Raw genomic sequence first — 288,358 nt, forward strand, 5'->3', positions numbered from 1 at the left:
ATATATATATATATATATATATATATATATATATATATATATATATATATATATATATATATATATATATATATATATATATATATATATATATATATATATATATATATATATATATATATATATATATATATATATATATATATATATATATATATATATATATATATATATATATATATATATATATATATATATATATATATATATATATATATATATATATATATATATATATATATATATATATATATATATATATATATATATATATATATATATAACAAACGTATAATTAATGTATTTGTAAATTAGCAGTAGAATGATTCGTTTTTTGAGTGACACAATCGTTTAAAAAATCAATAATAATAGTAATTTTGCCAATAAAATAAATTTTACTAACAAAATTTCAATCTATATCCTTGTTTAGGTGTAAACAAACTTAAGGCAAACATGGCCACTACCAGCATTTATCGGAGTTAAAATTAATTTTTGAGAACTTTTTGAGACATTGTGCTATGTTTCTGTTGTAATATTTAATGCTGGACTTCGAATCTGAAAATGACAGGAATGACTAGGGCCCTGGTACTTGTTCTTTTATAAGCTTCGAACGTGCTAAAGTACCCACCAGGAATTCAGAAAATGCAAAAGGTCTTAGATTGCCGTGAGTCACATATGAAAATGTCGAATCTTTAACGTTAATGCTCGCAATGCTGTAGCGAAGAATGCGCTCTTCGTCGTTCTAGCAACACGGTACGAGGACCCTCGTAACACCTATGGTTCATCACCGCGGGGTAACCGTATAGACAAGCCGCTTCACAAATGAGCTTCAGCATGTGGATGTGTAACTTGTGTGTATGCGTGCAGTGTTACTGTCAAAAGCAGGAAACCGTTTATGTCTGGGAGACGACAATGTTTTACCGCGGAAGATAAAAAGAGTTTTTTTTATGAATTCGCATAAATTTATCGTAAAATTGTATTTTTGTACGTGAATGTTTGTTCGAAAAAATTCTTAGTCCCAGAATTCTATCGTTAAATCAAATTTAATTTTTTATAAAAATACATAAATAAAATAACCGATACAATAAAATGATAACTATTTAGTTTGTTTCCTTTTTATTTTAGTTGACCAGTATATAAGTATACGACATTTTCTCGCTTCGATTACATAGCGCACATTTTACAGTCTGCTCTTCAGTAAAGTTATATAATATGTAACGCATTTTAAAAAAAACTACTTATTGGAAATAGTTACTTAAACCGAGCTTATACTCGTATTGCAGTGCTTCCTAGATGAGATAAATTATGTTTTAACTGTCCAATGTCTGTGTGACTGAGATTTTTTGTAATTGTCACTGGCAATTTGAATAAAAATATTATTTATCAAAAAAAATGTTTATGTCATTAAAACTGAAATAAAAAAAAGTGATTTAAAAAAAAAACAACAATGACCTCTTGAGCCAGTTGTTCAGAATGTAGCTAATAACAATAATTTGCTATGCATACATATTTCTTTAAAAAAAATATTACTCCTTGTCAATACTTCGATTGCCGAACTCGGACTGCAACCGCTACGTCCATACTCAAATAACTTAGCGCTATTTGTTGTTATTCTGAAGAAAGAATAGGCTTTTTATAAACCCTGTCAGTTTAAACCCGAGCGCCGATCGCGCAAGTCGACCACGTGTGTGTTTAAACTTTCAAACGATTTAGATCGGTCGTTTACGAGCTTTTGAATTCCGCGGTTAGAAATTCAAAAGCAGAACATTGAATGTGGAATAAAATTGGAATGTGTATTTTGTGAAGACAACTTTAAATCCAGTGCGAGGGAAATACAGTGATTTTCTGATGTTTTTTGTCTAAAAGTTTTATATTATTTTGTGAAAACTTTGAAAAATTTATCTGTATTCTAGAAAATGTCATGCGCAGTGACATTATTCGAATCCAATATCAATTTTCAATTTCATAGGTAATTTTTTTTCAAAACTTTGTGCCCATATTATTATTATTATTATAATTTTTCTCCCCTTGTCCGCCTCTATGGCTACCATGCTGGATGTCCAGGATTCGACACCTAGGAAGGTTATAAATATAAAAATATAAAATTTGTATTTTCGCCGAAATTTTATATTATTTATTTAATATTACCATGTACCCTGAAGTGTAGGACTGATTTGAATTCATAAAAAATATCAAATAAATATTACATGAATTTTATGATGGGCCCTATGCACAGTGGCGTGCACAGATAATTGATTAGGGTGGTCAGTAGAGGTAAATAGTAAGGTAAGCTAGGTACTACTTACTTAGGTAGGCAGTAGTAAGGTGATCTAGGTACTTTACATTTCATCTTTTCTGTGCCATACTTCCCCTACAAATGTAGCCGAAATGTTGGCAAGAAGTATGATAGTTACACGGCATAATAACCCAACACCCAGAAATAACTTATCAGCATCTGAACAGCCGTGAAAATCTAATTATTTAGATTATAAGTGCACGAGATATATTCCAATTTTTTTTGACATTTGAAAAATAAATTAATAAATTTTCAAATGTTGTTTAATTTCAAGCTTATTAAGAACACTTAGTCCCGGAATTCTACTACAAGCGCTCTGATTTATCATCTGACGAGGCATGTCCTAATCCATTGGTCCATTGGCATTGCGACGAATTAAATATAAATTGTTATAAATTGCGGTCGTGTCCACTACATAAACATTCATTGGACACTTACTTCCTGAAGGTTTATGTACTCCTGGTATATTCTTTTTTTGACATCTCAACATAGATGTAGATAAAGAAGAATATGGAAGTCTGGACATTTACGGGGCTTTCGACCATCATAGGCTGGTTTAAGTGATCACTTTACACACATGTAACATTCACCAATCCTATCCATGATTGACAACCACACTACTCAAATTCTTGGAACTTCTATAAATATATTATTCAAATTCAAAACAAAGTCCTTGAACCACTAGAATTTCAGTAGAGACATCTATAGTGAGATGAAAGAAGCTTTTTATTGTATGTGAGGTCCCAATCCTGGATTATAATCACATACATGAGAAACGCTAGCGGGCTGGTTTAAGCGATCACTTAACACTCGTGAAACATTCACCAATTCTACCCATGATTGACAACCACACTACTCAAATTCTTGGAATTCAAAACATGGGGTTTTTATCACTGTAATTTCAAATACACACTTTTTTTATACTAAAAATGGTGAAGGTACTCCTGGTATAATAAATTTTTCATAAACTTTAATCACTGGTTTATTAAAAAAAAAGGCAAAAAATCCTTATTTTAGGACAATGTCGGTTATCACAATATTATCATCAAAGGTACATCTTAAAAAATACAACTCTATATCTCTTGAAAAGATCACATAAATATTATTTTCTTTGAATTAGAAGATGGTTCACACCTGATCAGCAAAATACATGTATGAGAAAAGGTACCAATCTTCTTATCTAAATATTCAATCTTTCGGTGTAAACAATTTGCTTAAATAAACAATGATAAAACTTCCCGCTTTTGGGTCCGCACTAAGGATTCCGAAAATAAGAAAATAAACTGATTCACATTTCTAAAAACGCAAATCTAAAAGTGTTCATTTGATCCAAAAAATCAGAAATATGAAATCCGGAAAACGTTTTTCTGTCGCGTTCGGTGCAATGTTTCCTCCACGAGTAATTGCATCCTTTTCTTTGATGTCTCAAAGATCTCTAAATGGTTTTATCTCCCCTTTTCACACTCTTATGATATTCAAATTTTACACTAAATCCATTTTTACACTAAACTTACAGTGATATTAATAGCACGTACAATGTACTTAATATTCATTAATGCATTACAAAATACGGAATTTATTTAAAGTTAACTTTATTAAGATATAAAGTGATCTACTACTGACCCCAATGCGCATGAAATTGGTGATAGGGCACCACATCGAATCAACACAATGTTAACTTGAACATTATGATGTTGATGAACACGATTACAAAGAAAAGTTTTACCAATTTCAAATAGTTAATGTCTTCAAAAAAGTAATTATTTAATAAACCTAACTCTATTTTTGAAAACATTTGAAATATTTATGCTTAAAGCTACATGATATAAAATGAAATGCAATTTGTAATATGATACTCTCTGGTGGTTTCTAAAAAATCATATACAATACTTCCATATTAATATAATTTAAAAAAAAATCTGAAATACCCTTGTACTACAATAAAGTAATTTGATCCCAACGGAGAAAGCAGTCAATGTAAAAAGTTTCGTATAGTGGTTAGAATATTTCGTAATATAATGTATATTGAAGAGTTTCGTTGAGAAACCAGATGTTTAAAATGGCGTTCAACAGCCTACGAAATCTCACGTGTTTTGTCGCCCCAATTAATCATTAAACTCCTTTGTTTATAGAGATAAATCTCCCAAAAACTGTCTCCGAAACTTTATAAAATTCATTAAAAGTGTGAGCAGAGGAAGTGTTGTATATTTCACGCCAATGTTTATACGTGTATGTTAAGCGTGTTAAAAGTAAGTTGGTTCAACACCTATGTACATTCGGAGTGATTTAAGAAACTTGGCGCTAGACTTATTTATAAACGGGGTGTTTAGACCAAGTTGGTCTTAGTAAGTGTTCCAATTAGTGAACTGGTGAAGTTCCGCAGTTCTGTAATGCGCGTGGTTACCGTTCACAAAACAAGTAGTTTGAGGACCGCTGGAGTTGGCAGAAGAAGGATGCTGGAGTACTTCGGCGGTATGGGAGATCCGGTACTAGGGCACCAGAGGATGTTCGGATTACTCGTCTTGCTGATCACCGTCAATCCGGCCTTCACAGGTAAATGTTCATATACAAATTTAAAATAAAAATATTTCCATATTCAATTGAACTCATCTCTATCAGTGTAGTAAATCTCTACAAATTGCAGCAAAACAGACATGTATTTCATTTTACTTCAGAATTGAAACTGGTTGAACAATTGGTTCAGCAGACGATAGTACCTCTTACGATGTAATGTCCCACGTAAAAGGCCATCTCTTACATAATGACAAAAAATATCTACATAGCGTTTCAAAGAAAATATTAATTTCCATTTATTTTTTTATATTTTGATTATCTGTTTTCCTGAATTATAATGAATGTTGTTCAACATGTTGTGGGCTTTCTCGTCAAATACAAAAACAATGATTTTTTGTGAGATATTAATTTTATTATACCTGATGACATATGAAATGCTCTTCCACCAGTAGTAAGAAATAGTAAGAATGAGATGATCTTTAAAAAAAAACAATGAATACATTTGTTTGCTAAATTATTTCCATTATCTCCTGTTCCCCAATTTAATCACAGTGAAGTACCCTTGAGGTAGTATTATACGAAAATGGTGCTATATATTAAAAAATATTATTACTATTATTACAAACATGACGTTCATCGGTTTGCAGTTGATTTTTTTGTAAAATTATTTTGTATTCCATACCCGTATATAAATATATAAGGGAAAGTAATCCTCGGAAATAATTATAAAATCCATAAAAGTTGATATGTTGATATTTTGACCTTATGGATCTACAGACTTTAAAGTTTTAAGCTTGAGTGTTAATACCAACAATAATCAAATTATAATATAAGGTAACACGTGTTTCGATGGACTCAATATCATTTTCGTACGCCAAGAATACCAATAATGTTTGATAACAAATGTACCAAAAAAAGTATTTCAATATGGCGTAATAATTAATGGAGTTAATCGGGTAAACTTCAAAAGTGACGTTTGATCTTCTCTAATAAGACGAAAATAGACAACATTAGAATTCTGCTGAATTCAAACTCATCGAATCGTAAAAATGTATACCTACCAAAAACCTCATCTGTGCTTTGTTGGCCAGAATAATTATGATTGTGTTCATTTACAAGAATAGAAATTGGAAATGCTATAAAGGAAATTAGATCACACACGAGAACGTGGCTATCTAGTTAGCAAATAAACTTAATTAAGTTTGATGAGTGCGTCGTAGACCTTTTATCGAGTACCCAGTGTCGATTTTAAAATATTCATGATCAAGTCGAAGAAAACAAATATTTGTATTATTTTATAATAATTTTATATCATGTAATCAATAATATTATGTAAAAATTAGCAAGGGCCGTTAATAAAAGAAAAAAAAAGTTACGAGAGTGAAAAAGGCAAACTTTTAATGGTATCAATTTTATAAAAAAGTTATTGACACTGAAACAAATTATGGGAATAATATACATAATATAAATGGTATTACTTAATGGTCACAAGGTTTAAATGAATATTTCGGGGCATCGAAATTATATGATACCCTGAAAACTTTACGTTCCATATGGAAATTAACGTTTTTACTACATTATGTAAATAGCTTTAACCTTAATTCTGAACTTATTTCTAAGGAATTAGGCATCGTAAAATTAGTTGTTAATCCTTTTTTTCAGGATATTTTTTTAATAATTATTATTATTTAATATCGAATTTAATTCATGTTAAAGATATCGTAGTCATACAGGAGAAAGTGACCAAGTGCATATTTTTTCATCATTAACTATTTGATATCTTACTAGCTTAATATTGCCCTGAAAAATTCCCAAAGGATTTTAAACTTGGAAATATAATATGTTGATTTGTTAAAAATGACTAACTGCATTGATGTTTATTTTCTTGCGAAGCAAAAGTGACCTAAATGGGGCCTCCTAAACATTTTACGTTTTGGTAGTTGGTCACTTTCTCCTGTACGACTATACGATATATGTTGTTGACGTGTTATCCATTCATTATAACTCTAGCTTTGAACCTCGTTTACTGGAGAATTCAAATTATAAAATCCAGATATTTGGATACTGGAATATAAATTTTTAGACTTATTATATAATTATTCAATGTATTTTGGTATGCTGTATTATAACTTAATATTATTTTTTTCAGAAATATGTTCAATGGAATATTTGTAACTAAATTAAAATTGTCAATATTCTTATTCTTCTTAACTTATCGTTTTTGATGGCTGTTGGGGTCAGCTCTCCTCATCCTCAGGTTATACATAGGTCCTTCTTTCATGGACAACGTCACCCAATATACCTTTAAATCGTGTTTTTTTTTCTGCAGCATCTATGAATTTTTGAGTGTTCCTCTAGATGTCAGAGAAAAAATATCAACATATTATGGAAATAATTATGTTTTATTTTTATTTATTTGAACTTCATGGACATAATGAAATAAGTACATTGGGTGGGGCTTATTGCTAAAAAACAATGTCTTCCAACCAACCAAAAACAGACTGAAATTGATCAAAACGTTTGATACCATATATAGCTGTTTGCAATCAGAAGGTAGATAGTACTTGCACATTTAAAAAATCATTTAAATTATAATTTAAATACGTAAAAAAGAAAAACTCATGGTATGAGATCTCGATTATTACAAAGTAGCTAATATTATGCACAATAAGTTTTCAAATTGAATTTCTTGACAAAAGAATAATTTTAAATATTACTTGAAATGTTCTCATTTGAATTTGTCAGATAATAAATACAAGTTTTTTTTAGAAAAAAGTAAACTCTTGTACACATAAATTAGGATTGTCATTCTTAAGAACTAGTTGTAAAAAAAAAACAATTGTTTGAAAAACTGACAACACGACTGTGACAAACTACAATAGAACATATTAATAATTCATACCTCATTACCTCCTTTTATTGTCTCAGTCATTTTTGAATCCGACATGCTTCAGATCTATGCACCTGTTCCAATAGTGTGAACTTGTAGCGGCGTTCTAGCGTAACAACCGTTATTTTTCAGATCGTCATTCGTTCGCCCATTAACCTTTCAGTTGTCGTTAAAAATCAAATTCAGCAACTTCTTATTATTCACAACATATTGAGTGTATCCAAATACTTGTTCACAAATCTCGACATATTTTGACATCTCAATATAGATGAAGAAGAATATAGAAGTTTTTATATTTAAAAGGCTAATGACCTGTCATAAGCTAATTAAGTGATCATTTTATACTTGTGCAACATTCACATTTCTAGCCATGATTAACAACCACACTACTACATTTTTCAGGTCTCCTAAATATGTGATTAATGACATAGTACATATGTATGAGTTCATAACAGCCATCTGTGTTGGATTAAGAAAACTTTTATTTAGCTAGCAGGGACTCTTAAAAAAGGGATTTTATAACGTAATTCCAAAAAATCCGGATTTAATCTTCACTAATTCATGCATCAAAAAAAATTGTCACGAATTCTTTATTTCTACTTATTACTTTGAATGTAAAAGAGCATAATTGTATATTTCAAAATAAAATATATCACTTTTTAAAAATACTCGTGTATAAATATGTATATATATATATATATATATATATATATATATATATATATATATATATATATATATATATATATATATATATATATATATAAATATGTATTTATATATAAATATATATATATATATATATATATATATATATATATATATATATATATATATATATATATATATATATATATATATATATATATATATATATATATATATATATATATATATATATATATATATATATATATATATATATATATATATATATATATATATATATATATATATATATATATATATATATATATATATATATATATATATATATATATATATATATATATATATATATATATATATATATATATATATATATATATATATATAATTGAAAAGCGTCTGAATGGCGAACAATTAAAGATATTATGATACTTTGTGGTACATTTCCCATACAGAGTCTAATATCATACGGAGAAGAGCGTAATATGTGTGTAATATCGTGCTATGAATCATAATACGCTAAGTACAAAACAATGTTTTGGTTTCTATGTAAGCTTGCTTGTACTTACACGGATATATACTTATGACATAATGATATCAAAGCGTATTAAAATATTCTTTGGAACGGGAGAGCATAAAGGAACCGGGAACGCTACGAATGGGTATATAATCTTTTGATAACCGCGAATACGTAGGTGGTCCAATTCGGAAAATTTTAAAAGGTTGCGCGTGTAAATTTATGCTAAATTTGATGAAAATATATTAACATAGAGACGAGACATCTCGGTAAATGGCAGTGTCCGTATTACCGGGGACGAGATATCTCAGAAGCAATAAATGCACGCATGTGTTACAACCCTGTCTGACAATAAAAATTTGAAACTGGTTTAACTTCAAGAATAAAACTTTAATAATCTATGAGGGATATAATGTTTGGTAAGTAAATTGTAATTAAATAAACAAAACAAAAAATAATTTACTGTAGGCATCTTTAATTTTTACAAAAAATACTTGGCCTGATGAGCACTGTGGCGCAATTTATTAGTGGCTATGAATAGGTTAAAACAATATGATTTTTACTGAATTAAGTCAAATTCATTCAAAAAGTTATATGACATTAATATGATTTTTTTATCAGTTATATTTATAAACTATTTAAAAAAATATGTATAACATTTTTCCAAGCCTTGATATGAAGTATGTTAGGCACTAAGATGTATATAGCAAAACAGTAAAATAACAATAAAATGAAGTAAAGTATCCGACATCGGTCCCAACATAGATGAAAATAAATCATTTCTTTTTTTAGCTAAAAGAAACGAAAATCCACTTAATGATCTTAAAGCCTTCTACATAATAAGCAGTAAATGCAACTACCATCTAAAAAAGATAAGTTTTCTTATGTATGAGAATGCAAAAAAATGTACTGAATAGCTTTTTTGTTATTTGAAAAAGCTCCTTTGGTATTTTGTAATCCTAATAACCTTAATATATTATCTCGAACCCAGTGACATTAAGCACATGAGTGCACACTTATCACATTGAGCTTATATTACGATACTTCTACATAAAATTCGTAATATTTTGTGCAATAAACGCATACGTGGTAATGGAACCGCGGAAACGGCGTGACACGGTGATAAATGATCACCCTATATCATTATTTCTTCGGGATAAAAGTTGATGGCATACATAAAATTTCAATGTTATTATATTTAAATGGAAAAAGGCTCATTATATTGTATTTCTGTTTCAATTGCGATGGAAACTGCAATTCCGGAATGGAAAAAATAAAAGAAAACATACATTCGTAATACATAATATGTTATGTTTGATTTCAAAACAATGGAAATATCAAAATTCTATGAAACAACAGTATAATGGAAAACATATAATGGATTATTATTAAGTTGGAGAGATTTTTTTTATAACTAAATTTTTTTTTTCCTATCATGTGTAAAAACACCTATCATCTACTAAGATTATATTAATCATATAATCTTAGTAGATGTATGATTTTGAACAGACATATATTTATATTTCTATAAATATTAATAATTTAAACAAGTTTATGAGGGCTTTAGTGATTATAACACTTATTAATGAAATGTTCATTCTTCAATAAATTTGTTCATTCATTACACGAAGAAAAGATGGTCAGTCTTGGTCTACTGGTACCTTTATGGGCGTTTTACATAAAATATTTACCGGGAAAATATTAATCCTTGCATATCAGGATTAACTTAACTGTTTAAATATTTAAGAAGTATTAATTTTACGTATACAAACGAGAAAACCAATTAACCCGCTGTGTTTGACTTGATGAAAATAAACCTAATTAATAAAAATATGTATGGTGAGTTAAAAATTCGGTTTGATAATCAACGAGGAGCTCATAAAACTTTATGTATGTACGTATGCTTCAGCTTTACCAAAGCGTTTAGTTGCGAACAAAAGTATTTGAGTTATTTTGCATATCGTCCCGCGCGAATATGTTTCATTCTGAATTTTTTCTGTTATAGTTTACCTGAAAACCCTTTTGGGAGCTAAAGCTGAACTAAAAAGCCAGAAACGTTTTTCCACTTCGTAATAAAAGTGTTCATGTAAATTCCTGGAATGAATATACCCGTAACTACTGTATAAATTTTTACTTTGATTTTGCGTTACTGTAATATTGAAGGAATGTACGCTTTTTAAAAATATATGTATTTTCTTTATTCGTTCATATTTTTTTTTTGAGTTTCGGTTTTTTCAATATGTTATAATTTATAACAAAATAAATGAAATTCTGTATTACAGCCAGCGTGCGAGCGGGTGTATAATAAAAACCAATATATTAAATATAATATGGTGAAAAGTTCATTTTTGAAATGAAAAAAACTGTTAGAAAATAGAAAATAATGAAATAAAATAAAAGTTTTAAAATAAGAAGCAGTATAAAATGCCAATGTCAAAGATATTTAAAGAACATATAATTTGAACAATTTAAATGTGCATCTTTATGCATACACATATTTGATTGTGCAACCGTTCAAATTAATTTGATTACAATATTTATCGGTATTATGTTTTTTTTTATCAAATAACAGATATCACTTTGTACCTACTAATTTGAATCAATATGTTGTCTTAACCTGACCCAAAAAAGTCTTTTGAAACTATGAGTAATTGACTGTTTTTTTTACTGTCTTAAAAAAGGGACCTAACCCAAACTTACCTAAACAATCCAAATATTGGCACCACTTGATTGATTTTTTAAGTATTCACCATAAACATATTTTTCATAATTTTACAATAATTTTTGTTTGTTTTTGTTAAATCATTGAGTAACTTAAAAGCGTATTTGAATGCGCTTAGATAAGGTTACTTATTGATACTTAACTTAACCAACCAAATCATCAGTGACAGACAATGATTTTTTGATTATTTTTTAACCATTTTTTTATATTTTCATAATTTATAAGAAATTTTGTTTGAACAAAAAACGTATAAGTACGCTTTGAGAAGAATAAATAACAATCGATGTAACCAAAGTTGATCTCACGAAAAGATTTATCGAGTTTACCCACACAAACGTGTTGGCGAGGTTCGGCAGGGATAACAAGTTTCGCGACGAGTGCGAAACCGCCAAACATTGCTTTGATATCGCGAAGTATCATATTTTTAGGATAGCAACACATAAATACGAGGAAGCTCACGTACGGGACATTAAAAAAAGTATAATTTTGATTTACGGTTTGGCGTTTCCTCCCGAACTTGCCAAGTTCGCATTTTCCTAGTGTTAACACTCTGGAAGACATTTATAATTCGGGAAACCGTCGCCAGGCACCGCTTTCATCCCTGTTGACAAAAATCGAAATTAAACTCGGAGCGCCATAGATTTGTTGTGAATACTTTCCACAAGTCGCAATGCAGTCGTTCGAAATCGAAATGGAACGGAGCTCTTTTATTTCTCTCCGACCGTTGCAAGGAGTTTATATAAATTTTAATTTATATGCAAACCTTTCATTTAAGGAAGCTTCATCATTTTCAACGGATATTTACCGATCTATTTCAGAGCGAAATGAAAGTTTTGAGAACGTTTAAATACACTTATCTGAGTACCAATAATCGTGAAGTGCACTAAAAAACTGTTGAAATTTCATTCCGGGTAATGAGAATACTTAAACACCTTAAAATATATCTGATTTTTTTAAATGTTTTTTTTTTGCGGTACTTTATGGCACATTCCAAGAACTGTATGTGTATACTAATAAAATTTATAAAACTAATTTTGTTTTTACAACATTTTGAGTGTGTCCAAATACTTGTTCATAAATCTGGATTATTTCCAATTTTATAAGAGTTATTTTTCATTTTATTTTTTAACATATCAACAAAGGTGATTTAGAATTGGTGAATGTTACACGTGTGTAAAGTGATCACTTAAACCAGCCTATGATGGTCGTAAGCCCCGTAAATGCTCAGACTTACATTTTCGTCTTCATCTTTGTCGAGATGCTAAAAAATAATACAATTAAAAAAAACTTTATTTTTAACCACTTTTGTTGTCAGTAATATTGTTCCAACTGGTTTCGACAAATAACATATTTTTTTTAAGGATGTTCTGAACTCTGAAGATACGTTAGTAAACGTATTAGATGAATAAAAATTGGCATGCTTAATTTAGTGAACAAAAATTTACTAAATGCTTTTATAATAATTTCTTAATATCTTTATACGTTGAATGCAATACAAAATCAAATTGATAAAAATAAGAGGTATACATATTTCCATGTCTCTTTAGTAAGCCTCAGATCAGTAAAAACTACTTAATTCCACTGAACGAATGACATTCATTATAGAAACTTAACACCCATCACGATTGAATTCCAAATTCTTATGTTGGATTTATTATTAACATGATGTTCATAAATAACTTTTGAGTGAGGTATTTACGTCACAAATTCTCAACCGAGGGCGCCACGGTCAACCGAAATTCCAAATCTATCAACATTACAACCAACATACTAAAGGAATCCAACGAGTGTGCATATGATGTATACAAGTATTTTAAATTAATGAAATATAGATGTTCAATAACGGCCAGAGTCGAATGTTATATAATACAAGTGTACCAATTAAGCCAGACAAATCTCATGTCGTAAGCTCAAGAAAGCTGATATATATATTTTTTATTTTCTTATACCTTCTTTCGTTTAAAAATTGTACATGCTTCTTCTCACGTTAAAACAGAGAACTAATCATAAATTTGATGCATAAATAGATAATTTTTCAGCTTACGATATTCACAAAAATCTATCAGCGGAAGCTAAACTGGCAGTACACAATGGAGTTCTGGTTCCAACCCTTATGTATGGAAGCGAAGCATGGAGTTGGCAAAAGAAGTATGAAAGCAGACTGAATGCAGTCGAAATGCGATCCCTCAGACGAATGTGTGGCAAAACGATGTTTGATAGATGTTCGAATGATGAAATAAGGAAAGAATGTAAGGCTGAGATAAACATTATCGATACAATTAAGAAAGGTGTGTTGAGATGGTTTGGACATGTGGAGCGTATGAGTGAAGAAAGAACGGTTAAACAAATTTATGGAGCAAATGTAGTTGGAAAAAGAAGCAGAGGACGACCGAGGAAAACTTAGCACAATCAGGTATGTCAAATACTTGAAAGCGGCCGGGTCAGGAGTCGTAATAATCGTCGGGTATGTATGAGGAGATGCATGAATGTAGAAGAGGCAAAGAATGTTTGCAAAGACAGAGTGGTGTGGCGTTCGATTCTCTCTGCCTACCCCTGCGGGGAAGCGGCGTGATGGTTAGTTAGTTAGTTAGTTAGTTATGTTTTTACCCCGTCAAATCTAAATTACTAAAAGTGTTACAGTCATCAATTAAAGCAAATAAAAACCGTAAGCCAAACTCGTAGTCCTAAAATCTAATGTATGGAAGTGAAGCATGGAGTTGGCAAAAAAGGATGAAAGTAGATTGAATTGAATCAAAATGCGATCCCTCAGACAAATGTATGGCAAAATGATGTATGACAGATGTTCGAATTGTGAAATAAGGAAAGAATGCAAAGCTAATAATAAGCATTATCGATACAATTTAGAAAGGTGTGTTTCGATGGTTTGGATATATGGAACGAGTGACTGAAGAAAGAACAGAAAAAAATGTATAAAACGAATGTAGTTGGAAAAAGGAGCAGAGGAAGACCGAGAAAAACTTGGCATGATAAGGTATGTAAATTCCTTGAAAGTGATTAAGTCAGGAGTCGAAATAATCGGCGGGTATGTGTGAGAAGATGCATGAATGTGGAAAAGGCGAAGAATGTTGACAAAGACAGAGTAGTATTTCGTTCTAAGCTAAGTTCAATGCTAAGTTAGTTAGTATATGTGTCAGCTTTAATATTCTTAGCAGCATATTTTCAGCCCGTAATTAAATTGTTGTCCAACACTCTCATACACATATTTATATAAAGAGAACGCCGAGTAAAGAGTTGTTTGTTCTCAAATCAAGCTGTCAATTATTTTCCTTGGGAGGCAACACCGACCGACACTCTTGTCAATAGTTCCTAGGACAAAACAAATACTCGTTACTCTCTACGGTTCCATACAACCCGAGAGAAGACTAAACTTAAAAACTTGCAAACCGAAGGACTTGGCGTAAGGCAAACTACCATATTTTTTTCACCCTTCAAAAATATTTTTATTTTTTATGAAATTCATCATTTAAGTATGAAGTACAGAGTGGCACAAAATCGATCACCCTATCGGAAGATGTTCTAATTTTTACAAATAGCGTTAAACGTTAATCATATTTAACATTTGCGAACTAAACAGCTGCAGTATTGCATATATATATATATATATATATATAATAGATTGATAAAACGGGTACAAATATGTATTAATAATGGCGGCAGCCACTTGACGGATGTCATCTTTTTTCACTTTACAAAACAATTAATTAAAGTACAAATAACGTTTTCCAGCACATAAATATTTTTGTTTTATTTTATAAAAGAACATTAAAAAACAAAATTGGATGGTAAATTTTACGCCAACTTGAATTAGTTGGTATACTACAGCTGTCTAGTTCACAAATCTCAAATACAATTGACGTAAAACGCTATTTGCAAAAACAATGACAATTTTCGATTGGATGGTCAATTTTGCGTCAACCTGAATTTGTTCGTAAACTACAGTTGTTTAGTTTACAAATCTCAAATATGGTTGACGTACAATGCCATTTGCAAAAACTATCATAATTTCCGATAGGGTGATCAATTTTGCCCCAACCTGAATCTGTTGGTATATACAAATCTCAAATATGATTGACGTACAACGCCATTTGCAAAAACTATAAGAATTTTCGATAGGGTTATCAATTTTGCCCCAAACTGAATCTATTGGTATACTATAGCAGCTGTCTGGTTCACAAATCTCAAATATGATTGACGTACAATGCCATTTGCAAAAACTATAACAATTTCCGATAGGTTGATTAATTTTGTACCATCCTGTATATAATAATAATAATAATAATAAAACCCTTATTCGCACCCCAATGGTGCATAGGGCACTGTGTCATATAAACGCAGTGTTATCATGATCGTTTTACTTATGAAGGAAAGGTGATCAGCCCTCCGCTTCAGGTACCAGTCCATGGTAATATTGAATAAATTTTACAGTGAAAAAATCACTTATATTTATTTTTACCCCCCTTGGGAATAGAACCCGGGACCTCCAGAACGGTAGCCGAGCGTACTGACCATTACACTACGGAGGCGGACAAATATAATATGTATTGTCAATTTCAACAGTATCAACAACATTTTGATTGTGTCCAAATACTTTTCTCCGTTGAGTGAAGAATATGTTTTCTGATTTTCATATTTTCTGATTTATGAAATATGATAATAGTGGAGTGAATAAACGCTGAAAGAATGCTGTTGGACTTTAAAACTTAGGAAGGCCGCCAATTTTTTACTAAAAATCTAGTGGAGTGATAAACATGTAACACGGTTGTGTGAATATGGACGAAAGCGATATTTTTTAAATTAATTTTATCTTATTTACTTACAAATAATCTTGTAGAAAAATGTTTTGATTACAAGCTTTTCTTATTGGTCGTTAATTTAAGAGCATAAATCTTATCTCTCTTACTTTTATATCCTTCACAATGCACGCAAATATCATAATGAAAACATTATGTACCTTTCTTAACATGGTGTATCACTTTGTTCTTCTCAAAAGAGATTTTTCATTCCTTGTCATAGCACATCGTTCTTCAATAATTCCTTCATGTGAAAAATTGACTTTCTCTGATGACATTCATGAATCGTCTGAAATAATAGTTTCCTTGAAATCCCTGTCCATCATATCACAACTTCCATGGTTTTTTCAACCTTTTTCCCTCAATCCCTTACCTGATCCTAATTTCTTTATCGTTCTTGTTTTCATCAATTAAGGACTCAGTTTTTTAATCTCAATTAATTAATTGTAAGTTATGATTTTTTCTTGATATTTATGTTCAAGCACTATATGGCCTTTGATATTTAAACGGCCATATACGGTTAAAATTTTGATCGGTATCTCGAGTTAGTTGGTTAAAGAATATTGCTTCTTAACAAAAAGCCCGCCAATATATGTGTATATTGTACAAGAATGTTAAATAAATAAAATGATTGAAGTATACTTTTACCCAGTGACGTAGACTGCCACACTTGGATATTTTTTTAAATATTGGTCCGTCCTAGCATTCTACAGCCTGAAAACAATAAGAATTATATTAATTATAAGAGCAAGACCCGTATTGATCGATTTGGAGATATTTTCTTCTAATTCGCTAGTTATTATATCTAGCTGACATGAATCAATAGCTGATATAATCTTCCCCGCACACAATATGACTAGACCATATCAAGCAAATAGCTAAAAGACTAACTAACTAACTAATCATTACGCCGCTTCCCCGCAGGGGTAGGCAGAAAGAATAAAACGCCACACCACTCTGTCCTTGCAAACATTCTTCGCCTCTTCCACGTTCATGCATCTCCTCATACATACCCGCCGATTGTTTCGACTCCTAACCTGACCACTTTCGAGTATTTGGCATACTTGATCGTGCCAAATTTAGCTTGAAGTCTTTGTCATTAATAAGTAGGTACATCTGGCGATCCATAGAACCTTCGTGCAAATATTTCAACGTGTCAAATCCTCATTTGTAATGTCACTGCATTCAACTCGGGACCGAATCCTCACTTTCCCGCTTTTCTGTTACTTCACCAACGGTGCCAAGTGTTTGTTCTACATTTTTTAACTTTCCATATATCTCTGCGACTCCCACAATCAACCGTGAATGTGTGTGTGTCCCTATTTCGGAAGTCCCAGTAGATTAAATCTCTCCTTTTGGGACCCATAAAATTTGAATTTATAAGCGTCTCTACAACAAATGGTTTCCTGGTAGAAGATTTAAGAATGCACAGTGAATTACTAGTGAATGGTTTTTGTAAATTGATAATTTTTAACTTTTGTTCACGTATAATGGAGGCAAGTAAATAACAAATATATTTTTTTTTAAAAACAAAAGTAATTTTTTTTTCTCTAAAATAATATTCGTTACCATTTGTGTGACATCTACTTATGCGAGAAAAAGGCAAATTTATATATGTGGCGCCTAGTTTCAAAATCCGCCCGATCGAATTTTATAAGATTTTAAAAATTATACTCGATCGGAATGCCAATTGTGGGTTTTATTGTTTAAAATATTTATATACTTGAAAACCCTGCTAAAAAGTACTTTAAAACAGGGCTGTATTTCAAATTCTGCCATATTCATGGAACTTGCTTTCTGACCCATATTGGCCAATCAGCGAGCGGGGATAGGTCAAAAATTAAGATGACGTCAATACCGGTTTGTGTCATGTTTTTTTTTAAATACTGAAAAAAATTCTAAAAAAATTAGATAATTCTCTACTTGATAATATTTTATCTAAAGATAGACAAATCTTTTGAACATAAATGTTACCCGGAGAATTTTGCATTTTTTCCTTAAATTGACTTTCATGGATCTTGCGGATTTTGAAGCAGGCGACACATATACGAGTATGACCGTTTCATGACAGGAAGTAATTAGAGTACGTATGATTAGTTTCGTAACGTTTCAAACATTGTACACCTAAAAAGCAACTTTCTGTTAAGTTTTTATATGATTAAAAAAAACTGTTTTTCAGGAATGTTTCACTTCTATAAAATGGTATTACTTATATCGCGCACTCCTTTCAAGAACGTCATAAATCAAAATACTCGATTTTTTAGGAGAATGTTTTTAAAGTTTAAAAAGATACTACAATGTATTAAAAATAAATAAAAAGCCACTTTTTGAACTTTTTACTGTGCAACAGATCTTTTAAGGTAAATCCTGAAGGTTTATTCTCCATTTGAAAAATATTTAGTAAATTTGAAAAAATAATTAAACAACACCACTTCTTCAAAATGCAAAAACAACACTTTCTGCCCTGTAGCGGGTAAATATTAAGTTAGAAATATGCCGCTTTTGCTGGGATATAGTACATTTTCTGGGCATTCCAAAAACATGCACAAATGAATATTGACGATTTTTGATTTATGAAGTTCTTGAATGGATAAGAGTAATATGTAAAATCATATTTTACATTTACGTACAATTAAACCTTTTCACCATAGTTATTTAAATTATACGAACTTAACGTTATTTCGTTTTTTTTCCCATTGTCAGGAATATGGAATTAAGCATAATTACGTCAGGGGACAGTGTTCGATCAATTAATACACTTCACTTCCGATACTTCTTGGCAGATTTATTCAAGCCCAAATAATCCTTTAGTATCGTTAATTAATCTGCTCCCCGCACGCCGCAAGTGCACTGGGATTAGAGTGCCCTGGAAGCAAGTCCACTATATTTGTCACATAGTAATCCGGTGAAGATATTTCCGATACATTTGGCAAGTAAATCAACTGTCAGGAAGAGAGCGGCTATTGTAAATACTGTTCTGTGTCCCTGGTATGATTTATATTACCACTTAGAGAAATATCCGAAAAAATGAGAGAAGTAGGTCGAAAAATATTTTTTAAATCGGAAAACTACGCTCCAATTGTATCTAATCTTTAAAGATAATAATGTTAATGTTAGTTTGCTCATAATATTAAAAGTTTTAAAGGTATTCACCGATTGCTTTGAAATTTTGACGCAACGTTTATTCGAATACATGTGTATTTTTAGATACCAGCGATATACATTTTAAAAATATTGAAAAACAGATTTATACCATAATGGCAGCGTCATCTGTTGAGCGCAATACCAAAAAAATGTCGGAGAGTGTGTTTCTTGACGGCTTCCAAAATATTGTATACCCACAAGCATATTGAAATAAAACATGTTAGAAATATGTGCTTTCTCTTTTCTTTCTTTACCATTTAAATAGACTGAGCTACAGCAACGCCTGTCTGGGTATACCTAGTTTCCAATAAACACACAGTTGACATTTAAGTATCGCACGCTTCAAAATGGAAACGAATATAAAAACTTTTTTTCGAACCCTTATCCACACCCCAATAGTGCATAGGGCACTGAATCATAAAAACGCAGTGTTAGTTTGATCGTTAATAGAAGGAAAGGTGATCAGCCTTCCACTTCAGGTAATATTGAATTGCTTGTCCAAGGTAATATTGAATAAATATTAAAGTGATAAAATCATTTATATTTATTAGACCCCCCTTTGGGAATCGAACCCGGGACCCCCAGAACAGTAGCCGAGCGTGCTGACCATTACACTACGGAGGCGGACAAAATATAAAAACTTAATCATACCAAAAAGTTTTTCTAAAAATATATATCGTCATTTTTAAGTATTATTCTTATAAAATATTCTTATAATTAAAGATCAAGATAACACCACATCGATCTGATGGGTTGCTCTATGCACTATTGGATATGGGATAGTGATAAATAAAAATTATACATTCTGTTTTCAACGACCTTTTGGGAAACTGGATTAATATCTAAATATAATTCGGAAGTATGTACGTACAACTGTGTAGTATAAATTTCATTAATTTTCCAATCAAAAAACGTGTTCTACGAATAAGGAATCGGACAAATTACGAAATATCGCAGTATTATTACGGACATGATTTCAATTCAAATAAAATAATGGAATGCTTTTTAATAGACAGAGTTTCCCTCGATACATTTTTAAAAGAGTACTGAAACATTATAGAGACTGGAATTGAAATGAGTTTTGTTGGAATCCAATTGAATTTGAGAAATATTATTATTCTTCACCGTTGCAAAGCAGATAAAAGTATGGTTAAGTTGAATGAGAATTCCGCTTAAAGTCGGCAATGAACAAATTTACAGTCTGCTTTCTTTCTCAGATCTTAATCCATAGGAAACATTTTAACTCACACCCGTTATACCTTTTTTAATGGATAATATATTTACTCTGAAATATTTCATCATCTTTTTAAAAAAATCCCAAAATATGATAAAGTTTCATTTTTATAAAGATTGTAATATTCTTACTTGGTTTATCCTCTAAGTAAACAACGCTAGGCTTTTCGGGTCTCTGATCTTTGAATAATGTAAACAGCTTTTTTTTAAATCTCTAGTCGGCCCATTGGGACATTAGAAAATTATTTTATGTCAATTTGTACTTTTAATATGATTTATTTTGGATTTGAACCCTGAACATCAGAATATAAGTCCACGAGTCCACCACTATCATCCGAACACATAAAACATTTTGCTGATCACTTTTTTTTTTATTTCATTGAATAGCTGATGATTATTTTCAAACATATTGGTTATTATTTAAAGTGAAAGATTTGATAGTATGGAAAAAAATATTAGGCAAAAACAATCTGAACAATCAATAAAAAAAAGATCCAAAAAATAAGAATTATAGCATTATAATAAATCACGTTTACCAGTATTTGGTTTAAACGTTCTTGAAATAACATATGTAATATAAATAATAAAAATATACGTAAAAGACTTTAGGATACTGAAAAAATATTGCATGAAGTACAAAACATTAATTAGAATTTAAAAAAAAACTATGTGTAAAATAAATTTTCCCATAAGGTGAATATTTGGTTAAAATGTACTTAAAATAATCGAATGAAATAATGAAAATAAAATACACCTGGATATTAAGGTGTTAAAGAAATCTCTGGGGGCGATGATTTTTCTTCAGTTTGTTGAATAAGGATGGTAGAAAGGCGTTTCCTGTGAAATTTGCATACAAATTTAATTCATTTCTGTTTTCTGTCTACTGCATATTGAAATAGGAAAACGTATAGAATTCAATCTCTTTATGGTTTATAAAAATCTTGAAAAGCTCAAGAGGAATGGATTTATCTTATGAAATAGTGTAATAGATTCAAGAATATAATAATGAACTGGGTAAATAGTTACTAGATAAAATAAAAATTGATCATGGCGGATATTGTGCTTCTTGACTGCTGCTGTCACTCAACATTTTCAATGTTTTCTATAGCATTGTTATTTCATAGATTTTGAATATATTCATACATAGCTTCAGAAGCATTATGAACGCAGAAATGAGTTTTTCAATTTTTTTATTTCCATTTGACTTGACTGAGCTTGACTAGTCTTGGACAATAAACTCGAGTAAATAATATTTAACATATTTTGTGCAAAAACACAAACATACAGGGTGGCACAAAATTAATCACCTTATCGGACATTTGTGAACTAGAAGCTGCAGTATACAAACATATTGATAAAACGGGCACAAATGTATATCAACGCTGGCGGCAGCCACTTGACGGACTCAAGAGAAAAAAAAATGAAGTAAAGATTTTCATGCCACCTTAAATCTGCTTTTACATATACTGTAACTATCAAGTTCACAAATGTCAGATATTATTGTCGTAAGACGCCATTTGCAAAAATTATAACATCTTCTGATGGAATGATTAATTTTGTGCCACCCTGTATTAAAGGTTAGCGGGATTCCAACTTGGGGCTTCATTAATGGTAGCCAAACTTATTGATTATGGTACACACACATATATTTAATAAGGAGTTGAATGTTTTAATACCATACTATAGTCGGGTTGTGGTCCCGTGATTAGTGTCGCAGTCTCTAAAATGAGAGTTTCTCGGTTCAAACCCACTCTACCCCAATTTGGTATCTATTTCTAATAATGAGCCGCTTAGGCTCACAAAAATAGTATAAAATTAAAAAAAATTGTAAAAAATAGAATCACAAATATTTCTCTTTAAAAAAAAATGCAGGATTGTATTGTTTAATATTTATTTATTTATTATTAATGTTGATCGCTACGTATTTCTAAGTTATCATTGCTGTATAAAAAATAAAACATCCTTTTTTACATCTCACAAAATCAATGCTGTCAGAATACCCTATGTTAGTAAACGAAACGTCGGCAAGAAGTATGATGATTACACTATAAAACCTAGAGATACACCACTGGCATCTGAACGACCGTGAAAATATAAGAAATTTGTGTTATTAATATATTTCACACTATTTTGTTACAGAAATTTAGCAAGAATTTTCACGTTTTCAGTATTAGGTACTCCAATAAATTTTTACCCGGCAAACAATGCAACACAATTTCGTGGTCGCGTGTGATAAAATAAATGAGAAAAATATAAAAACCGTAGCATTATTTTTCAAAACGTATATTCCCGTTTTCTTGCTTTATTCGTATTTTTGTTTGCTGAAGAATATGATACTTTGCATATTATAAAACGTGAAACGCAAAGTCATTCCTGGAAATTATTTCCTTATCTATGTTTTTACCGTGTTTTATTCAACATAATATATTCGCTAGACTATTTTTCTTGCATTAGTATGCATATTTTAATAAACTACCTATATTGAAATAACAAAAATATTAAAACCATGAAATTTCCAGTTCACGATGATTAACTGTTGATTTTAAGTAAAACCGAGATTTTTTTTACTAAAGGTAAGGAAGAAATTGAGTTTTAATTATATTTCTTTCTAAGGTTGCTAAATATAATTATAAATGCAAATTTAAAAAAAGCAATTAATTTTTTCTGAGGTAATGATCTTATTTTGATAAAATTAATTATAAGTAGGTACATTACTTATGAATAAATATTAGAGTGAAAAAAAATATATTCAATATTACCCTGGACTGGTACCTGAAGCGGAGGGCTGATCACCTTTCCTTCGTGTGTTAACGATCAAGATAACACTGTTTTTTTATAATGCAGTGCCCTATGCACCATTGTGGTACGGATAAGGTTTTGAAAATTGAATTGAACACTGCCGTGTAACTACTAAAGCATTTTCATATAAAAATAAAACGTTTTTAATTTATATAAAAAATGCATCTGTAAAATACCACTTTTGATGTTATTAATGTTAACACGATTATTTCCATAACTATATTTGGTTTTATCTTCTATTAAAACATATTTGAAAACACAAGATTTGTTCATGAAAACATCTTTAGTTCCAAACTAATCGTATAAACATATATATTTTTATTTTATTTAAACAATCGCGTTATTCCATAGAAATATGCGAAAAAAGAAATTACATAATGTATCAAGCAGCGTAATAGTTATATTTTAAAAAAGACGCAAAGATTTCTACAAACAAGCACATTGAGATGATATCAATAATATTTAAAAAAAAATTATTATACACCATAATGGAAGAATATATTATAATTTTAAGTCTCGACCTAACATACTTAATTTAACATATTTTGTTATAAAACAATTGGATATTTTTATATTTGAAAAATCATAAGAGCTATAAATTTTGCAAATATTGCCAAAAATTTTCCATGAATCTGACAAAATAGTCGCCATGTTATAATACGCCTTCAAAAAGTATCAGAGCATCAGAAATCGGCGCGGGTCTGATAAGTGATTTCAACGAAGGCCTCCGCATTATCGCTATAAATTTTTATATGATTCAGTTATCCGCTCGGTGTGAGATTGAATTTGAATTTATATTGCTACCCGCCACCTCTCGGTCTTACCAGGAGAGTAGGAGCCTTAGAGGGTGTGTCTATTTATTGAGAAATAAATATATCGGAAGGGTGGCTGTCACGGTTCTCATTACACGAAATGGAAGCATAAGAATGATTAAAATTACACTCAGAGGGTTTCATAAATTGGGTGACTTGGGTGAATATGTGGAGGAGAAGCTTTAAACAGTTTAGTAACATCATCTGTTGAATCAGCGTTAATATTAGTTTGTTATATACCATATATCTATTTGTCAAGACCTTTAATTGGCTTTGTGTTAATTTTTTGTTTACTGTCATGCATTAGTTGTTGTTGGTTTTCCAAAAAAAAATATAGGGAAAATTCATATTTGTTGACAATGTTAACCATAAAAAGTTTTTTCTATGGATTTTTAAATGAATTTGAATTGTAAAACAGATAAATATTTAAATAGTTAACAGGTTTGTCCATTAAAAATCCGTTTCTTTGCAAATCAAAGAAATTTTATAAAACGTGTGAAAAGTGTGTCACGAGAATCATTTTAAAATTTTATATTAACTATTTTCTCTACCACTGCGTTTTTTTGTGTAACGAGAAATTAAGTTTTGTTGAACTGTTAAACTGATTAAGCTGTTTTTTTAAAGATAGTTAAAGATTGATAAAGATAGATAAAGATAGTTTTTATATATATATATATATATATATATATATATATATATATATATATATATATATATATATATATATAACCTATATATATATATATATATATATATATATATATATATATATAGGTTACGAAGAAATTGAAAAGGCCAACTCAAAGTGTGGAGGAGTCTGCTAACCGGTCAACGTTGGGTTGGAATCGGATCTAACAGACTAACTGAACTAACTACTAACTCCTTTCACTACATACATTGGGGCACTTCTAGAAACTTGGTGGTGGTTTTCGAAAGTTGTATTATTTAGATTGATAGTGACAGGGACATTAAAAGAACTTATATGTGAATTCACAGTAAAAACGGGATACATTTTTAAAATTTCTTATAGATTTTGATACTAAGTTCATTCATAAATACTTTGCAAGAGTCTGTCAGAAGATGTAGATCCTTTTGTATCAGATTTGGGAATGCGATTGGGAGCATTTAACGTAGATCGACTTAAAAATTAAGCAAAAAAGGCAAGGTAAACGACAAATGCTTTGCATGAGAAGTCTGTCAGGAAGCCTAGATGCTTCTTTATCAGATATGGGAATGCGGTTGTGAGCTATCATAATATGCAGATCAACTCAATAATTATATCAAAGAAAGACAAGGAAAAAATAATAAAAATAGCTAAATAATTGCACCAAAAATATTCTATAAAAACAAAACACTTATTATAAGTTTAAATAATTTTTAATTTTAGTTGTATTCAATGAAAAAAAAAAGTTTAAGATTTAATTTAATTATTTTCATTTTTGTATTATATTTAAATTACTACTGTTTAAAGTTCAACCAAATTAAGACTAACAGAAACCTTTTTCTCATCTTATTAAAGCATCCTGTATTGTTGAGTAGGTTCTTGTTTGTTTTGATAAAGCAATCAATTTTTTTCTGATTCAAGTTTTAAAGCTTTATTTATGGCGGACTAAATTAATCCCTCCTTTAAATATATAAAGCCTTGAAGTTATTCGATCAAATTGCTACAAACTCATTTCAAAATATTTTTAATCCTATTAATGCTCTAAAGGTATTTACTTGAAATTTCAAAATGAAAATGTTTGCATAAATATGTACAGCACGAATGTATTCGGAAAATCAATTTTCTAAAAAATACTCATGATTGAATTTTAAGCGAAGAATTTTCATACTTCCATTCATAACTAGCAGTAGGTACATAACCACGCATTGTGGCGGTTCATTCTGGTCAAATGGGAAATAAATAAAACAGAAATGGTACGTTTCTAATATGTTTAATTATAGAATGTATTGAGAATTTCGTAATAAAATCAATAAAAAAACAAAAATATTTTAAAACATTGAAAATGATAAGTTGATAAAATGATAAGAATAATCAAGAAGCATGCTCTCCGCCATGAGAAACGTTAAGTATTACGTGAGTTGCTGTTATGTTCAACAAACGACAATGGTTTTCAAATAAGCTGTGTATAAAAAAAGTTGATTTTTTAAGGTTTTGAACAAACGAATATTTTAACATAGAGGAATAAGAACATGAAAGCCTGGGTATTTACAGGGCTTTTGACTTGTCATCGGCTGGTAGAGTGACTACTTTACACACGTGTAACATTCACCATTCTACCCATGATTGACAACCACATAACTCATTTTTTTTGGAAGTCATACGTTTCACGAAAGCCATCTATGATTGCATTTAGAAAGCTTGTTAGTCATGCTGAACTATCATACTCGTATTGTATGGAATATGATGAGTTGAATCTTTAAATAAAAATGACAAATTTGATAAATTAAGGGATAATTTGGATCACGCGAGTTTCAATGTTCACTTTAATAAGAGAAAATTTAAAAAATCTTATTTTGGTTTAATTAGAAGCAAAACTCAAAGCTTTATAAAGTGATGCCAAACCGAGATGATTTTATACTTTTGTCAGTATCAAAGTAACCACCTCATTTAAATATATAGCGAATTTATAATATACGTTAGGAACAGCTTTACCCGAGGATCGCAAGCCCTTGATAAAATAATTAGAACGTAATTAACTGTAATTCCCACCAACTAATAACGCCATCTAGGACTCTAGTTAGAGCTAAAGTGACACGGTGTCACTCCGGCTGACAGACTTTAGTTTCTGTCACCAGCGTTGAGTGTCATCTTTTGTATTTCTCCGTCCTATCCTCATGACGTATTCATTCAATTATCTTGCGATGATTCGAAATTTACGGAGCGTTCCAGAAATAAACGTTATCCTGTCGTGTCATGGTACCCTGGTATCTTTGTTTGATAGGCAAATTCAATTGTTGTGATAATTAGGATAATATGTATAATTTGATGAGGTAGGAAAAGTTAATGTTCTCAAATAAATTTTCCAATACGAGAGATGTGTAATACCTGTACAATAAATACACCTTTGTATGTGTATATTTACATGTATCTTCGTCTTCTTGGCTCCATACTAACTAATCGTTTTTGTAGACTGTTGGGGTTAGCTCTCTTCATCTTCGGGTTTTAATTTTTTTTAACCCTTATCCGCACCCGATGGTGCATAGAACACAGCATCTATAAACGTACTGTTATCTTGATCATTAACACATGAAGGAAAGGTAATTAGCCCTCTGCTTAAGGTACTAGTCCAGGGTATTATTGAATACATATAAGAGTGAGAAATCACATAGTTTTATTTGACCCCCAACTGGGAATCGATCTCGGGACCTTCAGTACGGTAGCCCAGCGTGCTGACCGTTACACTACAGAGGTGGAGGCGTCCTCGGGGTTTAGATCCTTCTCATCCTATACAACGTCACCTAGGCCATGCCTTTGAATCATGTTATATTTCATTAATATAATATGTATTGTATTGTCTATCGATGAACTTTTGTCAACAAATTCAAAAGAAAATAACGTTTAACTGAGAAAAATATTATGAAGTAATGAGATTTTTTTCTTTATTTTCATCAAAATTTAAAACATCGCCATTTTTATGTCTCAATGCGTCATCATTACTTATGCCTTTTGCCTGCTATTTTCAGCATATAAATTTAATTTCATGCATCAGATAATAAACTACAGATTCTAAGAATTTTGTTTGAGGCATACTGTGTGAACTAATTTCATAAAATTCCTTTAGCTCTATGCCTCTTACTCCAAATACTTTCCATCTAGTCCTCGCAGCATGTGAAAGAGATACGAATTCTAAAACTTTGGATAACAATGAAGGAAAAGTAATTAGAAGTGGGGAGGAATTTTCTAGTTCTCAAATGAAAATTTCAATACTGGAGCCCGTGTTTAAAAAAAAAAATGATTTTTTAACGGCCTTATTTTTACTCAAACCTTATTCCATGATAGTGCTCAAGACTTAATTATATTTTTAAATCACGTTTATCAAAATGATTAATATTGAAATAAAATAAGGTACTAAACTTTAAATAAGGTATACTCTGCTTTGCTAGAGATAGGAGACAATAATTGTGGAAAAATATGTAGGTACCTTATTTAAAAAAAACATTTTAAACATTATTTATAGAGGCAGTAATTGCAACTTTTTTCTTCTTTGAATTCAATCCATATCCGAATGATGCATAAGGTTTTGTTTTTAAAAAAAAATCATTTATCTCGTTTTACTTTGTGTCTTATTTTATTTTAGGTTTTATTTCATTATTTAGTAATTGAAATTATTTAACAAAAAATAATAAAAAAATTGTAAAAAAATGTCTTCCATCAACTTATTTTATTCTTCTATTGTCTGCCGTCATAAAAATAATAACTTTAATTCCCAACTTTTTTTTATATCTGAATTTTATTTATATATCTTAATTATAATGTCTACCGGTTTCGAAGCAAACTGCTTCTTTATCAATACTGATAAGTATTAATCAGTATTGATAAAAAAGCGATTAGCTTCGAAACCGGTAGACAGTACAATTTAGTTATAATAAAATATTAACTTTCCATTATGCCAATTTGAATCAAGATCATGCTTATTATTATGAAATAATAAAAATATCCAGTATGCATCATTTATTTATTTTTTTTATTAAAAATTTACGAAACACCAGGTCTCAAACAATTAAAAAATGATAAAAACATCTTAAATAACTTCACCCCAGTAAGTTTTTGATTGAAATTTGGTCTGGTTTTTGTGAAATATAAATTTAAAACTACCTTTATTTTATATCTCAAGGTGGAAACTCAAATTGCAGCAAAAAATAAAATATACAGCTTAAAGTGCCGAGGCGGTTCTATGAAAACTTGACCCTTGAATATTTTAAGGAATAATATTTAAACTTTATTCAATTCAAGTGAATAAAAATTCAAATATTCACAAAGTTGTTGGGTATCTTTTCTGATTCCATAAAATAGAATCATTCTTTTCAAATAATAAAACCTTCTCATTTATGCGAGAAAAGGTAAAATAGTAAAGTGATCTTAATGAAAAAAATATTATCGTAATGCGACATGACTTGATGTTGAAAACCGTTTTCTGACTTTGAACCTTTTGTTTTAATACAATAGTTCGAAACATTGTCGAAAGTCGAGAAACGAAATATCTTTCAATATTTTTTTGTAAATTAATTAATTTAAAATACGACTTAAAAAAAGTGCCAATTTTATATTTCTCGAATTTTTCTCTCAAATATTTTTTTACGCAAAAATGCGAACAGAAACTGTCTTTATTGCCCTATTGCATATTTTTTTCTCTAAAAAATGATTAAAAATGTCTATATCTAAATTTGATACCACTTGAATTTTTTTTGGTGTTCTCTGGAAAGAGTGATAAGCCTCAAAAACCACAAACTCTTTCTATTTTGAAAATTAACAATTTTACGAAGTAAAAAAATTGTCATGAAACAAAATGTACCCAAAAATTATTCGAAACATGAATTTTTGCTAGGATGGCCCTTTCTTGGATATATTATTTCATGGCTAAGCGAAAAAATCGTGATTTTATCAATAAAATATGTCAAAAGTTATTTTAGGGATTTTTTTTAGAAATTGAGTTTTTCAACAAGCAAAGCATTCACTTATTCGTGGTTTAACCTCTAGTGTAAAGTAGGATAGTGAATGGTATAAAAAAAAATCAATAATATATGTACAACTTTATGCGTCCTAGTTTATTTTTCCCCGAAACAAAGTCTTATATAAAATGACCATTTTTTTCATTTCTTATTTAAGAATAAACCAATTTTATTTGATTGTTTTTATTTTATTTCGTACAATAGTTATATCGACCTGGTGACTTAGTTTTTGAGATATTTTGTAGGTATACACATATACAAATAATATGTGGCATCAAAAAGAAATTCGAAACAGCCTCATATCAAAATAACATCAAAATACAATAAAGGAGTGGGCGACGGAAGGAGCAAAAAGGAAATATGACCCTTTTATTTTCCACTCGACTTATTCGTGTGACAGCTGTTTTGTCTCCATTGAACACATTCCAAAGGCTTTATGTCGATTTATGAACGTGTAATATACCTCATTTTCACAGAAATGTTTTTTTGGTACTTAGTTAAGAAAAAAATCACAAAAAACAACTGAAAATGCATACCAAAACATATGTAACATATAAAATCAGTTAACCTTTACCTACTTAAACACTAACTTTATAAAAAAAAACATTGTTTTCTGTTATAAAATATAGTGATTTAAAAAATATTCTACGAATTATAAACTTAAGATCACAAAATTTGTGAAAGAAAAAAATTAAAATTAATTTATGTATATATTCTTTGTTTGCTTCTGTTGTGTAGTGGTAAGCGCATTTGGCTATCGTGCTGGAAGTCCCGAGCTCAATTTCTAAGGAGGGTTTAAATAAATTGAACGATTTTTTACCCTTATGTTTATTTTACAACGAGCGGAGGACAATTTAATGCCCTATTCACCTTTGGGTGCTGATATGGTTAGAAGAAGATAATATAAAAAAAAATAAAAGAGATTTATGAATGTAATAACAATATATAACGACAAAAATATATTGCAATAGGATATTTTGTAAAAATAAAACTAACATGTATTTTTAAGGTAAATACGAGGCCTTACATAATGAAATATCAAATAAATAAAAAACTCTTAAAATTTAGCTGAATAAAAATAAGTTATTTTTCATAGATTGTTTTTTCTTAATAATTATTTACTTTCATGTAGGTATGTTATCAAATTTCAAAATTTAAACTTACTTTTCTTTTTTTTAGTTATTTTTTTGGATTTAAAAAGTTAAATAAAGGTATTAAATAGCCGCGTGAATCGCATTCCCATTTCGCGAAAAGGATATAATTTTCAAAATTTTACTTCAATCCTGTGGCTGTGAGCTCCTTATGCCAGCGTCTTAATTTTGATTCAATTAAGTTCCATATCCCTTTAATCTAGTTAAAAACTTTGGAGATTCAATTACTAAGAGATTTCCATAATCCATGTCCGCCATACCTGTTTAATTTTTTCTTATACCACCATTGATTTAGCCCTGAAAAAAGAGAAAATTCGTTAAATTCTTATTAATACATTTTAACATGCGTTAAACGATTTTTATTTTATTTTTTTAAATATATTTTTTATTTATTCGGGAATGTACAGCTTTACATTTAAAAAAATTATAAAATAAACAATTGTTATATTAACAATAATAAATATTACCTTACGTTATTTTACGTTATTAAAAATAGTTACATTATTAAAAAAAAAACGATTAAACAATTCCACTTTTATGTTCAAATAACTATCAAAAACATCATGAGATAAAAAAGGGTACGTTATAAAAAATAGATTTTGCAGGAAGGAGAAGGAAAGGAGAGGAGGAATTTTCTTACAATTTTATTCGTAAAGCTAAGCTATGAGTTATTATAGCTAAGCCCGTCGTTTTCAAATTACAGGAATACAATTTTTTTAAATATATTAATTTGTGTAAACAATCATTGGTTTATTCATTTGGCCTGCACCATGTGGTAATATCCATCCATTTTTTAATTTAAATTTTACTTGGTAAATATCACTATTTCTTAAAATCTATTATAATAAGTATTTTGAGACATTCCACATCATTTTCACAAAATTAATTCTTAATTTTATTTAACCCTTAACCGCTCCCGATGGTGCATAGGACACTGCATCATATAAACGTCTTTTTATCTTTAACACATGAAAGAAACGTGAACAGCCCTCCACTTCAGGTACCAATCCAGGGTAATATTGAATCAATATTAGAGTGAAAAAATCACAACATATTTTTCTGACCCCCCCGGGAATCGTACTGACCATTACACTATATATATATATATAAACATATAGATATATATATATATATATATATATATATATATATATATATATATATATATATATATATATATATATATATATATATATATATATATATATATATATATATATATATATATATATATATATATAAATATATATATATATATATATAATATATATATATATATATATAATATATATATATATATATATATATATATATATATATATATATATATATATATATATATATATATATATATATATATATATTTATGGAATTTTAAGGATAACACTCTCATTATCATTCATCGTTTACTTTGTGAGATACCACTTATTCGTGACGACCTTAAAATACCACTTTTATAAACACTTATTCTTAAGGATAAATTAAATCCTTGGACTAATGGCCAAAAAAGGGAGGGGAGTAAACTTTTTTATTCATAAATATTAAGAATGCCTGGAATCTCGGTAGTACTACAGATGTGAGATCGTGACAATTTTAGAAGGTATGACTACTTCTGATGTAAAACCAGAATGTTCATGTAACGCGGTCGCGGGAACAGCGGAAGTACGAAGCATTTCAGCCTCCTCTACCGTGGGTCGGACCGTCCGACTCGGGACTGAAATATCGCCGATTAAGTGCACATGTTTCAAGTTTAGCGATCTTTACGAGATGCTGGGAGAAATGAATGGCCTGGACGTATTTCAAATCCCGCGAATTCCCATTTCTAACGGCCCAAAGATGTGTCGGCTTGAATGTGCTGACTAGTATGCGGACAACAAACCTCAGGGATTTACAAGAAAATGAGTAATACTTCAATAAACTCCATGTTTTGTTATCATGAAGATACACTTCGGATTTGAATTTATAGATTTTTGAAAATTATGTCCAACAAACTGAATTTAGTAATGACCCGGAATCAAAAAGAGTTGAACCGACTTTAATATCTTCCAACCAATATTGGAAAATATTGCTTAAATATAAAAAGTTCCCCATTGTACATGTATTCTGTACAAGAAGTTAAGAAATAAATTAACACTATGGAAAAAGCAATAAATATTACGTAAACGCATTGTTTTATTTTATTTGTTAAAACATTTAAACGGACATCCTTAGTCCTTAAATGATTAAATTTTTATATATTTTGATGGGTCCATTAGACAAACGTAAAATTAAACTTCTATCCGTAATTAAGTAAATATAATTTCTGCTATGGAGATATATCCTCATGAAGAGACCCTATTTAAAACACTCTCCTTACCATTGTTTACGTTGTGTAATACCACTTTTTTTTATAAAACACTCTCCTTACCATCCATTGTTTACTTTGTGTAAACAAGGGATGGTAATGAGCGTGTTTTATTACGAAACACTAAGTTATCAATGCTTTTAATATACAAAATAGACCCTATATAATTTTTGGCCTTAACTTGTTTCGGTTATATATTTTCTAACGTATTTATGCAAATTTTAATACACATATAAAACTAACTAACTAACCATCACGCCGCTTCCCCGCAGGGGTAGGCAGAGAGAATCGAACGCCACACCACTCTGTCTTTGCAAACATTCTTTGCCTCTTCTACATTCATGCATCTCCTCATACATACCCGACGATTATTACGACTCCTGACCCGACCGCTTTCAAGTATTTGACATACCTGATTGTGCCAAGTTTTCCTCGGTCGTCCTCTGCTTCTTTTTCCAACTACATTCGCCTCATAAATTTGTTTAACCGTTCTTTCTTCACTCATACGCTCCACATGTCCAAACCATCTCAACACACCTTTCTTAATTTCATCGATAATGCTTATCTCAGCCTTACATTCATTCCTTATTTCATCATTCGAACATCTATCAAACATCGTTTTGCCACACATTCGTCTGAGCGATCGCATTTCGACTGCATTCAGTCTGCTTTCATCCTTCTTTTGCCAACTCCATGCTTCGCTTCCATACATAAGGGTTGGAACCAGAACTCCATTGTGTACTGCCAGTTTAGCTTCCGCTGATAGATTTTTATTTGCTAAAACTGATTTTAGTGCACCATTCACTCTGTTCCCAGCATTCACTCTCCTTTCTATGTCTTTATCAGTCTTTCCATCCCTAGAAAACACACTACCCAAAATACACATATTATATTTAAAAAAAACTCTAAGGAATTGCAGTCAGAAGTCTGTGGTTCGGTCCAGATAAAAAAAAATGTAAATGTAATCCACATAAATTTTTCATAAAAACAGTATATTAATCACATTATGATAAAACGAATTTTAGTTATACAAAGAAGGAACACTAATACGATATTCGGAAAATAAACGTTCCACCGGTTATGAATTAAATATTTTCCACAGTTAGCTGGAGTAAACTTTTAAATCGCCACTTAATAAACAAATGAATAAATCAGTGAGGGGTGTTGCGTGAAATTAAGATTCCGGCAACGAAACCGGTGCTACGCAGAATTACCGCAAACCGTTCCCACAGAAGTAAAAAAGCTACAAAGTACGTGGTTTACATATCTGCCAGCTCCGTACATACGTGGGGATAGAATTATTTTGAAGGTAAATTATCATATTAAAGAAAATTCAACATTTACGTCGTACAAAAATATTTAGTAACTGGCTGTTGGTGACCGCATACTTATCTTATTAAAAAATACGATTTTTCTTCATCTCATAGAGGTTCGATCTTATTTTTTTTTATTCATTTGTGTTTATGTGTTGTCTAAAATTTCAAAATTATATATTAAAAGCATTGTTAATATTGCGGTTTGGTAATATAACACTATACTTATCGTGATTTTTTCACTCTTATATTTATTCAATATTACCCTAGACTGGTACCTACCTGAAGCGGAAGGCTGTTCACCTTTCCTTCGTGTGTTAACGATCAAGATAACACTGTGTTTATATAATGCAGTCCCCTGTGCACCATTGGGGTGCGGATAATGATTTGAATAGAATATATTATTTCGAGAAATAAAAATACTTTGTGTTCTGATCCACTCACATTTTTATTAACCAACTAGTTTCGGCAACAACCTGTTGCCCTCTTCATGGTTCAATTTATTACTTAAACCCTGAAGAAGGCAACAGGTTGTTGCCGAAACTAGTTGGTTAGTAAAAATGTGAGTGGATTAGAACACAAAGTATTTTTATTTCTCGAAATAATATATCAATATGATCCACATAGTTAATGCTTTCAATATTCAAAACATTTGAAAAGAATACTTATTAATAATCGTTCACTTTGTATAATACCACTTTTGTAAACACTTATTCGTGACTATTGGTTTCGGAATAATCATTTCATAATAAGATCATTAAAATAAAATTATTACGAAACCGTTAGTTACGAATAAGTGTTTATACAAGTGGTATTACACAAATTGCACGTTGAATGAAAAGAAGAGTGTTATTAAATATATAATTCGTTGAAAGTACACACACTATAACAAGAGTTTAAACGAGTATAATTTTAGAACTCGAAGCCTTTATTTGAGATTTTATTTACAAATGTGAGAAAAAGGGTTAACACAAGAGTTTTAACAAGTATAATTCGAGAATTCAAAGCCTCCATTAGAGACTATACTACAGTTGTCGGAGAAAGGTTTGCATGAAAAATATATTACAATATAAACACATATTAAGAAGAGCTTGCTTAAATTTTAAACGTTGTTAAAAACTATCCGCCTTCGTTGTGTGAAAGTCAGAACATTTGACTACCATGCTAAAGGTACTACATGCTGAAGGAAGTTAGATTTCTAATGGTGTCATAATAAATATCGATATTATTTCAACTCTAATATTTATTAATATTAGCCTGACCTACTTAATACCTGAAACACAGGAATGATAACCTTTTTAACTTTAATAATTTACTAATTTCCTTCGTGTATTTAACGATCAACTGTTTATTATCCAGATTTGTGTATTTGGACACACTCAAAAGGTTGTAAAAAAATTAACTCTTTTAACCATTAAAAAATACAGTTTTTTTCGTAGATATCCCTCTCAATTAAATATGTTACTGTACGAGCAAATACCGACAAGTTTTCCCTATTCAAGTGCGCCTAGTGCTTTCACAGAAACGAAGTCGTAGCGACGTAAACATCGCACTACATCCACTCCGCGCATTTCCCACGCGAAGTATTATTTCTTCTTATTGGGCAAGCGCTCTATTAATAATCCGGCCACTAAATGTGTTTCCATTCGGATGTTAGCGATTTCACAACATTTCTAGGCTGTTTTTTTAAAGCTGAGAACGTAATATACGAAAGCTGTTTGGCTGCTAATTTAAAGTGAATTCAGATGCGCGAGGGTGTCTTAATTTCTAGTTGCCAAAATTATTAGCGATATCATATTTGAAATTAAGTTGAGGCGGAGTATACGGGGTGACCAGATGAAGTGAGGATATTATATGATGATGCGAGAATAACTCGCTTTTTGTACTTATCAAAATATTTATGAATTGATTAATAAACCATAAATGTAAAGTGCGCAAACAATTAAAACATATAAAATGAAATGGAATACTTACTTACTTATAACCTTTATCCGGCCAAATAGTGCATAGGGCACTGCATTGAATTGAAGTAGCATTTTCTTGATCATTACTTACATGAAGGCAAGGTGATCACTCTTGCGCTTCTGAACCAGTCCAGGGTAATATTAAATAAATATTACAGTGTAAAAATCACTAAAATTTACCTTCACCCCCCTGGGAATCGAACGCGGAACCTCCAGCACGGTAGCTTAACACGCTGACCATTACACCACGAAGGCGGAAAATGGCGGCGGAAATGAAATACAGTGCAGTATAATACGTTTAAATGTTTTTCATCAATTATATGAGAACACAACAAACAACAGAAAAAAGTAAAAGTTAGGGTTAAATACATATATTTAAAAATTATATAAATATGGTCATAAAAATAGTGAAATCAATAAAAAGTAATAAAACATCAAAGAATAAGATTAAAAGCGTAAAATAAGTAAAAATAAAAAGCGAATTTAAACTAAGCTGCATGTTCTATTGCTTACTTGCTTAAAGAACATTGTTTATTAATTTAAATTATAAATACAATTAAAAGATTGATATTTAAAACTATTTTATTTTGCTGCGCTAAGGTCTTGGCTCTGGATGCAGTTGCTATTGAACAGGTGAAAAGAGAGCGATTGCATGTAGTACATATGTAAGGGTTTTTAAAGCCTCCACTACCTCACTGTTGTCGCTAACTCACTGTTGTAAACTTGACGGCTTGGCAAGTTCGCTGTCCGCTTGGGGACCTACTTGAGTCACTACAAAGTATTATTATAATAGAACGCCACTAAATGTAAAAATATTTGAAAAAAAATATTCAATCAACTTGTTAAGTATTACTTTCTCTAAATAACTCGTTAACATATATTAAACATAAATTATTATCTCAGCACAATTTTTATATAAATGTACATATTAATAATATTTATTAACAAAAAATCAAAATAAACATTCCCAGAAAGTTTTCGCTATTACTGATGGCGTCAATTTACTTTGGCATGTCATTGGACCCAAAAATAATCTCACCTTGAACACTTCGACTTTAAGCTGTGACATTCAGACGTAAATTATTCACTGTAAATACCTACAAATTATGTGTGCAAGAGCTTCATATAATTGTGATTTTAACTGAAATACATTTATGAAATTCATAAACCACAAACTTTGTTTTACACATCTTTTATTTTTGGTTCTAGTATTCCAACGAGTTTCAACAAAGCATTTGTCAAAATTGGTTGAAATATTTGTACCAAAAATTAAGGTGGTAAATATAGGTTGTGTTATGTTATTTTGACAATGTTTATGACAGAAAGTACCAGCACAAAATATACAATACATTTTCAAATTTTTTTGTGAGGTTAGTTTTCAACCTTCAAACGAATCTAAAAAAAGTAAATATTTTACCGATTTCTGCTTTTTATCTCATACGTAATCAATGAATATTGATCAGATTATTTTTTGACATCTCATCAAAGATGAAGAAGAATATGGAAGTCTGGGCATTTACGGGGCTTACGACCGTCATAGGCTGGTTTAAGTGATCACTTTACACACGTGTAACATTCACCAATTCTACCCATTATTGACAACCACACTACTCAAATTCTTGGAAGTTCTATATATATGAACCGATTTAGAAACCTTGTTCATGAATCACTAGAACTTAACTAGAGACATCTATTGGTGAGAGGTAAAGAAGATTTTTATAAAGCAGAAACTCTTATATTAGTATGTGAGATCCGAATCCTGGATTATAATCACATACATGAGAAACGCCAGAAAATACCATTTTCATTTTTATTATTAAGCTTATAATTTGACCAGATAATTTATTTACAACATTTTGAGTGTGTCCAAATACTTGTTCACAAAATCTGGATTATCTCCAATTACAGAAGTTATTTTCATTGTTATTTATGAAAATAACTCCTGTAATTGGAGATAATCCAGATTTTGTGAACAAGTATTTGGACACACTCAAAATGTTGTAAATATTGATCAGTATACATTATTTATTACGAATTCATATCTGAGTTGCCTTGGTGTGTTATGTTCTTAACCTGTATTAAATGATCGTGCTACATACGAGTACAACTTTATAAATTGCAGAAGCTTAGTTCTGCTTTGTAGAAACATTTTTTTCTTATAATGACATCTTTTCTGAAAAAAATACAGCTGTCTCAAGTAAACAAATACCCATAAATAAATAATTTCCAAATTATCTTTACGCGTAATATTTTGAAAGGCTTCGACATTTTTATTCCACAATCAGAAATTTCTTTTGTAAAGCTAGTATAATTTTCAAAATATATCATTTTATATATTTGGAATAAAAAAATACATATTTTCTAAAAAATTATTACATATATTTTTAATAGATCCGTGACATTAAAAGATTTAAAAATATATATACAGTGAAAGAGTTTGACGTTAAATGGATTTTTTTTTTAAAATTTTTGTAGTGTAAAAACATAATTTTCATCTATATTAATAATAATGCAGGTTTTTTATGTTTTTTGCATTTTACAGATGATACATTCTGTAAACATCAATTAATAAATATGTATATGTATAAATAAGTCCTTAATTGTTATTTTGAACGTGGGAAAACGTTGAAGCGTTGATGATATTAGGATGTTTCATATCATTAACACTTCATACAATGTTATTATAACTCATCTATGAGTAAAAAATAAAACATCATCATCTACCTCTTTGTGGTGTGTGTGCTAGATTATTTAAAGAGAAGTGTCACGTACTAATCGTTAACATATTTTTGATATTAAAATATATCAAGATGCTTAATTATAATAATGACAATGCCAATGTAAGATTTTTAAACGTACAGATTTTGCACCAATAGTCACCTTTAGAGCACTCAAATTCTTACAATTTACATATTTTACATTTATACAATCATACTTTTACATAAAAATACTCATAGTTATGCAATCCAATCAATATCAACAGGTACAAGTTATAAGGAAAAAAATATATCTAATTTGGTTTCTACGGATAAAAGCATATAAAAGCAATATTAATTTTAAAGTTTGGACTACTAAGGTTATATAAAGAAATATATGTATTTACAAGGATTTATTACCCATCATAGCTTGGTTTACGTTACATCCGTGTAACATTCACCATTCTACCCATGATTGACAACCACATCACTGGTTTTTTTAGAAGTTATTCATATATGATCAATTACATGACTTTCCATGATTGAATTTACAACATCCATCTATAATTGGGTTTATAAAGCTTTTATTTAGCAGAGACCCTTTTATTTGACAGTCAAAATGATGCGATATTTATCATTTATTATTAAAAATGAATGAAGGATGACATTTAAAAAAAAAAATCTAATTACATTTATTTTTATTAGTTGATTAAAACTACGAAATATTTAAAATAGTTTAAATCTCTTAAAGTGATTAAAATTCAAAGTATTACCTAATTCAAAGGATGGAAGAAAAAAATCATGAATTACGAAGAATAAATATGGCTTCTGTATATTAGGAACTAGACTGGTATCAGAAAGATGAAAAAAGAAGAAGAAGAAAAAGTACTTAAAAATATTTTTAGTATACATAGATGATCAAATATTGATGCTGTTGATGCTAAATGGTGTGATCTATTTTAAAATCCAGAACACCTGATTTACAAAAAAGCGTTGAATATTTCTGGCTAGTATGTTTATGAATCTCCCAAATTTTAGTACCAATAAATACGTTGGTTATTTAAAGCCCATTGATTTCTTTTGATGAAGCTTAAATGGCAGAATCCAGAGTATTTTGATAACCTATTAATTTGAAATTTCGTGCATTCTTACCAAGGGGGTTCTAATGTGCGAAGCCATATTTCATTTGTACACGAATCCGCGTATAAATTTTCTAGGCCATTTGTCAGAGAGGGATATCTACGCACGTACTATATACGTCTCGCCTTTTGCGCTTCTCAATAATTTATATTCTCCTGGTATTTCACATTCTAGAATGGTGGATAATGTCGCAAAAACGTTAAATGTGTCAATGACCCAAATAAGAGACAGATTCTTGTTTTCTGATGGCCTGAATCTTACGCTTTTGAAAAATAGTTTTATTTTTGGAATTTTCTCTCTTGTGACACATTTTTATGAATTATTCAGGCAATTGCTACTACTACTACTACAACTACCATCACGCCGTTTCCCCGCAGGGGTAGGCAAAAAGGATGAAATGCCACACTCTTCTGTCCTGACATACACTCCTCGCCTCCTTCACATTCATGCATCTACTCATACATGCCCTCCGATTAGGTAGACTTATGACACCGCCAAATTTTGAGTTCTGATTGATCTGATCATGCCAAGTCTTTTTCGGTCGTCCTCGTTCTGTTTTCCCTCTCACATTCGCCACATATATTTTCTTAGTCATTCTCTCATTATCCATTCGCTCCACATGTCCATACCACCGTAAAAAACTCTTCCTTATCTTTTTAATTATTCTTTGGTTGAAGTTTTACTATCTTATAATAATTTTATGAAATATCCCAATTAAGTAGCATAAGTAGCGTTTAAAATATGAAATATTTTTAAAATGTTCAAAGGATAATTCTTTTTACGGAACGCTTTCATATTTAGAAACTTATTTTTCCATATTTTAGTGTATGATTATTCTTATAATTTTTTGTCACTTGCTATTCAAATCATTTCTCTTTTGAAGTATATTTCAAATTGTACCTGCTTAAACGTATCGACATTTATGAACATGACAAAAAAAACAGTTATAAATATTTTGACACCGCTGAGAATAGAACTCGAAACATCTAGCATGGTAGCCAAATGCGTTTACCATTACTTTATCTGTGTGGATAAAGAGATGAATGATGATGTCACTAATTAATAATCATTATATCCGATTTTAAAAGAATGGTGGAATGTATTTTTTTACCTAAACATTATATTTTACGCATGAAGATGCATAAAAATGCACTAAAATTACATAACTGGATCATATTTTTGAATAATATGGTTTTTGATTTTTCTGTTCATTATTGATTTCTAAGCACAATTTTTTTTTTAAAAAATGTAACAGAAGTACGTCATTGATATTTGATCCACAGTGATCATGAATTTATTTTTTAAAACATATTTTACGAAAGAAAATAATCAAATAAATCTATATGTACTGCTTCAAATTTTCCTGTATAAAAATCGAGTAATTTATTACTCTTCAACGAGAGATTTGGTGAGGTAAGGTCATGGGTTTTGAAAGTGGCGATACCGCCCTTCGATGAACGCTGGAGAGAGATATTTTTCTGAATACTAGACGCCCTAAGCGATAGAATAGAGGGCTGAGAAGTGGGCAGTATATTTGTAATCCCCCCTCCTCTATATGAGAGGACATTCAGGTAATTTCGTTTCCAGAATCGATGAAATATTTTAGCAGGGGGTGCTAGACTAAAAAAGTTTGAGAACCTATGGTTAACTTATAATTGAATAACAATGATATGTTAAATTATAATTTTGACAATTTAAAAAAAATGAAACAAAAAAATACAAATTGCTCACTCCTTTCAAGAACGTCATAAATGAAAAATCGTCAATTTTCAGTTGTGCATGTTTTCGGAATGCCCAGAAAATTAACTATATTCCAGCAAAAGAGGCATACTTTTAACTTAATATTTACCCGCTACAGGGCAGTAAGTGTTGTTTTTGCATTTTGAAAAAAAGGTGTTGTTTAATTATTTTTTTTAAATACACTAAATATTTTTCAAATGGTGAAAAAACCTTCAGGTTTTACCTAAAAAGATCTGTTGCACAGTAAAAAGTTTAATAAGTGTCTTGATATTTATTTTTAAAAGATTGTATTATATTTTTAAACTTTAAAAACGTTCCCCTGAAAAATCAAGTTTTTCGATTTATGACGTTCTTGAAAGGAGTGAGCAATATATATATTTTAAAAGTTTTTATTTACCGAAAGTAAGCTAAATTCACCAGATCACTTCAATTTAAAATTTGAAATTCATTTTTGAGCCATTTTATACACCGTCGTCCTTGTCATCCTGTGATTGAGAATCCCGTCCCCTTGGAACACTACATCGTTCTAAGTGACCGGATCCCTGAACTGTTTACGATCTTCATCTGTTTGCATGACTGAACTCGGGGGTGGGCGAATAGGAATTTTGGTAATTCTTTGATCTTTGATTTACAAGTTCTCTTCGTTCTTTTTGATTTTTTACCAAAGGATAGAAGAGTAAGTAAATTTTTTGATTTATTATAAAAATACTCATTTTCCATTTCATCATTACACTCACGAAATGGTATATAGTGCACTGCATTTTATTTACACAGTATTTTTCGATTGTCAATTACATGAAGTCAATCAGCTCCAGGTTTCCAGTACTAGTTGTAACATTTTTTCTTTTAACCTCCTTTGGGAATCAAATCCAGGACTTTTAGCACACTCGACAAACATGCTGACTATTTTACCATTACTCGAAGGTGGATAAAGTATGCAACCAGAAATATTAGTAATTTTTGTAATGCTAATATTCGGATTTATCCTTTTAACTACCAAAATAAAGCATTTAGCATGAAATCTACTCTTATTTTTTTTAATTCATCATTTCCATGTTCAATTTAGGTTTGTTATATTTCCTCGGACTTTCTCGATTTTCAACATCTGTACGAATATATTTCTCAATTCGTTTTTTTTTTATTATTTAATAATATCCATTTTCAATATAAAACAATGCAAGTATTTAAAAAACCTCAAATTCTTTTACTTATTTTAAATGAACGACGATTCGTGTTATGTATATAATTTATGATATCGTAAAGAATTAATAAAATTTTAAAATATTATTGTTTTGATATTTTCTTTCTTCGTACAAATGAAAAAATTCAGCCCTAGTAGAACCCTGGACAAAAAGTACTATAATATCATCGAATCTCTTTTAAAATCTTAAAAAAAACAATACATTCAAGGACGAGCCAACATACAATGCCAAAAAATATAAATTGATTTTTAAAAATGTTCAAAAATTGATTTAAAAAAAAGTCTCAAATAAGCAAGGCATCGTCCTGAAATTGGCAATCTGAAAATAACACGTTTCCAAACAGATGACAATCAATTTATTTTTACGTTTTATATTTTGTCGCCTCTGATACCCCAAGAGAAGGGGAGGGAAAATGAAGAAAAAAATCCTACGCGAAGAACCGCGTGACGTTTGCGAAAATAATTGACAGGCCGTCAGAAGATTTAGTAGGTAACAAATGGTGTGAAATACTTTACTAAAAACCATTTTAAACGAGGTTTTAGATTCGACATTGATTTTGGAAAGTGAAAAATAGGATATTTAAAAAGTTTTATTACGTTAGAACTTGTACGTGAGATATAATCCGTTGAAAAAATAAAATTTATTAAATTCCTTGTGTGAGTATGATCCTTGTTAATAAACTTGGGTTTCTCCGCTTAGAAGTTATTCTTATATTGACATCTCAAAATAGATGAAGAAGAATATAAGTGTGAACAACAACAAAAATTACTTACAATATTTTGAGTATGTCCAAAGTCTTGTTCACAAATCTGGATTATCTCCAATTATAGGAGGTCTAAAAGAGTTTCTGATCAATAAAAAGCTTCTTCTCATCTCACCAATAGATGCCTCTAGTGAAGTTCTAGTGATTCAAGAACAATGTTTCAAAATTTGTTCACAAGTATATATATATATATATATATATATATATATATATATATATATATATATATATATATATATATATATATATATAGAAATATATATAAATATATATATATATATATATATATATATATATATATATATATATATATATATATATATATATATATATATATATATATATATATATATATATATATATATATATATATATATATATATATATATATATATATATATATATATATATATAGAACTTCCAAGAATTTGAGTAGTGTGGTTGTCGATAATGGGTTATATTGGTGAATGTAAAACGTGTGTAAAGTGATCACTTAAACCAGCCGATGACGGTCGTCAGCCCCGTAAATGCCCAGACTTCCATATTCTTCTTCATCTTTGATAAGATGTCAAAAAATATTACAAAATATTTTTTTTTTTAATTTATACCTTCTTGCACCAATTACAAAAAAATAGTACCTAAAATAAAAATATATAAAATTAGATGAGTGCTTATATTTTATAAAGGCTATTTCTACCTTTTTGAATCCAATATTTTTAAAATAATCCAAGTGTGTAAATAATCAAGAAAGTGTTGACAAATTCCATGCAAGTTTATTATTTGAGATCTATTTATAAATAAACAGTAGAACGATTATTCATATTTTTTTACGTCGAAGATGTTAAAAAATATAATTCAATAGAAAAATATTCCCAACAAAACTCGAAATTCGAGATTCCGTTTTATAAAATAATTTCTATTTCGACCTGTCTATTAATATTGAATATGAAATTTTGGGATGATCCTTTGCCTTTTGTGAATAACGTATCGTGATGAAGCGTGAGTGTATTCACATTATTATAAGCTCTTATTTTGGGACAGTTCATAAAACTTCATGGGATCATTTAATGTGGGGAGAACGAATTACTCGTTTATAAATATAAATATAAATGCAAATGATTGTTTGTCCAAAAATCTCCAATGATTGTTTGTCCAAAAATCGACAATGATTCACAGATTGCTCTATAATTTTGACAATATTTTCTTTTCATTTTACTCAACTGAATCACAGTGTGAATCACTGAAACGCGTGGTCCAGCTAGTACCCCACACCCCAATGGTGCAATGGGCGCTGCATCATATAAACGCAGTGTTATCTTGATCGTTAACACATAAAGGAAAGGTTATCAGGCCTCCGCTTCAGGTACTAGTCCAGGGTAATTAAATAAATATGACAGTGAAAATATCAATAATATTTATATGAGCCCCCTAGCAATCGAACTAGGGACCTCCAGAACAGTAACCGAGCGTGCTGACCATTGTTTTTAATCACAAAAATCTTTAAAAAAAAAAGAAATTCTTTCACTGAAGATAAACAAAAAAAGGAAAAATAAAACCAATTTCCATTAATTAAATGTTACGTTCTTTACTGTATTTTATTTTATTTTTTAAAAAGCTGGTGGCGTCATTGAAACACGTATTTTTTTTATTCCAGGTATATGTATTGCCAATTGCTTTGAGCAACATTTAATTTGATTTTTCCTGTCATTTTTTTTTATTTACAATGACGTAAAATGACAAGGAAGTAATGTTGGGAGCTTTCATTTTTATTTTTTTGGTCGTAAATACTTGGTCTTTTGTGATCAAAGCGAACCGCGTTTATCATGCGTAATACACCATCACGATTCCGACTGTGAATACCACAACTCCGTCCGATACACAGACCTTGCGAAGTACATATTATATATGAACGTATTCAGTTAAGATATGACTCAGCCTACTCTTCTTTCAAACAAATTCCTTCTTTGAAATAAAAGTTCAAACTGCTCCACGTTGTAAGCGAAATCCGACAGTTTTAACGTATTGCTTATAGGAAAAGCCCTTAAAAATAAACTACAAAATGGAATCTATAAAAGAAGAATTATAATCTATATAAAATAGGATTTATAAGTAGAATGCGGAAGTCTGAAAACTTAAACGGTTTATGACCTGTCACATCCTGGTTAAGTTATCACAAGTGTAATTTTCACCATTTAACCCAAGATTGACAATCACACTACATCTCATGACCTGTATATCGTAGTCATATAGGAGAAAGTGACCAAGTGCATTTTTTACAAAAAACGTGATCATTGAGTATTTGATATCTTACTAGCTTAATATTGCCCTGAAAAAATCCTAAAGGATTTTAAACTTGGAAGTATTGACTTAGTAAAAATGACTAACTGCATTGATGTTTATTTTCTTGCCAAGCAAATGTGACTTAAATGGCCCTCCTGAACATTTTACATTTTGGCAGTTTTGTCACTTTCTCCTGTACGACTACGATATGTGAATTCATTGGTGCCATATATTGTTGCATTAGGAAACCCTTTATCTGGATGTACGTAAGATATATCCAATTTTTAAAAGTGAAAACAACTGTTTATTTTGGGTAATTCTAAATTAATCTTACTTAGTCTAATTAAAGAAAGCTTTAACCTTCATAAATTTTTAACTTATGGCAGCTCCTTCAGAAAAATTTAAAATCTATAAAAATAATAACTAACGTGGAAAGAAACCCAACAACAGTAGATAAAACAAAATGCAATATTAATCATCAATAATTGGTATAACGGTAAACGTTACACAAGAATTTATAGATTTAGTGTTTGATTTGAAGTACTCCATTTTAATTTATGGATTTAATTTTATTTCAAACACAGATTTTTTTAGTCTACTAGGTTGTATTATATTGTTTAAAAGCACCTAAAAATAAATGTTGTGGCAATTGTTTCGCCTAGTTATGGCATTTTCAGATGAATAACTTTGATTTGACATTTAATACATACAGTTACACAAGTACATATGTTAAGCCATTAAATTATTTAAGTTAAAAAATATCCTGTGGTAGCCACTGGGATGCTGAGACTTCCGTCTCTTGTTGTATAAAAAGGTTGATATTTCATATTTCGCTCACTACTTTCAACTACGTCACCTATAAAAAATCGTTATTTTTTAGTTGTGCATATTTTCGGAATGCCCAGAAAATATGCACAACTAAAATGCATCCTAGCAAAAGTAGCATATATTAAACTTAACATTTACCCGCTACAGGGCAGAAAGTGTTGTTTTTGCATTTAGAAGAAAAGGTATTGTTTAATTATTTTTTAAAATGCTTAATGTTTTTTAAATTGAGAAAAAAACCTTCAGGTTTTACCTAAAAATATCTGTTTCACAAAAAGTGTCTTGATATTTATTTTTAAAACATTTGAATATATTTTTTAAATTTAAAAACGATCTCCTGAAAAATCTTTTTTTTTTATATATGACGTTGTTGAAAGGAGTGAGCAATTAGTTAAAACACCTTTAATATATTAATATATTATCCGGACGGTGAATAATCCTGTGTCTGTGAGTAAATAATGAAGATGTCAAACTGCTTATGTTGTTAGCACATAGAGCAGAGTTCGAGCATTGTTATGGACCTCGTATTAGAGATCTGTAATCAAAATGGAATTAACAAGCCATTGGTGTTTCGAGAAAGTTCTCAAAGTGTCCTTGGTATTCATAAACGAATTAAGAGCTTCGTGAATACAAAGTAAAATTGAAATAATTTTAATAATGTTAGTTGCGTATGACAGAATTCAAAACGTTGATAGAAGCGACGAATGTTAGATTGAAACAGGGATAATTGAAAAAATTAAACAAAGATATTCGAGGTGGTATGGACATGTGGAGCGTATGGATGGCAATACAATAACTAAAAAAAACTTTATTTGGCGAATGTAATCGGGAGAACAGAAGGAGGAGGGCGAAAAAAGACTTGACGAATGTGAGCTGAGCGGAAAAACAGAACGAAAACTGCCGAAAAAGATTTGGCACGATCAGATTAATCAGAACGTAAAATCTTGTGGTGTCAAAATGGATGTGAAGGAAGCTAGGAGTGTATGTCAGGACAGAAGAGTGTGCAGTTCCATCCTCGGTAACGGCATGACGGTATAAGTAATAGTAGTAGCGTTTTAAAAGTTTTACCAGCACTTGTGTGTAAGTGGCTAATCGAATATCCTTCAAGAAGAGGTATTCCATCAGTAATTTATGTGAAAAGGCACAAGTAATTTGTGAGTTTTTAGTGCGTAAAATTAAATTAAATATGTGTTTAAGAAAAAACGCGTGATAGAAGTGAAACTTTTTAAATAATCACAGAACATAACGATAAATACCACTTACATAACCCGTGGTACCTCACTGTTCATATATAGCTTCTGACATGTACATCTACAACGCGCACATGTGCGACACTAACTGATAATCAGTTAGTGTCGCACATGCGCACATCGCTTTGCATCGTTATGTATATATCACTCTCTTTTTCTCCACTCCTATTACTATATACTACAGCACTTTTTCTCCTTCTCTTAACGTCATATCTTTTTTATCTTTCGTGTAACGAAATATAAATGTGACGCCTCTTTGTAATCTCGTCGAATTATTGATCATTGAATCTTCGCCTGAGAAGTTTTAGTTAAAAAAATGTGTAAAATCATTTTTTCCGATTTTTTTTATAGTAAGAGTACTTGAAGTTTTCAATATTTAAAATTAAAGAAAATCTCACTTATATTTAATATTTTCAAGAATTCATTTGGTTTTTCCGTGTCGTCTTTTTTCAGTCTTAGTAGGAACCGGTTTTCATTTTTCTCGTAAAATTGTACAAACGAATAAGGTATTGTCCTGACAAGGGAAGAATAATATTCAAAGGATAACTGTCAGAAGTATGTCAAGTCGTTTGGACGTTTCGCTTTGTCCTGGTTTACATTCACCCAAGCAGGATATAAGAAAATTCACATAAAAGAGCGATATTCAGAATAATCAGATGCATTTTTGTATTGAGATATCAAGAAGAAGAACGGTTTTTTTTTTACCTAGTATTGTAGATCGATTGAAAAATATGCACATATTTTTTTGTAATTGAAATACTAACATTTTATTTATTGTTTCGGCATTAACTTTGTGGGAAGACATGTTACAATGATTAAAGAAAACGCTTGTTTTTTACCACTTGAGTTTTATTATAGATTACATGTTTCAAAAGTTAAACTTCCATCCCTCAGGTCTGTATAATAACTAAATTATAAAATATAAAATTGTTCTATAAATAAGGAGAGGGGAAAGTAAAGGGAAAGGGTTAGTCAAAGGGCGGAGTTTGAAAACAAAGGAAAAATGGAAAGCAACGGTGAAGAATTTTGAAACAATATATTATTTAATAAATTATTATTAGAATTTAGGTTTTTTTGGATTTCTAAATTTTCATGACAATTCATAATTTGGCCTTTATATGGAACAAGGTGTAATAATTTTAATTTATGAGAGTGAAATGAGTGATTAGTATCTATTACGTGATTTGCAAATTCCGAAAAATAATTACTAACAAGACCGCTATGATGTTCTTTAATTCTAATCTTTAAATTTCTCGCAGTTTGGCCAGTATATATTTTTTTTTCTGAAACATGTAGTCTATAATATAACTCAAGTGGTAAAAAACAAGTGTTTTCTTTAATCATTGAAATACTAACATGTTTGATATTATTTTTTTGAGTTTGGAATATGAGTAAAGGTGTTTACTGTGTTTTACCTATCACCGCTTTTGTAGAGTATTAACTTTAATTTTCACAACATTTTGAATGTGTTCAAGTACTCGTTCACAAATCAAGGTTTTGTTCACTGAGGATTTTTTTTAAATATTTATTTAATAGAGTTAATTTATTTAGTTATTTTAATTCTTTATTTTTAGTGCTTTCACACAAACATCATGGTTAGATTAACGCAGAGAACACCATAGTCTAAGCTTAACTCGAAGGTGCACAGTTTACACCCGCGCTGTGCCAGGCGGGTTTCCCGCAAGGTATTAGTAATTTTACATTTTTGACATCTTAATAAAGATGAAGAAAAAAATGGCAATCTGGGTATTCGCAAAGCCCACGACCTGAGATTGACAGGTTAAGTGATCTAACACATGTGTAACGTAATATTCACCATTCTACCCATGATTAACAACCATTTTACCGAAATTTTGGAAATCATATCTGCATGATCAATCTCACGTACTTCATCTATATTGAGATGTCTTTTATATTATTAATTAATGATATAACTATCTCTTTTGATTCATCAAATAATTGTCAATCACTTTACAAACTGTGTAATGTGATTACTCAAATCAAACAATGAGAGGTCGTTAGTATTGTTATTAATAAAAATAATAATTTTACATGATTTACAAAATGCAATCCTCGTAAAGTACTACTTCAATTCCATCAATATTTTAAGTATGTAGAGATATTGATAGAAATGTTTATAAAACTACACGTACATAAGTAAGGATAAATTTCAACATGTCTGAGCGAAATATTGAGATTTAATAATATTTCACGTAAAAATTTGATATTTTATATATATATATATATATATATATATATATATATGTATATATATATATATATATATATATATATATATATATATATATATATATATATATATATATATATATATATATATATATATATATATATATATATATATATATATATATATATATATATATATATATATATATATATATATATATATATATATATATATATATATATATATATATATATATAGCTACCAAGAATTTGAGTAGTGTGGTTGTCAAAAATGGATACAATTGGTGAATGTTACCAGCCTATGACGGTTGTTAGCCCAGTAAATGCCCAGACTTCCATATTCTTCTTCATCTTTGAAGAGATGTCAAAAAGTAATATAAAAATTATAATTTAAAAAAAATATATACCACTATTCTAAGGCGCTTACAAAATCAGATGATATTTTAATAATAAAATTCCTGCATTTTAAAAATTTCACAACGAGTTGAGCTTAAAATAAACTTTCTTTGTTTTGCTTTTTGTCTTATTTTACAGTTCATATTTCAGAAAATGGAATAAAAATAGCTTTCATAAAAGAGATAAATTTAACGCAGTCTCGTTTTAAACAAAGAAATCCTCTGGCATCCTTCAATTTCCTTCCGCTCATAGCCAAGCATGGCGGGAAAGCATGGCGCCCATAAAATATGCAAGGATAAACAATCCCGTAATGTCTTAAGGACTGTTTTAATTTAAGAGATTTGTTTTCAATTGAATATTAATGGTACTTATTTCTAAATTCCACTACTAAATACTGCGCTCTGGAATTTTAATGATAGCGAAGAGCATTTTTGCAAGTGATTGAAATATTTATTTCCTCCTTAAGCGAATTCTTTTAAAAGGGAAATCAAATTAAGCCGAGTTGTTACGGAACTTTTTACATGGGATGTAATCTGTGAGAATCATTGGATTAAAATCCCGATTTTTACGACCATTTCGTACATTTTTCTTCTATTATAATTTAATGAATTATTAAGGCTGGTGTCGAATGATTTGTCGTGCGATAAGTACATGCAAATGTGGTTGGTAGTAGAAGCAAAGAAAGACCGAGGGAAACTTGGAATAATCAAGTATTTCAAACCCTTGAATGTGTGCAGATCAGGAGTCGGAATAATCGTCGGTATTGTATGACGAGATGCATGGATTTGGAAAAGGCGAAGATTGTTTGCAAAAACATATTTCCGTGTCGTTCTATTCACTCCTACCCCTGTAGAAAACCAGCGTGATAATTATTTTTTTGTGTCTTTCTATATATTCAAATTGTATTCTAACATATGCATTCACATTTTCTACAAATTTCGTAACTAAGTTCGTAAAACAAAAACAACAAAAAAAATGCTTTGCATAAGAAGGTCTGTCGGGAAGCCTAGATGCTTCTGCATCAAATCTGGGAATGCGGAAGGGCAGCTTTCAATAACATTTGTATCCTTTTATGAATTATATGAATATAAAATACAGAATAAAAACTTAGCCCTCCTATGATAAGTTTTCCAAAATTATTTTTAAGATCGCTTTATTGGTAACCTAAATGCTTCTGTTTCAAATCTGAGAATACGGTGGAACGTCTTTCAAAAACATATGTATCCAAATATTTATTATATGAATATAAAAAAAATAAGTCAAGTTTGCCAAAATTATCTTGAAGATCGTTGTGTTGGTATGCCCTGTTTTTGTCGTCCCGCTACCAGGGTGACATGTGATGGCAAGATGTCTGTTTATCATCGGACCACCGGTGTTATTTCCACTGCCGGCGCCAGTTAAATTATGCGGAGTGCTGTTCACGTCGCTTTCTAAGCGGAGGAAGGTCAGCACAATACAATACGCGAACACATATGATACTAATACAGGTAAAAAGGTGACTGCAGGGGTCAAGAGGGGTGAAGATGTTGAACGATAATGAAATACATACTCGTATCTGTATCGCCGTTTGTTGCTTTTTCTTACCATATTTTACTAAACAGCAAAATATAAGTTATATTTTGTACATTAAAAGCATTGTTACCATTGTGGTTTGGTAATATAATCTTTTTGTCATTCATCGTTCACGACGTGAATTATAAATGACGAACTAAATTTAACTTTGAGTTTATTTTTAAAAATATTCCCATTGTGATTCGTTTGTCTTCTTTATCTCTTTCAAAATTATATTTTTGCACAAATATCAAACTGTAATAATTTTATTTTAACGACCTGATGATGGAATGATTAGTCCAAAACTGGAAGTAAAATAAGTGTTTATAAAAGTTGTATCACATAATGTGAACGATGAATGATAAGGAGAGTGTTAAATATTAGTTAGTTTTTCCTTAGTGGCGTGAACTGTAAGTTTTAAAGTCATTAGTTTATTCACCCTTGTAGTGTAGTTGTAAGCGCGTTTGACTTCCGTGCTGGAGATCCAGGGTTTGAAACCCGGGGTTGTTAAAATAAATATAAGTGATTTTTATTCACTTTATTATTTATTATCACCCTCTGAACCGGTACAAGAAGCTCAGAACTGATTACTTTGCCCTTACGACATTGACTATCAAGATTATACTTGTGTTGATAAGATACAATACCTTATACACCATTTGGCGCAGATAAAGTCAAGAAAAAGAAAGTAAAAAAGAGTGAGTTAAATAGCTCACTAAAATACCTTCAAAGTTTTAAAGACTCGCGCAAGTAGGTTTAAAGGATAGGAAAGGTAAATTTTAATCTAAATATTATGGTGTATGCTAAATAAAAGATTTCTCAAACCAACCATAGATAGCTCCAGTGAATTCACACGTGAAGCGTCATCAGATTTATGATATATGTGAGAGTTTCAAAAATTTTAGTAGTGTGGTTGACAATCATGGTAAAAATGGTATAAAGTGATCACTTATCCAGGTTTTTCCAGGATTAACCCTGTAGGTAGATCCATAAAACCTTCTTCATCCATATTGAGATTATTAGTCAAAATGAAAAATATTTGTAATTGCTCATTATTTTTACTTTTTAAATAAAAAATAAGAAAGCTGAATGTCATTTGGAAATAATTTAGTTATACAATTATTATTACATAAAGAAAATAAGAAAATGACTGTACATTTACATTTTATTCACGAAATTTAAATTTGAGACTGAAGTACGAGTACTCTCTCTCTGGTCGGGTTATCGTGGCGCCGAATCTGTCTTCAAAGAAGAGTGATTTGAGGTTTTTTGCCAAAATAAAATAAGTTAATGAAATTCAACGCGTGTGGTCGAATTCATTGAGTCATATTTATTTATGTACCTAGTAATACGTTTTATTTAAATAACGCGGTTTCTGATCGTCATGGACGAGAGAAATAAAAACATTGCTTTAAAATAAACAAATGCGTTTTTTTGTCGATATTTTTTAAGTTACTAGTTTTACAGCATTTTAAGTGTGTTCAAATACTTGTTCACAAAATCTGGTTTATCTCCAATTACAGGTGTTATTTTCATGTTACTTTTTGACATCTCATCAAAGATGAAGAAGAATATGGAAGTCTGGGCCTTTACGGGGCTGACTACTGTCATAGGCTGGTTTAAGTGATAACTTTACACACGTGTAATATTTACCAATTCTACCCGTTATTGACAACCACACTACTCAAATTCTTGGAAGTTCTATACATATGAACCAATTTTGAAACATTGTTCTTGAATCACTAGAACATCACTAGAGACATCTATTGGTGAGAAAAACGAAGCTTTTTTACTGAGCACTAGTAGTACTAGTTTTAATACATCGGTTTTATTGAGTTATAGTTACATATTCAAATGCATTGTGAAGATTAAGTGTTTCTTGGAATTAATTTAAAAATAAATTTAAATCAATTTGATGTTGTTTTTCTCTACATATTTAATTTTTAACCTGAAATGTCATCAAAAGTATATAGCCAATAGCATCAATGGCATGCACAGTTTTTACATTTTTTTTAAATCATAAAAAAGATTTTTTTTTAACTTGCCGCGTACCTCACGAAAATCTTATAAAAAATGGTATAAAAAATATCAAAATATAAATTCAAAAAAAATATAGTTTAAAAAACATAAGTATATGATTAAAACAAATAAACTATTTTTTCAGTTCCATAGTTTTCAACCATTTGGATGTGCGCGTATTTATATCATGTTTGTTAATAAAAATAAAATTATTCTTGTTATTCAAATCTTAAATCACAGTTTATATCAGGTATAAACCCTTGTTTAATAAAAAAAAATATTGATCGCAATGGCAGTGACATCTGTTAAACAATAGCTATACCATAATATTAAACATTGCTCATGCAAATAGCTTGCTTCGTGAATTTTCTTTATTTCCATTGTTTCAAAAACTTTGTGAAATCAAACGTAGGTATTTGAATCGATTGCTTTCTATTTTATTTATTTTCTATTGAACCAGATTGAACTACAGCAACGCGTGACTGGGTAAAACAAGTTAAAAATATAATATAAACCTCTAAAGAACAAAATAAAAATTCATCGTAAATTATTTCAATTTTTTGTTCGATAATCTATAGTTTATTTCAAAAAGTGATGCCAGCTTTTGATTATCTTCAATCGAGCGTCACTTTGTAAAAAAAATATTTACGAAAAAAATTGTACACGTATCATATTTACCTTATTATGATCTCCTCGATTTATATATTTCCCGCCCTGGTGTTATTTATTCGTCCCGAAGTGATTTTTCAAATAAATATCGCATCGCATAGAAGTTTCCGAATACTTAATAATATCAAATGGCAGGGTATAAAAGCAGCACTGTAACGCATTGACAGTTATACAAAGTTTCGTTGAATACAGTTTGGATTCGTTTCAAATGACTTCATCAATATTTCCGTTACAAGCTTCGAGTGGAGTTTTTCAAGCCGCCTAGACCAAAAAAGAGTGTGAAAAATAATATATTGGAATCGGTTGGCATGCGAATAAATCATTGTCACTGGTGATTTATAACGAATCGACTCCATAAATTGACTTCCATTTTGTCAACCAAACAGAACCATTAAACACGCGCCTTTATAAAATAATATTTTTAGTTCAAGAACAAAGGTAGATATTATTATAATAGAAATTCGCTTGTTTTTATTCAAGGGGTCTTATCTTAACCTTCAAATAACATTTTATAAAGAAGAGTTTACATGAATACTTTCATTCGTTATGAAATTTTAAATATTTATGTAACTTAAATAATATGAAAGTATATTTTTTTTTTCAAAAATGTTTATAATGTTAGTATAAAACCACTCACGGTGAGTGGTTATATATATGTACTAATATTATTAACATTTTTGTTAAAAAAAATAAATTATAAAAATGACTGACCACAAAAAAAGTAAACGTTTTAATTATTAATAATATTGAGAATATTATAAATATTTATTTATGCTAGAGGTTCTGGGGGCTTAATTCCTAGGGGAATCGAAAATATTATTTTAAAGCTAATTTATTATTCGATTTAACCCTAAATTGGTATTTTTAGCTAAAGGCCTTTGAACTTGCCTTTATGTAATTGATAAGCAACATAAAATAGAGTTAGTTAAAAAAAGTATTCTATTCATCATTTGGTGAGAATGGTGACAAGGAAAATAATATTTTAGTTAAACACATTTCTGTAATTTACAAGAGATATATTCTAAGAGTGATACCATTTTGTAATTTATTTTATTTTTTATGGTATAAAAATGTGTAGAAATAACCTTTAAAAATATTAAATTTGAAGTGTTCTGGTGAATTTGGTCAACACATTCTATTGTTTTGAAATAAATATATATTTTTTAAATCTTATCCGGTTAGTTATTTCATTGAAGTAACAATCCTATGGTCCCAATTTCTGTACGTGTTAATTTGCAATGTTTTTGAATTTCAGGACCCAATTCCTGTAAAATTTCAACTTCATCCTTTTGCATGTTTTTAGTCGCCACCTATAATTTATTGGAATACGACGCCATTATTTCACATGCCGAGCGCGCTTCGCATACCCGTATAACTCTTTTAATTGGACATTTAACATGTGTTTTAACACACTATTTAATTATTTCTTATATTTTACTTAAAAGTTCTCATAATGTGCTAAGAAAGAAATATGTGTGATCTCACTGAATTATTTATATGAATTATGGCATCGAATTGCAATTTCTGTGGTGTTAATACCATAAAGAAAAACGTTTATTTAAAAAAAACCTAAGTTAATTTTTTTAAATATTTCTTTCTTACATTTACGTTTTAAAATAAAAACTACTAAATTATTTAAATTAATAAAATGCAAAAAAAATTAGGTCCTGAAATTAACGCCATTCTTATTCCCCTCAAAATGATAATAACAAAAAAACACACTTAACGGTTTTAAACACATCTCTGAAGCTATTAAAAATGTATTTTAAACAAATTTTAACGATTAAAAATATAACAATGATTAAAGAAAACACTTGTTAATGCCGAAACAATAAATAAAAAAATATAACGATTAAGGATTGAAATTTTGTGGTAGATATGACGAAGGAGGTCAAAATTGTGAGCAATTGCAGCGATATTTTAATAGTCCATAGTCAAACTGAATAAAAACTAAATTGAAAATTTATTATCTTGGCATTTATTACTTATCCTATCAAATATTGTGCAGAGATCGATATAAACTGCTTGTTTTTAACAGTTCGTACGAAATGGACGATATTTTTATTTTGAAAGACAACTTTGTAAGATTATTTCCAAGAAAGAAGTTTTAGTGCTGAAATATTTCATAAAGTATTTCCAAGATCGTTTTACTGCGCAGATGTGCATAATATGCAAATGCACTGGTAGTAGTAATATAGGACAATGCAGATTTATATGATCATGACAAGTCAAGTTATATAAGGTAGTATAATTTCTCGTATGTAAAGTTCGGTCGCAGTACTAGTGACTTAGCGAGGTACCAAACTATGGTTTTCGTATAGTTATATGTAGTAAATATTTGAAATAAAAAAATTTAAAAGTAGTAGACTCGGAAATATTTTAGAGGTCTCGTAGTCATAAATGAATGGCAAATTTCATACAAAACACACACACACACTTATATATATATATATATATATATATATATATATATATATATATATATATATATATATATATATATATATATATATATATATATATATATATATATATATATATATATATATATATATATATATATATATATATAAAATAAACATTTATTGTAAAAAGGAGTAAACATTGTAAAGAAATTATCCGCAAATTATTTTACTCATATAATAAAAATAATTGTAAGAAGTGATATCTACATATGAACATAAAATAAACGAGTGAAACCCTTTTTGAAATATTTTAAAATAACCCATATAAATAATGATCTTTTTTTTTCTTATAATCAAATGTTTTAGCTGGTTCGAATTATTAAATTCTTAAAAATATTTTTTCAATAACAAAATTCTTATTATTTAGTTATAAAACTGACTTCTGTCACATTTTTTTAAAATCAAAGTATCGTGGTTATACAAATATAAAGATGTTGACACAAGAAAATATGGATCTTATATTTTGGGTATCAAATCTTTTTTTGAAAAATGATGCATTTATGCAGTAGCAAAAAATGGTAATGAAACTTGTTTACAAATGTGCTTTTAGTTAAAAAAAAACACTTTTTTTTACTAAACATCCCTACATCAATTTTTTTATTAATCACGGGATATTTTGAAAGAGATCAAGAGTCCCGATATACTCCGATCAAAATAATGGATTAACAATTTATTGGATCTGATAGTAATCAAACAAACGATTTTATTTCCCAAATGCGTCCACCTTAAAATCGATCATTTCCCACAGTTGTCAGCCGCAGGAAAGAGCTTTATTACGACTGCCACCACTCAAGGTAGACCGCCACCGGATATCAGGCAATTTACAGACGAAGGGCGACTTCCGGTCCACCGGCTGTTCCGGAAGTAGGGAGTGTTTGCATCTTCAGTATACTGAAAGAGTTTCACTTAAGCCTTAAAATCAAGTCCTCGAGAAATGCGTCTTGATACTCCGCCTCGTTATAGAAATTAAATAACCATTCATCATCGATTTTTTCCATACGATAAAATTAATAACATAAGCTAGTAAAAATAATAAATATTATTTCATTCATATATTAACTTCATTTTCATACACAAGGAGTTAATATACTTGTTTACAGACACTTGAAATATTCTTAATTTACATTTGGTATTTTTTGTTATTGATAAATAAATATAATTGTTCACCTACTAATCATATCTTAAAATCAATAAAATAAATGATATTATTGAAAACTAAGGGTAGATTAAAATGACTCAACTTGCTTTAACTAAAATTAATTTATGAACCTGTATTTTACGTCTCTTAACATACTTGTAAGAATATTGATCTATACATTTTAATAAAAAATGTTTGTTGAGTTTGGTATTTTAATTTAAAAGTAATAAAATGCTTAATGTGTAGGTAAAATGCATAAGTCTTTAAAGAAGTGAACATTTTTACACCCATACCTACCGTTGATTTTGTCATAAACTTTCTACAGTATTTTAAATAAATTGGTATAGACTCTTATTATATCTTAATTCTTTTTGTCATTCTTCGTTATTTACTTTCTAATTCTTGTTATCTTTTTTTTATCAGTCCAATGTTCATCCTTTTGAAAATATCAGGAGAAAGCAAAAGCTGAAAGAAATGATCTATTATTGTATGAAATAAGTAAAATAGCATCACTCGTCATTTCTTTATAGGATATTCATGGAGTGTTCCAGCAAAGGAGATGAAAGGATCTTCAACAATGCCGGAATTCGACGTGTCAAGCTCGTCTGAGATCTCAGTGATGCTGGGACAACCTGCCTACCTTCCCTGTAAAGTCAATAACCTTGGAGATAAACTGGTAAGTGGAAATATCTTACATAAATACAAGTAATACTAAAACGCTTAACATGTAAAAACAGTATTTTATATTATTTTATTGGCATTTTATCATATGTAGAGGTCCCCACAAATAAAATAAAAAAATATATTTATATTTAAAAAAAATTGCACAAAAATAAAACTTGAAGTCAATATCTGTTTTTTTTACTGTATTCCATTAAAATCATAATTAAAGTTACGACAAAACGTGGCCTACCCTGTGTTAAACAAATATAAACTCATTAAATCGCACTAAAACGTAATAATGTAACATGTAAGAATTCCTGATTACTTAAAATCATTTATAATAGAAATGTAACGTTTTGGCGAGAACTTCCACATATATGAATGGAGTCTACAGTACTACTACTACCCTCATACCGTTGTCCAACAGAGGTAGGCAGAGAGGATGAAACGCCAAACCCTTCTGTCCTCACGTACAATCCTCGCTTCCATCACATCCATACATCTAGTCATACATGCCCTCCAATTACGCAGACTTTTGATACCACCAGATTTGAGATTCTGATTGATCTGATCGTGTCAAGTCTTTTTTGGTCGTCCTCTTTCTGTTATCCCGCTCATATTTGCCGCATATTTTTTCTAAGTCGTTCTCTCGTTATCCATTTGCTCCACATGTTCAAACCAACTTAAATAACTCTTCTTAATCATTTTAACTATCTCTAGTTCAGCCTTACATTACTTTCGTATTTCTTCGTTAGTAATTATTTCCTTCAATGATTTTCAACACATTCGTCTGACGGAGTACATTTCAGCAAAATCCACACTACAAAAGAAATACAATAAATTTCTTAATTATGATATCATCTTCTATGAATTTAATGAACATTGATAATTTAAATAGTATCAAGTTACATTTTTAGTCGATATAAACAAACTTGACGAATTTAAAAAAATTTTCTTCATATAAACCCATAACCTGTTATTACACGTTTTATGCATATGTAAAATAAAAACATTACTTTAAAGGTGGGTTAATATTTTTTTAAGATAAATTAATTAAAACAGATTTTTTAAGCAAGGTTTCTGGTGAGTATAAAAAGCTCACAATCCAAATGGAATTTCTTTGCGGAGTTATGAAGTTGGCGGAAGTTCGCTAAATCGGCAATAAAATGTAATTGGAAATCCAAATAAGTTTGAAAAACATTCAACTTGAAAGTTGAAAAACTTGTGACCTGGTTGATTCAAAGAACTCCAACTTAAATTATTATTCTTCAGTTACTTTATAGCTTTATTGGAAGAAAGGTATTACAATAATGATTTGTTTTGTTGTTTAATGTCCGTCTCAGTACCAATTCTCATTTAGTTACATGAAACAAAAAATATAATTCTGTAATATTTCAGTTTGAAATATTTCAAAATACCTTGATAAAAAAAATTATAATTTCAATAAAAGAAAAATACAAAAAATAATTGCAATAAAAATAAATTGTTAATTGTAAGTCCCTCTATGTTAAGATATTGAAATACAAATAGTAGTGGGAATGACTAACTTAGGGTTGCATACCCATATTCGTACAAGCTTATGTGGGCTTATTTACGAGTGCCTTGATATTAATTTAATATTTATCGTGTTATATATCGCTCACTCCTTTCAAGAACGTCATAAATCAAAAATCGTCAATTTTCAGTTGTGCATGTTTTCGGAATGCCAAGAAAATTTACTATATCCCAGCAAAAGCGGCATAGTTTTAACTTAATATTTACTCGCTACAAGGCAGAAAATCTTGTTTTTGCATTTTGAAGAAAAGGTATTGTTTGATTATTTTTTTAAATATAAGTACTTAATATTTTTCAAATGGGGAAAAAACCTTCATGTTTTACATAAAAAGATCTGTTGCACAATAAAAAGTTCAATAAGAGGCTTGATATTTATTTTTATAAATTGTGTTATATTTTTAAACTTTAAAAACGTTCTCCTGGAAAATCAAGATTTTTGATTTATGACGTTCTTGAAAGGAGTGGGCGATATGTAACTATCCAATTTAATTTAAAATTTAAGATTTTTTTGAAAACTTTATCTAAGTTCACTTTTAGTATTTCGAAATAATAATAACATCACCGGTTTCACAAATATACCGAAAATCCTTTTCTCAAAGCTCTTCTAGTCGTTCCGGGTCGAGTGAAGAGAATCGCTTTATTTCTGTCGAGTTCTCTTTCCCTCGCGGTAAACGGCTGAGACTATGTGCGCGAGAGAGTAGGAATATCCACGTGCCGTAAATTGTCGGAAGCGCATTGAATGCAGTATAAAGCAACACATAAGACCAATTGACCGCACTGACGGATAATCGGATGTTGGGGAGGGCTCCTGACAGTCTGTTTGCTCTGTTCCACCATTAAAAAGAAATAAAAATGTGCAGAGTCCAGCTTTTATTTTGGTTTAATAGAGGGTAAAAGACCTATGGCGGTTCATATACTTAAATAGTTTATGTGTATACCATTGATATTGAATTCGGATAGAAGATCGCAAAGAAAAAATAATTGAGAAAATAGTTTTTAAATATTTAAAGGTCTGTTAGTACTTACCCAAATAAAATATTATACATTGATTCGGCATTAGGTTTTTGGAATGATATATAATATTTTATATTTAAAAAATTCTAGTATAATACCGCTAATTGAGTTTGTCCGCTCTGTCAGCACGCTCGGTTACCGTTCTGGAGGTCCCGGGTTCGATTCCCAGGGGGGTCAAATAAATATAAGTGATTTTTTCACTGTAATATTTATTCAATATTACCCTGGACTGGTACCTGAAGCGGAGGGCTGATCACCTTTCCTTCGTGTGTAAACGATCAAGATAACACTTTGTTCATATGAAACAGTGCCCTATGCACCATTGGGGTGCGGATAAGGGTTTTATTATTATTATTGAGTTTAATTTCATAACACACATTTTATTAGTGTGTAATGAAATAAAACTTACAACATTTTGAGTGTGTCCAAATACTTGTTCACAAAATCTGGATTATCTCCAATTACAGGAGTTATTTTCATATTATTTTTTTGACATCTCATCAAAGATGAAGAAGAATATGGAAGTCTGGGCATTTACGGGGCTTACGACCGTCATAGGCTGGTTTAAGTGATCACTTTACACACGTGTAACATTCATTAATGGGTAGAATTGGTGAATGTTACACGTGTGTAAAGTGATCACTTAAACCAGCCTATGACGGTCGTAAGCCCCGTAAATGCCCAGACTTCCATATTCTTCTTCATCTTTGATGAGATGTCAAAAAAAAAAAAATATGAAAATAAAACTTAATTAGCGGTATTAAACAAGTGTTTTATTTTAAACAATGCACAAATATTACTAATAATAGTAATTTTCAAGTGCAATAACTATGATCCCTACCACAAATTTAAAAAGTGTGTAATGAAATAAAGTGTTATGTTTTTTTTCAATGCACAAATATTAGTAGTTAAAGTAATTTTCAAGTGAAATAACTACGATCTCGCCTTTATTTTGAAGAAGTATGAAAATGGAAAACTACAACTTTGTCTCTTATACACATTTCTAAGCTCCTTGACTTCTACATAAACATTCATCTAGTCATACTTGCCTTCCAATTAAGTTGACTTCTGATATGAGCAGCTTTCAGGAATTGAATTGATATGTTCGTCACATTTTTTTCTTGCTCGTTCTCGTTCTTATCTCCATTTCCCATTTGGCAAACTTAATTTCATAGTAATTCATACTCTCCATATATCTGAATCTGGAAGGTAGTCCTTTTTAACACATTAGCTATGACTGGCACACGCATTTGTGATACTTTACAAATATCTCTGTTATATTATCGGATAGCTATGCGATTTGACGGTACCTGAAATTCATAACCAATTTCGTATAAAACGATATTTTTGTAATTATTTTGGATCATTATAAAATTATTCGTCTGTTAAAATGTACACAAAGAAAAACATAGATTAAATGCAGTGGAGTGATTGGTTTCAATTATCATCCCTCCTCGTTTTGTCAGATAAATTCGTTAAAGCTCTTTCATACAATAATTTTATACACAATCGTACCGAGATAATTTTTTTATGGCTTTATTTATTTCTACATTATCTATCTCTTTTTGCTTGACTAAGAAAAATAAGCTTACAAAAAGAGAATACCCCGCGAAACCGCTTTTTCAGAAGCTTGTCTGCATTTTCAATTGGCTGGAATGGAGTCCGCAACGCCTTACGCAGCTTTGTTTCATAGGCACAAAAATTTTGTTTATAAATATTATATTAAAAATACAGTTTTATTTTTCGTGTATATTTGAAGGATATATTTCAAAAATAGTATCGGTTTATACGTATATGTTTTATAGGTAAATCATGATGGGTATGTTAGATTTTTCAGTAAAATGAGAAAAAAACAGGATCTTTGTGGTGCTCGACTTTTTTAAATCATTGCCACAAATTTATCCAAAATAAAATCTTATTTTTCTACTTTGTTGTTATTATAATGGGTATATCATAATGGGTATGTTAGATTTTTCAGTAAAAATGAAAAAAAAAACGGGATCTTTGTGGTGCTCGACTTTTTTAAATCATTGCTACAAATTTATCCAAAACATAATCTTTTTGTTGTTATTATAATGGGTATATCATGATGGGTATGTTAGATTTTTCAGCAAAATGAGAAAAAAACAGGAGTTTTGTAGAGCTAGACTTTTTAAAATCATTGAGTCAAACTTATCCAAAATAAAATCTTTATTATCCATTTTAGTCAGTTTATTTAATCATTTTAAACAAAAGTTTATTTACAGTAATGCAAAACTCTCTCAACAAAGAAACATAAGTCTATTTTAAATGTTTAGATACAGACGTATGAATAAAGGATAAAACGCCTTCCATGCATCTAATCCACATTACAAATCCCTAAATCCTTACATTTTTCGTATTGTGCTTATCGCATGTGCTTCGAGAAACAAGGAAAACGTAAAGGATTGTCTACCAAACGAAATGAAGTTTTCCGGATTGACCTTTACGTGTATGTTGCATTGTTACATAGGTAGTAACTAGTTCTAGGTATATATGAAGTAACATGTAGCTTCCGGTGCATCCGCAAATATATCCACTCGGATGCTTCCACCTCAAAGTACAAAATTCTTTTATGTAATTTATTTGTTATCCTTTGTATTTTTTCATCCTTTTAATAGCAATTTCTGAGCTACACTTTCTTTGAAAAAAAACTAGTATTTTACCATTGTGAATACGTGTTAAAAACAGTAAAAACATTGTCAGCTCGCAGTTTTTCAAAATTATAAATGAAATAATGAGATTAATATAAAGCCCTCTTGAGGTAGTATTAACAAAAATAATCTCTCTCTATAAATCATTTTATATTACTAGATTTTTTAAATCTCAAGTACAAGTTTATAAATTTAATTAAAAATTATGATTAAATATGTTTATAATTAAAATGTAACTTTTTTTAAAATCACTATAATGATTTTTAAAACAAAATAATTTTTTTAGTGATTGTATAGTGAATTTTATAGTGATTTTAAAACAAAGTTAAATTTTAATTATAAAATGGAAAATCACAAAGTAAGTGCTCAAATATAAGTTATAAAATATGTTTATTAAATAAATTTTTAATAATTGAATATTAAATAACATACTCGTAAATTTGTTTTTATTAACAAATGATATTTTAATGAATTTTATTATTAAATTATTTGCTGTGCAAATTGTCATTTCCAAGTTTATCAAATAGTGTTTTGTGTAATTAGCAAAGATTAAAAAAATCTAAGGTCATAAAAGTGGTCAGGTCAGAAGTCGGAATAATCGGCAGGTATGTAGTAAGAGAAACGTGAATGTGAAAAGCGAAGATTTTTTGCAAAGACAATTTTGTGTTACGTTCTATTATCTCTATCTACCCCTGCGGCGATGTGACGTGAGGGTAAGTTAATAATGTTAAGAAAACTTTATTTCCATATGTATCAAAAAGTTTAATCTTTCATTAATTTTTTGCTGGTTCAATATGAAAATTATCGTTTTTTTTGCAACAAATCAATGAATGTTGTATTTAACTATTTACTCGTTTGAATCTTATTATTTTAACATTGATGCAATTAGTGCTCAATTAAGTGAAATCTTTCATGTACAAATGGGTGCAAACAATCAAAGAGAGAATAAAGCTAATTTTATAATTTTTTATAATTTTTAAAGATTGAAACACGTTACTTCATTACAACGTTATGCAATCAAAACTTAGTTAGATTCAATCATAAAAATAACAATATCGAGTCAGAACTACACTTTGAAGATTTCTCTGGAAGTTCTCGCGTATTGCCTTCGATGCATTAAAATGCATTCTTGGTCCTAAGTAGCGCGGTAAAAGCGATGTCCCATCACAATGCTCCAGCTTCTGCACTGTTGGAAGTGCTTTCTGAGATCTGAATACCTGAACTTTTCCTACGGTCTGTAGATGCACTTCTGACCACCTTTCGCAGAGTTTACGAAGCATTTTAACTTACAATTTTGCGAAACATCGAGTTAGGGAAATACACCCAGGACTGTTTCTTTTCAAAAGTTAACTTAGTGTATATTCAATTTGAAATATTGTTAATGATTGAATTAAACTTTTATTTGCAAAGACTTCAATTCGATTTCTAAAACGATTTAAAAATTGGGAAGTGTCATTAAATATCAATATGATGACTTAGGTATTGTAAACTGCACTGTTAACATTAGTAATTTAACTGAGACTTCACACTAATTTAAAAATATATAGTTTTTAAACATTTACAGATTTAATAAATAAATTTGACTCAAATTCATCTTATTTATAAAGTTCATAAATTTTAATGTTAAAAATCATCAAATGTTAAGTATAGTTAAAAAATTTATCACCTCATCTATCTCTTTCAGTTCCTTTATTATTTATTAGTTTTTATTTTTAACTGTTAATAAGAACATCAAAAAATCGAAAGTGTTTATTAACAAATATTTTTCTTTCACGTTTAAATCATCACGTTATTCCACATTCTTAATATCTAATCGATCAAAAATAGATATGTTCATCATAATACATTATGGCTTAATGTAATATTTAAAAAAGTAAAATATCATTATTTAGTTTTTTTAATACGCATCTTTAAAAGGAGAGTATTTTGTGATATTTTGTAGTAAGTCAAAGATTTTGTTGTTGTTGTTTTATGTTTATATATTAATTTAAAAAATGACTTTCTGTAAACGGTTTATACAAACAAATATTATTGTAAATAGCGATGACGTGGCTGAAGTTATAAAATTTCATATGGAAAAAATAACAAGCACCTTGTTTTGAACATGCATGTTGTTTATTTGACGCATTTCAATTTGCGAAAATGGATCAAAAAGCCCATTGAACGTATTAGAAAAACAATAAAAATCTAATAACGTCACGTTCTCCCCTTTTGCATACATATGTGTGTGCTTTCATAGATAGTATATCGGCGAAGGTACAGTGCCGCCCATCGCCAGCGTGCTCGTACCGCAGTTCCCCTCACTAATGGTCGTCCAGAAATCCCGTGCAAGATTTATTTTATTTCTCCCTAAACATACAGTCTTTACCAACATTTTTGTAGGCTTTAAATTTTTTTTTATTATTTTAACCATATCCGCTCCCTATGTGGAGCATGCGGAGTCCTCTGTCTCCAAGTTTTTCTGTCAGCTGCCAGCTCCTTTGCATAGATCCACGTCCACGTTCTGACGAGAACTGCCGACGAATTGTCAGCAGTGGTCGTCCTGGGCGACGCAAACCTGTTGCCCTATAAAAGATGCAAGCTTGATTAAAGCTCTCGGGAGGTATGTGGAGTATAAGGCCAAGCCAACTGAATCGCCTTTTCTCGACGACATTTGTGACCAAAATTTCTTGCGTTTTATGCCTTATCTCTTCATTCCTCACAAAGTCAAGCCACCTCACGCCTAAAATTCTTAAAAATATATAAAAACTAAAATAATAAACCAAAATATTAACTCATAAGAATCTCAAGAGACTCCTAGGTCCATTTTTTATGTACCTTAGAAATCATGTCATTTATCATTGCTGTAATTGATTATACGAAGATGTACCAACGACGGATTCACGATTACGAATCATATTGCATTTTATTATAAAATTACCCACACAACTTCAACCTTGGGGCAAAATTAAAAAATTGTGTTTTCAAAATTATTACAATTATTATTATTAAACATTATCCGCTCACTATGTGGAGCATATGGAGTAAACGAACTGTCTCTAAGCTTTTCTGTCGGCTGCCGGCTCCCTTGCACCCTCCAAGTCTCGCCGAGTCGCGAGTCCCAGACGGGAGCTGCCGATGCATTGTCAGCAGTGGTCGTCTTAATGCTTTGTAAAAGAGACAAGCTTGATTAACGCTATCGGGAGGCGTGCAGAGTACAGTAATAAATGGTACTGGAGTTTAATACTCGTAATTATATGTTGAGTGTAATAATAGAGTACAATAATAAAATTACAATGAAAGAAAAATTATTGATGCTATCAAATACGATACAGCTAAATGATACAATGTTTTTCAGATCAAACCACTCCCATTTTCAATTAACAAATAGCTCTTTTATAAAAAGTTTCTTTTTAAAAGTTTTTATGGATAATGGAAGCAGGTTGCATGGTACAATTTTATTGTATAATAATCGAAGCTCTCTTGACCAAAAGAAGTATGTGTTATCTTTTTGGTTTGATGTGTTTCTATGTTTTGGATCTATGAACTAGTTATTAAGTTTATTATTATGATAATGATATATTAATTCATAATGAAACGTCAAAAGCAGTAAATATGAAGGTTTATGATTATGATTATGATTGAGCCTACGGAGTAAAAAAAAAGTTTCAAATATTATGGTGCCCACTGTACTGCTGTGAGCAAAGATACTTACATGATATAAGAAATAGGTAGTAAAGGAACAGAAGCGACATCCCTACCATTGTTGGCGCATCTGCGAATAATACATCAGCTTACATGCACACGTGTACAGTGTAACATACGTACCCACACCATTTCACACACATATTATGTACGTCTATTCTTCATGCGCATTATTCTGTTTACCTCACTTTGATAAATACCATTCCGAAGAGAGATAATCTCAAACCAATTGTAAAAAGCATTTTATTAAGAAAAAAAAATTGTTAATTATCTCTCTTCTGAAATGTATCAATTTTGGGTAAAATGGTCAATGTAACACAGTAAAAAGTGATCATATTAAAATTTACAATTCACAAATATTGTTTTTTAAAACTGTTATTTTTGGTACCTTTATTCCAACCAATTTCGATAAATATCTTGCTTCTTTAGGGATGGAAGCATACTGAAAAAAAGAGGCATTTGTCAAAATGGTAACAATAAAAAATTGTCAAAAGAAATTTGTGTTTTATCAATTTTGCAAAGTTTTTAAAATATGCCGCAAAGTACCAGGATTTAAAAAAAAAGTGATTACTTAAACCAGCCAGATCATGACAAGTCATAAATCTATCCCTAAAGACTTTTTAATCTTTTTTGAGATATCAATATGAAATATTGTAATAAATAAATTGGAGCAATCTAGCATATATGAACCAAAGTTCGCACACACTGGTGAGATTTTTTTATACATAAATTATGGAATTGTGTTATTGTTGAATTTCAACGTGAACAAAAAAAAAAACTTTTTGTCTGATTAAAAACAGGTATGAAGTAGTTAACAATTAAGCTTCCCAAAATCTTCAACTGGTGACGCCACTATCGGCCATATTTTCAAATCAATTAAATAACAACTAGCACTTGAAAATAATCCACCGGCTTTGCATATATACAACATACAAAATTTAATACAATATGGATATTAAATAATTGGTAGAATGGTTGACATTTCACAAGTATATAAAGTGATCACTTAAACCAACCAAATACCGGGTCTTTCATCTTTTTTTATAACGATAGATGTTTAATCTTAAGTAAAGACACCTACTCGTGAAACAACAAAACAAACTCAAAGGTTTTTTTCATATATTTTTTTGACATCTCAACAAAGATGAAGAAGAATATGGAAGTCTGGGCATTTACGGGGCTTACGACAGTCAAAGGCTGGTTTTAGTGATCACTTTAAACACGTGTAACATTCATCAATTCTACCCATGATCGACAACCACACTACTCAAATTCTTCAAAGTTCTATATATATAATCCAATTTTGAAATATTGGAAAAGAATCACTAGAATTTTCACTAGTGACATCTATTGGTGAGACGAATAAGATTTTTTATTGAGCAGAAACTCTTATATTTATGTGAGGTCCGAATCCTGGATTATTCGCAAAATTATAGTAAAAAAAAAAGATTTATTAGCTCTAAACTTATTTGTACAGATATAATAATACACGTAACAGTTCATTCACCTGTAAATTTATCGAAATTCCAACATTCGGCACATATGTAGACCCAAAGAAACTTATGAAAATGACTAGGTATTGTGAGATGAACTCAAACAGCACCTTTGACATATAACCTGTGCTTTGTGTATGTCCTATTAATAACGGCTCTGAGAAGCATGCCCGTCCCAGCTTCCCCTTTTCGTAGAATTCCTATGTGACATTCCATATACAGTGCTCAAAACTAAGTCTTTAATTATTATAGATAAATGTCATACTAATAAATTATTGATAATTGAGTATTTGATAAAAAAAATATTTTTTGTTAATTATTAATTTATTTTTCACCATACACGCGTGTTTACAAATCAAAGTTTAAAATAATTTTTCCTCGTTGGGTTTTACTCACTATACTTGTTAATTAATTAATTTGTTTGTTATAAGTCTATCATAAGTCTTGCAATCATGGATGACGTGGCCGAATAATGATACAATATATTTAAAATCTTTCTATAAATTACAATGATTAAAGAAAATACTTGTTTTTTACCACTTGAGTTTTATTATAGACTACATGTTTCAGAAGTTAAACTTCCATCATTCAGGTCTGTATAATAACTAGACCTGAATGATGGATGTTTAACTTCTGAAACATGTAGTCTATAATAAAACTCAAGTGGTAAAAAACAATTGTTTTCTTTAATCATTGTAACATGTCTTACCACAAAGTTAATGCCGAAACAATAAATAAAATTTCTATAAATTTATCTTAAAACTATCCAAAAATGAATTTAAAAAAGAATAACTGTGAAAAATGTAACAGTAGACCTTAATTTTTTTTCATTTCGGTATTGTTTGCTCCGTATGCAAACATACATATCCTTAATTTAATGAGATCACTAATAATAACTCTATTTTCTAAATCAATAATGCAAAGGGTACTACATTGTTACAATCTAGTTTCTTTGTAGTTTTGAATGTAGATCAAGGTCAGAAAAATAAAAATTAATATTAAGCACAAGTGTGAGCAAAATTACCCGCTGAAAAGTTTTATAAAGACATTTCACCGCTCATACAGAAAGCTTAAAGATCCGACTAAAATAGCAAGTTTATACACCAATACCTGAACTTCTGCAATTATTGAAATTAACTCGAGTAATATAAAAAGCACTTAGACTTTTGCGAGTGCAAATCGTCGAAGTTATCGAAGGTGAATCGATGCAATAATTCTAACGCTAGTTCGAAGTATTATGTTCAGGCCACTTCACACAGAAGTAACATCGTACTTTTTCAGGCAATAAAGTGGATTGGTGTCTCGAAGGATGGCACCTCTATCGCAAATGGGAGTCATTGGCACTCGATAATTTTCAATCGGAGCTTTTATTTTTCAGTGCAGTGAATACGCGAGGACTTCCGGCTGAACGGTTCACGCTAAATATTGTGTTTCCTCTCGGGTGGCAGGAATAACGCTTATGCCGGCGAATACACCGCTTTTTATTTGCTTTGACACGGCGGATGTAATAAATGTTGTTTTTAAGGGCTTAAAACTCAAACAACATCTTCAATTATTTATCAAAGTTTTATTCAAAATCGTTTATTTAAAAATACACATTTTAAATTCTGCTAAAATAGTATTTATAGACAAAAAGGTAAATGTTGAATTCTCAAATCTGTTCATATTATTAACCTTTTTCTTCCTGGCTCCATCCCGACTTATCGTCTTTGTAGAGTTTTGGGGTCAGCACTCCTCATCCTCAGGTTGTAGTAGATCCTTTTGTCATGAGCAATGTCACCTAGGTGGCCTAGGTGACGTTGTGGCCTTCGAATAATATTTTCTTTCTGCAGCAACCAAGAAATCTTTGGTCTTTTTCTATGTGACTTTCGAGGAAGTTCCATGGTGATTGACTGGTCCACAATATAATCTAGTTCTCTGCAGCCTATGTGCCTATACTATTTCAATTGCCTTTTCTTAACCTTACTTATGATATTTGTTACACCTAGGCTTTCATGAATGCATGAACTTTTTATTTTGTTTTAAAGAGACACAAGTCATTAACCGATTGCTATTAAATTTAAACACAACGTTGCATTTACTCAATAAATGTCAGTATAAATTGTCAATAGTAAAAATATTGTCAGACAAAGCTTATAAAATGGTTTAAAAATGACAAAACAATAATCTGAATATGTTCAAATCATTGTATGCAAAAACTATTATAAACCCCACAACATTTTTTTATGTTGTGGGGTATCTCACAAAGAAGTAAGAGTTATTGTCATGGTAAAATTACATTATGATGGTCGTAATCCCCATAAAAGCCTAGACTTCCATATTCTTCTTCATCTATGTTGGAATGTCAAAAAATATTATAAAAAGTACATTAGTTAAATAATGTAATAATAATGCTTTTCGATGAAAATACAGCACATTTACATATCATTGGTTTGGGGGGGCTTTTAAAAAAAACTATAAATTCTGTCGTAACATTGTTTTTATACCACTTGAGTTTATTTAAGACAATTAGTTGCGGAAGTTAAGCTTCCATCTTCAGGTCTAAATGTAAATAATTGTTCCATAAATAATAATTAATAATTTCATCATGTCTTACCACAAATTGAATGCCGAAACAATAAATAAAGTAACATTGTTTTATTAAAAAATAAATATGTATGTTCTCGAAATACCAAAAATATTCATACTTTTATCCAAAAGTTTTAATACGGAGGACTTTATCAAGATATGAGATAAGTAACAAAAAACGTATTGGTCGTACGATGTAATATGTCTTAAATTCAATAGGGAAATCTTTTGGATTACAAAGATAACATCCCATTCTATTCATATTTCCGAGTTTTTCTTACTGTTTGCACACACCGTTTTTATAAAAGCCAAGCCAGGCTCGGTAAGGTAATTGAAAAATAGAATATTCAAATGTCATTCCTAATGTATTTTTGTGGTAAGTTATATGGTAAAGAAGGACATCTGTCAAAAAGGATATAAAAAAAGACGTTCAGATAATAAGATTGATGCGATATTCATCCTTTATGCGAGGATTTTTAGACCGTTTATTAAATATAATATTAAATAATGGAATGTCAACTGATTCAGGAGTGGAATAAATCTAGACTGCTTATTTAAGTTGAATTATACGCATATCTGTGAGCCTAAAGGATAACGTGATAAATCGTTTATTGAGGTTACGTTGATTTTTTCCTGGCATGTTTTCAATTACGTTTTATGCTTATAGAAACTTGAAAACCACGTTACATTTTTCAACGGGTGAACATTCATAAATTAAAAATACTTCTAGCTAACTATCATGCTAATTCTACACGGGAGTAGGCAGAGATATAACAGAATTTATTTATTGATTTGGCGTTTAATTTGTTGAACTCCATTTTAATTTAAGTCTTAATTTTAAATCAAACACAGATTTTTTGAGTCTACTAAGTTGTATTTTATTAACAAAAACACATAAAAAATTATATTGTGACAATTGTTTTGCCTTGTTAGGGCATTATCAAACGAATGCCATTCGAAACCAAATTATCAAACAAAACCATTCGTTTAATAATGCCCTAACAAGGCGAAACAATTGTCACGATATAATATTTTTTGTGTTTTTGTTAATAAAATACAACTTAATAGACTCAAAAAATCTGTGTTTGATTGAAAATTAATACATAGATATAAGAGAACTCCACACCACTCTTTCTTTACAAATAGCCTCCGCCTTTTCTTCACATATGCGTCTCCTTATACATACCCGCCGATTAATCCGACTCCTGATCTGACCAATTTAATGTGATTAAAATACTTGATTATGAAAAGTTTTCCTCATTTTTCCTCTGCTCCTATTTGACTAACAATTCTGGTCTCACTCATTCGTTCCACATGTCTTAACCATTTAAACCCAATTTTCTTTATTTTATCCATAACACTTATCTCAGGCTTGGATTCTTTCTTTATGTAACCATTTTAACTTCTATTATACATCTTTATGCCGCACATTCTTCTGAGAGATCTCGTTTCGACTGCAACTAGTCTTCTTTTATCATTATTTGGCACTTTTGTGCTTCATTTCCATCCTGAATAGTGTAGGAATGATAATTTTTCCCCTCATGTTGTTAATATTCAAGATAACACAGCATCGATATGATGCAGTGCAGTGCGTACAAAATTTTTGAACTTAATAGTTTTTTTTTTACTGCAATGGTAGCGCCAATTGTTAAATGCAACAACAACACAAACATACTTATCACTGTCGGAAAGCGTGTTTCTTAAAGGTGCTAAGATATTCTACACCCACAAACATTGTAAAATCAAACATATTAAAAATAAATGCTGTCTCTTTTCTTTATTTTTTATAACCAGATTGAGCCACAGCAATGCGTTGCCAGGTAAAATAAATGTGAACCATTTAGTTTACAACTCACCAAACAAATTTGACCGAATAAATTAAAAATAAGTACATATGTCATTTGCTTGTTTGAGATTTCTAAAATTACGTTCTACAAATCTCCCCAGTTTCTAAATTTGGCGATGACGTTTTTGTTTTACATTTGAATCTTCATCTTTTCCGATCTAAAAGGTTGTTATATTCTAAGAAGAATATATCTCTAAAATACTATAGTTTACATTTGAAAAATATTTTTATTCATTATTTATTCCCAAAACACTAAAAAATATTTGTATCATTTTCTCTCGGCAAACCTTTTTCAATGTTAAATTATCTTTTGATATCAGTATTTTCCGATATCAGACATCGATTTTCAACTGAGTACGTTGATATTATAGGTTCAGAGAAAAACCGCATAAAGTTTTATATATTTTTTATAGTCATATATAATATATTACTATAAATAGGGCAATAAATAATTTGGCACATCCATCTATACGAATGGTAGTTGAAGAAAATAATTTATTTTATCTATTTTTCTCTCAATATACGCCATAAACTGCCTGTTATCAAATAAAAATATAAAATTGAGTAATATGTCTCTTTCATATTCGTATACACCAGTTGTGTCTTCATAATATACGACTTTGTACATAAAGACGATTTTTTTTAAAGAGAAAAAATCACATTCAATCTAAATTTTTTTTGTTACATAAAACAACCGATTTTGTCAAGGTTTTTGTCGAAACCGGTTAGTAAAATTTAAAATTTATGGGTATTTACAGGGTTTATGACATGTCATAGGCTGGTTAAGTGTTCATTTTACATGCAATATTCATCATTGATCATCCCCATGATTGACAACCACACTACACAAATTGTTGAAATTAATCTCATTATACAGTACATACGAGTTTACAAAAGCCATCTTTTTTGGAATCAGAAAAGCTTTTATTTTCTTTTATTTACCAGCATATGATAGGTCATATGCCTTGTAAATACCCAGACTTCCATATTATTCTTCATCTATTCATCATTCAACTTCAACTCCCAAGCGGAGAAAACATCGATTTGTGAACAGTATTTGTGACACACTCAAAATGTTTTGAACTTTAACAACTTAATAATTTTAATCATAAAAACATGTACATTTTTATTTATTTAGATTTGTGAATCATAATATCGTAAGTTATACATCAAAGTAACTAAAAGTTGATTCGTTACTCGCATAAAAAATATAAGCATATTTCAGGGACTGAACATTAAAAAATATACCTTGAGTGTCTGAAAGATCTTTCTCCATATAATATGCGCATAAATTTATATTGCTTGAATTGACTGTTTATATAAAAAAATGTAGCAATTATAAATACATCCGACTCTCTGAAAGCACTCTAGATTTAGAGTGTTGCGTTAACGAATTCATTATTTTTCTTCTTCTTCTACTTTTTTATAGATCCTCAGGATCTGTCTTTGCCTCCGCCTGTCGCTCTTGGGATGTCGCTCTTGGACTGCCAGCTATCTCTCCATCTTTTTGGAGGTCTGCCTGGGGTCTACGTCCTTCGGGGTTTTCTTAAAAGGCGATACGTGGAAGTCTGTCTTCTACATTCTGATAACATTATCATTACAGTATTGCCTTCGTTACCGTCCACAACTCACGATATCTTCTATCTTACACATGCTCCGGATATCAGTGTTTCTTACGCGGTCTTGCAACGTACTTCCGGTTATAGATCGGAGAGTTTTCATCTCTTAGATTCGAAGCCAAGATTTTGTTCTAGAAGTTCTGCTTTTGCCTCAATTCCGTACGTAGCTATTGGTCAAACATATGTTTTGTGTATCTTCATTTCCATTCTCGTGTGTTTGTTCTTCCAGACTGAATTTCTAAGGCATCCGGATATAGCTGCAGCCTTGTTGATTTGTTTTAGAGACTCACCATAGAGATCACCGTAGCTAATAACGCCAACTCCAAGATACTTAAATTCCATCACATGTTCAACGGTTCTGTTTTTTACAACTAATTTGCATCTTACTGGACTCTTTTATATGGTCATGCTTTTAGTTTTATCAATAAATATCATCATGATGTACTTTTACAATATCAAGTGAAACTTGAAAAACATTCTATAGGGGTCGTCTTTGGATTCGGATGTAATGACAGCATCATCAGCATAGCAGACATTGCTGATTCTCTTCCCGCCCAGTCGATAGCCTAGTCTCATGTTGGCAATCTCTTTTATGAATTCACTCATGATCAAATTGAAAAGAAATGAAATTATAAAATGTAATTGTAAAAGAAAAACACTTGTTTTTTTACTTCTTGAGTTTTATTTTATTATAACGACTAGTTTTGGAAGCTATGCCTCCATTTCAGGTCTAAATATAAATTAAACTAGTCGTTATAATAAAATAAACTCAGGTGGTTAAAAATAAGTGTTTATCGTTTTCAATTTCATCATGTCTTACTACAAAGTAAATGCCAAAACAATCAATAAATAAAACCAATTATAACAATGAAATGAATTCATTTTTTGGCATCTCATCAAAGATGAAGAAGAATATGGAAGTCTGGGCATTTACGGGGCTGACGACCGTCACAGGCTGGTTTAAGTGATCACTTTACACACGTGTAACATTCACCAATTCTACCCATTATTGACAACCACACTACTCAAATTCTTGGAAGTTCTATATGTATGAACCAATTCAGAAACATTGTTATTAAATCACTAGAACTTCACTAGAGAAATCTATTGGTGAGATGTAAATAAGCTTTTTATTGAGCAGAAACTCTTATATCAGTATGTGAGGTCCGAATCCTGGATTAAAATACTAATTCCAAATTCTTCTTCATCATTGATGAGATGTGAAAAAATTATATGGAAATAACTCCTGTAATTGGAGATAATCTAGATTTTGCGAACAATTATTTGGATACACTCAAAATGTTGTAAATATTAAGTATAGTAAAAAACGTTATCACCCCACTTATCTCTTTTAGTGCCTTTATTATTTATTGCTTTTTAGTTTGTTTTTTTACCCGTTATTAAGAAAATTGTCCGCCTCCGTAGTGTAATGGTCAGCATACTCGCCTACCGTTCTGGAGGTCCCGGGTTCGATTCCCAAGGAGGTTTAATAAATATAAGTGATTTTTTCTCTCTAATATTTATTCAATATTACACCGGACTGGTACCTAAAGTGGAGGGCTGATCACCTTTCCTTCATGTGTAATCGATCGAGATAACACTGCGTTAATATGAAGCAGTGCCCTATGCACCATCGGGGTGCGGTAAGGGTTTTATTATTATTATTATTAAGAACATCGAAAAATCTAAAGTGTTCATTTTCAAGTATTTTACTTTCACATTTAAATCATCATGTTATTCCGCATTGTTGATATCAAATCAATCAATAATATATTCAACATACTACATTAATGAATTCAAAGTTATGTTTTATCGTTTTTCAATATGAAAATATTTACAATAATGTGTACTCACTGGATTTCGCCAATGGCATATTCAACAATACTTGTTTCATAAATAACCATGACATGGCTATTATCCAATTAAAAATAGCTGTTTATAAATAGATCCGTTATTGAAATGCATTTTAGATGATGGAAACAGGTTAAAGAGCTTTATCGAGTAATACTCAAAAGGCCGTTTGACCAATCGTTGTGAATGTTTGATTTTGTTTGATGTGTTTTTGCGCTATTGATCTTATGTTTATTTAATTGTATTTATCTAGTTCATTACCGTAGAACGGGGCTATTTGAACTTTGACGTGTTACTTGAGCCCAGTACAAAAAATAAATAAATCTGTATTTAGTCTACAATAATGAACGTTTAAGTGTCACCTGTCAGGGAAACAATAAATCATGTCGATACGTTCATTATTGTAACCAAAAAAAGATCTAAATATTTTTTTTGTACTGGGCTCAAGTAATACACCAAGTTCAAGTAGCCCCGTTCTACGGTACTGTTGTAATTATTTTGAGTAGTTTTTATTTCCCATCGTTCCCATGTTCGCCTCCGTAGTGTAATGGTCAGCACGCTCGGCTACCGTTCTGGACGTCCCGGGTTCGATTCCCAGGGGGGTCAAATAAATAATATTGATTCAATATTACCCTGGACTGGTCCTGAAGCGGGGGGCTGATCACCTTTCCTTCATGTGTAAACGATCAAGATAACACTGCGTTTATATAAAGCAGTGCCCTATGCACCATTGGGTGCGGATAAGGGTTTTATTATTATTTATTTATTAACATTTTGAGTGTGTTCAAATGCTTACTCACAAATCTGGATTATATCCACAAAGGAGTTAGTTTTACAATTCGCCATCTCAACATACATGAAGACGAATATGGAAGTCTGGGAATTAGCAGGGTGTACGACCTATCATAGGCTGGTTAAGTGATCACTAACACACGTGCAATATTAAACATTCTGCCCATGATTGTCAACCACACTACACCACTTAACTTATCGTAACTCCTAGATATAAACGAGATAAAAACGAATAATTCCAGGACTTCCAAAGTATTTTCTTATAATGTTGGTTTGTCGCTATTGAAACATTTTAAATCTATTTTCTTGAAACTCTTATCTGCACCCGATGGTGCATAGGGCACTGCATGATATAAACGCATTGTGATTTAGATTACTAACGCATGAAGAAAAGGTAACCAACCAGGGGTAATATTGAATAAATATTTCAGTGAAAAAAATAATTTTATTTATTTTACTCCTCCCTGAGAATCGAGCCCAGGACCTTCAGTACGGTATAGCCGAGCGTGCTGACAGTTACACTACGGAGGCGGATGAATTTCAATTTATCTTAATAAATATTATATTATTTATTGATTCGGCATTAACTTTGTGGAATGAAATGATTATTTTATTAAAATTAAACACTTGAATAATCCACTTTATCGAGTTTTATTTTTATTTACGACTAATTATTTATTTATGTTTTAATTTGTACCAGAAGATGAAAACAATTGTCGTTTTCGAAACTAGTCGTAAATAAAAATAAAACCCGATAAAGTGGATTATTCAAGTGTTAAATTTTAATAAAATAAAAAAATATTGTTTTTAATCACACAGTAGATATTATTCATTTCGGAATCGCCGTGTAAAAGTATTTTGAAATTGCAATTCGGTTTCAATCCGCTTAAGGATACAATCTAACCCTTATTTTCGCTCCGATAGCTACCCCAGGGGAGGAGCTTCCCTAAGGGGTGGAGAGCCACCTCCGAACTGCGTATGAGAATGTGATGATGTTTAGGGGCTTATGCCACATTCGGCAGACGGAGGAAATGAAACGTGATAATTGCAGTACCTACGCATAATCATGTACTCCTGGTATTATAAATCGATAAAGGAGACATAAATGTGCTAAAATTTTAAACATTGGAAAAAAAACGTATTTAAAAATCTAAATAAATAAAATGAAAAATCTACACTAATTAATTTAAAAAAAAGTGTTGAAATGATATTTACTCAAAAGACTTCTTTACTTAACACAAGCCTGTGTAATAAAATAGTGTGGGCATGCAACCCCATGTCCCTAATTCATTTGCTGTTATGTTTCATTTCCGTTTCCTGATTTTTAACGTGATTTTAAATTTTACTTAGTAATTACCACAAGTTCTTAAAATCTATTGTGATAAATGTTTTGATGAATTCAGCATCATCATTACCGTATTCAGCGTTTCATAATGATATTGAATCAATAAAAAAAGGGTTTTTAATTATGATTAAAAAAATAAAACCCGGGTTTCGAATTTGACGATTTTTATTTCATTTATAACCCAGGTTTTCCCGGGTTAACTTGATTGGTTCCACGGGAAATAGCAATGAAATGCAATAATTAAATGTTTAGAAGTATTTAATTTGTTTCTGAATTTCATGTTTAAAAAATAACGATAAATAAAATTAATGTTAATAAACAAACAATTTGAATTATGTCTTAATTAATATTTTGTTAATAAAAGTGCTTTACAAAAAAATGGATAATTGCCAAGTGAAAAATTAATTTAAAAAAATAATTGTTATTGCCAAATAAAAAAAAACTGTATTATGAATCCCTTGTTTTTTATTTTAATTTTAAAAATAACATCACCATGGAATATTGTTTATTTCAAACGTTTAATAGTATACCTAAATAATATTGGTTTATTGTACAATTCAAATCAAATGATGGGCATATGTCATAAATATTTATGTTAATTTTGAAAAAAATAAATGCTATTTGAGATGTTTATAGAACTAATCACTTTTGAAAATCATTTCAAACATTGAAAGCCAAATAAAGATTTTGTTCATGCAGTGATGGAGTAAAAGTATATATTTAACAATTAATTGTTCAAATTTCTTGTACCGTATTTTATATTATGATTAAAATAATAACGTTGAGTTTTTGGTAGTTTAAAAAGATAATTTGAGTAAAAATATAATTCACTGTTTTTTAAGCAATGATGATTATCATTAAACAATTAAAATTCAGCTTTATTTCAACTATATAATTGATCTGCCAATAAATACGATGATTTTTATATGATGCATTTAAAACATTGTTCATTAAAACGTAAATTCTTATAAGTGATACTAAAATATTTTTTTTTTACCCTAAAATAATAATACTTCTGTAAGGATGTTTTCGAAGCACATTATAATATTTTTTTGAATGATAAAGAATAGAAATTCAAAGCCCACTCACTTTCCGTTTACAATAGAAATGAATATAACAAACGCATCGGGATTACGTGTCCGCATTTTTATTCAAAGCGATAGACTTTCGGTCTCGTGAAGTAAGTGTAGCTTATCTAAAATCACAGGAAATATTTTGTAATACTTTAAGCCGTCGGCACTGAAATTCCCTTCCGTTCGGATAAAAAAGACACTCTCTCCCTGAGCTCCTCACACCGCCCTTATTTTATCACATGTAAAATACCAGGAGCCGAGAAGATCTGCGGTGGTTCGTGTAACGCCATCATCCCGGGGCGTTTGAGAAGGGTAAGGAACGGCGCGGGTGGCGCAGAAAAAAGACGGAATCAAATTACGAGTCTCCGCCAACCAGCCGAATGTAACAGGAGCACAGATTGCCCAATCTTGTTTTCGTTCTTGCCATCAGGACTACCTCCTCCTCTCCTGCACTCCTGGGCGGTTAACCTGAGAATACCTTTCGTCTGCTGCGAGTAGCGAGATTTATTGCTGGTAATTCACTGTTTCGGAATAGTCTAACATTGTTTGTATTAGGAGAACTTGGATGCATAGTTTTTCAAAGAGCAATTTTGGTCTGAATAAATTTGAATAATGTGGTTTGGGTGAAATTTTCTTCTGTTCGAGGACTTTCTCGAAGCTAGGTGGATTTTTCTTTTCATGTCGTTCAATAATTTATTGCACATGGCTTTTTAGGGTTATCTGTGGTATATTTATCGCTGTCAACAAGAAGAGTTACAAACAAATAGTAAAAACGTACTACCTACCGCACATTATTTAATAATAGAGAAAACCCGTTCTGGGTCTATGTATGATCTGATAAAAAAAGCATTTATCTTTTATTGGAATATAATAAATAAAGGTAATAAATATAAAAAGTCTCATTATTTATCTAAAAGTAGTCGGGGATTAATTTATACCGTTCAAACATTGAAATTTACATACTTCATCAAATAAACAAGAACTCTCCGCGTTTGATAATTGAAAATTTAGTGTCTATCTGACTTGAAATCTCTTGAGACAACATATGCCAGAAAAAAATATGAAATAAGTAACAAATAAAAATGTTTACTTTGTATTTTATATACGGAAACAGGAAGCGAAAAAAGATGCGTATGAACAAAGATTTAGTAGAACCAATGGAGGGACGCGACAGCAATCGATTCAACTTAGATTTGCTCTTGCGGAATATGAACATTGAACATACCTTCTCGACTTCTCATACACATACAATACATTTGAATTTTGTATAGCTACACGTCCTTCAAACTTTTGCGCTCCTGTTATAGAAATATTAGTTATTGGTTCATTTGTATAGAATGTGATAAACGTTTTACATAAATAAAACAATAATTTAATTTTTAAGTGACAACTGTAATTATGATTTTTTGAAACGACAAAAATGTAATTTTGCGAGTTTTAACAAACCAATCTGATTCCAAAGCTCGGCGTAATTTCAATATAATTTAAAACATAAAAGGCCTACAATAAGAAGAAAAAGAAGAAGAAGAATGTGTACTATATGCAAACTCGCATAGAGATTCAATTACATCCGATGTTTTCATCCATGCTTAATCGAATAAGTTTACTGTAAAGTTATCTTATTTTATTATTGTAAGTATTATTGTATATTGCAAACCTTACAAAGTTTAATAAAGCGAAAATGGGGAAGCTTAAATGAACTGAATTTCCTAAGTGAGTGTCAAACGCCTTTCTTAATAACTATGTAATACAAAGATGTTCTATATACTTAAACCTACATATAAGAGAATTTCTAAAATTACACACGTAAATCTCAAATCAGAAAATGAAAAAGGATTCACAACCTTTTAAGTGTATCCAAATACTTGTTCACAAATCTGGATTATCTTCAATTATAGGAGTTTCATCTCACCACAGATGTCTCTCGTGAAATTCTACTGATTCCAGCACTTTGCTTCGAATTTAAACAATAATATATGAACATAGAATTACAAAGAATTTTAGTAGTTTGGTTGTCAATCATGGGTAGAATTGGCGAATGTTACACGTGTGTAAAGTGATCACTTAAACCACTTTATGGCGGTCGTAACCTCCGTAAATTCCCAGACTTCCATAGTCTTCTTCATCTATGTTGAGTTGTTAAAAAAGAATATGAAAAAAACACGTATAATTGGAGATAATCCAGATTCGTGAACAAGTATTTGGACTCAATCAAAATATTTTATCTAGTCACAATTAACATTTTAATTTGCCCAAATAATAACATCTTTTATGAAATTCACACAGTAACTGCTTATTGTACGTGGCAAAGTATAAATTAAAAAATAATTAACTAATAATAAACGTCGTATATGGGATACATGAATATAAAATAATTTCTCGTACAGCTTGTAACGGAGGGCTACAAGTAGACGTATACTATATTATATTTTGATATGAAGGTTTTAAGAGGGTTAGTATAGGCTTAGAAAGGTTGGGTTTAGTTCATATTTCGAGATCGGATTAGCCGTTTTTGAACGATGGTATTACACCAGAATTTCAATAGATACGTGTAAATATATCGATTGTATTGGCATTCATCAACTTTATGATATGTGGTAAATAGCTTATTAAACATATTTTTCATCTTACCCTTATTCATATCCAATAGAGTATAAGGTACTGCATTGTATTGACGCAGTGTTATCTTGATCGTTACTTACACGAAGGTAAGGCGATCACTCTTGCACTTTAGGGACCAGTCCAGGGCTATAAATATCAAATAAATGTATTTATTAAATAGATGTCAAAAAATAATATGAAAAAACTCCTACAATTGGAGATAATCCAGATTTGTGAACAAGTATTTGGACATACTCAAAATGTTGTAAAATGTTTAAGTGAAAAATTAACAATATTTTTATTTTCACCGCATGGGAATCGAACCTAGGACCTTCAGTACGATAGCTAAACACGCTGGTTATTACACTACGGAGGCTGACAAAAAATGTTTATTCACATGTATGTAAATTAAATGTTTTCAAACCGTTCTAAAATTAATCTGATATAAAATTACTACATTGTGACTTTAAAATATAAATAATTACGACAGTTGGTATGTTTATAAACATGTTTCAAATTAGTGTGTCATCGTTTAAATTTAATTAATTATACAATATTTAATTATATACAAAATCATACCTGACTTACCTCCCCGCTGACACTAATTGTCTCTCCTCAGTAAATAGAACGAAGAAGTGATAAATTCTACTATCAGGGTAGCATAATGTCTGACAGGTTTGTTTAAACACGGACTGTAATTGGCCTGTTTGTTTTCGTATTGTAATTACCGTTCACAACTCAAAGCGATTTGTCCGTACCACCCATATGTCAGAATTAATGAGTATCACATATAGGCGCGAAAGGTGTTTAAAATATAAGGCGTACGTCCAACGTTATTGCAGCAATATAAATACCTTTTCAATTTCATGGTTTCCTGGCAATCATTTAATTCCATACCTAGAGGGGGAGCCGGGAACGGCAATTATGAAGAGAAAATTGGGTTTAATCTGTTCGTTAGCACCCTCGTTATGTTTTTTTTTGTCCCAATAAATGATCGGTCTCGCGAATATGTTAGAAACAATTAATTGATAAAGAGAGATAGATTATCACTTAGCTTTGTATTATACAGTACGTGTATAAACATTTTATTGTTGACAAATTCCATGTTTTTTAAATAGGGGTTGTTTTCACAGAAAAAAGTATTCATAAAATCCAAGGAGTGAGTATAAAAAATAATGATTTTTGTTGAACTAATATTGAAAAGATGATAGATGAAGGTCAGATCTGTGATGCTTGCAATTGCAACACAAAGCTCCAATATTGCCAAAGTTTTAGCCCCCATTTGTTCTTTGCAAGCAATTTTGAGGTTGTTATGAAGTTAGAGCTTTTCATCAGCCTCTTCAGGAACCAGCCACTTAATGCTTTATTACACCTCATTGTAGTCAGTGCTTTTTATATTGATATCTTAACACAGATGGACTAGAATCTTGATGTCTGCATCATGTAAGAGTCCTTTGGTCTTCCTCTAGATGTTTTTCAAGGAAGATCCACGACGATTGCCTGGTTCACAATATGATCAGGTTCTCAACGTCTTATATCCTATATATCTTATAACCAATCGCAGCGTTAGACGTCTGGAATACCCAGGTCCCAGGAATACCCAGGTTTGGATACTCTGGAGCCATTATGTATTAAATTATACATTAGTACATTAGAGTTTATACTTAACCCTTTCGGGAAAGCGTAACCAGTGTAGTTTGTGAGTGAGTGTGAGTGTGACTTAATTTAGAAATTCCATTAATAAAACAAAATAAACACATAAATCCTTGGTAAGCTTTTGCACCTAAAAAAATATTTCATTCTTTTTTAACGTTAATTTTGGAAGATTGCTTACATTGGAGGTACTTATTGTTATCGCTGTTAAAGTAATTGTTTATTTGGTCACTTAATTTAAGTTGTGGCATTATTTTCGAATAACACAATGTACCGACATCCATAAAGAGCATGTTTACCTAAATTAGTCCCGTAAGTGGTCCGGGGCTTCGTGCGAGGTTGATCTCGACTATTTGTTTGGTTCCTTTTTAGGACATTAACCGAATCCTCTGGTAATTTACTGCCCCGTTGGTCAAGCCTTGTTTTAAAGCTAAACAATTATTATTTAATTAGGGCCTGACCACATATACAATTTATGATAGCAGCGTTGCTTCGCCACCCATATGAGAGAGTATTACTATAACGTATATACAATACGTACCTGCTCCATTTCTTTTACTGATTTATTGACTATTTAAGGTACCGTTGGTTTGTATGAAATATCCTACAAAAATTAAGGTTCAAAACTTTTAATCATCCAAAATAATCACAGGTTCGCCTGCTATTTGTATACAATACATATAGGTTTGAACCTACATATAAGTATCAATAATTATATGATGTTTTTTTTACGTATGTGCAAGTGCTTTATAAATTTTTAGTTTTACATTATAATTTGCGTTGCAATCCAATTTTTAATCGGATTTTATTGTATGGAAAAAAAACATTATAATTTTATTAGTTTATAAAATCCACTTCTTAAAACAAATTTATTTAATTTTCAGAAATAAGCTTTTGCGTTCAGAAATAAAACTATTGTTTCAAATGAGAGCTAAAAATACAATGTTTTCAAACAAACCTACACAAGTGGGTAAAAATTACTGCAGGTTAAAAGTTAAGAAAAATAAAATTGTATTCTTATAATATATAAATAAATTTTTGTACTTTATACTAATTTCGTAGCCCTAAGTGGCCCCGTTAGTAAAAAAAGAAGTTGTATTAGAGTGGGCTTGAACCCAGAAGTTCTTACTCAGAGTCCGCGACACTAACCATGGGACAACAACCCGTCTGTAACTTCGGGTGAGATTAACATATTCAATCATAATAATACTCATATTATATGATGGGGATAAAAATGGATTTGATATGAAATGTTATTATTTGACATGATATGTTATCATTTACGGAAATCACTGACAAATAAATTTTGAATCTCAGTTTTGACCGAACCGACAGGAAACGATCCGATTGAATAAACAAGAGATGTATGGAGGTTTATATTGGAGATTTCTGCAGTCGGTTTCTGCATCTGTTGGTTTTGCTTTAAAGTAGTCACAAAAGAAACTGAGTGGTATGTGTCTAATTAGTCAAGTTTGTTAATCCATTATTATTTATTTTCATTGTCATTCTAAATGTTGTTTATTCAACAACAATAAAAATATTCGATGTACAAAAAATTACAAAAAAGGTCCTTAGAATCTATCAACAAAGAAACGAAATAAATCGTTAGTTTGGTAATAGTTTGTTCATTATACTTTGTCCGCCTCCGTAGTGTTCTGGAGGTCCCGGGTTCGATTCCCAAGAGGGGTAAAATGAATATGAGTGATTTTTTCACTGTCATATTTATTCAATATTACCCTGGACTGGTACCTGAAGCGGAGGGCTGATCACCTTTCCTTCATGTGTAAACTATCAAGATAACAGTGCGTTTATATGACGCAGTGCCCTATGCACCATTGGGGTGCGGATAAGGGTTTTATTATTATAAATTATACAAGAATCAATTTCGTAGGCAAAGCTGGATAGTGAGAGTGGTATCAAATTATACAGTTTTCTTGGAAGGACGTGGAAATTCATTCTTTATTCGAGCCTCGTCATTAAGTAGTACAGAGGCCTAAAGGTGACGTGATGGGATCTTACATATGTCTGGAGAAGTTTTCTCCCAACTCTAGTTAACACAGGTAAAACTTTAATTGAAGAAAGTTGGCAAACAAACCCAATCTATTTGTTGTTGTGCACATTATTATAATAAAATAAATTACACGCGAGTGTTACCTTGGGGCAACTTGGGATTAAGAGTTGGAAGGTGAGTTAATAGTAGCGTAACAATATTTATGAGCGGTACTACAGCGCTACAAATCTCCAAGACAGGCTTGTGAATAATTTTCGGGACATTTCTGTGATCTCTTGTCAACTGACAAAGGAATACTAATCGAGGCTCTACACTCTAGGCCTCGAAATGTCGCATTTCCACCTTAAATGCGAACACATTTCCAGCCAGCCGTGAGCTCATATTTAAATGTAATTTTTAAAAATACTTCATCAAATATTATAAGAGTTTCTGCTTAGTAAAAAGATTCTTTACACCTCATCGATAGATGTCTCTAGTGAAGTTCTAGTGATTCAAAAACAAGGTTTCTAAATTGGTTCATATATATAGAACTTCCAAGAATTTGAGCAGTGTGGTTGTCAATAATGGGTAGAATTGGTGAATGTTACACGTGTATAAAATGATCACTCAAACCAGCCTATGACGGTCGTCAGCCCCGTAAATGTCCAGACTTTCATATTCTTCTTCATCTTTGATGAGATGTCGAAAAAAAAATTATATGTATATATATTTTATCAAATATTTTAATACTTTTGTAAAACGAACATATAATATGAAGTTAACTCAGATGTTTTTCAGTTATTTTGCAAACTTTTCATATTAGTTAAAAACATTACATCAGAACGATTCAGATCTAAATTTAACTTTTAATTGATTATGTTTAAACTGTAACTTACGAATCTTCAGTATTATCACTGAGTAATTTTTATCATTTTAAAAATAAAAACAAATTGTGACATAAAGAAAGAGTAAATGTTATATTTTCTTCAGTGTTTTTGCAGGAACTTTGTAGCAAATTTTATTAAACTTCTATTCTATAAAATTAAATCTAAACTTTTTTCAATTGTATTTTTGGTACTTTACTCAAACCGGTTTTGACAACAACCTTATCATCTTTTGGGATGAAGAAACACATGTATATGTTTATCCCTAATGATGATGACTAGTTTTTTGTCACAACCCGTTGGTGAAAAATCCCAAAAAAATGATTAAAAACAAAGTTTTAATTTTATTTTACAATGATACATTATTTTACCTCTATACAATTTTTCACTTTTCTTGGAAGAGAAGATATTCTCTTTTTAACCAAGCTACATCATTTCTCATGAATTCATTATAATTTCAAGATTGTTAACTTAAGAATGAACTAGCGTTTCCCGTAAAAGAAGCACCTTCTCTTCAATACCACTCAAGAAATTCCAGAAACATTACTATCAATCTGTAGATTCCTAACAATCCTTCAAAACACTACATTCGCCCTTTTCTTTCTCGACTTCGTTTTCCGTTACCTTGCTCACCTTTTCATAATTAAAATACGGAATGAAATGTACCCACAATTATTTTTGTTCCATTCAGAAAAATAAAATCAATGCATTTATCGAATAATTAATATGTCAAAAGGTATAAACCGAAATTATTATCAGATTGTTCCATGGTTTGGTTAAAAGATAACAATCCTGGCGATAAACTTGCAAAAATACTTAATTTTTAAACAAAAGATTCATGTAATAAGTGAATGAAAACAATGTTTTGAAAGCAATTTGTATTAGCAAGTATTAAAAAAAATCAAACAAATATAAATTTAAATAAAAAAATATGTTTACAACATTTTGAGTTTGTCCAAATACTTGTTCACAAAATCTGGATTATCTCCGATAACAGGAGTTATTTTCATATTATTTTTTAACATCTCATCAAAGATGAAGAAGAATATGGAAGTCTAGGCATTTACAGGGCTGACGTCAGCCCCGTAGATGCCCAGACTTCCATATTCTTCTACATATTTGATGAGATGTCAAAAAAAAATAATATGAAAATAACTCCTGTAATTGGAGATAATCCGGATTTTGTGAACAAGTATTTGGACACACTAAAAATGTCGTAAATAAATTATCTGGTCAAATTAAAAGCTTAAATGATAAAAATGAAAATTATATTTTCTGGCGTTTCTCACGTGTTTGATTATAATCCAGTATTCGGACCTCACATACTAATAAAAGAGTTTCTGCTCAATAAAAAACATCTTTTATAATAGATGTCTCTAGTGAAGTTCTAGTGATTAAAGAATAATGTTTCGAAATTGGTTCATATATATAGAACTTCCAAGAATTTGAGTAGTGTGGTTGTCAATAATGGGTAGAATTGGTGAATATTACACGTGTGTAAAGTGATCACTTAAACCAGCCTATGACGGTCGTCAGCCCCGTAAATGCGAAGACTTCCACATTTTTTTTCCTGTTTGATGAGATGTCAAAAAATAATAATAAAATATGTACCAGCTTATATCATTTTATACAGATACGTTTTATACAGATGCGTTTATAATACTTTAAAAAAATATATCATTTCGTATTGATTCAATCAATTTTTAGTTTTTTATCGAAACATTTGAATACAAATACTCTTCTTATTATTAAAGTCAGTTGAGCTAACATAATTTGGAAAAACTCAAATGAACCATTATTTTCAATGTTCTTCAAAAACTTCAAAAGTAGTTTTTATCAATGAAAAATAAAATGCAAAATCAAATGGTTGAAAGTTATGGAGATTATAGTTAATAACGTACTAAGCTCTTCATCTCTAAAACTTTGAACAGACTTTCATGAAAATACATTTATCGAATTTAAATTAAAAAAAATACTGTAAACATCTGAAGTTCAGTTCATATAAAATTTCTATTTGAATTTTGAAATGAAACGTTTTATGTGAATATTTAAAATTTGTTATCGTTCATGGAGTATTGAACTAGCGATTTTTTAATGTTTCTGCTGTTTTAAATTAAGTTTCAAGTAAAAATAGATAAGTGTGCGATATTCCAGATCAATTTTACCAAGGGAAGTGTTTGAAATTTGTGATCATTTTTAGACGGTGTCGTCTATATCGACTGGCCCATAGAATAACTAAATAGAAGCCATTAAAAGCGAAACTGACGGACTGCTTGCTACTAGAAACCAATTTAAGTTTTTTTCGACGTACTCATTAAGTATGTACACTTGTTTGGAATACGAACCATTTTTTCTTCTTCTCGTTTCGGAATATCCACAAAGAGAATAGCAAAACAAATTGGATTTTCACAGAGGAACGAAGTTAAACGAAGTTAATTATTTTTCTTTAACTAAATATTATAAAGATGTTTTCCTTAATTCTTAATTTTGATTCGTAAATAAAATTTTACTTAATTATAACTATTTTTTCTTACAACCTGTTGTGACTCGTGTTTAAATTCATCCATCATAAATTCAATCATTGTACTTAGTGTATATAAGAGTATGTATGAATCACGAATAAAATTATTTAAATATTTGAATAGTATTTAATATATATCGGATGGTATTAAAATATCATATCTCATTTTCATTTTCATTAAAGGTGACAAAGTATTACGGCATTCCAAGTATTATTATTATTTCTTGGAACTTTGTGAACATGACAAATTTTGTACAAAAACATTTAGTTTTTTGTTTTGACGTATATTACATAACATATTTTAATCGTAATTTAAAATTTCACTTGTTGGACATCTTCATTTATAGAAAAAATGTTAATACACGTGTTTAGTTAAATTCGTATCATTTCTAATCATTTCGTGTTTGAAAATGATGCGGAATCCATCGAAGCTTGTATTACAATAAATAATAAGAAAAAGTGGTATTGACCAGGTGAAATTTAAATTTAAAATGGACAGAAATTACCGTAAAGTGGCAAAAGTGTAAATAATTATCTTAAAAAAATTAATGGAGAAAAAAATCATTATAACTATATAAATTAATACACAGGAGGTGGCTTGGTGGGTTTCTGCAAAAAATATTTGAAATATGTTTTATAATTGTTCTTTAAAATAAAGGTATACAATTTACATATTTTTTTTCATAATTACGGTTTATTAATATGAATTTAATTTTGTCGATTTCTACAGATTTTTGTTGAAATTCAGATTTTTTAAACTAATTGTTTAAAAAGCAATTAAATCTGATTGATTTTCAATACCGTCCTCAAACACATAGCTCCGATTTCTGTCATTGATTGTGTTTAATTTTCGTTACTCGCATGGCAAATTTTAATTTTATGCATTAAATTCTACCGCTTTGCAAACCTCGGTCATTTGTTCTGCAATTTCACAGCCACGAAGCGCATACACGTACATTTTCACACAAATATTTAACTATCAACTTCTACAATTGGTCGCGAGCAAACAGTCCGGTCCAACGAAAAGTCGCTGCTTCAAGGTACGTTTAGCGAGCGACCGTTTAATAGCGAATTTGCTAATAAACTTGTGACCGTGATAAACAAATCTGTGCTTAGTAGTTCGTATTCCATGTTCGCGAGACTGAAATATGTCCCGGGAGTGTGTGCGAACCAAACATTGGCTTGCGAACAGGAATCAAGGGGAAACGGTCAAAAAAATTATTTTGTTTTAAAATCATTATAGTGATTTTAAAACAAAGTAACATTTTAATTATAAACATATTTTATTCATAAGTTTTAATTAAATTTAAACTTGTACTTGAGATAAAAAAAATCTAGTAATATAAAATAATTTATAGAGAGAGATTATTTTTGTTAATACTACTGAAGTCAAGTAAAAATTAAATTAAATATTTATATATGAGTGAAAAAAGAATTATTAATTTAATTTTATAATTATAGTTTTCCGCCTCCGTAGTGTAATGGTCAGCACGCTCGGCTACCGTTCTGGAGGTCCCGAGTTCGATTCCCAGGTGGTTCAAATAAAAATAAGTGTTTTTTTTCACTGTAATATTATTTAAAACTACCCTGGACTGGTACCTGAAGCGGAGGGCTGATCACCTTTCCTTCATGGGTAAACAATCAAGATAACACTGCGTTTATATAACGCAGTGCCCTATGCACCATTGGAGCGCGGATAAGGGTTTCATTATTATTATGAATTTAACAATTCGTACATTTTTTGTCATCTTAATAGTTTAACCAGCCTACGACACGTCATAAGCTCTCTCCATACCCAGACTTCTATATTCTTCTTCATCTATGTTGAATTCTCAAAATAACTCCTATGTGGTGAAAACCCAGATTTGTGAATAAGTATTTGAATATCCCCCTGATCTGGTACCTGAAGCGCAATACTGTCTTCACGTTACCACCAAATATCTTGTTTTCTCGTTATTAACTATCAATATAACACTGCATGGATATTGCCATACTATTTTTCTTGCTTTGATTTCGTAGTTTGTATTATACTTAGTCTCGTATTGTACCAGGTTTAATTCCTAGAGGGCATAATAAGTAATATTTCAATCTTATTTGGATTAAGTATCTAAGATTAGATTAAATATTATGGACTGGTAGCTGAAGTAAAACACTCTATATGATTCAACAAATATATTTTTTTAACGTTGTAAACGACAAAGATAACATTGCATCGATACGATACATTGGCTGCATAAGGGAAAATACACGTCATATTTTTTATAGTAGGTATTGATTTTTAAGAAAATCGAAAATTTTGATTTTTTTATTTTATTTGAAATGCATATATTAAAATGTAAGCGAAAGCTTAGTCTCTTTTTTGGGGAAGCACAGCATTACGAGTAAGTATATGATATGTTAAAAGAAAAAAAAATCTAGCAAAAAATTTTATCACAAAATTTAATAATCTATTTAGGTTTGAATACCTACATAGATTCCATACAATACGTTTTTTTAAACTTATTTAAAAAAATATTTTATATTCGAGAGGGATAAACGAGTCTGTATGTATATCATTTTTCAATTAAATTGACTCAAATTCATTTTAAAAACTATAATAAAATTAACTTCTCAACGTAAACAAAGTTGTATTACTAGCGTGGACTTGTTGCATTACAATAAAATTTGCCAGCATTAGTACCGGATGGAAGCAAGTTCAGAAATTTCTCGACTGACTGCTTCCTGCGGTCCGCCTTACGGGAAGCTGCGACACGGATACACATGTTCCAACCGTTGTTTTTTACACAACAGTAGACACGTGAATAATAGTAGGTTAACTAAACCCCAAGTTTATTAATTTACGTGGTGCAATGGAAAGGACTTTAAGCTGCCACGGATGAGGTAAAATTTCAATTTGGTCATCATGGAAATAATTTTACAGGATGGCATGAAATTTATCACTCTATCAGAAGATGTTATGATTTTTGCAAATGGCGTCGTACGTCAATAATATTTGACATTTGTTAACTAAACAGCTTACAGTATACCAACATATTAAGGGTGGTGCAAAATTAATCATCCAATTTTGTTTTTGAATAACTTTTTTATTAAATAAAATTTAAAATGAAACAGTATTACGGAATCTTATTTTATTTATCATTATTTGGACATAATTTTTTTTTGTAAAGTGCAAAAGATGATATCCGTCAAATGGCTGCCGTCAGTGTCGATGCACATTTGTGTCCGTTTTGTTGCTCAATTTGTTTGTGTACTGCCGCTATCTAGTTCACAAATGTCAAGTATGATTGACATACAACGTCATATGCCAAATTTATAACATCTTCCGATAGGGTGATCTATTTTGCGCCACCTGCATTTCATAGTATGATATATATTTTAAGCTTCTTCTTCTTGTACTGTGTAGTTCTACTCTGAAGGTTGAAAATCATCAATTTTATTTTATCTGAAGATTTTTTTTTTAAATATTATAAATAATCAATTTAATTTAAGTAACAGTCCGATTTTTGATATTTTTCCAATTTTTGTTCCTAGAAAGAAAAATTCCGCACAGTAGGTATTTTTTGTGTGTGTTCACCACTTTACGTACGCGTGCGCAGCGTCATACTGTTTTTTGGGTGATTCCATTAGTTGTTATTTGAAGTTGCTACGCAATGCACAATAACATTTAGGATTCAGTTTTTGGTAAGGGAATGTAATTAATTATGTGTATTTTAATGTTTTCAATGTTTTAAAATTTAAAAAACCCTAAAATGACAAGGTTCTTGTTGAAACCGGTAGGTTAGTGTACTTATAGTAAAAAAGTGGTTAAAACAAAAGTGTTTAATTTTATAAAGTTTTATAAAGAAAAAAAAACTTCTTCCAATTATTGATATCTCAACGAAGATGAAGAAGAGTATAGAAGTCTGGGTATTTAAGGGGTGAAGACCTTTACACGTGTAAAACCTACTTTTGTACCATGATTAACAACCATGCTACAAAAATTTCAGAAGTAGTATTTCTTTTAATTGACACTTTTTCATATGCTAGTTCTCTACAGTTGGTATAGTTGAGTATTTTAAATATATATATATATATACATATATATATACATATATATATATATATATATATAAATATATATATATATATATATATATATATATATATATATATATATATATATATATATATATATATATATTTATATATATATATATATATATATATATATATATATATACATATATATATATATATATATATATATATATATATATATATATATATATATATATTTATATAAATATATACATATATATACATATACATATATATATATATATATATATATATATATATATATATATATATATATATATATATATATATATATATATATATATATATATATATATATATATATATATATATATATATATATATAATATATATATATATATATATATAAATATATATATATATATATATATATATATATATATATATATATATATATATATATATATATATATATATATATATATATATATATATATATATATATATATATATATATATATATATATACATATATATATATATATATATATATATATATATATATATATATATATATATATATATATATATATATATATATATATAAATATATATATATATATATATATATATATATATATATATATATATATATATATATATATATATATATATATATATATATATATATATATATATATATATATATATATATATATGTAAGATTCTCCCTGAATTATTTAATGGATCAGGAGACGCTTGAAGACATCAATTTGTATTTTTTAAAAACTTAAATTTTTACCAATACAAAATTTTTTGAGCGTATTTGTTCTCAAATCTGAGAATTTACCTTTTAGGACTTATGTCATTCAATCGATTTATTTTCATTAAAAAGTGATGAGTCGCTTTCTAAAAAATCAGGCGTACCTACTTTATTATAATTGTAATTTTGGCTTCAAATATCTGATGAACATCATTCTAAACTCCGTTCGTGTACTTTTGGCGACGATAAAAATGGTGAAATTATAAATTGAAATATGCAGGATCACGGAGGCTTTGTAAGACTTTAACCCATTTTACTGGTTTAAAACATTTTTTCTCCTAAAACCAAAAAAAATATCTCATTAAAAAGTCACTACAAAATAATTTTAAAATACACTGCGCGTAGAACATTCGTTACTTTAAAAAAAAGTGCTTTTACATTTTTAAAACTCTTTAAACTGTAAAAAAGAAAACAATAAAGCCACCTAAACCAAAAATCAATGGAAGCTATCATAAATATATGTAGGTATATTACAATTTATAGTAAATATGGTCAGGCTTTGCTGTGGCTTCGATTGATTAAATAGCAAAGAAAGAAAATAAAAGGCATACATTTATAATATTATTGTTTTCACATTGCTTGTGTTGAAATGAAAAATCTGTGATACAATAATGCAATCAAAAACATTGACAATGTTAAGTGACAGCAGCTGTAAAGAAACACGGTATCAGCCATGAAAAATATTAAATATTGGATGTATTGCTGTCACGTTTAACAGGTAATGCTGCCATCGTCAGACAAAAACATTTTTTTACCTGTCACAGGTAAAATAATAAATCATATTGGTATATGAAAACGTGTTTGTAATCAATTGCAACGTTGTGCTAAAATTTCAAGGTTATTTTGAATAGCTTTAAAGATTTCAAATTTTAAACTGAGGAACCCAATTTTTTTTTGAAAAGATAATCTTAAAACATAATGGTACAAATTCCGTAGAAAATTTGATTTGCAGAATTAATTTCAGAAGAGAAATCTTTATAATATTACTTGATAAAATAGAAAAAAGATTGTCAAACTTGATTGATTGACAATATTATAAGGATTTAATTATCACATGCTTATTTTTCCAGCTGCCATTTAATTTCTCCTCAAAAATACTATTTCAGGATCTAGCACAATTTCTTTTAATAAATGTACCATTAAAGCTTTTTTTATATACTCCACGCCATTTTTGTGCCGAGTCTAGCTTTCGAAATACGAGTAGATTTTATATTCTTACTTTATATATTATTTCTCACGTTTTCATTTCAAACGAACATGAATGGGAACTTTTAAAATTTAAAGCGCAATCTAATTTTTAATTTAAATACCAAATGTACCTTTTTTGAACTGTTTAATTTTACGTTTGTTTAATTTTACGTACAATATTTTAAGTGTGTCCTAATACTTGTTCACAAATCTGGATTATCTCATTAAATAAGGAGTTAGTTTTTACATTTTTGACATCTCAAGATTGTACTGTTGTAATGATGCTTCTCTAAGATGATAGATACGATAGATGATGTTACCCTATTCCAACATAGATGGCAGTTATGAACTCACATGCATTGTGTCACGAGTTTGATCAATATATCTAGGAGTTACAAAACATTGAGTAGTATGGTTGTCAATCATGGGTAGAATTGCTTAATGTTACACGTGTGTAAATTGATCACTTAACCAAGCCTACAACATTTGTAAGCAATAAATTTTTGTGCATTGTTTAATAAAATATTTCCTTAAATTAATAAAAATCTCAATTTCTGTTTTTTTTTAAATAAACTTAAGAAATTTATAATGGATATTTTGAAAGATACATAAATTTTGTATATTTTAAAAGTACATATGGAAACTTAGTATTTACAGAGGTTACGAATTCGGGTGGTTCAATTGATACACCGTGTAACTTTCATCATTCTGCCCATGATTGAATATCCATATTTACTTTGATTTTGATACTTGTGTATATTTGATAAGGAATAAATAATCTGCAAGCAGATTCCTAGCGATATTTGATAAATTCTATTGAAGTAATAGAGCTGAAACCTTAAATCATTATATATTTTTCATTATAATTACTTTTGATTTACAATTATTTTTATTTATACAGGATGCGGCAACATGACTTCCTTTTTTCAAAACTTTATAAAATAATGAATCAAAAATATTTTTTTAATAGTGTAGGTACATACTAAAAGTTTTAGTTTACTTTGTTTTTGAGATCAAATCAGGTAGGTGACGTAACCTATTCTCCATACAATGAGTAAACCGACTTCTAGCGTCTGTCATTGCCAGTATATAATTCGTTATCCTGGCAATTTTTCTTCCTATATGTATTAGCATTTGTATGTTATTTGGCTGGATATTATTGCATTATTTATTATGTATCTGTATTTCTAGGTTCATTGGCGGGCTAATTGCTAAAAATCAATATATTTTAAGTAACCAAAAACAGACTAGTGTTTCTGGTAAAATAAAACCCTTAAAAACCAAAAATTGTTGGAAATTTTAAGGCGTACGAACACCTAATTTAATTTGCCAGGGAAATAAAGATTTGTTTACTATTTTCTACGCGTATCTATGATCACACTGATTTGTAAGACCTCAGTACGTGTCTGAATAATTGTCACCCATTTATCGTTTAATGATATTTAGTAAAGGAGGGTAAGTAAATTTGTATTTGTACATCACGTCTGTAGTTAAGTTGCAGCCTTATCACTACCCGGCCATCTTGTTGTGTAACAAATTTCCAATCCGTGAGTTATTACGATTAGAGGAACGTGCTCCCTCCCTTTTCGACTAAAAAGCAACAACCTCGACAGAAACAAACGGGATGCCAACTGGCTCATCGAAACCTTTTCAGAATCAAGCTTAATTTGAGAAATTTCCTTTTAAAAATCTCATTTTACCATATTTTAAGCATATTATAAGTATTTTTTTAAACAAATGCAAGATTTTACCTTACTAGACTTGTCATCAATGTTTTGTGGAAATCTCAAAAAGTTATTAAAAAATGCATAAATTATGTGAAATTATTGTAAAATAATATCATCTATATACAAAAAAGTTTCAGTTCAAAAACCATAGTACGTAAACCAAAAATTTGTTTTAAAAACATGAATCTTTGTACTCGTATTATTTGATAAAATATTAACGAAAAATTTACAAAATTTTTGTAATAAGTAAATGTAAATTGTCAATTATACTGATTATAATGAATACTAAACAGTTAAAGTGATCAATGAAATCAACCAATGATAATGCACAAGCTCTGTAATTACACATGCCTAAATAATCTTTTGTTAGAATTCTGTACTTTTCAATATGAATATAATTAATGTATTTTTTGCGATTGATTTTTTTTTAATCAAAGAAGTTTTAACCGTGAAAAATGCATTAAAAGTGACCACAGCCATACTTAAAAGTAACGTCATAATATGAATGGATTTTTTTGTGATTTAGAATCTGTATTCTCCTTAACGCCAATTATAATTGAATAAACCAATGAAATTTAAAAAAAAAAACGACATAAAGTGCACATTTCTGTGTTATGTTTCTCCATTTTTGTTCGGAGCCGGTGTATTAAACGAACAGTCTTAGCTGGCAGGAAGCAGGCACCTGTGTTATATCCGCGTTTACCTTGGATGTAACCTAATTCTTCTCGTAATCTTGGAATTTATGAAAAGAACGTGACAATGCCTTCATGACTTAATAATTGCACGCAAAACGGGCATTTACAGACGTGCCTTCTCTGAATCGAGTTTCCAAAACAAATACAAGAAGGACAAAGTTTTACGAAAGGTAAATACGCGTATATACAGGCTGTTATATTTTCCACGTTATGTTACACCCAAGAATTAATAAAATACATTAATAAAAGAACTGATCTTTAAAAAAAAACATATGAGTTTAACATTTATTAGGAAGTTATGCAAACAAAACATGTTTCGGGTTGTGGTCTCGTGGTTAGTGTCGCGGACTCTTGAATCAGGGCTTTTGGGTCCACTCTACCACAATTTGATATCTATATGTAATAATAATCACAGAAATAGTATGAAATTGAAGCATTTTTGTATTTTTTTTTCTTTTGAAATACAACAAGGTTTTAAATACAATTACAATAATAATAATAGGAATAAAATTATAAAGCGCCAATTTTTTTATTACCAAGGGCGGTTCGCAGTGATAATATAAATATGAAACATTGTTTTTATTGGAAAAAACATGAATAAATTTCAAGTCAAAGGTTTACTTTTTTTTTAGTATAGCGTTAAATTGCCTTACCAAAATTGATGCATCCAGCATCTGTTAAGGGTCCGTAAGGGACGCATAGTAATCGAATATACTTTTGACATATGAATAGCGCTATACAAATTATCCAAATTTATTATTATAATTTAAAAAAAAAAGAAAGCTAATATTTTAAGTAAATATTTAAAAATAAAGGATTTTAGAAAGTTAAACTTAAAATTAGTCCACTTAAAGCGAGGCTTAAGTTATTTGAGAAAATATTTTGAAAACAAAATTTAAAGCCGTAACGCCACGAAATTCGTTTTTTTAGACTCTTATGTATTTCATACTCATACATACATTTTAATGTATCAGTATGAATTTTTATGCACTTTGCTTGTAACTATTTAGTATTTGACAATAATATTGGTATAGAAGTACATTAATGATAGTAACATTATCAACATTTTGAGTGCTGCCAAATACTTGATCACAAATCTGGATTATCTCCAATTATAGTAGTTATTTTTCATATTATTTTTTTAGTATCTCAATAAAGATGAAAAATAATATGAAAGTCTGGGCATCCCAGTAGCTTCAACCAGCCTATAATGGTCGTAAGCCCCGTGCCCAAACTTCCATATTCTTCTTCATCTATGTTGAGATGTCAAAAAATAATATGAAAAATAACTCTTTTAATTGGAGATAATCCAGATTTGTGATCAAGTATTTGGCAAAACTCAAAATCTTGTAACCTTATTTTAATTTATATAACTTGATGAAAAATAATATCTCACCCTGTATACTATGTTATTATGTACGATAGTAAATTTTGGTTACAGCGGTTAAAGCTGTGGTCGAGTTATACGTATTTCCCCTCCAGCTATTACTCAAACTCCACTCCGCTGAAGTGTGCGTTTATTTCGTTATTTGCCAAATTGCAAAAAGTGGGTGCTCACTTCCTTCTCGCAACTGGAAGAATTTGGGAACCCCTAAAAGAATATTTTGTATACAAAACTGATACTTAAATGCTTTTAAGGCGCCCTTAATTCTTAAGTTTTACCGGTGCTTACTCTCGCACTGAAAGTAACGCAGAGAAGGTGATGTTTTAAATATTTTATTTGGAAAAAGGAGTGAGCTTTAGAGCTTTATGATATTTATGAAATGTATACTAGGGAAACATAATGCAAAGGTATCTTTTATAAACTTGTGAATGGTAAAAATAACTTGTTAGAAAAAAATGTGGCCGATTGATTGCTTTATCAAAACATAACTTTTGATAGGGTTAGGTTATGATTACTTTACAACATTTTGAGTGTGTCCAAATACTTGTTCACAAAATCTGGATTATCTCCAATTACAGGAGCTATTTTCAAATAATTTTTTGCCATCTCATCAAAGATGAAGACGAATAAACCAGCCTATGACGGTCGTTAGCCCCGTAAATGCCCAGACTTCCATATTCTTTTTCATCTTTGATGAGACGTCTAAAAATGATTTGTTACTTTTCTTTCTATTTTCTTTATAAAATGGATAATCCGCGTAGTCTCTATTTTCAGAAGCTTGTCTGCAGGTAGGATAGTAAGGGTAGGGAAGGTTAATGTGAAAAATAAATCATAAACACCCACACCAATTTAAAATAAATCTTTATTGAATTAATTGCAATTGGTGGGAATCGAACCTGCGACGCTAGTTTCGCAGGCGAGTATCTACCCAACTACGCCACGGTGTCGGACATTTATTTCGTTATATCCGGTGAATGTCGTTAGTAATATAAGGGAAGGAAAACGGAGAAAAACTTGTCACGATCAAATATTTCGAATACTTGGGAGTGGTCAGGTCAGGAGTCGATATAATCGAGGGGTATGTATGAAGAGATGCAGGAATGTAGAAGAGAAGAAAATTGTTTGAAAACATAAATTGGCTAAGCGTTCTATTCACTTTGCCTACCTTTTTATTGTAGCGACGTGACGGTTAGTTGTTAGTTGTTTATATATAAACTGGAACAAAGTTCCAACGTGATTCTAAAATACATTTTTTCTCACTTTCAACACTACAAATATGTAAGATGAAAAGTATTGCGTTTTTTAAAATTGTTGCCGATGAATACATTAACGACGGTGTCAGTAATTTCGAAACAAAATCCATTCAACAAATAAATCATTGCGCGAAATACTGGGTAATCTCATAATCTATTAACAAAGGCAAAATATCATCTCAAGGGAAATTTTTGATGAGTTACAGAGTTAAATTGTCATTGGCTGGTCTGGAAATCACTTTGCTAGCTTTGCAATATTCACAATAAGTTATCTGCTTTATTCTATTCTCCTCATCTTTTGAAACCTGTCTATGCATATATAAAGTATAGTGGAAGTGCCTTTATAAGCGAGTTTTATCTGTATGAACTGAGCGATATAATTAGATGAAAAACATTTTTACATTAAAAAAATTCTTCCATATTGTGATCCTTTACAGTTCTTTGTCTCTGTTGAAATTTCAAAAATAATATATTTTTTCGTTTTTTGTGTAAATTTAGAGTGTTAATATTATCAAGCACTCTTTTCAAATTTAAGGAAAGTGGTTGGTGAAGCCATCTGATTAGACCCTTTTCGTTTTTATTTGTTTAATTTTCAACAATAAAATTAGGTAACAAGAGATATTTTCCTGTAAAGTATCATTTTGATTAATTACTTTGTATTATTTTTCCAAAAGGTAAGAAAACATTTATTTACCGAGACAAATGAGAGTTGTTTTAATTCAAAATACGAAATTTAATTATTTTTGTTAGGAAAATTTTCGTATTAAGTATATTTGGGCTACAAATTGAACGTTGGTTATTTGTACCTACTTGATGGCTAAATTGTTCAAAAAGATTTTGGGAGAATTGGAGTAAAATTGATCAATTTAATTAAGCACATTTTAATTGTTGATTACAAATTATGGAAAAACAACAACGGAATGATGAAATTAAATTTTTGTATGGGAATTTCGATGTTTTAAATTCGAAAAAAATATGTTAAGCACTCTAAGCAATATTATTTTTAAATAATCAAAATGTAGCATGGTAATTAAAATGTAACTTTGATTTTTATACCTACATAGCTTTGGCAAGAAAAAAGATTAAAAGTTTTAATTGAAAGTCAGTCACAAATGCGTTTTATAAATGAAAGGGAGAATATGAGAAAGGTAGAGTTCTTTATTCACCGGAATGTAGTACATATTTTAAATGACTTTTTTTTGGGTATTTCAACAAAGACGAAGAGGAATATGGAAGTATGGGTATTTACAGGGCTTACGACCTATCATAGGTCAGTCAATTGGCTGTTATAAGCTTACATAGTTTCCAGCCTGATTTCAAATTTATCACGATTATTGATACTTCCGTTTGGCTAGTTTTTATTACTAACCATCACGACCGTATGGCATTCTATTCTCTCCTTCCCCGCAGGGGTAGGCAGAGAAAATAGAACGCCAAAATATCTCCTTGCATAAAATCTTCGATTCTTCCACATAGGTGCATCTCCTCATACATACCCGCCAATTATTCCAACTCCTGACCAGACCACTTTAAAGTATTTGAAAAACTTTACTATGCCAAGTTTTCCTCGCGCTTCCTCTGCTTCCATTAGCAATCACATTTGCCTCTACGCCATTTTTTACTGTCAACTGCACTTTTATCAAATAACCATCTAAATTAATAAAAAATGCTTAATTTTTTATTGAGTATTAATTCTATCTCGGTAATCTTCGATGAAAGAGCTGCAAGTTTTTTTTGCTTTTGAGTGTGCATGCTCATAAATTGGCTTGTTCGAGCAATTAACCGAATGATAGCTTTGTTATTCACGCACGAAGTATCCTTAGTCGATAATTCCGGCTGTCATAAACTAACTATTTTATATGTACGAGAATAAAACAGGTAATAATATCCGCAAAAGCTCTAGAAATCCCCCAAATGACATAAATTCTTTAGTACGCCCGGCTCTCTTTTAGATAATATGAGTTATAAAACATAAGAATGCAGCGGGCGAGATGTAGAAATAGGAGTACGAAAAATGGAATACATTTTGCGCGGGAAATGAAAAAAAAGGAGGGAAAATTCCTGCGAGAAAAATTTTACAATCCACGAGACAACTGCAGCTAGATAAGGCTTTCAGCGGGTTAGTTGGTTGAACGCTTTTATTACTTTCCGTAGTAATTAGTCACAAGTCTGTGCTGATTTGGAAAAACATGACAGTATCTAGTAAAACACATAAATTGTAGAACTGTTTAAAAGAGTTTTTATTTATCGAGGTCCTAAATGTATCCTAACATTGAAATGTAATTTAAAATTTCTCCTTATTATTGTACGTTCGATTTTGTTAATTCTATTTCAATATTCTTCCTCTGATAATTAAAAAAATGTTTTTTTTTTCAAGTTCCGTTCTGGAGGTCCCGGGTTCGACTCCCAGGGGGGGTAAAATAAATATTAGTGTTTTTTCCACTATAATATTTATTCAATATTACCCTGGACTGGTACCTGAAGCGGGGGGCTGATCACCTTTCCTTCATGTGTAAACGATCATGATAAGACTGCGTTTATATGACGCAGTGCCCTATGCACCATTGGGATGCGGATAAGGGTTTATTATGATTATTTTTCAAAATCATATCAATAGTCACCCCAAAAATATTTAAAAAACTTGACAAATATTTTTTATCATTTGAAATTAAGCCCAGTTAGGGATCCAAATTATTTTTTTCCCATTAAAAATTCTTTTTTAACCTTATTTTTTTTTACTTTTTCCGTTATATATTTTTTTTATTTTTCCCTACGTTAGTTTTGTTTAACTTTTTGTCTTTTTTCCACTTTCCTATTTGTTTTTCGGTCTTGTTAACTTTAATTACAAAATAAGTAATGGAAATAACTCATCGGGAATATTATATATGTAATATATTTTAAAATAACTTAATAATATTTATAATTGAAATGTGACTTTGTTTTAAAATCACTTTGAATATTTTATTATAACTTAATTATTATGTCTACCGGTTTCGAAGCTAACCACTTCTTTATCAAGACTGATTAATACTTATCATTAGAACTGATTAATACATTAAAAGTAATAATCAGTCTTGATAAAGAAGCGGTTAGCTTTGAAACCGGTAGACATTTTAATTAAGTTAAAATAATATTGATAGTGATTTTAAAACAAAGTTAAAATTTAATTATGAAATGGAAAATCACAAAGTTAGTGCTTCAAATATAAATTATAATATTTATTTATAACATACCATTAAAAATGAAAACGTCGCATTTTTTACTAATATAATTATTTTCACTTGTATTTTTTTTTCATATTTAGGCAAGTATATTGTCATTCTATTGAAATAATATACTCTCGATTAATTTGAGGTTAAAGTCAGCTGTGTAGGAACATTCTTACATAGATTCTTGAAAATAAGTTACGATTGATAAAGATTGATAAAGACGAAAATAAATATTTACCAAATAAGAAATGCATTTTCAATTTTAATATTCGATTCACCTCATCCTGTTTAAAATAAACATCATCTCAATCAGCTTACTTAAACAAGCTTAAAATTGTAATTTATATTAGTCTACATGTATCCATATAGGTGTATTTCACGTATGTGTATGTATGTGTACGTATTTATGAGGATACAAGAGGTTAATGAACGTAAGTGTATTCTGTTCAAAGATTTCGTTAGTGTCTAAAATTATGTGCGAACCTTGCCTCAGTCTATCTCAAGTCACAATTTAGAACTCTGCTATTTAACGCCAAAGTCGGCTTGTTAACTCGTTTTACCGTGAATTAATACTGCCATTTCCAAAACTCCTTTTCGAACATATCCTAACTCCATATTAATTCGTAGCCCAAAAATAACAGTGGCCATCAATATACCTGAAGTGTTCAAAGTTAAACAATATCCCAAGTTTGTGGACCGGCCTTAATGAGCCTCTAGGGTGGGAATTACAAAATAGACATCGCGATCCTCTTCTATGATCCTGTTCATATTCTGTATGATATTTTGAAATTAGGCAGAGAATCGTGGGGGTTCGGCCGCTTTGTAATCGCTACCAAAGTGTTCACCTTTCTCACCGTCTCAGAAGATTCTCAGCACGTAACCTCCTACCATTACAAATCCCCAGATTCAGAGATCAAGATTTTCCGAAATATCAAGGCACCTCGTAAAAAAGTTGAAACCGAATAAATTACCTTAACATCTCGCCACTTGGATTGAATAAACCCTTTTTATTATCAATATTTTGTACTTCATTGATTTTCGGTGGCCTTTGGTTTTGGTTAAGCGGGAAGGGTTGGTCATTATCCGAAGCCCCGTTCATTACAAGGGCCACCAATTCGGACGAGTGTTCCACATTTGAATAATCTTTGCCGCATCGATTAAAGATTAAAGGATTACTCTCTTGCCTCCTTCTGTGCTCCTGGTAATTGTGAAGGGGATTGTGAAATTAATAAATAATGTAAAATTTACAATAAATAAATAATGTTATTTTTTACACACACATATGTAGTTTAAAATTAATATTGAACGAGAAATATAAAAAAATTCAAATATATTTCTTATATACTCATATACTTCTTTCTAAATCCAGCGTAGTATCTCATTAAGGAAGAACTCGCTAAATTTAAATTAAGAACGCAAACAGCTGCGCTGGGGGTCGGACGTATTTTCGCGGATATATATTGGAATTAGACATTTTTTATTTTTTATTTTGAAAAAATATTTTTACCATTTTTATTTAACTCCTAACCTTTCACTACAAAAATGGTATTTTAAGCAAAAAAGTCGATTTCGTCAAATTTTACCTGGGTTAAAGAAAATTAAGTTGCGATTTATCGTATATTGGGCCCTTATATATAGTTCATATATATAATAAATATTGTATATATATACACAAAATTAAAAGCAATATGAACTACGTTCATATATTTATTATTTATTTCATTTTTTTTTTTGTTGTTTTTTTTTTCCGCAAATTTCTTTAAAGCATTTTAAAATAAAGTCAGTTTCATATTAAGAAAGAGTGAAATCAATACCCCAAATTTAATTAATGCTAGAATTCTAGAATAAAGCGCTTACCATTTCATGTCACAATAATCCAAGCAAGTTGTTCTGATTTGTCTATGATTAGTAGGCCATAGACAAGACATGCAGCATGCTTTGGAGACTGCTCTAGAGCGCCACTAGTTTCCCGCGCGAAATTTGACAGTGTGTGACGTAACGTATTAAATTCGCCGCGTCAGGTTGTCGGTTATGGACGTCATTTCACCGCTGTGGGTTTGTTGACGTGGCGTAACACCGAGTTTATTACGTCCGTAAAATAGTTCGTCAGCTGATTTGGCCCCCGTAGTGGTCAAGTCTTATACTTTATACTATATTGATTTTTTTATTCGCTGAATTCTAGATTCAGCAGTTTTTAGTTCGCCGATTGAAAATCTAACACCGAGTTAAGGGGTTAATAACACTTGCCCTAAATTTTATTTGTGCTTTAGAAGTCTATGTAAAAAGAGGCATAAAAGATAGATAAAGATTATCTATCTCACATTCCTTGAATATAAACCTTTTTTATAGTTAATATGATATTTAGATTAAGATATTTCAAATGACACTTTTTTATCTCATGTGTAATAACATTAAGTTTTTATTTTATTGTTTAAATATAATCTACTATCGAATAGTGAGCTTTTGAGTCCATGAAAATAAAGCTACGTTAGAACTTTTAATGAAAATTTATAGCGATTTTATCAATGTATTCCCTTAGGTCGTTATTGCCTATTTTTATAGATGTTTTAAAATAAATATTTTGAAAAAAAACGACAAAAATATAAAAATATAAAATCATTCAGTAGATTTTTTTTCTGTACATAAATTTGCGCTGAATAAGACGCCTGATTTTTAATTGTTATACTGAAAAGAAATCTCGATTTATTATTGTTTCATGATTAAAAAGATTAAAAAAAGTAAAAATAATGAATGATTTATAATTAAAAATTTGGCATATCAAAATCATTGTTAACTTTGTGGTATGATAATGTAAAGTTTTCTTATCATTCATTGTTCACTTCGTGTAATACCACTTAAAAACTGTACTTCACGACTCAAGGTTTTAGAATAATCATCAAGTCTACATATATTGACCTGAAAATTAAATGTCCCTTGTAAGACTGCAAATCAAAACAAATTAAGTATTAAAATCATATACGCACATACTAACCAAAACTGCAATCATAAAGCACTTTAATAAATATTATAAAAACATTTGAGTAAGTATTTGTAATCATACAAGTTTTTTTTAAAGAAAAGTATTTGTGTTATTATTATCTATACAAATATTTCAATTTCATACCTTTTCTGTGAGCCTAAGTGGCTCATTATAAGAAATAGGTATCAAATTGTGGTAGAGTGAAACTAACTGCGGGATCACAACCCTTAATTTACAGAATAATAAAAAAAAACAGTTGTTTGTGGCATGTATCACTCAATTTTGGGTGTTTGCCATTAAAAAAATGTATATTAACCAAAACAAAAATATAAAATGATTTGTTAATTCTTATATTTGAACCAATTTTCGCTTAAAAAAATCGCATTTATCTAACTGCTTGTCTCATTGAAAATTCCTTGCAAAAATTAATTCTAATATTATTTCTATATTGCTCTTAATATCGAAATCTTATTTAAATCAATAAGAATTTTATTGATTAACGATAAGAAAAATGTTCCATGAAATGTTATAATATATCCGCAATAATTGGTTATTTTCTGTCAGAGCGGTCGAGCAATACGAATTTTTCTGACCTTTTTTTGCACAATAAAGTCTTTATCGACCAACTATAAAAGTTGTGGATTCGATTTTATTCAAATACGTGACCAAAATCCCGAGACGATTTTTTATGTACAGAAATGCTACTTTTGTCTTTGAATACTTAACTTTTAACGAATAAAAATGAGACATGGGGCATTAGTAGCGGAAAAACTTTGCTCCAAGGTGCAAAGAAAACGGAAAAACGTTTTTTTCTTAAAATAATTAGTAATCTAAAAAAGCTTATTTTTGTATTGCAATGTAATTGATAAATAAAATAATTATAAACATATATATGTATATATATATATATATATATATATATATATATATATATATATATATATATATATATATATATATATATATATATATATATATATGTATATATGTATATATACATATATATATATATATATATATATATATATATATATATATATATATATATATATATATATATATATATATATATTTATATATGTATATATATATGTATATATATATATATATATATATATATATATATATATATATATATATATATATAAATATATTTATATATATATATATAAATACATATATATATATATATATATATGTATATATATATATACATATATATATATATATATATATATATATATATATATATATATATATATATATATATATATATATATATATATATATATATATATATATATATATATATATATATATATATATTTATATATGTATATATATATGTATATATATATATATATATATATATATATATATATATATATATATATATATATATATATATATATATATATATATATATATATATATATATATATATATATATATATATATATATATATATATATATATATTTAAATATATATATATATATATATATATATATATATATATATATATATATATATATATATATATATATATATATATATATATATATATATATATATATATATATATGTGTGTGTGTGTAAATTTATTTTATTTTATTTGCCGCCTTGGGATATTTATTATCTCATTTGCCTTCCAAGTTGGAGGTCACGGGTTCGATTCCCAGGGGGGTTAAAATAAACATAAGAGTTTTGTTCTCTAATATTTATTTAATATTATCCTAGGCTGGTCTGCCTTCACATAATTAACTTTCAAATAAACATAATATTAATTTGATGCAGTTTCTTTTTCACCATTGAATGCGAATGAGAGTAAGTAGTTATTTATATTCTGATGCCTTGTAAAAGAGGCAAGACTTTTTTTCGGCATCAAGTTCGCGCCGGCCAGGACGACCACAGCTGACAATTCGTCGGCAGTTCTCGTCTGAACTTCGGGACGCAGACCTACCTTAGGAGGATCGAAAGCGAGCTGGCAGCCGAGGCAAAAGCCTGGAGACAGTTTGTAGACTCCATATGCTCCACATAGGGAACGAATATGGTTTAATTAGAAGATATTTGTATTTATTAACCATTGTGCGTCATATAATTAATGCATAAACTATATATACCGTAAGCATTGCCCACTTCACTTAAAGGTTTAGAAGAATAGTAAGTAAATAGTTTAAATATAATAAGTTTAACATAATAAATAAAAAAAGTGGAGTTGACAAAAATATTGTTTATTAATAATAAAATCCTTGAAAAGTCATTCTCAACCCATTTATACCATCTTCAGGAAAAGTCATGACGATTTGTTTACTGTCAAAACTGTTTATGCTTAATATGCTAGTAGTATGTATATCCTTTATTCTGTATTAGGAATATGAGTGTTAGAATATATTAATAAATTCATATCAAATTCTCTTATACCTTAAGCAAAAGGGCATATCAAAAAGGTCTAGTGCAAATCTAGCGGTCCAATAACCTGTTCAGCTGAAAATAATAATTAAGGCCCATACTCAACTGAAGACAATAATTTCTTCGGAACTGTTTGTTCCCTCCCCATTGCCTAAAATGATAAATGGCCTTAAACACCATAAATATTAATTCGATTTTCAAATAGGTATATTTGAATTATTAAGGACTACATAGTATTGCGACCGAATCGACAAAACCCGAAATAAAGTACAACTTTTGCGTGTTAGATAGGCACTAGTAATTTATTGAATATTTATATACACCGTTTGGTAGCACTTAGGTACCGAATATTTTATGTATTGTATTTCGCAAACCGAGATTTTAAACGAAGCGACATTTTCTACGTAAAATCCTCGTTCTTCAAAGGAGTTAAAGTTAATACCCTTTCATAGATTTTAATGGCGATTTGTGTTTTATGTTTACATTTTTAATATCTCAACATAGATGAAGAAGAATATGAATGCCTGGATATGTATCTATTTTGCTTTATATTTTAACCAGACATGTATTATTAAAATTATATTATTAATGGGAAAAAAGTTTGAAATTTTATTAAAAAAGTATTCATTTTTTCTTCACATTTCACTATTACTCTTTTGCGTCATACTGACAATTCGCAAAAAGGTGTTACTGTAAAAAAAATAGAATTAGACTTATGTATATGATCAGGAAAAAAGTTTTTCAAAGGTCAAAGTGTAATCTATTTCTATGAAATGAACCCTAATGTAACTAAAATATAAAGTTCTTATTCAAAGGTAAGGATATACCGTATAATTTTCGGAATATAAAATTACCTTTTGGGAATACGAACATACTTTCAAAGGCAACAGAAAGAGATTTCCAAGTTAAAAAAAGACAGGTCAAAAGTCTCCCTACCGGTCTAGATCATTCATGATTAGATTTGTACTCTTACATGTTTTTCTTCGTCGCCTTATAATGTCCGCACAACCCTTTTTCGTAGTATTGTTTATTGTTAGTTACCCTTCGGTCCCAAGGAAGGTGTAAATTTCGAAGGGGCTGCAACCCCTTCTTTCTTATTACGTTTGACTAGGAGCACAGAACACTTGGAGAGGTGAAGTTTGTATCATAAATCTCTCGAAAGTTGCTAGCCCGCAGGAGCGGATTGAAACTTTTTCTTCCACAGGCTGTGTCGGCCGAACCTGTCTCACCTTTATGCCACCCTGGTATTTAAATAAAGAACTTTCAAACGTTCATAAAAGCAGTATAAACAGGCTCTAAAAATTAAGTCACTTAGAGCGAGATTTAAAGTTTAAAAGGCATTTAATTTAAGCGGCACATTAGTGAATTTTCACACTTTTGACCGTGGTCTCTTCAATCTTTATTGTTTCCCCCAGAGTCTTCATGCATAATATTATGGTACTTATTTCAAATCTGATTTGAATATACCGATTACTTCGAAGAATATAATTCTTACTTTTTTCTTTCAATAGAACTAGAAAAGATAAACACCGCTTCTGATTTTCATGCCATTCAATTATGTAAAAAAACTTTTATATTCTTTTAACTTTTACAAATACTTAATGGTACATCTTATGAACTTTGCAAAATTAATAAAAAAAAATTATGATTTTAATTTTTGGTGCAATTATTCTGTCCGGTTTTATACCTTGTATTTTTCAGAATAAGTACCTACATATCTATCCCTGAAGGAAACAAATTGTTAGTGTTTTGAAACAAAAATAATAGTGTTTTGTTATTTATTGCTTCGCTATTGACTTTGTGGAATAACATGTTGTTGTTTTTTTTAATTAAACAGTTGTTTGTCACCGCTAACTGAGTTTTATTTTAATTATGAGAAAATGAGAAAATTTTATGTGAAAATCTTACAGGTTCAATTTTACAGAAAAAAATAAAATAGTGGTTTTCATTAAAGTTTGTAAAATATTAAAGTTTTACTATTAAATAAAACATACCGAAGCCAGAAAAATACAAACCAAAAATTGTGTTGTATTCCGTTTTTGCTATTAATGTGAGTAAAATATATTGCATTTGCATATTTAAAAAAATATAAGCATTATGTTTTATAAAAAAAAAAAATCACAATGATTTGATTTTGTCTCCCACATTTTTAATGCTGCTTTATTTTGATGATTTCAAAAATATTACAATTTTTAAAAGTGCGTCCAAATCTTTAAAAGAACTTTAGTTAATATCAGTTAAAAAATTAAGCTTATTTAATAAAATAATAAGTATTTAGTTTTTCCACACATATTTTATTTGACCAGTGACCGAGTTTCATCGTTCTGATATCACCAGACTGGTAATTTCGGTACTTAACCAACAAAAACGACGTGGTTTTTACAACAACAAAAAATGACGTAGGCACTCAAAATATTTGTTAAGTATTTTCGAAAAACAAAAGGGACGATTTTTGTACAGATTATTAAGTATTTTTCAGTGATGTGGTATAATATAAACTAAAGCAACAAAAGACATAAAATGCTTCTCATCAAGATTTTAGTATAAGGAACATTGTATTTCTGATAAGAAACTGCTTTAGAAATACCCCATTAAGGGAGGGAACCCATCTTAATTTTCCCTTCGATGGAGTTGGGTGGGGATATTTTTATGACACTCATTTTGGGTTGTGAGTGAGAACTTATGGCGAACATAGCGGTACCTTGCTTCCAATTTCAGAACCCTTCAGCTTTGAAATAACTCCTGACAAAGTTATAATACGAAAAAGGGAAAATAATAACTCAACACATTTCCAAGGTAATACAGTTTTATTTAGTTTTCCAACAAAAGGCGTTATAAATTCAGTCCATTTTTTCGGGAATATGTTTTGAATTTCTATAGACCGCTAACACGTTTTTTTCTATAATACTACATAAATTGTAGGTTAAACTTCAGTTTTTCGTGGGGAAATTCCATTTAAGCATAAATAATAGTCAAGTTTTTGTACGGTGTTCCTTCTTGGACAATTGTTCTGGTAAATGAAGGTATTGGCCCTTTGACAGCTATTTTCCACTTCTATTTTTGGCCAATATTAAAAATTTTTCATTCTAAATGCATTTTTATACCCGATATCGCAAATATTTTTGAATGTATTCTGTTTTCCAAAGCTCTTTTCATAAACCAAAGAAGAGGTGATTTTTTTTAACACTCTTAAATAAACAGGTATGAACTATTTAAGTAATATTTAATATTTTTCTACAATTTTGTTTATTCGCTTACCTTTGTCATTGGTACTTTTAACAATTACTTTCATTACATATCCCATATACTAGTGCTGTCCTTCAATCTAATTTTTTATTAACATTTTCTTTATCTTAAACAGTCCACTCCCGTATACTGTATATCGTAGAATCTAGGGCACATATCGCTCACTCCTTTCAAGAACGTCATAAATCAAAAAACTTGATTTTTCAGGAGAACGTTTTAAACGTTTAAATAAATAACACAATGTATTAAAAATAAACATCAAGCCACTTATTGAACTTTTTACTGTGCAACACATCTTTTTAGGTAAAACCTAAAGGGTTTTTCTCCATTTGAAAAATATTCAATATATTCAACAAAATAATTGAACAATACCTTTTCTTCAAAATGCAAAAACAACATTTTGTGCCCTGTAGCTGGTAAATATTAAATTAAAAATATGCCTCTTTTGCTGGGATAAAGTACATTTTCTGAGCATTTCGAAAACATGCACAACTGAAAATTGACGATTTTTGATTTATGACGTTCTTGAAAGGAGTGAGCGATATGTATAATATTATAAATGGTCAAGTAAACACCGTGTCGATTCTATGTAGTACCTTATGCACCATCTGGTGGCGGGTAGGGGTTATTATTAAGAAATAAATATATTAAGAAATTTTTTTTTTTCGATGTATGTTTGCTATGAACTTTATTTTTACAAAAAAAAGAAAAAAATCAAATGACAAGCCACATCAGGATACTTATTGAATCATATAGCAAACACCGAAAAAATATTTAAAAGCTTAACTCAATATTTTTTTATTCTAACGGAGTAATACTAAATCAATTTTATTTACCTGTATACACATTAAAGCAAATATAGGATTTATAATGTTCAGACTTCAATAAATAAATAAGACAACACTTTTTGTGACATTAAATGTAAACAAGGATAATATATTTTTGGGATACATATGGTACAAATTGAAAACAGCTATTTTTATTTTACAGATTTAATTGACGAAAACTCTACTTAATAATCACTTTATTTGTTTTAGTCATGACAATTGCCAATTAAATATGGAATATGCGAAAAAATTTATGCTCAGTTGTTAAAAAAAGATTGTGAAAAATTTACCAAAGAAATAATATTTTTAAATCCTTCAGCTACCCTTTCAAACATCCTTAAGAGACAGCTCTCTGCTTTGCCTATTGAAAACTCAAATCTCACCAGACAACCAAAGCGCACGTAGAAAATTGAGAATCCTAAATGTTAAAAGAAAATAATTTTATAATTTCTCAACACTGGTTATTTGAAGTTTGACAGGCTTTTTTCAATAATACTTCGTTAATGAAATCAAAATTTTTATTTTTAGTGACCTAGGCGGATCCAACAGGGGGATCAAAATCCCCCATTTATGTATTGTGCTTCGATAACTTTAGTACGTGTATTATAAGAGGTACTTACACCATATTTTATGTACTCGTAAAAATAATTTTAAATAAAATTTTCCCTTTTTTATTTTTATAGTTGCAAATCGTTAAATGCTTCAATTTTTTTGTTGATAAAAAGCACAAGCAGTCGGTACCATGAGATCTACGTACTTATATTAACATGCACGTTATTTTTTTATCTGCTAACGACATATTATTTCTTTCATTCTAATAAATGTGGTATTACCATAAGGGGAGAGCATGACAACTAGACTACTCCGCTTTCATTTGATCCGATTTTCGGCCTTTCGTTTATCGGATTATCAGCATTCAGTCGGTGTTAGGCAGCGCGTTGAAACGGACGTGGCACATATACCTCAGCCAGCGGCAAGTTGGTACTGTGATTTCCATACAAATATAAACAGGGGTCTTTTATTACCCCCCTTCGAATCACGTAAAGTTTTCGTATGATTAATACGGGAAAGGTTAAATGTGGCATGACTTCATTCTTATTTTATTTGTAAAGCAGATGGAGATTTAAATTTAATTCCAATTTTATTTGGATGTTTTCAAGTTGGTAGCATTGTTTCATTTCCTCAAATTCATCCAGCGCAATGAACACAGAATATTGCACAATTGCAATTAAACCGTGAGATTGAATTTCTCAACACGCGCCAGGAGCGTTTGTCCCGGTCTTTTCGCAACAAACTTGGAAAGAAGAAAATCTCTTTTAATACCCTCGTGCCATTTTTTTAACGGGAGGTTACAAAGTTTAAAGCCTTCCAGCATCTGCGTAAGTTGGTAAACTTTTGCCCGCGGAAGCAAAGTGCGGTCAGCCCACTAGTTTAACTAGAGACACCCCACTTTACTTTCCGCGATTCATTTTTCTGCATGAAACTCGTTTTTCTCTATAATAGTCTTTTTTATCTTGCGAAACGTGTTGCGCGAACTTTTCTTTGCTCTAAAATTTAAAGCGGCCCATTTATTCGCGTTTTGAAAGGGTTCTTTATTCTCGTGTAATTGGATTAGACGGAATCTCTACTATCTGTCTTTCAATTTGTTTTTGTAATAATGGTAAAATTGTTTGAGAAGCGAGTTGATGCCGTCATTAAATTTGTTCGGACGATTTAACAAAAACAATTATGACAACTTATTATCGTCGTTAGAAGAATTTTTATATTTTAATAACTTAATTTGTTCAACAAATTGTATTAAAAACTAAATGTACCCCACCACCCATTAATGTAGCTTAGTCCAATTGAATGGAAAAGAAAAAAAGGTCATTCACATTTATATATAAGTATATATATAAAGCTGTTTCAAGAAATTGCTCAATTATTTCATTAATTGATTCGGCAGTCACTTTGTGGTAAAATTTATCCATCTTTTAAGTATTACTAAGTAAATACCACTATTACTTAATATCTACTGTGGCACGTGTTTCCATTTTCAAAAACGTGTCACATAAGATTTTAAGAAATAGTGGTATTTACTTAGTAAAACTTAATTTCAAAATTCCTCAATTAATTTAGGAGATTCAATGTTTTGGACGAAAGATTTTAAAAACATTTTAAACATTTTTATTTATTATATTTATAAATAAAAACACATATTTCAAATATGTCCAACTACAGTTCATAGTATAATTATATAAACAAAGAAGAAATATTGAAATTGTGTTTCACCGAAATTTAAAAAAAAAACGTGTAAACAAATCATTCTGATCAAGACATTATTTAAGATTTTACGAATAATAACAAAGAAATCCATGCGAGTACTCTTCCCAGGATAACAGCGGGATGTTGTAGGTTATAGATTTCTTTTACAATCTATGGATTTACACAGAAACAAAAAAAGAAAGCACGGTACAATCTGTCCAGGGAATAAGAGAGAGGGATACGGAAATAGGATATCCGGTCTTCTCACTCAATTCGTTTTAAGCTCAACATTTTTAAAAGCACCCCATCGTTATCGTATTTTTATTATCACCCGTTCTTCTATCAGATTTCCGATAACGTGAAGATTTTAAAAGGAAACATTACAAGAAATGTAAATAAAATAATACAAACATATAAGCTGTTATTGAATTATTTTATTGATATATTAAAGCTCGCAATTCCAGATTTTATATCGCATATTTTAATCTCATTTACACTTCACTTTGGCCATATTCATAAATTGGGTTTTAATTTCCAGGTAACGATTGATATGAATTGATTAGTTATTAATTTCAAAGTCAAGAATCAATAAAAAATTTGCAAGAGTTTAAATTTGATCATTTGAAGAGAAAAAAAACCTTTAAAGACAGGTTTTGAGTGATAACACATTTCATACCCTAAGATTAATTTTTTTTACGTTTTGTACTGAAAGTTCTTGGTGGAACTCCATTTTTTAAAATAATAAAATATCCATCTACATAAATTTTTCCACATAAATTTTATTTGATCTGGGTTCCGCTATTACCTACATCTGATAAGACATTTGATGATGTCGGTAACGACGAAACTCGGTCACTGGTAAAATAAAATATTTATCAAAAAATTTTAAAGATATAATTTTATTAAATAGTATAAATTTTATTTATTTACCGAGTCTACAATATTTTGAGTGTATCCAAATACTTGTTAACAAATCTAGATTATCTCCAATCATAGGATTTATTCTTCATATTATTTTTTGACATCTCAACATAGATGAAGAAGAATAAGATGATATTTTGTAGCGTTTTTTTTTATGTATTTTATTATAATCCAGGATTCGGACCTCACATACAAACGAAAGAGTTTTTGCTCAATAAAAACCTACTTTCATCTCACCATAGATTTTTCTGGTGAAATTAATTTAAATTCAAGCATTATGTTTCGAATTTGAAAAATGTATAAAGAAATTCTAAGAATTTGAGTTGTGTGGTTGTTAATCATGGGTAGAATTGGTGGATGTTACACGTGTGTAAAGTGATCACTTAAACATTGTCGGTCGTTAGCCCCGTAAATGCCCAGACTTCCATATTCTTTTTTTGGGTGTTTTTCGTAAATACTTTGTGGCACATTTTATAAACTTTATAAAATTAAACAACCTTTTTAAACCACTTTTTTATTATCAGTTCACTTTAACCTACCAGTTTCGACAAAAAACCTTGTCATCATCATCATCATCCGAAGCTGAGAAGTCAAAAAAATATAAAAAAAAAAATATTCTTGGACAGACTCAAAATGTTGTAGTCTGGCGATGTCGGTAACGAGAAAACCCGGTCACTGGTAAAATAAAATATATGTGAAAAAAACTATAAGGTATATTTTTGTTTTATATTTATCTATAAATTATGTAAATTCTGTTTTTAACGTTCGATGTGTTGTTTTGGATCCAATTGAGTTGATGTATTAAAGTTTAACCCTGTTATCAGTGAAGAGGGTTTAACTCCCAATACAGCATTAGCGATGCTGTGAGTTTACAAACTTGATAACCTGATGCCTTATGTGTGTTAACTTACAAACGAAAAACTTTGCAACTAATAACTGTAATGTAATATGAAGACTATATCCTTTAATCTAAGCCGGAGGCAGTATATCTCAGTATATTAATTAATTTCATACAAAAAAAATTTGATTACTTTTTGATATGTCCATGTGAATAACTACGTGTTAGCTAATCAAACAGTACACAACAAAGTTTTGGTTCCAACCCTAGTGTTTGGATGCGAAATGATTTATGATAGATGTAGGTACAAATGGTAAAATACGGAAGAAATGCAAGGCTGAGATAAGAATTGTCTATAAAATAAAATAAAAGTTGCGTGTAAATGGTTAAGATAAGTGGAACGATGAGTGAATAAAAAGTACTAAAACAAATGTATGAGGCAAGGAGAACATAAGTCAAGTATTTGAAATATAATATTTGAATGTGTTGAAATCAGAAATCCAAATAAGCGCAGGTTTATATGAGGTGATACATAGTTACATGCAGGTATGACGTTGTCAAAGTAAAATAATAAGCTTTTCTAATCTTATCTTTCGACTATGAGTATTGTAGGTTACATTTTAACAATTTTCTCAAACAAATTTTAGATTTTTCGATTAGATTTTAACAAAAACATAATGAGAAAATTGCGATGTAAGGGAATTTTCAAAACTCGCTTTTAATTGCGTATTAATTCATTTCATGGAACATTATTTTGTCTAGCTGATTATAATACTTATCTTGTTTCGTTTGAACGTTTAATGCCTAAAAATACATCTGTCCATATTATAAAATTAAAATTAATTAATCTCATATGAAATATCAGGAACCTTTTTTCCACCTTATCATAAAAGCGTAAAAATACAATAATTGATTTGTATTTAATTCATTCATTCAAACCCTTTTCCGCACCTCAATGGTGCATAGGGCACTGCATTATAAACAGTGTTATCTTGATCGTTAACACACGAAGGAAAGGTGATCAGCCTTCCGCTTCAGGTACCAGTCCAGGATAATAATGAATAAATATTAGAGTGGAAAAATTATTTATATTTATTTGACCCCCCCTGGGAATCGAACCCGGGACCTCTTGAACGGTAGCCGAGCATGCTGACCATTTCGCTACGGAGGCGGACATTTGTATTTAATAACGGGTTTTTAATAAAAAGCTTATTATGAAATATATTCATTTTTTAAGGAAACCCACAGCTTGAATATATCCAGAATACCGTAAGAAGTATTTATATATAAAATTAATGTATTTGGATGTAACATATAGGCAAGTGGCTGAGTTGAAAAATAAATCATGATATTTAGCTCCGGCGCGTAGCCACCATTATAGCCAAAGTGCCCTCCGTATTAGATTAATTCCAGAAAATTCCTCCAAAGGTATCTAATCGACCCCTAACAATGGTGCTTTGGTCGTTAGCCATTCAAGGGGCTTATCTTAGTTCCAGATTTACCGTTTGAATTGAAAGCTCTTTCTACCTCCACAAAGCTCTGTGCTCCTGTAGCTTTTACTCCGCTCGAGATTCCGACCAAATTAGTTTTATTCTTTTCTGACGGTTTATTCAACCGTGTCAATTATTATGCGCTAGCACTTGTTATATGCTACACACAAACACGAGCATTTTAGTTAATTAAAATAAAAAGGTACATATTCCTGTATGTGTACACACACACATCTTGACGAGGTGCTAAATTTAAAGGCTGAGCATATTTTTAATGAAACTAATAATTACAAATGAAATTTCCAATATCGCTTCAATGTGTGTGTGCAATTAAGGAAAGTCCTATAAATTATATTGGAAGTAGGATGTTTTATGTAAGACCTTAGGCACACCAAACCTTGGAATATTCGATCGGAATTAGTTACAAATAAAGCAATTTTGTCTTGTACCATGTCAGTTCGGGCGAGATAAATTATTTCAATAACGTCTGTGACAATACAATTATAATACAAGTATTCTCCTATTTTCTCCCCGATAAATTCCATATGAAACGTGTCAATATTGGTTTTGGTATTCGCCCGATTTCGGTCCATTTCACGTACGTCTATTGATATCCAAGCCGTTATCATAACACAAGAAATTCGGCACATAATACTAAAGACAAATCGAAGAAATACCAAAGTTTTATAGAAAAACGAAAGAACAGGTGATGGGGTGAGATAAAACTGATATTTACTCGATATGCTGGTGCTTGATTTATGATAAAATCATAGTTCTTTCTCTGGAATATGTTTTCAAATCAGGTTCTACGTTTTCATATAAACAAAGCAAGTACCAATCTGCTTTCGGTACACAATTTGTAAAATAAACCTTCAACAGTTTATTTTCTCAGATTGTCAGAACTCGAAACGACTATCAATAATCATATTTCACATTGACAAATCTATCTGACTTCATAATAATTTGATATACTTAAAAAAAATTACTTCCTCTTTTTTTTGGATGATGAAAATATCTCGAAATAATTAACTTTGAAAAATTAGAACAGTTTTTTGAAAGCAATTAATCCGATAATTCCTTCGTAAAAAGCATACTTTGCAGAACATGTAAAACACTATAAATTGATTTGATTATTTTGCATTCAATTATGGGCCATGAGAAAAGCCCTGTTTATAAGTTCATGTAAGTAGACAATAATTTGTTTCATATACCTTAATTTTTACTCCAAAAGATGAATTCATATCCTAGATTACAGCTAATGTGATTTTTTAAACGTATGAAAGTTAATTTTATCTAAAAACACGTATTACCTTAGTTTATACTATATGTGTAATCAATAAACTTTTTTAAGATAGACTTCATTGCAAAATGCATAAAAATGTTTTACATTAGCATATATTTTACTTATGAATTGCGATAAGCACATCAAGGTACTATAATACTTTAAACACCATAAAAAATGGTTATTAAAATTCAAAGCTTGAGATCATCCACAATATTAAAATATCTGCTTTTAATGTCCTTTTTTGCATATGACAGTAAAATAAAAATTTTACCTTTTATCTGAGAAAATCAAAAATATCATGCAGAAAAAACACAAAAAACCTATTTGTGTTAAAGATCCAGATAATTCGAAGCACATTTTGAAGCAGCAGCTAAATGAAACGCTCGATGTTTATAGCTGTAGCGATTTCGATTATCTTCGGTGGTAAAAAACACTTTGCCATCTTCTTTATTCTTCTCTTCTCTCCCTTCTAAATTTCACCCTCTTCCTCCCCTACTAAGGGATATAACACTTCGGTTTACCTGGAAGCCGCTATCAGGAGGAGATAAGTTCATAGGAGGTATAAAAAAACAACCACGTACGCCAGTAACGCAAATATACTAAAGTCCTTAGTGGAGGAAGTCCAGTGAGAGAAAACAATAAAGTACTTTGTAAAATGTAAAATGATAATAATAATAAAAATGTATGTAAATGTGGGAGTTTAATATATAAATGTATTCCTTATAACTAAATGCCCCCAAAAAAATATGGTTGTATCGCATAAAATACGATTGTAAGTAATTTTAAAGGTAATTTTCAATATTTTTTTTTATCTCCCTCTGAATGATATAAAATAGGTTACTGCATTTGATGGAAAGAGTAAAAATAATACTATTTGAAATTTATAAAATAAAAGCAAGATGATCATTTGTGGGATTCATATTAGTGATAAAAACAAAATACATTAAAAAATATATATATATTTTAACTGTATAATAATAATAATAATTTGGATAATTTGTATAGCGCCATTTTCGTAAAATACTACCTCAAGGGCGCTTATAAAGACATGGATAATAATAATAATAATAAGATGATGGTGATAATGATATAAAAAAAAGGATTAAAACGTCGTCAATCGATCTCGGGCTGTCGAGTCTGGAGCGGGGAAAAGATGAGCCGACAAATTAAAACGCCTTCCTCTTGATCCCATGGGCTGGAGAATGACCAAGGTGTTGAGCAGGACGACTTCCCGAGCGATGGTCGTCACGCTGGAGGGCAGCTTGTTGATCTCCTCGTCATTGTGGATGGCCAACTTCCAACTTCCAAACTAGCAGTTCAAACGGGACTTCACATTTATTCTCTTTTGCCGCCCTTCCGTGATCCGACATGATGGTTTTGTCTTTGAGGTTTTCCGCTTTCGCTTTCATACTAATGGGAGCTGGCGCAATTGAGGTATTTAAGTTTGTAGTTCGATTTCATAAAATTTAACCGTTTAAGCACATGTTCTCAGATTGGTATTGTCTTTGCACATTTTTATTGCAGTCATTTATCCCCGAGAAGTTAGGGGTTTCGGATGAATACACTATGGTCGTAAAGTACTCTTAAGGGACGAACACAAAGCACTTTTTAACGCCAACTTGCCACATGTGTTCATTCGGCACAGATTCTTAGAAATACACTACACCGTTTAGACCAGCATTGCTATATTGAACGACGCAATGATATTATTGATGCACTTTCATCAGTTAACAGCTAACCTTTATAAAATTTTAACTTTTAACCATTTCAAGTTAACACCAATCACAATATTTATAGATGAGCAAAAAATTGTAGACTTGAGATGTAAATGTCCGGAGAAAATTAAATAAATGATGGAGCGTGGTTCTCTCAGCAGCCGCGTCGGGCGCTCGAGGAACCACACTTCCTGTATGGATTCATATATGGTACGTAATTGGTAAAAAGAAGAAGAAATATGTTTTAGAATTGCTTTTAGAATATACTGTTATTCCTCGCACAATATGTGGTGCATTTTCTCGGGCTATCGATGGAACAATCGTGGATTATTAATTTAATTAAAGCGGTTTTAGTTGACGAAGTAAAAAGGGCATTTATACTAGATGACCCGAAATTAAAGACTGATTTGACGATTTAACTTTGTTGCGCCGCAGATAAGCATTAACATCTTTATTTCCGCTTCTTCGCAAGTCTCGTTCGATTCTTAATCTAAGAGTAGCCACCGTTGCCTCTTCCACTACGAGAACACACAAACCACCTCTCTCTTCTGCCACCCTGTTCCTTTTGTTTTGTATGTGACTAGAATTACAAATAGGAGTTAAAAAATATTGCCAATAAAAAGTTTCACCGACGGCACTATATTCCGTTCGACAAGCGAACCCTTCGCTTCTTCCTTTCCTCCTGCTATCCGATACCGCCCTGGTAATTCAGAAATTATAAACATTTTAGCACGGAAAATTTTTGTAAAAAATATTTTTAATACAGTTTTACCAATGAAACCGTGTGGGATTATATTATTTCCTCTTTCAAGGCATTTTTTAGATTCCTTACGATAATTTGTCACTCACAAAAATCACACAGTGCAGATAAAACAATGATTTAAAAGTTATTGCATAATTTGAATGTTAAATCATAAAATACAGTTATGTTACAAACAACATCATTTTAAATACCTACAATAATAATTCGGAAAGAATCTAACGTGAATTTTATGCAGCTTTTTTCATAATAAATAACTTACTGATTTCAGACATAGATGTTTTCGAAAAAAATCTATCAAATTGAAGCATAAATAAAATGTCCGAAATTTGAGTTATATGGTAATTAATCAATCATGGAAAGAATGGTGAATGTAACACGTGTATAAAGTGATCGCTTAAACCAGCCTATGACAGGTTGTTAACCCTATAAATGGCCAGGCTTAAAGACATTATAATCCAAATTTGTTGAAATATGAAAAATAATTGATGTCAATAACTCCTAAGGGAAATAAAATTTAAAATTTGTTTAGAAAAATTTGGGCACTTAAAATATTGTGAAAAATTTTTTTTTTACGTTTAGACGATATTTTAAGTGTTTTTTTTACCCTTGACCAAATCGGGGATTTGTTGTTATTTTTTTTATTTTTACTTTTCGTTCAACTGAGACAAGGAAATAAATGAAATGGGAATATGGTGAATAAATGGGGTTTATGGCCTGTCAGCTAGTTAGGATCAACAATTCCATCTGTGACTTTGTCTGATAAAATATCAACAATTTTTTTTATCTCAAACTATTTTTATTTAAAATCAAGAGAGAAGTTTGGAAAATATATCGATGAGTCTCGTCACATGATCTAAAACTTATAATAGACACGTTCAGAAAATCTCCAACTGGGAATAAGAGAAAATCTGAACAAACCTGTTTTAAAATTTTATCTCATTGCTTTGATAATGCTGAAACAATATATATGTAAAACGTGTCTTTGGTATTAAAAAAAAACTCCTTAGCCATGATATCAGAGAATCATATTTTAGTTTTGATCATTTACAATATTGCTACTGTAAAAATATTTTTAATCATCACATACATAAAACATAATCCTTTTAAATGAGAATATTTTGAACAAAGTAGGTACTTGTGTTTCAGGAGGCTTTACGAAAGGGCTTGTTCCGGAAAAAGGAAACTAAGGCTTTGTTTCTTGAGATTTATGAGTGTTAATGAAAACATGGTTGTGCTTTGTGTACACAAAGACGTCCTAATCACCTCCAGCAATGGCTTACAGCCTTATTTTTACTAATCTCCATAAATTCCATTGGTTTTCTCCTCATAATACGTTACCTAGCCTATCATTAAAATTGTGAAGAAAATATGATTTATGTTTGGTTTATTACTCCTCAAGTCGTAAACAAACGATTAAAATACACACGTTTTCTTTGAAGAGATGTTATCAGTTTTTCCCTTGACAAATTAAATGCTTTTAAATAACGAATAAAGTTTTCTTCACTTATCTGTGGAATAAAGAAAAAACACAATTATAATTTTTTTTTAAATGTCCAAGTACATGAGCAAAGATCCTTAAAATTTCTTATTTCTTTATATTTATTTTTTTTAATTTTCCCGTTTTAATAAATTGATATTTTTTTCTATCAAGCCACCTGCAATATTAATAGTATTTGACTTACTCAAACGCGTACGATAAAGTTCTATCGACGGGTATTGACAAAAATACTAAGTTAAATAAAAATATTATATTCTTTATAGTAATTGTTTTTTCAATTCAACAAAAAATGTGAGTACGAAACTTTTATTTATGTCATAAAAAAGATTAAATATTAAGTGACCTTTTCTAATTCATTAAAAAAACCTTGTTAAATTGTTTGATGGGTAGTTCAACTCCATGTTTATTATATATCCTGTAAGATCCTTTTATTTGTATTCATGAATTCCATAGGCAGTAATACTGTTCCCTTTTGGGATGAAATATTAAACTGATCGTAAAAAAACCTTTTAAAGGCCCAGAGATGTCGCTAAATGATCATCTCCTCTGATGAGACGACAACAGATTTGAGGTCTTCATTTTATTCTGAATCTTTATTTGTGATTCCTTTAAAACTGAACAATTAATGACGAGGAGATGAAGGAAAGAAATCCATTAAAAAGTATCCAGTCAAAATATCCAATCAAGGTTTATTATTTCCACTTAAGTATTCATTATTTGCATTTACTTTTTAATATTGAACAAATTAAACATTCTATAGTTGATGAAATTGCTTTGAAAAAAAATGCTGATTTTAAATGCCTGCGGCAGAATGAGAATATATTTACTTTTTTATTATACAAAAAAATGTCTCAAGAGAGAAAATTATATTTTTAAGAAGGGAATACGAAATCCTGAGAATTTACGACTAACCTGGAGTTTCTTTAAGGTTTCAGGGTTTTATAAACGATTTTTTTTTCTTTACAAATTTATTTTACAAAGTTTTATTATTAAAATCTACTCATGCTGAATTTATAATTTTTAACCCTTTGCTAAGAAAGGGACAAAAAGTGTTGTTTATCGAATTAAAACCGAGTTAAATAGTTTAAAATTAAACATATACTTACACGCATGTATGCATATATCAACGAAACAATAATCTCCTAAGATGGCGTTCCAACTCACACGTGAATGGTTGCTTGTACGTTGCATATGTATAACATCCAAAGATCTAAGAGTGTTTTTGACTACAAATTTTCACTCAAGAATCATACTTACTTGAATCACAAAAAAGTATTTACACCTCACACTGAGAAATAGGCAATAAAAATTATAAAATTTGATCCAAGTGGTGTTTCATATACCGTAATTAGATTTCTGAGTCATTTTTTCGTTGGGTAACTAAAAAAAATAGATTTAAAGAGATCAGCTAAACCAGCTGATCATAGATAATTGAGCTTGCAAATGCTTAAACCTTGAAAATCCCTTTTTCATCTCTTTGATATAAGTAAAATGTATTTTTCATATGAAATATTATCATCACATTTGTTGTTTTTTTTTCGTTATAGGTAGTTTGAATAATTTTCTCGTAACAAATTTCATGTATGTATTTACTGTGGGGCAAACGTATTTAGCTTAATACGGTAAGCTCATCGTATGTATTAGGTTAAGGTAAATAATATACGTAGTAGTAGGTAAATAAAATAAATAATTTAGACTTTGAAAACATTTTTTTTATATGCATGTACTAGGAGATTAAAATATACAAGTATTTTTAATACCATTCGAGTATGCTGAAAATGTTTTTTTTTCCAGGTTTCGTGGATCAGGACCAAAGACCTGCAGATCCTTACAAGTGGTAAGCTTGTCTTCACTGCGGACTCCAGGTTTGACATCATTCATGATCCTGATGCAGAGTCTTGGACTCTCAGGATTAAGAAGGCCAGGATAAGTGATGTGGGAAAATACGAATGTCAAGTTAACACCGACCCCAAGATGAATCGGTTCTTCTCGCTGAAAGTTTCAGGTATATATACAAACATATAAAATGAAAATAAACATGATAAAAATCATAATGTATAACCATTGGAGTTAGAATATATTAATTTTTTTAAGTAAATAAATAAGTCACGTTTCATACAAGCATTATTTTTCATCAAGTCTGTAAAGTTCAATTCAATTACTCATCAAGTCGATGAGTATCATCTGATGAGTTGATGTTTTTTCTTCTATAAATGTAGTTTGATCAATGCTTTTTAATAAAAATTACCAATTTATTGATTCCAAACGACTGAATAATAATTTAAACATCAAATTAGAATGAATCGTCAAACAAATTTATGAGGCGAGTGACATTGAAATAGGCGGAGAGGAATACCGAGGAAAACTTTAGACCTGATCAAGCTTTTCAAATACTTAAAAGTAGTCAAGTTTTTTTGTGGTTTCAAGTACTGCCTAGTAGTTGAAATAATCGATGGGTATGTATATTTGAGGAAATGCAATGCACGTGGAAAATGCAATTTTTTTTTAAAATAGACACAGCGGTGTGGCATTCTCTTTTCTTTGCTTACCCCAGCGGGAAGCGGCCTGATGGTTGCTTAGTTAGTTTCTTAAAATAATGCCTATTTTTTTTACGGACACATATTTAAATAACGTAATAATTTAAATTGTCTTCCAGTTATCGTGCTTTGTGTCTCCATTTATGGGGACAATGTTCAGCGTTAAACAAAGAAAATTTGCTCAACCCAGCTATGCTAACAACTGTTCTACTTGATATGTAAAGCCTGCAGGACTATATCGAACCATGCTGGAACTGAAAATACTGTGGATTCCACGAAACTGAAAATATTCCAAAACTCACCTATCATTCCGCAAACTGCAAATATTTGAAACGTGTGGTTCCTAAAGAAATGGAAAATCGCCCTTTGTGTGAAAAACTTTGGATTCTTCCCGTGAAAGTATTTCGCTAGCATATTCAAATTTGTTTACTTTTAGGAAGCACAGGACAAATATTTTGGCATCATTTACGTCACTCAAAAAAAGTTAACGTTACTTTACGCTAAATAACTTTTTTGTAACTTGTCCAAAATATCAGAATGTTTCGATTCTTCTATGGTATTCTACTGTTCAAGTATATGGATAACTATGTCGTATCAAAACAAATTCATCAATTTTGGCTAGACATCGTATAAGCCAAATTCATATGAGTTATTTTAAAACATCAGATAAGTCCTGAAATCAATAAGGCATTTTTTTTTGGCATCTCAACGATGACGAAGAAGAACATTGAAATCTGGGTGTTTACAAGGCTTAAGATATGTCATAGGCTGGTTGAGTCGATTTGATTCTCATTAAACTCAACTTTTAAGCGCTTCAATATGATATTTTGTTAGTAAAAGTTCGATACACTTAATAATATTTACTTAGATGAACTCATTAAGAATATTGTTAACAATTTTTTTTCATGCACTCTTTTCATTAGTTATGGTTAAATCTTTTTAAATTAGTTTATTTAGAAAAGATTAAGTATTATGGAAAAATTGGATAAAATCAAAGAAATTAAAAATTTTAAGCTTGAATTTAATATCTTTTAATCATTAAATTAGTTTTCCTCTGTCTGCAAAATCACCAAGAACTTAAAAATTATTAGAGATTTTAAGTTGCACTATGTTCGACTTAGTAGAACCTTTGAGTTGCGTATAACTAGCTGCCATTAACGTTTACAACCCTTCCATTGTCTGAGAGGCTTAATGCATTTGAAGCGCTTTACTGAAATCTCATGGAACTTTCACGCAGATAATGTTTCCATTAAGTGATAAAAGAAAACGTTTTATTGTAAATGATGAATGAAGCTATTAAATATTCTAGATTTTTATTGATCCTGTTGGATGATTTTTCACTTTATATATATATATATATATATATATATATATATATATATATATATAAATATATATATATATATATATATATATATATATATATATGCATATATATATATATATATATATATATATATATATATATATATATATATATATATATATATATTTATATATATATATATATATATATATTTATATATATATATATATATATATATATATATATATATATATATATATATATATATATATATATATATATATATATATATATATATATATATAAATATATACATATATATATATATATATATATATATATATATAAATATATATATATATATATATATATATATATATATATATATATATATATATATATATATATATATATATATATATATATATATATATATATATATATATATATATATATTTGTGCATATATGTGTATACATAAATCATTAAACGTTTTTTATTTATTATATGTAACTAGTGCTGATGCCATCTATAATATTTAATTTCATTGAAAAAGTCGATAAAAAAACATTTAGCTTTACAAAGTTATTTGGCTTTTTCTTTTTTAAAAAGCTACGAATAATCTGTTATTTCCCATAGAAATAAAATATTTCCAAATAAAGAAAAAATATTAATTTGTTCAATAAATAACCTTATTAAATAAATAACTTGATAATAAATAGAATTCTCGTTTTCATTGTAAAAATGATTTATATTTAAATATTTTATATAAAAATTTAATGTTCAACCAAACGTAATATAAAATAACTATATTAAAATACTTAAATTGTACAAATTCCAAATGCATTGTGATTATATTCAAATACTTATTTCATCGAAAGATTTTTAAAAATTTTTTTCATTCTAGAAGTACCTTTGAAAGATTCCCCACTTCCATCCAGTACAACGGCCTCCGTGAAAGCCTCCATTTCCGGCCCCAAGCAGCAGTACGTGAAGATAGGATCTACGGTGACTTTTGAGTGCAGGCTCTATTTCGGTGGTGACACCCTCTGGGATAGACCACAGAGGGTGATGGCGAGGAGCGTCCCCAACGTACAATGGCTGCATGATGGACTGGCTATAAGTTTTCAGGTAATATTTTTTTGAAAGACTTTCAGGTTTCTTATGAAATTCTTGTCTATATATGTTTAATAAAAAATAACGGAGTAATTTTTTCCACATGAATTTTATTTGACCAGCAACTGGGTTTCGTTGTTACTGACATCGTCAGACTGGTGTGAGGCTTGACTAAATTTTATGTTATATACACATCAAGGAAGGAGTTAAAAACCATGGTTTTATATAATTTTCTGATAAAATGAATTTAAATTGAATGCGCTTATGTATTGTATTACAATAGTATTACATGTAAGTTATGGTAAAGGTTTAAGGCACGATTTGGTATAATTATATGTTAGAAATCGATTTTGTATGTTAATTAAAAAAATACATGTATATGTATATTTAATTCTTGAAATATTGGTAAAGGACCTCTTCTACTGCTCATTAGTAGCGTAAGTCCTGTATTCTCTAAAGCATAACAAAATTTTCGACAGTTACTTCTTACCAACATTTAAAAGTATTAATCGTTTGTATCGAATGGACATTGTAATGGTAAATGCATGTGTGGGATGTGTGAATGAAAATTTCCTTTTAAGGGGAATTTTTTTAACTATTAATTTCGAGGATTTATAATCTCTCTAATTTTCTATCCTCACTACATCTTTGTATTTTTTCTTGTCTATATGTTAAATTCACACTCTTATGTTGTTAGATTTTTAGAATCCTTCAGTGCCTTATAATTGCGTATAAATTTAATATTGACATTTTCTGGGTGATTGGGTTACCACCGTCAATAACGGTAACATTTCGCGACGAATGGTAATCCGTTACTTAGATAAAAATTTTAATCTTTATGATGAGATTTTGAATTTATAGGATTGTCTGTTTTTTACGTCAAATAGAGTTGGCAATTTTTATTTACTTTTTATTTGGGGAATTTTAGAATTCCACAGAAATAATAATAAATATAACAATGACTACAGCAACCTTTTCATGCACTTTCAAATAGTTGAATCAGCACCTACCTCGTTTTCATATTTAAACGTTCCAAAGGCACACCACTTAAATAAAGGCTTTTTTTACAAATGGTGTATGATTATAATGTTGGATGAATCAAAACGAGTGTCGCAATAATTTTAAAGTAGTATTTACCGAATAAATGTTTAGAAAAATATTTTTGAAAGCTTTTTATTGGCATTAACTTATTCATTGTGAAATATTCGAATACCTTTTTTATATTGTACATGTGTACATAAAAATAACAATCATAATATCCTGTTTGATTTGAGACTTAACAAAACGTTACATCATTTCTATGAAACAACATTTAATGTACCAAAATGAACGAAGCAGATAGAAAGAGTTCTCGAAGACGCCGTGTTTGACACGCGTATAAAAACACAGAAAAGTCTTGTAATTTTATTCATGTTGACACTCAAAGGATAATAAAAAGGAAAACAATAGAACACACGCAAAACAGCAAAAGGATATTATCCTGAAAAGAACAATGTTGGATGTCACATTGCCGACGTATGAAAATCAGGTTCGGTGATTTAGTCCTTGTTCACAAGGGTCCTTTATAACTTGTTTGCTCTCATGTTATAAAGGATTTTCCAGGATGAGACAGGAGCAAGATGGGGTCACCGCGATAAAAACATACCAGGAGAACATGTCGAGGTGGAGGTGTATCGTGTCACCTACAAAGTAACCCTAGTGCCTTGGGCGACTTTATGTATTATATAAATTATATGGAAAATGCCACTCCGCATCAAGGGCGTATCTTTGTAGAAATCTGTATTGTTGAAGTTTGAGATATTACTTTGAAAATATTTTTCGATTTGAGTTTAAATAAATTTGCGGGTATGCAAAAATAAAATCAATAACTTCGAAAACTTTATTTTATTTATTGTTTCGGCATTAACTTTGTGGTAAGACATGTTACAATGATTAAAGAAAACACTTCGTTTTTTACCACTTGAGTTTTATTATAGACTACATGTTTCAGAAGTTAAACTTCCATCATTCAGGTCTGTATAATAACTAAAATATAAAATTGTTCTATAAATAAGGAGAGGGGAAAGTAAGGGGAAGGGGTTAGTCAAGAAACGGAGTTTGAAAACAAAGGAAAAATTGAAAGCAATGGCGAAGAATTTTGAAACAATATATTATTTAATAAATTATTATTAGAATTCAGGTTTTTTTGTATTTCTAAATTTTCAAGATAATTCATAATTTGGCCTTTATATGGAACAAGGTGTAATAATTTTAATTTATGAGAGGGAAATGAGTGATTAGTATCTATTATATGATTTGCAAATTGCGAAAAATAATTGCTAACAAGACCGCTATGATGTTCTTTAATTCTAATCTTTAAATTTCTCGCAGTTTGGCCAATATATTTTCTATCACAATCTCCACACGAAATTTCATAAACACCACTTTTTTGTAATAAATCAATTTTAGATTTTGAGTTATCGAGGATTTTATGTAAATTATTATTAGTATAATATGCAGGTTGGATATGGGAGGGCAAGATTTTCGAAATATTTTTAGTTATTGAACCCGTATATAAAATTTTTCGCCAAGATTTATTTTTGATTGAATCATTATTAGGAGCTGAATATATGTATTTTTGGTTAAATTAATGATGGAAGTTTAACTTCTGAAACATGTAGTCTATAATAAAACTCAAGTGGTAAAAAACGAAGTGTTTTCTTTAATCATTGTAACTTCGAAAACATTAAGGTAGTCCCTCTCAATTTGAATAAATTTAAAAAGATGTCTTTGTTTTCATTTTAATATTTATTTATCGATTCAAGATACATTATTTTATGCAATTATTAGTTATTATCATTATTTTTTTACATGAGTGAGTTATTACAAACTGCACCATTGATGTGCAATAAATATGATTTCAGAGACAAAAACATTGAATTTAATATATTTTTTAAATTCGTTATAAATCAACGCAAAGCGAACACTTATATATCTATTAGTCTCATTTTGTTTTATATACATGTATTGGAAAGGGTAAAGGTATTTGTTTTTACAATTCAAGGCAACTGTTAAATAAATAATAATAAATATTATTTTACATTTTTTTTAAAAAAAATTACGACTTAAGCATTTATTAATTTATTTTATTTTTCATTATATAAATGTTTTCCTTGTATAAAACTTTTTCTAAGAGTATGTTTTAGATAAAATTTATTAAATAAAATCATTGTAACCCTAGAAATTGAGATAAATAAAATATCATGAAAATGTTGAGATACTGATTTTTTTTCTTTCTTCTTGGCCCAAAAAATTTGGTTATAACACGGTATAACCATTAAATGATCTCTACAAAAGGCAGAAATATTTTTTACATTTTTAACAATGAATGGTGAAATAATACTGTAAATACGAGTTTAGATTTTATTACATTGATCCCAAGGTCTCACCCGCTGCAATCAAACGTGCTAACTGCGAGGTAGACCACCCCATGTAATAAATTGTCCTTATCTCTACTTCAACAGAATTTTATTACCCGTTGACCTTTAGTGTGACCTCACTTCACTTATTTAAAAATCTGTCAAACGCTTATTTATGGCATTCACGCAAAACAGCAAACGCGTCTCGCTTTAATCGGCACATACAGCGCGGCTGAAAGAGTCTGATGGTTCGTCCAGATAGTGTCCATGTGTGATGACATTGATATGGGTTGATCTGCTCCCTGCAAACCACCCCGACCCCTTCTCTGCTAAACTTTACTCCGTGATGAAGAGAGCAACGGAATAATAAAGCGCCCCCTTGCCGCAATCGAGGGGCTAATTTGACTCGAAAGGGGCATACACTGGGCAATTGTGATTAATTTCTTGCATGTATTTTTAAAACGCAGAAACGACAGATTATCTGATAACGTTAAATCAATTTTGGGTTGATTTTTACATAAACCTTTTAATATTTTGAATTAAAAGTGATGCATTAATTTTAAAATTTTAATTTCTTGATTTTAAACTAAATACCAAACATCTTTTTAACATCTATAAAATAAACGTAAGAACGTTTTGGTGTAATTAAATAAAATGATCAAACAATTTTTTTTTTGTATTTATAACTTAGACAGAAAGTATTATTTCTTGTTCTGTTGCTTCAATCAATCTTCATTAGTTAATATCCTTGTTCTAAAATATGACCTATCTGTGAGAGATATTTAAGTGATAAAATTAGGAGCACATAAACTGGTAAGGGTGATTAAACTTTCTGTATTATAGGCCGAGAGAGGAGGCATTTCCGTGGAGACCGAGCGCGCTGAGAGAACTGGATCTAGCCGCCTCACGGTGGCTTCGGTGGGATCGGGAGATGCCGGTCGCTATACCTGCACGGGCCCGGCCATAGCTCCTGATACTGTCACCCTTCACGTTATAGAAGGTAATTCCCGAATACCTCCTGCTTTATTATGCTACCCCGGCATGACTTGTTATGTGAATTATCGCCTAACCTCCCTCCTGGCATTATTAAGTTGGACGGAAGGCAATGTGATTAACGGTTTGTACTTAAAGTAGGCTATAAGAGTGAGTAACTCGCGAATGATGTTTTCACTGTCAAGAATAAAGTAAATCCAATTTCTAAATTAACTTTGGAATTCCAATTATTGTTCCATTTAAACAAGGGAGGAACATTAAGATAATTACAACGTTATTAGACTACTTACTGGTTTTTCAATTATCCGAATGGCTTCTTTAAACTCTGAATTAAACATTTGGCAATACAACAAAATAAATAAAGCGGTAAGAAAACAAAGATCGCAAACACCTCAAGAATACATTTACTGAATAACCCGAGAGAGAGGTCTTTGTCGGGGCCACGTTCGAACTAAACTACTTTGTTTTAAACAGGTTAAAAAGCAAAGGTTTGGTTTTCCTAAAGCCTTAATTAACTCGCCATTAAATTAGGAAAGCTGAATCCATGGAGCTTTGAAGGTTTGCTTGACTCAATAAAATACCAATTTTTATTTCTACTTTAGCATCTCTTTCTTCTGCATAAGTTAATTTTTAGTATATTATAAATTTGTTAAATAAAACCACTAAAAAGTAAATAAATTGTCTACAATATAGTAGAATTATGAAAAAAATGCCAAACTACAATTGCAAAACATTCGAGTTGACCAAAATTTATCCACGTTGAAAAAAGTAGTGCTGAAAAAGTTGTACTTTTGACGTGAAGTTTGTAGTGAAGCAATAAATAATTAAACGGATCCACAGAATTAATTCCAACAATTTGTCATCCCGACAAATTAGTTTCGCCTCATCCCAAATAAATATTTTTAACGCGTTATACCATCTAGATAAAGCATTAGGCCGGAAAGTAAGACGTAAAGGATGCCTTAATTAATCCGATTTATAGCGTACACCCCCTCTCATTGTGTAAAAAGATTTATCCCCAACCTTGGTGACGGCAAAAAGATATACAAAATTCAAAGAAACGGGACGCTAAGGTTGTCGCTTTAAAGAAAATTGGTTATAAATCAAGTTTTTAGAGTCGGAATAAGATCGTGTGTAGGCCGGGATAATTTCCTCGCTTCCTTCCGTTTCGGGGTAATTCCTGGATGTTTGGTGCGCAAATCAGCGCTCGATGTCCCGTTCTGAATCCTTTCCTAAGGCATTATTTATTTAAGCCACTTTCCTTTATCACTTCATGGGAAGTTAAGGGAATAAACAGCGAAACTATGACGTGACTTGCAAAGTTTGTTTTCCGTTTCTCGAGCTGTGTGCTTTGGTTCCTCTCCAAGTGAATAATGGTTTTCACATAAATTCCTTTTATTGCTAAACCCATTAAGCATTTAACCATCCGGCAATTACATATACAATGGGTTTGCTCTTACCTACAAGTGTATGAGTATGTCAGAAAAACGACTAATTACACTACGCACCTATTTATTTGAAACGTATCTTATAACAAATCATCATGGATTTTATGTTTTTCTCCAACAATTTGACAAAATATTATTTTCATAAAAAAAAAATTAACGAAACTTTAATTGTAACTCTAGTCTGGAGCATATTATTGTACAAACAGAATTTAGACTATCATGCAGGTAGAAAGGGGGGTAAAGAGACGCGCGAAGGATAGAGATAGATGAAGACTGACCATGACATAAGCAAACCAATAATCACACAGCTTGTAACCTACGAAGAAACAAAAGTAAACAAAGAAATCAAAGTTGAAATATAAACAAATGTAGAAAATATGCCAAAAACTTATTTGCACTCAGTATTTTATAAATAAACTCGTTTAATTGTTTTCTCCAGAAATATCACAACGATATTCCTATGTTGTGATTTTTTTCTACTACTAGCAAACAAATATTTTTTAAAAACACAATTGTTCTCATTAAAAAATCATGGCTGTATATCTACCAATAATTTCTATTAAATAATGTTATATGGTAATTTCACAAAGTATAAAATAATTAATTATACAGGAATTTTATTGGAAAATAATCTACGTAAGTTATTGTCTCAATTAAGTGATTACAATGACGTAATTGGACTGGTATAATTTACGTAACAGCTGCTGAATTCAGAAAACTTCTTGTTCAAATAATAATGAGTGAAATCGTTTTAAATATTCAAACTGTAATTGAATCATTAAAAAAGTTGTGTACAAAAAGTTATCTGGGTCAAATGGAAAAGTTTTGCGTTATGAATGCATAATTAATTTATTAATTCTCATAACTTTGGATGAATGAAAATAGACAGTGGTAATATTTTTAAATTTCTTAATTTGTTTTTTTTTAATGATTTTAATGACAACATCCTTAGAGATGGGAAAAAATGATTTCTACAACGTTGCATTTTTGTAAGCAGTTTTTTTTAAACTCAATTAATAAAAGAACTAAAACATTATAATCATAATTCTCATATCGCTTCTTGTTTTCAATTCGCGGCAACATATGGTTGATTAGAGTTAGCTCCACATTAATTCTCCACTAAAGAGTTATTTTAACATTATAAAATCTCAACACAGATAAAGATGATTTTAAGATTTTTTTTAGCAATTTTTGTTCGGATTATGACTTTTAAAAAAATTGTGTAGTGTGATAGTAAACCATGGGTAGAATGATAAATACTGTGCGTGTATAAAGTGATCACTTAACCAGCCTATGACAAGTCATAAGCCCTGTAAATACCCAGATATCCCTCTTTGCTAAGATGTCAAAATGTAAATAGAGCTCCAAAGTGGAGAAATCTATGGACCTTGATTTGGACTCACTCAAAATGTTGTGAATACTCATAATTATGTATTAAAACAATTAATTATTTCTTTCAAAAATTGATTCCGCAATCATTTTGTGATAATATATATTATTTTAATAAAAAAATCACTTAGTAAATACCACTTTTTCTTCAAATCTACTGTTACCCCTATTTCGATGCATTCCGCATCATTTTCAAACACCATGTACGGTGTTTGAAAATTATGCGGAATACATCGAAACAAGTGTCTCAATAGATTTTTTTAAATAGTGGTATTTACTCAGTAAAACTCCAATTGAAAATAAATGATTTCTTCAAAAAATATTCTTAATATAAACGTTTATTATATTTTTGTTTTTTTTTTTGTTTCTAGGGGAACATACAGAAGCTATGCAAAGAGACGAGTCTGCTTGGATGGCAAAAGCATCCAATGCATCTACACCTCAAATTTCTGTATCTCTCATACTCTCGTGGATAATATCATCGCTATTTATTCAAAAATATTTTCCTTTTTCATTCATAAATTCATGTTCCAAGTGTAATTTGAGATGAGATAAGAAACTTCTTTTCACTCAGGTAGCAATAAATATTCACTGTTCCTCATTTTAATTATATTTAGATATGTTTATCTTATCGTCAAATAATTTTTGGTAAAAGAAAATAATTTTATTAAGATTCGTTAGAATTTTTTTTTTCAGTAATTATTAGTTAAATATTCAAACTCCTGTATTATTTGGCGGTAAAAATAATTCAAATATACCTCATTATTTTAAGAATTTAATTTATATGCATGTAAATACGTATTGTGTAAGAAAAAACATGTATTCAGCTTAGCATATTTTAAGTAAAACATCCAGCAAATAAATGTAGTTATATTTGATTAATTTAATACTGTAGTATCTCAATACATTAAATATTTTAAAATGTTCAAAATAACTGTATTTTTCTATAAAATAAATAAATATAATTCAAATACATTTATTTATTTATTTTGAAAACAATATTTTTTTTAAATAACTACATAAGAATTTGCCGATATCTATTTATCGTTGAATGGAAACAGTATGAGAATGGTATCCTCTTAATATTTTATGATATAGGTAGTTGCATTTTTTTGTTGATTTTAGGATAAAGGTTTTTTTCAGGAATTTCAAATGAACAAACCTTCAAGAACCCGAATTTGGTATGCAGCGGTAACAATGTGCAATTTTAAAGATTCATAACATGGTGCAAAACTTAATTAAATACAAATCTATGAAATTTTACGAAATATTTGAATAGATTGTCGATTATTGTGCTGTAACAAAGTTTTTTCATGGTTTCTTCAAAAAGATTTGCAATTTTAATTTGACAGGAATTAGATGCAGAAAAGGGCTAAAAATATATGAATGATTTAGAATAACAAGATAATAATTGGATGCAGGTGAAAATGTAAGTATGTACAATAGAAAAGGCAGGCAAAGTATTATATTATATGTAGTTTGGCGATCTATCTCGTGTACAATGCCTACGAAGAATTGGCGTTAACTATTCGACGAATCATTTTTATATTATTACATACCGTTTCGATTTTATGTGATCCATGTTTTTTTGCATGCTCTCAGTTTTGTCTTCAAAAAAGTTCACGGTGGTTCATACTATATAATATACTGTATTTCCCTTCGATCAGCAAGCAACCCCGTCAGCAATACTTCAACACTCTGCCTGTCGTGTAAATCTTATTTGAAAATAAAGTAAAACATTAAACATTTCCGAGGTATTTGAATTAACAACTGAAATAGTATAAACGCTGAAATTCAGACCATGAAATAGGATTTATTATCCTTTAACCGTGGCAACAATTTGCGTCTGTATTGAAAGCATTGAAACCACCAAATTTATCGTCTTTTGTTTAATACAATTTTGAAAAAGCTCGTAAATTTTTCCTGCTGGAAATATAAAGTTTCCTGTGAGTGCAGATTTATTGTGTTGTTTAAAATCCTACCAGTTTATTTTCCAATGTTTGCTGAAATAAAAGACACTTTTACTGTTGAGCGTTATAGTACAATCCCGCGTTGTTGAATGCCTTATATTTTCTCGAAAATGTACCTTCATAGTGTGACATGTCTAACGAATGGAATAAAATCTGCAAAATTGGGACATAATAGTTTAAATAAATCAATTTAATAGCAATTGGTGAAAACGATATTTCTGTACTTTTATTCGAATTAAGACTTATTTGGCTTGTTATTATCGGTAGGTATATTTATTTTTTATTAATACAAAAAGCTTAAAATTTTCTAATATTTAACATTTTGTTTTGATTTTCATTATTTTTTAAATAATTTTAAAGCGATTTTTAAACGTCATCGATTATGTAAGCGGATAAAGTATTTTTTTTTAATATATGTTTTTGAGATAAACCTAAAACCAGTTTTTATTAATAGTAGAGACGTCTTCAATAATACAGAAAAATCATATTTATAACAGTTTGTTTGATGGGTCGTTTTTCTTTATTTCAACCTTCATTGATTTTCTTCTCAAATAACTTGGCCAAAACTTTATCGACGAGAGTTCAATAATAACCTGTAATAAACTTTATAAACACACAAGACACGGATCGTTTGTGAACGTTCGGATCTTAAAGATCCATTCTCGTACATGTATACTATACTGATCGAGTAACCGAATGCCGATTTTAGGTAAATCTCATACACAAACCTTGATCCGTTCTTTGTCTAATAATTCACAGATTCATCTGTTCAGTAATTTACAGATTCACTGATATTATAGGTTATTCAATTGAGTTTCTGAAAAAACCAATCGATAATTCAAAAATGCCCGCTTGGTGAATCTGAAAATCTTTTGACCATCTTTTTATGTTAATAATCGATTATCATCAAAATAAAAATTGCTCGCTTGCTGGTGCAATGTGTGTAATGAAAGATGCATAGTTTGATTTTTTTAATTTAAGTAAAACGTTCACATATGTGTATAGGTCTCTTATGTTCGTGTCTTACTCACCTTCAAATATTTGCAGAATAAACAAATCAAATGTAAAAATCAACATATTTCTTATGGGAATTTTGAGAATAAAAGAATACTATCATTTTTATTAAATTTATTAATCATTGTTGAAATATTTACAAAATTGAAATTATATATACTCCTTTGAGATAACAGGAATATTTTGAATAGTAATCTAAAAAAAATATTTTTCTAATGACCTAATTCAAAATATAAATAAACTAAATTATTGAATAAGTTGTGGAAAATATTTTTTATTCCAAAAAAATTTTAATGTTTTTTCAAACCACTTTTTGTGCAGAAAATTTTGTTTTATTCATAAAATCAATATCCATGATTTAAAAAAAAAATTAACCGTTTAGTTTTAAACAAATCACGTTCAATTAACATTTTTAACTGGCAGTCGATCGTTATTCGGCTCCAAACATGAAATAAATGAATTTATATTATTTGTAGGGGTATTCTAAAATTTATGATACAAAATGTTTATTTTAAGTAATTTACAATTAATTCCATTTGATCCTAATCTTCACAACTCACTAGCTTAGAAATAAGTTACAATACAATAAATATTCACATTATTACATACCCAAAGCAGTATGTAATTGAAAACTTAGTCTGTAAATAATAAGTCAATATCACACAGGCAACGTTATCTAATCTATATACAGTAAAATCCTTGTAAATCCTTTGAATTACTGTCTGAGCGATTTTCTAAGAATTTTATTACCAATTAAACAAAATATTTACATGTTTAATTTTAAATCTATCATGATTGTTTAATTTTTATAATATAAGTATAATTTGATCGAGTATACTTTTCCATTAAAATATTTAAAATAATTTGAATAATTGTGTTTTACCAGTTATCATTTTTTTTATAATTCAGAAAATAAAACATTTTAATTTTATATTATTCGATGACGAATCTTAATTTAATTTTCGTGTTTTTTGCTGTCGTTCTTTCTACTCCAATTTTCAAGTGAATCTATTTATGAATTTACTTTTGTCTACATTCTTAAAACAACTTTTTATTTCATTATTTACAATAAATTAAATAAAATTTATAGTATAAATTGTAGTTGATTAAAAATATTATTTACTCGTTAACAACTTTTTTACAGTGTTTTAAAAATAATTAGTTTATTTTAAAACATATTTACACTTTTTAACAAATGAATAAATATCTAATAAAATATATCATCAAGATAAATCATATGTTGAACATCGTAAAATATCGTTTATAAATAAAAATATTTAAAAAAAAAAAATTAAAATTCACAGCAGTGAAATTGATAATGCCATAAAAATTATATTTCGGACTTTTATTTTAAGTAAAAAAGGTTGTTAAGTATTTTTTTAAGCTTTGTAAACACAACATATTTTCTTAACTTTTCACTTTAAGTGTCTTTCTGTAATAATAATTTGGGTATACAAGATGTTCTTCAATTTAATAACTTACTATCATTAATTAATATTAAGAAATACATTGCCTAGTTGAGATGATCATCTGCCCATAACGACGGAGGATATAATGTAAGTGAATAAAGCGACAGCTACTGGAGACAGGAGGTTTGTAGCTGCTCTGTTGCTTGTCTGCATCGCCGCTGGATGCTCTCCTGGAAAAAAATGAAAAAAATATGCTTAAAACATAAATCACATCAATTATTTTAATACCCTTTACATCACCAAGCAAAAATAATCGACAAAGATATTGTTTAAAAAAATATATAGACACCATGGAGCAGTTAAGTTTTAGTAGGTATGCTAGGTAACTGATCGGAGGATAAAAATCTATTTTTTTTGTATCATTTCAGGTATTGTGCTGTATTATTCAAACTTTTCTTTCCCACCCTGATTCACAAAAAAATTGACATTTTTATGGTCAGAGAAGTCATTTGGTTTTACTAAAACTAAATATTCAATTTGTGTTTTTTAAAAGTTAAAAACGTCGATATAAATAAATATCCTGTATCGTTCACTTTTCTTCAAATTTTACATTCGAAACATTTCATTTCAAAATTCAATTTAATAAATACAGATATTATCATCGAATGTCTACCGAATCAATCAATGAAAATGAGATAAAAGATAAAAAGTGTCACCCTACATCCGCAGATTTGTGGAGCAATTAAAATTAAGTCTCATTTTAAGCCGTGATTGTAATATCTGTTTGAATCTCATTAAATTTACATGGGAGAAATAAATAATGAATTCTCTCTTCAGTATTATGAGTTATCTGTACAAAAGTCGTAATCTTAATATGAACTTATTTCTCAACTCGGGAACAAATTTCCGAAATATTAATCTAGCTTTGGCTCTACAGTGTAGCAGCGCCAGCGACCAAAATCTCTTTTACGATTGGCGTTTTACGTAAAATACTAACGGGGACAAATATAAATGACCCGAAAAGGACGCGATAAGAGGAAAAGCGTGAAATATTAATAGCGGTAATTTGTAACCACCCTGTATAGTCCGCGTTCGCTTTACCGCTGCGTTGCGATTAATCAAAAGCTCACTTCAAAAATGTTTGTTAATGAATGCAGCACGCAGCGCCACTGGATAATTCCGGGCTTATCACTGATAAATAATTCCAACAGTTTAAGTGACACTACAGTGGAGGGGGTGAATTCGGAATAATGAGAAGAGTTGAGATTGATTTTAGATATTTTCAGAAGAAGAAATCAATATTATGTAGATAAATATATTTCCTCTTTTCTGTTAGTTTCATATAAATTGTTATCTTAATGACATACTACAAGTAATCATACTAACATTTTAGATCCAAGGACCGTATAAAGTTTTATTTGATTGTATTTTAACATCTCAACAAAGATGAAGAAAAATATGGAAATCTAGGCATTTACGGGGCTTACGACCGTCATAGGCTGGTTTAAGTGATAACTTTACACACGTGTAATATTTACCAATTCTATCCATAATTGACAATCACACTAATCAAATTCTTGGAACTTCCATATATGTATATGATCCAATTTCGAAACACTTGAATTTCACCAGAGACCATCTATTGGTGAGTTGAAAGAAGCTTTTTACTGAGCAAAAACTCTTTCATTTGTATATGAGATCCGAGTAATTGAAATTCTCAAAATGTTTTTTTTTTCAACAAAATCATTTTGTTAAAATCAACTGATACCTAACGACTTTCTTAATTGAATAAAAGTTTCAGTGATTTCCACAATCGAGACTGAACAATATAAACAATTAAAATTATAATTAATTGACCAACCCACAAAACAATGTCATAAAAATAATTGTCGAGGTCCAATGTTTGACAAGCTTTTATTTCGTTACCCACGTAATTTGTTGAAATAAATTTACGATATTACATTAAAATGGTGAACGAATAAATTCAGAACGAAATAGTAATTTGCTCGGCCATACAATCACTTAGTTTCGTGTGATTTGAGGGATGGGTAATAATAATTAATAACGATTTTAATCGCTATTTTAACGATTATGTCGATTTTTATTTTATTTAAATGATTAACGTTTTATTCTGACATTTTTTGGTTCAAATGCATTTTATAGAATAAAAAATACATGGTTGTTATTTTATTATAAAACAAGATTATCTTTATGATATATATAATTGGAAATTACAATAATTTGTCATGACTGCGATTTCGCGTGCCGAGGGCACATTTGATATTATATATTTTTTTTATAAAATTACAAAAATTGTTTATGACATGCAATCAAATACGACATGGCCAAACAATTCGATATATTTCAGATCTACCCACTTTTATTTTCCAATAATGGATAGATCTCTTGTGTAAGTTTTTATTTTAATGACTTTATGGATTATGAAAGCAGGTCGTACAACTTTATTGCACAGTAATCATAGTTTTTTTTTAACTAAAAAGGTAAGTTTAGGTTTTTTTTTAAATATTTTGCAGCATGTAGTTCTATGTACGTAACTATAAGGTGTGTTTATTGTAATTTATGTTGCTTTTCTGGGAGATGCTTTCTTGTGTTACGTGAGAGTAATTTTTAAATGCAAATGTGAGGATTATTTGAGCGTATAGTTGTTTGACTGTCATAAATTGTAGATTAGGAAAGGTTATTTTAATTATAAAATAATTTATCGGTAGAAATAACTCTCGTTAAGGGTTAATAATGCTCGTTAAGGGTTAATTTACTTAAAAGTTAATAATAACTACATTTCTTGCAACATCAAACTGAATTCAAGGGTGGTTTCAGGACATACGAAAATATTATTTTACTAAATAATGATTCAACCCATTTTAGCACAAGCAATAGGACCGTGGATTGTTTCTAGTAATAATTACTCAAGAAACTCGCATCTTATCCAACTTCCTTTACAAGCCTTTAAGAATATGGGTATGCAACCCAGAGATAAAACAACGTATAAGAGAAGTTCAATTTGTAAAATAAGGAAATAATGCAAGGCGAAGATAAGCATCGATAAAATTTAGAAATAAATGATAAGATGGTTTGGATATATAGACCGAAACAGTAAGGACATGGAAACAGAGGAAGAACGAGGCCTTGGCATGATCAATTATGTCATATGCTTGAGCGTGATCAGCCAAGGGTCGAAATAATCGGCGGGCATGTATAGGGAGGTGAATTTTTGCATGTTTGTGAAGCTGATCGTTATGGTATTTCATTCTCTGTGCCTATCCCTGCAGTAAGCGGCGTGATGTTTAGTCAGTCAGTTAGCAAAAGCATACTGTGGTTGTTTTATCGAAACACGCAAAAGCTCTCCATCGTTTCTAAATTCCATTCCTTATTCAGATTCCATGAAGTTTCGTTGCAACAATACGCCGATGCCTATTGATGACTCGGCGTAATCCACCGATCACCGAGTGGTATTAGCGCCAGACAATCACTGCAGTAGGCGGAGAGTACGCCAGTTCACCGCAGGACCCGGTTATTTCGAATATTTCCCAGATTAACGAGCGGCTTCACTTTTAATTTGCGAGCTTATCGCGAAAAACGGCCGGCTTAATTTATGGTCAAAATTTCAATTAATCAGAGGTTTACCGTAGGTACGGATACAAATACACTGTAGCCGAACGGTGTAACATTTAAATTTGATATATTATTTGTCCCATTTTGCAGAACTTTTAACTGCAAAAAATAGTCCGCTAAATAAAATGTAAATTGCATCAGTTATGTAAACACGGATGAAATTAATTACGGTATTACGATTGCGTACCCAAAATGCAAATTGAATCAAATTCATCCTTGTGAATGTCATAAATTTATGACTATTTATTTAATAGCATTTTATCAAAATAACATTTTTTTATTTATTTATTTGGCATTAACTTTGTGGAATGACATGATGATTCAATTATATAAATACAACACTTGTAAATAATAGACCACTTTTTTTGAATAATTAATGCAAACACGAATAATTTTAAAAACTACAGATGTTTTCGAAATTAGTCGTGTTAACATTGATAAACTCAATAAATTGGTTTTACACAAATGTTTTATTTTGAGGCAATAGCAGATACTTCCTGAACAAAATCTCAACTTCGAACCTCCGAGATGAAAACTCTCCGATCCTAACCGGAAACACATTGCGAGAATGAGTAAGAAATACTGACATCCGGAGCGTGTGTAAGATGAAGGATATCGTGAGGTGGGGACGACAACGAAGGCGACACTTGAATGAACATAAAAACAGAATGTCAGAAGACAGACTTCCACGTATTGCCCTTCAAGGTAATTCTGAAGGACGCAGACCCCCAGGCAGACCTCCGAAAAGATGAAAAGACAGCTGGGAGTCAACATCCCAAGAGCGACATACGGAGGCAAAAACAGATCCTCAGGATCAACAAAAAGAAGAAGGAGAAGAAGAGTTCTAATTTAACATTTAAAATTACACTACGCATATTGTTACCATAATTGTCAACACAATTAACATTGCATTTTTTCCTTCTAGTTTTTGTGCTGCAAAAGATATCACATTAGTACTTAAGATATCAATTATTTGAAAGTAAGGTAATCAGTTGAGAGTGTTCAATATAGGAGTGACATATTGTCAAAGGGAGTTTGACAAAGCCTGTAAAAGTCAATAAATCGATGCCCGCGAGAAGGATAAACATTCCCTGCCTAAACAAACTAGTATAAATGTTATACTTTCTTCCGTCTGTTTTAGACGAGTCCCTCAGTTTTTAAACTTCTTAACAAACACCATATTGGTGTTTATAAATAATGAAATTTCAATCACCTTACTTATTTTTAAAGTTGAAAAGCTAATATTTTTAAAGTGGTTATTAGTTACCCTCGTCCAAACTACTGCGAAGTAAATAAAATTCGCATTCTGAATAATAATCGATCAAAATAAACCACTTTTATGGCGTTTAAAAAGCCGCATTTTATGAGATTATGAATCCTTTCCGGATTTATGGTGACGCAAAACTTTGTAATATTTTCCAGTTTTTTCTCTTGGCAACGGCTGTGATGAAAAATTGTGCTCCTTGGTAATGTAATCTGCCTCGCTGGCTTCCCTATTCGTCAGGGCTTAGGCACTTAAAGTGATTTGCAAACTTTCTTTTGTGCGATTCCAAACAAACGTATTTTTATTCCGGCAGTTATTGAAATCGCGCTATGGCTCAGTATCGGACAGGGTGAAAATACAATATTATTTCGCGAAACCATGACGGGATCTGCGATGGGTGATATTGGGATGTTTTTATTTATTTCTCGTAACGCCTGCGAGATGAGACGAGGGAAACGTCTCATTGGAAATTGGAGGAATATCATATTTCTAAATATTTTTAGTATTATATTTGGGTATGTTTTCCGAATTGACACGTTATATGAAACGTTAAATTCAGATGATGGAGCTCATGGCCACTTGATTACTTATTTTAAACAAAATGATATTGTTGATTCGTTTCACAGAAAATATCCTTATAAAGTACATCTCGGAATTGACATTATAAAGAAAATATATAACCGCTCTTTTCTATTATTTTTTTTTAGGAAATATTAAATCGATGTAAAAAAACAAAAAATAAAATAACGAAATCGGTATCAAATTTCTAGATTTTAACTCACTATGCATAATGAGCACGAGTAATTAATATTTACATATATAATGAACTGATGTAGTAATACAAACACAACAATATATATAGATTTTCATACCCTAAAATGCGAAGTACATTATCGGCCATGAAAAATACAGGGTGACCAAACAATCGCACCGTGATCAACGAAATCAGAGTGATAATAGAACCGCAACATTTTTCTATCAAAACAACCCACACAAATGTTCATTTATAATGTTTTTTATTCGTAATCTTCTCATACAGAAAAATATGCACATCAGCAGATTTATTTCTCAGAAGCAATACCTTCCGACTAACCAAAAATAGACTGGTGATAGTGGTCAAGGATCGTCGTTCATATAGCTGTTTGAAATTATTACATGGATTAAAAAAAAAACTGGAAAAAACAAAAAAAATCAAAATGTTGTATATTCACATAAAACTATAAAATTTCTCAAAACAAAAGGAAGGATTAGGCAAGGAGTTTAGAGGGAGAGGTAGAAAAAACCAAGGAAGGGATGATACGATGAGCAGCTCGTATTCTAAGGACAGACAATAACATTTTATTTTGCTGTCTAACTGGTGTGTGTTTTAATTATTTTCACTCTAAATACTTGAATTCTGATTTTTTTCATCGATTAAAAAAAAAATAATAAACAAATTTGTACCATTTAGCACGTGCACGCTGACGCTAGCGGGATTCGCGTTGGACGGCACGCACGTGTAGTTTCCAGAGTCACTGAGAGCCGCTTTGGTGACGAGTAGCTTACTGGTGGTCCCTCCTTCCGTCTTTTCGGTCTCCAAGCTGATGCCGCCACGCGGAGAGTCGAAGTCCACCACGGAGTTGCCATGATACCTGGCAAATAAAAAAATCAGTCATTTACTTTTGCTGAAAAAAAAATGCCTTCTTAACTCTAAATTACTTTTGAAAACCTAATAAATTTAATTTCTTATACGTTGTCATCATACTTATTTTTTATTTATTTATTTTTTCGGCATTTATGATTAAATTGTTTATAAAAACACTTATTTTACCACATGAGTATTATATTTATTTTTAAGGACTAGTTTTTTTTAACGAAACTTTTTATTGGTTCATTTTTTACAACCGGTTTTAACAAGAACCTTGTCATCATCAGTGGTTTTGTACTAATTCTAAAATATTGAAATACCCAGTTAGGTTATAGATAATTACCCTTTCCTTACGACACCAAAAACTTCCACACACTCCGTACACCATATGAAAATGAGATTTAAAAAATGTGATTAAAAAAACGGGTAAAACTCCTAAATGCTGCTTTTATTGAGCATAGCGCATTAGTACATAAACGCTGATTATGACAAGGTTGTTGTTGAAACCGGTTTAAATAAGTATACCAATAAAAAGTGGTTAAAACAAAGTTGTTTTATTTTATAAAGTTTTTTTGTTTTATTCACTTTATGAAAAAGTGGATTATCTGTTGTTTTTTTTTATCGTATTTTTACATCGATTTAATATGAACGGAGCTCTAGTTGCACCAATTTAAACATAAGTTAATGTGGATAGTAAACAAGTTGAGAAAACTGAAAAAGAGAGAAAATGTGTATTTAGTCAATATCAAGCTTAATTAGAGGATTCTAATTGGGCAATATTTAGGATCAGTGGTTTGCAGTGACGGACTAAAAAGTCTGTTACTGATAGACTTTTTAAACGTCATTCAAAGTGCCAATCAATTCAAGTTCAAATTATAATCAGTCTTTTAACGATGTAAAAATATCAAAAGATTAATTTTTTTAATTAAAAAAATGGTTATAGTAAGAAAGGCAATAATGACTTCAGAAAAAAACCTAAGTACTGAAATCCTTGATTATGGTAAATAAAATAAATTACCATAAATGGCAATTTATTTATGATAAATATTTAAAAAAAACTTGTCTTAACTTCAGATAATACGGTTGACTATTTTTTTCCTTTTTATGTTCATAAACATTTCTATACATAAATAATTATCTGAGTCAAATTAAATTAAGGTTGGGTAATATTTTCGCCAAAAAACGAAATCGATTTTTACTATTTTTTTTACAAAACTGATGTGAACAACAATTTCTTTTAATTCTAATCAATTATTTTAAACAACATTTTGATTATGTCCAAATACTTGTTCACAGATCTAGATTATCTCCAATTATAGGAGCTAATTTTTATTAAGTTTTTTTACTGAAATTCTTGAAACCTCCAGATATAAAACAACTTTAGTTTTATATGGAAGAATTTGAGTACTGTGGTTGTCAATCATGGGCAGAAATGGTGAATGTTATACGGGTGTAAAGTGATCACTTAAACCAGCCTATGACGGTCGTAAGTCCCGTAAATACCCAGATTTCCATATTCTTCTTCATCTATGTTATAAAGTAAAAAAAAAATTAATGATTTTTTTTTCAAATAAAACAATTACATATTTTATTTAGATGAGATGTAATTCTGTCAAAGTTTTAAACAGAAGTAATTTTCATACGACAAAACTAATTCAATTGCGTGTAAATCTCTTTTCTCATTTCCCATACGAATTTCACGACGCGAGAAAGTTGAAGCTTTGTATGAACTTTAATAACATACCATCTACTAACAACTTACCAAAGCACTGAGGCACTCGACGGCGGAGTGGAGTGAACGTTGACTGAGCAGGTGAGGGAAATGGTGCTTCCTTTCTTCACGTATACATCCTGAGACCCCCATATATTAGCTTGGGCGGCTGTAACAACGAGAAATTTAAACATTAGGAATATATTTTACATAAAACGTAAAAAAATAAACAGAAAATATTTAAATATTATTTTGAGAAATAAAAAGACTTTGTGTTTTGATCCACTTACATTTTTATTAACCAACTAGTTTCGGCAACAACCTGTTGCCCTCTTCAGGGTTTAATTTATGACTTAAATTAAGTGGTTTTACATTTAGTCATAAATTAAACCGTGAAAAGGGCAACAGGTTCTTGCCGAAACTAGTTGGTTCATACAAACGTGAGTGGATTAAAATACAAAGTCTTTTTATTTCTCAAAATAATAAATCAATATGATCCACAAAGTTAATGCTTTCAATGTTCAAAACAGAAAATATTTGAAACAAATTTACAAAATATTTGTTGAATTGTTCTATTAGGTTAATTTTTATTAATGTAAAGTCATGATTATTATTGTTAATGTAACTATTTTTTATTATATACTTTTTTAAATGTAAAGCTTTACAATTCCCGAACAAGTAAAAAAAAACAAAAAAACACTCTCCTTGACTTCTATTGTTCACTTTGTGTAAAACAGTTTTTATTAACACTTATTCGTGTCAACTGGTTTTGAAGAATCATTCCATCATCAGGTCATTACAATAAAAATATAACGATTTGACATTTGCATAAAAATAAAATTTGAAAGAGAGAAACAAGACAAATGAATCGCAAGCAAATGATAGTGGAATGATTTTCCGAAACCGTTGGTCGCGAAAAAGTGTTATAGAAGTGGTGTTACACAAAGCGAACAGTGGATGACAAGGAGAGTGTTTTCTTACTTTACCATAAATGTAGACAAGGTAATCATATGTCAACAAGTTATCAATGATTTTAATATACAAAATATAAAATATTTAATTTCATTGATTGAGTCGGCAGTCAGATTATGGTAAAAATCTGTCCATTTTCAATTTAAGTTTTACTAAGTAAATAACAGTAGAGTTTCGGTTATCCGACCTTCGGTTATCCGTCCTTGCAAGTTATCCAACCTACCGGGGCAATGCCTCTTTATAAATATTTTTTTTCGTCAATGAGTGCCTAGCGAGAGCTTGATTTAAAATGTTTAATATTTCAACGATTACTTTGGTTTACATGAAATATATAGAAAAATAAATAAATATTCTTCGAGTTCAAAGGGATATCATGCATACTGGCTAACAGTCTAGTTATATGCATGTTATTTAATGATTGCGGACCCTCATTACTTGGAACAATGATTGGGTGGAGTTCTATACAAGAGAAGCAAACACAGAGATGGGTAGGTTAGGTTACAACATGATAGAAATATCAACGTGATAGTGAATCTGTGAATCTATACTCAAGTCTACGAGGGACGGACATAACATGACATCACACACATATTTATATAAATATATACTTTTCTACATATCATACAAACATTTTGTATAAATATTTATTTAACAATTATAATTCAACAAATATTCTAATTTGGTAATAAACGTTTACCAAATTTTGGGAGTAAGTAAGTTAACAATTTTATGATTATAATTTGTCCAATTTAAATATATCTTTAAAAATATATATAAATACAAATTGTTAGTAATATAATCCTTTTTTCATTCATAAATGATTAATTGGTTATCATCAATACAAATGAAAATTTAAAAGATCTTAAGTCTCAGAAAATTTAATTGATCTTTAAAGTCTCTTATGAAAAAAAATTGTAAATGGAATAAAAACTTTTTTCTGATTTTTTTGTTTTTGTTATATTTATCTAAACTTTTACTCAATTTCAATATCAAATTCAATGCAAAATTATTTCAAATCAGTGTTTTTATTTTATGCAGAGTGATTTTTAAAGATAAGCACAATATCGTTGATGTACTGACAAAAGTCACTATGTAAATGGCTAAGATACTTACAAAAGTATCAATTCACCGGTAAGTATTTTTTTCAAAGAGACTGGCAAATAAGGTTTCTGTAAATAAAGCCATTATTATTATTTTATCTGAGAAAACTGACATAAATAATAACGTAATTAAAATATTAATGATTTTTTTAAAGTGTTTGTTTAATTGTTTTATATACAAAACTGAATTGATGGACTTTGGTCAGTATAAAAACCATATGTTCCAATTACTTTACCACAGAGTTGAACACATTATGCAGGTAGATTGTATAATTTGGTTTAGTTTATACATGAAATTCAATTATTTTAGTTTAATCAAAATTCAACCAACAAAATATAATAAATCAAATTCAAGTTTAGTGACATAGTTAGTGTATACTTAGATATGCCTATTTAATATAATGGACACCACAATTATGCGGACGGCCTGTAAATTTGCGGACAATCATTCGAGGTGTTGGACAAACATCAGTCTTATGACCACATCCGACAGGCGGCTGTTGTGTACCACTGTGTACTCATGAATATTTCAGTCAGATGTTACTGAGCTGTCCATACTAATCAGAGCACAGTGGGGTCAATGTCAACAAAAATCGGGACATATTCGTTAATTTTTATTTTTTATCGATACTAAGCAACAACAAAAAAATAGTTCTCATAATATCGATAGTCATTGATAGTTAATAACATACTTTTTTCAAGCAAGCCTAAGTGGCTTCTATATAAAAACAGGTGACTATAGAGCTTTTGAGTCATAGTTTATAATGGTAACCATAGAACCAAAACTCAGGTTATATATTAGTTTGATAACTGTGTCTACGTATGACTAACCAATTTTTTGGAGAATTTTTAACCCTTAACGATATTTGATATTTTTATTAGTATCGTAAGTTTAAATAAACCTTAAAATAAATAACCAAGTATTTCAATGAAAACAGTTTAACAATAAACGTTTATTTGTTGATGGTTATAAAATTATATTTGTGTGTAGCTGTAAATATAAAAAACCTAAAAATTTTATTTGCGTGTTTTTAAATAGAGAACGACCTTGTAACAGTCAATAATAACTGCTTTTCAAATAAATTGGATATCAGTCTCACAGATAAATACAATCGTAATGAAGAACAATGTTGTTGCTTTTAAAATATCTATGTATAATTTAAATAAAAATAAACATTGCTTATCGTTTTTCTCTAAAAAATTCGCAACATAAACATTTCGTTTTGTGTTATACAAAACAAAGTTCTAAAACAAGACTTTCTATTTTCATTCAAAATCGATTTACCGATCTATAATTAAAATGTTTGAATTATGCTCTGATATTTTCTGTATATTTTTTAATGGTTAAAAGTAATTTTGGTAAAAAAATAACCTTTAAATAACAATACTACTATGTACTATAATAACACAAAAAGGTACAACTCTCAAATTTACACATGGTGTGTTTCACATACGATGTTTATAATGATGTTGAAAGAATACGTGTTTTAATAGAAAATTTTGAAACGTGGTAATTACCAAGTAAAGAAAAAAAATTACATTAAATATTTAATAATTTGAAGATTTGTTAGTGAAAAAATTCATAGAATAAATTTTTTTTATTTTTTATATATTATTAATTTTGAACAACATACTATTTTGATACAAAATGTGTTATATTGTGAATTAATTGTTTTAAAAAAAGATATATTATCAAACTTAAAAATATTTGATAAAATAATTTGGATTATTATAACATATATAAAACTCAATAATTTATTCGTTACTAGGGTTTTATCTAGAGTTAATGTAACTCTTCCATTTCCGGTAAATTAGAAACTAAAACAGTAACTTATTTGTTGCAAAGTTTTATTTATAGTGGTTAACAAACCTCTAGTTTAAGAATATATTTTACAGTGAAAAATAATAAAAAGGAAAATGGTTATTTGAAAAAAAAAACAAACAGTGGAGCATTTAGTTTTTGCAAATAATTTTTAAATCTAAATATCAAATAAAAATTACGCTGCAGTAAAATGAAATAAAGGGATGTTTTATTGAATACTTCAAGTCTCGGAGACGTTTCTAGCATTGAACATAAGTTTTGCAAGAAATATTGAGTTAATAATTCCGAAACAAAGATAACAATCGACGTAATTAAAGTAAACAGACAATACAAAGTACAAAGACATCACAAAATACGTAAAGCATTCACAAACCAAGCGGTCAAAATGCAAAAATGCACTTTCAAAGGATGTTTATAACAACGAAGAACCAAACCACAGAGGATGGAAGACATCGGGAAAAGGAACAACAGCAAAGGGTTCAAATAAAATGGCTACGAGCGAGCAGGGCGTTCATTCTCAAAAGTTTCAAAAGGGATGAATAATACTAGTTGCGGTCGAAACAAACCAACCAAAAGCTTTTGAAGAGCTAATTGAAACGACAACAATAAATTATTATGAAAACAAATATTTTAATTGGCTCTATCTACGAGCTTCAAAGTAATTTTGATCTTACTGAGACAAAAGGACTCACTTTAGTATAATAAAAATGTAAAATTATAATTTTTTAGGCGTTTGCAACCGAAAGCTATTATATTTCTACACTTTATAATTTTTAGCTTTTTACATTGCAACAATACTTAAGCACAGTTTTTTGTCAAGTAAAATTTATATTTATAAAAATAATTAGTAATTTTATAAATTATTGACATGGGAATTAAAAAAAAAAATATTTTACAACATAGAAAGGAGTCAAATAATTTAAATTCTGTAACAAAACAAAGCGTTGCGCTTAAGGGTATACAAGCATTTTTTTTCTTTTCAGGGAGTCTCTTTTGTGAGGCTTTGATTACAATCAAAACTGAAACATCTAAGAATGCCACCGCACGATGAGAAACGCAAAAGAAAATGATGAAAGAAAAGAAAAGTGTGAGGAAATCTGACCTGAAGAGTGGTGAACAGGAACGGAGGTCGACAGGAGGAAGGATTCATCTGGAAAGCAGAAGAAAATAGTCGAATGAAAAAAAAATTGTGAGATGAAAATAAGGAGGGGCCTAGTGCATGGAATTTGTGCCGAATTGTGAAATTATCATCGTGATGGCAATAAAAAGTATTTTTATGTTACTGTTATTGTTTGAAGTAAAATTACGAAAATTGTACATACCATCGCTCTGGGACGATAAACATCAATTTCTCCTTCAATGTCTAATGGAAAATAGTTTTTTATGGATTAAATAATAATGTAAAAAAAATAATACCGTATTTTTTAATCATTTAAATGTATTTAAAAGGAAAATGCTTATTTATTAGTATTCAATTGCTTGCGAAAGCAATTTCGTACGTTATTTTATGTAACCGAGTTAATTTTCTGTATTTGTATGTATAAAGTTAAAAAAAATTGTTTTCAACCATAAATTCTTTAAATACTAAATCAAATAGTAGTAGATAGATAACTATTTAGTATTATCTATCTACTACTCTTATATTCTTTTTTTATTATAACGACGTATTTTATTTGTAAGAGCCAAAATCACTCACAAAAAAGTGGAGGCTGGTATTTTTTGTGCAGTTTTTTGCATCTTTAGTTCAGAATCATAAAAAAAATATTGTGTGTGCATGATGATAAAATTTAAAAAATCTTCTTCATTTTTTTAAGCAAAAGATAAATGTTTTGCTGAACTTTTAAAATTATATTTTCGCTACCGAAAGGGTTGGAAATTCACATGGGAAATAAACAAGAAACTAATAGAGATATTGTATTATAAGAACCGCACGTTAAGGGCAGAGCTAATTAATATTGGGTAAAACTTATATTTATATGAAAAACCGTGATTGCGTAATAAACTCACCCCTTTAGCCGCAATATCTGTGAGATTAGTCTTCTGGGGGTTCCACCCCCTTATTTCTGAGAGCCCTTGTAATAAATGTTAGTCAACAAGCGCTTCGCTAAAGGGTGGATGAATTACAATATTTCAATAAAAAATATTTTAATTTCAAAATCACCAAGAGAACAGTAGTGCTTCAAATTACCGCAATTAATTTTGAAAAAGAATATTAATTTCTTGTCGGTAATTTATTATTTTAAAATGGCAAAATTGTACCTAGAACTTTCAGTTTCAATTAAACAACCACGACATCAAATTATTTATATAGATCACATAATTTCTTCAGCGTCTGAAGTTTTCTTTCAACCTCAATTAATTCGCCTAACGTTTATACTTCAAATAACAAATTACATTAAAAAAATTCCATTAAATTTTCATCACAAATAAACTTGGGTCTTACCGAATATTCAATTTCATTTAATTATCATTATATTCATAAAAAATCTAATCACAATTTTCCTATAAATCATGTATTAAGTTTTCCATGGCCTTGCTTCAATGAAGGGCTTAAGAGTTAAATAAAATTAAGAATACCGCAACGGTACGTATTATCGTACGGTTGTATTGATGATAATTCTTCCGTTATTGATTTCTGGGCACACCTATTATTCTGCGCTAAGTCTTTATCGCACAACCATCATCATCATCGTGGTTGCTGAAATTTGAATAACTTAATTCAATGTTGTTATCTAATTCAAAAGACTCCAATACAGATAAAAGGTAAAAATCATAGCTTTCAAATATATTATGAGAAATTTATTCAGTACAAAAGAAATTAAATATTTGTTTAAATCACTCAATTTTTAAAAATAGTTTTTTTAAGCGATCAAAAATCTAATCATCCAACTCTGTTTTATAAATCAGTGAACTTCTAAAGAAATTAAAATAAAATATATTGAGATGCACTTTAAAACATTATTTTTTAAAAAATATTAAAATTGAATTGGAAAAAAAGTCAGAAAAAACACATTAAAAAAAATTAAAGCAAGATTATTATTTAAAACAACGGGCTACCGTGTAGTTTACACTTTGAACAGATATTATAATGGCCTATGAAAAAGATCGGTATTGATTTTATATCAGAATAAAAACTAAGATAACTTGGTACTCAACAACAATCCTAATTTTTCTGGAAAATGCCTTTAAAATGATCCTCTCAGCCCAAGAAAAGCCATAAATAAAATTTAGCTATTACAACACCCTGTGGGCTGAAGATTGTCCGTCGGTAATGGTGGTTTCTTTATTCCGGCAGATATGATTAATACGCGACGGAAATGGCCAACGCAAAAGGCGCCATTGTGGAGAGGATTCAGCCAATCGGCGACGAGCGCACGAACTTCACTGGAAATGGATTGATAGCGAAGAAAAACAAACGATTATCATGTCGGAATTGCTGACAAAAGTCGTTATGTTCGATTAATTACATGTTGAATTTAGCAGGTGAAGAAATAACTCAAGATTTTTTCAATGAAAATTTCTCTCTTGTTTCTGAACTTCATTTTTACAAATAATAAAGATAAATAATAATGAAAGTTATCAAAAAAAACTATTTATCCAATGATTTGATCCTTTTATGACATTTTGGTATAAATCATAATGTTTTGAATTTTACAGGTAAAATATAAAAATTATTAATGTTTTTTTCGATGAAAAATTTCTTTTGTTTTTTAATTTTACCGTTATAAAAATAAAGACAACTAATCAAGAAAAAATTATTTATCCAAAGATTTGAACCTTAAATGAGTTTTTGGTATAAATCTCAATATTTTAAATTAAGCAAATGGAATAATGAAAAAACTATTGATTTTTTTCAACGAAAATTTTCTTTTGTTTTTGAATTATGATAATTTATCTGGAAAAATGTTGTCATCGTTCCCACTGATAAGAAATAAATAAAAAAAAAAACAAATAAGAAACGGCTTCAACGGCCCTCTTTAACCTTCAACGACCCATGGACACAACTCTGAATATTGTTATTAGTTCCACATACATCGGTTAAAATGTTACGGAATGCATCGCAACACGTATCACAATAGATTTTAAGAAAAAGTGGTAATTACTAAGTAAAACTTAAATTAAAAACATTTTAAGAAAAAGAAACACCGTGGAACATTAAACGTTTGCTATTTTCCCCATTTCGTCACGAATGCATTTCTCTCCATTTCTATGTTGTTAAAATATGGGACCTAAATTGAGCAATATGTTGAGCTTAAATAAAGCTTTTATATACGACCTTCTAGAATCGTACATTTCTCTATAAGTTTTCCTTGCCCCCGACGTTTATAAAACGTAGCGTGTTTGTATCTTCATTGGTCTCACGTCCGATCTGCCTCTATCTGGCCGCGGCGGGACGGTGCGCGGTGGGGTCCGGTCGGGGCGCAGTCGGACGGAGTAATAAGGAATATAAGGATAAAACATCCCAAGGCCTGGCGTTTCAACAACAAATCTGGAGCATTAGCGCCCCCGTATCGGACAACCTCTTTTCTCTCCACAAATAGAGAAAATCACAGGGGTGGAGTTCGATAAAAATATGCGACAAACGATATAAACAATAATTTATTTCTTCGTATTCTTTTTTCGAAATCAAATGAAAAAATTAAATCAAATAAAGTATTTTAAACCGTTATCAGTAATTTACATGATTAAAAAAAATTTAGTTAAAATAAGGTTTTATTTTTATTTTTAAGAAAAGGTAATGTGAACACAATTTTTCACACATACATGTATATATATGTATATCGGTAGTGCAATGGCAAACGGGTATATCTGTCAAATTTTTCATTTTCTAAGTTTGTTTCACAAAATGTCTATAAAAGTGTATTCCATCTAGCAAAAAGATATAGCTGTAGTTGCAATACTTATTTTTTTAGATATGTACATATGCCATCAGAAATCAATACTTTAGTTTTACTTAGATACGTACATATGCCATCTGAACAAAATATTTAATTTCACAAGTTTGTTTTTGCTCTCCTGTTAAATTTGATATACCCCTTTGCCTTTACCGCTACCGATATATAAATATATAAATAAAATAATAAAAAATGGAGAGTTGATAATGATTATGTAAATATTTATACGTATTTATTGCTTTTGTTTATAAAACAAATTTTTGGAATTAAATTATTGATTTTATTATGAACACTTAAATAATACAATATTGGAAGAGAGCCGCCAATTATTTCAAAAGGTCACCCTCAGTGATCAAAAGTCAGACCACCCCCCTTAAAGGAGCACGTGTAAGATCTGTTGATAAATTCATGGCGTGTCTCTCACTTTATTTAATGTCATTTAAAAAGTGTAATTCTTCGTCCATGACAGTATTTTGTACCTGCCAGGAGCGCATGAACGCAAACACGTAGCATAGCTTTTTCACATGAATGCCCGCAAGCGGTGTATCTCCAGCGTGTTCCCTTCCAAGTGACAAGTATAAATGTTTCCTATGTCGACAAGTGTGTTAAACTTAAAGATCCCTTTCTACACCTCTTGGTGGCAACTCCCCTCGATCGGCCGGGTGGAAAAAGTGTGAATATCTCAAATATGAAACTGAGTTTTAGCAGATTTGAGATTTCTACTGACATTTCTTTGTGAAATTGCATTTTAAATAATAAAATAACATAACAATATAGTTCTTTTCAATTAAAAATTTTCTTAATACAAAAACTAAGTATATTTTGGATATTAAAAGCATTGTTTGTGCTTTGAGCTTTGTGGCATGGTAATATAACACTCATCATTCGTCGTTCACTTTGTGTAATACCACTTTTAGAGACTTTAAAAAACAGTACTTCGTAACTACCGGTTTCGAAATAATCATTTCATCATCAGGTCAAATGTAGATTAAGATGAAATTGTTACGGTTTGACATTTATACATAAAATTCATTTATCTTCTTTCGCGCTTTCAGAATTTTAAATAAAAATAAGAAAATAATTCTTATCTACTTAAAATTCAGCATTTCAATTATGCAGTATAACATCATTGCGTGATGGGTTCAATTTAAGAAAAAATATTCGAAAAAGCCTTTCTAGAAATTATCTGTTTTTTTCAAAATTTCTTCTTATCAAGTAGGGTATTTTAATTTTACGGATACTTAAATTGAACTAGTTTTCAACACTTGAGTCTTCCTAGAATCGTTTCAACGTTTCAAGTCATTAAAAAAAAGTAATATCGTTAGCCTCCGACAGAATGGCTATTTGATTTTACCCCCCTTTATTACTTTTTGAAAATTCTGTCTTATTTCAGAATATGTTTGTAAGTATTACAAGGACTAGAATTTGGTTAAATACAAATTAAAATTATTTTATTTACATTAGAACAGTGTATACTATATTTTGTGTATTAAAAATATTGTTTACTTTGTGGTATGGTTATATAACACTCTCCTTATCATTCATCGTAAAAGTGATATTACAAAAAATGAACGATAAGGAGAGTATTACAATTTTTACTATCTCCCTCTCTTTCCTATACATCTTATAAATATATTTAATATATATATATATATATATATATATATATATATATATATATATATATATATATATATATATATATATATATATATATATATATATATATATATATATATATATATATATATATATATATATATATATATATATATATATATATATATTGTATATATGTATATATATTGTATATATGTATATAAATATTTACGTAAATACATAAATACATCTATAAACACAAGGGTGTATGTGTGGGTAAATTTATAATAAAATAAAAATAATTGAATCAGTCATATTCATTTGATACAAAGAGGTTATTTTCAAAACATTTTTCTAACTTTTTTTCCAATACCTTTGTTTAACAATGGCTTGGAAATTGCAGTAAAAATAATAATTTATGAAACGTGTCGAATTTCATGTTGAATATGGTGAGAAATTGGGTAAATAGAATCGTATGTTTGAATTTCTGCTCTCCATTTATCATAATCTCTGATGTTCAAAGAAGAAGACGAGAACATTTAGAGAAATGGCAGAAACTTGGTAGTAAAGCATCCATTGGAATATTTGCAATTTAAACTTTTCTCGCTATTAATCAACAGTCCTTGTAGTAACAGCTGTTTCTCAATATTACCAATTCATACTAGATCAACTTTGAAAACAAAGGAAGGGGGATGATTAGTTTATGTTATGATTACCGCAGAATGTAAGTAGGTAGTTGATATGAATAAAAGGTATTAACTTACTAACTCATACCACAAATGTCATTTTTTGAAACTGTAATTTTTATACGTCATTTTTGAGTTTTTGGTTTTAAACATTCCTTTTTTTACATTCTTGTACATTATAATTATGGTGAAAACAAAAATATAAATTAAACTTAAGTGATGAAAGAAAAAAAAGGATAAATTTATACTTGAAGCACTAACTTTGTGATTTTTCCATTTTAAAATTATTAAAATGTAACTTTTTTTTTTAATTACAATAAAGATATTTTAAAACAAAGTTACATTTTAATTATTAAAAAAAGGATTAAATTTCCTATGCACTATTGATCTTGTCCGCCTCCATAGTGTAATATGGTCAGCACGTTCAGCTACCGTTCTGGAGGTCCCAGGTTCGATTCCCAGGGGGGGTCAAATAAAACGTGATTTTTTCACTCTCATATTTAATGTATTCAATATTACCCTGGACTGGTACCTGAAGCGGAGGGCTGATCACCTTTCCTTCATGAGTTAACTATCAAGATAACACTATGTTTATTTTATACAGTGCCCTATGCACTACTGGGGTACGGATAAGGGTTTGCATGCACTATTGAGTGCATGCAAACTAAATAGATCTCAAAATAAATAGAAAAACAATGTAAATAATAATTTTTCACAGATATTAATATTTTTCGTGTTAAAAAAAAACATTTGAAAGATTGTTCGAGTAATCAAGTAAATAAAATTTATTTAAGGAGTAATCTCAGTTTCACGAATTAAGGATAAGGCTTAGCTGACATCTCCCTTAAAGTAATTACGAACACCCCAAATCGAAACGTCATCGACAAGTTTGGAAGGTATTAAACAAAGGTAGGCTTATTCAATTATCTTAAATGTTATTTGATGCATTCTTCGAACTTGTATCATTTGTCATTGGAAATGTATTCTGTAACTGTTCAACTAACTTGCATTTAAAAAAATTATATATATTTTTGCTTCGTAGATATTTTGCAAAATTTATCTCGACAAATCAGCAAATTTGTTTAGCTTATAAAAAAAATATGGTGTTTATAAAATGACGAATTTATAATTACAACATTTACTGGTAAAGTGATCACTTAAACCAGCCTATGACGGTCGTCAGCCCCGTAAATGCCCAGACTTCCATATTCTTCTTCATCTTTGATGAGATGTCAAAAAATAATACTTTATAATTAACTTTTAAACTTTGAAAAAAATTGAAAGGAAGCAAACAATTCTATTTCAGAAAATATTCGTTTTATTTCAAAAGGACAAACTAAAAATGAAATTGTTTTTTTTTTCTTCGAATGAAGTCATATGAATATTTACTTTCAAACGTGAAAAACCCGTTCATTTTTATTTATTTATTTGCCTTGTTATCCAAGCTTATTTCATACCCATTTGCGAACGTGTACTAGGGTTGCAGAAATGAAAAGCGATGGGCGATATCTGAATCATAGTTTTCGGTTATTGCGTTTTTACCCCCATTTAGGTTTATATCTCTCTGATATACGAGCGGATCGTGACGCGACCCATCGTACCCTGACATAGATGGGAAAAAAGTAAGTTCCAGAAAATGTGATGCTTCTCCCAAAAATATAAGCAATAAAACGGGGATACCCTATTCAGAGTATATTTGAGAAGGTTTTATGGAATAAAATGTCAATTTTTACGGTTTTCTTTTAATTTCTCTTCCATTTATCTGAAATAAAAATATAAATACAAATTTAAGGAATGGCTACGCTCTACATTGAAAACGATTTGATTCGTTGGCTCATATTATTTTCAATATATATTATCATCAAATATTTGCACATCGAAAGCTTAAGATTAGAAGAAAAAAAGAATAAAGAAATGCATGTGCTAATGGAGATGAAAAATAAAGAATTGTGATGAGAAAAAATATCTAATAAATATTTAAATGAAATTGAAACTATTATTCTTACATTGACTACCAGGATAGTATGTATAACGAAGAGATATAACATAACCAACCTTCAACATTCAGCATAATTGCCATATTGATCTTCGGCTCCGTGTTGACTTGACACTCGTAAATTCCTGCATCCCTGGATTGTACGTACTCTATCCTCAAGTTCCAATCATCTGATGATTCAGGATGGATAACTCCAAATCGTCCATCTCCAGTGTAAGTGAAGATATGGGACGTTAAGATATGAAGATCCCGTTTTCTCATCCAGGAAACCTAGAAAAAATAAAATAATACGTCAGGTATTTGAAATCATTAAATTTCTTATTTTTTTTTAAATCACTCATTATTTCACTGTAGGATAATAATATATTTAAATTGCAGATCTTTATAGAGAGTAGAGATATCATCATGAAATATGTGTGGTAATTGACCTTAATATCATATTTACATCTAATGGATACTAATGTTACTGAATGTAGAATATGAAATACATGTTCATACATATAAGTTTCATTAGTAATGAATGAGTTTCATATATCATCCTTCATATGATGAAGTATTTACTTAAGCAAGCTTGTGACTTTGCCAGAGATAAGCCCATTGTTACCAAAGCAAATATGGAAACGTGATGGATATAAATAAGATTATAATTTTTAATAAAAAGTCGATATAATATTTATTTTATAACTGAAACACATTTTTTTGCATCAAAAACTCAATGACGTGATTCAATGTTGAGATAAATCAATTCAAATGAAAAATCGTTACATTCATTCTAGTTAGTATAAGAAGAATATGATAATATTCCTTAGGTGGATTTCAAAATAAATATTTAATATGTTTATCTAAATTCTATTGAGGTATGCTCTTCTGTTCTCTTTCCATTTATGGATCAGGAGCACATAGCTTCAGCGTGGTGGCTCACTCGACCTTAATTTCCGGTCACGTCATGTCTTTCCCTGCCGACCAAAAACCTTTTTAGGATTTGGTTTATGTTGCTTTTAGTATCATTTGTTTGGATGCATTAATTTATCAACTTCTGTCCTCCTGGTAGATTTTTCGACCTAAAGGGTGGCTGGAATTACGAAATAGTCTACCATGACGCGGTTAACTTATTTCGTAGATGAATACCGCTGCTAAGCGAGAAAATCTAATTTGTGAAAGTTTAACCAACTCTCTTGTTAACGATAAGGGGACGCATAAAATAAAACTGAATGGTATTATTTTGTATTAATAGTCACTGAGTTCATTAAAATGTTTCCTTTCGATTAAATTTCAGGCAATTCTTTTACACTCAATGGTATATATACCCTTTTATATAAACAACATAATTTAAAACTAATTCGTAATACCCAAATAATCTCTTTATTTTGCACATAATTTTCAAAGTTAATTATATTTTAAAATAGAAATCAATATTATTTTAAGAATCAGTTTCTGATTTAATAAAAAGCTTCCTCATTGAAATTTATATTTCCTTGGGATGAATGGTAATACATTCACCAGGATAGAATAATCGATTAAGCATCTCGAATAATTACTAAACCATCCCCGATAATTCAGGCACAATGGGTCTCCTGCCAACTTCGTTTAAGTCATGCGTTAGATTAATTAGACTCGAAGGAAAACTTACCGAAGCACTAACTATTAGAATGATGCACCAACTGAATTCTAATTCGAAGGACTCTATTAGATGTAAATACTCGTGTATATGTATTATATCGTGGAATAAATTAATTGTTAAGTTATATGTTTTCCGTCGTATATATTTTTTAATATATATTATTCTTTATTATTCTGTGCTATAAATTCTCAATTGAGTAATTTTTATCCACATTACATTTTAACAATTCAATAATGTATTTTACAGACTAAAATATTGCTTACAACATTTTGAGTGTGCCCAAATACTCGTTCATAAATCTGGATTATTTCCAATTATAAGAGTTATTTTTTTTTAAATAACTCCTTCAATTGAAGACAGTCTAGATTTCGCACACTCTTTTCAAGAACGTCATAAATCAAAATACTTGATTTTTCAAGAGAACGTTTTTAGTTTAAGAATATAATTCAATGTATTATAAATAAGTATCAAGCCACTTATTGAACTTTTTACTACGCAGCAGATCTTTTTAGGTAAAACCTGAAGGTTTTTCCTCCATTTGAAAAATATTTAGTATATTTAAAAAAATAATTAAACAATACCTTTTCTTCAAAATGCAAAAACAACACTTTTTGCCCTGTAGCGGGTTAATATTAAGTTAAAAATATGCCTCTTTTGCTGGGATATAGTACATTTTCTGAGCATTCTGAAAACATGCTCAACTGAAAATTGTCGATTTTTGATTTATGACGTTTTTGAAAGGAGTGAGCGATTTGTGCAGTTTTTGAATTCACTCAAAATGTTGTAAATAAATTATCTGGTCAAATTATAAGCTAAAATAATAAAATAAAAAAGGTATTTTCAGGCGTTTTCATGTATGTGATTATCATCCGAGATTCGGACATCACATACAAATAAAAGAATTTCTGCTCTCAATAAAAAGCTTATTTATCTCACCAATAGATGCCTCTTATGAAAATTCTAATGAATCACGTATAATGTTTCGAAATCACATATGTAGAAGTTCCAAGAATTTGAGTAGTGTGGTTATCAATCATGTGTAGTATTGGTGAATATTACACATATAAAAAGTGATCACTTAAACCAACCTATGACGGTCGTAAGCCCCGTAAAGGCCCAGACATTAATATTTTTCTTCATTTATGTTGAGAGGTCAACAAATAATATTAAATATCGTGTTTAAGTAAAGGCAAAGAGAATATAAAATGCAGATTATTTACAGGATTTCTCCGCAAAATCAAACGGATTCAAATTCAAGTATTGTTAAAATACAACAATTTATGACCAAACTCTCAAATGGTAAGCAATTCCGGTATCAGGAACCTAGAAGTACCGGAAGATGTACGGTAACCACATCATGCATACTGCAAAGCAAATCAGGGACGTGTAACTACCCCGCAAAGTGCTCCTCTATGTTTACATGTGTTCCTGATACGTCTTGCTTGGCCAGCGAAGGCAGGATTTGTGGTCTGGAGACTGTCATAAGCTGACACTGAGAGAGAATTGCCAGGAGAACAGGAAATAAGTTGTCAGATGATACGAGAGATCAGACGAAACTCTAATGGGTACTTTGAAAACTTATCAAATAATAAGTAACCTCTTTGAATAACTATTCCTATGCATTTAAGTTCATACTTATCGCTAAATTAAATTAAATTACAATATATAGTTCAGTCATACGTATACTCGTACTTATAAACTGACTGTATATTTCTTTTACTTGATACTTAGTTTTCTCTTATGTAATCAATACACTTTTACTAATTATTATACCTGTTTAATGTGTTTATATTTTGACATGTATAAGTATTAGTTTTGGTTATTTAAAAAATACATTTTTCGGTACTTTGTTATTTGTGTTCCAGTCTTGTTAACCTAAATCCTATGTCCCAAAATTAAAAATAGAAATTACTCATCGGGAATATTATATGTATTTATGATTTATGCATGTTATATGTTTTGAAATAAATAAGATAAAATATCTTTATTTCAAATTCCCTTTAAGAAAATTCTAACTGCAGCTCACAATCTGTCATAAACTTTTGATGTTACCTATCACAAATTAGTTATTTTTCTTACAAAACGTCAATTGAAATTTTAAAATTAATAACAACATTAATAAAATATCGCACCATACTTATTTTATCTTACCATAACTTCAAAAAAATAGGTGCAAAGTTTAATTTAGTAAATATTCTTCTTTTTCAAACCCTTTTTCGCATCTCAATAGTGCATAGGGCACTGCATCATATAAACACAGTGTAATCTTGGTCGTTAACACATGAAGGAAAGGTGACGAACCCTACGCTTCAGGTAGCAGTCCAGGGTGATATTGAATAAGTATTAGAGTAAAACAATAACTTATATTTATTTGAATCCTCTCCTGGGAATCAAACCCGGGACTTCTAGTACGGAAGCCGAGCATTCTGACCGTTACACTACGGAGGTGGACATGTGTAAAAATATATTTCATGAAAACAACAATTTTGTTTTTAAATCTAATTTTTGTTATTAAATGTTTTGTTTTAACATACGAATTGTAGTAAAATAAACAACACATTTAATAAATGCGCGTTTAAATTTTCATTCATATGAGAACGTGAAAAATCACGACATGAATTCTCGACACGGCTACGAATACGTCAATTTTATTAAAAAAAGTAAATAATTAAATTTGTTTTATACCAGGAACACAGGAGCTTACAGGAGTCAACGCATGTACATGTAACATCTACAGGGTATTCCGGATTGTATTCACCAACATAGTGTTATTACGACGTCCGCCAACTTGTGGTCGAATGTACGTGAGGAGACAATACCTTCATTCCGCTCGAGACACGGCGAACATGACGTGAATGCAGTCCAGAAATTGTCTACCGCAATAACTTTTCCTTTGTCACAGTATGCTTATAAACCTCTTGACAGGTCACTGCAAATACTTGTTTTAAATTGGCGGTCCTCATAATTTATCAATATTTTGACTCCGTTTACATTTTTTTTTAAATATTAAAGTATGAAAACAGTGTGATCTTAATGAAAAAATTATTTGTGAAAATTATTCATCAATTATTCCAAACCGTTAACGATATAAGAGGAACAAAGAATGATGTCAGAGGAAATAACGGCAATTTAAAATTAAAGTTGGGATTTTTGCATAAAATAATTAAGGTAACTATGAAAATGGAAAGTTTAGAATGACTTAGTAATCTCGTTTACAGGGTATTTATTGCAGATTGTATCTACCCTGGTATAGCTCAAATTGCCTTAAAAATCACACTGTTTATCACTTTCTTCTATGAAGTTTATTTAAAGGAAAATTAAAGACAATATATAGTTAGTCTGCCTCCGTAGTGTAATGGTCAGCACGCTCGGCTACCGTTCTGGAGGTCCCGGGTTCGATTCCCAGGGGGGGTCAAATAAATATAAGTGACTTTTTTCATTGTAATATTTATTCAATATTACCGTTTTAATTTTACCGTTTCATTTTCGGTATTTTGATATTTATTATGAATACAAAAAAGATTAGTCCAAATTTTAAATACATTTGTAAGTAAAAATATACATCAAATTCGAAGGTATCATTTAAGTATATAAAAAGATATAAGATTAATATTGTAAATATCCAAGTGTCTATGTAAATCGAATTTTTCTTTTTTTCTAATTTTAATGTCATATTTTCTTTTTTTTTATTTTGAATTAAGGAAAATTCATCATATTATATTACATTTCGCAGTATTCCTCTGCTTTAATCAAGTTACAAAAATACCTGACAATAGGTCAGTTGTATAGTCAATTTTGCTATACCTGCTCTGCTCTTTCTCGTTTAGTTTTACATGGAGCGAACGAGACACAAATATGATCAGAAATTGGTTTTAGTATGACTATATGCCATAGGGGACTCCTCACGTTTCTCTAGACGTGCCCGAAGCCAAGTGTCCTCAGTCATCCCCATTCGAAGAAAACGTCAAACGTGATAGAAAAATATAATGCCTTTGGTATTTTAAACTCGATACCGGGGAATAATCATATCAGTCATATAAATTGGAATTGATTTTAATTGGCAGTCTCTTAAAAAATAATTAATATTTTGTCACCATTCAGTGCACTGATAAAATCATACAGAAAAAAACATACATACTCATATGGCTAATTGACAAATTCTGTAAAACAGACTTTGGGTCATGGTTATCAGTGTCATTCTTTAATAAATAATAATAACAAATTTGGATAATTTATAAAGCGCCATTTTCTTAAAGTACTTCCTCAAGGGCGCTTAATATGACTGATGCATTTTTTACGTATGAGAGATATTTGAAGAGACAGTTTTTAAAATAAACAACAACAAAAACAACACAAAAAGGGTTGTCAATGTAGAGTTAAACTGAGGACCACTAGACTTTCTGGAATCAATTCATAACTCAGGATTTAATATTACCTCCACTGCTATATTCTAAAATATAAATATTTATTAAACATAGTCAGAGCAGATGAGAGCACAGAAAAGGCTTTTATTAGCCGGGAAGAGGATACTTAATACATTTGAAGATTTATAAAGAATTATTCTAATTGACTAATTAAATTCCAGGAAACATGGATTTCCAAATGAGCACATTTTTATTTTTCTCCTATAAGAAGTCGAGTCAAAAATAAATCTGTATTGCCTTTGATTCATCATTTTATTTTGGATTCTATATTATCTTTTTTTAACTTATTAAAATATTATAATAAAAACACTTCATGGGAGGAAATCACTATCGAATGACGATGCCATCGCTACAGTCAATGTGTATTTTGCAGCTTTTGATCAAAACTTTTTTTTTGATAATATATAGGAATTAAAATAATCTCCAAACTACTGGCTAAGCTAGTTATCATTGAAGTTTTCTTACATATATGAGAAGTGGACGTTGATTTTTATTTACTAAAAATCTTTTTTCTTAAAATCTTGATGGACCAAATATAGTTGAAAAACAGAGTGAGAAAAACCTCAACAAGTCATGAGAGTTCGTAATAATAAAAATACCAATTAAATACCAACAGATAAAAATACCAATAAATCATGATACGTATAAGTAAATCGTGTATTCGCTAATTCAACATGGAGTTCTGAAAATAAAACACCGTCTCAATAAATATGATCACACTCAAGTTTAGTAAGTTATTGATCAAATATTGTATTTTTGTGGGGCGATGTAAGGCAGTAATTTTATTTGTGCACTGCTCAGGTGTGACTGGCTGCCTCAGTTATGTCGACTCAGTGACGCGCGCGATTTCACACGAACTTTTCCAATAGACCAAGAGCAAACCTTATATCATTATTATACCATGAGTATAAAATAACCTTCTCAGTTCCGACATACACAGACTATTGAAGCATTTCTCAGTAACCTGACATTGGCAACCGATCGGTTTCATTTTGAACTCAACTTCAAAATTGGATACGTGCTTCCAATTTGAAGTTGTCTTTTGTTTTGTGTTCTTTTTTTCTTTCAGAATTTCTCAAAGTGCTACCTCTGCACACTACATAAATTACGAGTGCTCGTTTAAAAGTTTAATTCATTTATTATTCTAGCTTGACTTGCAGTTTTCTGGCAGATGAATGCTTTTCGAATACAAAGCACGCAATTTACGAAATAGAGTAAAATAAGTTTTCTGTTATACTTCAAAGAAAAATAAAATAATGTTTCACATTCGACAAGTTGAGTTGTCTGCCTCCGTAATGTAATGGTCAGCACGCTCGGCTACCGTTCTGGAGGTCCCGGGTTCGATTCCTAGGGGGGGTCGAATAAATACATGGGATTTTTTCACTGTAATATTTATTCAATATTACCCTGGACTGGTACCTGAAGCGAAGGGCTGATCACCTTTCCTTCATGTATAAACGATCAAGATAACACTGCGTTTATATGAAGCAGTACCCTATGCACCATTGGGGTGCGGATAAGGGTTTTATTATTATTGTTACTCACATTCGACAAAGCGTTTTGGTGAAATTGATGTTTTGGCCGGCTTCAAGAGTTTCAAATACGAGAAAAACTTTGCATCAAAATATTTATATTTTCTACCGAATGCTTAAATTTGATCGAATTTTAATAAAAGTAAAGTTTTAACTAACGACTGTAGGACATATTTTTGTCTCTTTCGTTATAATAAATCAAGTGAATCGCCTAGTTTTTAAGTTTGTCTCGAAACGTTTCAAAATATTCTTGTTATTAAAATTATTAACAGTGGTGTCTCGGCGCACAGTGAATCGAATATAAGGAGAAAACTCTCATTAGTCACATAACCTGTTATATTGCACTGAATTTCATTAAAAAAAAATATTTGAAAAAAAGTATTGTTCCCCCACAGCGCACTGTACGGCCAACCCCATGGTAGACGACTCCCAGGCTGACCACCAAAGAGATGGGTCGATAGCTGGGAATCGACATCGCAGGAGGCTAATCCCTCTTAAAAACAGGCCACAAGACCTACAACAAGATGAAGAAGTGGAAGAAGAAGATTGTTAGCAGTACTAAGGAATAAGTTTGATATTTTTATTTCTTTAAATAAATAATGATGATGATAAACTATGACAAGATTTTTTTCAAAGTTCCTCTTCGACAGCTGAAACTAATGGTTACACAATAACACAGTGTAGCGATTAAATATTCCGCAAGATAAATTTTATCGAGATCACATAGGTTACTTCAACTTTTTACCCACTTTGATATAAAATAACATAAAAAATACCATGTTCATTAATATTACTGGAGTCTTTAAGACTATCTGCAGAGATTTAACGATAGTTTTTTTTTAAGAGATTTTTTTAAACGAGGTCCCTACATTGATATTGAGATATTTTTATCTCCATCTATCCAAACCTTTGCGACTTCAATATTGTTGAGAGCGAAACTTTCCACACAAAAAGCTCATCATGTTTCAGTTGTAGGCAAATAAACCAAAAAACTTGATAAAGTGAACAAAAAATGCAATAAACTCACAGGCTTCGAAATATCTTTGAAATCGTAGTCAGTGTTTGAATTGTGTAAAATCGATCGGCCTTTGCTAGATCTATTTCTAAATCAATTATTTTTCAATCTGTTATTAACACAATATTTTCTAAATACGATAAAATAAAATATCTTTTCACACTTCGACCTTAATTTTTTTTATCGATTTATCGAATTATGAAAAACGGACAATTCACTAGGTAGAAGCATACCTGAAAAGCAATCTAAGCGTCCCTTATTCGATAAAAGTAAGGACCCTAAATGTCAAAAAGAAAAACATTTCTTGGCGATAATAAAATATTTTCTCTTAAATCCTGATAGTTTTAATTATGTAAATTATACGCTTTTTTATTTTATTTTAAAGTAAATAATTTATTATTTTTTCGTGGTGCTATTTAATAATGTTTGAAATATTAATTTTGTTCTCATCTCATAATCAATATTTCATATGACAACAATATTTCAAGCGTGAGAAGATATTAAATGAATGGTTTATTTCATCATTTTTTATTTACCTAATCAATTTATAAAAGATAAATAAACTGATTGAAAAAAAACTTTATAATTTGTGAGCCGCACTTAACAATGAAAAAATAGTAGGTATTTATAAATCACCTATATATTATTTTCCTGAATAATTGCTTTATCTACCCCTAATAATTTATTTTGAATCGCCCTAAAACAACGTTTCACTTTATAACTTCTCATTCATTCGATTCGATCCCAATTTTTTTTAAATCTTTTTTATAATACTATTTTCAAATTAATATTTCATGAATTCGATAAATATTTCATTTGATTAATATTCCCGCGATCAACAGTCAAATCAATCGATAATTGATCTGATGGTCGAAAATTCCATGTCATCGTGTATTATATATGTTTTCTTGAGATATTTCACTTCAACTACTGCGAGCTACAACTATATGGAAACGAGACAGTAATTATATCCTTCATTCTTCCGATCATTTACACCTCGATTCACCCAGTTGATCTGTGATCACGCTATCAACTGCTCGTCGTTTTTTTGCAGGATTCCGTATTATTAATATACAAATATAATATTTCTATTAATATGACTAGGATCCTACAAATACGGAGGGTATTTCAAAGACCCCAGTACCATTCAAAACATGTGTCATTTTTAAATGTTAGTAAAAATATCAGCGCGCTCGGCTACCGTTCTAGAGGTCCCGGGTTCGATTCCCAGAGGGGGGTCTAATAAATAAAAGTGATTTTTTCACTCTAATATTTATTCGATATTATCCTGGACTGGTACCTGAAGCAGAGGGCTGATGACCTTTCCTCCGTGTGTTAACGATCAAGATAAATATCTATTTATCTATAAGATGGATATTTGCATTAATATGATCCAGTGCCCCATGCACCATTGTTGTGCGGATAAGGGTTCAAATGAAAAAGGTTAATACGGCAGTATAAAAAAGGGTAAACTCACGTGAGAGTTACGTAGAATTAATATATAAATCTTTTCGCACAAAACCGTACTTTCTATTCCTCGCTCCGGCCGTGAGAAACATAAATATTTTTATTATTTCTTTCTGTTTTAACCAGCTCCCGCTACAAAGCCGCCTTACCGGGCCGAGGAGCCACCCTCGGGATTATAATTAGAATTTAATTCCCCATAAAGCGTCTTTGGGTGTCCGTGACGAAATTTATAATCGCGCCATTCCCACGACCACTTGGGAGGGGGTCGATCCGCAGGGGGTGAAGAAGGACCATTTCCATGCAAGAATATGGGAGGCGTCGGGGTGCACAAGGGGGGAGAAAGGATTGGATTGGACGGGAAGTGCGATTGCTCAAGATTATAATGTTACTAAGGATATTGACAGTTCCACGTGCATAGCGTGCAGGTGCTGAGTTTTGTCACTCTGGCTTAGCAAGATAATCCACAAATGCCATTTAAATATTAATGGCGTTGAAGATAATAAATGTGGAGGCACTCAACAAAAAGTTATTTTTCCAATATTGCATAAGAAGTTATTTAAATGCAAATTTGTTCTGTTTACTGTATTTTATCGAAATCTTGATGAAAATTGCGACACAACGTGACCGATCCTGTGTTTAACCAATATGAAATCATTAAATTGCACCAAAACGTAACTATTTTACAAGCCAGAGTTCCTGATTACTTAAAATCATTTTTAATGGAAATGTAACGTTGTGGTGAGGACTTTTATAAGTGAAGTACAATTTACCAAGAGAAAAATTTACACAATTTAATTAAAATTTTATTTGAAATATACTATTTTCATAGTATTTTATTTACTATTTCGGCATTCACTTTGTGGGAAGACATGATGAAATTGTAAATTAAAACCATTGTTTTTTACCACTTGAGTTATATTTATTTAAACGACTAGTTTCGGAAGAATTGCTTCCATCTTTGGGTCTGAATATAAACTAATATTCAGACCCGAAAATTTAATAAAAAAAATGAACAAAATGCTCGGAATTATATATTGAAGTATTCTACTTCCATATTAATTTTTTAGTCTTGGGATCATCAACCTTTCATTGTGGATGAAGCGGGTATCAATGTCGTGTACTTAAAATCAATAATAAAAATCAATGCCTCATGGCTGGCGTTACTCAAGAGCCAACGTTTGCTAAATACTAAATTATAAAAATTAAGTAATAAAAATCTCTTCAACGTTCCATTATTTATTGCACGCATTAAAAAGAAAAAAAGAAAAATGAATGACACAGAAAATGATAAAACACGGAACAAATAGGCCGCCATATTTCGTCCCACAAAGATGCGAGATAAGGGGCATTTAATGCTACATAAATCTGAACCAGGGATGGTGGATAATTTATAAGGCTAACTCGGAGGCTGCGCTGTATCTTACATGATACAAAACAGACGTGGATTTCGGCTCGCGTGACCCTCAATGACCTCGAAGGTCGAAAACGGGTCTTCATTTAAACTACTGTTGATTACGTGCTGGGGCTACGTCGCCGCCGTGTTCGTAAGCTAATGTTGTCATAAATAAGGCTGATTAAATATTTCAGAAGGTAATATAACACCCCGTTGGTTTATCATCTGGTAGAAATCTCACATACATATGGTTCAAGGGTGTTTGAAGTATGTTTTAAAGGGATGGAAAAATTGATAAAGATGAAGAAAAACGAACGGTGAATAAATAATGGTGTACTGAATTCAATTTTAACAAGTAAAAGCCTAACATCGGAAGCTTAACTGGCAGTGCACAACAGGGTCCTGGGAGGTACCGATTCTTATATTAAAAAACAAAACATGGAGTGGCCAAAAAAGGAAGAAAGCAGACCGAATGCAGTCAAATGTGATCATTTAGACGGATGTGTGCCAATACGATGTAAAATAGATGTTCATATGATGAATTAAGGCATGAATGCAAGGCTGAGATAAGCATTTTTCTTTATCGGCCGCCTCTCACTCTGCTAGATGTAAACCTCTTTTAAGTATTTTCGGTAAAATTTAGAAAAGTGAGTTGAGATTGTTTGAACATGCGGAAATAATTAATGAGGAAAGATCCATAAAAAATGTGTATGAGGCAAATGCAGTTGCAAATGCAAGTAAAAAAAGGTTAACTTATAACAAACACAAATCTACATATAAATGAATGATTAAATGATGATGAAAATGACCATTTGAGGATATTCTATCAATATGCATACACTATGATTGAAAAAAAATCATATCAAAATATAATACGAGTACCAGTAATGTTATAATAATGGCGTTTTAAAACCATAATATCTTTTTTACAATTTAAAAAAAGAATTTTATGAACATAATATCATTTTTATTGAAGTCTCAACGTAGATGAAAATGAAAATTGAAATCAGGGCTTATTTGGCTGGTTAAAGTTAGCATTATATACCTTGTGTAATATAAAACATTATATTCATGATTGGTAATCAATTTAAGTTATTAAATTATCAGAAGTTGTATTTATGCTTCAATTAGAAAGCTTTCTTTTTTATTTATTTTTATCTAAAAAAATAACAGCTTCTTTATACTGATAATAAAGAAAACATTTAAACGTATTTTCGCAAAAGTCTTCATTTCATTTAAATAATAATAATAATAAACGTCTTTCATATAAGTTTTCAAAAGAGACCGAATGAAAAATACGATTCAACAAAAATTCCATCATGTTGCATTGTGGAGTATTTTCAGCAAGATGGCTTCGTAGGATGTTTGAGAAAAAATATACAACAAACCAAAAGCATTGTGCTGGGAGACTTTTACTATCGGCAAAGGCAAAATTACTTTTCCATTGACTACGGTCAAACCCGGCGAGCTTTATTCAGTGGTTCTGTACCATTGAAGTCATGAAATAAAAGATGAATATAATTCAACGGAAACACAAATTATCGTCTTTCTAGTTGGACATGGAACTTCTAAATGTGTTCTTTCATTTACGAAAAATGCGTGTTGTATGAAAATTATGAGGTAAGATGTTTCATATATGGCCCCTGACAGTTACTAAGCATAATCTCTTTTCATTTCAATATTCAAATTCCATATTTGAATGCTTTTGTATACAAATATTGGTAAATGATATTATCCCTTCTCTATTTTAAAAAGTTGTTTTTATAGCGCCAAATCTGATTTTTGTTTCTAAATGGTATTTTTCTTAATTCTAGATACGACAAAATATTGACATTTTAAGGTTATATTTAAATTGAACTTTATATTGCATTTTAATTTAAAATAACATTTTCGTGCACTAAATATGCAGTTGGCTAATAAAATATGCTATAATGTGATTGGTTACTGTACAAATATTTTAAATTAATGTTGTATTTAATATTTTATTTATACATTTAAGCTAATATATTATTAGATTAAAACCAATATTTTTAGCTTTTCCACTTTATTTTTATTTGACCAGTGACCAGGTTTCATCGTTACCGACATCATCAGACTGGATGATGTCGGTAACGACGAAACCCGATCGCTGGTCAAATAAAAATAAAGTGGAAAAGCTAAAAATATTGGTTTTAATCTAATAATATATTAAAAATGCAATTCCATCACGAAGTGTCAGTGGATAATATAAATCTACATTTAAGCTGTTTTCTAGTTAAAAATTTACATAAATTCAAAAAGAATATTGAGAAAAATGTATTTCAATATTTGTATCAGCGAGTGATGAATAGGATCTTAAAGTAAATTTCTTTAAGAGGCCAGTAAACGTTTTGATTAAAAAAACAAAATATTCCTTTATATTGTAGTTCAGGAAAGATGAAAGTAAAAATAAAACGGAAAAAATTATGGTGATATGAAATTCTAATCAGACAGCGAAGTTTCGAATATCTCGTTGACTTCGAAGAAAATATGAATACGACACCGGAAACATGGAAATATAAAAAAGATGCCTAAAACCTATTTTAAGATGGAAAATAACACCTTGAAAATATTTCTAGAGGCGTTTTAATCAAATAGAGTTAAAATTGCTAAGTTCAAAAGCATTGAGACATACCATTTGTACAAGTATTAGTATATATGATTAGCATTAGAAGGTTAACATTGGTAATCAGCACATTAAAAAATATTAAAATTATTACGAAAAATAAGCCACAAGGCCTAACAAGAAAGAGAAGACATGAAATATTTCAGCTTAGAATAAAGAGCTTTGGTTGATTGTTGTGGATCTCTGACTTTTGCAATATGTGCCCTGAGCGGTGTAATGGACCATCGATAGGGTTGCAGGGTGGAAAATTGGTGACGTCATAATACAAGCCGCGCGGAAACGATTCTGAGAAACCCTTAAGCTAAATAACCTAAAAGTTCTCTCTTTTAACAATTTTTATCCTTCAGGAATGTTATATTGATGTCAGAAAATCTATTTTATTAAAAAAAATGTAGAGTAGGTCAGGGTTAATTCACAAAAACTGTCTTTGAAAACACTAAATGTGTACTTACCTTTCTTCACAAACATTCCTTTTTACATTAAATACACGTGTTTTAAAATCAAAATTATTTAGATTTTCAATCATGGCTATAATGGTGAATGTTACATAGTGTATTAAGTGATCATTGAAATCAGCTAGTGATTTTTAGCCCTGTTAATGTTCAAACTTATTTATTTAATTCTTAAATATTTTTTTTACCGTTTTGATATATCAACAACAAAAAAATTGAGTGACAGTAACTTATCTTATCTAGAAAAAATATCTTCTGATTTGTTTTATATTTAATTTACTTAGTTTTTTTTGACATCTCAACACAGATGAAGAAGAATATGAATGTTTGAAATTTTACAGGGCTTATGACCTATGACTGACTGGCTTATGGCTGGTTTAGTGTTCACTTGATACACGTGTAACATTCACTATTCTACCCATGATTGTCAATTTTGTGATTCAAAACTTTCAACTTATTTATGTATCATAAATTTCATGTCGCTTAGTGATTGATTTTGTGGCAGCATCTATTGTCAATTTGAGAAATATTTTATTATGTGGACGCCTATCTTTTATTAAGAATATTTTAATGTTTTCAAAATCCTAACGGGATTGTTTTACATACTAGGAACGCTTAGTAACCAAAATGTGGAAAATAACTCCTAAGAGGACACACACGGATTTGCGAAAAAGTATTTGGATACACTTAAAATGTAGTGATATTTTTTTCGTAAAGACACCGCTGGAATTTCAATATCAATAGAACCTTTGTACTTTTAAGTATGGAGGGATGAAATGTATGCAATAACAGTTAGATTCGAGTCGGATTATGATAGTTCTGGTAAATAGCAAACATTGTCGGTGAGTAAACCAGTTTGCACGAGATTCGTGCTACGCCGGGGGTAATTACGCTGGAATACCATGACAAGTTACTTAGCCAAGGAGCTGGCAGGATTTAAACGGTTGATGAAAGTTTGTCTTTAATCAACGTTTCCCATCAGCCGACCCGACAACTTTACGTTGTATGAACTCCGCCTCAGTTCGAAGCCGCCCCGTATACTTAGAGTGATGCTAAACACTGCTACATGGCATATCCGACGATGAATGAGAACGTTAATGTAGGGTCAGCTGCAATAAACCTACAACTTCATCAATCATCGGAAATTAGTTTGTGCCTTTACAAAACTTAACTGAAAACAATTCAACCACTGATAATTTTAAAATATCTGTAGGAGTATATTACCTACGATTATTTAGTTTCCTTTTTGGGCACTCACCATGCATTTGCTGAATTTTCACAGTTCACAACATCATCAATGTTAAAAAATCAGTTTATACATTCTCAAATTCAGTGACTAATTTTTTTAAATATAGTTTTATGAGTATCTACGATCTTTTAGTTGACTTTTTCGCAAGCAAACAGGCATCCAAAGTTTCTAAAGCAACCATTTCCTTTGCTAAAAGTACAACATCCTTAATGAACAAAAAATAATGCTTGTCTTCGAAAATTTATCTTTAAATAGTTTAACGACTTCTTCAAACCCTTGTCAGTACCCTAATGGTGCGTAAGGCACTGCATCAAACGCAGTGTTATCATGATTGTTAACACTTGAAGGAAAGATGAAGAACCAGCCCTCCGCTTCAGGTATCAGCCTAGGATTATATTAAATAACTATAAGAGTGAAAAAAATATTTATACTTCCTTTATCCCTCCCCTCCCCTGGGAATCGAACCCAAGACCTCCAAAACAGTAGACGAGCGTGCTGAAGCGGAGGCGGACAAAGTTGTTTATCGACTTCTAAATAAAATCATAGCAACATTAGAATAGCAAAATAAAACCTTTTTTCTTTCATATCTTTTGATGCCATTTATATTTTTGTTTATATTACCAAAAGCATAGAACAAATAGTAATAACATTAACAATGAAAATTAGTCTTTTAAAAAAAACTATATATAAGAAAAAATAATAAAATAATTAATACAATTTAAGACGTTTTCAGTATTATAACGACGATACCAATTTATAAAAACTCAAATAGCGTTTCAATATTCGCGGATTTCATTGAATCCTTTTCAACCCCTATTTTTAAGTTTGTTCTCCCGGAAACGATTAAGTCGATTAAACAATGGAAATGGACGCCACAAAAACTAAACAAAACATTCATTCCATTTTTATTGTGGTAAAAATAAAAAATATGTTAAAAAAATCAGAAGTGTGGCAATAGGACGATGCACGATTTTGTATTTGGTATAGGTCGCTTAAATCGAGGCGGATCGGATTAAAAGTGGAAAATGTAACAAAAAAATATTGGAATAACACGGAATATAGCGTGATCCACTGTATGTGCAATGGTTCTGCATGCTACTGTAGTAAATTCCAAGTAATGTAGTATAAAGTGCATCCAGACTACATTATCCCGTGAGGGGAAACAATTTTAAAAGCGCAGCTTTCGGAGGATAATCACATACGTTCCTCTGACGTTCGAGGATTATAAAACTTTCAATATATCCTTATGAAATGGCAAAGATGATTTTTTTGTTTAAAATAGAACACTTTATGATGTAAAAAATGTGTTTTAGCTATAACGACTGAAAAGAAGAAGTAGAAAAACATGTTCATAAATAAATTTAAAAAAAAAATATCCATAAGCTGAAAGCACATTTAAAAACGTTATTAAATCATAGATAATTAATGTATATTATATATTCCGCTGCTACAATTTTGTTATAAGCTTGATTAGCATTAGTTTAGTCTGACTTTTGTCAATGTAATATATTTCAAGTCTTTTTATTAGTATGATAAAAAAATCTTTGAATTAATCATTTTTATTAAATTGACATTAAATAATGAAAATCTAACAAAACCTTTATAATTAAATAACATACTTTAAATATTGAAGCTCACATATAATCTAAAAAATCAAATTCACTTTTTCAAATAAATATTCATTTAAATGAAATGAAATAGTTATTTATGATATTTTAAGCAAACCTTTTTTTAGATACACAAAGTAAAAATATGAAAAAAGCATTGTGTTTAATTAAATTAAAACAAACTAAACCCTCAAACCCAACCCTTCTTCCAAGTAATAGTACCCTTTGGTAAACATGACCACACGCTAAGTAAGCTCGTGGAATTCAAGCGAAATAAATCTCCGCTAAAAAATTCAGCTAGACCAAGATATATATATATTTTTTCAGCAAAGAAAAATATGACAAAGACACAATAGTTTTGGGTAAACTCTAACTCATAGCATTTCAGAGATAAATCCGCGTATCAAATGTAATCTGTAAAAATATATAATATACACACCGGTTTATTTTTCAAGATGGCAGAATGAGACGAAAAATTCTCTAACGTTTTTTCCTTTGGTTAATTGTAAACTTAATAGTCTATTACACTAACACTTTCATATTGTTTTAATTTTCGATTAAATTGTTTATTTTTTATGCCTCGCGTCAAAAAAACCAAACAAGGGCCATAAACTAAGCTAGGATACAAAATGTTGAACTTAAGTAGAACCGAAGACCCGTTGATGACAGTCAACAGTCCGGCTTCTTGAGTTTTACGTGGCTTTCTCCTAGCAACTAGCTAATTCTGAGAAATCCTTACTCCCAACACATATTAAAATAATACATTTTGTTTAATATAGAAAAATTAAAATTCTACTTTACGATCTATAAACCTTGTTTATTTCAGGTTAATGATAATGAAACTCCCTTCTAATAAAAAACACATCAGCATTATAATGAATTCAGTGATTTTGAAAAAACTGAAAAGGCAAAATCAACATTGAATGGTTGATGAACGATTTCATCGCTGTGGCATGACGCTTTGGCGACTGCAATTCTAACCGATACACTGACGTTATCTTGAAGGAAAGGTTTTTCAATAAATTTTCTTCAACTTTTATTTTTCTTTTCTTTCTTTGAACGATGCAAAAGTATCAGCATTATATGTATTCATGATAGTTGTATCCTTACATCTGTAATTAATCTAAGAATTTTATCCAATTCTTATAAGATTCTTGCTTTTAAAATACTACATTGAGGTTGTATGTCACCATGAACTACTTCTGTCTTTATTCATTTTATTTAATTATTCATTAATTCTGATGAAATATTTTCAAATTGTCTACGTTTTATTCAAAATTAAACAACTGCACGAAACTCAAAACTTTTTTTGATTCTTTCTAAATAGTTACTAATTCGGTGATTAAAGGCAGGTCTGAACGCAATAGAATTAATGTTTTTATTTCCGTAAATGAAAAAGATAAAAAATGTAAAATATTACTCAATTTCTCTCATTTAAACATTAAAAAAATATTCCTGCAAATTATTTTTTATACGTTGATGCGTGTACAAAAACTTCCGTCTTATGGATATATAATTCAATTAATAGATCAATTTTAAAATAACGTTAAATACTTCTAAATAAATAAAATAAATGCTTTCATAAAGCGATACATGTTCTCTTTAATAAATTATGGTTTAAAACATTTAACAAATTATGGTTATGTTTTCTAGAGATATATAAAAAGCACGAATAACACGAAACATCGCATTGATTCGAATGCAAATAGAGCATATTTCTCATATTGTTTATATTTTCAAATACATTTATGTACCATGAGCTTATGCTATCTAATATCCAAACAGGAATCTCAAAATAAAATTTCATTAAATTTTATTTTGATTTATTTGAAATGGCCGAGCTCGCTGAATTCGAAAACAACTTATAATATAACGAATTTTATTTGAAATTTTTTTACTTTCTCTACTTTTCTCTATTTTTCTGGCATACGAAAATTGAAAATTGAATGTTTATTTCATGTCTAAAATATATCCTATGGGTTTATGTAAATTGAGCTAATTGCACTTGGGGAAGTACCATATGCCGGTTAGAAGGTTGCCTCGAAGTTGAGATGACGTCATGAGGATCCTCTTAACAACGTACTTGACATGTGTATGTACACTTCAGAACTGTGGAAAACCACACGCAATCCGCATGTAATAAGGTGAAAGTATCCTACAATAAAGTGTACTGTCAATTGCTCCGACTGACTTGATTCTGCCAAACTTCGACAATATGTTTCGCTATCCATATTTTGTATGCATGATGATTTGTGATATTTTTTTTAATGTCAAATTCTGTTGACCGTGAACAAGTATAATTTAGGTTCTCGATTGTGTCCATATATTTTTAACAAATCAAAGTTTTCTTCACCAAATAATTATTCTCAATGACATTTCAGCATACACGAAGAAGAATATAAAAGTTTAGATATTTACAGGGCTTATGACCTGTAATAGGTAGGTTAAGTGACCGCTTTACACATAAATGGTTGTACTATTGAGGTTGGTAACCTTTCCCTTACGGTGCTTAAATCTTCAGCGTGCACCGGTGATATGTATTTTGTACACCATATAAAAATGTGGTTTAAAAACAAGAAAAATGTAAATTTTCCTAAAAGTTGCCTTTATTGACCATAGGTGTAGCTGAAATGTAACAAATTTGTGTTGTTAGCTTTGCTTAGTATCTAAAGAGAAAAAATACATCGCAAGTACCCGCAATAGCTACCGTAGCGACACGACGGCCGCGTAAGACGATGGCGAAGTAAACACGCGACGACATGCGCGTATACACAAAGCGCGGCACACACTGAGAAAACGTCTGTGTATTGGTGATTTTATGCCTGATTTTTTCACAAATTATTTATTTCCGTCACTGCAAATGAATAAATTTTTATAAAAATACTTTCATGCAATACATAATTATACTACGGAGAAATACAAAATTTTTAATCCCGTATAAATTATATTTCACATTGATATTCTCATTTTAAAAGTCTTGTAGTAAACACATATCACTGGGAGGGGAAGGTTAAAAATCCGTTTTAATGATGTGAAAACTAAAATTCCTCCCTACCAAACGATTGGGTATATTATTTCGGTATAATAACGTTGTTTCGAAAATTCCGTTATAAGAGCAATGGAGAAAAAGTAGGTACTAGAAAGTTTAGACGCAAGACCGACCGCCATTGTTGGAAACTTGGTCCGCGCTATTCGTTGCCTCGCTTTTATTTCACCAAATTCCAACTTTTCAAGTTACCCCGACTTACATTTATGGTACCCGGAGTCAGTTCATGATAACTCCAATATTTCTTTTCGTATGCATATAGAATATTTTGTCAACTTACAATGAAAACACAGCGAGAATTTTTAAAATTAAATTACAGCGAAACCTCTCATAGCGAGCATAATTTGTTCCAGAATCTTACTCGTTCACCGAAATTTTTTTTTTGTTTTGACGGACGCAGAAGTCCCGGCTTACAAGTGAATGTCGCGAAAAGGGACTTGCCCTTTTTCTGTAATTCGTCATGCAAAATTTCGCTTGTTAAGGGAGCAACTATTTGTCATTTTTTTCGCGCGTTATGTGAATTACTCGTTATGAGAGGTGCTCGTTATAAGAGGTTCCACTGTAAATCTAATAACTGTCAATAATGTATGAAGATTGTAATCCCAGAAAATGATAATAGGAAAATTCCAAATCTTAGTGACTTTTGATCAAAACTCACATAACCTATTCTAATTATCTCATACAAAAATATTATGTTAACTAACTTATTTAAAGGATAGGCACAGATAATATAACGCACTACACCTCTTCGCTTCTTCTACATTCATGCTTCTCCATTCATGCTTCTCCTACATTCATGCTTCTCCTCATACATACCCGCCGATTATTTCGTCTCCTGACATGACCACATTCAAGTACTTGACATACCTGATCCTGCCATGTTTTTATCGGTCTTCTTCTGCCCCCTTCTACAACTTTATTCCCCTTTCGTTCTTTCCTCACCATTCGTTCCACATGTCCAAACCATCTCAACACATCTTTCTTTATTGTATCGGGAATGGTTATCTGAGCTTTGTATTCTTCCCTTTTTTCACCATTCTAACATCTATCATACATCGTAAATAAACGCGACTAAGAAGTCATGCAATCAATGCAGCTTTGCTATGCATCTATGCATCTATGCAGAATATCAGGGAGAAAAAAAGGGTTTACCATGGTGATTACCAACCACAAAGGAAAAAAACCCATTTACTTATTTTTTCAAAACATATTACATACATAAGTCATATATATAATATTCCCGATAAGTAATTTCTGTTTTTCATTTTGGGACATAGAATTAAGATTAACATGACTGTAATACAAATAATAAAGTTACAAAAAGATTATTTTTAAATAACCAAAACTAATACATTGCAAAATATAAAAACAATAAACAGGTATAATAAATAGGCATAAGAAGCATATGTAAAGGAAATAAACGAGAAAACATAAGGAAAGACGCATATTTCAAATAAACAAATGAGAAAATATAAAAAAATTGAACATATAACAAATGAGAAAATATAAAAAAAACATTAGGTACAAACAAAATAAGAAAATATGACTAATCACTACATATATATCTTTCCCCAAGGTATTTTTTCAGATCATTTACTTTGGATCCCCGAATTCGTTTTATTTTATAAACGTCAGGCAACTGGTTAATTCGGGTATAGGTATTTATCTTTTTAATAACATAAAAAAAAAAAATTCACATTTATACTACAAAAATAAACATCTCATTGAAAATAAGGTTTATATTTTATTTTGCTTTAACATGCCAAATACCGAAACTAGGAAAAACAGAATAACTTTGTAAATTGTTATCAACATCATGAAGGTACATTTCTTGTAAACGTCTATTCAGAGCTGTTTAATATATTCAATTTACTTTTCAAACTTTTATCAAGTCAGATGATTGTTCAGTTATTCTTAAGTATGGCATATTACTCAGTAACAAAAATTCACATTCAAAGTAACATTTCTGTTAAAAGTTCAACGATGTTATTTCTCAATGCCAACTCATATATGAAATATCGTGTTTCTTCCTATTTTTGACGGGTTTATACATGACACTTGTTTTGTTATTTGTTTATGAACTTTATATAAAAATATGAATTTTGATAAGCTAGTAAGTTTTGCACGCAATTATAAATAAGAATTAATGCAAAAATACAAGTAAAAAAAAAATCAATAAGATAAAACCGAAAAACAAAATTATAAAACCATGAAAGCAGGGGCGTCTCCAAGTAACTTTACTTTTATCTTTCACAACTGTGAATATATCGCTCACCCCTTTCAACAACGTCATATTTCAAAAATCGTCATTTTTCATTTGTGAATGTTTTTGGAATGCCCAGAAAACGCACTATTTCCCAGCAAAAGTGACATATTTTTAACTTAATATTTACCCGCTACAGGTAGAAAATGTTGTTTTTGCATTTTGAAAAAAGGTATTTTTTTTAAATAAACTAAATATTGTTGAAAAAAAAAACATTCAGGTTTTACCTTAAAAGATCTGTTGCACGGTAAAAAGTTCAATAAGTGGCTTGATATTTATTTTTAATAGATTGTATTGTATTTTAATACTTTAAAAACGATCTCCTGAAAAATCAAGTTTTTGAATTTATGACGTTGTTGAAAGGAGTGAGTGATATGTGAATATATATATATATACAAACATATAAACATTTTAATAAGAACTGATTCAAACAATCGTAATATTTAATATATATGTATATTAATATTGGCAATTGGTATTATTAAAAAACTTAAAATACTATATTTCACCTTTTATTAATTTATTTTGCGTATGTAATATACCTTCGGGAATATAATTTAATAGTGAATTACTGTATTTACTTTTTTATATGTGTTCAAAATCATTTCCTCATTTAATATTTTTAATTTTATTTGTCGAGTGAATATGTGAAAAACATTGCATGTGTGAAACAGGTTCTTGATTGCGGAAAATCATTGTATGAGAGAGTAAAAAACAAAAGATGTATTAATGGAATTTTAGGCTGAACAAGGATAATTTAAAAGATTAAAAAAAGTTCTTTAAGGTGGTGTGGACACTTGGAGCGAATGGATGATGATTAAAACAGTATATGTGGCGAATGTGAGTGGAAGAACAAAACGAAAACGGCCCAAAAAGTTTTGGCACGATCAGATTAATCAGAACCTAAAATCGGGTGGTATTAAAAGTCTGCGTAATCGGAGGGCATATGGCTAGATGTATGAATGTGAAGAAAGCGAGGAGTGTATGTCAGAACAGAAGAGTGTGGCGTTCCATCCTCTCTGCCAACCCCTGCGAGAAAATGGCGTGATGGTAGTAGATGTAGATTTAATCGTGTTTTGACTTAAACATAATAACGTGGTGGTGATATTTGATATTTTTTCTGTAGTTATACGTTGTTTCTAGGATTTCATTATCGCATAGCAAGTGAAACAAAATGTTGATGAAATAATAAACCTGGGAAGATAAGATAAACTCGGTTTTATAACATGTCTCTAGATTGTCCGAGCATTCAGACGCCATTGTAGTTATTATTATCCATACATTGTTATAATGCGACTTTTAGTATGGCAATATATTTTTCACGACAACTGAGAGCTGAATGTCACGAGAAAGTTGAGGAAAGGAAACTTGTTAAATTTTATGAAACGGAGACTACATGGTTAGAGTGAATTCTCCCTTGAGATCTGAATACGGAATAAATAGTTTAACTTTTATTGCACAAACAATGCATATATTATATCAAATGAGTTGCGGCGAGCTCGCGAAAAATAAATCAAAGGTATTTTACCCACAGTTAAATATTCTAGCATTAATACGTTATACCAAACAAATAACTAATCATTAAAAATTCTAAATATGTATTAAAATAAACGTACATGTTACCTTTATCGTTTCAAATATATTTTACTTTTATTACGAAATTAAAAAAGATTTATTACATGTTCAAAGAAATGTTTTTCTTGTATATACTGCAGTCTTTTACAAATCTTATAAACAATATCCACTTAATTTTATTAGACCTGTCGATGTTAAATTTTCACGTGCAGATCTGAATGTGTATATGTATATATTATATACAACACGAGTATATATATGAACATACATGAGTGTACATGTAACATCAATATATTGCTTTACTCGCCGTCGAATTCATGATTTCGTTTTCATTGGCCATTTTGCCCGATACATGGTTAATAATGTTTGGACATTATTTATCTTTATAACTAATCCCAACTTATTTAAATAACAAAATATAAAGCAAGTTCTTCGAAAAGTATGGTATGATGTTTCCAAGACAACAAAAATTATTAATAATAAGAGAAGGCTGCGAAACAATATATTATTTATTTCAATTTAATCAGGAATCATTCGAGTACACATTCAATAAAACCATAAAATCGATGTTTTATTCATTCGTCGATACTAGGAGCGCAGCAAGCGGAGGGGATAATACCGCAATTTGGCATTCATAGTAGTATGGAGCGCCCACCCTTGGCGAATCCTCCCACCCATTACCAACACCCGGCGTGATACCTAACCCATCCCATGCTAGCTTGGTACATTTAGGCTTTTGTTTTACATTATGGTGTAGATTATTTAAGGCAGACTAACCATTCAAAAAGTATGGCAGACTTTCGCCGTCGGTTCAGCGTGTACATGGTTCCAGATCCAAAAAAATCGTAGAGATACTTTATAGGTACTTACTTTTTATGTGCATTCAATTTTTTTTGTAGCATTCTATCAAGAGTTTTTAAACAAAGCACTTTATTAAGAAGGAAGCAAATACTTTCATGCAACAAAAAAACTTCTTTTGTAATTTTTACAGATAGCTGACGAGCCGAAAAACAAAAAAAGTTTCTGAGGAGAGAAAATGAAGGTCTTTTGTATTTATAGCGCTTCCGATGTGTCATTGGCTGGATTTAATGATCAATTTTTACGCCTAGTAAAATTCAGCATTCTTATCGTGAATCTTTATATTTTCACTCGACATTGATACGTTGATATGCTGGTTCCCACTGATGCGATGTTCATATATTATTTTTGTGAAAGAATATTATTGGAATCATAATTATGTTTTTTTCTTTTTCTTTTTTTGGCTTGAAATAAATTTGCACAAATTTGAGTGTCAAATAAATCAGTCCAAATTCCATATTTTGTATTTATTGTGATATTTAAAACAACAAAGTGAATTGTAAAAAATAAATGAAAATATCGTAGTCGTACGGAGAAAGTGACCAACTAACAAAACGTCAAATATTCAGTAGGGCCATTTAAGTCAGTTTTGCTTGGCAAGAAAATAAACATGAATGCAGTTGGTCATTTTTAATAAGTCAATATATTATACTTCCAAGTTAGTCATTTTGAACAAGTCAATATATTATACTTCCAAGTTTAAATCGCTTTAAGATTTTTCAGGGCAATATTAAGCTAGTGAGATATCGAATAGTCAATAATCACGTTTTTGTAAAAACAAATGCACTTGCTCACTTTCTCCTGTTTGACTACGATGTTTTTATTCAACAGTTCTATTAAAATATTTCATCTTGTGCAAATTAAATCATTTCAAATTTAACATAACAAATAGGAAAATACAATAACAGAGACAAACACTTGCTATTGCAATCGTAGCAAAGGAGACGTATTTACACATTTCCATTTTTTTGTCACCGTACTTTTGAGGATCGATTCTCGGTGCTGGGGCAGGAGCCTTAGTTGGTGCTACGGTCATATGCTCACGTAGCACTGTCGTCGCATTAATATCAACCGTCGTTCCCATCTCGGTAGTAAATTCTGGAGCGCGAAACATAATTGAATCGTCATCATCGAGCGACATGTCTCTTCGAACACGAATGTTTGGACGAAGCCGCTCGCCGTCATCTTGATAATTGCTTAGCGAAAAATTTTCATATTGACCCCTTTCATAGTATCCGTTGTATTTTAAGCTGATTTTATCGATCGCCATAAACGAAGAAGAATTTGGAGACATTCCCATCAATTTGAACTCTATTGTCATCTACAAGGACAAACACATTTATCAAGACATGTAATTTAAATAAAATACCGTAGAACTTAAATATTGATGTGTTACTTAAGCTCAGTACAAAAAAATATTTAGGTCTGTATTTGTTCTTCAATAATGAACGTATCAACATAGTTCATTGTTTCCCTGAAAGGTGATACTTATTGCCACGATACGTTCATTATTGTAGACAAAATAAAAACAGATTATTTTTTTTTGTACTGGGCTCAAGTAACACATCAAAGTTCAAGTAATAAAGTTCTACGGTAATAAAATTATGTATTGACTGTTAAATCCAAAACAGATTTTTGAGTTGTATTTAATTGTTAAAAAACATATCAAAATTAATTTTGTGACAATTGTTTCTCCTAGTTATGTCATTTTCAATTGAATGCCATAACTAGGCGAAACAATTGTCACAATATTAATTTTGATATGTTTTTTAACAGTAAAATACAACTTAGTACTCAAAAAACCTGTGTTTGATTTAACAATTAATACATTAATTCAAATGGAGTTCTACAAATTAAATAGGCAAATCAATAAATAAATACATAAATATAGTTAGATGTTATGAACTAATGTTACGGATGCTAATTTTTTTTTTAAAAATAGACAAAATTTATAGCAAATAAAAACTAGCAAAATCAGGTATGTCAAATACTTAAAAGCGGACGGGCCAGGAGTCGAAATAATCGACGGAAATGTATGAGGAGATGCATGAATGTAGAGGCGAAGAATGTTTGTAAAGACAGGGTAGTATGGCGTTCTATTCTCACTGCCTACCCCAACGAGGAAGCGGCGTGACGGTTAGTTCAGACAAAATGTTATGTATGGACACACAAGCAAAGGGCACTTGCTATACGTAAATAATATTCCACCAAAAAATATTTTGGGTATTTTCACTTTTTATTGTTATTATTTTTTTCATATTTTACTGATTCCAACTTAATGTATGGTGGTGAAACATGAATTTGGCGAAAAAGGAGGAAAATAGACTTAATGCAGTCAAAATGCGACCCCTCAGACAAATTAGCGGCAAAACGATGTATGATAGATTTTAGAATGGTGAAATAAGCGAAGAAAGCAAGGCTGAGATAAGCATTATCGATAAAATCAAGAAAAGTGTGTTGAAATGTTTTGGACATATGATGGAACAAACGAGCGAGGAAAGCTGTAAAACAAATTGATGTAGCAAATGTTGTTGGAAAACGGGGCACAGGAAGACCGAGAAACACTTGGCATGATCAGGTATGTCAAACACTTGAAAGTGGTCAGGTCAGGAGTCGAAATAATCGGCGGGTATGTTGAGGAGATGCATGAATGTGGAAGAGGCGAGGAATGCATTCAAAGACAGAGTTGTGTGACGTTCTATTCTCTCTGCCTACCCCTCCGGAGAAGTGGCGTGATGGATTGTTGGTTAATTAGTTAGTTAGTTTTTGCATCATACACATATGAACATTAATTTATCCTCGTTGGGTTTAACTGTATCAAGGTCAAGGGCACAATTTACAATACATATTTGTTTCTCATTTATCAAATCCAATCATGGAGGACATAGCCAAATAATTCGATCTATTTTAAATCTTTCCACCTCCGTTAATTTACTAATATCTCTCTTACACATAGTTACCTTATTGAAAAACTTATTCTTTTCATTATTTATGTTAAGATTTGATTTGTTTCATTAACGATCTTATTGATTCGGAATTAATAAAAATATACCTAATCATACATATTATAATTTAGTATAAATCAGGCTGATAAAAAACAGAATTTGCCATTTAGTTAATTTTTGTAAACAAGTTTTTTATTATGAAATCTGAGATCCGATGAAAATGTGTATTAAAAAATAATAATCACCTGTGACTCATTTTGAAATTCGATGACATGGGATAATATTTTCCATCCACTTTTAAGATTGTTATAATAAAATTTATATTTCCCGTACTTCAAATAAATTCTGGCATCTGAGTTAAAAACATTATAGAGTATAACTAATTCTCTCATTTCATATAAATTAATTACTGAGTCAACAATTCCAAATTGGTCAATTTTTAAAAAGCGTTTTGAAGATTTTGTTGGTCGGTCGATATCGAAAGTATCATACTTTTCAATAACTAAATTTCTTGGAACGAGACTAAAATTACGTAAATTATTTTTCATAAACCTATTTTTAAAAAGATAAATGTCCTGAGCACACGTTAGACGAATCGTGTGGGAAAAAATACACAAAAATATAAGAAAACTGTAATTTAAAAAATTACCACAAAAAATCATTTTTAAAATTTCAGAAAACAAGACGCATTTGACGCAATTTAAAATTAACGTCATTATGTTTAACCATTTAAATTTTTCTAAATTCGAATTAAATTATTTTAATATTGTTGAAATATAAATTCATTAGGTTAGTACTTAATTATTTAGGAAACGAAACTCACAGTTAAGGTAAATCTTCTATTTTTGGGTCGAACCGTGTTTTAATATATTATCCTACATCGTACCAACATTTAGTTACTGTAAAAGTTATCTAAGGGTTAGAGAACAGCTCTCAACAGAACATTGTTTATTATTTCATCAAAGTTGAACCAAAATAAATTAAAAAAAAATTATAATTGAGGTTTAAGCGTATTTTTACTCTCTTTTTTTGCTGTAATGGTAGTTCTGTTTTTAGAAAAGAATTTAAAATTCAAAACAATGAGCTTTCAGACCTGGTGCAAGTAAAAAAGAATAAATATGTCAGTGATATTTACATCATGTTGAAATTTATATCAACTTTTTTAAATCATTATTACAAACGTTTTTTGAAATGGTATGAATACCCAAATAAAGAAGAAGAACATGATGGTTCAGAGTCAGGGTTCTAGGTATGGAAAGTATTATTTCAGACGTGTCTCGAAGGTTATCAGAAAACATGCATTTATCACTTAAAGAGGTAATTTGTGTAAGTTATGTTCGTGGCAGCTAAGCCATAGATGCCTATTTATCTGCAGATATTTATATGCAATCTGCACCAATAAGCTAAGGTTCAACTCAAAACAAAAAGAACAGTTACTTAAAAGTGACGTTTCAGTTAAATTCGTCACTCAAAAAGGTAATCCTAAGGTCATGTTCGTGGTAGCTTAGACAGAGATGAGTACTAGTTAACACATATTTTTATAAAATCTATACCATTAAGCTAAGGTTCAACTCAAAAAAATAAGAAGGATAACTTTTATGTGACGTTTTTGTTACAATAACGAAGGAAATAATAAATATTCATACTCAAAAAAACTCGAGCAGTCTCGATAGACTTATTTGAAAAGTTCCTCCAGTTTGCGCCTTCTGCTAGCCAGCGAGGTCCTTTAACGAGACATCGCCCCGAGATAAAGATTTATAAGGTGGATGTATTTTTCCATTAATTAAGAAAAGCGGGAGGGACGCAGAAAGTTAATTATAATTTATGCATAGTCTCCGTGCATTCTTGGGACTACTTTAATTACAGGCGGCGGAATGACGTAGTATTCGGATTCGTGACGTCACAATAGGAGGCGTCGCTGTATAATTTCACTGCGCAAGATCAACCCCAGGCAATATATCCTGAGGACAAAACGTGTGCCGGAAGTTAGTTGCACTAGAGGCGCAGCTAACCAGGGTGGAATAACTATGCAGGAGTGACACTTTCCGGTTACACATATCGTTACACAAAGGCACTAGAGCAATCCGAGAGGGCGATGGAAAGCGAACGATAAATTTAGAAATGTCCGAACCATCACAAAAAAAAACTATCTGCTGTATTGAACTGAAATATAAAAAAAATATCCTAGCTTATCGACAATAACGGGGTTATATATATATATATATATATATATATATATATATATATATATATATATATATATATATATATATATATATATATATATATATATATATATATATATATATATATATATATATATATATATATATATATATATATATATATATATATAAATATATATATATATATATATAAATATATATATTTATATATATATATATATATATATATATATATATATATATATATATATATATATATATATATATATATATATATATATATATATATTTTTTTTTTTCTTTATATATATATATATTTATATATATATATATAAATATATTTATATATATTTATATATATATATATATATATATATATATATATATATATATATATATATATATATATATATATATATATATATATATATATATATATATATATATATATATATATATATATATATATATATATATATATATATATATATATATATATATATATATATATATATATATATATATATATATATATATATATATATATATATATATATATATATATATATATATATATAAATATATATATTTATATATATATATATATATATATATATATATATATATATATATATATATATATATATATATATATATATATATATATATATATATATATATATATATATATATATATATATATATATATTTTTATATATATATATTTTTATATATATATATTATATATATATATATATATATATATATATATATATATATATATATATATATATATATATATATATATATATATATATATATATATATATATATATATATGTATATAAGTCTTTATGTTTGGAATCCTCTTTGGTAATCAAATTAACTGGAATATGTTTATTCAAATATGATGTGGAAGCGACAAAAAAATAATTTTTAGTGTAATTTTGTATAACATTGGTAAAAAATAATACATTTGATTTTGGTAAGTATATTTTAGTTAATGTATTAGTATATTTTGTTAGTGCTTTAAAAACCTTCTGATTATTAGTATGTAAGTATTTCATATTCATAAAAAACGCATTACATTAAATATGAGTAATAATAAGTACAATTAATTACTGACTACAACTTTATAGAAGTCTTTATGTAACCAGTTTACAGAAGGTAAGAAAATTAGTATATATTATAATTTCTAGAAGGTATTACTACGTAGCCAATTAGTTTTACTGAATAACTGCCAATCATGATATTAGAGGCTTCTTCGATATTAAATTAAAGGGAATAATTCTATTGAGTAATTGAATGTACATTAATTGAAAATAATAATAATTATACGTAGATACCTAATATTCCTATTGAAGAAACCCCTTCGTAAAACCATACATTTATTACTCGGCTTACTTATTGAGAGAGTTTAATAATTTTACAGTACATAAATCATTATATAACTATGTTTCTCTTTCTCCATTAAAATTTACAATTGTATAGAGTATTTCAATTTGAATTTTATAACAAAGAAAATGGAAACATCATTGTTAACACTCCAATTGTCGCGTTACCTCAATCTACATTGGTTATCGCGTAAAATCAGCGAAATATACTATCAGCTTTTCACTTAACCGTATTTAACTTCTGATGTTTGGATAAATAAATACATAAAACTAAAGTTTAAAACATTATTTATATTTTGGATTAATAAAAAAAAACTATCAATGGTACTAAATTATTTTAAAAATTATCAATACAAGCAAACATTACTTGTATTTTAACTTAGCTAAGACTAATTGTAATTAAAATATAACTATGTTTTAATAATAATGTCTACCGGTTTCGAAACTAGCCACTTCTTTTTCGAGACTGATTAATACTCTAATAATAAAAGTATTCATCAGTCTTGAAAAAAGCAGTTAGTTCCTAAATCAGTAGACATTATTATTAAGTTAAAATAAAATATTTATAGTGACTTTCTAACAAAGTTATATTTAAACAAAAAGTTATTTCTTCAAATATAAATTAAACAAAAGTAACAGTATGCTTAATTTTTTTAAATAATATTTTTGTAATAATTATACAATCAATCCAGCAGCTCAATAAAATATTTTTACGAATACTAATAACAAATAAAATAAAAACATATCAATCTACAAAATGACATCTTTTTTAGAAACTTTTGTGATAATATTTCCAAGTAATATGTGAGACTAAATGAGCTCAAAGTGACACGGCCAAGATCACCAAACGACTGGAACTAGCCTCATATTTAGTCTGAAATGAGACGAGCACTTGACCTACGTTAGTATAGGCAGCCTACAATATTAAGAAGCCGCGTATCTAAGAAGTCTGTTGAGATGAACGATATTTAAATGTGTTTTTTTTTTAAGATTTAAGATTAGTACTGATATTTCTTGGTGGAACTACATTTTATATAATAAAGTAATAACAATTCAGTTTTTTAATTCATTTATATTTTATTTGACAAGAGACAGTAATTCATTTTAACTGACATCGTCAGACTGGTGTAAGGCTAGATAGAATTCTTATATGATGTTATATACACAATAAAGCAGGAGTTGAAAATTATAATTTAATATAAATTTTCTCACAAAATGAATTTAATTGGAGACAATTTAAGTACTGTATAATAATAATACAGATTATATAATAATGTATACTTTTTTCGTTGGTAACACTAATTAGAGAGTTAATTTACGCGCTACTTTTACGCAGCTCCAGATTTTCAACTGCACTTTTGTCAAGCGTATGTGCACTGGATATATAAAGTAAATCATAAATTAAAGTAGAAATGGAAAATAAAAAAATAATAAATATTGAGATGGAATTTAAAAGTCCTAGTACTGAGCTCTGTGTGTCGATATATATCATATTTCTATAAATTTTATATTGCAATTAATCGAACGATAGAAAATCATCCGAATCGTTCAAACCAACCGCAGTAGGTATAGCCCCTTAATGGATGAAAGCGCTAATTGGCCAAACAAACAAATTTAATGGAAGTGAACCGAGTATTTCAATTTTTAATATGCGAAAGTATAAACTATACGTAAAATTTTATCAAGAAATTGAATAAATTATTTAAACAATTACCTTCATTGTTAGGTAATATATCCAAAATAAAACACGGTTTTTGTTGGATTGAATTTTACATTTATTCAAGTATGTATATTTTAATACGTGATGCGTTTCGTCTTCTTAGGACATTATTAAACGCTCTATTAGTTTGATAATGTCCTAAGAAGACGAAGCGCGTCACGTATAAAAATATACATACTTAAATAAATGTAGAATTCTATCCAATAAAAACCGTGTTTTATTTTGGATAGATTACCCAACAATTCAATATGGAATTATACCAACTGTCTGCAGTTACAATAAATAAACCACCTTCATAATTGGTGATAACTTAACTAGCCTTTAACGGGACATAAGCTCTGTAAATACCCAGACTTTCATATTCTTCTTCATCTTCATCAATAATGGGGAGAATAGTGAACGATTCACATGTGTATAAAGTGATCACTTAAGCCTGCGAAACGCTATCCACACAAAACGATAGATATTTCGTCTCAATTTGAGGTAGGTACACATAGTATAATAATATTTTCATTAGTTTTTTTTTACTGTTACCATAACAATTTCGACCTATAACAACAAAGTATTGTATTATATTGAACAAAAAATTATTCGATAGAACAAAATTATTATTCTTTTAGACATCGCTAGTTTTGGTATAAACGTAAGTTATTTGGATATTAATATAAGTTACTTTGGTGATTTCCCCCGCTTAATCGAGATTTGAAGGGGGTGTGATTAAATTTCCCACTAACGAAACGTTACTGATGATGTCTGACTTTTAATGTATTATAGCTACCTACTGTCAACTCAATTATATCTAGTTCATTTCATCATTCCTACCCTTAGTATAACTCTCAGCAATTTTATTCATTGTATTTACTGTAATTTCAGGTCAATTATCACTTGAATAATGGTTGCAGAGTTGTTTGCGAAGAATTGAATAATGTTATTTTCTTTAATCATAATAACTTTGGTTGTTTTTATGATTTAAAAAAAATGTCTTTGTCAAAAAGCTGAAATTTGCGCTGAAATGTATTGTTGGTAAAAATATCAAATATTCAGTGCAAGAAGTGAAGTCACAGCCAATCATTACAGAGCGAAAGAGATATTTATTATTCCAATAACTTTGTTATTTCTATTCTTTTTGACCAACGTTGGTTTGGAATATTTGAAACTTACATGTAGTTAGAATAATTAAATGAAGAATAACTTTGCTTATGAAGAAAAAACAATTATAGGTATTGTGTTATCATTGAAAGATTCGATTTACACATTATAATGTGCTGGTATTACTCCCCTTTTGTTAATATTTATTTCATAAAAATTATGAAAAAATTGTTGGTATTATTTTTTAAATACAATATTTTTATTTTTAAACATTTTGTATAATTTTTATTCAAAGCGAAATAATTAAAAAATCAGCAAATTAAACATCCTTTTATGATAATTAAATTGAATATCGAAAACAATGTTATAAGTGTAAGAAGTACAACAACAGTATTGATAAACTAATGATTATAAGATTTCATACTGTAAAGGAAATAAAAAAAAAAAACATAATAGAAACGCAAATTCAATTAACAATGTTTTTACAAAAAACCTCTTCCAACAGAACATTTCACTGAATCCTCTTATCATTTTAGCCAAACTCGGGTTTCCTTCAAATAAAATCACTACCTCAAATGTAAAGTATGCGAAAAGTACCAAAAACTCTACGATTCTCGCTTTGTTATATCGAAAATCAATTACGAAATAGTCATTCTCTCATGTAAAAAATCAAAAGATATCATTGTCGGTAATACGTATGTAAATTCCATCAAATATAAATGTGTGACTTTTACGTCGTCAGTCTAGATACGTTTTTGATAGAAAATCTACAAAATATGAGAGTATTTTTATAGTACTGGTTCTATAAATAATACCCTTATTACGGTTCATGTCTACTCTGTATCTTAACATCAACATAAAAGAAAAAAACAGTCTTAAATTGTTTAAAATAATATAATCGTATTTTTAATCCCTTTGTATAATTTTTAGATCATTACATATTTTCAAAAAAATTTTTTTTTTATTTTTATTACGAATTATTAATTTATTCACAAAATTGTGAGTGTCTAAATACTTGTTCACAAACCTCGATTTTCTCCACTTAGGTAGAAGTTATTTTAACATTTTATGACATCTCAACATAGATGAAGAAGAACACGGAAGAAAGATAATATTACAAATGTAGGAGTTGAGAGTGAGGTCACAATATACCTAATATGGTCGCATAAGGGATGAAAGATCCCTTGACTTCAAAAAAAGGAAGAAAGATGATAAAAGACAGTGAGTTTATAATAATAATGCTGGTAACTAGCCCTGCAAATATGCAAACCTCCTTATATCCTTCCTTATATATGATAAAATGTCAAAAATGTATGAATTTATTTTTAATATCGTAAAATTAGAAATTTGACTTCAATCGACTCATATATAATAAATTGGCAATGTATAACTTGCCTATTGCGAGTATGGATATGCAACCCAAATGTCTCAGCAATTACTTCCATACTCTTTAACCTCTCATATAGTGTGTATTATAAATCCTTTCCGTTCTTGTAAAGCAGTTATGTCCTTCACCTTAAGTTCCTTCACGTCATCATATGTATTCCATCAAATATATTCCACTGCTATATTCATTGTATAAATTCGATATGGTGCCCTATGCACCATTTGCTGTAAAGAGAGGCCAGAAGGAGAAAAGTGTGATCTTTTTTTTGCTCCAGTTGATTTCATTATCAAACCCAGAATAAAATTTTATGTTCTTAAATAATTTAATTAGATATTAATCGATATTTATATAAAATACGTCAGTGCACAGTCGTATTAGAATGAATGGAAGTAAAAACCTTTTTTGAGGGTATAATTTATGAAAATGAAATGTTCAACTAGTGAAAATCTCTTTTTTAGAAACGTGATATTTTCATTATCAGGGTGTGGTATTAAGCATCTGAATATTCCTAAATGAGCGGTTTTATATCTTAATGATCACCCCATTAAAACCACGTACCAGAATCGCTAAATAGTGGTAGTAAACTTTTACGGTAATACTCCCACCCCCCATGCTCTCCTGGTATGACGGGGGAGAGTTTCGCTATAAAATTGCACAAAATGTGCATCACACCTTATGGAATGGCCCATCTTCAGGACGATTTTGTTAATTTACCGCCCTATGTGGAGTTGAAGGTACCGTTAAACCTTGTCTCGGTTAAATTTTGACTACAGATTATGAAGGAAGTAACCTTTAATATCAAAAGTTTTCACAAATGTCTCAGCACAGCTTTTATCTTTCATATTCATATAAAAAATCATTCGAATTTGTGTGACTTTTTTTCAATTTCAGTTCAAACCCTTATCCGCACCCCAATGGTGCATAGGGCACTGCATTATACAAACTCAGTGTTATCTTGATCGTTAACAAACAAAGGAAAGGTGATCAGCCCTCCGCTTCAGGTACCAGTCCAGGGTAATATTAAATACATATAAGGGTGAAAAAATCACATATATTTATTTGACCCCCCCTGGGAATCGAACCCGGGATGTCCAGAACAGTAGCCGAGCGTGCTGACAAAGGCATGTGACTATTACAATTATGTATTCTACTGAAAATTTTTGATGGAATAGCATTTTATAAAAGTATTCAGTTCTAAAATATACATAGAACTAAAACACAAAAACCTATCGAATAAATTTATGTTTTGTGGGTACTGACATTTCTTGTTGGAACTGCATTTTATAGAATAAAATAACAAGTTTATAATTTTTTTCACATGAATTTTATTTGACCTGCACCTTTGTGTCGTCGTAACCGATTAGTCTGATAATATCGGCAACGACAAAACCCTGTTGCTGGTCAAATAAAATTCATGTGGAAAAAGTTACATTTTTGTTATTTTGTTCTATGTATATCAAATAAATTCTTATACCATACATACCTGTTTTGGTGAAAAAAATATGGATTACTGTGCTATAAAGTTGTACAACCTGCTTGCGTTATCCATTATGTCATTTTGTAACGAAACCAAGGATAAAAGAGCTATTTAAAATGGAAAATGAAAGTGAGTAGATCTTTAAAAGAACGCATCACCGGCCATGTGGTATTTCTTTCAAATATTAAAAAAATATATATATGAATGTGTCCTTAGTACGTGAAATCTCAGTTGAGGGCACATTATTGTGATTTAAAATTAGTAATTATGATAAGGTTGAATTAAAAAATAATCAATGCACGTTTCTTTTTATTTGAAATCCTCAGTCTATGGATCATATGGTTTTTGGTCTTAGATTACCTCCAATTTTCACCAATCAGAACTCGACATCGAATTCCGTTTTTGGTGATTTTATACCATCCATTATTTTTGCATTATATCACTCTTTGTTTGTTCTTCATCATAAAGATAATGTGCACATATTCATCTTCCCTTAGCTTAAGTAGCATATTTTTCACACGTAAATTATTTAGGGTACGCTGACGTCATCCGTATTCTTTTGAGTAATTTGTTGTTCCGACGGAAGTTTTAACGTAATTGATATATTCAATTATTCCGTTTTCAAAATTTTGGAAAATAAATTATGTTCCACCAACCTTTCTTTTCTTTTTGTAAACATTGATATATGTAAACACCAATACATATTTTTTTAAATCTTAAAAGTAGGTTTATTAGCGTGTTCATAAATTCATAAGCATTAGTTGAAGTCTCATACACAATATCATACAATATTTTATGAAATGTCATTTTGATGTTTATTTGATTTACGGCTTTATTCCATTATTAATATGTTTTTCATCATTTTGCTTCCACATCATTTTGTAAAATTTGGAATCAAATATATTGAACTAATAATTAATTGATGGCAATTTTTTGCAACAGATATTTTCCAGGGCTTGGTTTATTGAAAATACCGTAATGATAACAAAATTATACACGAAAATATCAATTATCTTTGTTGTACATTTAATATTACAGTAACAGCTTTTGAAAAATAAAGTGATTTTAAATGTTTTTATTTGTTAATGACATTATTTTAAGGACATATACATTTAATATTAAAACGTAAGAAAGCCAGTGACATTTATTTGATATACGATGTTAGATTTATGAATAAATGAAAGTATTATTAATTTTGTAAAATAACATTGTAATTTATTAACAAAACTTATCAATGCCAACTAATTTTTCATTTTCAAACGAATCGACCTAATGTTAAATTATATTGATATCTCAACAAAGGTAAAGAAAAATGTCTGGAAAGAGTCTGGATATTTATGGAACTTACGATCTGTCATGGGCTGGTTTAAGTAATCACTTTTAACACGTGTAATACTACTATTATACCCATGAATCTAACCACACTACTTATATTCCGGAAGTTGCATTTATTCTTCAATCGACACCTTATTTCACATGCAAACTCTCAGCACCATCTTTAGTTGAGATGAGTAAGTGATTTTTCTAAAGAAAAAAAATTAATTTAAAAAATAAAATGTAAGTTGTTAAAAACCCTCCCCTACTGTGTTTGAATTATTATGTATTGTTTGCATTTCTACTGTTTTAAGTTTTCTTTTTGGTACGATAGCCTATCCATAATTTGCTCAGCGTATCTGAGAAAAAGTCGTATTTTTTACATATATTACACATGTCTTTTCTTTTGAATCATATAATCTAGAAATATATTGTGTCAAATACGCTTTTATGTTGTGAGTTTATTTTTCGCTCACTTTGTTTCCCGAACACATTAATCCAAAATAGGAACAACGGAATAATAAATTGAAATGACTTATTTCCTGTTCCTAGCGACCGTTTCGTGTATAGAGGTGAAATGGCTTTGGAACTATGTGTAGAACTAGAAGTCATACGTGAAAGTTTTAGATGGGCTGACTTCAAGTTCCTGTTGTACCTCTTCACCATTCCTGCTCTCCTGGTATTCATGTTGAATAAAATTTCGCTTAATGAGTTTCCTTATTTATCTGACTGAGCGGCATATTAACTTCGCCTACTCGTAGCTATTGTATAACATAATTGAAAAACTCATTTATTTAATTACTTAACTCGTGTGTCATTTTTTTATTCAAAATGTTAAATTACTTCAAATAAGTTAACTTTTGGTAGGTTTTGAAATAACTTTAGTTGAAATAATTACTTATGATTCTAAAACATTAATATTTTCATTGATTGATTCCGCAGTCACTTTGTGTTAGTATTTATCTAGTAAAATAGTTCAAAATGATTAGAAACACGTGTAAAAAGAAATTTTGTAAAAAAGGTAATTATCAAATGAAATTTAGACTGATTTTAAAATGAGTGATTTCTCTATCTAACATATGCTTATTTAATATTTAAGAAGCGCAAAGCTCATCACCTTTGCTTGATGTGTTTAACGTTTAAGATAAAACTGCTTTTGTATGAATCAGTATATTTTGCACAATCGGATGCGTATAAGGGATATAAAAAGAAGAAAAAAGAAGCTCATTACTTTGTTAATAAATCGATAAAAAAAAAGCAAACAAAAAACTAAATTTTCGACATTTTCGATCTTCATGCAGCTTTTTAATACAACCATTTGTATACAATAAATAATATAAAGTGAAATATTTTTTTTTGCTATTATTTAAAAATATTTCCAGATCTGTGATCTTATATCGCTCACTCCTTTTAAGAACGTCATAAATCAAAAATCATAAATTTCCAGTTGTGCATGTTTTCGGAATGCCCAGAAAATGTACTACATCCCAGCAAAATAGGCATATTTTTTACTTAATATTTACCCGCCACAGGGAAGAAAGTGTTGTTTATACATTTTGAAGAAAATGTATTGTGTAATTATTTTTTTAAATAAACTAAATATTTTTCAAATGGAAAAATAACCTTCAGGTTTCACCTAAAAAGATCTGTTGCACAGTAAAAAGTTCAATTAGTGGCTTGATATTTATTTTTAAAACATTGGTTTATATTTTTAAACTTTAAAAACGTTCTCCTGAAAAATCAAGTTTTTTGATTTATGACGTTCTTAAAAGGAGTGAGCGATATGTGATTTTTAGTATTAAAACGCCACAAAGAAAATCTTATTATTTTAGTATTATCATTAAACATCTTTAAAAAAATATTTTAAAAAGGGGTTAAAAGCGTCAAGCTTTGTCTGATAAACTTAAAATCATATGTAGTACGTTTTTAATATGAGCTAAGAATAATGAAAAATAAACACAGTAAGAAAGTTTATTCGTAGTGTTTTTCCTATAATTTAATAATTTATTTGGATAATCCGTTTGTGTTTGCTTTGCACCAGTGCTGAAATACACATTATTATTTACCCTTTTCAATACCGAAAGGAAGAATAAACAAGGGTATTCTAGAAATATTTCCATTATTTACTGTGTTTCATTTTCACACTTTCTCATTTTAGCCGACTGCCAGCATAAATAATGGCCGTCTTAATCAGGAAAAGGAAAATATTATGATTTAATGTGTTTCAGGTAAGCTTCGTCCCTTAATAAATTCAAAGCTCTTGTTTAAAACACAGCGCAATTTTATATTTCAGTTTATTTACTAAACAAAGTATATAACGGTGGGCGTATAATACAGTCTGCTCCGCCTAGAGATTCATTTGGCATGGTGTGAGTAATATATTTCATTGTGAACATTCTCTGTCTACTCAAGTATAAGTCGATATTTTTAATTTAAGCTTTACTTGGTAAATACTGCTTTAATTTTTTTTTATAGTGACACGTATTTCGATCCATTGCGCATTATTTTCAAACACTCTATGCGAAGCTAAGTCTATATTGTATATTGATGTCTCAACATATGTGAAGAAGAATATGGAAGTCTGAGCATTTACGGGGCTTACGACCGTCATTAGCTGGTTTATGTGTCGTAAAAATATATAAAAAATAACTACTAATTGGAGATAATCTAGACTTGTGATGTATTTAGAAATGATGTACTTAATTGATGTACTTATGTATCTAGAAATGTATTTGGACACACTCAAAGTGTTGTAAGCTATGTCTAATTTTAGATCTGTATCTTTGGGACGTTTAAGGATGAAGAGGGAAAATTATAAATCAATACATTAAATGGCTTAAGATTATTTAAAAGAGGTATGTATTCCAGACGAATTGGTTTATAGATGTCTCGCACTTAGTAGTGATAATACACTGTACACTGACTTTGTCTACTCGAGTATAAATGAATACATCAAATGGCTCGTGAGTATCTAAAAGAGCTATGTATTTCAGTCAAATTGGTTGAAGAACATCTCGTTTAAGTAGTAATATAATTCAACAAACAATGACTTGTCTAAAATACTATTTATTGAACACTAACTTTGTCTATTCATGTATAAATCAGTACACAATATGGCTCCATAGTATCTAAAAAGAGCTTTGTTTTCTAGACGAATTGGTTCATAGACGTCTCACTTATTATTGTTATTGATGCAGCGAAAAATAAATCTCAGCCTCTAATCAAATTTGTATTATTTTCATTAATACTGATAAATAAATCATGTGTGTGAATTAATGCAAATACCTTGGTTTATTCATTGATTATGACAGTGGTATCGACAATTTATCTAGAATTTAAATACAATTTATGTATACAAAGTTGTCCGCCCTGTAGTGCAATGAAAAAAGGGTTTGGCACTGGTATGTTACTCAATTGGTAAACGTACATAAAAACAAGTAAAAAATTACATGCAATAATTTCATACATGAGCAAAAAAATATAAATTTACTTATTTATAAATCTGATCAAAATATTAGTGAAGTGATAATTTAAAATTAAATTTTGAAGCCTAAAAAATGGTATGTAAAATGATTTGGGAAAAATGTTACATACATTACATTAAGGTTTCTGTTTAAAAAAAACACTTGTAAGCAAACACGAGCAAGATGATTTTATTGAAGCATAAATATAACTTTTGAAATTTGAGTAGTGTGGTTGACAATCATGAGTAGAATAGTCAATGTTACTCGCGTATAATGTGATTACTTTAACCAGCCTATGACGGAAAACCCTACTTCCTTATATTTTCTTCATGTATGTTAATACGGTTAAACAAATTTATGAGGTGAATGTAGTTGGAAAAAGAAGCAGAGGACGACCGAGGAAAACTTGGCACAATCAGGTATGTCAAATACTTGAAAGCGGCCGGGTCAGGAGTCGTAATAATCGTCGGATATGTATGAGGAGATGCATGAATGTAGAAGAGGCAAAGAATGTTTGCAAAGACAGAGTGGTTTGGCGTTCGATTCTCACTCCTTTCAAAAACTGTAGTTAGAACAATTGTAGTCTCGAAACTACTCGCTTTTCTATTAAAACTCTGGTCTTATATCGCTTACTCCTTTCAAAAACGTCGTGATGGTTAGTTAGTTTTTTTTATGTTAATATTTCAATAAAAAAATCTTTAAACGCAATAAATTCACAAGGTTGTATATGTACTCACCCACTAATGGAGTTTTGTACCTTTTAAATATATACACATGTGACAACCATTGTACCATGAATAAAAACTAACAAAAAACTGTATGTATAAATTTTAATTTTAATTAGAACTCTAACAAATACTGTTTTTTTGAATATGTAACAACCGAGGCGAAGTTTAAAACGTCTCCGGTGTGTAATAACTTAAAAGTAAATTGCTTCCACCATATAATTTAACATTTGCGAATAAACCATAACTCATTTGTAACTTCATCGCCGGGATATTCAGATGTAAGGTATTGCCTAAATATTGCATGTTATTATGACGTCACGCTAAATTTTACCGCCGTTTCATTTCCGTGCTAGTTCGTGTGAGTAGATGTTAGAAAGAGTCTAAAAGTATTACAGCGTACTTTTCAATTAATTCTTACAAGTCTGAAAGAATTGCTTTTAAGAAATATATGTAGATAAAAATGGTTTGGTTACTTTTTTTTTAATAATACATGCATAAATTTTAATATTTTAAAAACACTTTACTACATTTAAATTATAACGGCCTTGCAATATCATTTGATTTTAAGATTTTTTTCAAAAAACTAACATAGTAAAAAAAATCGTTGAACAATCAATTTAAATATTTTTATTTGGTCTTACAATATAAGTTTTGGAAAAAATCAATTTATTATGATTTTCAATGAACTTGTTTTTCAGCTTCAAGTAGATTTCATCACCAGTCGGATGATGTCAGTTACGACGAAACCCGGTTGCTGGTCAAATAAAATAAATGTGGAAACAAATAAATAGTTGTTACTTTGTTCTATTAAATGCAGTTCCACCAAGAAAGGTCAGCGTAAAACTTAAATCAGACTATATATATCACACTTAAAATGATATAGAATTTTTTCTTCTTTATTTCTTGCTCAAGTTTTATTTGTATCGCCAATATTTAAAAAAAAAAATTTTTGACATATAAGTACGTAAGTTTTGTCACGTTCAGCATCATCATTAAACAATGGTGATTGCATCGAACCACGCGTTACAATATATATTAAGAAAAAATGTATGAAACATACTCGTATATCCACTCAAAGAACGAAACGTATATTAATTCATAAAACACATGAATAGATATGAAATACAAAGTGACTGCCCAGTTAACGATATGAAATGTTTTTTATTGGTATTAAGGGAGGAAAATAATTTCAAAGGTTATTTTGATAACCTGTTATAAATATAATTTTTGGGAGGAAGATAATTCCTAAAATTATAAACAACCTGCTTCAAAATTTGCTGTTTAGAAATTTCAAAATAAACGATTGTCTGATTAGTTTATTTTTTATCCTATAATCTAATTATAAAGATGGAAGATGAACAATTTTTCATTCACAGGTATATCTTTTACATTAAACGTAGTAAAAAAATATTTTAATTTGTATATTTATTATATGCACGAAGTTAAACAAATAAAAAAATGTATTGAGTGATGCAGAAAAGTAAGACAATTTCTGTTCGGTTAAAGTTTTCAGCACCTCCTGACGGCAGAATCTGAAATTCAGTTTTGAAACTCTCTCCGCCGAGCGCATAAGCTTCGAGAAACGGTTTCTGATTTTCAGGTTGTCTTTTTTATATTCCTACCATTTATTTCATTTCTACTACTGTCGCTGTACAGGCCAACGTTCCGAAGGTATTTTTATTTTTGGTAAATCGAATCCACATCGAAGAAAACGGAGGCGTTTATTTTTTAGACGTAAATTTATAATGTTATTATCTTATGCATTGATTTTCACAGGTGCTAGATGTATTTTTTTTATAAAAGAGAAATAAAATCATTTACTTGAACCATAATTGAAAAATGAAACGTATTGTTTTGTCGTGACAACATGATTTGTATTGATAAAATAAAATCAGTACGTAACTTTGTGAATTAATAATGGATCGTTGTTTAGTATGCTATCAGATTATCCCAATATTAGGTAAAAGAGATTTGCAACGCCATTATTCTGATTATATAACAGCGTACAAAATACTAAAATTTTTGATATAAGTTTCATTCCGTAATTCGTAGTAAGATTTGCACATTATATTAAAAAATAAAACAATACTCTATGATTTTTTTTTCCTTTTTTATTTACACAACCAGCGACAGCTATTTTTCTTTAACAAAATAATCTGAGTGGTATCGACAAATATCGATGCTTTGTTTGTCGGAACCAAAAATGAAATGCTTTTTATTGGTATGTGTTTTTTTTGTTCATATTTTTTGACATTTTATATTTACAATTCCACTGGATATCATTAAAAAATATATCAGCACAAAAATAAATCACTGAAAAAATAACTCTTATACGTGACTTTCCATTTTACATCCTAGGAGACTTTAAACACATGATTGATTTTTTTTTACAACTAATGTTTTAAAAATTTATTTTATTATTAATATGTTTTAAATGTCTTAATCTTTGTTCAAAAAAACCCAATGTAGTGAACACTCTAAAAAAATATACACTCAAAATATTGAATGTACTCGTTTTGTAGATTTAGGTTTATTATCTGCAAGGTGTTTTATTTGACTTTTTATTTACTCGTAAATTCCATTTGGATATCTTTTGAAAATTGTTTGGTAAAAAAATATTTAAATATAACTTTTTAGGTCGTTTAATAATGATAAAAGGAAAATAATCAAATTAGCTTATATACGAGAAAATAATCCAAAATTTTCCCGTTATGAAAATATTGCTACAAAATATTTTTATAATTTCAGCCGCTGCATCGAGGTGTTTATCCACCCCATCCTACCCTGCTCCCCCTTCCAATAGCCGAGGAAATTCTAAATACACCACCCCGTCTGCCGGAGTAAATGATAAAACGAGTTAACATTATTACGTTAGAAGAAGTTGAAACGTGACTTCTTTCCTTGCTACGTGATGCGGAGACTTGGCTGCAAGATTGCGTCATTACCGTGAGATGGAGAAACTTGATCCGCGGGGTGGGTACATGTATTTAACGTCACAAGTGCAAAAATATTACGTCAACACCCCTTGGGCTCCTGTTCACTAGTTCAAATTGAATCACGATGACGCAATTGTTGAGATAACTTCGCGCTACGGGAACTTTACGTGAACTTTACGCGATGTAATATCAAATTGCTTTACATTTAAGTTATACATAATCTTCTGCTCTCCTAATGACATATCTTTTTGAACAAAAATTGTGCATCGTCATATGATTGAAATGGTCTTTGTCTTTTGTAACTCTAGATCAAAAATGTAATGTTACATGTTTTATAATGATTTTTTCAACAAATGAAATACAAAAAAAAAAAAATAATTAAAGATAATTATAATAAAATGGAACAATAAAAATATGGTTAAATGAACGATTATTATAATACTAATGTGTTCACTCGTTATGCACTCGCCAGCTTCTATGAATTTAGGTGGAATTTGGAGGTTTTACTAGTACAATATGAGAGTATGCTACATATATTTGTACATGAGAAAAATAGATTAAAAATAATAAATTTATATACATTGTGTGTGTGTGTTACGATTTTAAAACTTTTCTTAATATCACTAAATTTTAAACATTTCAAATATCGGTAAGATAACTTTGTATCGAAAAATGCATAGAATTAAAAAAATGACATTTTTTTAAATAAAAAAATAAATTAATTGGATATATACAAAGGTAATTTATTAAGATTGTTTAAAAAGTAATTTTCGGAATAAATCAGTATCTTATCAGATATTTATTGCATCCCTCCCAAATTAAACGAATCCTTTAGCACCTTTTCAGACATTCTCGACTTTATGCCGTATCGTAAAATGGTGACGGACATTTGCATATTCAGTAACAACTCTCACTTTACGATTTACCTTTCCGTCTATCTCAACTTCTGTTCGCCGGGAGGCGTTCGCGGTGGTACCAGGGGAATATAAAATTTATAGGATGTTTTGCATGGCAAATGAATGCGCATCGCTACCGTCCCGCATACATTGCACCGAGTCTTTCCTCAAACCTCAGTTTGGTACTACTTTAGCCGAATGGGTAGTTGAGAAAGTTACGTCGGTTTAGCTCGACTGCGAATCACACACGTAACGCGAAAAGTGAATATATTTCATCTCGTTGAGCGCCAGTCACGGCGGAGTAATAGCCGTTGTATTTTATTTGACATCATTTCACGTTTATGCCTCCCTGATACATTTACATTAGAGTGCAGAACTTGCGCAGTAAGAAAGTTCATCTTCATATTTCAAACTTCGTTATAAAATAGTACAAATTTCAATTCAATTTCATTTTGTCGATTACTCATCCGATTCTAATTTAATCAATTGAAAAATAATTTTAACATGAAATCATCGAAATTCAGGTAACAAACGTTTTAAATGCTTTAAACGTTCTTTATATTGCAAAAGATATTCTCGAAGTTTTTTTGGTTAGATGAAAACATTCAAAATCTTATTTTTTTTTAAACGCCCTATAAAGTATTTGAACAACTATGTTATCTTTTGAAGTTTGATCACAAGTCTTTATTTAGAAAAATCTCTTTTAATTTGTATTGTTTGTCTTTAAAAGTTGTTTTTAATAAAATTAGACTCGATGCTGATAACGTTTTTTTTTTGTTTATGATGCCTTATTTTGTAAGCAATTGCTACCACTATTTCAGTTACATTTACAAACCATCTTCTTCATACTGCAGTTTGATACCACACAAATGCAGTAGTATATTGATCTGATAGTACAGGTTCAAAAAGTGTTGGCCAAAACGTCGTTTATAATTCCTAGCAATTCAAGTCAAAATATCCCAAAAATTTTTTAAGCATCTGAACGGTCATTAAAATCTGGAAATTTTTTAATAGATTTGAATGACTAAGCACAAACCAAAATGCTTGTTATTTACCAGAATCAATACAAATAAGAAAAAGAAAATTATGACAATCATCGTCAGACGCAACATTTATCATTTTTTAACAACTTATTCTGCAGTAAATGTAAATCCAAATGTAACAAGTGTCTTATGGTGAATGTTTCACAAATGTTAGTAGGATTCCATAAAAATTTCAGCACGTCCTTTCAGTTCAGAGAAAAGCCTTTTTTAAACAAAACGGCGCAAAAAAGTGTCAAGCCACGAGTTTTAGGTAGGTATGTGTGTACATGAAAAAAAGCGCTCTGCAAATCCCAACACGCCATAATCGTACCATATACAATTGTACAGAAATGTACGATAGTAAAACTGAGGGGACTTCGTGACATCAATATTTGGTTTAGCATTTATAAATTTTATTTTAATAATTTAAAACCTTCATAATACGAGGGTAGTGCTAATATAATATGTATATGAATAATATATTCAATTTTCAATTCAAACCCTTATCCGCACCCCAATGGTGCAAAGGGAACTGCATTTTATAAACACAGTGTTATCTTGATCGTTAACACACGAAGGAAAGGCGATCAGCCCTCCGCTTCAGGTACCAGTCCAGGGTAATATTGAATAAATACAAGAGTGAAAAAATCACTTATATTTATTTGACCCCCCCCTGAGAATCGAGCCCGGGACCTCTAGGACGGTAGCCGAGCGTGCTGATATATTGTAAATGTATATACAAAAGAAGGGAGAAACTCGCGAGTCAACAATATTTACCAATATGTGTTGTTTATACATAGATATAATAAAACAATGGTCAGCACGCTCGGCTATTATACTGGACGTCCCGGATTCGATTCCCTTGAAGGTGTTAAATGAAAAAATGTATTTTTTTCATTCTAATAATTATTCAAAATTACACTGGACTGGTACTTGAAGCGGAAGGCTGGTCACCTTTCTTTCATGTGTTAACGATCAAGATAACACTATGTTTATATAATCCAGAATTTAAATGAACGAATGAAGCATTGTTTGGTTTTTGAAATATTTAACTTGGAAATAAATATATATTTTAAATTACTATTATTTTACATTGATACGTTGATGGAAATCACAACATTTTCAAATGTTTAAACTATAAATTATTGTTTTCACATAAATGCTATAAAAACCTTTAAATTATAATTAATCCTACGAATGATATGTTTCATTGAGCTTATAGCATTTAATTCCATAAAAAATATTATAATCCGTTAATACCACGAATAATTGTTATCATATAATTGCTTTTAAAAGCGGATGATTCATTAAAATAACTAAAAAATAGCTGATAAAATTAGCTAACAGCATATTATTTCGTATTTAAAAAAATATGTATTAACCATATGTGGCAGTTTTCTTATAAGTATAAAAGGTTTAAAACTAGAAATAATAATGTATAAACCATTCTTTGAATCACGTGAAAAAATAATTTGATTATATTATTTAATATTGCACAAAAATATTAAGTATAAAAATACTACTCGTTTGAAAAATAGTTTTCAAAAAAATGCTTTAAAAACAACATAACTATAAATGACGAACCTCTGATGTTGAAATGACAATGTTTAATATTTTAATAAGGTATATTTTTGTACTTTTATTTAATTTCTTTGATGACTTATGATTTCGTCATGTGAAAAACGATGATTTACGTTTATACGTTTTGTTGGTATATATTTTTCTCTCTAGGGTGTTTAGATTCTACATTAAAATAAAATATTCTCATACAAATAAAGACATATTTAATATAACATTTGGAATACTCGTAAAAGTATGCACTAATTCAATGGGATTTGCTGCCATGTTAGCAAAGATAAAACACCGTGAACCACTATGTTTTCCAATGCTGATGGCTTATTTGTGTGAGAGCTTTTGCGCTGTGCTCGACGAAAGCTTGTAGCACTTTGTCGATACAGTCTCCACAAGCAACACTACCTTCTGATGCTTCGAACATTTGCATATCACACGTTGCACGATGCTTTTATGCGCCGCGACGCAGCTTTCACACTGAAAACCTGTATTCCGAAAGCTAAGGCAAAGCTTGATAATGCTAATTTCACAAAGGATAATGAATGATTTTGTGGATGGAACATCAAATTATGCGCTTGCACGGAGGGTGTGATTATTTTCAATTATATTTTGCTGTCGTCATCGCCTAACTCACTCAGGTTTATTGTATGGTAATATTATTACAAAGCAAATAAAGGTGGGCTACCTTTGATTATTATTTGCTAGCACCGCCACCATGATTCTAGGAAATAATAATATAAAGTTGGATAAAATATTGAAAAATTAAAAAAAGTCCATCTATTTCTTTGATTTCAATATTTCATTAAAAAATCAATATTTTGAAACTTGCACTACATCTAACTGTGAACAGCTTTAAATACTGAATTTTTATTTTAAATAATGAAAATATTTTAATTTTGACAGCCTTCAAAGCGTTGTGGTAGGCAAATTTGGCTACCGTGCTATAGGTCAAAGGCTGGATTCCCAGGGAAGTCAAATTAAATTTTTAAAAGGTTCTTTTACTCTTATATTTATTTGATATTACTCTAAATCTGAACTGGTACTTGAATTGTAAAACTAATCACCTTACATTTTACAGAAAACCAATCAAATTAACATAGCATCGATTTGATGCAGTATCCTTTGCACTATTTCATGCAGATAAAGGTCAGAAGTAGCAGTATTTTGAACAGTAAACAGTTCTTTTATAAATCTGAAAAAAACTATGATTTTCAAGTAGTGATTTACAATAACGACCTTTTAAAACAGTAAATACGAATAAGTACGACCAGAGCGTGAAATGCGCTGTTTGCGAATGGGACTAATGGATTTTGAAAACATTTTCACGGAATGGCTGAAAAGCATTTTTAGTTAACACGCCGATACACATTTAAACAAGTGAATCAGTGAGCAAACAACATTTTGATGGTTGAGTGGTCTGAACGCATCATCAGAATAGACGAGTGTAATGAAATCAGCATTTACAGCCTATTGAAATTGTAAATAATTAATGAGATAATTAAATTCATTAACAGCACAAAAGTTTTCATTTATTGTCGAGCTTAATGTTAATCGGTGGGTTTTAAACAAACCTGTCTGATTTTTAAAATTTTTATAAAACGAACATCAGAAACATAAATGTGATTTTACAGGAAATTATCAATTGAATTTCTAGATATTAGATAGTAAAGTATTAAGAACTAAAGCATATACCTATTAGACTCTAAAAAAACATTATTTATTGATTCGGCATTAACTTTGTGGAATGAAATGATTATTTTAATTAAATTAAGCACTTGAATAATCCACTGAATTGAGTTTTATTTTTATTTACGACTAGTTTCAAAAACGACAATTGTTTTCTGTTGACAACTGACAATTGTTCTGGTACAAATTAAAACAATGTTTAATTTGTACCAGAAAATGAAAACAATTGTCGTTTTCGAAACTAGTCGTAAATAAAAATAAAACTCACTTCAGTGGATTATTTAAGTGTTTACTTTAATTAAAATACTCTAAAAAAACGTTTGTTATTATTTTAAAATCTCCTTAAGTATCCGCCTCCACAGTGTCACAGTCAGTACGCTCGGCTACCGTAAAGGAGGTCCCGATTTCGATTCCCAAGGGAGGTCAAATAAATATGAGTGATTTTTTTTCACGACAATATTTATTCAGTATTACCCTAGACTGGTAATGTAGAGATCAAGATAACACTGCGTTTATATGATGCAATGCTCTATGCACTATCAAGTGCAAAGAAAGGTTTTTAAAAAAAGGTGATTCACCAATTGTTTAAGAATTTTGGGACAACGTTGCAACCAAATACGCACATGCTTCTCATATAAATCTATGCCATAATTAAGGTTCGAGATACACTGGGAACTTAAACTACAATTTAGGAAGAGAAAAAGAGGGAGAGAGAGAAGGAGAGAGAAAGAGAGAGAGAGAGAGAGAGAGAGAGAGAGAGAAAAGAGTGAATGGTGGGAACAGAATGAATGGTGCACTAAATTCAGTTATATCAAATGAAAACCTATCAGCGACAGCTTAACTGCCAGAACACAGCGGAGTCCTAGTATCAAACTTAATGTATGGAACTGAAGCATGCATTCTGCAAAATAAGGATGAAAGTAAATTGAATGCAGTCGAATTGCGATTTTTTAAATGAATGCGCGACAAAACGATGTATGATAGATGCAAGGCTGAGATAATAATTATACATAAAATATTAAATGAGTGTTTCTATTTAGGTGGTTTGGCAATGTTAATGCAATGAGTAAAGAAAGAACAATTAAAAAAAAAGAAAAACGAATATGGTTGGAATAGAAGCAGGGAAAGACCGATTAAAACTTAGAATGATCAAGTATTTGAAATACTTGAAAGTGGTGAGGTCTGATTAGAAATGTGGAAGAGGCTAAGATAGTTTGCAAAGAATGATTGGTGTGGCGTTCTATTTTCTCTGCCTACCCTTGCAGAGAAGCGGCGTTACGATAAGTAACTTAGTTTTTTTTTATCAAATTCAATAATTTTTATGTGTTCAAATACGTAATTTGATTCATTCAGAAAAAATAGTTTTAATAATAATATCATTAGTGAGACAGACATGATTCAATCTCTAAGTCGAACCCGGAAGGGAAAATTTCGTAGTATCTTCATTCGTATTCAGTCATCCATGGAACCTTTATGCATTTATGAATATCTGTGACCCGTAAGTCCACGAACGGATGGAAAGTCTCATAATGAAAGCTAATTTTGCTCTCTCGAAAGCCCATAAAAATCGTATATTTTATCTTCCCATTCGTAGATTTATGAATTTATTTAATGAGATAGTTTACTTAATAAGGTGATCCAGTATTTTATATTTTAAATCGACCTAAAAAAGCATTTCGTCGAATTTAAATATAACTAATACTCTTCTTGTCATTCATCGTTCACATTGTATAATACCATTTAATAATGACTTTTAAGTGGTATTACACAAAGTGAACGACGAATGTCTAGGAGAGTTTACTTTTATTTGACATCTCAACATGGATGAAGAAAAATACGGAAGTGTGCGTAAATACGCATTAATACCTGTAAATACAGGGCTTATTACCTGTCATAGGCTGATTAAGTGATTACTTTACACATAAGTAACTTTTATTGAGCAAGTCAATTTTTTGGAATTCACAGATATATAATCGATCTCATGACACAGTTTATTTGAATTTTACAACAGCCATATAAATTGGATTGAGAATGTTTTTATTCAACAGAGACCCTTTTTTTAGTAGTATTTATACACACTCAAAATGTTGTAATATTGCGATATTATCACACCACACAATTGAAAATGCTTTTTAAATACAAAATATTGTATTTTACTCATTTATATTTTTTACATTGAATTTCATTGCAATAAATACTAGGTACACTATCACTTAGGTGTTTCCGATAACATATTCCTGGTATCAAGACTTTTTACTGTTTTTTTTATTTATATTTATTTTTAAATGAAAGTTTAAAATTTATGGCAAAACTACTTACAAAAATATATTTTATAACAAGTTGCTAAAAAATGCAATATAATTTAAGAAAAAAAATGATTAAGACTGGTTACTTATATGAGCCCACTCTTATATCAATATTTTAATTTGATAGTGCCTAAGAGAATAAATGAATAAAAATTAAATAATACTGATAAGTGTGCCGTAAAAGTGAGATTTTCTCATATTATAACCAATTATAAAAAATATGTAAATGCAAAGGAAAAAAATATATAAATATAAAGATATATTGATTTTTTTTTTATGTACAATTTTTATTTATGCGAATGGTGAACGAAATTTAATAAAACACGCAATTTATTCTAATGATACAGTCAGGAAAATATTGATTATTAATCATCGTTTCAAAATGTGCAAACAAGAAATGTTTAAGGTCGTTTAATAAACCTTTTTCTGGTCCTTAACAGGGGCTGTTTAATTAAACATAATTTTAATGAAACTCACCGAAAGCCTTAAATTAACTGCGGTCCCTTATAAATCTAGGTAATACCACCATCCCTTATATTGGTCAAGCGTGGGATTAAAATATGGAGGCCGTATTGATAAAGGCTCTATTGATTGGGATAGTATGATTTTACATAAAAGGTTTTAACTTTTCACCATGAACTAAATGACAATGGATGCATTAGTGAAGTGAGAACAAAAGAATTTCATGGATAAAGGTGATTCCCCAAATGAAATTTAACCTATCAAAATCCGTTCAAAATTATGGTCAAGCTTTGAAATATTTAATAATAATAGAATGGTTGAATGGAATTTTTAAATGACCGTTTTTTATTTCTATTTATTCTTAGTTTTTTTTCAGTCACAATATATTTTCAATTTGAATTTAAAATCGTACAATAAGTTGATATATTTTTTCGTGAAGATATTATAGTACTTTTATTTGTTTATTTTCAAGACCTATTTCCCTTCTAATTTTCTTTCTTGCAAAATCCACAATATTTTTAAGAAAATTTTATAACATACATATGTATGTCAAGTGGAATTCGATGAAATAAAGTTGCATTTAAAATTACTTATGTTTTGTTATAAATGTACCATATATATCGTAGTCGTACAAGAGAAAGTGACCAACTAACAAAACGTAAAATGTTCTGGAGGGCCATTTAAGTCACTTTTGCTTGGCAAGAAAATAAACATCAATGCAGTTAGTCATTTTTAACTAGTCAATTATTTTACTTCCAAGTTTGAAATCCTTTGTGATTTTTTCAGGGCAATGTTAAGCTAGTGAGATATAAAATAGTCAATGATAACGTTTTGTAAAAAATGTACTTTGTCACTTTCTCCTGTATGACTACGATATGTATTATTTTTGTACAACATTTTGAGTGTGTCTAAATACTTGTTCACAAAATCTGGATTATCTCCAATTACAGGAGTTATTTTCATATTATTTTTTGACATCTCATCAAAAATGAAGAAGAATATGGAAGTCTCGGCATGTACGGGGCTGACGACCGTCATAGGCTGGTTTAAGTGATCACTTTACACACGTGTAACATTCACCAATTCTAATAATAATGGGTAGAATTGGTGAATGTTACAGTGAGTCAAGTGATCACTTAAACCAGCCTATGATGGTCTTCAGCCCCGTAAATGCACAGACTTCCATATTCTTCTTCATCTTTGATGACATGTCAAAAAATAATATTATTTTTGTAATGAATGCTATTTTAATGTTTAAACTTACCAAATATTTAGTCGTATAAATGCAAATGGTTCATGACATGAGTCTGTATTAATGAATCATCCTTACCTGAAATAAAAGAGAATAATATTTAAACATTTTATATTCTAATCACTAATTATATTATTATTCGTTTACTCATTGATTCGATAAATACAAGATATCTTTAAAATAACTTGTTACCTAACAATAACTTTATTTTGTCTAGAAAAAAAATTATACGAGTATCAGTTACTTATTTGTTCAGTACCCTTGAGGTATCAAATTATAAAAATGACGGAAAAAAGACCTAAGTGTAGAAACCCAAATTTGTAAAAAATGACATGGATACACTCAAAATATTGTGAGCGTGTTAATAGATGTCTTCTTTTTCTTCTAAGATGCACAGAAGACTACACTGTATCGATATTCATAAGAAATAACATAAATATAAGGTGATCAATCCTGTGCTGTAAGTACTAGTCCATGGTGATATTTTCTGAATATTATAGATAAAAATCTATTTATTAACATTTTGATAGTAAAAATACACTTACATAAATGTAAATTTCTCATAATTATCTGAATTGATTTTTATAATGTTTTATCGATCAATTCAAAATGCTTAAATGACATTATATAGCCTTTATCCCTATAAGTAGTAGGTTTATAAAATACCGAGAAATTGCATTATTTGAACAATGCTATTATTTTCCATTAAGTGGTGTTGCGTATTGGAGAATAAATTGAAACTCGGCAGTAAAAACGGAGCAAAAAAGGAAACGAGAAAAGGTCTCAATTGATTGTCTCCTGGTAGTAACAACTGAGTCCTGGAAGTATTTGTGACGCAAAACCTTTTAGCGATCAATTGTGTTTCAATTAATGAGAAAAATAATTGAATTACTTATCCAGACTCAAGATAACTTTTTTTCCCGTAGAATGACAATAATCTTATAAACTAAATTGATGTTAAATTCATTTATGTGCACAAATATTTAAATATAAAATAATGAGAAAATTAATCGCAAAGAACTTACTTATGATATTCATATTAGTATAAATAATAACACGGTTTATAATTTTATAGTTTTTTGTGTGATAGTTGTTTTGCCTTGCTACGTCATTATTATACTTCGAGTTTAAAAATGCCATCGCTAAATTTGATTTTTTTTTTAAATATTATGGTGCGAATAATGCACACATACTAAGAAATTATACAATGCGAATAACAGTTGAAAAAATAAAGTGTAGTTTGAAAAGAAATAAGCTAATTTTGTTTTGAATGCATATTTTTCATTATAACATATTTTTAAAAAGATAATAAGTTAATTTAAATCAATTTAATAAAATTCATATTTTTAAATCTTCCATTGCATCGCCCTGACGTTTTTAATACTCATATGTAGTACAATTTTTTCAATTAAAAAAAACTTACATGTATCCCACATAATACATGCTCATTTCTTATACTGAAATATCTTAACTCTGAAATGAGGTATATCGAAAATATTTTTCTTAAGTGTGAGAAGAAGATATTTTTTGTATCATATTTTTTCGGTTGATAAAAAAATGAATGTTGTTGAATGAAGACGCTCCAGATTATCAAAAAATTTAATATTGTCATTCTCTTAGTTCTTTTACTCATCTGTACCCGTCAAATACATTCTTTTTCTAAATTATAGAATTCTTTCTTTCTTATCTTTTTCTATATTTTTTCTATATTAGAAGAAAACATAAGACTGATCGTTTATAAGACTTTCATAAGACTGATTTGTCGGACCATCTTATCTTGTCATTTTATAAGTTTAAGATGGTCCGACATCAAGGTTATTTATGAATATCGACGATATTTAAGTTCAATGAGAGAAGAAAATATGTACATATGTAGTCATATTTCAGCTTGAAAATTAAACAATCGCTTCAGAACTTGAGATGCTTCAGACAATAAACAAGATAATGATTAAGATCGAGGTAGCAAAGTATTTTTATCTTGTAATTATTTTTAGATTCCGAAAGAAGAAATTATATAATCACATTCAGAGATCAGATATTACTGGAGCAGAACGACGCGATAATAAAACGAAGTAAGTACTTCGTGAAACAGGAAATTGCTCCATTTTATGAGTAATTCGATACAGATCGATGGAAAAATAAAAACCTCCAAAGTGGTCTCTTCCCTTTAGGCTCTGCCAGCGTCCGATGGACGCTAGGCGTCCGTTAGCATTCAATTTCCGCCGTTAGAGAACGTCATTTCCCGTTGCTGATCGCGACGATATAGCGAAGGATTCGCCAGCCGTGTACCACTTAAGCGTCCCTAACAGCCTCTACTGGATGGCAGGTTAACGTGAACCATTGTTACGTGCGTGGCTTTGATGTAATTGAGACGGAGAAAGATCTTTATCTGGATTTTTCTATTGAAAAAGATTTCTTTGAATTCAAGAGGAAGGAAAAAAGAAAAAAAAAGTTTATTTACTTAATATCTTACTTTTTGAATAAATAATATACTTTTTTATGAATGTTTTAAAAATATTTATAAATATAATTGGTTTTAGGTATGATTTTTATTTAAAAAAACAAATTATTTGCATGAGATCCAAGGTAAAATATTTTAAATTTATTTGTTAGAAGGTATGGTAAAACAGTAATACAATATAACATAAATATTAACAGAATATACAAACAGCGCAGGTTCTGACTATGTTTTAATATATCAATATTCGAAAAAGAAGTTTCGCTATTCAATTATGTAAGCATTACCCTCAAAAAATTTAAATGGGTGTAAAAATGTTCATATATTTTTCACCAATAATAAATAAATAAACAAATGTTTATTAAAGGTATCTTATCTGAAACAAATAATCTATTGATTTTTTTCCACCTGTCTTTGGCTGTCTTATGTGATCACTTTACACACTTGTGTAACGTTCACCACTCTAGTTATTGTTTAGCATACATGTTGCATTCTTTTTTTTTTAAAGATCTATTAATTTTTTTAGGATTATTTTAAATATGCTGAATTTTCACAGGTGAAACTATTATCAGCTGAACATTTAAAATAATACAGCTATCATTAAGGTTTCCATCTTTTTTCATATAAAACACGATATGTGATTTATAAATTTGAATAAATAATAAAAATATTGAATAAAAAAACATACATTTAAATCATATTACGTATATTAAGTAAAACTAAATTAGTCAGTTATTGTACAGTTAGATTTAAAGGTATGTATTTCAATTAAATATTAAATACTTTAGTGTGGAAAATTTTTGGATTTGCAATACAATGCTCAAAAGATAATTGACTGTATTTAAATAAAACAAAGATTGTTATTAACTGCATTATATATTCTGGTTGGTATTATTATTATACATTTTATTTTCGTTCCAAAATCTCTACTTTTGAGGACCCAAACCCTTCTTAACGGGTGGACACTAAAGGGTGTGAGAAATGGTTTAAAGTTTAACTACATGTTATGAAAGTAAAGTGGCTTCTACCCTTAAATCAATCCTAACTTTGAACCTACTCAAAAGTATTTTTAATATGACAATCCTGTTTTTATGATAAAAGTTAGTAAAAAAAATAATTTATAACTCCTTTGACAAGATAAAATATTGATAAAACTACTTAATAGTGAAAAAAGAAGGTTTTATTCCTTCATTTCTAGGAAAAAATAATAATTAAAGATTTATTCACAGGAAAGCAGAAAGAAATGTAGGTGTCTGTAAACCTTCCGCATCTGTTTTACCTATTGATGACGGTATTAGAAGCCCGCTTCTGCTCTCCTGGGATTCTCATAGAAAATACTCTCATATCTGAGGTAGATTAAGGCCGTAATAAAATACGCCTCGACGTTTTTCAAGCCATCTCAAACCAGATAACTGTCACACAGTACCTTGGGGGATCCACAAGGGAAAATGAATCACGTGGTTGCCTGGCGCAATGTGCATTGTGGGACAGAATTTCAATTGTGTTCGTAAATAAGGCGTTATTTCTGTTCAATTGAAACATCCTTGCAGTGTATGTTCTCCTGCCAAGAGGTTTATAAAAAATGACAGAATGAAATAAAATGAAGATTTTCATGTCGAAGATAATTTATTCATTTAGTTACTTTTATTCGCTATTTTCATTTTACAAAACAGACACATATGTATAAAGACAAACTTGATACATTAGATTTGAATCAAAATTTTTATAAAATACAAAGCGTCAAGGTAATTTTAATTTTTTTTTTAAATTTAATAAATTCAAACGAATAATATATTTTGTATATTAAAAGCAATGATAAATTTGTGGTATGGTAATAAAACACTATCCTTATTATCCATTGTTTACTCTGTGTAATACCACTTTTGAAAATATTCCCATTTTGATTCATTTGTCGTCTTTCTCTCTTAAATTTTTTTTATTTTTATCCAAATGTCAAATTTTATTTTTATGACCTGATGATGGAATAGTTTTCCGAAACCAATAGTCACAAATAAGTGTGTGAAAAAGTCGTATTACACAAAGTAAACAATGGATGAAAAGGAGTGTTTTTTTTCAAACGAATAAATTTATCATTCTTTTCTTTATGTAACTTTGATTTTTTAAAAGTACTTGTATATTTCGATGTCTGATTCAGAGCAATTTGGCATCAAACAGATTATTGTGGTCAACAAGAGAGAAATGATCCTTAAGTTTCCAGAGTAATGAAGCAATAAAACATTTCGTCCTCTTTCACCGAACCGTTTTATCATTTTGAGATATAGAAAACAAAGTGAGATAAAGGCTAAATGTTTAGCACTGTCCATACTTCACGCAACTTTCCGAAAACTTGTCGAAAGTAATTACCGAACTCGGCGAAAGTTTTCATAATTCCAGAAATTATATCAGAATGTCTCGTATCGGGGCTATGTAGAAAAAGGCGAGGAACCCGATAGTATGAGAATAGAAATAGGGAAGAATGAGCCGCAGAAGTAAAGCTATTGACAAGTTTATTTAGTGAGAACTTTCACGTAGTGAGGTAAATCGGATCGGCGTAACTCTCGCGAAGACCAAAAAGAAATGAAAGTTTCGGTGAAACTTGTTACTATTTGAGTTTTTGTTAAGTAGCTTAAGGTTAGTTTCGTTTTTGGACACCTTCGGACTGCTAATGCCCTCTGTAGGCCACAAACTACATACATACTTACCTAAAGCTAATCATAAATTATTCCCAAAGGATCCAGCAGGTTCTAATCGAAACAAATATTATTTTATGAATTGAATTACGTGGATCTCATGTGGTGTGTTAATGTTATTTTAATTCATGGAAAATCGTATGGAAATATTAAAAGTAAATAATTAATGTTTTAAGTTTTATACTGACATTTTTTGTTGGAGCTGCATTTCATAGAATAAAATAACAACTTTGTATTTATTGTGAATGCAGACAGTTGGTAGAACTTCATATTGAATTGTTGGGTAATATATCCAAAATTAAACACGGTTATTGGATTGAATTCTTCTTTTATTTACATATATATGATAATATGTGACGCGTTTCGTTTTATTAAGACATTTTCAAACACTCACGCTGTGTGTTTGATAATGTCTTAATAACGACACATATTATCACATATCGCTCACTCCTTTCAAGAACGTCATAAATAAAAAAACTTGATTTTTCAGGAGAACGTTTTTAAAGTTTAAAAATATAATACAATGTATTAAAAATAAATATCAAGCCACTTATTGAACTTTTTACTGTGCAACAGATCTTTTAAGGTAAAACCTGAGGGTTTTTTTCTCAATTTGAAAAATATTTAGAATATTTAAAAAATAATAATACACTACCTTTTCTTCAAAATGTAAAAACAACACTTTCTGCCCTGTAGCAGGTAAATATTAAGTTAAAACTATGCCTCTTTTGCTGGGATATAGTACATTTTCTGGGCATTCCGAAAACATGCACAACTTAAAATTGACGATTTTTGATTTATGCCGTTCTTGAAAGGAGTAAGCGATATATATATGCAAATAAAAGTAGAATTTAATCCCATAACTGTGTTAAATTTTGAATTTATTACCCAACAAAATAACTACGTATTTTCTTCCACATGAATTTTATTGATGTCGGTTATGACGAAACCTGATTGCCGGTCAAATAAAATTAATGCGGAAAAAACTACGTAGTTGTTATTTTATTCAATACTTAATGATTATTATTAATTAAACAAAACATTAATTAACAAACGTTTAATTGAAAATACGTATGAACTTGAATAAAAAAATTTACTTTCTTATATTTTTAGATTAAGTATCAAAGAAAACGTTTGCTGCACTCGGTTAGTGTAATTTATTTGAATCACGAATCCAGTTATATGAACTCGAGACAGTTGAAATGAGAAATAAGATGACTAGACTGTGGTATTGACTTTCCAAGAATAGTAAATTTAGCAGTGTTTCTAATCTCATATAAATGAGTTAATTTCGTACGGCATTAGAACACACACTTGTACTAGAATAAGCAATGAACGATACCACTTAATTGACTTTTCTTGATTTTACGAGTAGGTACGTCTGTATTATTAAAAAAAACTCCTAAATCAGGATTTGCTGACAAAACATTTGATGAAATTAATCATGCTTTTTTGTTGTTGTATATTTTGATAACGATCGTGTCGTTTTTTTTTCAGTACATTAATTTTGTGAATACCTTATAAATACCACCCAAAAAATGATTGATTCTCATCACTAAAACAGCAACTTACGAAAAATCCCGAAAATCACTGGTTAGTTTGCTTAATGATTATGCAAAATAATTCTTTCATTCAATATTGATTTTTATCACATGAAATCAAGTATAAAAATGGTAGATTATTTAAATGATATATTTGAAGAAGAAAAACATAAAAGAGAGATATAATAATCTAAATTCGATCGATTCCCCTTATCGCAAAATGCACAAAATGCACGAATTTTAGTTGTACTGGGGGTTTGTAACACATTTTTACACCTGCTGCTTACTAACTAGCTTATGTAGGTACTTACTGACAAGCCTCTAAAATAAGGCTTTGCGATATTTATTTTTCCAGCATTATTATGCTGAAATCATTTATTTGCACGTTTTAATATTGTTACAAACTCATTCAAATTAACAATTTTTGTACATAGGTACATGATTTATTCCCTTGAGACTGTAATTATAACAAATTAAAATGGTGAATATCACAAAATCGTATAATGTGATTAATCAATAAAGAGTCCAGTCGTTATTTCTTACTCATTATCCGTAAAGATCCAAGTCACGTCAACGACTGTTCATATTCTTAGAATTATTTAATAATCTAAAACGAACGTCAAAAAATGGCAGTTAATCGGTGTGAAATGAAAACATCAAAGGTTTCACAAAAGCGCAAACAAGGAACAACTATAGTAATTGAAGACAATTAAAATGTCTAAACTTCAACTGGAGAAGTAGCAACTTCCGAAAACACTTTTGCATAATAAGATAATTAAGGCAGTATGGTGCTACACCGGAGCTAAGAAGGCTACAGAAAGCTCCAGAAGGCTAGAGAAAGCAACAAAAAGCTACCATGGCGTGTTTGTGTTTGCTCCGCTCAACTTTTATAAAACAACGCTGCATGTTTCATATTGTCTGTGCTCATTTTATCTGAAACGATTTCTTTAACGTCCTGAAAAAAACAGTTTTCATAGAACACACGGGTAGAAATTTTAATTACGGTTTAATAAAGAAACATTTTCATATTAATAAATTAAAATATTCCATATCAATTAAATTTTCTTGTTTCAAAAGCACAAATTTTTCAAAAGAAAATTGTTTTATGAAATGTAATTCTGATGCTTTATCAAAATATTTATAATAATTATTTTAGTTTACCAAATATCAGGCATCTTCTAGAATGTGAGATGATTATATATAAATCTCGCTCATTTTTAAGACAATTTACTTGACAATAAAACTAACTAACTAACTAACCATCACGCCGCTTCACCGCAGGGTTAGGTAGAGAGAATAGAACGCCACATCACTCTGTCTTTGCAAACATTCCGCGCCTCTTCCACGTTCATGCATCTCCTCATACACACCCGCCAATTATTTCGACTCCTAACCTGACTGCTTTCAAGTATTTGGCATACTTGATCGTACCAAATTTTTCTCGGTCTTCGTCTGCTTCATTTCCAACTTTACAATATGTTTTCATATATGGCTGTATCTTACGCCAGTTCATATAACTAAAAAAATGTTACATTACTGGATACTTACAAATACAGCATTCGAAAAATCTACGCCATTGCATTCATAAAGAACGCTATGAAGAATAGTAATCTTTCCACAGCGTACATTTAGTTTATATAAGTGGTTACTTATATAAACTAAATGTCAGGTTGTAAACCCTGGAATGCCCAGGCTTCCTTCTTATGTCGTTTAAAAAATTAATAAAGCTTCATCTTAGTAAAGAAACTATTGATAAAAATCTTTATTTTCGCAAAAATATCAAATTGAAAATCGATTCGCTATTACGTTACGCGAATCAAATAAATGCATTCAAAGACACCAGTGTTGAAAAATACATAAACCTGTGTGTTCATGTAAAACAGTTAATATCATTAGGGAATATGGTAAACCATTATGTAATTGGCAGAATTTGAACACAGTCAGTGCGTTCATGTTTCGGATTATCCATTATTGAATTCGCGTACGAAATATTTTGCAAAACTTGTTTGAAATAATTGAACCGTACTCGATAAAACTCCGCATTACGCGGCTTTCAACGCTTTAGCGAGGTTGAACAATCCTAGGTATTTATAACCAAATTTGATCGGAAAAAAGCGTCGGGGCTATAGGCATTTTTGTTTGTTTAAACGCTCATCAAAATTGGATGTTTAGGAGTGTGAAATGATAGTGTTGAAAAACAAAATATTTGTCTCCATAGTAAATAGGTTACGTATGTGTATAAACATAAAAGTAACATAACCCTTATCAGAATAAACTTCAAAGCTGTAACTCTATGCTTAATTTTTTTTATTATTTATTATTAAGTCTTCTTGAAGTTTTTGGCAGTAAAGTTCATAAAAACTGTATGAAAAAAAAACCCACATGATGAAGTCAAAATCTCGCAGGTGTTAAATTCAGAATTCCGGTGCGCTTAAAGCAGAAAGTTTGTTAAAATGAGCTAAAAATTTTCAACGTTATATTATTTCAACACAAGTTTTTAACGAAAAAAGTGTTACATCAACTAGGTCTATAGTACAATTAATCGTCATCGATAGTGATGTAATGCTTTTCTTTAATTAATTTATTGTTTTTCCTCTATATATATACATATATATAAATATATATATATATATATATATATATATATATATATATATATATATATATATATATATATATATATATATATATATATATATATATATATGTATATATATATATATATATTATATATATATATATATATATATATATATATATATATATATATATATATATATATATATATATATATATATATATATATATATATATATATATATATATATATATATATATATATATATATATATATATATATATATATATATATATATATAAATATATATATATACATATATACATATATATGTGTGTGTGTGTATACTTTATAATCGACAAAATATTTACGAAATAGAAAGGAAAGTAAAATGAAAAAATCATTTACCTTGTTAAAAATAATTTTATAGGCGCTTAATGAACTTTTATTTCGTAATTACAATATTAAACATCCTCTCAAATGCGAGGAACGCTCCATAAATTTCCTTTCCTTGGTGTTAAAAAGATTAAAAATTTGATTTATAATATAATTATGTGCTTGATTGCGAAAGAAGATAACTTTATTATATGTACGAAAAAAAATATAACCGGTCTTAGGAATTAAAGTGCCCGAGAGTCGGGAATTACAACACTTTTTTGCTAATTTTATTTGAAAAAATTATCTCATTAAATTTTTATTCAATTTTTTTTGACCTTTTGGATGAAGTACAAACTAATTGGGAGGAATATTGTAATTTTAATTAATATTTTTCAGACTGATGGGCGAATACGGGCAGCGCTTACCAGTAATCTGACATGATTTATTAACGGGGAAAAAAAGTAAATGTCAACTCTGAACATTAAACTATTATATGTTTATGAAAATTTGCTTTTCTTTTTCTTAATAATAAAGCAAATTATGCCTCATAGAGTTAACCCTTATACCTCTTCTTCAAACTTTGGATTTCAGCACCCCGGAAGATCACCGGTTGTTCTCAGCGACACTTCTGGACGTTGGACTGAGCTGAGAAAATCTTGATGCCAAGGGAATGGCAGGTGAAAGGTTGGCCTATAGATGACTTGAAATAGCCATTTCCTCAACTTAAGAAGCAAACATGGACAAAAAAGGGAGCTATTTTTTTAACAGGCTTATTTTACATATCGTAGTCGTACAGGAGAAAGTGACCAACTAACAAAACGTAAAATGTTTAGGAGGGCCATTTAAGTCACTTTTGCTTGGCAAGAAAATAAACATCAATGCAGTTAGTCATTTTTACTAAGTCAATATATTATACTTCCAAGTTGAATATCATTCGGGATTTTTTCAGAGCAACATTCAACTTGTAAGATAGCAAATAGTCAATGATCACGTTTTTGTTAAACAATTCCCTTGGTCACTTTTTCCTGTATGACTACGATATGATAGAGAAAAATAATAAAGATTTTTGATGATGACATGAAAGAAAATTTGATATTTAAAAGATTTATTTATATATTTTGTCATGAACATAATGACAACTTATACTACTTAAATTACTATCACTCCGTTTCCCCCTCAGAAGTAGGCAGAGAGGATGGAAAGCCACAGTCTTCCGTCCTAACATACACTCCTTGCTTCTTTCATTACATCTAGTGATACATGCCTTTCAATTACGCAGACTTTTGACAACGATTATATTTATGATGAAATATGTAATTGTAAGCATCCAACTAAGTAAGTGTACACTTGTTTGTATAAGTGGTCAAGGTTTGTTTATTTTTTTGAAGTCGTCAAGATGTGTTTGTATTTCAAATACTCTTTTTTTTTAATTCTGAATTACAGTTTTAAACTTACACTTCAACTATTTTTCTACATCTTTATGTTGATTAACTGAAGGACTCCTTTCATTTAAAAAATCTTATATTTCGCAAGTTAATTAAATCAAAGGGTTTTTAGAAATATTTATTGAATGGTCCTCACGAAAAACCCTTGAGTGCTATGAGAAAAATCGGCGAAATGATTAAAGCTCTTTAAAAACATTTTTAATTAATAAAGGATATTTATAAAATGAAATATTAGGTAACCAAAGTCAAGTTCGCAAACAAAACACGTGTATTGTGGTTAGATGGTTAAATCTCATCCCTTTTTGCTCGCTTCCATTCCAACTCCGTTTCATTCCTTTTACAATGTAGAGGTGTCTTTATAATGATTGCAGCATGATGAATAACGTCTCCACGACAATGGGTACAGTTCTACCTAACTTCTGTACTGCGACTGCGGTGTAGCATTCTACAATGATTCTACACTGCACTACGGTCGTACTCTCTTCTCAACCTTTTTTAATTAGTATTTTTGAAACATAAGAAAGTAATGTTTTAGTTGTAAATTGCATTGAGAAGTGACTAGATCTACAGATGATTGGATATGAATTTTGAGGCCTTATGTTATAGAGAAAGGATTAAAAATTCATTTTTGAAACGTATCGTTGTAATCAATCAAGTTTTATTGTTTTTAATCATAGGTGAAATAAACTCATTTTTTTAAACGATTGATTATCCATCCCAAGTTGACTTAAACTACATATTATATAATCACACAGCTATTTATTGTCATATATTTTAAAAAGTGGTTGTGCCGTATACAAATAAATTAATGAATAAACTTTTAATTTTTTATTAAATTTTGTAGTTCGTTAATTATAATATATTTTATTACAATATTTTTAGTGTGTCCAAATACTTTTTCACAAAATATGGATTATCTCCAATTACAGGAGCTATTTTCAATTTTTTTTTGACGAGTTTTTTTTTGGAAGTCTGGGCATTTACGGGGCCGACGACCGTCATAGGCTGGTTTAAGTGATCACTTTACACACGTGTGACATTCACCAACTCTACCCATTATTGATAACCACACTACTCAAATTCTTAGAAGTTCTATATATATGAACCAATTTAGAAACCTTGTTCTTGAATCACTAGAACTTCACTAGAGACATCTCGGCTGTCCAAACTCAAAACACAGTAAGGGACATTATTTTTGTAGTACGTTTTTTTTTGCATTTTTGGACTAAGTATATTCTACTTAGTCCAAAAATGCAAAAAAACGTACTACAAAAAAAATGTCCCTTACTGTGTTTTAAGTTTGGACAGCCGATCTATTGGTGAGATGTAAAGAAACTTTTTATAAAGTCATATTTTTTTGTTGACCTTTAAAAATATTTAAAATCCATATAAGAACAATCAAAAGCATTGAAAATATAATACATATGTATCAAAAGCACGTTTTTAGCTATTAACAATATTTAGTTTTGCGTACGCTGCTTTGTTTAACAAATAGTACTGCTATTGAAAATCATGTTTTTAGGCGTATTCTAGTATGTTAAATAAGGATCTTGCATACATCAAAATAAAAGGGAAACTGCTGAATGAAAGCTTTCTCTAACCAACCACAGATGGCTCCCGTAAACTCAAACATAAAGCGTCATTAGATTTATGATATTTATAACAGTTTTAAAAATGAATGTAATGTGATTGTCAATCATGGGTAGAATGGTGAATGTGGCACGTGTGTAAACAAGGAAGGTCATTAGCCTTGTAAATACCCAAGATTCAATATTTTTTATCACGTACATATGTTGAGATGTCAAAATTTATTTATATTTTGATTTATAAACATGATTTAATTAATTGGTTTTCTTAAATATTTGTTACGTGTTTTTTTTTCAAACAAAAAAAAACACGTAAAAGAATCTCACAAAAAATAGAAAAAGCTTGACAGTTGAACATTCACAGGTGAACTACATTCGCGCTTCCCTCCTCGTAGTAGAATAGTGGAACCTTTATACTTGCTCACAGCCATGCTGCTCCCTGGACCGGAAGTTGACGCGAGCCTGAAAGATGGGGCGGTACGCAGCCGTGTCTTGCTTTAAGGCTTCATTGCCAAAGAGAGAGTAAATCGCAAATGTAACGCTCTCATTAATAAATATAAAAAGAACTCTTATATTTTTCATTTGGATTCGGTTTTTTTAACGTGAGAAAATATTTCACATTTTACCGGGTTTTAACCACATAAAAAAAATAGTTTCGACTTTTAAATTTTTTAATCATATTTATATACAATACGTGAATTTTTATTAATTAATAATTACGACTGAAACAATGTGCTTAATCGAGATATTTTAAACATCGACGTATATTTATCTGCTATAACAGCCAAGTTTCCAAAAAAGTACACCGTAAGAAGATAAAAAAACTGAAATATTAACTGGTTTCATAATATTTTGAGTGTTTAAATCTTTGTAAATAAATTTTAGAGTTGTCTCTTAAAGTCTCTTTGCAGTTATTTATATTTATATCTCAACACAGATCAACAGAAGAATATGAAAGTCTAAGTATTTATTCCGAAATTTGATGTGTGGTTGTCAACCATACGTAAATTGGTGAATGCAACACGTGTTTAAAAGAATCACTTAAACCAGCCTTAGATCAGTTGTAAGCCCTGTAAATACCTATACTTCTTAATACTTTTTCATTTTTGTTGAGATTTCAATATACCTTTTTTACAACGCTCATCCGCATCCAATAGGGCACCGCATCAAACTTAAATAATGTTATATTTATTATTAATTATATGAAAGTAAGGTTATCAGTCTTTTGCTTTAGGTCAAGAGATACCAATCAAAAGTATTTTCATATCGATTTTGGAGTAGAGAAACACTTATATTTATTCTGACTCCCCTAGGAATCGAACCTAGCACCTCCAGCATTGTAGATAAATGTGCTAACCACTACACAATGGAGACGGATACAACATTAACAATATTTAGCATCATACGAATAAAAAAATAAACAGTAATTTAGAGTACTGTTCATTTTCGACTCTTTTAAAGATCTTTCTCAAGCTAAAATACCGAAGGGAAAATATTTGAGAATCTACCCGAAATCAATAAATATGATTTATTATACCCGTTGTTATTTTAAAAGGAAATAAAAATATATTTTTTAAATTGTTCCAACTGTTATTTCAATACAAAATACATTTCCAATAGGAAATACAATAATAAAATCTTACGAAAAATATTACAAAACGCTTCCGTTCTTTTAATTTTAAACTCGTAAAATTTCGAGGTTTACACACCAAAAACCAATTTCGCCCGCAGTAAAAAAGAATGAATAGCAAAATTTGATCCACAAAGCCTATTAAATAAATGCGTTTTTAGTTCAATGAACTATTGCTGCAAAAAATTGAATCTATCAGAGTTTTTTTTAGAGACATACATATATGAGTTTCTATCTATGTATATTAATATTTTTTTATGTTTTCAAAAGTAGAATTACTTATGCTAATATCGAAGTTACAAAAACAAAGGTTTTTGAATTTTCGCTGGCAATTCTATAAACCTAAATAATTGTATAAACGAATTTAATATGGATAATATTTGTGTATTTGTTTTTTTTTTTATTCATTACTTTATAATTGTATTATCTTAACTCATTATTCAGTATATAAACGTAAATATTAAACAAAACAAGGTGAAAATGAAAGTGTGTGTACTAAATTAACAATAGAATGCGCGAGATTTCTAAAAGTATCAAACGTACCTTTGAAGCATACAAAAACTTTGGTCAAAATGTATTTTGCATTTCTAAATATGTATTTTTTTTAATAACGTCTAAGTGACTAAAATCTAGCCACGGCTTAAGCTAATCAGCTAATCATGGCCAACTTAGGCTTCAATTTTATTAGTTTTATAGCTTATTCTTAGTTGTGAATGGGTTTACTCTTTATGTTTAAAGTACCTATGACTTCACGTGACTCATGAATGAAAATCCAAGGCAACACTCGTTATCTCGTTAAAGGGCTGATTTTAAACAATTCAATGAATCTAAATTAGCAATGAAGTAATGTTGGTATACGATTCGTTTGTTTATATACTAAGTATTTTTATTATTTAACCTAAAAATTATGGACGTATCCATAATCAACTAGCTAAATATATAAGATTCGTCAATTTATTATTTTAAGTTGATGAAAGTTCACGACCTATTACTTCAAAGATACTATGTTTTAAGGGTCAGACAAGAGAAATAGCTGAGGAAGTACTCTTTCATTTTACGATGCAAGTAAATTTCTCAATAAAGGTTCCTGTGAACTTTTATAGCCCCAGTCCATAGTCTGCGCTCCTGGTTAAATTCATAACTACCCGGTTCTAGGCCGTATCCTTTCAGTCTTAGATGCGTCTACCTTGACCAAAGTTTAGTGCTGGAACCCGTGGGGTAATCTGCTTTAGTTAGTTTTAATTTGAACGGATAACATCTTAAAACCTTCTGCCCCCCTGTCACTTTTCCCAAAGGTACACTCAACTATAAATTGAACCCTCTCTGGATTTTTAGTATCAGCGCGAATATTTTAAATTGATCCATTTGAACTTTGAAGTATTAAAATACTTCACATTTTTTATAATTTGGTATAATTTTTAAAATCAATTTTTAAAATAACTGAAAGCAAATGAATTATAATGAGTTCACTAAAAAAATTACCACTTATCTTTATAATTATTTTGTTACTCAAAAAAATACAAAAATTCTTGATTTACGTATAAACATATGAACATTTGAGTTTTAAAAGAGCTTTTTATTTGTCATAGGCTAATTAATGCTATCATTATATACTCTTTGTTGCACTCACTATTCTACCTTCGGTTGAAAATCCCATAATTCAATTTTCGGATTTACCAACAGATAAACAAGAACTTACACAAAACAAATAAAATCAGGTATGTCAAACACTTGAAAGTGGCTGGGTCAGGAGTCGTAATAATCGTCGGGTTTGTATGAGGAGATGCATGAATGTTGAAGAGGCAAAGAATGTTTGCAAAGACAGAGTGGTGTTTATTGCATTCATTTTTTATAATTACGATGCTTCACAAACCTTTAGAAATTAAACATACAAGACTTATTGTGGTTTACTTATTTCATTATTTTCCATTTAACTAGGGTGAGTAAGAAAAACGTGTGGCTAGGTTCAGATAATAGGTATAATGTATGTTTTGAAATCATATGTATGTTACTTGATAAAATACCCCGATGTGTTATGACCATTACCGTTAGGCATTTAAACTTCAAACCCTCAGCCACACCCGATAGTGCATAGGGCACTGCATCATATAAACGCAGTGTTATCTTGATCGTTTACACGCGAAGGAAAGGTGATCAGCCCTCCGCTTCAGGTACCAGTCTAGGGTAATATTAAATAAATATTAGAATGAAAATATAAAATTTATTTATTTGATCCCTTTCTAAGAATCGTACCAAGTACCTCCAGTGCGGTAGCCAAGCGTGCTGACCATTACACTACGGAGGCGGACAGGATATTCAATACTGGTGTAAAGACTATTGTAGTCTTTACTATAAGTTTTGGTTGCTTCGAATAATATAATAATGACGCCTTTTCACCGAGCTTTCATAGAACACAATATTTGTATGCTTGTATTTAGAGTACCCTGGTTTCTTAGACCAACATGATGTAACATATCGTTAACAGTAAACACATTTAAGGGTTAGTGAATTTAGGGAGAAAGGGATTTGCGTCTATGAGGTATTTTCTGGCAGCAGTAAAATATAATGGAATATTTAATGGTCCATCAACGAAGAGATGTTCAGCGGTTTTGTGTTGTTTTCATGATAAGGGGAGAGAATATATTAAAATAATTAAATCAAGCAACCTCGGATTGGTTTCCCGAGTATTCTGAAAGCAAAACACTTGCGTATTCTTGAGACGAATGAACCTAAGTAATTTCTTCTTCAGTTTTATATTTGATTTGATTTAAATATATATTGATTTTATTTGAGGCGTAACGGGCTTAAAGAGACTCGGTGAATAAAAATCAGTGAACTTTAATACATCGAGATTGCAATAGTTAACAGAACGCCACTTAAAAAAAATATTTTTTCGGTTTCATAAATTTTGCTTTCTATTATTTGACTCTTCTTTCCACCCAAATGGTGCAAAGGTAATTAATTACAATCAATCACCGCAAAGCTCAAATTTCTTGCTTTTGTATATTATGTCATTTTCTCCACATTCTTAGTCTGAATAATTTTAACCAACGTCTTATATTTTATAAGATAAATGTGAAATAAGTAAAGGAACTTTATATAAGGATCATTATTTCTAGATATATAAAAAAAGGAATATGGGGTTAAACTAGGTTTGAGTAAAAGAAAAATAGAAATGACTCGGAATAAGAAGGAATATTTTGAAAAAATCTTTAAAAAATATGCATTTTAATATTTTTTAATAAAATGAATATTCTTTTTGGTTGCAAGACATCGCTTGTAAAATGGAATGAATAATTGAATGATATTCGATGTACTTCAATCTAAAATATGTAATTGAGGGTTAAAGTGTGAGAGGTAAAATGTGTAATTTTTTTACATATTTGTTTGGTACATAAAGTAATTATATATTTTTTAGTAAAATAACACATTTAAATTTTGAGCTGTTTCTCCACTAACCAGGTCGATGAAAAAGGTTCCCTCAATTTTATTATTGCCACCACGCTATGTGTAAACAAATCATCAATAAAACATGTTGAAATCGAATCAACATAAAAACTCATTTTTATTCAAACGAACGCCCGACTTATTTTAACACCCCCAATCGATCACGGTCCGTTAGATTTAACTACGTCTATTAAACTAAATGCCAAATTTCATGTTTAGTGGGAGCTCGTAAATTTAACGTTAGTTTACATCCAAACTTTGTTTATGGGTGGATGATAGTTAATTTGTTTTAACATTAATCCATTGTTTAACGTTATCACAATAAAAGTGAACTAAGCAAAGAAAATGGGGTAAGTGTTATCTCGGGGTTACTTTTATTAATTTTGGGGTGAGTTTTAACTGATAAAGTAGAAAGGTCAAATAGTGCGTATTATTTTCATGTATTTTAATTTAACTGAAATTTTACCTTTGCTTATTTCTTCGACAAATCATTTTTTTTTATTGTAGAAATACTCAAAGATTTTAAAAAAATGTACATTTAAAATTTATAAGACATTTTTTTAATTATTTTGTTCATATTATTAAAACTTATCAATTTATATTAACATTCATTTCACATTTTTTACTATCCAAAAAGACACATTTTTAAGGTAATAGAAAAAAACGGCATAAAAGAAAAAGTTGACAAATGTCTTCCAAAATATTATATCGAATATTATATATAATATTATTATATTGGAATATTATATCGAAATCGTGTCAATAATAAACCGAGAATCACGAAAGTCATAATTATTTTTACTAATCATTTATATTGAATTCTACAAATATGACGAGTCAACACGATTAATTTTGCATATTTAACTGCAATATCTTTCCTGATCTTACTTTTTTTTATATTAACAATAGTTTATTTTACGTGAACTGATATTGATTGCCTATTGTTATTTTTGTTATTGAAACACTTTTGTTATTTTTGTGTAGTAGAATTTCAAATAAATTTTACTGTAAATTAAAGTTTTACTTTAAGATACAATTTGTATAAAAGTATATACATGGCCATTTGTTTTTTAACAGTTTTTCGGTTATTAAAAAGCAGTCAATTTTATTTCCTATGATGTAAACGAGAAAAAATAAAATTTATATATTTAAATGATGTTTTTATGCCAAAAAATATTTAAATATCACTTGAGTTTTGTTAAGATTATAAGGTATTATAATAATAACTTGGCAATTGGGTGGATGAAAATTTGTTTCTCGGAAGGAAATGAACAGAATCCTTAATTTCATGTGATATTAACCTTTGTTGTGTAATCTGAATTAATCTTAAGATCCATATTAGCATATTAATGTTTCCAATGAATTGAATGGGAAAAGTTCGATCCTTAGAATTTCTATACAAAGGGTGGATGTGTTCAAAGTATTATTGTTTACCCCAAATAACGCAGGAGTTAGCCCTTGATGAAATCTAGATAAAACGGTCGACTTAAAATTTAATAACGGTGATCAGACATTGGAAATATCATAATTACATTCAATATCATTTGTAATCTCATGTTAAATTTATATGCATAAATCTATGGAATCACAAATAACCCCCTTTTTTCATTTGTATTGTTCAAATATATGTAAAAAGTGATGTTTGAATGGCAATGGAGGAAAAATACAAGGCATTATCGATCAAGAAGCAAGGAGCGTTGAGATGGTTTAAACATATGAAACGAATACGTGAGGAAAGAATGGTAAAAATAAATTATGAATGGATTTGGAAATAGGAGCAGAAAAAAATCAAGGAAAACTAACATGATCAAGTATTTAAATACTTGAAACCGGTCAGGCCAAGAGTTGTAATAATTGGCGGATACAGAAAAGGCAAAGAATATGTCCAAAGACGCGGTGGTGTTTAGTTTTTTCTCTCTGCCTACCCCTGTGGAGATGTAAGGTGATGGTAAGTTAGTTAGTCAAATGAAGGTTACAAATAACTTCAATGATGTATAGATTAACAAAAGTAAAATATTTATTTATTTTGATAATTAAAACATTTAAATCTATGTTTTTTGTAAGAATAAAAGTTTGTTTTTTACAAAACATGTATAAATGCATAAATGTTTGCTTAAGAAAAAATAAATGGCAGCGGATCAATTTCAAATTATGTTTTTCTTCTTACATTTATTTTAATGAAAAAACTAATAATATAACACGTCGTAAATGTAGAATGCATAATAAAAACATCGTGGTATTTTTTTCAACAAAATGGAAGAATCTTTTGTTAATGAGACTGCTTTAAGGGCAGCATTAATTAAATCCCTTAAAAAAGCGGAATTAAATCCGAAAACAGTTATTCAGAAACGCACAAATGGTAACCATTTATTCGAGGGTGGTGATAAAAAGCCCAGATACATTTATCCTTGTCCAATGTAGAGCTTTGTACAAGTACGCCCATAACAGGGCCGAGCTTTAGAATTAACGGATGCTTCGTCCCTCACGATGGCAAGAAGAAAACAAAATCAGCTTTTTTAATGCTGTGCTTGAATGTAAGAGGACATTCATGTGAGTAATGTACCTCATGATATATTATACTCCCCTGGTACATAAATCATTTTTTTTTATTTAAAACCATTTCATGCATATGCTTTTTTTCTTCTTATATTATAAACTGAAGTATTAAAAAATATTCAGTATAATTTATAAGCACAAATATATGCTTTCAAATTATTTTATTTGTCTGAATTTGAAACTTTAAATATTTAATATTTTTTTTAAATATTACTGTCAGTTATATCATATAAAGGTAAGCAATTTTTTTAACAAATGGCGTTCTTTATGATATTATTAGAAGAATTTTTAATCAATGTTAATAAATGTTATCTTAGATAACAAACGTGCCATTTTTTCAAAAATAATTATAAGTACAGTGGCGTAGGTAAATCAGGTATTTTTTCAGTGTATTATAATTAAAATACTGAAAAAAACATGATTTACATTTTTTCTTGTTCTTCGATAATAATTTCTCATCTAGAACCTCCTAAATAGGGTAGAACTAATCCAACAGAATTCTCCGATGCCGCAGTTTCACTAATCTCCCCCATTATTCAAGCACTACCCAAACCCATTTCTTCAGGTTTTCGAAGGAAAAAACATACAATTTTGTGCTAAAATTAGAAACATCTTTTCCAGCTTGTTTTATACAAATTAAAATAATATTTTTTAACAAAGGAATATAAATAAAGCACATTATTTTCCACTGAAAATATTGTATTTGCTACACGAATTCATTTACCAAGAAAATATTCGAGCACACAAAAATAATCACGTATTTATAAAGAGATACGTGTGAAATAAACCTGAGTAATTTCAGATTTTCCTTTTCTTGGTTTTTTTTTTGTCTTAACATTCACTCAAATCTCGTTTTCATTTTCCTTTGAAGGAGGAAAATAATGAATAGAGATACGCGTATTGAAGTATTTACCCAGTGTTAATGGTAATATAATTCATCCGTTGGAAGAAGTCCGGATTATACGATATACGTAAAATGTTTAATTAACTTCGGCTTAAGAGTATAATGAACTTTTGCGATAGATTTTCCACGCTTTTCTTGATATCAAAAGGCTTGGGAATTACTGTGTTAATCGTAAGCTTGCGTGTTCAAAGATTTAAAACTAATATACTTACAAAAACTGTATAATAAACCTTATCTACACAAATAAATGTAATTTCACTTTGAATTAGTTTTTTTGCAGATTGAGATGTTTATTAAGATTTCTGAGTACCTACGCAATCAAAATCTTTTACTCGTAAGACTTTAATTTATGGACTTGTTAACGTATTTACGTATTTATTAAAGTTTTGAACACTGTTTTTGAGTAATTAGTTGTAATTTTTTATCAAATATATATTTAAATTAATAAAATACTTATTGCGATCTCATATGTGAAAGAAGGTGTCAATTAGACGATTTATGGTGGGGACATTCCAAAATTTGAATAATTCAGTCAATCAAATTAAAAAAATATCGGGCGAATTTCGCTCACTCCTTTCAACAACGTCATATTTAAAAAAACTTGATTTTTCGGGAGATCGTTTTTAAAGTTAAAGAATATAATGAAATGTATTAAAAATAAATATCAAGCCACTTATTGAACTTTTCACTGTGCAACAGATCTTTTTAGGTAAAACTTGAAGGTTTTTTCTCCATTTGAAAAATATTTAGCATATTATTAGATTAAAACCAATATTTTTAGCTTTTCCACTTTATTTTTATTTGACCAGCGACCGGGTTTCGTCGAAAATTAAATTTTAACTTAAATTCACTCAAATTTAATTTGAGTGAATTTAAGTATTGTATGATATTAAAAATATTTTTCATATCATTTAATACTTAATTTTAATATCATACAATACTTAAATTCACTCAAATTAAATAAATTTCTTAATAAAATTATATCAAATCATGGTTATCAACTCCTGCCTTGTTTTATATGTAACATGACAATTTGTATAGCCTCCCACCAGTCTGATGATGTGGTAACGACGAAACCCGGTCGCTGGTCAAATAAAAATAAAGTGGAAAAGCTAAAAATATTGGTTTTAATCTAATAATATATTAAAAATGCAATTCCATCACGAAGTGTCAGTGGATAATATACATCCAATATTTAGCATATTTAAAAAAAAAATAAACAATACCTTTCTACGAAATGCCAAAATAACACTTTTTGCTCTGTAGCGGGTAAATATTAAGTTAAAAATATGCCGCTTTTGCTGAGATATAATACATTTTTTGGACATTCCGAAAACATGCACAACTGAAAATTTACGATTTTTAATATATGACGTTGTTGAAAGGAGTTTGATATCGTATATCATAAAGCAATGTCATTTTGTCAAATGATTTTCGTACTGAGATAAAGTGATTATTTTACCAGAATTTGACAAATCATAAGCCCTGATATTAGCGAGACTGCCACATTCTACTTTACAAGGTATATATTAAGATGTCAATATGAACAACTCAGTAGTGGATTAGCCCAAATTTGTGAACAAGAAAGTTTTACAAATAACATAAAGCACATGGTCTTTGGATTAGCTTTTACACGTATTCAAGCGGTTTGATAATCGAAATATATGTATTTCCCTTACCGTTCGATTTCCCATGTGTTTGACTCTGCAATGAAGTACCGTGGATTGGCCCACGATGGCAGTCACGTTACGCGGTGAAACGTCATCGAAAAAGGGTCGCTCTGGCAAAGTAGGAAACCTTTGCCGTGATTGAAGCTCTGAGGACAAACCAGTTAGACTTGCTGGACCTGAAAAACAACAAAAAGAAACATTCATGAGTAAGTTCAGTTTATGCTCGCATATTAGACATTACCAATATGCGACAAATCGCAACTTAATTTTCCTTAAACCGTGGTAACATTTGGCGAAATTGAATATTTTGCTTAAAATTTCGTTTTTGTATAAAAAAAAATATTTAAAATAAATACCATTTATGGGTTATTGAAAGGTAAGAAGTCAAAGAAAAAAGCAATATTTTTTCAGAATATATCCTCATAAAAGTCACATTTCAATATATATTCTTAAAATAAATTGCGCCTAAAAACACATTCGACTTCTGGCGCAGCCATCCGCGTTTTGAATTTGAAGTTTGCGAGATTCTTTTTAACCCACAACACGAAAATAATGATACCATTTAATTAATATTGTCTCTCAGAGGGAACATAAAAAAATCATAATAATTGGAAGTTTCATAATTCTAAAAAAAAGGTTTTCTTTAGGATGGAGTACTAATAAAAATAATAAAAATCACAATAATGGTTTTATAACATTTTTCGTGTCTCCCAATACTTGTTTAAAATTGGTGAATAAGTATAAGGGAACACTCAAGATGTTCTGAATAAAAATTATCCTGTCAAATTATAAGCTGCATATAAAATTTTAAATCATGTTTTCGGGCGTTTCCAGTATGCCAAAGGGTCCGTTTTTAATACAAGTTTTACTTGGTGAAAAGCACTTTATTTTAAAATCTTTAGAATCACGTGTTAAAATATATTCCGCATCATTTTCAAACACCGATGAAAGAGCGGAAAAGGCGAAGATTGCTTGCAAAGACAGATTTGTGTTGCGTTCTAATATTTCTACCTACCCCTGCAGAGAAAGGACGTGATGGTTAGTAAGTTATTTTTATTTAATTCGTATTTAAATAAGTAATAGAAATTACAAATGTGATAAAGACAAAAAAAACAACAATAACAATAATTTAAAATATTATCCAAAATTAAACAGTTACAGACAAAAATTATAACTGACAAATATGATCATTTTTAACGTAACAAAAATGCACTAGTATAGCATAAATATATATGTATTTGTTTCCGAAAAGTACTAAATTCTCTACTAAATGTACAAATTCTAAAGAATCTTCTTCCCCCTGAAATACACTGGAATCCTCGAAACCGAAAATAATGACCGCAAACGGAATAAAGCGACCCGGAAGACTTGCATAAAGACCGGAACGAGGAAAGAAAAAGAAGGAACGGACAACCGGAAATACGGTAGGAGGAGTCTGGATGTGGAAACGCAATACGAAGACCATCCGCTGGACAGTGAATGCAATTTCACGAAATCACCAACCAACCGTGATATTAGGATATGCCTCATTTAATATTATCCTGATTACATTTAAAATTCATCAGGATCTTGCGACAACTTACATGGAATATTTTTCATGAAAGGAAAATATTTTTTTTTCATTTTTATCTTCTCAACTAAGATGAAGAAGAATATGAGGGTCTAGGCATTCAGAGAGCTTATGACCTATCATAAGCTGGTTTGATCAACCTATTACAGCTTAATGCCCAGACTTCTATATTCCTCTTAATCTATTTTAAGATGTAAAAATTTAAAATAAAAGAAACTCAGATTATTGAATAAGCATTAAGACACTCTCAAAATGTTATGGATATATTTTTTAATTTTTTAACACTTATTTTACATTAAACATAATTTAAAAAATTAAATGAAATTCGACGTAAAAATGCGTTAAGCTTCATCATTTTATAGATAACGCAATATAATTAGGTTCTAAACATTAAAGGTCTCTTTGGAAAAAATCTTAAGTCTTTAGTATTAAAAAAAATTAATAACCCGCAAAGCCTCTACTTTTAGGGGTTTGTCTGCAGATATGATAGAAAGAATAAATGTGAAAAATGCATCACAAACACCCAGAACTATTGAAAATAAATCATTCTTCAATTCATTTTGCAATTGACGGGAATCGAATCAACGACTCTTATTGCCCAGTTGAACGTCAACCCAACTACACCACGGCGCCTACCTATAAAATTTTACAAAATATAATGTAAATATAGGATGATTTGTAATTTTCTAAATGACCCGGGTGAAACACTGAATTCAGGTCATACTCTTTCATCCGGGAAACAAAAGATAAATGTTATTCTCAGTAATTTTTCGGGAGATCTCAATCCCTTCCATTCCCGAGGGCTGTTTATACATCATGCTCCGGTCGTCTACGGAATCTGACTTCAGATCTGAATCAGGAATTTTAATTTTATTGAATTACACTTGATAATCGTTACTTAAACTCGTTATATTGTTACCTTGTCTGCTATCTGATATACTTGAATAGACTAAATATAGAAAATTATGTTTTTATAAATAATAACTAATCATCAAGCCGCTTATCTACAGGGGAAAGCAGAGAGAACAGAATTCTACAAGCAATATTCTTCCACATTAATGGATGTATTAATATAAACCCGGTGATTATTCCCACTCCTAAGTAAGTTTTTGAAATTAAAGATCATGTTAAGTTTTCCTCGCTTCTTTTACTAACTAAATCGGCCTCATATTTTAAAACTGTCTTTTCTTCATTCATTCAATCCACATGCCCAAACCATCTCGACATACCTTTTTTAATTATATCGATTATGCTCATCTCAGCCTTGAATTATTTTATTTTATCACTATTCGAGCATATATCAAATATACATAATTTTGCAGTGCATTTGTTTGAGAGATCGCATTTTGACTGCATTCGATCTACTTACATCCTTTTTTACCAATTTCATGCTTCACTTCCACACACTAGGATTGGAACCAGGACTCTGTTGTTTATTTCAAATAATATTTTTATCATAGAATACTGAGAGTTATTTATCATGAGAACGTGTATTAAAATTAAAATGATTGATTTACGAAGATTGCGCATGAATTTTTTAAAAGTTTTTAATTAAAAAAAAAAACCTATCCAAAAATATTATTGTTTTCAATATTCAAGGTCCCAAAAGTACAAACCGTTTTGAAAAAAAAACTGTTTTCTCCAACTATTTAAGGGTGAAAATTACTTAAATCTAAGTCAAAGTTCATATTTGAGATATAAACATGACTTCACAATACCAAAATGCAATACCAAACAACTCCAACAGAACTTTAAATATTTGAAAACTAAGTCTTTCAACAACCTTCTTACAGACATAAAAAAGACGACTTTTTAGAAGAATTCTAAAAACTTAATTAAATATATTTAATAAGTACGCAAATTTACTAGGTACGCAAATTTATGATTGCTTAAAATTAAAATCAAGTTTTTGAATTTGAGTGGGTGTTTAAAAATAAGAGTTTTCCGTTTTAAAAAGAGAGCTTTTTGTTAACGTGTAATGCTTACAAAACGGTTTTAAAAGTGTGAAAAAGATAATATTACAATATAAAAGCTTTCATTTCCCATCTCCTTAATCCTTCCTTGTACTGTGCTTGGGTTACTACCCTTTCCCTTAGGGTGTTGTTCGAAGGCTTTCACGCTAGTGATGTCACTGTACATAATGCGGGAAAATACGGTATATAACTACACCTCCTAGCACATAACGCTCCAAAACTGCTCGTCCTTAAAAATATAGAATGGATTCAACTCGCGTTATGATCACCTAAGGATTCGGTTTACTCAAAATGAGGACGACTTTTAGCACTCGAGAAACGCGTACATTTAACTAAAAATAGAGAGGAAAATCGAAAAATTTATCCAAAACACATACAATTCTAAAATGTAAAGGAAATTTTAATTAAAGTAGATTTTAATGCTTTTGTTCAACGTTTTGTAATGACTTTATCCGTAATGTAGAAAATAACGCATTTAGTTTGCATGTGAAAAAATACCTTACTGTTGTATTTTTTTACGTATATCTGCACCTAGATGATTTTTTTTTTCAAAACACATTACATACATAAGTCATTTATATAATATTCCCGATGAGTATTTTCTATTTCTCATTTTGGGACATGGAATAAAAGTTAACAAGACTTAATTTATAGTGTAAAATCGCGACTTTATTTCAAAAATAAATAAATTGTTTCACATTGATTAATCTAAAGGACATATTATATTTTCTTAGTGCTATTTATATTTAAAAATACTGCAGTATCTCGTTCGCCATTAAATGTTTAAAAAGCAAAAAAAGTAACAGAATGTGATCATACAACATGTATATAAATTGATTTTTAACTTACATTTAAAAAAATCCTGTATTGAAGTTATTACTTCTACACATTATTTAATTCAATTTCTTGTCTATTTTAGTTTCATTTCTACCAGTTTCATAAAATAAAGACAACACTGCAACATAACGAGGTATTGTGGTAAAATAGAAAATACGGTAGAGGGTAAAAAAGCAAGTCGAAAAATATGTATTGTCGGCTCGAGGAAAATAAATTCACCGCAAAAAGTAACAGGATAACAGAAGAACAGAGTAGGAGTATAGTGAAACGCGTAGACCTGTTAGAAGTCTTGACAAATTGAAATGGGTTTGTCCGAGGTCTTTCCTCTTATTCTACTATACACTAATATATTCTTCTGGTATCTAGCAACACCATCCTAGGATTGAAAAACAACGGATTTGAGAAAAAGATGATGAAAATTAGTAAATATATCATTACTTTTTCTCAAATGGTAAGAAAAAATATATAAAGCTACTGTGGAATGGTTTAGCCTCAAAGAAAAAACCCATTTACCTCCTTTATTTTATGATCTCCGGATTATACTATGAAAACTTCCTTGTCCGGGATTTTTTCACTCATTTTGTATTTTGACGTTGTAAGTCAAAATTATTACAGCAAATGTTCCGAGCGGACATACGATATTTTGTAACCAAGTGCCACTTACGACTAGGTTGTTGACTTTTATGACGGTTTTGTGTGTTTTACTTAAATTTACTGACCCCTTAAAGGCACATAAAATCATGTTCTTACAAAATTATGTTATTTTTTTCGTACATAGATCAAGTATCATGCTAAACATGTTCATTTTTCAGTTTCACAAAGTCACCTAAAAATAAAGTGTCTGACGAAAAATGCCCATCGATGTGACTTAAAACATATATAATACATTAAATATAATAAAATAACAGCATAGTTTTTTCCACAAATATTTTATTTGACTAGTGGCCGGGTTTCGTGGTTATCTATAACCTAAAACTGGTAAAGATAAATGACAAAATAAATAATTTGTGGAAAAAACTAATAGTTGTAATTTTATCAAATAAAATGAAGGTACACCAATTAACGTCAGTACAAAACCTAAATATATTAATGTACTATTAAAATTTTGAAAATTAGAGTATTAAAACTTAGAAAGTATTTTTTTTAATTACAAGATATTAAATACTATATTAGTTTAATTTTATTATCACCCGGTTTCGAATCAATCAACTTCTTTGTCAAGACAAGACAAGACGAGTTTCAATGAAATGATTTAAAAAAGTTATTTTATACGTTTAAAAATTAAATAACACAAAGACAGTGATATCAATGTTGACTATAGCTAATTACTCTTAATGTTTACAAACTCGTTTTAAGTATAAAGTTTAAAAAAAGCACATTTTTTTTACGTTTAAAACGTAACACATGTAATAGATTTGAATAGAAATTAATACGTGTTTCTTTAATGTTGGAGTATGGGATCTTTGGAGTAATTAAAAGTCTTTATATTGTTCTTAATTTACATCTGTAAAAGAGATATAAATAAAAAACAAACCTCTTGATTTCTGTTTACGATAAATTGGATTATTTTAAGTATATGTTTTTACTAAATAATTATTTTTAATGTATTTAAATATTTCCCAACTATCAAAATTTGGTAATATAGTTATTATTTATTTGTTTAAGAGAAAGAAGAAAAAAATCTTTAATTTGTTTCGCAATTAGCGGAATAATCGAACCCGCGACGTCAGTTTCGCAATTGAGCGTCTACCAATTCCACGGCGCCTGTTTTATTATTTAGTAGTATTATTTAGTATTATTTAGCAGTTGAGCGTCTACCAACTCTACGGCGCCTGTTTTATTATTTAGTATCTATATAAATTATTACTAAAACTGTCCAATTTTTTCCTAAATTTTTAAGCCTTCACATTAATTTTTAATATTTTTTTGTTTCTTGGTGTATCAATATAATTTGTGAAATTTTCATTTGATTTAATTTAGGTACTTTTTAACACGATAACGTTTAATATGTTATTCTTGTATTCATTTCATTCCGAACCCAGATGCTACAAGATTACAGATAAACCCTTTTAGAAGCTTTTTAGCAGAAAAACGTATTTCCACATACGTATGTAGAAATCGACAAGAGACGTTAGTCCTTAGATTGATTAGATGGTATGTAAAAGAAGATACATACAAATATATCAAAAATATATTTTAAAGAGTTTTTGGATATTTATTTTATTAAGACCAAATTTATCATTTGTTGCATATTATAAAGCTGGGCATTGAATTCAAATCAACAATAGTTTCGACGAACCATTGGATATACCTAAAAGTTTCAAAACAATATTACTCAAAGTTGTCGCAATTCATTGGTTTGTCATTATCGAGGGACATGGGTTCAACATCGTTACATGGTTATCAAGGAATGCTTGGGAAACACAGCAGTTTGAACTATAGTTTATCAATGAAATATCAATACCTCGGAGATAGTTTGAAGCGGAAAATTTTCGTGAAATAAGTCATTTTTATTAAATCATAGTACCGTGTCTTATACGAGTATAAGAACCTAGTATCCTTAGTGTGAAAGTAATTTATACATTTTACGAAAATTATAATAACTGATTACTATTATTATATTATATATTATTGAGCTTCTTATTAATTTCTCTCTCTTTTTATTAAATGTTTCATTAAAAAATATCAAATGTGATAGTACGTCATTACTTTTTTAAGTACGTAAATTGGTAGAATTATAACCAATTAAACTAACCACGTTGCTTTCTCGCGAAGGCAGACAAGATAGATTGTCACACCACACCATCTTTGCATAAATTCTTCGCCTCTTCCATGTTCATGTATCTCCTCGTACATACTCACTGAATGTTGCTACTGACTTGTCCATTTTCAAGTAATTGATCATGAAAAGTTTTCGTCGATCCACCCTGCTTCTATTTCCACTCATATTCACCTTATTTTTTACCATTCTTTCCATACTTATTCGTTCCATATGTCTTTACCATTATTTTATTTATTGTTTCGGCATTAACTTTGTGGTAAGACATGTTACAATGATTAAAGAAAACACTTCGTTTTTTACCACTTGAGTTTTATTATAGACTAAATGTTTCAGAAGTTAAACTTCCATCATTCAGGTCTGTATAATAACTTAACTAATTACTTATTACTTTCTGTATTTTAACTTCTGAAACATGTAGTCTATAATAAAACTCAAGTGGTAAAAAACGAAGTGTTTTCTTTAATCATTGTCTTTACCACTCATCAAATTTTAATTTAATGTTTAAGATGATGTTTATCTTAAATCTAACATTAATTCCTTATTTCACAATTCAAATATCTATAATAAAATTTTCTGAGTGATCATATTTCAAAAGAATTCAATCTATTTCTACCTTCTTTTGCCAACATCAAACATAACTTTTTAAGGAAATAATCTTAATTTAATATAAATAAACTTGAACTAAAAAAACATTTGAATAAATAAACACGTACTTAAAACAGAAAATTACTTTTTAAACAGCAGGTTTCCGAAAGCTCTTACTATTCCTAATGTATATTCTCCTATTTATTTTCATCTATATCACAATTCTCTGAGGACATTTCTGGTTCTTTTGCTCATCTCGTTAGCATAGAGATAAGATGAACAAAGCAAAGAAAAAGAAACATACATATGAATAAAAGCGCAAGTCCACCACAAAAGGTTTTTTTTTAATTATTGAAAAAAAAATATGTACATAAATAATTTTATTGATTAAATTTTATATTCAAACCTCTTTTTCTTTACTCAATATTCCATTCTCCTTTTTAGTAGAGTTTATTTTATGGATCACATTTAGATATTATATTAAAGCTAAATGATAAAGTTATAAAAAAAATCCATACGTAAGGTAAAATTATCCACAACTTATAATAAATAACAACTCGCATATTTGTGTTTTCCATTCCTTATTTTAAGAGTTCAGAATTTTGAACATTATATCTCAAAATAAGAAACTTAATTTTTTTCCTAGAATTTTTCTCAATTAATTTCAGTATACAAGGATGCTCTTTTCTTCCTTCAGTCATTCGTTTACTCGGAATTGTTTGCCCTTTGCCTGTTTATGTGGCCCTTTTGTGGTGCACGCTTACAAAGATTTCAGTCTACTGTTTGACATAGGGCCGACAGGCTTATTAATAACTTCTTACAATAATATATTATATTACATAATCTAGTAGAAAATTTCTTCAGCCGTAAAATCATACGTAGAAAGAAATGACTGAAGATCTTTTTATAAAACTCATCTAAGAAAATAATAAAAAGCAAGGAATAAATTAAAATATTCTCTATCATGCAAATATTTTAATTTCATCTCATAAAGATTAATTGAACATTTAAAAATACAATTAAATTTGAAACTTTTTTTAAAAATTTTCATGCCTATTTTCATAAATTTAATTATATCGTATTTTTCGCATGTGAAGTAATTAGTTTTATACAATTTTAAATAGCTTTTTGAGACATTAAGCGCTGAAGTTTCAATATTGTGTATTTAGACTACAGGAGAACCACTTCAGTATACAACATTTTGCACAAAGTGAATCCAGAGTTGAACTACTATCCTACTACCCGTATACATAGAGTGTACATTTATTGTAAGAACATGTAACCCTAGTCTTGAGTATGTACCGACATTTGCAAGTAGTGCATTTCGTAATTGGTACTATGCGATAGTTAACTTCATTAGTTTAATCATATCACAGCAGAAACACACACACATACGTTAATAAATATATATATATATATATATATATATATATATATATATATATATATATATATATATATATATATATATATATATATATATATATATATAAATGTATATATATATATATATTTATATATATATATATACATATATATATATATATATATATATATATATATATATATATATATATATATATATATATATATATATATATATATATATATATATACATATATATATATATATATATATATATATATATATATATATATATATATATATATATATATATATATATATATATATATATATATATATATATATATATATATATATATATATATATATTTATAAATATATATGTATATATATATATATATATATATATATATATATATATATATATTTATATATATATATATATATATATATATATATATATATATATATATATATATATATATATATATATATATATATATATATCTATATATATATATATACATACGTTTTTCAGGATATTTAATTCTGAATAAACCCTTACTTTTATAACGAGATTTTTTATAAAGTTTACTCGGTTAATACTAGTACTTTTTTAACGTACAGGGTTTGAACATGATGCAGAATGCATTGAAACACGTGCCACAATAGATTTTAAGATAAAGTTTTTTTTATTATTACCAAGCAAAATTTAAATAAAAAATGGATAGATATTACCACAAAGTGACTGCCGAATCAGTAATGAAACATAAAGATACTTGTATGAGTAAAATAGTTTATATTTTTTTAAAGGAACATATACAGTCATATCCTCTTATTAATATTGTCATATATATGTGAAAAAAAAAAACAATGATATAAAAGAAGAGAAAATATTGTGTTAACAAAATATCGAACAGATTGACGTCGTATTCTTTGCCTTTCACATAGCTTCAAGCTAAAAAGATAATGGTCCAGGACGTTTGTGCTATGGGAGTCCCTTTATAGGTCTTGTTACTCCTTGCGCACAGAAGTGAGGGAGGCCCTTTATAGGTCCTTTCATCCCCTGCACACAGCTGTAAGTGCATTGTCCCTTGGGTGCATTTATATTTGTATCAAAAGTTCCAACCCCGAGGCGTTTATGCAATAGAAGGAAAATGGTTTCCTTCTGATAAATCTATGGGATATTTTTATGCCTACTTTCGTAGCATTTCAAATGTTGAGAACATTTGTTATTTTTAACAATATCACGAAAACTATCGTAAATAAAACGTTCTACATAAAAAGTTCACGCTGATATTTTATTTCTAAAATTTACTATTCGAATTATTACAACTCCCAAAAATGTTGTTTATTTATATGTTTAAACACAGACTTAATTAAAATCAACCATTTCAAGTCATTTAAAAATATGGTACAGAGCAAATAGTGTTATTATAAGTAATAATCCAAAAAATGTTTTTTTGGTTAACTGAACATATATGTGATTATTTCATTCCCTTAAATAACCTGTAAATTTAGTTATCTTCAAGTTAATCAACAATATTTTGACAACAATTTTGAAATAGTTAAATAAACAAAAATCAAAATACGATACATTCTTTATTGCTATCTAAAATATTTAAAATCTACCTTCTATAATCAAATTAATATAATTCATCAAGGGTTGTTACTTTTAGGATAAGATTACTCTAAGGATAAGTAACCCTAAAAATCTTGTGCAAATTCATTATACAATAATTACTTAAGTGCAGTTATATGACATTGAAAAAAACGATAGAAAATAGGTAAAGAGTTGCTTATTCAATGTTCTATATCATTGCTGCTATCTCCTTTCCGTTCTCAGGCACATACTGGTATAAGATAAGGATGACGATATGTTTGTCCCAAATGCTGATGCAGATTGTAATCCGATGAAACCACATGCAATACCAATTTGCATGGATATTTTTACTATGCATTTCAAAGATACCGTTCTGGTCAAAATTTCCAAGCCACTTTTCAATTTGCTTAGATTTAAGAGCTGCAATAATATGTGTAGGGATTTTTGTATTTGACGGTTCATGCTTATGCAAAATTGCACTATACTTTTTTGATAGAATGTATGCAAAGATGATGAAAATGTGATATCGTTTCAAAGGCAAAACTTTTTTCAAAAATATGTAACGAAACTAATCCTCCTAAATCTCATTTAATATCTCACGTGAAGTTTATTTAAACCAGTGTTTTTTCGTATTACAACGGACGAGGTTTGGCTATTAATTCTAAAATAAAACCCTCTTTTGTAAATAAGAAATTGAAGTCATTTCACAAAAAAGCATAAACTAAATAGGCCTTTTTGAAAAATTACATTTGTTTTTAAAATTCCAAAATATTTTAAGTTATACTCGTTTGTACTCGTATATAACGTAAATGAAAAAAACAATACACTATTGTTTTGAATTTAATTATTTTCGTTACAGCTATTTTGCCTGACGGATGTATTATAAAAACATCATAATAATACTAACTTTCATGGCGACATAGCTGTTAAAAATAATAAAAATCTTTCAAATTATAAATCTTCATTGAATTTACACTAATAGTTTATTCATACATTTTCAACAAAGAGATACTTTTGTTTATTATTATGACACTCTTTACGATTTTAAAATAAATAGAATTTATAATTTACGTTTATTGGTAAAAACAACATTAATTTTAAAATATTTTGAGTACCTATGCCTAAATACTTGTTCACAAATCTTGATTATCTCCAATTATTGGACTTATTTTTCTTATAATTTTGAGACATCTCATCAAAGATGAAGAAGAATATGGAAGTCTGGGCATTTACGGGGTTGACGACCGTCATAGACTGGTTTGAGTGATCACTTAACACACGTGTAACATTCACCAATTCTATCCATTACTGTCAACCACACTGTCGTCAGCCCTGTAAATGGCCAGACTTCCATATTCTTCTTCATTTTTGATGAGATGTCTCAAAATAATATGAACAATAACTTTCATAATATGTACTTTGACCTACTTCGCTTTTAAGTTTGTTTTGACATTTAAACAAAGATGAAGAAGAATATGGAAGTTTGGGTAGTTACAGGAATTATTACCTCTCAAAGAGTTGTTAAGTGATTATTTGACAAAGTGCAACAGTCACCATTTTTCTACTTTATTTTAAAATAACGTATATACATTTACATTAAATTTTACTTAAATATTTGTTTGTAAATTTTCATTCAATATTGTAAATATCTCCTTATTTATGTACAGTCGTTAACCCCTTCACTGCTGCAGTTATCATAAAGTTGACAAATTTATAAGTGCATAAAATTTTATGCACACCTTACTCCTACAACAAGCACGTGGCGGATGTAAATCCTACTCAATGTAAACTACATACTACTTTACTTAACCACTCACCTTTTGGTTGTCAACACGCCAGATAAAAAAAAAGTATTAGTTCTTCCATATCCACATTTTTAAATTAAGAATTTATTATTAATAAGAAATAACAAATTTATTTTTATGGATCATTTAACTCATTCAAACCCTTATCTGCACCCGATGGTGCATAGGGCACTGCATCATATAAACGCAGTGTTATCTTGATCGTTAACACATAGATGAAAATGTGATTAGCCAGGTGATTTAGGTACCATTCAAGGGCAATATTGAATATATATTAGAGAAGAAATTCATTCATATTTTTTTCACTCCCCCCCCTGGAAATCGATCCCAGGACCTCCAGCACGATAGCTTAATACGCTAACTATTTAACATATACCACGCAGATAATCAATAAATATTGTCAATTTGAAATAATGAGTTATCCCCAAATGCTATATGAACTTTTATTTTATGGTCTTACGTTTGGGGCGGTATTGAGTGGATAAGTAAGCGAGTGTTTTTGCCTAGAATTTCACTCATGTAAATCCACTCACAAGTAGGCATAGGCTATGAAACTTATAAAGTTGAAGCGTGAGTAGGGACATGATAAACGGTGTTGCATAAGCCCTAGCTAGATTTCAGAGTCACTCGGACACTAGATTTTAGACACAAGATTCCAGATTTTAGAAAAGAGTGGATAAGTTAGTCCAAATAAGAGAAATGTCGTTTCTAAGTAGTTGTGTTAGTAAAAAACCGTTAAGAGATTTAGCATAATGATGTCATGACGTACCGTCTCTTCGTCAGGACAATCATTGTAATAAGATGTAAACAACACAACATAGCATTATTCCCACACTTGCACTTAACCGAAATATTGATTGTATGCGGCGTATTTTGTGGGTACAAATGCCGGCGTTCACTTTTTTCGTTTGTTAAATATAAACAGTTTAGTCGTTAACAAAAGGTTAATGCGATAAAATTGAATGTATCGCTCTCGAAAGTAATCCAGCGCTCACGAGATAATTTAAAGTGGCATTAGTCGCGGGATCAACCCTTATTCAAAATCCCCCCAGCACAATCTACTCGACCACTCTAAGAAACATTCCACCAAGGTGGACTTTAGAATGGACGCTTTGCTACCGGCAAACATATTAGACCGCATTTACGGGCATTCTCATACAAGGTCTTTGCTGACCAAAAGTATCAAAAGACTGTACTGGAACGAAGATATTAATGGGTAGTCCATACAAACTTTGATCGTATGAATCGGCTAGCAAGACATACCCTCTTTGAAGAATATTACAATCTCTTCAATACTGCGGTCTCTTGGATTTTTTTTACCAAAAAGCTTATGAAAAAAGAGTTAAAAATTCTGAAATACGAATTCATGCCTAAGAAATCGTATTTTTGTTACAATTAACATTTCCGGACGTACAAAAATTGATGTCCGACTTTTTCTGGGGAGTAGGTTCTAATTACATGAATTTAAAAAAAAAAATTCATAAAATTGCTGTTTTATAAAGAAAGAAATTATGTTAAAATAATTTAATAAAAAAAACGCAAATCAGAAAAGTTTTTCAATTATGACAAAATTACACACAAATATCCACAGATGTCATTGCTATACAAATTACATCATATTAACAGACAGACGGACTTCGACGTTCATTAACGTCAGTAGGAAAATTCGCACTTACGTTCATTTACGTCTATACTCCCGGACAGGTTAAAATCAAGGATCGCTTTTGTTTGTACTAGCTTATTTCCCGATGCAAAAAAACAATTGTTTTCTCACATTAAATTATCGTGAACCAAAACAAATGGATACGAAGTATGCACGCCTAGTATAAATGGGTAAAAGAAGGGAGAGAACGTACAAAATAGACGCTTGGGATTGAAAACAATAGCTGACGACATGGCAATTCGGAGGAACTGCTCCAGATAGACAAAATAATGCTTTTTGGGGTATTAAGTTAAGATAAGCTTTATATAAAATGCTTAACGCTTTTGTAGTAAAGTTACTTAAACAATATTCAAAATTTTGAAGTATTTACTACCTTTTATAGAAAAACAGAATTTCATGTGCCCAATATTTTCTATCAAACATGAAAATAAACATGATTTTAATGACTGAAGAGCAATTTCAATTTAATTTTTCGAGTTAGTTTGCACAGTTATTATTATTTCAGATACATTATAAAGAATCATATTCATGAAAAACTACCTCAAGAATGTTTGTATTACTCTTTGTCTATAGAATCAATGGGAAAAATACGATAGAAATATTACAATGACATGCAAATTTATCCTTTTTTATTTTTTTTGAAGATAAAACTGAAAATGCTTGCTTATAAAACATATACCTTATGTTAGAACGATATTTTTGTTGCTTATACTAAAAAACTAACATTGTGTTATTATGGTTGATTTAAATTTATCAGGTTCCATATCGACCCTGTATTTTTCTTTTCAAATAAAATTTGATAAATTCAACACTAACCAAACGAAATTAATGTAGTATTTTTGTAAAAAAAAATACAAAACAAAAAGTAAGGCATTTAAAAATACTGTATTTATAAAGAGATGAAATAAACGAGAATAATATTTAGAAACAATAATAAACAACTACAAACATATCAATAAATTAAATCATCATATACATATGACATTAAAAAATCAGAAATATGTTTACATTTACCCACTTCAAAATAATTTAACGTTACAAAGCACAGAAAAAATTCGAGAAATTTATTCAAAATTTTTTAGACTTTGAATTTCGTGATATCCAAACCCGGTAGGGGCGGTTATTCAAATATACTTTTAAGCACAAATTTCCCAAAACGGGGTGATTCAACAAAAACCGTGCCGGGATATTGTCATCCCCCAGTGCTCAAGTCGTTTCCTTTAAACTGGTAAAACTTTAAAGCAAATGAAAATTCACTTTGCGCTCATAAATCCATTAGCGTGTACAAGGAGAGCAGGAATTTAAAAAGGTTGCTTCATAAATTCTGAAAACATCTCAAATGCTTGAAGGCTGACCATAATTTACTGCTTCAACGAATTTTTTTTATCGCATCTTGTAGTGAGAAAATTATCGTAGAAAGTGGAATTTCACTTGAGCCCATGAATATCGTTTTTCAAATTTAAATGATAAATATTCATTAAATTTCTTCCCTGTCTCAACACAAAAAACACGTGATAAAGAAAAATGTATTAATTGTGGTAATGTGTATGAAATAAAGAACATTTAACAACAACCTGTATTTTTATCGAAATACAATGTCTTCCAGAAAAGGATATGTATTTTCATTCATTAGTTTGATGAAAATATGTAATAAACTAAATAAATAAAATACCGAATGAAAGTATGGTATTAAATTGATTTTATCATGAGAACAATAGAATGATACCACTATGTTTATTAATTCAACTTATGTGTAAAATTATTTCAGAAAAAAAGTACAAAAAAAAAATACATTGGAACGTATTGAATTAATCATTTCTACGGATAATAATAAATGTATTATTTATATTATCATTGCCAAAAAACGACATTTATTATTATTATCGAAAAATAAATATTCTTCAGGAACTCTGTACAATAGAAAGGCCAACCTTCATATAAATATTTTAGAAAAAATGCTTTTGTATTGTGGAAATGTTGCTATAAGAAAGGGGGGTAATCTGGAAAATTGGGTAATCATTGGATGGAAGACGAGAGGCTAGATATCGATAAGATGGTCAGGTCAAGTCCAATATATGATACATGATCAGAGCTTGGCTACACGTCATATTGAACAAAGGTGCGGATCATGATGTATGGTGACATACCAGAATAATACAGAAACAAATACAAAAAGGCTACTTTTCTCAATTGCAGCAGGTTCTGTACTGTAGTTAGGTGAACGCTCAACTGCGAAACTGAAGTCGTGGGTTCGATTCTCGCCAATTGTAAAATTAATTCCAGGAAAACAAATATTTGTGTAATACAGTTAAAAATAAATCAGATATTGATTTATTAGCTACTAATATGTTCTTATAAAAATCTTATACTATTTACGCTGTTCCTCTCCAAAAAAGAGTTTAACCTCTTAGTAATATACTTGTTTATTCATTTAGTCTAGGTATTCGTGAAATTTGTCTCATCTACCTTTATTCTCACTATTCTATATGCAGAAAAGGGTTTAAAAGTAAAAGCTTCTATGGTAATTCTTTAAAAAAAAACGGTTTTGTCAAAAATAGGGTTTTTACACCCATTTTTTTTAAATATTTTACTTTTCATAAATATGGAGAATAGTACTGATTACATTGCTTTCGTATGATTGACTAAATATGAATATTAACACGAAAATATTGCGGTGTTTAATATGCCATGAGGCGCGAGTAAAAATTTATAGAAAAAGGAAATAATATTAAATTATTTCAATAATAAAGACTTTTTAATTATACCTCAGTTATTTATATTCAGTATAAATAAAGCTGTAAGATAAATAATTTAATAAATTTAAAATCAAGTCTGAGTTTTTTTACTGTTTTGTTCGATCGTTAAATTCAATTACTTCAATCAAAGCTGAACCATTATAAATGTACCCATTATTTTAGCAGATGGCAAAACGTAAAAACTTCAACTCATTAAAATAATAATTACGAAGTCTCGCTATGAAAGCATACAACGCTGAAGCAGCTCTTTTTAAATTCTTAAATGAAGTCCCTTGCCATGGATTTGCAAACAGTAAACTATCTAGTTGTCTTTTTTCTAAGTGAAAAAGTTTCCCAGTTCGAAAATGATAAGGTGTAATTTACGGCACCTTTCTGCACTCCTTGCCTTAATATTATAAATTCACTAAGATTATTAAAACTTCGAAACTTGCAAGGGATACATCAGAAACAAAAATATTCGATGTAACTTTATGCAAGTTAGAAAGTTTCGTATGAATAAAACATATTTCTAGCAAAATAAAATCTTTTGGATCTCTAAGTGAATGTGCAATAAAAAAAGATCGTTGAAAGCAACATTAATTTAATAAATTTACTGTACATCAAGCCATCACGTAGATGCACGATTTTATGATAACTTAAGCTTACTTTTTAGATGTGATTTATAAAAAAACTAAGAAGTCATAAATGAAAAACTTAAATATAATTTTATAAAAACTTATTTTATTTATTAAACTTAATCCCCCAGGAATCGAACCCGCGCTGAAACTTGAATGTTAAGGAATGCAGTTACCACATATATATTTATATATATATATATATATATATATATATATATATATATATATATATATATATATATATATATATATATATATATATATATATATATATATATATATTATATACATTTATATTCGCCAAAAGTAACAGAGGCTCGTAAAGTCAATGCGACGTACTCATTTTACTAAATTGATTGAATCTATATTGTTGTTTGACTAAGTTGTCCCGACCTAAAGATTTACGCGTTACTGGCCGTAAAACGTTAAATTCTGGCAAAGGCTCTTGCAAAATGACTTCTTAAGCTTTTTACGATGGATATTGTAATCCCTACAATGATTCATGTGACCTATGGGCAACCTCTACTACGGGCAAATCTCAAGTATACACAAGAAGGAACACATAGCTTGGAACATGTAATCAATCTGATTTAAACTAAAAATAAATAAATAAAATCATACTCAAACACATAATAATTATGACTTTTTTTGAAATCTCAACACCGATGAAGAAGGATATGAAAATCTTAGTATTTACAGGGCTTTAACCTGTCATAGACTGGTTAGGTAATCACTTTACACACGTGTAACATTCACCATTCTACCCATGATTGACTACGACTCTGCTAAAATTTTGAAAAAAAGTCATTTACATAATGTGATCAATGTCGTAACGTTCTCTTGGAGCTTATAATTAGACAATATTTATATCATGTACATTTGTGAAGATAATTTACAATTTTTGGAAATATAAACATTTTCTTTTATTATTTACCCAATAATTTTTAAAAATATTTATTATATGGTATTAATAAAATTATTAAACTTTTATAAACTATGTGATTATTTATTTTTTATCAACAAATCATTTACTTTTCTATTATTTCTTCACCGCACCTCTTCTTTCCGATTCTAGACTTAGGTAATATAATGTGTTTGTCCTGACATACATTCTAGCCTTGTTAATTTCATCGTTTTAAATTTTTTGATATTCGCGTAGCTTGATTTACATGTTATTTGATACTTTATCACTATATATGGCGTTTCTTGAAATGTTACAACATAGATACCAAACCACGAAGGACAAATTAATATCTGACAAGATTCAGCAAAAGTGTTAAAACCCTACGAAGAAAAACACAGATGTTGGTTTTAAAGAAAAATTGATATAGCGCATATGACTCTTAATGCGATTTCGAAGTTAATATGTAGATCTAAAGGTTAGGCTAACTTACCTCAGTCAGTATCTTTTACAGTTCTAGGCAATGTCATAAGCCAAATTTCTGGGTCTTTTGTACTATAAAATACCTGGTTTATTTTTAAGCTAATGATATAAATTCTACTTGAGTTATTCCTCCATTCATATTATTTTTTGACATCTCATCAAAGATGAAGAAGAATATGGAAGTCTGGGCATTTACGGGGCTGACGACCATCTTTGATGAGATGTCAAAAAAATAATATGAAAATAACTCCTGTAATTGGAGATAATCCAGATTTTCTGAACAAGTATTTGGACCCACTCGAAATGTTGTAAAATTCTCCATTCCTTCATTATGTATTCCTCTTTTTCATTTTAACTATATATTTATCGTATTGTATCAACGTCTTTTGTTATTTATATATAATAAGAGTGAGTTTTTATTATTTGATAATGAGTTACGTTTAAATACGAACATATAATACTTTTTTGGTGAAAGTAACTGGATTTGTTTGAAAAAATGATTATAAATTTTACGAGATATAGAAATTTCAGCAATTTGATTTGTATTTTGATGGGCAATATTGGATGAGCGGAAGAGCTTTGACCGTCCAATGCGGTTGAAATTCATACGTATGGTAAACAAACGATTCTGAATATATACGTTATACCCTTTTGTTTTTGTTAACGTGGACGACAAAGGGATGGAGGTAGATACCCCTCTTTAACAACCCTCAATATCTTGTCTTTTACAAATGGTAGACATTATTTTCTATCTTCGGGATAGCTGCGGTGTTGAGAATTTATCAACGTTTCTTAAACTGTGCTATATTTCCTTTTCCGTATAACAATTACGTTATTCACCTTAAGCATTTCTTCTTAGCTCATCTGTATCCTTTCAAATAAACATATATTTCTTGCCAATGTTCAAAAACTTGATCGTAGGTCCAATTACTTTGTCTTTTTACGATTAATGATCAAGTTCGTACTTCAAGAAACAAGCAGCCCGCCATGAAAAATATTTACTATTGCATGAAGAATTATGTGAATAAATTTATAACAATAATTATTAATAAACGAAGAATGAAACTTATGAGGTGAATCTAGTTACAATAGGAGCAGAAGAATACTGAAGTAAACTTTTCATGATCGAATATTGCAAATACTCGAAAGTGGTCAGATCAGCAGTCGGAATTATCGGCGAGTATGTGCGAGGAGATGCATGAATGTAGAACAGGCGAGATGACAGACAACAATGCCGTTCTTATCTATCCGCTTCTCTGTTGGAAGCGGCAAGATAGTAAGTTACATATTTATATTCATTAGAATCATTTCATTATATTCATTAGAATCCGAAACATACTAACCATCGACAACCTAAAAAGAGTTTACTATGCTATCGTACACTCACTACTACAGTATGGCATTATTGCATGGGGAGGCTCATACAACAACATACTGAACTCAGTGAAAATAGTACAGAAAACCATAATTAAAGTCATCTTGAAAAAAAAACATATTTCCAGCAAAATTATTATTTCAAAAATTTCAAGTCCCAAATATAGAATCCATTTATAAAAAAACCGCAGTTTTTCAAATACTAAAGGGTGACAACTATTTAAATCTAACAAAAAAATTATCATTGAGATTCTCAAACGATTTTTCTACTCCAAAATGCAACACCAAGCAATTTCAGCAAAACTTCAAATATTTGGCAATCAAACATTTCAATAAACTTCCTAAAGAAATAAAAAAAATAGATGATATAAAAATCCTTTAGAAAAAAATTAAAGATCTATACATTTAAATCTTAAAAAAAAATATATAAAAAACTATTAAATCTTTTATTATATAACATTAAACCACGAGTGTAAGTCCCTTTCCAAGCACAAGAGCACAGACTCTTTTATGGAGAGGCACAGCGAATCGAAATATAAAAGTTCTCCATATGTATAAATGATTCAAATGTATTATGTTATAAATAAAAATGTAAATATATTAAATGAATAAAAAAACAAAAAATTTATTGTTTTTCAATATGTCTCATATATTTATGAGCTAGTATTTGACTACTTAGTACGTTTAGGAACCACTGGAATACATAAAAATACACGAGCAGTTTAAACATTAACACCAGTGACATCTAACGGTAGGTTTGTGGAAAGCAAATAGCTGGATAAGCATAGTATCGATTGTTCCATCGTCGTTTTTATGCCTTCGCAAAGGGCTGATATATTTATATTGGTTTTCGTCCTTCTTTGAGCTTACGAAGGAAAGTTTGTATCATGAAAATTTCAAACAAGGGGTGGGCTTGATAGCTTTTCTTATTTAATGAAATGAAACATATTTTAATACGCTCTCATTTGAAAATGCTTTAATGGGAAAATAATACTCCATTGATCGTAATTATTGGTATGTTTAGTTTTTTTATACGCAAATATCCTAAAAAATATATTAAAGCTTCTTTATTATCGTCATCTATGTATGCATATCCTTTCAAATATATACTATTCCTAAATATGGAATAAAAATGTGAAAGGCCCAATTAATTGCCTTGATTATTTATACCTAATGATTGACTAACACCACGTTAATAGTAAGTGCAGTGCTCTATGCACCAAGGGAATAGTATTCTAGCCGTTAATGGAAGTTTAACTGACTAACTTCTAATTTCAAAAAAAAAAACTAATTTTAAATTATTAAATATCTTACTACCTTTTTTTCACATTATTTTATTTGAGTTGTGATCATGTTTATCGTACCTGTCTGATAATATTGGCAACGATGAAATCCAGTGAAATATAATTGAAGTGGCAAAATTTTTATAAAGTCTTGTTTTATTCTTAAGTGTTTCAAATATTGCTAGATCATCGACAACTACTACTAATTATGTTATATTTAAAATCAAGATTTTTATTGATGTCTCTACATCAAGAAAAATATGTCAGTCAGGGCATTTGTAAGGATTATGACCTGTCTTAGCTGATTTAAGTGATCACATTAAGCACAGTATAATTTCACCATTCTACCTACAATTGACAATCACACATTTTTAAAAATTATGTATTTGCTTTTATTATAAAAAAAATCTCTGTCTTCTTGCCGATAGCAGAGAAGACCTGCAGGCGTTGGTGACAAAAGTGTATAATGTGTGCAAGGAAAGTGACTTATTGATGAATGTTAGCAAATCCAAGATTATGGTTTTTGAAAGAGAAGAATGCAGATCTGAATGTGAAATATTGGTAAACGGAGAAATTCTGGAACAGGTAGATGATTTCGTGTATTTGGGTAGTATGTTTTCTAGGGATGGAAAGATTGATAAAGATATAGAAAGGAGAGTGAATGCTGGGAACAAAGTGAACGGTGCACTGAAATCAGTTATAGCAAATAAAAACCTATCAGCGGAAGCTAAACTGGCAGTGCACAACGGAGTCCTGGTTCCAACTCTAATGTATGGAAGTGAAACATGGAGTTGGCAAAAGAAGGATGAAAGTAGACTGAATGCAGTCGAAATGCGATCTCTCAGAAGAATGTGTAACAAAACGATGTATGATAGATGTGCGAATAGTGAAATAAGGAAAGAATGCAAAGCTGAGATAAGCATTATCGATAAAATTAAGAAAGGTGTGTTGAGATGGTTTGGACATGTAGAACGAATGAGTGAGGAAAGAACGGTAAAACAAATTTATGAGGCGAATGTTAGCGGGAAAAGAAGCAGAGGAAGACCGAGAAAAACATGGCACGATCAGGTATGCCAAATACTTGAAAGTGGTCAGGTTAGGAGTCGTAACAATCGGCGGGTATGTATGAGGAGATGCATGAACGTGGAAGAGGCGAAGAATGTTTGCAAGGACAGAGTGGTGTGGCGCTCTATTCTCTCTGCCTACCCCTGCGGGGAAGCGGCGTGATGGTTAGTTAGTTAGTTAGTTAGTTAAAATCTCTGTCATTTTGTCGGCAATATCTATGGTTAAGAAAAGTAAGTTTTTTAATACATTGTAATAAGGTTTAGAGTCGCTTGCTCTTCTATCCGTATTTAGAGCAGATTTAATTCTAACGTTGAAAATTCCAACCGTAAAATATAATTAAAAATGGCGTCTAGAACTGGTATTAAAAAAGAATGTTTCTACTTTGTTTTTCTATTTAATAATCTCCCCACGCTCGGAATATAAAATGGTCTACGGTCATTCGTGACATTAATATTTATGAAGCGAATGTTATACGATGGGATTTGTGTATTTAAAAAATGCAAAAGAAAAAGAAAATGGCGTTCACGTAAATATTCCATTTGAGAATAATTCAGTTAATTACATATATTCAACAGCGTAGATTTATTCAACTACAAGCTTAACTTTGAATATTCTAGAATATACGAAACTAATAAGATGTTTAATATTATTTTGTAACATCTCATCAAAGATGAAGTAGAATATGGAAGTCTGGGCATTTACGGGGCTGACGACCGTCATAGGCTGGTTTAAGTGATCACTTTACACACGTGTAACATTCACCAATTCTACCCATTATTAGCAACCACACTTCTCCAATTCTTGAAAGTTCTATATATATATGAACCAATTTAGAAACCTTGTTCTTGAATCACTAGAACTTCACTAGAGACATCTGTTGGTGAGATGTAAAGAAGCTTTACTAAGCAGAAACTCTTATATTAGTATGTGAGGTCCGAATCCTGGATTATAATCACACACATGAGAAAATAAAAAGCTTCTTTACATCTCACCAATAGATGTCTCTAGTGAAGTTCTAGTGATTCAAGAACAAAGTTTTTAAATTGGTTCATATGAATAGAACTTCCAAAAATTTGAGTAGTGTGTTTGTCAATAATGGGTAGAATTGGTGAATGTTACACGTGTGTAAAGTGATCACTTAAACCAGCCTATGACGGTCGTCAACCCCGTAAATGCCCAGACTTCCATATTCTTCTTCATCTTTGATGAGATGTTACAAAATAATATGAAAATAACTCCTGTAATTGGAGATAATCCAGATTTTGTGAACAAGTATTTGGACACACTCAAAATGTTAATACATTTTAAAGAAAACCTCTAAGAAATATTTGATAAAGAAGAGTCAAGAAATAAATTACTTTTGATTAAACATATTGCAAAAAATATATTTTTTTCGAATAAATGAAGCGTTCTAGTTTACAATTTTAATATGTTTTTAAATATGGCCATAAAAAAACCTTAGATTATTCTTTATTTGATGGAAATATATTTCTTTAATTTGGATTTTGCTTTATGAAATAACGTGATGACTTACATTGAACTTTTTATGACCACTTTTGAGTTTATTCTTGTAAAAAAATAAACTTATAAAGTTTCGAGAACTACTGATGTTCTCATGATAGTCAATTATTTTATCTATTGATAATAACATTTACAATTCTCGAAACCAGTCGTAAACAAACTCAAAAGTGGTTTTACATAGGATTTTAATATTTATATTGAAATCTGTTTATTTTAATAATAACAAAGTCAATTAATGCCCTCGTTATTCTCTTTATTGTTTGATTCATTAAATACATTTAATTATTATTTAATTAATATTTTGAAAACATCCAAATACTTTTTAAATTTTAGTATGTTATTCGGCTTTATTTCTTTAAAAAAATATATTTTTATCGATTTTTTTACTTCTTACTTTTCAAAAACTTTTTTCTTATCAAAACCATATATTTTTTTCTAAGAAAAACTTTTTTCAATACAAAACCGGTATTTGAAGCAAAAAATCAATTATTTCAAAAGTTACCTGGATTTTTATGTATTTTTTTAAAGCTTTTTTGTAATTATTTATATTATATTGTTGAATGCAAAAGAATTAAAAAAGATAATAATAATAATAAAATTATGTTAAAGAATAAGCTTTATAATATTCGTATATTGAGCCTTAACCAATACAAAGCAATATTATGGGAGAAGAAAATGTGTAAGACTAGTCATTAATAATTTTTTGTCTCTGTCGACACAAATATACTTATTTATTTCCATTACATTTCGAATGGCGTTTGGCTAGAAGCAAATTTGCGTTTTTTTTTTTATTTTAAAAGCAAAGGAAATTAAGTGCATGGGAGTTTCAAATTAAATTTCTAAAAAATAAAATCATGTATAATTAATTGAATCCAACTCAATCAGCGAGTTGCTTTGATCAGCAAGGATGCCAAATTAGCATTCCCCAAGTCGCTAATACAACCTTCTCGAGCAGGCCGTATCCCTTCATCCTTGGAGTGATTAAGTGAAAAGGTACCACCGATGGTCAAAACTGGTCCAATTAATTTCCACAGTGGTCCATTATTCGAGACAAAGCGCTGTGGTTCATTTTGTACACCGCCCCATGGAAAGGTGTTTTGGGGCTGGAACAGGTAGCTTGTATGCGCTGATAGATTCAATGTCAAAATAGTGCTGGATAATTGCTGCATTTGAATGACAATGCAATTTGCGCCTGCCAGTATACAATGGAAGTTCCTGGAAATTACTTTAAAATTTGATAATGTTTAGAATCAAAAGCTGTAAATTTGATAATGTTTAGAATCAAAAGCTGTAAATTTGATAATGTTTAGAATCAAAAGCTGTAAATTTGATAATGTTTAGAATCAAAAGCTGTAAATTTGATAATGTTTATTTCGAAAACGTAACAAATCAATAGATTTATATTATCCACTGACACTCCGTGATGGAATTGCATTTTAATATATTATTAGATTAAAACCAATATTTTTAGCTTTTCCACTTTATTTTTATTTGACCAGCGACCGGGTTTCGTCGTTACCGACATCATCAAACTGATGATGTCGGTAACGACGAAACCCGGTCGCTGGTCAAATAAAAATAAAGTGGAAAAGCTAAAAATATTGGTTTTAATCTAATAATATGTAACAAATCAAGTTTAAAAAAAAACTTTTAACCGAATATATATGATTTTACAAGAAATAATAAAGAGAGAATTGATAAGTTTACAAAAAAATGATAAAAATAAAAAATTCAAAAGATTTTATAAATCGTATTTGATTGTACAATATTATCCACAAATATTTACTACCATATCGATAATGCTTTTTTCAGCCTTGCATTCTTTGATGTCAGGATTCAACCACTTGCAATGAATATGTACAGTTATCCCTCGGGATTCATTGTTAAAATTTATGTCATATCGGGAATTCCGATATTGGATCAGGTTTTTTATAACATATAATTAAAAAAACACATATTTTTTAAAAGGAATATAAAAATGAATAGTAAACTTTTATGCTTTAAAGGATTTTTGCTTACCCTTCAAAAATGTATGCCCAAATAACAAACAATTTCGATCCAAAATACTTTCGCTCTCGTATAAATTAATTTAAAATAGAAACGAAAACCTAAAATAACTATATGTTATTACTGTTATGATAATCAAAATTTATTGTCTCGTTTAAAATAATTTTGAGAATCATATCCAGATTATACCACCAGAACGCATCAAGTCATACAAACATGTCCTGGGATAATAGAGTTTTAACGGGAAAAGTTTGTTCTAGACATTCTTATACACAACACTTTCAATTAAATTGAATTATTGCTTATCAATTGCAAAAAATGAACGTTTGGGTATTGTTATGAATGTAAGTACCCAAAAGTGTATTTTTTAAAATTGATAATTAATATTTACATTATACGGCAATGAAACATGGCACCTTACAAGGGCTTAAAGCAGCCGTGTACTGAGCTTTAAAAATAGGTGTCTTGGAAGAATTTTAGGCGTGCGGTGGTGACCAGACTTTGTGAGGAATGAAAAGATAAGGCGTAGGACGCAGCAAATCTTGGTTTCAACTGTCGTCAAGAAAATGCGATTCAGTTGGTTGGCCATATACTCTGCATGCCTCCCGAGAGTCTTAATCAAGCTTGCCTTTTTTACAAAGCATCGGGTTCGCGCCGCCCAGGACGACCACTGCTGAGAATTCGTCGACAGTTCTCGTCAGAACTTCAGGACTCGAATCTGACATGGGAGGATGCAAAGGAGCGACAGCCGACAAAAAAAAAACAGAGACAGTTTGTGGACTCCATATTCTCCACAAAGGGAGTGAATATGATTTTAAAAAAATATGTTTAAACAGTGAGTAAGGGTGCCTATAAAAAAAAACTTCTTTAAACTCCATTACCATTTTTTATCATAATGTTGTCTCCCCTTAATATACAATTTTAAAATTAATTATAAAAACGTAAGGCGTAATATGTTGCTATAAAATTAATTAAAGTTTCTTCATACTACAAATTTTCGGCACAAAGAACTGAATACTGAACGTAGGTATATCCGATAAGCCTTTAAACCACTTATTTGACATTGTTTTAATTAACGAAGATATGCAAAGTTTTTACCCAAGCCTCCGAGCATATAAAATATAATCTGACAGGCTTACAGAATAAACCTTACTTTATATACCCAAATAACAAGATAGCTTACCAATTCTACCAAACTATACATTACTCCATGTACGAGGACTGACCATGTGGCAGAGGTATAAGTAAACGGTGGCACATAACTCCCCAGCACTCAATACAATCCACAACAAAGAGACTGAGTCGGATGGAATATTCAATAACTTTTAAAAATGAGTCTTAGATTATGTTTTTATTATTAATCTGTACTAGAAGAGGAGGAGAGTAATTTGGTTTAAAAAAACTATATTTGTTTATTTAAAGAGGTATCAATTTAACTTTATCTTACTATTTATATACAAAACTAAGGTAATAAATATAAGAACATATGAGTAATAAACTGATTCCAAAAAAAATTACGAAAATCTTAGAATATGTTTAACGTAGCAGAGCAAATTTATTAGTTTTTGTATTTAAAAAAATGTACATACTAAAACATAAATAATTTTTAATTTATAAAAAAAGTTAGTAAAAAAAGGTAGATTTTTAATATGAGTAAAAATTTACATTAAAAAAATATTAACATACTACAATTTTATACATTCCATTGACTGTTGGACAGAGATAAATTATTTTTAAGGTTTTAACAAAAAATATTACGTTGTTGAAATATTATTAGTATTCTTCTTCTTCTTAAAAACCCTTAACCGCACCCCAACTGCATCATATACACTCAGTGTTATCTTGATCGTTAACATATGAAGGAAAGGTGATCAGCCTTCCGCTTCAGGTATCAGTCTAGGGTAATACTGAATAAATATTAGCGTGAAAAAATTACTTTTATTTATTTAAATTGGAAATTGAGTTCGGGACCTCCAGAAAGGTAGCAGAGCATGCTTAATATTACACTACGGAGGCGGACGATATATTTTATATCATAATATTTCATAAATATTATGATACGAAAATACAAACTAAAGAGGTTTTTAAATGTAGCACCAACAAATTTTTGGGAGTAAATCCATATTGTTGATAATTCAAGTCTTTGAAAAAAAGCATTTACGAAAGCGGACCTTAGTATCCGCTTTTGTTAGCGGGTCTAAAAATCTTAGAAATATGCTTTGATTTTTGTTCAGTTTTAAATAATTGCAATTACTTATACCTCACCGTGTGTAAAACACGGAAAGGTAGGGAAAGTTTTATATATTTGGGGTTTGAGATGGTGTTATAAATTTTACGCCCAGTGACATTTTGGAATTACATCCATTTTGGGCGAAGGACCCAAAGCTTCGCACAGGCAATGATGAAAACATAAAACAATATACCAAAATTAAGGGTTTCCGAAAAAGAGCCAGTGTAAAATAAGGACATAATTAAAATCACACATATTCAACTTACCCCGCTTTACTCGGTGGTGTTGACTGTTTGTTCTCGTTTCATTCTCACTAGTTTGGGGTTAAGGTGACCCAAAGTTTGGTATTGCTTAATAAATTGGGTCAACATCGTTAGATTTTTATTTTGTATTTATAGATAAAATATTCAAAAGGGAATAAATTTTGCTGCCGAATATAAATGAATTTCTTTACGACCACGTTTATGGACACGGATAACGTAACATTTCTTTCGGATTTTATGTATCGGGATTACTTTTCATGAAAATTGATACCCGTAGTAATCATTTTGCTTTAAAAAATAAGAGAATTAATATGAAAGAATACATAAAATATTTTACGAAATTACGTATATTGGTAGAAAAGTAAATAATTTTTTTCCGGTATGTATGTTTGTTAAAGGATGCTAATATATACATATATATATATATATATATATATATATATATATATATAAATATATATATATATATATATATATATATATATATATATATATATATATATATATATATATATATATATATATATATATATATATATATATATATATATATATATATATATATATATATATATATATATATATATATATATATATATATATATATATATATATATATATATATATATATATATATATATATATATATATTTATATATATATATATATATATATATATATATATATATATATATATATATATATATATATATATATATATATATATATATATATATATATATATATATATATATATATATATATATATATATATATATATATATATATATATATATATATATATATATATATATTTGTATATATATATATAGAATGTTCAAGTATTTCACATACTTGAAAGTAGTCAGGTTAGGGGGTGGATTGATTGGCGGGTTTGTATAAGAAAAAAAATTAATGTGATATAGGCGAATATTGTTTGCAAAGACAGAGTGGTGTATCGTCTAATTATCTCTGCATTATCCTGCGGAGAAAAAGCGTGGTGGTGAGTTAATTAATAAGTTTTATTTTATAAAATCTTATGTTTGTTAAAAATATATAAAAAAAATGCGCCTTGTAAATTTTTTTAACTCCATATTTCTCGGTTGAAAGATAAATCAGTTTACACGTAATTTATTACATTAAGATCATTTGTAATTAGTTGTTTTTTAGATTACTGATATAACATATTCAAAAATACTTTTGTAATGTCAGGTTCAACTTTATAATGTTAAATGATGTCACATTACCCTGCAGGGGTTAAACTTTAAAGTTCAATGTAAGAAAAGTATATTTGAGTTAATGATGCCTAAGAAAAGCATGGTATAAACAATATTTAAAAAATGATATCCGCTGTTTCTGTAGTGTAAAAATATTGACTAAAATTTTACAATTATTATTTTTTTCAATCAATCAATCATCAAACAGTCAATCATCTTTAAAGAAAAACTCACAAATACAGAATTCAATAAGGGACTAGCTGCACGAGGAGTCAAACGTGTCTCCGTGCACTTTTTTTTAGAAAATATATTGAAAATTGATTTATTGTTATAACATATTTAAAAAAAAAAATAATAATAATTTTTTACTTCTTACCTTTCAACTACTTTTTTTTTTTTAAACCAAATATTTATTTTGTAGAAAATCTATTGTTTTCAACACAAAAACCGTATTTTAATTTTAAAAAATCAAGTTCGTTGAATGCTACTTGGGTCTTATGAAAAATAAGTAACGGACTATTGATTATCTCGATTTAAGGTATTTGATATTTTTTTAATTCCTACTTATTTTTTTAATTCCTAATATTCAACCGTGTTATAAGTATTTATTTTGTACAATCAGTTCATGAAAGAAGAATTTAATAACAAAAGCAGTTTTTTTTTTAAAATGAGAAAAATAGTAGTATTAATTTTGTGTGGTTTGACCCAAAGAGTAACATAAAAAAATATCGTTAAAAAAACATTCCTTAGTTGAAGTACAACTGAAAGAATTGTAGGAGCTTTTAAAATGGATGAATTTTTGCAATTGCAACGCTCGAATCTTTACAAAAAACTTGATTAATACCCCGGCCACTGACTGTAAAAGTCCAGAGGAAATAAATCAAACCCACCGGATGTGATTTCGATTTATGTTTCGATTTTAGTACGGAAATTCACGTGCAGAAGTACCAACGTTGCAAAATGTGAAATGCATTATTTCGACCCTTCACTTTAAACATAAAATATTATTAAAATTTGGCTGATCCAATTCAGGATCTAACAATGTATTCTGAAAGACCTTAGAACTGTGTCAAACATGTGATTTAAGCCATTTTTTCTACAGCATAAATGATAGTTTTGGGGTAATATTAAACGTTTTTATTTTGTTTTATTTTTTAAGAAAAATATTTGATTTCTTACTATTTTTTCAATTATTGTTTAAAAGGTTGAAAAACTTAAAAAAAGTCGTTGTAAAAGTAGAAATCCAATTGTGTTTTAGTAGGTTCAAAACTTGAAATTGTGACTCAAAGTCCACGACCACAGCTTGAATCTATTAATACTTTAATCATCATTCATAGGGTGAAAAATTTAGTGTCTCTAAAATAATACTTTTAATTTTGTCCTTAAAGAACTTTGTGGAAAAAAAAGGTAAAATTCTTGCATGGTGTGGGAAATTATGTTACAATTTTCTCCATAACACCATAAATTTACTGCAGTTCTTAATTTACGGCATGCAAAATCTAAAAAGACTTCTGTGATCTTCAATTTATTCATCGTAGTAAAAATACGATAAGTAAAAATTTCCTTCGAGACCGAAATGAAAAATGACTTTTTCGCATTAATCAAAGAGCGGCAAAGCCTTTTTCTGGCAAGCTCGAATGTATTGGCTCACTGCCCGGTAAAACAAAAATATTTCATACTTCAATACCAATTTCAATTGGGTACTTCGGATGCATACTAAATGTTGACTAGGTCACCGAAAATGGGAGATTTATTTTGGATAACATTCTACTACTACTACTACTACTACCATCACGCCGTTTCCCCGCAGGGGTAGGCAGAGAGGATGGAACGTCATACTCTTCTGTCCTGACATACACTCGCCTCCTTCACATCCATACATCTAGTCATACATGCCCTCCGATTACGCAGACTTTTGACACCGCCAGATTTTAGGTTCTGATTGACCTGATCGTGCCAAGTCTTTTTCTTTTTCAATTGATTCAACTAGAATACACTTTGCAGATAGTAAATTTGATTCAACTAGAATACACTTTGCAGATGGTAATTTTTTTTTCAAAGCTGCCTATATTTTAAGACTTCTCAGTGTTTGACGGTATAAGCATTATCAAAACACAAAAAAAAATTGTCATCATTGATATACCTTTTAAAAATTAAATGATGATTGTAGTAAAAAACTCTCCTTACCATTCATTGCTTACTTTGTGTAATACCACTTTAGAAAAAGTGGTATTACACAAAGTAAAGAATGCATGGTAAGGAAAGTGTTTTATTACTATACCACAAAGTTATCAATGCGTTTAATATACAAAATATAAATAATTGTAGTTTTTACAGGCACAAATTTTAACAAAGTTATTTTTAATAAAATTAACCTAAAGTTAATATTTGAAATTAAAACAAGATATAATATATACTATCTGACAAAGTATATACTAGAAAAGATTATCCCCACGATCAAAAACCCTTCTTTAACCGTAAAAACGTTACCAAAAAAATATTATTATTATATAAATTGTATTATACGAGTATGTATGAATAGTATTACATGTTTACCGATTACAATTGATTCAATAAATTAGATCTAGATAAAAACAAAGTATTTGTTTTTACTTTTAATCGTTAAATCAATATTCAAAATATTTGAATGAATCGGCATTCAAAAAAGTTTAAGATGATCGATTTCATATTTTTATTAAATATTATAAACTAGCTATCCCACATGGTACTGTGGCTCAGTATGGTAAAATAGAAAAGAAATTTAAGTGAAAGCATGCATTTTAATGTGCACAATATGAAAAAGCTGTCAAGAAGCACACCAACTACCATTAATAATAATTAGTTTTCCGTATATTACTGCTACGTTCAAACGATGGCATCGTCATTACAGTAAAAAAAACGAAAAGCACGTTTTTACCTACCTCAAAAATCCAAATGCAACGTTATGCAGTATCAAAATTTTAAAACAACCGGAGAATAAGTTAGAAAATATAATATTTTGAACAAATTATTTTATTTATTTATAAAGTTGCAGTCATACATACAACAAAGGAATATTTAGAAACAAAAATTTCTATGCAATCTTCACCCCATTTTTTTCTACTTTAAATTGTCTTTAAAGTGTTGAATAAATAAAAGCAATTTGAACATTAAAAAAATCATTTTCACACTGTATGAATGCCATCCATCACCACTTTATCTTGATAGGACCAGCATTTGATTTATCAAAAATGTTTTCTGCATATTCCTTTACATTTTCTCACGCGAAACCTTCGTGTTTCCCGTGAATAAGGTACTATCGGAGACATTTATCAAAGCCTATTAATCTGCATGATATTACTTTTACCTCAAAATGTTAACTAGTTTCATGTTATCTTTATTCTACGTAATGCTCCTTTACGGCCTGTTTTAATGTAACTTTTTATACTTTAATCATCGAAAACTTTGTACTCAAATAAGTCAGATGTTTAACTCAGAGATGAGTTAAAAAAAACTGTCTTTCTCGCAATCTTTTACGTTGATCTACAAAAAGATAAAGAAAAGAAAAAAAACTCAATGGTCATATTTTTAATGAAACCAAGAAATAACTTTCTTCTACCAGTTTTAAATTAAGTATATTACTTTTTTTTCAGTATAATTTTTTTTAAAAGGTACATTTATTTTTTTAAAGTATTTTTTAGTAGTAAAATCAATAGAAAAGTCTTTTGATTTTTTTAGTTTTATTTTTAGTAAACGTTTTAGCTTGTGTTACTTCCAATATACATTGACAGAGTAACCATCATAAGTTGAGGTGGTATTCTATGAAAATGCGCTTTACAAATTATCCATAATTATTTCTTAGTAATAAAGATTTACCAATCGAACAATACCTTATTTTATTATTTTCCTTAAGTAAAAAAAAATCAGATTTTTATCATTGACTGTTAAATAAACTGATAAATAAACTAAAATATACATTAAAGATTTTAAATTTGAATCTTAAACTATTAAACAAGCTACTTAAGCAAAATCTTGATTTGATTTTGTTACGGTATGAACATTTGTTGGCATTTTTGAGGCAAGGTGCTTTTTGTACGATAAATAGGTACTAACCAGGTTTTACAGCGACTGGTGTTTCAAAAAACTATAATCAAAGAAGACGAGATAATAAATATTTCCAACGCTTCCATATTCCCCTCCGATACATTTATTATTAGAAAGCGATTAATTCTAATATCCATTTAGTACTTTAATAAATCATGTGTAATTAACTTCAAAATTGAAATCAATGTTGCCACATGTAATATTCTGCTCGTAAGGTATAACAATTTGTATACGGCTAAGCACGATAACTCCAAATTAGAGTAAATGGATTAGGCTGATGATTTATATCAACGATCTGAGTATTCTCTAACAAAACAATGCGTTTTCAATAGTAGTTTTGGCGTCAATTGTAAATCAACCTTAAGTTACGTGATTGCTTTCAAGCTGACATTAACCCTAAGCCGAAAACTTATACTTCTATAATTTTTTATGTAAATTACTTGTAAATCTTTTCATAAAAAATCAACCACTATTTTTGGCCTTAAGCCTTTATTTTTAAAGATATTTTTAGTACAATTCCTATAAAATAACATCACTTTCTAAGGAAAGGTAAAATGTTTACACATGGAATTATGATGACTATTTTCTCACAAAATTTATGCCTAAATAAACAAATATTTTCCCACGTTAAAGTTCTTTTCTCAACTTTGAGGGAAAAAATATAATAATAGTACCTAGGTAGAAACAAGAAAATGTATGGATAAGGACTCTGAACGCCTCTGAACTCCATAGAAGTTTGCATGAGCGAACCGGCGGAGTTTGAAAGGGGGCATGAGATGATTTAAGGTTCTATTATTCTAATGGATGGACACTCTAAGAGGGTGGTTCGGTGGTTGATATTCCTAACGTTCTAGGGTAGGCTTTTTCTGTGATGTCCCCGGCCCCAAATATTTCTCACTTTTTGTGTCATTTGTAACATATTTGGACCCATTTCAGAGCTGCTAAAGCGACCAAACATTAATATCAAAAGATGGCGTTCATGTGACCAGAAAAAATACTTTCATTCTACGGTGCTTTAAGCTGACGTAGTTTTAACTTGCTTGAAAAGAAAAATTACTAAAAATCGAGCAAAAAAAATACGAACGAAAAATTAAAGTAGACAATTAAATGGAATGTCTTAATTCAGTCATTAGCTTAAACGTTTTTTTTGAACACCATTGAAGATAGTGATTTTGTTCATTCATCATACACATATTATAATTTATAAAAATGTATTTTTACCGTGCCGAGGGCACATTTTACTTAATTTTTTATTGAACTATTTGATCAGTTATCTGTCTACCAAATTGACTTATAAGTGCCATTTTGGATGACATGGCCAAACGATACGATGTATTATAAACCAGCCTGCCTCCAATATACAGTTATAATTATCAGTTTTAAAAATAAATTGGTTTTAATATGACTTATAATACTAAAAGGAGATTTTCTTTACACCAAACGCGGTGATCAAATAACATATAGAGAAAAAATGAAGCTTAAGTAAATACACTAAACGAATATTCATCAAGAATTGTTTTTTTTTTTTTAAATAAACTTTATCCTACATTTCCCCCAACCTTGTTTTACTTTGTATAATTTTAAAATACTTTTGTTCATGCAGTACCTACTCATTAAAATAAAATGTGTTAATTTTTTAAAAAAAGAAACTGAACTTCAGAACGAAAAATGTAAATGTCAAATCGAGTAATTAACTTATAAAATTTTCGTTTTAACTTCAAAATGATTTTTTTCATATATTTTTTAATCAGTATAGGATTTTTAAAATTAGGCGTGTATTCTTCTAAGGATGTTATTCTAGCATTTGACGAGTTTCATAATAAATTTGAAGATATTTGGAAGGATCCAACTGCAGATTGTTACGTGCCGTTTTCGACAAAGACATACAATTTAATTAATCATATAAACCCTTTGGACGTTATTCCAGATTACGTACTGTCGATCACACAGCCAGGATGCATTTGGACCGATGTAGATGTGCAAAATGGTGCCACAGTCACAATAGGGTACAAAATAATACCTGAACAATCTGGTGTTGTATTGAAAGTATCACTTGAAGAACATGTTTTTGAAGAACCCATATCATTTGAAGAGGGGTGGTTTATTATGAAGATCGATTTTCCTGATGCCAAAGGAAAATCAAAAGTACGTAACATTTTATTTAATCAATTTTTCTTCAGCGAATATCATATGAAAATTTTATCTTTAATATGGGATAAAAAATATACAATTACATGAAAAATGTCCACCTCTATAGTGTAATGGTAAGCACGCTCGGCTACCCTCCAGGAGGTCCCGGGTTCAATTTTAAGGGGGAGTCAAATAATTATGTTTTGATAAAAATATGGTATTTTACCTATTTGCCTAGTAATAACTGGGAGCTCTTTTTGGCTATTTTGATTATTTTTTTACTAAAAAGAGAGTTTCTTATATTTTTTACTAGTGACTATATAGATCAACGTAGTACATTGAGCATCGCATCGGTATCAACTCGATTCCAGATTATACGAATATATGGAGATCTGACCTGCATTCCCGATTTTTTCATTTTTTGCATTAGAATATAATTGATCGAATGAAAATTTTCGTTTAATAAATCTAAGAAATTTTACATTCACAAAGTTTTTTCTTCTTCGTGTTTTAACAAAAAAAAAATTGTCAATATAAAATTAAAAAGTATTTTTGTTTTTAAAATTATTGTAACCAACAACCTCCTTGGTTGAATAGAACTTTTGCCCCTCCCCCCTATGGTTCAGAAAAATGGTTATGAATAACTTTACTTATACATATACGAGTATGTCTAATATCTTTGAGCTAAAGAAGTGCTCACTCTTACTTCAGATATCAAATATATTGGAATAATGAGTTAAAAATGAGGATTTTCATGTTTATGTGCTATTTGTTTCAGCTGAAAGTTGAAGTGCCAGATATTTCAGAGTCTGCAATGTTACTTATAAACTTATTTAAGGTGGAAACCAAAGATTTTCCACCCGCAATGAACGCGACAGGACTCGATTATCACTCCATCAAGAAACGTAACATAGATGAATTTGACAATGACTATGAATATGACGAGGACGAAGATGATGAAGACGACTATGACGATGAAGAGGAGTACGTTAATTGGGAACACAGTGATTTCAGAAATGCATTCACCCCTAATGCTGCACCTATCCTTTACGACGAATCACCTTGCAGAACTCCTTGTGTGATGTCTTTTGTCCTAGTTATGCTAAATTTACTATTTATTCTTGTGATGACCTTTCAAGTGTGCATTTTATACAGTTCTTGAAATAATTCTACAAGTGACAATCATTTTTTGTTCTAAATTTGTAAATGTTACTCAATTTAACTCCATCTTTGTAGTATTTATTTATCTTGATGGATTTTAATAATTTTTGACATCATATATTGTGACTAGAATTATTTATTTATTAACTATCTTAACGTACAATTGAATTTTTTTAATTATGAAACATAACAAAACTTTTTTTATGACCATTTTATAATTGAAATATGGTATGCCGTTTTTTATAATGTCACGATATTTTTTAATAAACATTTTATAAACATTTTTATCAAGATATTTTTTTTATATACCATAAAATAAACAAAAATCTATTTGACACATTTAACTGTATAAACATTTTGCAAAACGAGTTGCAGAGAAAAGGCAAGTCGTTTTTTTCATATTTTTCTTCACCTTTGTTAAGAAATAAAAAAAAAATCTTAAAAACAATTGTATGTGACCACTTTTCAGTTTATTTATGTCGAAACTACTAATTTCATGATAATCTGTACTTTTCAAATCTAGTCGTGTTTACATCATTATCAATGGTGGTCTCTTAAAAGTGTTTTATTTTTATTTTGTAATATTAAAATCATTATTTTATTCCACAAAGCTAGCAAAAAATCTGAAAACAATATTTCTTTTGACTGCTTACATCTTAGTTAACATGTATAATTCCCCATGCTCACGACTTTGATACTTACTAGAAGAATATTTTACAATATACGATCCGTTAATGTAATATCTCACTCCAAAAATAAACCAGAACGTTATTGTACTTATAATAGATAGAAGAAAGTACGGGGTATATTGTATTTCTAGAGAGAGAAAATTGGAACTACGGGTGGCATGTACAGTATGAACACCCTCATGAATATGTAACCAGGATAAAGACATACTGTTAACGCAAAGCTTAAGGAAAAATAAGTCGTCCTTTTAATAAGAATCTTTGTGATAGTCAGAGTGATTTTTTTCCATTTTATATTATAACTCGCAAGCTTTATCTACCCGGAGTAACGTAACGTACTCCATTAAAATTATATCTTTGCTTCAGGCGAAATAGCTTGAACCAGGAATATAAAAAAAATAATAAAATTACAATTATATTTTATTTCAGCGTTGAAAACGTGTTGGGTCTACGAGTATCATTAACACAATCGATATCGTTATATATTGTGCCGAAAGCTTATTTTGTATACAACTTTACATTCAACAATAACAAATGAACAGGTACATTTTATATTTACATACATAAAAACTTTTTGATGTAATTAAGGTTTCCTTAAAACTTTGAATGGTGGTTTTAGTTTTTTTAGGGTGTATGCCTTTTTCTCGTTTTTGTATTTAATTTTTTTACTTATCATGTTTAATTTTTTATACCGCTTATTTAATGTAAAAGCCTAAAAGGTTCACTTATACTTAATAAATATTAATAGATTTATATTATCCACTGACACTTCGTGATGGAATTGCATTTTTAATATATTATTAGATTAAAACCAATATTTTTAGCTTTTCCACTTTATTTTTATTTGACCAGCGACCGGGTTTCGTCGTTACCGACATCATCAGACTGGTGATGTCGACCCAGTCTGATGATGTCGGTAACGGCGAAACCCGGTCGCTGGTCAAATAAAAATAAAGTGAAAAAGCTAAAAATATTGGTTTTAATCTAATAATATATTAATAAATATTATTATTTTATTTATACTTTTAAACGTGTGAAATAACTTTGAATTTATTGATTTCTTCATTGTTTGTTCATTGTTACATTATGGTGGCTGCATCTTGCAAAATCTTAACGTAAATAGGCATAGAATATAGAGCTTCTTTACTTAATCTAGGGTTTTGGCAATCAACAAAAAAATATGTTTTTAATTAATTAAACAATGACCAAATTTAATCATGGGTACTCTAGAATATTAATTGCTTTAAACCGCCTTTATCCTAACCTATATATTTTGTTTCTACCTTAAATAATACCCAGGTAACATTTTCACCCCAGGACTCGAAATAATTAGCAGTCCCAAAAGTGCTGACGTATACTCGCAGGACTTATTTAACACTTAGTTTCAAGAACCATTTTAGCAAGGATAAGAGTATTACATTGAAGCATTATGCAAATCTACGTTGTATTTATTCATCCTGTCAAAATGGTCATTTCTCTCAAAACTTTTCAGTTAAATTTCAAAGTCCCCTAAACAAATATTCGTCCAGACCGAGAGATTACAAATATTAGTTTTTTTCAATGTTGGAATAGAGATTAGGGGAGGATTTGACTGCACCCGATTTGTAACTTTAAACCCCGGTTTAAATACCCCATTTAACAGTTACATATTTCTGCCTCTGCGGTTTAGTGGTTGATTCATTGTGCTGAAAGGCTAACATTAGTTTTTATAAAATATGTAAAAAAAAGTTATAATATTACGAGTAACATATTATTTTAGTGAATCTTTTAATTGGTATACAAATGGTTAGTTTTAGTGGATTTATTATTAAGATTATTATAAATATCATGTATGAATACATTATTGAGTTGATATCAAAGAAGTTTTTACAGAGCTTGCAGCTTTTATTAACTGGTAAAATAATCACTCTAAAACATTTACCATTTAACCATATTGATGATCATAATGTTCGAATATTTTATAAAAGAATGTCGCAATCAATTGGACACTTTGGACTTATATTTTACTTCTGGTTTAACCCATTTGCAATGGCAACCACTACAATGTGCTAACAGAAAAAAATCATAAAATATTTAAATCCATTTTTACATACTCATAATGAACAGTTCTTTAAATACGTGCGTTGATCTATAAATTTGATCAATTTGACTAAATTTAATATCGTAAAGGTTTTTTATACGTTTGAAAAAATAGCCAAATATTAACTGATGAAAAATATCATGTTATTTAATTGAGTTTTATTTGCACATAAAATAAGAGGTCCCGTAAATACGTGCGTTGATTTAAAAAATCACATTTGATCGATCTAACAAAATATCGTTTAAAATTTGGTTAAATCGATCAAACGTGAATTTCTAAATCAACGCACGTATTTACGGGACCTCTCATCATATGTACACACACAAATTAATTAAATATCGTCATATTGTTATCAGTTAATATTTGGCTTTTTTTGCAAACGTATAAAACACCTTTTTGATATAATATATCGATATAAATATCGAGATATCATATCTTTGAACCTTTTTAGGAAACATTATATTGTTTTGTCCGCCTCCGTGGTGTAATGGTCAGCATGCTCGGCTACCGTTCTGGAGGTCCCGGGTTCGATTCCTAGGGGGGTTTAGTAAATATAAGTGATTTTTTCACTCTAATATTTATTCAATATTACACTGAACTGGTACCTGAAGTGGAGGGCTGATCACCTTTCCTTCATGTGTAAAACGATGGAGATAACACTGCGTTTATATGAAGCAGTGCCCTATGCACCATTGGAGTGCGGTAAAGGGTTTATTATTATTATTATATTATTCAAATTCATAAAAAAATTGTTAGATATATGATTTTGACATAAACGAATAAAATACGTGAAGCAAATTCCTTTTAAGTATTTTTTTATAGTATTCTTCTGTACTTATTTTTTCATTTATTATTACAATATTAGCTCTAGCAAAATAATTTTGTGGCAAAAATATTTTTCAGGTTTTGTTGATTTCTGCTAAAGATAAAATTAGCGATAAAAAGTCTATCGCTCTAAGATTTATATTCAGTTTCTTAGAAAGCGTTCGGGCATAATCGTAAGTCATTTTTATGTACCCATTGAGCCAAATTATTATGAACGAAAGGTGACAAAAATGCCATCAATTACAGTTATTTTTCACATTTGTTTTCTGGAATTAGGGAAGAATTTCCTTATAAATTTGTGAGATGATATAGTGGTATTAAAATACGCTTTCGAGATAAAAAGCGAAAATATTTTGACATTCTTGGTATAAAAATGCACAAATAAAAAGTTTTTTTTTAAATATATAATTTATATATGACATAATCACGTTATATGCAGCACTTTTGGTTAACAAGAATAAAAAAGTCATTTACTAAACTTATTGGTTGATATTTTTTTGTTTATTAAAAGCATTGTTAACTTTTTGGTATGGTTATATAACACTCTTCTAATCATTCATCGTTCGTTTTGTGAATTACACAAAGTTAACGATGAATGATATTAGAGTGTGATAATGTTTTCAGATTTGAATATATATATATTTTTTTTTAATATGGCGTTTTTTAGAATATTAGTAAAATATGCAAAGCAGTCCAATGAGTGTCATGCCTTTATCTCAGTGAGATATATTTTGTATGTAACTGTTACTTTCAATAGATGGCGCTGCCATTGAGGAAAAATCTAGGAATAAATACGCATGTATTTAAATGCAGCATCGTATCCGAATTTCAAAGCTATCGATGAACAAACAAATATTAATATTTTTCACAACTTTTTGTGTCAAAATCTGTTCACCATTTCTGGGTTTGTCACTAAAAACAGATATTTATTCGGAATGCATGGAAATATGTATTAAAATAGATTTGAATTAACAGTAGTATTAACCGAGTAAAACTTATTACAAAATCCATATTATTTTTCATCTACATTTAAATATCAATAATGATCTTTATTTACATTTTAATTGATAATTTAATTTTTTTAAATTGATTTTAATGTTTTATTCAACAACACCTTAATTTATATTATAACTAACTAACACGCCGCTTCATGCAGGGGTAGGCAAAGAGAATAGAACGCCCTTCCACCCTGCAAGGATTCTTCGCCTCTTCCACATTCATGTATCTCCTCATATATACCCGCCGATTATTTCGATTCCTGACCCGGCTGCTTTCAAGTATTTGAGAAACCTGATTATGCCAAGTTTTCCTCGGCCTTCCTTTGCTTTTTTTATAACTATATTTGCCTCATAAATTTGTTTAACTGATCTTTCCTCACTCATACGTTCCACATGGCCAAAGCATCTCAATACACCTTTCATAATTTTATCGATAATGCTTATCTCAGCCTTGCATTCTTTCCTTATTTCACCATTCGAACATCTATTTATCATACATCATTTTGCACTATATAATATGTGCGAGTCTGTATTAAATAGAAATTTGCTTTAGAAATGCTTTTAGAAATACTTGCTTTAGAAAATATATTTGTTTCTCAAATTATCTTATTGATCATAAGGATAGATAGATATACATACCATATAGGTAAAACGAAAAGTTTATTTTAGGAAAAATATGTAAATATATCATCACAATAAACTGAAAGCGAACGGAAGCAGAAATGTCTCTCAATTGACGTTCTGAAATATGTTGTCTCCAGAAATACGTTCGTCAAAAAATTGACTTCCTTTTGATATATTTTAAGGATACAATAGATCACAGCATCATGAAAGCTCTTTTTCAAGTTATCAACACGTTCCGTAGCAACGCATTTTATATTGGATAATGAAAGAAAATGGAGGGAAAAAGCGCTTTGCGAACAGATACATTACTTTATAATATTCTCTGTAGCCTACTTTGCGAATTTCAATTCCTGAAATGATGCTTTAATTTAAAATTAAGAAATTTGAGCGGAAGTGTCTTATTTGCTTTTTTGAGATCAAAACTAAAAATACGTACCCATATAGGGATTCCTAAGATACATTTTATTTTTGAAAATCAAATAAAACTAATTAATTACCACGCTGCTTTTTCGCATGAGTAAACAGAGAGGATAAAAGGCCTACACCATTGAGTATTTTGCAAACTTATAAATGAAATATTGAAAAAGTGTGACGCCTTAATTTTACTCAGCCACGCACTGCTGCAACTCAGTCAGGTTAAATGGAAAATAAAGAAAACATAAACCACAAACCGCTTGCGGTTTTATAATATTTTAGCAGATTACTAGAAGCATTTGTTGTTAAGTTTAACAGATGGCACTGCCATTGAGGTAAAAAAAACCGTTTAGAAAAACTTTTTTACCTGTCAGTAAAGTAGCAGTGTTGTGTCTGAATATTAAATCAATCGAATAACTTTAGGAGGTATAAGATTTTGAACCAACGTACATTTACATTTATATATATATAGATGGAGGTAGAATTTTGTTCTTATGTTCATAGCAAAATACTTGGTGATTTTATCTAGAATCGATTTCATTTGAATATGAAGGAAGATCCTCCGCGTACAAAGGGATGTTTTTTTTTTCATTCTTTTGACAATTTTGAATTCCGAATTCGGAGAGAATTACGAGCATAAACGAAAATGCTTTTCTACCCTGTAAAATATGGAACAATGCGCCGATACATATTTTAATTTCACCTTTCATCATACCGGAAATGAAAATTGAGGGGAAAAAACATGTGTACGTATAGATTGGAGAAAAAATATTATTTTAGAACTCAAAGGAATGCTCGTAGCATCGTAACAGCGTTATCAATATATCGGCACTTTATTTCATTTCTTTGCGTTTTATATCATATTTTTATTTTATCACAATGGTACGAGGGTAAGATAAATTAAATAAATTATAATTTGCACCTTTATTTTATGCAAATATAGAAATAAATAAAATATAAAAACTATGTTTTAAAGAGAAAAAAAAAATTTAATCACTTTTTTTTGTAACATTAGATAACTTTTTTTTAGTGTCTGCTCCATATTCTTGTGGTAAGCGCATATGACTAAGTTCCTGGGTTTGATTTCCAGATGGATTAAGACAAACAATGTGATTTTAAAATCAGTAGTTAACGAATGCTTAAAACAAAGTTATTAGAATAATTAAAAACAAATGTTGAAATAATTGTTTATTTTTATTCTGGAATGGTTATTGAAAGTCAAGACTGAAAACTATCAAATAACTTTCAAAATAACACTACTTTGACAGGATTTGGTGCCCTTCGTAACATTAAATGCGAAAAAATATTAGAAAAAAATAACATCCATTCTAAAACTATGTTAAATAACTTACCTTCACGCCACTTTCCCGCAGGGGTAGGCAGAGAAAATAGAAGGCTACAACAAACTACCTGTGCCAAGATTTTCTTCCTTTTCTAAATTGACGCATCCCCTCATACATATTTGCCAATTATTTCAACTCTTGACCTAAAAAAGTTGTTTTTACGACTAAATCTTGATGTTTTGTTACTCATTTTAAATGAAAAACATTTTTTAAATGATATTTTAATATTTTACAACATAACATGATTCATAACGAACTTTAAGTAAGGGACTCTTGATTTAACAGTTTATGAATCTCATAATAATATAAAAAGGGTGAATAATCATGAACATTTTTTTAAATATTGGGAGATACTTCATTTTGCCTTTCGTGCCCTGTCTGATTTCACCAAAAGTAAAGCGGCATTTATTTCAATACGAAAATTCATTATTCTATCAACCCCAACAAGAAAGCGATTTTTCCGTAATCAATCTTGTGTGTTTCGGGCAAAACGTTCTAACATTTCAACGTAATAGCTCTCCATCTACGGTTTCATCTCCCGTCCATGTAGCTCCTATGTGCCATCTACGCCCCCATCGACTTTTCTATCATGGAAACGTTTCTGCTATAAAATCATTTCCATCCTCACCCGAGATGCGAACGAGATAAGATGGAGCCTGAGTTTTCACTCCGTTTTGTTATAACTAACACGTTATAAGCCGTGTACAAGTAGAAATAAATAAATATTTATTTTTATCCTAATCGCCGAGTATGAAAGTACAGGGTGATCCATAAATCAGTTTTTAAATTGAATATTTTATTCACAATATGTTGAGTGTGTCCAAATCTGGGTTTTGTTCTCTTAAGAGTATATTTAGAAAAAGAGAATACATATTCGTTCATATTTTTAAATATTTTGATATCTTAACAAAGATGAAAAATAATATGGAAATCTGGATATACTCGTGATATAAAATTATTAATAAACTGTCGATATAAAATTTTACAGAACTTACAATGTGTCAAAGGTTGGTTTAAGTAATCATTATATACACATATATCATTAATAATTTACCCCTTATAGACAACCACACTAAGTTGCATACATATTTTTCAATTGAAAATTTATTTCACACGCGAGCTCTCGCCAGCATCTAAGGATGAGTTGAGTGAGTTTTTCAATTAGACCTCTATAAGATGAATGTAAGACCACATTTCTTAATAAAAAATTGAACACACTCAAAATAGTTGGTTGAAATATTTAAAAAAAAAACTTTTTGAAGCGTCTCCTTGTATTTTAAATGATTCGGGAAGAATCTAGGTTAACTAACCTCCTCCATTTGACTATAATGCATGAGGTACCAAATTCAATTCCCATAGCGTTAGCATTTTTATATTGTTAAACAAAAAAATATGTATGTTTTCCTGGAAGAAAAGAAAAAGTTTACTTGAGTAGTCACGACGAACGACTCATCTAAACGCTGCATATCCTTAACGCGCTAGAAGATCCAGCGTGTTTGACTACAATCCACGTCAATCAGATACTTGTTTTTGTGTTGTATTTTTGTGTTTTTACTATGTTGTTATTATTGACGAAAAAATTCATTTTATCACTCCGTAGTATAATGTTTTGAGCAGGTTATGCTTAGATGAGTTAAAATAAAAATAAGTTATTTTTTTCACTCAAATATTTTTCAAATATTAACTCTGGACTAGTACTTGAAGTGCATGGTTGATCATCTTGCCTTCATGTCAGTTACGATCAAGATAACACTTCACCAATACGATGCAGTGCCCGATACATCATTCAGTATGGATAGTGGTAGGAAGAAGAAGAAAATTTCATTGATTGAGTTTAAGCCAGAACGCTCTCATATTACTAAGGAGATCAATGAGGGATTGTTTTACTAAGATACTTTATACTTTTATACCGTTTGTAATCAGAAAAACGTGTAAAAATCCACAGTATCTAAATTTATTTTTCCGAAAGCCAATAAGCACGCGCGTGCGTGATAAGAAATGGAAGTCTAAATTGGTAATGTAGAAAACACACAGGTTGGCTGAATTTCACACTGTTTCAAATATTTCTACCTGACATTTCCAATCGTATAACGAATCAATCACGTTTTTCATACCGGCACCTACGAACGTTACATATTTCGATGTTTATTGTATTGAATGAGCACTGAATTGAATCTTGAATTTAGTACTCGGTTCTACACAGGACTAGTCAGTATTTAGGTGAACCAATATCAACCTATTTTATTCTTTTCTTTTTCATGATACTCATTTGGACAATTTTATGTTTATAACAATATGTCCTCGCTGAGTTTTCCGTTTCAAAGACTCTTTTTTCAACACTTGTTTATCAATGTTTTTGTCTAATATTAGTCATGCAATCATGAATGACATTTAAAAATTTTCATCTTCGTTTTCTAATTATTAATAGCTCTTCTTTCTAAACATAGTTTTGTTATTTCGTGATCTTTTGGATAATGGACGCAATAAATAAAGCTTTATTGCGTAGTTCTTAAAGTAACTTTTACGAATCGTGGTTTTTGTTTGTTTCTTGCATGTTTTTATATGGCGTTTTATTGGTGACTTTTGTATTGTTTAATTGGGAGTTCTTTCCTTGTGATCTGTGTTATTTTTAAATGCGTGTCTGATAATTATTTTTACGTATATTTGTTTGGTTGTCATGAGGTATACTTAGTAGAATATTTCTTGTGATATGACTGTCTCGGAACTTTGAGTTTTATTTTTATTTTTGATATTTATGCAACATTATCGCTTTTAAATACTGCTTCACTGCGTACAACCCCATCTAATC

General features: G+C 29.6%; 3 protein-coding genes and 1 long non-coding RNA gene across 7 annotated transcripts in view; 2 read left to right on the top strand and 2 right to left on the bottom strand.

Annotated features, from left to right (window-relative positions):
• The first annotated feature begins 1,647 nt into the window (after window positions 1-1,647).
• On the top strand, window positions 1,648-138,614 carry LOC148306141 (uncharacterized). 2 transcript variants are annotated; one of them, XM_088265556.1, is made up of 7 exons: window positions 1,648-1,969; window positions 4,429-4,849; window positions 59,728-59,873; window positions 127,350-127,560; window positions 130,305-130,528; window positions 134,755-134,911; window positions 138,113-138,614. In XM_088265556.1, the coding sequence occupies exons 2-7, from the start codon at window positions 4,687-4,689 to the stop codon at window positions 138,289-138,291; spliced, it is 1,080 nt and encodes a 359-aa protein (XP_088121682.1). In that variant the 5' UTR covers window positions 1,648-1,969; window positions 4,429-4,686; the 3' UTR covers window positions 138,292-138,614. The 2 variants fall into 2 exon arrangements, with proteins under 2 accessions (XP_088121682.1, XP_088121683.1); XM_088265557.1 differs by having other exon boundaries at window positions 1,671-1,837.
• A 3,423-nt stretch (window positions 138,615-142,037) lies between these two features.
• The window catches only part of LOC148306142 (zwei Ig domain protein zig-8-like), a 353,698-nt gene continuing 207,377 nt past the window's right edge, over window positions 142,038-288,358 (bottom strand). For 2 of the 3 annotated variants that reach the window (XM_088265555.1, XM_088265553.1), the window contains 6 exons: window positions 241,314-241,480; window positions 163,499-163,709; window positions 155,366-155,413; window positions 150,421-150,538; window positions 148,475-148,662; window positions 142,038-142,364 (listed from right to left, as the gene is read on the bottom strand). In XM_088265555.1, coding sequence (XP_088121681.1) covers window positions 142,252-142,364; window positions 148,475-148,662; window positions 150,421-150,538; window positions 155,366-155,413; window positions 163,499-163,709; window positions 241,314-241,480 — 845 coding nt within the window. In that variant the 3' untranslated portion in view covers window positions 142,038-142,251. The remainder of the gene's footprint in view (window positions 142,365-148,474; window positions 148,663-150,420; window positions 150,539-155,365; window positions 155,414-163,498; window positions 163,710-241,313; window positions 241,481-288,358) is intronic. The other variant, XM_088265554.1, reaches the window with a different exon arrangement.
• LOC148306143 (uncharacterized) lies at window positions 189,038-192,235 on the bottom strand. The gene is made up of 2 exons (XR_015838049.1): window positions 191,776-192,235; window positions 189,038-189,906 (listed from the first exon to the last, which is right to left on the bottom strand). It is a non-coding gene; the product is annotated as an uncharacterized LOC148306143 (long non-coding RNA).
• LOC148306144 (uncharacterized) lies at window positions 276,958-278,852 on the top strand. Its single transcript, XM_088265558.1, has 2 exons — window positions 276,958-277,433; window positions 278,197-278,852. Exons 1-2 carry the CDS (start codon window positions 277,011-277,013, stop codon window positions 278,578-278,580), a joined length of 807 nt encoding a protein of 268 aa, XP_088121684.1. The 5' UTR covers window positions 276,958-277,010; the 3' UTR covers window positions 278,581-278,852.

Source organism: Brachycentrus maculatus, unplaced genomic scaffold (assembly GCF_059751285.1).
Source record: "Brachycentrus maculatus isolate JH-2025_06_01 unplaced genomic scaffold, ASM5975128v1 h1tg000250l, whole genome shotgun sequence".
NCBI lineage: Eukaryota > Metazoa > Arthropoda > Insecta > Trichoptera > Brachycentridae > Brachycentrus > Brachycentrus maculatus.

Excerpts from the sequence above, each read along its gene's own strand:
- LOC148306141 (XM_088265556.1), top strand. The coding sequence starts at position 4,687 with ATGCGCGTGGTTACCGTTCACAAAACAAGTAGTTTGAGGACCGCTGGA. Across the intron at positions 127,561-130,304 it reads CTTCTCGCTGAAAGTTTCAG|AAGTACCTTTGAAAGATTCC; the intron begins GTATATATACAA and ends TTTTCATTCTAG. Across the intron at positions 130,529-134,754 it reads GACTGGCTATAAGTTTTCAG|GCCGAGAGAGGAGGCATTTC; the intron begins GTAATATTTTTT and ends TCTGTATTATAG.
- LOC148306144 (XM_088265558.1), top strand. The coding sequence starts at position 277,011 with ATGATTTTTTTCATATATTTTTTAATCAGTATAGGATTTTTAAAATTA. Across the intron at positions 277,434-278,196 it reads ATGCCAAAGGAAAATCAAAA|CTGAAAGTTGAAGTGCCAGA; the intron begins GTACGTAACATT and ends TATTTGTTTCAG.